Below are 211,993 nucleotides of genomic sequence, written 5' to 3' on the forward strand. Positions count from 1 at the left end.
TCGGATACAACAAGGAGGCATGCCAGCCAGTCGACTACCTTTATACCTGGGCAGGTAGGTGGAGTCATGGGCGGAGTCAGCAGTGGTCAGCCCAGGTATAGCAGCGTGACAAGAGGCGACCTCGTATAGTGATACAACAGTGTGAACAGTGATAACCATAGAGTAACGATATAACAGTGATAACTATAGTGTAACGATAGTGAACGATAAAAGTGGTTTACCACACACACACCACCAGATGAAACTGGAGCTATTAAGATGTCCATTTTTGGGTGGGTTGGGGGAGGGGTGGGAAAGAGACGATACTATTTTGGACTCCACAGGAAGCACCTGAGTTTAACATTTGATGCATCTTTTAATGTTTAATGCCTTTGTTACTACAGTGTTATAGCCTATGAAACCCAGGCAGAGAGGACATGCGGGAAGGAGGGAGGAGGACAGTAGGGGTGTGTGTGTGTTTCTGTCAGGACCCTCATGGACAACCCCAACAGAGACTGTGTGGGTCCCGCATTGGACCCATCTGTCACCTGAGAACTCCTTTTTAGTGTGGAAGCAAGTCATCCTCGGTTCCGAGGGACTGCCTAAGAAGAAGAACTGTTCCTTCTGTGCATAAAAGTTAACAAGAAAGATAAATGAAGCTCGCCATTGTTTTGATTTATTGTGCATTGTATGTCGTGCTGTATGTCTAAACATCACATTGTTCAAAACTCCAAGGTTCTTATGACCAATGTTCCCTTTAAGCGGCGCGGCCGAGCGCACTGGAGGTCCCTGCAGCCCGCTATTAACTGAAAACCGCGCATGCACACAATTTTGAATGGGCCGCACAGCCCCCCCCCAAAAAAAATTAGAGGGAACATTGGTTAAGATTAAACCTAAAGGTGGAGTTTTTTTAAGCACAGGAAAGGAAGAGGCCGTTCACCCCACCTTCCCTGTGCTGGACTTGAGCTCTTGTGGGGACCTTATTCCGGGGAAAAAATCCCAAATTCCCGCTATTGCTCCCCCAATTGTCCGGCTTGCTTAACGCACCTAAGGTCTTCTGTTCATACCATGGTCTTTAAGAGTTTTCTGGATCGGCGTGGAAATTGTTAATAAAGTATAATTGAATGTTCAGAGTTGCATTGCTGCATTTGCTCACGCGTTCATTTAAACCCAGCAGCTAGTTCGGTTCGTGGGTGAAGTAGAGTCTCTAACCCTCCAGGACTGTCCCGGGTGAAGTCGGGTCTACAACCCACCAGAACTGTCCCGGGTGAAGTCGGGTCTACAACCCTCCAGGACTGTCCCGGGTGAAGTCGGGTCTACAACCCTCCAGGACTGTCCCGGGTGAAGTCGGGTCTACAACCCTCCAGGACTGTCCCGGGTGAAGTAGAGTCTCCAACCCACCAGGACTGTCCCGGGTGAAGTCGAGTCTCCAACGCACCAGGACTGTCCCGGGTGAAGTCGGGTCTACAACCCACCAGAACTGTCCCGGGTGAAGTCTGGTCTGTCCCGGGTGAAGTCGGGTCTCCAACCCTCCAGCACTGTCCCGGGTGAAGTCGGGTCTACAACCTTCCAGGACTGTCCCGGGTGAAGTCGGGTCTACAACTCTCTACCCAAAATCGTCCAATCGGGTAACAGAGTCTGTTCATTTTCCGATTGGCCGTGGGAAAGCGGGGTGTCGCGAGGACTGATGGGTTGGGCGACCAATGGCGGGAGACACGGAGGGGGTGGGGAAATTGGAGGGAGGTGGTCATAGATACATAGATACATAGAAGATAGGAGCAGGAGTAGGCCATTCGGCCCTTCGTGCCTGCTCCGCCATTCAATGAGATCATGGCTGATCCTTTAATTCAGTATCCCGTCCCCGCCTTCTCTCCGTAACCCTTAACCCCTTTTGCCCGTAGAAATATATCTAATTCCCTCTTAAATATATTTAATGAGCTGGCGTACACTGCCCTCTGTGGCAATGAGTTCCACAGGTTCACCACTCTCTGAGTGAAGAAATTCCCCCTCATCTCTGTCCTAAATGGTTTAGCCCTTATCCTTAAATTATGTCCTCTAGTTCTGTTCTCACCCGCCAAGGGAAACATTCCTTCTGCATCCAGTCTGTCTAGACCTGTCAGAATTTTATACACTTCTATGAGGTCCCCTCTCAATCTTCTAAACTCCAGTGTGTACATCCCTAAACTACATAGTCTCTCCTCATAGGTCATTCCCGCCATTCCTGGTATCAGCCTGGTGAATCGCCGCTGCACCCCCTCCATGGCAAGAACATCCTTCCTCAGATGAGGCGACCAAAACTGTACACAGTACTCGAGGTGTGGTCTCACCAGTGCCCTGTACAGCTGCAGCAAGGTATCCCTGTTCCTGTATTCTAACCCTTTTGCTATGAAGGCCAGCATACCGTTTGCCTTCTTGACCGCCTGTTGCACCTGCATGCTCGCCTTCAGTGACTGGTGTACAAGAACACCCAGGTCTCTCTGTACTTCCCCCTCTCCCAATCTATTGCCATTTAAATAATAATTTGCCCTCCCGTTCCTGCACCCAAGGTGGATAACTTCGCACTTGTCCACATTATAGTGCATCTGCCATTTATCCGCCCAATCGCCCAGTCTGTCCAAATCGCTCTGGAGCTTCCTGGTCTCTTCCTCTGAGCCCACCCCCCCTCCTAGTTTAGTGTCGTCTGCAAATTTGGAAATGCTGCATCCGACTCCCTGATCCAGGTCATTAATGTAAATTGTGAACAGCTGGGGGCCCAGGACAGATCCCTGTGGTACCCCACTTGTTACTGCCTGCCATTCAGAAAATGAGCCGTTTATTCCAACTCTCTGTTTTCTATCTGACAGCCAGTTCCCTATCCACGCCAAAACTTTCCCCTTTATCCCATGAGCCTCAATTTTCCATGCTAATCTTTTATGTGGGACCTTATCGAAGGCCTTTTGGAAGTCCAGGTACACCACATCTACTGGCTCTCCCCCATCTATTCTACCAGTTACTCCCTCAAAAAATTCCAATAGATTAGTCAAGCACGATTTACCCTTTGTAAATCCATGTTGACTCTGTCCTATCCTGTCCCCATTTGCTAAGTGCTCCGCTATTTCATCCTTAATGATGGACTCCAGCATTTTGCCCACAACTGATGTAAGGCTTACAGGTCTGTAATTACCTGCTTTTTCCCTACCCCCCTTTTTGAATAGTGGGGTAACGTTAGCTACCCTCCAATCCATGGGCACTGTTCCCGAGTCTAATGAATTCTGAAAAATCATCCTTAGTGCATCCGCTATCTCTAGGGCCACCTCCTTCAGTACCCTAGGATGCATGTTATCAGGCCCTGGGGATTTGTCCACCTTCAATCCCTTTAGCTTCCTTAACACCATATCCTTAGAGATATTGATTTGCGTCAGTTCCTCCTTTGCCAATGTCCCTATTTTTCCCGATATCCCAGGGAGGTTTTTTGTGTCTTCCTTCGTAAAGACTGACCCAAAGTATGCATTTAGTTGATCTGCCATTTCCTTATTTCCCATTATATATTCCCCCGTATCTGACTGCAATGGACCAACTTTGGTTTTCACCAGTCTTTTCCTTTTGATATACTTATAAAAGCTTTTGGAGTTAGTTTTTATATTTTCCGCCAGCTTGTTTTCGTAAGCTATTTTGCCCCTCTTGATTATGCCCTTTGCCCTCCTTTGCTCTATCTTAAACTGTTCCCAATCTTCCGCTCTGGCGCTTTTTTTGGCTATTTTATACGCCCTATCTTTGGATTTTATGCTGTCTCTAATTTCCCCTGTTATCCACGGTTGAGTCACCTTTTTAGATTTCCTTTTATGCCAGATTGGTATAAACAATTTTTGCAATTTTGTCATTCTATCTTTAAATGTTTGCCATTGTTTATCTACCTCCAGTCCTCCCAGGAACGTTGTCCAATCAGACCTACTCAGTTCCCGTCTCATGGCATCATAATTCCCCTTGTTTAAATTCAGGACCTTAGTCTCTGAGTCAATTTCTTCGCTCTCCATTTCGAGTGAGAAATCGATCATGTTATGATCGCTCTGACCCAAGGGTCCCCGTACAACAAGATTACTGATTAGTCCCTTCTCATTGCACAGTACCCAGTCCAATATAGCCTGTTCCCGAGTTGGTTCCTCGACATATTGATCCAGATAACCATCCCTTAAACACTCAAGGAATTCCTCCTCCTCATTATTTTTACTGATTAGGCTAGTCCAATCTATATGTAAGTTAAAGTCACCTATGATGACAGCTGTGCTCTTATTGCACGCTTCTCTAATTTCCCTCGTGATGCCCTCCCTAACCTCTATTTTACTATTTGGAGGCCTATATACCACTCCTATTAATGTTTTTCGCCCCTCGCTATTTCTTAGCTCCACCCATATAGATTCTGTATTAACTGAGTTAATATCCTTCCTTTCAATTGCATTTATCCCCTTTTTTACTAGCAATGCTACCCCTCCTCCCTTTCTTTTTTGTCGATCCTTCCTAAATACTGAATACCCCTGTATGTTAAGCTCCCAGCCCTGCTCACCCTGCAACCATGTTTCCGTAATCCCAATTAGATCATAATTATTAACCTCTATTTCCACAGCTAATTCATCTACCTTGTTCCTGATGCTTCTCGCATTAAGGTATAAAACCCTCAGGCTTTTTTTATGCTCACATTTTTTATGAATTAGTTTGGCCCTTTGTTTTTTGTTCCTCACCCTTTTACCATTTATTTCTGTCTGCCTTTCACTTTCCTCTATTTCAATACATAGGTTTCTAGCCCCCTGCCATACTAGTTTAAATGCTCCCGAACTGCTTTATCAAAAATTACCCCGAGAACATCAGTTCCATCTCTGCACAGGTGTAGACCGTCCCTTTTGTATAGGTCACACCTACCACAAAACTGGTTCCAATGCCTCAAAAATTTAAAACCCTCCCTCTTACACCACTGCTCAAGCCACGTATTTAGCCTAACTATCCTGTTCTCTGTACTCTTACTAGCACGTGGCACTGGTAGTAATCCAGAGATTACTACCTTCGAGGTCCTACTTTTTAGCTTGGCTCCTAACTCCCTAAATTCTACTTGTAGGACCTCTTCCCTTTTTTTAGCTACGTCGTTGGTACCAACATGTATCACGACAACTGGCTGTTCCCCCTCCCCCTCCAGAATGTTCTGCACCCGCGCCGAGACATCCTTGACCCTTGCACCAGGGAGGCAACATACCATCCTGGAGTCTCGGTCGCGACCACAGAAACCCCTATCTATTCCCCTTACAATCGAATCCCCTATTACTATAGCCCTGCCACTCTTTTTCCCTCCCTTCTTTGCAACAGAGCCAGTCATGGTGCCATGAGCCTGGCTGCTGGTGCCTTCCCCCGATGTGTCACCCCCCCCGACAACAGTACCTAAGGCGGTGAACCTGTTGCTAAGGGAGACAACCCCAGGGGATTTCTGCACTACCTTCCTGCCCTTGCTCTGCCTTTTGGTCACCCATGTACTGTCTACGCTGGCCTTAACCTGCGGTGTGACCAACTCACTAAATGTGCTATCCACACCCCTCTCAGAATCGTGGATGCTCCAAAGTGAGTCCATCTGCAGCTCAAGGGCCGTCATGCGGTCCCACATGAGCTGCAGCTGGACACACTTCCCGCACACATAGTCGTCAGGGACACAGGAAGCGTCCCTGATTTCCCACATGTTACAGGAGGAGCATGACACAGGTCCGAGCTCTACTGCCATGACTTAACCCTTATATTACTTTTTAATTTTCTAGTTTTAGTTTATTTATCGACTTTTGTTTTCCCGAAGCTTACTTAGACCAATGTATACTGTACTCCTCTTATTCCTTTTTAAACTAACCAAATCCCACTAGTTTTGGTTTTACTTTCTAGGAAGGTTTGAGGAAAGTACTTACCAGTTTGTCTTACCTCCCTGGTCTTTCGCTGACTTCCCGGTCTTGTGTCCCCTTGGTCCTACGCCGACTTCCCGCTCCTCCCGGTTCCTGCCCTGCTGAAAAGAAACTGAGACCAAAAAATTTGTGACCTCTGTTTTTAGACAGCTGCTAAGCCACCACCCTCCTTAAATACCTTTCACCTGGGTGCTTCCCACCAGGTCCGCTTCTGAAAAAAAAGCTCAAGAGCTTTACTTCCGCCTCAGCTGTTTTTTAAATGGCCCCGAGTCTCGCCGACTGCTGCCTCTCCGCTCCGCTCCTCGGGCTGCCTCGGCTGTACTGGGCCTACCACGCCTCGGGCTCCCCTTTTATATCGCTGCTGCCTCTCCGCTCCGCTCCCGTATTGAAAAAAGAGAAATACTCACCAACCAATCACCTACCTGCTCCTTGGTGACGTCACACACTGATTATTTTTTACCTCTCTCCCCGCTGCTGAGTTGGTGGGCCTCGCTGCTCTCCGGGTTTTATACCGGGCTCCGACTCACTGCTCCCGCTGGTCCCGACTGGTCTCGGGCCTCGCTGCTCTCCGGGTTTTATACCGGGCTCCGACTCACTGCTCCCGCTGGTCCCGACTGGTCTCGGGCCTCGCTGCTCTCCGGGTTTTATACCGGGCTCCGACTCACTGCTCCCGCTGGTCCCGACTGGTCTCGGGCCTCGCTGCTCTCCGGGTTTTATACCGGGCTCCGACTCACTGCTCCCGCTGGTCCCGACTGGTCTCGGGCCTCGCTGCTCTCCGGGTTTTATACCGGGCTCCGACTCACTGCTCCCGCTGGTCCCGACTGGTCTCGGGCCTCGCTGCTCTCCGGGTTTTATACCGGGCTCCGACTCACTGCTCCCGCTGGTCCCGACTGGGATGTGATGTAACCACCGGGAATGCATCCCACCAGAGTTGGCAAACCTTGTGTCTTAATACCCTACATGAGGCATTGGATTTCATGCTGTTACCCCATATGTTTATGGCTCTACTCACCATTCAGTGACCCCACCCCACTGGGAGCGTGTGTACGCAGGGGGAACGGACTTGGGCTCGGCTCCGATGCCTGCCTTGTCGAATAACCTCTGACACTTGCTCTCTGGGATCATTCTGTGCCTTAATTTCCGGCCCACGTTCCCGTCTGCTGAGATGTCTCGGCAGCGGCAGCAGAGGTTCGCAGTGTTTACCCCGAGTACTACCTCGAGAGAACTTGCATTTCTATAGTGCCTTTCACCAACTCGGGACATCCCAAAGCGCTTTATACAACCAATGAGGCACTTTGGAAATGTAGTCACTGTTGTAATGTGGAATTGCACACAGCAAGCTCCGACAAACAGCAAAGTGATAATGACCTGTTTTCAGTGACACAGAAGCAAAATACTGCGGATGCTGGAAATCAGAAATGAAAACAGAAAATGCTGGAAATTCTCAGCCGGTCCGGCAGCATCTATGGAGAGTGAAACAGTTAACGTTTCAGGTCAATGACCCTTCGTCAGAACTGGAACAAGTTGGAGATGGAACAGGTTTTTAAGCAAGTGCAGGGGCGGGGAAAGGGGGAGGGGCGGAAAGAACAAAAGGGAAGGTCTGTGATAGGATGGAAGGCAGCAGAGATTGAGAGACAAAAGGGATGATGGTGCGAGGCAAAAGGAGATGGTAATGGGACACGTTAAGAAACAAAAGATGACTCTAGATGAAGTGTAAATGGCAGAATGATCGACAGCTGCCATGTGAGAGAGAGAGAAAAATAAGATAGGGGCAAAGGTTATGGTCTGAAATTGTTGAACTTGATGTTGAGTCCAAAAGGCTGTAAAGTGCCCAATCGAAAGATGAGGTGCTGTTCCTCGAGCTTATGTTGAGTTTCATTGGAACAGGGGAAGAGGCCGAGGACGGAGAGGTCCGAGTGGGAGTGGAGCGGAGAATTAAAGTGACCAGAAGCTCGGGGTCACCCTTACGGACTGAATGGAGGTGTTCCGCAAAGCGGTCACCCAATCTGCGTTTGGTCTCCCCAATGTAGAGGAGACCACATCGTGAGCAGCGAATACAGTATACTAGATTGCAAGAAGTACAAGTAAATCGCTGTTTCACCTGGAAGGGGTGTTTGGGGCCCTGGACAGTGGGAAGGGGGGGAGGTATAAGGGCATGTGTTGCATCTCCTGTGCTTGCACGGGAAGGTGCCGGGCGATGGGGAAGGGGTGTTGGGGGTGATAGAGGAGTGGACCAGGGTGTCGCGGAGGGAGCAGTCCCTTCGGAATGCTGAAAGGGGAGGTGAGGGGAAGATGTGTTTAGTGGTGGGATCACGCTGGAGGTGGCGGGAATGGCGGAGGATGATCCGTTGAATGTGGAGGCTGGTGGGGTGAAAGGTGAGGACAAGGGGAACCCTATCGTGATTCCGGGAGGGAGGGGAAGGAGTGAGGGCAGAAGTGCGGGAAATAGAACGGACACGGTCAAGGGCCGTGTCAACCACAGTAGAGGGGAATCCTCGGTTGAGGAAAAAGGAAGACATGACAGAAGGACTGGTGTGGAAGGTGGCATCGTCAGAACAGACGCAGCGGAGACGGAGAAACTGGGAGAATGGAATAGAGTCCTTACAGGAAGCGGGGTGGGAGGAAGTGTAGTCCAGGTAGCTGTGGGAGTCGGTGGGCTTATAGGGAATGTTGGTCAATAACCTATCGCCAGAAATGGAGACCGAGAAGTCGAGGAAGGGAAGAGTCGGAGATGGACCATGTGAAGGTGAGGGAAGGGTGGAAATTGGAAGCAAAGTGAATTAAATTTTCTAGTTCAGGGCGAGAGCAGGAAACGGCACCGATAGTCATCAATGGAAAAAGAGGTGAGGGAGGGGACCTGAGTAGGACTGGAACAAAGAGTGTTCCACATATCCCATGAAAAGGCAGGCATAGCTAGGGCCCATGTTTTCAGTGATGTTGGTTGAGGGATAAATACTGACCAGGGCCCCGGGAAGAACTCCCCCCGCTCTTCTTCCAATAATACAACAGGATCTTTTATGTCCACCTGAGAGGGCAGACGGGGCCTCGGTATAACGTCTCATCCGAGAGGCAGTACCTCCGACAGTGCAGCACTACACTTGAAGCGTAAGCTTGGATTATGGGCTCAAGTCTCTGGAGTGGGACTTGAACCCACAACCTTCTGCATCAGAGGCGAGAGTGCTGCCCACTGAGCCACAGCTGAAGGACTCTACTGGTGTAGAATGAAGCACTTAATTGGCTGTGAGGCGCTTTGGGACGTCCTGAGGACATGAAAGGCCATTGAGGAATCTTTCTCTAAGTTTAAATGGGTTCATGCTGACCAGCTTTTAATGCAGAATCTACTTCTTACAATCAAGGAACTGATGGATATTTTTAAAGAAAGAATGTCGCTTAAAATGGCTTTGAGGAAATGTTAGAACGGAGTAAAGGAAGGTTGTATGTGTTAGAGATCCAGCGACTGGGATGCAGCGGAACTTGCGGAAAATCGTGAGCAACACTTGACCGAGTTTCCGATTGGTGCTCCCAGCGGCCAAAGATCTTACACCAGGACGCTGGAGATCGAAATCTGGACCTGTGTCTACTTCCACCACCTTAATGTCACCCATCTCCACCCTTGCCTCAGCTCATCTGCTGCTGAAACCCTCATCCATGCCTTTGTTACCTTCAGACTTGACTATTCCAAAACTTTCCTGGCCGGCCTACCATTCTCCACCCCCCCCCACCCCCATAAATTTCAGCTCATCCAAAACTCTACTGCCCGTGTCCTAACTCGCACCAAGTCCCGTTCACCCATCACCCCCTGTGCTCGCTGACCTACATTGGCTCCCGGTCTGGCAATGCCTCCATTTTACAATTCTCCTCCGTGTATTCAAATCCCTCCATGGCCTCGCACCTATCACTGTAACCTCCTCCAGCCCTACTAGCCTCTGAGATCTCTGTGCTCCTCCAATTCTGGCCTCTTGTGCATCCCCGATTTAAATTGCTGCACCATTGAGGCGCTGTGGGCCAGCAGCAGCAGAATTGTATTTCACCACAATCTGTAACCTCATGGCCCGGCATCTCCCTCGCTCTACCATTACCATCAAACCAGGGGACCAACCCTGGTTCAATGAGGAGTGTAGAAGAGCATGCCAGGAGCAGCACCAGGCGTACCTAAAAATGAGGTGCCAACCTGGGGAAGCTGCAACACAGGACCACATGCATGCTAAAAAGCAGAAGCAGCATGCTCTAGACAGGGCTAAGCAATCCCACAATCAACAGATCAGATCAAAGCTCTGTAGTCCTGCCACATCCAATCGTGAATGGTGGTGGACCATTAAACAACTAACGGGGGGAGGAGGAGGCTCCATCCTCAATGATGGTGGAGCCCAGCACGTGAGTGCAAAAGACAAGGCTGAAGCGTTTGCGACCATCTTCAGCCAGAAGTGCCGAGTGGATGATCCATATCGGCCTACTCCCGAGGTCCCCACCATCACAGAAGCCAGTCTTCAGCCAATTCGATTCACTCCACGTGATATCAAGAAACGGCTGAGCACACTCTGGATACAGCAAAGGCCATTGTGCTGAAGACTTGTGCTCCAGAACTAGCCACGCCTCTAGCTAAGTTGTTCCAGTACAGCTATAACACTGGCATCTATCCGACAATGTGGAAAAATGTGGTATGTCCTGTCCACAAAAAGCAGGACAAATCCAACCTGGCCAATTACCGCCCCATCAGTCTACTCTCTACTCTCAATCATCAGCAAAGTGATGGAAGGTGTCATCGACAGTGCTATCAAGTGACACTTACTCACCAATAACCTGCTCATTGATGCCTAGTTTGGGTTCCGCCAAGTCCACTTGGCTCCAGACTTCATTACAGCCTTGGTCCAAACATGGACAAAAGAGCTGAATTCCAGAGGTGAGGTGAGAGTGACTGCCCTTGACATCAAGGCAGCATTTGACCGAGTGTGATATCAAGGAGCCCTAGTAAAACTGAAGTCAATGGGAATCGGGGGGAAAACTCTCCACTGGCTGGAGTCATACCTAGCACAAAGAAAGATGGTTGTGGTGGTTGAAGGTCAATCATCACAGCCCCAGGACATCGCTGCAGGAGTTCCTCAGGGCAGTGTCCTAGGCCCAACCATCTTCAACTGCTTTATCAATGACCTTCCTTCCATCATAAGGTCAGAAGTGGGGAAGTGGGGATTGTATTGTATGTACCTTTTAAGAGGAACTATTTTTTTGAAGCCCCTGTGTACTGTAGTACCGGTAGTGACCACTCGGGTATATAAGCCTGTATAGCGTCTTGTATAGTTTAGTTCACCTCCAGGCTTTGTTCAGTAAACACTTGTTAAATCAACTCCTGCATTCCGTGTCTCCATTAACACACGGATACAACAGTGGCGACGAGTTAGAAACGAACTTACCTGCAATTCGGCAGCACCTCAAGGAGATCGATTCCTCAGACGAAGGTCGAAGAAAAAAACAAAAACCTGTGGTTTCACCAGCTAAACGGGCTGGTGGCAGGTAGTGCACTGATCCTTCCTGGGCGGCGGGCTGGGGCTCGATCGGGTGGCTCTGCAGCGGGGCCGGCAGCGAGTCGTAAGGCAGAAGCAAACAGAGACAGAGGGTGGAGCACTCAGGAGACGGCCGGCGGTGCAAAGCAGGTCGGCGTTCGGACCAAGCAGAGGGAGGGGAAAGTCCCAGAGAGTCCGACGGGAACGATTCTCCAAGTGATGGAGAAACTGTTTGAAATATATGTGTACATAGAAACCGCGGAGAACAGCAGCGGCAGCGGCGGGAAAGCGCAGGAGGCGCCATCTTGACTCGGCAGGGAAGAAGGGAAAGCACGGGAGGCGCCATTTTTGATTTTCAGGATGCCTAAGACTGGCAATATTACTGCTTTCGATAGTGATAGAGAGGATTGGGCCACATATGTGGAAAGAGTGGAGGTATATTGCAAGGCGAATGAAGTAGCGGATGATAAGGCATCGGTACTTCTAAATCTGATGGGTGCAAGGACATACGGGCTGTTACGAAACTTGATCACTCCAGCCAAACCGATGGACAAGAATTTTAAGGAGATTGTTGATACCCTACAGGAGCACTTAAACCCAACACCGCTGCTGATAGCGGAACGATTCAAATTCTTCAGGAGGAATCAGCACAAGAATGAAAGTAACGCTGATTACCTCACCGAATTACGAAAGCTGTCAAAGCACTGCCAATTCGGGGCAGGACTGGCAGATTCTCTACGAGACAAATTCGTCTGCGGCCTCCTAAGCGAAGGAACACAGAAAAGACTACTTTCTGAGAAAGATTTGACACTGGACAAGGCTTTCAGTGTGGCTGTATCATACGAAGCAGCAGCAAGAGGAGCTGCAGAGATACAGCAAAAGCCACAGGACTTCGGCACCCATGAAATGACACGGGGTTTCGAGAGATGTTATCGCTGCGGCAGATCCACCCATGATCAGAGGGACTGCTGGTTCAAGGATAAAGCATGCAGGCAATGCGGAAAGAAGGGACACATTGCACGTGTATGCCGATCTGGAAAAAAATCCGCTGACAGTAAAAAGGTCAATAAGGAAAAGTACAGAAAGGTACAAATGATGACGGACAGTAGCTCCGAAGACCAGAAGAGCGATAGCGACTCCGGAAACAAGAGACTAAGCTGTCTCAAATTACAATGTAATTGCCAAAGAAGATTACCAGACCATTTGGGTTACCCTCACGATAGCGGGGTCCCCAGTTAAAATGGAGCTAGATACAGGATCAGCTTTGACCGTCATAAGTCGACGGGATTACGAGCGGCTATTTCCGCATATACCTTTGAAAGACACATCCATTATCTTGAAGACATATACGGGGCAGAAAGTATACCCCAGAGGGAAAATAAGGATGCCTGTTGTATACAACGGCAAGGAAATACAGAAGTTGTATTTATACGTTCTGCAAGATGGTGGTCCACCGTTGTTGGGACGTGAATGGATCAGAAAGATACGTTTAGACTGGCACTCCATTCAGGCACTGACGGTGACCGGTAAGAAAAAAATGATGATGACGTCATACCTGGACGATTAAAAGAAATCTTGGCTAACGCCAAAGAAGTGTTTCAACAGGAACTAGGAACCCTGAAAGGCGCCACCGCCTCAATAAAAGTGGAAGATGCGGCAATTCCCAAGTTTTTTAAGGCAAGGCCGGTGCCATACGCAATTCGGCCAGCAGTCGAGGCAGAGCTGGAGAATTTGGAAAAAGCAGGCGTGTTATTCAAGATAGATTGTAGCGAGTGGGCAACACCCATCGTCCCGGTCATGAAGAAAACGTTGAATAATGATAAATCTGAAGAACGGAGAAAAATTCGCATCTGTGGGGACTTCAAGGTGACTGTAAACCCGGTCCTTCACACAGTACAGTATCCTCTTCCGAGGATAGAAGATATTTTCGCCTCACTATCCGGAGGGAAACGTTTCACAAAAATTGACTTGGCACAGGCATATCTACAGATGGAGGTTGAAGAGGCCTCTAAAAAGTATCTCACGATAAACACACACAAAGGCCTGTACCAGTACAATCGACTGGTTTTCGGAGTAGTATCAGCTCCAGCTATCTGGCAAAGAGCTATGGAGCAAGTCCTGCAAGGGATTCCGGGAACTCAATGCTACCTAGATGACATCCTTGTAACAGGAGAAAATGACAACGAGCACCTTGCCAATTTGGAGCAGGTGCTCATGAGGCTGAGGGAACGGGGCCTACGGGCAAATTGCCCCAAGTGCGAATTTTTCCAGAAACAAATATCATATTGTGGACATGTCATTAACGAAGAAGGGTTGCATAAGTCACCTGAAAAAATTGAAGCGGTCGTAAAAGCCCCAGCGCCTGAAAATGTCTCACAATTAAGGTCGTTCCTGGGATTAATAAATTACTATCATAAATTTTTACCGAACTTGTCAACGGTTCTGCACCCTCTTAATGCACTGTTACAAACGGGAGTAATTTGGAAATGGAGCGAAGACTGTAAACGTGCCTTCCATAAATGCATAGGCTTGATCACGTTCAAGGAAGTGTTGGCTCATTACAACCCATCACTGCCAATCAGACTGGCGTGCGATGCATCCCCTTATGGCGTGGGAGCGGTATTATTGCATAGATTCCCTGATGGCTCGGAGCGGCCGATAGCTTTTGCGTCACGCTCATTGAACTCAGCTGAGCGTAACTATGCCCAGATCGACAGGGAGGCACTCAGCCTGGTGTGGGGGGTGAAGAAATTCAACCATTACCTACACGGACAAAAATTTACCTTGTTGACTGACCATCAACCCCTCGTCTCCATATTCAACCCTAAAAAGGGCGTTCCCATTATGACAGCGCAAAGGCTACAGAGGTGGTCCCTTTTCCTAGGGGCACACCGATATGACATAGAATACAAAGGAACAAAACAGCATGGGAATGCTGACGGTTTATCGTGCCTACCGTTGCCAACGGTGGAAGAGGCGCCTACAGTGGACCCAGTGGAGATGTTCCACTCGACCATAGTGGAATGTTTACCAGTGACAAATTCTACCATTGAAAAGGAAACGAGAAATGACCCGACTCTCTCACGAGTCTACAATTTAACGGTGAAGGGATGGCCAGCACATGGCGAACCACTGTTGCCAGCATTCTCGCAAAGAAGAGAACAGCTGTCAGTGTGCCGAGGAACCTTGATGTGTGGATCCAGAGTGGTGATTCCACCCAAACTCCAGGATAAAGTGCTAAAGGAGCTTCACGAGGGGCATCTGGGTGGAGTGAAAATGAAGAACTTAGCCAGAGCGTTTGTGTGATGGCCAGGTATCGATGGAGACATCGAAGAAATGACCAAGAGCTGTCTAGGATGCCAGAAGGTCCAAAACGCCCCACCACAAGCCCCTCTACATCCATGGGAGTGGCCCTCATCTCCATGGCAAAGGGTACATATCGACTTTGCTGGTCCATTTATGGACTCAATGTTCTTAATCGTGGTTGATGCACACTCCAAGTGGCCGGAGGTAATAAAGATGTCCTCCACCGCCACGGAAAAAACCATCACAGTATTAAGGACCATATTCGCCAGGAATGGGCTGCCTGAACAGATCTGTTCTGACAATGGACCGCAATTTGTATCCGAAGAATTCAGGAAGTTCTTAAAAAACAATGGGGTTAAGCACTACACGTCCGCCCCATACCATCCCGCCACCAATGGATTAGCTGAAAGGTTTGTCCAGACCTTTAAGAAGGCCATAAAGGCCATGGGTAATGAAGACATAAATCTACAACATAAAGTAGATAACTTCTTGTTTGCGTACAGGAATGCAACACATGTGGTTACAAACCAAACCCCCGCCATGATGTTTTTCAATAGAAGACTAAGATGCCGGCTGGATTTGGTCAAGCCAAACGTCAGAAGGGACGTAGAGAACCGGCAATTTCAAGGCATGAATGAAAGGCCAACTAGAACCTTCCAGATAGGTCAACAAGTTTTGGCCCGGGACTACCGTACCGAGAAATGGCAGCCTGGAACTATTTGCACACGACTAGGACCGCTGATGTATACCGTGGACATTGGAGAGAGCATAATAAGGCGCCATGCTGACCAGATCATAGTCATCCGGAAAGGGACAACCTACACCACAACTCTATACGCCTAATGATGAAGCGGAGATACCCATAGTATCTACCTCCGATCCGGTGATACTGGAACCAGATGAACCCGACACTGGCATTCAAGCCGAATCGACCTTGCCAAAAGAACCTACTACACCACCGAAACCTACTACACCACCGAGGCGTTATCCGGACCGAGTCAGGAAGCCTCCAGAGAGACTGAATTTGTAATTGATTAACTTCAGCAAATGTGTAGATTATTGTTCTTGTAAAAACGTTAATTAATGATTACTTAAAATGTTATGTACTATTTATCTAAAAGGGGAGGAATTGTGGTGTGTGTACCTTTTAAGAGGAACTATATTTTTTTGAAGCCCCTGTGTACTGTAGTACCGGTAGTGACCACTCGGGTATATAAGCCTGTATAGCGTCTTGTATAGTTTAGTTCACCTCCAGACTTTGTTCAGTAAACACTTGTTAAATCAACTCCTGCATTCCGTGTCTCCATTAACACACGGATACAACAGGGATGTTCGCTGATGACTGCACAGTGTTCAGTGCCATTCGCAACTCCTAAGAAAATGAAGCAGTCCATACCCGCATGCAACAGGACCTGGACAACGTTCAGGCTTGGGCTGATAAGTGGCAAGTAACATTCGCGCCATGCAAGGGCCAGGCAATGACTATCTCCAACAAGCGAGAGTCTAACCACTGCCCCTTGACATTCAACAGCATTCCCATCGCCAAATCCCCCACCATCAACATCCTGGGGGGTCACCATTGACCAGAAACAACTGGACCAGCCACATAAATACTGTGGCAACAAGAGCAGGTCAGAGGTGAGGCATTCTGCGGCGAGTGTCTCACCTCCTGACTCCCCAAAGCCTTTCCACCATCCAGAAGGCACAAGTCAGGAGTGTGATGGAATACTCTCCACTTGCCTGGATGAGTGCAGCTCCAACAACACTCAAGAAGCTCGACACCATCCAAGACAAAGCAGCCCGCTTGATTGGCACCCCATCCACCACCTTAAACATTCACGCCCTCCACCACCAGCGTATCGTGGCTGCAGTGTGTACCATCTGCAAGATGCACTGCAGCAACTCGCCAAGACTTCTTCGGCAGCACCTCCCAAACCCGCGACCTCTACCACTTAGAAGGACAAGGGCAGCAGGCGCATGGGAACACCACCACCTCCAAGTTCCCCTCCAAGTCACACACCATCCTGACTTGGAAATATATCGCCGTTCCTTCATCATCGCTGGGTCAAAATCCTGGAACTCCCTCCCTAACAGCACTGTGGGAGTACCTTCACCATACGGACTGCAGCGGTTCAAGAAGGTGGCTCAGCAACACCTTCTCAAGGGCAGCTACAAATGGGCAAGAAATGCTGGCCTTGCCAGCGACGCCCACATCCCATGAACATTTTTTTTTAATTGCCGGTCGTGCCCCCAGCTGCCTTGGTCCTAAGCTCTGGAATTCCCTCCCTAAACCTCTCTGCCTCTCCTCCTTTAAGACGCTCCTTAAAACCTACCTTGTAGACCAAGCTTTTGGTCACCTGTCGTAATATCTCTTTTTTGACTCGGTGTCAAATTTTGTTTGATAACGTTCCTGTGAAGCGCCTTGGGTTATTTTACTATGTTAAAGGTGCTATATAAATGCAAGTTGTTGTTGTTGTGTAACCAGGTCCTAAGTCTGTCCCACAGGAATTTTTCAGACACACAACACGCATTATCAGGACATTGATTGACAGGAGATTTTTCTTTTATTCGTTCCTGGGGTGTGGGGGTCACTGGCAAGGCCAGCATTTATTGCCCCATCCCTAGATAAAGAAAGATAAAGAGGTGTTTGAGAAGGAGAAAGCGAGATGGTGTAATAAAGAGCAATATTTGGAAAGTCAGTGTGCGAATCAAGGGAACGAGAGTAAAGCTTGGCAAGAGGAAACTAGTAGCCAACAACCACGGGCCGAGAAGGATAATGAGGATTTGAAAGCTGCCACTCTGGTGGTGCAGAAACAGGTTGTGAAACATGGTGGGCAGCAGGACCATGCGGAATGCAAAAAGCAAGGTTAAAGTGTTAGAAGAAAAAACTACCGGTCCAAAGGGGAATTGTGTGTGCTATAACCCCGGGAGAATAGTCTGTATTTGGGTGGTCATCATCAGACAGTGAGTAGGAGGAGGTAGAAGGGGAGTTAGGACCTGTACCTGAGAAGGTTAAATCACCACCTACTGCGCCTTCCCCAATCTCTTAGGCAGTCCCTCGGAACCGAGGATGACTTGTTTCCACATTAAACTTATCAGGTGACTGATGAGTCCAATGCGGGACCTGCAGTCTCTGTCACAGGTGGGGCAGACGGTGGTTGAAGAGGTGGGTGGGGTGCTTGGGTTGACGTGCGCTCCTTGCGCTTGGCCCCGGCGAAGAGCCTCGAGGTGTTTGGCGCCTTCCCAGATGCTTCTCCTCCACTTTGTGCGGTTCTGGGCCAGGGATTCCCAGGTGTCGGTGGGGATGTTACACTTTTTCAAGGAGGCTTTGAGGGTGTCCTTGAAGTGTTTCCTCTGCCCACCTGGGGCTCTCTTGCCGTGCCGGAGCTCCGAGTAGAGCGCTTGTTTTGGGAGCCTTGTATCGGGCATGCGGACAATGTGACCCGTCCATCGGGTCCAATGAACCCCATACGTCAACGGAGGAATCTCGCCCCGGGAGCAGACACCCGACCGGGAGAGAGGGGTGACTTGGACAGGGAATTCTTTGTTAATTATGATTATAGGAGTTTTGAAAGACATGGCGTCTGACATTAAAAAGTTAGAAATGGGAGGTAAGCCCCCAGGACAGTTCATTGTAGTTGAACAAAGAGCAGCTGTAAGTGAAATGGAACAGGAGGAAAAGCAGAACCTATTATTATTTACTCTTAGTCCTGAAGTATTTAGCAGCCTCCCACCTGACATGAAGATTGGTAATGGGAGGTATGAGAATTTAAAATTAAGGGTTGCTCAGGCGATGGGGGTAGGAACAGGGCATCCCTTCAAGGCTAGGGCAGAATTAGAACAGGGGCCCAATGAACCACCCACAGTGTTTGCCGACAGACTATGGCCCACATATATGGAAGCAACGGGTGGGGGAGTAGGAGTGCGAGCCGATTTACTGGAATAACCCAGAAATCACTGGCTCCGGGTTCTGATATCTCATAGTCTGCCGTATTTACAGTCTGTCATGTCGGACTTTGATCCCACAGACGCAAATAACACCGAGGAAAGGGTTTTAAGGAAACTAACTTTGGTGTTTGAAAAAAGACAGCTCGATAAAAGGAACACAGGGATAATTAACAAACCAAAGGGCAAGGTGCGGGAGATGAAGGAAACAACTCCTTAAAAATGGCAACACGAGGGTTTCACTGAAAAGAAGGATAAGATGTGTTATAACTGTGGAGGGAAGGGCCATTTTATCCGGGAGTGCTGGAAGCCCCGTAAGAACAAAATTGAATCAAGAAATTATCCTAGCACCCCCCCGCCTTGAGGAAGACGACGAGAAAACAGCTAGACTAATTTCTAAATGTGTGCAGGAATGCTTGTAAGGGCGTGAGAAAAGGCAATCTCGGGGGAAAATTCATGCTGAGAGACACAGGCATGAAGAGGCCACGCCCAGCCCGAGTACCTGTGTCCACTCAGGTATGACGAATATGGTAGACCTTGTGTAGATATCATTGTTGAGGGGAAGAAGAGAGATTATTTGGTTGACACTGGAGTATCTAGCATGGTGGTACATTCCCCCTCCCCGATGATGTCACCTTGGTCGAGTAGGGAACCATATGTGTTAGGTGGTTTCACGGCCAATTCAATGGCTGGGGCGGTGTCTAAACCCCTACATTTTAAAAGTATGACCCCTTCAAACTAAGTGGACATGCATATTAATGAAGTGGGATCAACCGGGATTGGGGGTCCTAGGCTCGGATTCGATGTTAGTGCACAATGTGATGGTAGACATGCACAATGACTGCCTGTGGGGAGGAATGGAGAGTAGCGACGAAGTGGTAGTAATACCTCCAAGACATAGAGAAGTTGGGTAGTGACTCCGACAGGCCCCTACAATTTACAAACTTTAATAGCAAGAGTGCCAGAAAGGTACACAGCTGGAGTTAAAGCTAACAGAGGTTTTTTGCCACGCACAAGCGCGATTGTGGGAGGGTGACGGGGGTAGAAGTCAGGGTAGGAGGAGAGCCCATTCTCCGCCCACAAAAACAATATACCTTCCCCAAAGAAGCAGAGAGGGACTTGGAAAAGGCTGTACCATCCCTTGTGGAACAAGGAGTCCTGAGACCCTTGGCTACACACGCGAACTCTCCTGTATGGCCAGTAAAGAAGCCGGATGGCTCCTGGCGAATGACCATCGATTATAGGGTGTTGAACAAGAACACCCCTGCTTGTGCCCCTACAGCAGCAGCCGTAGTAGATCTGATTGGTAACGGCCACCCCACGTTAAAAGAATTCACGCACAGGCATCTTCCACCCTTTAAAATGAAGTTCAGGACCTGGAACGTCAGGACCCTCATGGACAACCCCAACAGTGACAGAGACTGAAGGTCCCGCATTGGACTCATCAGTCACCTGAGAACTCATTTTTAGTGTGGAAACAAGTCATCCTCGGAGCCGAGGGACTGTCTAAGAAGAAGAAGGAGAACATCCCTGGGCATGCCACGGTATTTACGGTCCTCGACATATCAAATGGGTTTTGGTCCATCCCGTTGCACCCCGAGGATCAGTACAAATTTGCCTTCACCTTTAAAGGACAACAGTATACATGGACTTGTCTTCCACAGGGATTCCATAACAGCCCCTCTATTTTTCATCAGTGCATGGAAGCATGCGTAAAGGAGTTCAGTCGCTCAGATCGACTGATACAGCATGTTTTCCAAAAGTGAAGGAGAACATGAGAAACTGTTGGAGGAGTTGTTGGGATTGCTTAAAACAGCCGGATTTAAGGTTAATCTCAAGAAGGCTCAGATAGGGGAAGAAGAGGTTCAGCTTCTGGGACTCACTATTCGACCAGGGGAACGTGCGATAGATGAGGCTAAGCGTGCAGGAGTTAACCCGACCAGGCTCGGTAACTGCTCTCCGATCGTTTTTGGGTCTGACAGGTTACAGTAGAGAATTCATTGAGAACTACGCAGCTACAGTAGGCCCCTTACTGAGATTACTGAAGAAGGGTGTAGAATGGGAGTGGGACGGGGAATGTGAGGAAGCCTTTGTCCAGTTAAAACGAGACCTACAGATAGCTCCGGCTTTGGGAGCTGTCGATCCTGGGAAAAGCTTTTATTTGGAAGTGTCCGCTACAGATGTCAGTCTGAGTGCCGCCCTTATGCAGGAAGTGCTCCATCACATGAGACCGGTGGCCTATGCCTCCAGAGTCCTGGCGGAAGTGGAAAGAGGCTATTCCACTTGCGAGCGACATCTGCTAGCTACCTTTTGGGCGCTAAAACATTTTGTGGTGTTCACAGGAACTCAACCCGTTACTCTATTAACCCATCACACCCCAACTCGTTTACTCTTAGATGGGAAAAGTCCCCACAGAATTTCCCCCTCCTTACACCATCTGCTCCGACTCAATGTTTACATGCAACTCATGAGCAGAATATTTGGCCATTTGGACCAGACGAGGGTTTAAGTCAGCGGATGGAAAGCCTTTGATCACAGCCCCGATGTTGGCAACAATATTGGAAGCTGTAAAGGGAAAAGAACACGAGTATTACATCCACAAGGTCAAGGCCCACTCTAACGAGGGAACAGTGTCTAGTGTGCGAATAGCTAGATGGACATTACTGTTAGAAGGCATGAATCGTAAGGTCGAAGCCATTGGAGACCTTAATTAGAGGGGGAGAATCTCATTCTTGTACAGTTGAGGGAGTGTGGGAAACGAAAGGGAGTTTTAAATCAGGGATACACCCCGAAAGGCGAGACATCTATGTGGATGGCTCGAGCTTTGTGGAAAAGGGAGAAAGGAAAATGGGATTCAGAATTTATGATCCGGATCGGAATGTGGAAGTGGCCCTGTTACTCCTCATTACCCTTAGTGCTCAGCAGGCAGAATTAGCCGCAGTCACCTCTGTGGTCACACACCCCACAGAATTTCCCCCTCCTTACACCATCTGCTCCGACTCAATGTTTACATGTAACTCATGTACAGAATATTTGGCCATTTGGACCAGACGAGGGTTTAAGTCAGCGGATGGAAAGCCTTTGATCATAGCCCCGATGTTGGCAACAATATTGGAAGCTGTAAAGGGAAAAGAACACGAGTATTACACCCACAAGGTCAAGGCCCACTCTAAAACCGAGCCCAGGTGGAAAGGCAATCAAAAAGCCGATGAACTGGCTCGGACGGGTGCAGAGAGAGGAGTCCCGTGGGACCATTACCAGTCACTGTCACCTCTGCTCAGAGTATGGTACCCCTCCCACAGGATCTTAAAACCGTTCAGTTAAAAGATGTAGTGCTAAGGGCAATTATAAAGGAAAAGGAAGAGGGAAGAGACATAGAGGGACCCTACAGACTCATAGAGGCATGGAGTTATACAGCACAGAAAGAGGCCCTTTGGCCCATCGTGTCCGCGCCGGCCATCAAGCCCTATCTATTCTAATCCCATTTTCCAGCACTTGGTCCGTAGCCTTGTATGCTATGGCGTTTCAAGTGCTCATCTAAATGCTTTTTGTATGTTGTGAGGGTTCCTGCCTCTACCACCCTTTCAGGCAGTGAGTTCCAGATTCCAACCACCCTCTGGGTGAAAAAGTTTTTCCTCAAATCCCCTCTAAACCTCCTGCCCCTTACCTTGAATCTATGCCCCCTTGTTATTGACCCCTCTACTAAGGGGAAAAGTTCCTTTCTATCTCCCCTATCTATGCCCCTCATAATTTTGTACACCTCAATCAGGTCCCCCCTCAGCCTTCTCTGCTCTAAGGAAAACAACCGCAGCCTGTCCAGTCTCTCTTCATAGCTGAAGCGCTCCAGCCCAGGTAACATCCTGGTAAATCTCCTCTGCACCCTCTCCAATGCAATCACATCCTTCCTATAGTGTGGCGACCAGAACTGCACACAGTATTCCAGGAGCTAGGGATGTAGAAATCAGAGCAGGGATGCTATTTAAAGGTGACAAACGGGTAGTCCCAGAGGGATACCGGGAAGAATTCATTCAACTAGCACATGGAGGTCCAGGGGCGGGACACCCAGGACCCGAAACCACCTGGAAGAGAGTGGAAGAAGTAGGATGGTGGCCACGCCTTAGGGGAGATGTGGGGGATTTTTGTAAAAATTGCTTGACATGTGCTGCCAATAATCCCGACCCACACAGGAAAAAGGCACCTTTAGGACATACGTGAAGGGCTGAAGGGCCATGGCAATGTGTCCAGATTGATTTTATTGGACCCTTACCCACTACTAAGAAGGGCAATAAATATTGTCTGGTGTTAGTGGACAATTTCACTAAATGGGTGGAAGCATTCCCTTGTAAAACAGCCACGGCATTGCGGACTGCAAAAACACGAGTAAAAGAGGTGTTCTCTGGATGGGGACTCCCTCGTGTAGTGGAGTCGGACCAAGGGAGCCATTTCACAGGTCAGGTGATGCAGACTACTCTTAAACTGTTGGGGATTGCTGGACCGATCATCGGCGGGAGGTTGTATGTCTGATTTCCTGTAATATTATTGGTGAACTGCTCAAATAATGGTTGGGGTTTAGACTCTGTCTTAGGAACAATAAAAGGTTAAAGACAGAACCCGTGTGTCTGGTGTAATTTCTCATAAGTCTCGAGTCCGAACTCTATAACCTGTTGGACGGGACGAGGGGTAATTCCGCGCGTCTTACAAGATCTCATCCGAAAGACGGCATCTCCGACAGTGCGGCGCTCCCTCAGCACTGCACTGGGAGCGTCAGCCTGGATTGTTGTGCTCAAGTTTCTGCAGTGGGTCTAAGAACCTTCTGACTCCGAGGCGGGAGTGCTGCCCGCTGAGCCACAGCTGACACCGGGGGGGGCGGGGGATGCAAATTTAGCCTAACAGGCCGGGCGGGAATCTCACGGGTTCGGGTGGAACGCCGAGATCACGGAACTTCAACGGAGAGAAAAATTGGTCGGAGTGTAATCTTTTAAGTGGGGTGATGAAACAAATTGTCTGTAAATTAATAAAACATTAGAAGAACATTAACAAATTAAATTAAGATTGTGTTGGCCAGGGTGATAATGCATCCCAGTCCCTGCGGTGCCCACCGGTCGCGGAAGGCCTCGAGCGTGCCGGCGGACATAGAAACATAGAAGATAGGAGCAGGAGTAGGCCATTCGGCCCCTCGAGCCTGCTCCGCCATTTAATGCGATCATGGCTGATCATCCAAACTCAGTACCCTGTCCCTGCTTTCTCCCCATATCCCACGATCCCTTTAGCCTTAAGAAATATATCTAACTCCTTCTTGAATATATTTAATGAATTGGCCTCAACTGTCTTCTGTGGTAGAGAATTCCACAGGTTCACCACTCGCTGGGTGAAGAAATTCCTCCTCATCTCTGTCCTAATGTAAGAAGTCACACAACACCAGGTTATAGTCCAACAGTTTTATTTGAAATCACAAGCTTTCGGAGATTTAATGTTTTCCTGACTAACCTGTTTGGACACCATTCACACCTTTGATTGCTGTGATTATCTCTCTGCCGAGGTGTGATAAATGGCAGTTAGAAAGATTACCTGTAATCATCTGGCATTATTCTCTGACTATATAAGCTGTGTCTTTATGCATCTCTCCACTTCACCTGATGAAGGAGCAGCACTCCGAAAGCTTGTGATTTCAAATAAAACTGTTGGACTATAACCTGGTGTTGTGTGACTTCTTACATTTGTCCACCCCAGTCCAACACCGGCATCTCCACACCATCTCTGTCCTAAATGGCTTACCCCTTATCCTTAGACTGTGACCCCTGGTTCTGGACTCCCCAGCCATCGGGAACATCCTTCCTGCATCTAGTCTGTCTAGTCCTTAGAATTTTATAAGTTTCAATGAGATCCCATCTTATTCTTCTAAACTCCAGCGAGTATAAGCCCAATCGACCCAATCTCTCCTCATACGTCATTCCTGCCATCCCAGGTATCAGTCTGGTGAATCTTCGCTGCACTCCCTCCATGGCAAGAACATCCTTCCTCAGATAAGGCGACCAAAACTGCACACAATACTCAAGGTGCTCCATCTCCAGGGCCACCCGGGCGTGAACATGGCCGTGGAAGAGAGGCAGGCAGTCGGGCCGAACGACCCCTCTCAACCGCCCGCTGCCTGGACCAGTTGATGGCCTTTTTGGCCAGGCCCAGGAGCAGTCCTACGAGGAGGTCCCCCCGATCTGCTCGCTCCCCTCCGCACCGGGTGACCAAAGACCAGTTGTGTGGGGCTGAAGTGCAGCCAAAAATCGAGGAGCAGCCCATTCAAATAATGGAAGAGGGGCTGCAACCTCTCACATTCGGTATAAACGTGGAACACGGACTCCTCCAGGCCGCAGAAAAGGCAGGCGGCCCGGGAGTCCGTGAACCTATTTAAAATTGGTCAGAGTGTAAAACCAGTGTCGCACCAGATCCCGCCAGTTTCCAGACAGGTGGTCCGGTCTAAAATTGCCCCTCTGGATTCCGAGGGGTGCTGGTGTGGAGGTGTGTGTGTGTGTAAGGCAGCGAATGGTATGGAAAAGGTTAATGACTTTAAATTAAAGTGTGGGGAGCAGGACAGAGAGCATGGATGAAAATCAGTAAAAAAAAAAGGGAACTACTCACTTCCTAACACAGAGTGTGACCAAACCTTGGGGGTGGGGTGTCGTGTATTGATTGCGAGTTTGACACCAGTCAATACGGTAATGTAATGTGCATTGCATTATGGGAAATACCCGGGAAAACGGCAGTCGGCCATTTTACGCAATAAAGTGAACATCGCAGTTATAAGCCTGTCTGCCTGACTCTGATTTAATTCGACGTATCTACATGCTTGGTTGAATGCATTAAAGCATAGATACAACATTGGCGACGAGGATAACGAACGGAATCATTTTAGATAGGTAGTTGCCCAAGTTTTAGTTAGCTAGGATGGAGAAGACCGGCATTCAAAATTTTGCATGCTTCGCCGAGCCAGCCACGTTGGGTCCAAGATGGACGAGGTGGTTAACGTCTTTTGAGCTTTATGCCGACGGCAAAGGACTCATTATCGGCGATACCTCTACAGGTGCCACAAAGCAGAGGAGAAGAGCTCTACTTCTACACCTAGCAGGACCAGATCTCCAGGATATCTTTTCGACTCTACTGGACACAGGAGAGCCAGCAGACTACACGGCGGCGGTTAGTGCTTTGAATCACTACTTCGTGCCCCAGTTCAATGCAGCATTTGCTAGACAGACTTTTCATAAGTTGTCCCAGAAGACAGGTGAGACTGTGCAACAATTTGCTACTCGCTTGCGGCAGTCTGCTAAAGACTGTGCTTTTGGGGGGGATGCGGATAATCAAATAAGAGATGCTATCCTGAGTAGGTGCACGTCAGCCTGTGTGCGGAGGAAATTGCTAGAGGAAGGGCAAGGTCTAGCGCTCGCCCGCACGTTACAATTGGCCTCACAATGTGAAAACGTCGAGGAGCAGATGTCAGCCATGTCATGTACAGAGAAGGCGGAGACAGATACTGTTCGTCGTGTTACACAGAAAAGAGGGTATTATGCGAAAAGCTCGACAGAGAAACCAAAGGGAAATGGCGATAGGAACGAAAGGAAATGTTACAGATGTGGACACACAGACCACATGGGCAGAGATCGGAAATGCCCAGCACGTGGACAAACGTGTCATAAGTGCAAGGGAAAGGATCATTTCTCCAAAGTATGCTGCACAAAGGGTACAAAGAAACACAGTGTGAACAATGTAGAGGAACAAAATAACTTTGCATTTGCTGTTACTGGAAATAACGTGACCGAGAGACTTACCTTTTGTGTGGGAGGAGTAAACCTGAGAATGTTAATTGATTCGGGTGCAATTAGTAATGTGATAGATGAGAATACATGGGAAGGATTAAAGTCAGAACACATTAAGTGTCAGCCACATGTTCCTAAGACAGAGAGAAAGTTATTCTCTTATGCTTCTAGCCGACCACTGTCAGTTAAAGGTTTATTCACATGTGGGATTACAATAGATAAGAGAACTGTGTTATGTCTAACATTGGTGATAGGTACTCGATTGCCTTGGCCTGAGCACATGGAGTTTGATAGTGCTATTATCGTTGTATTGTGTCTGACATTGGATATAGGTATTCGATTGCTTTTGCCTGTAGAGTGTGTTTGGATCAGCCATTAAAAGCAACATGAACTGAGCTCTGCTTACGGCCTCTGGATTATCTTTGCAAACGCAACATTTGGCAACGAGGATGGCTGAAATCTCTCTTCCACCACCTCCTCCCTTCCTTGCACTACCCGGTGAGCCGCCGATCCCATGGGTTTGCTGGTTACAGTCCTTTGAAACCTACCTCATTGCTCTTGGACTAGAAAATGTGAGTACATCACGGAAAAAGGCACTGTTATCCCATTGCTTGAGAGCGGAGGGCCAGTGTATTCTTGGGACATTATGCACAGCAGACTCAATTCAAACATATGATGAGGCTGCGGCTCTGTTAAGCACACACTTCTCTGCCCCACAAAGTGCCCTCCTGCGGCGATTCATTTTTAGACAGCGTCACCAACTCCCCGGCAAGTCGGTGCATCAATACGTGGCTAATTTGAGGGGGTTAGCTAGCTCGTGCAAGTTCGGTGCACTACAAGACGAGATGGTGCGTGATCAACTAATAGAGCACACCAACAACGTGAGAGTGCGTGAAAGACTGTTACTCAAGTCCAACGATCTGTCGTTGTCACAGGCAGTCAACATTGCCTTTCAAGTGGAGTCTACAGCCGAATGTGCAGCGAAACTAGCACACACACCCAGTGACAGCGCCCTTGGCCCCGACAGCTCTGACACGGTAATGCTCACGTGACGGCAGCAACGCGCGCTACCGCGGCAACAGTGTGGAAACTGCGGATCTCGTTCACATGCTACCAGAGCGCAGAGTTGCCCCGCGCGTGGCCAAGCCTGTCGCAATTGTGGAAAACAAAATCACTTTGCCAATGTCTGCCGCTCTGCCCCGGTTGCTACAAATGAACACTCTCAGTCCTCAAGCACTATAATTCACAACGTGAGCTCTGGGCCAGTAGTGGCTTTCAAGTCATGCACAATTAACCTGAATGATGTGTGCATCCTGCTGTTGTTGGATACCGGTGCCAGCATCTCACTGCTGAATGTGGACACATTCAAACGCTTTTTCAGCTCCCTGCCACTCTCTGCGTCCTCCACTACCCTTTGCGGGTATGGTAATTCAAAAATTGGACTAGTGGGCTCAGTCAACCTCACTGTACGCTATGGAACAAAAGTTTTGCCAGATTTTTGTTTTCATGTGGCACACCAAGGAGCTAACCTGATGGGACTGGATCTTTTCACTGACCTGGGTTTTTCTCTCTTGGACACCGGCGGGTCTGTGATTCAGCACGTCACCTCACCGTGGCGCCAAACATGGCCAGCACTCTTCGAGGGTCTGGGCTGCCTGACTGCCTTCACCCACCAGCCCATGGTTGACTCCACCGTTACCCCTGTCATTCAGCCACTGCGCTGCATCCCACTTGCCCTCCGTGACGGGGTCACAGCTGAACTAAAGCAGCTACTGGAAGCTGGCATCATCGAACCAGTTGATACCTCCCCATGGGTCTCCAACCTGGTGGTCGCAACGAAAAAGTCAGGTGGTCTACGCATCTGTGTCGATCTTCGAGCAGTGAATAAGGCCGTAATCCCGGACAAATATCCACTGCCCACATCAGAGGAACTCACAGCACAGTTCTATGGTTCCATCCTGTTCTCGAAACTGGACCTTCGACAGGGCTATCTACTGATTCCCCTCCACCCCAGCAGCAGGGACCTCACTGCTTTTGTGACACATGTTGGCGTCTTTCGGTACACCAGGATGCCATTTGGACTTAGCTCTGCACCCAGTTGCTTCCAAAAGGTCATGTCCTCTGTGCTCGCGGGCATTCCTGGGGTGGCCATCTACCTGGATGACATCGTCGTGCATGGGCCCTCGACCTCCACTCACGACGAACGCATTCACAGACTTTTCACGGCTCTAGCAAAACACAAGCTCACACTGAATGGCGAAAAGTGTGTCTTTGCTGTTTCAGAGATCAAATTTGTGGGGTTTCGGTTGTCGGCTGACGGTATATCCCCACTCCAGTCAATCGTGGATGCCATTCACAGCATCCCAGAACCCAGCTCTGCAGCACAGGTTGCCTCCTTCCTTGGCATGACTTGGTTCTACCTGAAGTTTTTGCCCCAGTACTCAGCCACCACAGCCCCACTGCGCCAGCTCCTGTGAAAGGATGAGCCCTGGGTGTGGTCACAAGCCTGTATGGAAGTTGTTCGCCTCCTCAAATCGCAGCTCACGTCGCCTCCAGTGTTGGCTCACTTTGACGTCGCCAGCCCCACCCTCGTCACCTGCGACGCATCCGCTGCAGCTGTGGGGACGGTGTTATCGCAGATACAGAATGGAGTGGAGAAACCAATCGCCTTTGCCTCCCGAGCCCTTAGCCCCACTGAACAGAAGTACTCAGTAGGCGAGCGTGAGGCGCTGGCGTGCGTCTGGGCACCTGTACACGTATGGCCGTGCCTTCACCCTGCGAACCGATCACCAGGCTCTCACTGCCCTGCTGTCGACATCTGGCACGGGCCACAGACCACTGCGTCTACACCGCTGGTCTGACCGCCTCCGCCAATACAATTTCAGTCTCCAGTTCACACCAGGACGTGACAACGTTGTTGCAGATCTGCTCTCCCGCACTGTCTCTGCCCCAGCCCCACTCGTCGGGTCTGAACATGTGGAACAGGATATTGTCCAGATGCTGCACACACCTCTCCAAACCACAGTCTCTCTCCAGGAGCTCAAAGAGGCCTCTGAACAGGATCCGGCCCTCTCCCAGCTGTGCACCTTCATCAGAGATGGCTGGCCTCGTAAGGTGTCTGAGGAACTGTCTGCCTACTCCAGAGTTAAAGAGGAGCTCTCCTGCTGGAATGACTCCTGTGTTGCACATGGGCTCTGCACTGTGGTCCCAAGTGCCCTTCGTGCGCGTGTTTTATCCATAGCGCATGAGGGCCACTTGGGCATAGTGAAGCTCAAACAACGATGCCGAGAACTAGTGTGGTGGCCGGGTATCGACAGGGAAATCGAGGCCCTGGTCAAGGACTGTGCAGCCTGCCTTGTAAGTGGAAAGACTGGCCACCAAGCTCCTCCACCCCTGCAACCCCTTGCCTGGCCCTCTCAGCCCTGGGAACATCTGCAGCTGGACGTCTGCGGGGAGATCCATGGCGTCCCCCACCATCAACGGTTCCTAGTGGTGACCTATGACCTGCACTCAAAATGGCCAGAGGTCACTGCCGTGGGCTCCGTCACCTCTCGGGTCATCATCGATATCCTTGAGTCCCTCTTCTCCCGCTGGGGGCATCCAAAGGCCATCACCACAGACAATGGCCCCCAAATGGTCTCTTCGGAACTCTCCTCTTACCTTGAGAGCAAGGGCATCCATCACGTACTACCACCCCGAGTCAAATGGGGGGGTGGAGTGTTTTAGCCAGACACTGAAAAATGGCCTCAGAGCACACCTATCCCAGGGGTGTGCATTTGACAAGGCCCTCCTCCACACTGCTGCACTACAGAGCCTCCCAGCATTCCACTACAGGGGTCTCACCCGCATCCCTCATGCTAGGCCGTGAGCTCGTGCTGCCCCTTGGCAGGCGCCGCCCCTCGCTAGCTCAGAGCCCTGCTCCACCGGCTCAAGCCACAGTCGCTAGACAGCAGGAGAAGATGAAACTCCGCTTCGACCAGTCGAAGAGGGCCAAGGCGCCCAACATTTCAGTCTCCGATTGGGTCAGAGTCCACAGGCCTCACCACAACAATAAGATGGCCTCATTCTGGTCCTCCCCTCTCCAAATCAGCCGCCAACTTGGACCAGCCACTTTCTGCCTCACTGACGGCTCTCGGTGGCATGCCAGCCGCCTTCGGAAGGTGCCAGCACCCCATGATGCGGGATTATACGGACCTAATCCCCAAGCCTTACCCCTAGAGTGGCGGGATGCACGTGTGGCTCAGCCAGCCAACCCTCAAGCAGATATTGTGCCTCAGCCTGCTCCTCACCAGTCCCCACTTCGGCCTGCTCTTCACCAGTCCGCACCTCGGCCTGTTCGTACACGTTCTCGCCCTGGCCACCTACAGGACTTTGTCACTACATTTCATGTTTGAAATTCTGTGAGGGGGGGTGAGGAAATCTACATGATATAAGGGGTTAATTTCAAGTGCTTGCTGGGTAAAAGTTTTCAAACTTGACACTGGGCAAGTGTCGATGTGTAACTAGAGCTATTGCACGTACTCGGACTACAGCCAAGAACAGATGTCTGCCCACCTAATGAGAATGTAGAAGTGAAATAATGAGTTCCTTTGATGTACCAATGACCTGATAAACTTGTGACCGTAAGCAAAGCTAGCCTCCCAATATATGATTAAAGAGGACCTCCGGTTACACGATTCATGCCCTGTTATAGATTAACGGTTGACTTATGTGTCCAGGATCCTTCTGTCAATATGTTATTTCTACCTGATGATTAATCTAAAATGTATCCTGATAGAGGAACAAAGGAATGTCAATCAAACTTGTTTGTTACACTGTATAAATATGGAACGCTTACGCTGTATCATTGGAATAGTAGCCTCACCCCTTGAGTAGAGGTGCTGATTCCCCTTGCAAGAAGTGAAATAAAAGGCCTGTCCATCTGACGAATCCAAGTGTGTATTGAGTCATTACCCAGAGCTAAGAAGTAAGGCACTTCTACAGGGGAGAAAATGTTATGTCTGACATTGGTGATAGGTACTCGATTGCCTTGGCCTGAGCACATGGAGTTTGATAGTGCTATTATCGTTGTATTGTGTCTGACATTGGATATAGATATTCGATTGCATTTGCCTGGAGAGTGTGTTTGGATCAGCCATTAAAAGCAACATGAACTGAGCTCTGCTTACAGCCTCTGGATTATCTTTGCAAACGCAACAATTCTGTATGCCTTCTTAACCACCTTATCTACCTGGCCTGCTACCTTCAGGGATCTGTGGACATGCACTCCAAGGTCCCTTTTGTTAAATCTCAAGAGTTTATTAACCTTGCCTGTATAACAGTTAAAAGAGTACGCAGGAGACAGAGTTCAGTTCACAGCCATTACTTCCAGAAGAATCTCTTCAACTTAATGCACTCTATTTCCCATAGTGCATTGCACATCACAACTACGGTAAGCTATGTGGGACAATTCACATCCAACATTCAAAATACACAACATCTCCTCCCCTCTTACATTAGATGTCCCAATAGAACCACAACATTTTTTAAACACTATAACCTGGGAGTGAGGGTATACTTCCTCCAACCATGGCTATACCCATGGGGATTATTCTGCCCCAGATAAAGGGTAAGCCTCTGAACTATAAGTTCAAACGTATAGGGGCCCGCCGCTCTCTGTTAAGATACCGGCGGTCAACCTGGCTCTCCAGTTCATTGTCTCTTACAGGTGACATCACCACAGGTGTAGGCGGCTGGGGTGCCTGTATACAGGTCTCCCTTGCTGATGAGATAGGGGCTGAAGTGGCTGCTTCCTCAGAAGGTGAGCCTCTCGGTGTAGAAGGCGGATGACCTACAGCGTCACCCAATGGCAGATAAACTGCTGTTGGTGGTTCAGTGGGTGTTGCTGCACTTTGTAGAAGCTGATCGGTGTGTCTCTTCCAGACAATGTCCTCAGGTGTCTGTACAGTGTAGGATACTGGACCAGTCTCTGCAATGACAGTAGCAGGAACCTACTTAGGTCCACCACTGTAGTTCCGTGCCAACACATGTTCACCTGGACTGAAGACTCTGTCTTTGGAGCGTTGTTCATGTCGCTTGATCTGCTTGTCCTGTTGATACTGTACCACGTCTTTCACCTTTGGCGGTTTCAGCAGGTCGAAGTTGGTTCGTAGCTCTCTTTTGAGCAGTAGAGTGGCAGGTGATGCTTTTGTGGTCGCATGTGGTGTGTTCCTGTAACTCAACAGGAAACTATTCAGGCGCTGATGAAGCGTTCCCTGGCCTTGCGATGCCTTTAGAGAGTGTTTCATGGTCTGAACAAACCTCTCAGCTAGACCATCGGTCGCAGGGTGGTATGGTGCAGCCCTGATATGTTGTACGCCATTCACCTGCAGGAATGTAGCCATTTCTTGTGACACCCACTGTGGACCGTTGTCTGAGACAAGTTGCATCGGAGATCCAAATCGGCTGAACACCTCACCTAACTTCTCGATGGTCTTCTCAGCGGTGGTGGACCTCATTATAACAACCTCTGGCCTCTTACTGTGCGCGTCAACAGCCACCAGGAACATTCTCTCCTCGAATGGACCTGCAAAGTCTACATGAATGCGGTGCCATGCTTCCTCCGGAAAATCCCAGGGGTGAAGAGGTGCAAGCTGTGGCACATTACGAACTCTCTGACATGAGGAACAGATTTTAGCTTTGTCCTCAATCTGTCCATCCATACCCCGGCCACCAGAAGTAGCTCCTCGCTATTTCTTTCATACGAACCATTCCGCAGTGTCCGGAGTGTAGTTGCTGTAACACTGGTTTCCGTAGCGATGGTGGAATAACCACTCTCCTCCCCCACAGCAAACATCCAGACTGCACCGACAGTTAGTTTCTCCTTAAGAGATATGGTTTCAGGTTTGGGTCATTGCTGTCAAGCTTGCCCCTGACGATAATGTCCAGCACTGCAGACAACACTGGGTCATTTCTGGTGTTTCGTCGGACCTGTGTCGAAGTAACAGGCGTGTTCTCCACCTGCCTAAAATAGCAGATGTCCATGCTACTCATCATAGGCTTGGTGACAGGCAGCGGCAACCTGGAAAGACCGTTGGTGTTGCCGTGCAGGTCAGACTTGCGATATCTAATGTCAAAGGTGTGTGCAGACAACAGCAGCGCCCACCTTTGCATTCTGCTCGCAGCAAGTGACGGAATCCCTGTATGTGGCCCGAAGATGGTCGTGAGAGGGCAGTGATCTGTTAGTAGGGTGAACTGTCTCCCGTACAAATATTGGTGAAACTTGCGAACACCAAAAACGATGCTGTGCTTCTCGTTCTATTTGGGTGTAGTTTCAGCTCTGTTCAAAGTCCTAGATGCAAATGCTATCGGCTTCTCTTCTCCGTTTGGCATATGAGAAATGACCGCTCCCACACCATATGATGATGCATCACAAGCTAACTGTATTGGTAATGAAGGGTTAACATGCGTCAAAGCCTCTGACTTCAGGAGCGTGCCCTTTGCTGTCATGAACGCCTCCTGGCACTTGTTAGTCCATTCCCACTTCTTGTCTTTACATAGCAACCAATGCAACGGCCTCAACATCGAGGCTAGGTTCAGTATGAACCGTCCATAGTAGTTCAGTAACCCTAGAAAAGAACGCAGCTGGCTGATATTTTCAGGTGCTGGGGCATCCACGATTGCCTTGGTCTTGGACGGTGCCTTGTGAAGGCCTGTGGCATCGATCACATGACCGAGGTACTCAACTGATGCCTGAAAAAGAATCGCATTTATCCCTGCGAACTCGGAGTCCATAATCCCTCAGTCTCTGTAGCGTTGCGTCCAAGTTACGCAGATGGTCTTGGTCATCACACCCAGTAACTAAGATATCATCTAAGTAGCACTGGACTCCAGGCAATCCACTAAGGATCTGGTCCATAGCATGTTGGAAAAGCGCTGGAGCTGATGTAATTCCGAAAGGAAGTCGACGATACCTAAATAGGCCCTTGTGTGTCACAATAGTCAGCATTTCTCGTGACTGTTTATCCACGTGCATTTGCAGGTAGGCTTGACAGAGGTCGATTGTGCTAAACTTCTGGCCCCCAGCAAGTCCCGCAAACAAATCATCAATATGGGGAGCAGATATTGCTCCACTGACAATACAGGGTTAACAGTTACTTTAAAATCTCCACATATCCTAACTCCACCCCCTTTCTTGAGCACTGGTACGATGGGTGTTGCCCATTCACTCACGCTGACTGGTTCTAGTACTCCGCTTTCAACTAGGGCTTCTAAGTCAGCCTCGACTTTTGGTCTGATGGCATAAGGTACGGGTCGTGCCTTCATGAACTTGGGTTTGCTATCCTGCTTAATACGAAGCTTCACAGTAATATCTTTCATGCTACCCAGTTCTCCATTAAAGACTTCTGCATGTTTCTTTAAGATGGCGGGTAAGCCTGGATCATTGTGTGACATCATGTAGACTGATAACCAGTCTAATTTTATTCTCTCCATCCACGAACGTCCCAGTAGGGAGGGGTAGTCTCCTTTAACTACGTAGAGTGGTAACTTCCTAGTTTGTCCATTCAACTGAACTGTGACCTCAATGATACCTCTCACGGTTACTCTTTCACCGGTATATGTCTTTAACGCTAGGTTAGCTGGCTGAAGTGGAAGGTGCTTTAATGTCTTTTTGTAGACTGTTTCTGACATTAGAGATACTGCTGCCCCGGTATCGATCTGCATTCGCACAGGCTGCCCCTCTAGTAAGGGTGAGACCCAGTAGCCATGCGAATCCCCAGCTACAGTCAGCACGTTCAGTGATAGTTCCTCCTCTGAAGTGTCACTTGCCTCTGTTTTGTCCTGTTCTACAGAGCGGACATGCTTCTTTGTCTTTTGTCTGAATGGTTTTTTTCTTCCTTCCATCTTTGATCTTTTCTGTGTCCTTTTTATATCTGCATGCGCGCTGACTATGTCCCTTTTTACCACAGCTGTGGCAATCCATGTCCACACACCCGCATGCAGACGCAAGATGCCCCGTTTTGCCGCAACGGAAACATGGCCCTTGGCTCTCTGTTCTTACTTTGTGCACTTTTTCTGTTGCACCCAACTGTTGAGCTTCCTTAGCTGCCAATTCCATGGAAATACTGATTTCAATGGCCTTTTGTAGTGTCAGATTACTCTCCGTTAATAGTCTGTTCTGTATGGCTTCAGTTTTCATACCACACACTAGCCTGTCTCTTATTGTATCATTTAGCATGTCATTAAACTCACAGTGCTCTGATAGTCTTTTTAGTGCAGCTACAAACATGGTCACTGTTTCTCCTTCTTCCTGGTTACGCCTGTGGAACCTAAACCTCTCAGCTATGACTAGGGGTTTGGGTGAAAAATGCCCTTTTAGTATCTCAACAATTTTGCTATATTGTTTAGTCCCTGGTTTATCTGGATGCACTAAAGTACGCAAAAGATTGAAAGTCTTTGGTCCCATCACACTTAACAATGTAGGTACTACTTTGATCCCTCCAATGTCATTTGCTTGTGTGAAGTATTCAAATCGTTCTGTGTATGAGCTCCATTGTTCAACGTTCTCATCAAACGGTCCAATGTTACCGATAATTCCAGCCATTTTCCTTCTCTCAGGCTCCTAATTATCATTCACTAAGGATCCTTCCAATGTTGAACTCAACTAAAATCACTATCAGTTATTTAGTGCTTCAATTCACAGATCGTTTCACAGTTGAATAAATGTCCTTCCCGATTTACTCACTGCTTTTCCTCCCCTTCCTCAAGTCGCTAGTACCTTATACGCCGTCTCGTCTTCCCGCCATTTCAAGCTCCTTTATCCTCGAGCCAGCCTCACTTTAATTAAATGTCCACGGCAAAAATAACAGTTTTAAACACGTAAAACCCGACTATCTTCCGCACAGCAGAGCCACGTAAGTTCAGACGTCCTCGTCGCCACTTTTGTTAAATCTCAAGAGTTTATTAACCTTGCTTGTATAACAATTAAAAGAGTACGCAGGAGACAGAGTTCAGTTCACAGCCATTACTTCCAGAAGAATCTCTTCAACTTAATGCACTCTATTTCCCATAGTGCATTGCATATCACAACTACGGTAAGCTATGTGGGACAATTCACATCCAACATTCAAAATACACACCTTTGTTCCTCTACACTACTCAGTGTTCCACCATTTAATGTGTATTCCCTTTCCTTGTTAGCCCTCTCCAAATTCATTACCTCACACTTCTCTGGATTGAATTCCATTTGCCACTGTTCTGCCCACCTGACCAATTTATTGATATCTTCCTGCAATCTACAGCTTCCTTCTTCAGTATCAACCACACAGCCGAATTTAGTATCACCTGCAAACTTCTTAATCATATCCCCTATATTCAAGTCAAGATCATTGATATATACCACAAAAAGCAAGGGACCTAGTACTGAGCCCAGCGGAACCCCACTGGAAACAGCCTTCCAGTCACAAAAACACCCATCAACCATTACCCTCTGCTTCCTGTCACCGAGCCAGTTTTGAATCCAACTTGACACTTTGCCTTGAATCCCATGGGCTTTTAACTTTGTGACCAGTCTGCCATGCGGAACCTTATCAAAAGCCTTGCTAAAGTCCATATACACTACATCAAACGCATTACCCTCATCTACACTCCTTGTTACCTCCTCAAAAAATTCAATCAAGTTTGTCAGACACGATGTTCCCTTAACAAATCCGTGCTGACTATCCTTGATTAATCCGTGTCTTTCTAAATGAAGATTTATCCTGTCCTTCAGAATTTCCTCATAGCTAAGATTCTCTACACCCGGCAACATCCTTGTAAATCTCCTCTGTACCCTCTCTAGTGCAATCACATCTTTCCTGTAATGTGGTGACCAGAACTGCACGCAGTAAGCTAGCTGAGACCTAACTAGTGTTTTATACAGTTGAAGCATAACCCCTCTGCTCTTGTATTCTATGTCACAGCGAATAAAGGCAAGCATTCCGTATGCCTTCTTAACCACCTTATCTACCTCGCCTGCTACATTCAGGGATCTATGGACATGCACTCCAAGATCCCTTTGTTCCTCTACACTACTCAGTGTCCGACCATTTAATATATGGTGGAGCAGGGGTGGGAAAGTTAGGAGGAAAGAGACTTGTTTTTTTGGATGATAACTATTAGGTTACTAAGGTTACAAGAAATAGAGTCATAGAGTCATAGAGTTTTACAGCACAGAAAGAGGCCCTTCGGCCCATCGTGTCTGCGCCGCCCATCCCTCCCTGTCCAGTCTAATCCCATTTTCCAGCATTTGGTCCATAGCCTTGTATGCAATGGCATTTCAAGTGCTCATCCAAATGCTTCTTGAATGTTGTGAGGGTTCCTGCCTCTACCACCCTTTCAGGCAGTGAGTTCCAGCTTCCAACCACCCTCTGGGTGAAAAAGTTCCTCCTCAAATCCCCCCTACATCTCCTGCCCCTTACCCTGAATCTGTGCCCCCTTGTTATTGACCCCTCGACTAAGGGGAAAAGTTCCTCTTTATCTACCCTATCTATGCCCCTCATCATTTTGTACACCTCAATCAGGTTCCCCCTCAGCCTCCTTTGCTCCAAGGAAAACAACCCCAGCCTGTTTAGTCTTTCTTCATAGCTGAGGCGCTCCATCCCAGGTAACATCCTGGTGAATCTTCTCTGCACCCTCTCCAAAGCAATCACATCCTTCCTATAGTGAGGCGACCAGAACTGCACACAGTACTCCAGCTGTGGCCTCACCAGCGTTTTGTACAGCTCCATCATAACCTCCCTGCTCTTATATTCTATGCCTCTGCTAATGAAGGCAAGTATCCCATAAGCCTTTTTAACCACCTTATCTACCTGTTCCGCTGCCTTCAGGGATCTATGTACATGTACACCAAGGTCCCTCTGACCCTCTGTACTTCCTAGGGTCCTACCACTCATTGTGTATTCCCTTGCCTTATTTGTCCGTCCAAAATGCATCACCTCGCACTTTTCCGGGTTAAATTCCATTTGCCACTTTTCCGCCCATCTGACCAACCCGTTAATATCGTCCTGTAGCCTGAGGCTTTCCTCCTCGCAATTTACCACCCCACCAATTTTCGTGTCATCCGCGAACTTACTGATCATACCCTTTACATTCTCATCCAAATCATTAATGTAGATCACAAACAGCAAGGGACCCAGCACCGATCCCTGAGGTACCCCACTGGACACAGGCTTCCAGTCACAAAAGCAACCTTCGACCATCACCCTCTGCCTCCTGCCACTCAGCCAGTTTAGGATCCAACGCGCCAAGGCCCCCTGGATCCCATGGGCTCTTACCTTCTTGACCAGTCTCCTATGCGGGACTTTGTCAAAAGCTTTACTGAAGTCCATGTAAACCACATCCACAGCATTTCCCTCATCCACACACCTAGTCACCCCCTCGAAAAATTCAATCAGATTGGTCAGACATGATTTACCCTTGACAAAGCTATGCTGACTATCCCCGATTAATCCTTGCCTCTCCAAGTGGAGACTAATTTTGTCCCTCAGAATTTTTTCCAATAATTTCCCTACCACAGATGTTAGGCTCACTGGCCTGTAATTCCCTGGTTTATCCCTGCTACCCTTCTTGAATAATGGTACTACGTTAGCTGTTCTCCAGTCCTCTGGTAAATCCCCTGTGGCCAGAGAGGTTCTGAAAATTTGTGTCAGAGCCCCTGCAATCTCTTCCTTTGCCTCACACAACAGCCTGGGATACATCTCGTCCGGGCCTGGGGATTTATCCACTTTTTGGCCTGCTAAATCCGCTAGTACCTCCTCCCTCTCGATGCTAATATGTTCAAGTATGTCACAGTCCCCTTGCCCGACTTCTATGTCTACATCGTCTTTCTCCATAGTGAACACTGAGGCAAAAAATTCATTTAAAACCCCACCTACTTCATCTGGCTCTACACACAGCTTGCCACTTTGGTCCCTAATGGGCCCTACCCTTTCCCTGGTTATCCTCTTGCCCTTAATATACTTATAAAACATCTTAGGATTTTCCTTTATTTTGCTCGCCAGTGTTATTTCATGGCCCCTCCTCGCCCTCCTAATTTCCTTTTTAAGTATGCCCCTGCACCTCCTATACTCCTCTAGGGCTTCCACCGTCTTTTGTCTTTTGTAACTGCCAAAAGCCCCCCTTTTTTTCCTAATGCATTTTTGTATATCCTTTGTCATCCAAGGTTCCCTTTGCTTGTTGGTCCCACCCTTGACCTTTACAGGAACATGTTGGTGTTGTACTCTCTCTATTTCCCTTCTGAAAACCTCCCACTGTTTTGATGTGGATTTTCCTATAAGTAGCTGCTCCCAGTCCACTTTTGCCAGATCCTGTCTTATCTTATTAAAATCGGCCTTCCCCCAATTTAGAACCCTGATTTCCGGGCCGTCTTTGTCTTTTTCCATGACCACCTTAAATCTCACCGAATTGTGGTCACTATCGCCAAAATGCTCGCCTACACACACTTCCACCACCTGCCCGGCTACATTCCCTAGAATTAGGTCCAGTACCGCCCCCTCTCTTGTAGGACTTTCTACATGTTGGCTCAAAAAGCTTTCCTGGATGCACTTTAAGAATTTTGCTCCCTCCAAGCCTTTCATACTCTGACTATCCCAATTTATATTGGGGAAGTTGAAATCCCCCACTATTACTACCCTATTATTTTCACACTTTTCTGATATCTGCCTGCATATCTGTTCCTCTATCTCCCCCTGACTGTTTGGGGGCCTATAGTACACTCCCAGCAAGGTGCTTGACCCCTTTTTGTTTTTAAGTTCTACCCATATGGCCTCATTAGAGGAACCCGCTAATATATCATCCCTCCTTACAGCAGTAATAGACTCCTTAATTAATATTGCAACACCCCCTCCCCTTTTACACCCCCCTCTGTCTCGCCTGAAGATTCTATACCCCGGAATATTGAGCTGCCAGTCCTGACCCTCCCTCAACCATGTCTCCGTGATAGCAACAATATCGTACTCCCATGTGTTCAACAACAACTTCAGTTCATCCACCTTATTTGCAAGACTCCTTGCATTAAAATAAATGCCTTCCAGCCCTGCCATATTCCCTTTTGCCTTCACATCTTTGCTCTGCCTTCCCTGCGGACTTGTTTTTTCCTCCTTATTTGGCTGTACATCACCCCCTACTATAGCTCCACTCTGTATCCCATCCCCCTGCCGAATTAGTTTAAACCCCCCACAGCAGTGCTAGCAAACCTCCCTGCAAGGATATTGGTTCCCCTCTGGTTCAGGTGTAAACCGTCCGACTTGTACAAGTCCCACCTGTCCCAGAAGCAGACCCAGTGATCCAGGAAACTAAAGCCCTCCCTCCTGCACCATCCCTTTAGCCACGCATTCATCTGTTCTATCCTCCTATTCCTATACTCACTAGCACGTGGCACCGGGAGTAATCCAGAGATTACAACCTTCGAGGTCCTGCTCCTTAATCTTGCCCCTAGCTCCCTAAATTCTTGCTGCAGGACCTCATCCCTCTTTTTACCTATGTCGTTGGTACCAATGTGGACCACGACCTCTGGCTGTTCACCCTCCCCCTCCAGAATGCTCTGCAGCCACTCAGTGACATCCTTGACCCTGGCACCAGGGAGGCAACAAACCATCCTGGATTCACGTCTACGGCCACAGAAACGCCTATCTGTTCCCCTTACTATAGAATCCCCTATGACTATTGCTCTCCCACTCTTTTTCCTCCCCTCCTGGGCAGCAGGAGCGCCCCCAGTGCCAGGAAGCTGGCTGCTGCTGCCTTCCCCTGGTGAGTCATTCCCCCCAACAGTATCCAAAACGGTATACTTGTTTGAGAGGGGAATGGTCACAGGGGATTTCTGCACTACCTGCCTACTTCTATTGCTCCGCCTGGTGGTCACCCATTTCCTTTCTTCCTGTGCAGCCCTTCCCTGCGGTGTGACCAACTCACTAAACGTGCTATCCACGAACTTCTCAGCCTCGTGAATGCTCCACAACCCATCCACCCGCAGCTCCAGCTCCTCAATGCGGTCTGCTAATAGCTGCAGATGGATGCATTTCCCGCACACGTAGTCACCAGGGGCAGTGTCCCTGAATTCCCACATGGAGCAGGAGGAGCACATCACGGGGCTGGGCTCTCCTGGCATGACTTACCCCTTAATTAATTTAAATTAATTTACTATCACCAATTAAAGATATCTCTAAGGCTCTTGTATAGTCTACCAACAGTACCTGCTACACCAGAAAAGACCCTAGTAACGATAAACTACAGTTAAAGTTTAAAAAAGAGAAATACTCACCAACCAATCACTTACCTGCTCCCTGGTGACATCACACACTGACTATTTTTTACCTCTCTCCCGGCTGCGGAGTTGGTAAGCCTCGCTGGTCGTGGGTTTTTATACCCGGCTGCTCCTCCTCTGCTCCCGCTGCTCCGAGTGCTCTCGGGCCTCGCTGGTCGTGGGTTTTTATACCCGGCTGCTCCTCCTCTGCTCCCGCTGCTCCGAGTGCTCTCGGGCCTCGCTGGTCGTGGGTTTTTATACCCGGCTGCTCCTCCTCTGCTCCCGCTGCTCCGAGTGCTCTCGGGCCTCGCTGGTCGTGGGTTTTTATACCCAGCTGCTCCTCCTCTGCTCCCGCTGCTCCGAGTGCTCTCGGAGATAGGTTTAAATGTGCATGAAGCTTTAATTTTTTCTCTGTTTGTCACAGAAGGACCAGTTACGTTAGTAATACAAACAGAAAATGCTGGAAACACTCAGCAGGTCAGGCAGCATCTGTAGAGAGAGAAACAGAGTTAATGTTTCAGATCGGTGACCCTTCTTGTCAGACGTTCTGACGAAGGGTCATCGACCTGAAACGTCAACTCCCTTTCTCTCTCCACAGATGCTGCCCGAGTATTTCCAGCATTTTCTGTTTTTATTTCAGATTTCCAGCATCCGCAGTTTTTCGCTTTTTGTACCAGTTACATTAGTGTTGGGATAAGGATCACTCACCAAGGAGGCAAAGGGAGGGGTTGGGGGGGGGGCGGCGCAGAGATGTGGGTATCAGCCGGGGGTCCCACCCTCACATTGAGGAGACCAAACGCAGATTAGGTGATCGCTTTGCGGAACACCTTCGTACAGGCTGCAAGCGTGACCCTGAGCTTCCGTTCGCTTGCCATTTTAATTCCACATCCCACTCTGGCCTCGGCCTTCTACATTGCTCATGTACATTTTTTTCACTTTGCATAATTAACTTGCTTCACCGCGCAAGTCCTGAATGGTAGCATAGTGGTTTTGTGACTGGGCTAGTAATCCAGAGGCCTGGACTAATGATTCGGAGACGCGAGTTCAAATCCCACCACGGCAGCTGGGGAATTTAAATTCAGTTAATTAAATAAATCAGGAATAAAAAGCTAGCATTAGTGATGGTAACCATGAAACTATCGGATTGTCGTAAAAACCCATCTGGTTCACGAATGTCCTTTAGGGAAGGAAATCTGCCGTCCTTACCCGGTCTGGCCTATATGTGACTCCAGACCCACAGCAATGTGGTTGACTCTTAACTGCCCTCTGAAATGGCCCAACAAGCCACTCAGTTGTATCAAACTGCTAGAAATTGCAGCGGTTCAAGGCGGCAGCGCACCACCACAAAGGGTAATTAGGGATGGGCAATAAATGCCGGCCTTGCCAGCGACGCCCACATCCCGTGAATACATTAAAAAAAAATGTCACCAAGGCTTCGAACCTTGAATTCCATTTAAAAGATGAACAACATTGTCCTTGCCACTTGCCAGGCTAATACTTGACCACTGTTTTTGCGAACGAGAATCGGTTTAGCAGCTTGTCCTGTTGCCCATCCTTATTGTCCACGGTCACTCGGGTCAGCCCCAGTTTGTGAACAATGGCTAGACGTGCGGAGTTAAAGGGGAGAGATTTTCATTCTCTTCCGGGACGCCCAAGGGCTGAAGAATGGGTAGATTTTCTCGGTGAATGTCGCGGTGAAGGTGTAGATATGGGCCATGTCGTCAGCGTTGTAGAACTGAACCTTTCCCTCCTCCCAGTTCAGGTGAATGCCGATGATCTGGGCGGTCGCCCTCCTCTCGATTGGCCGGGGAGTCAGGTCATTGGCCTCGTAGTGATCGCCGCGCTTGCCGATAGTCCAGTAACCATTCTCCAGGCTCAGCGTGACATAACCATTCCTGGGGGCAGACTCCCTGATCACTCCCAGAGCCCAGTATTGCTTGCTGCCCACAAACACCTCCCAATACTGGCACCCGCTCCGATACCCTTCTGTCGCTATCACAAAGAGCCTGGAGTCGAACCGCTTCGGGTTGGCGGGGCACGTCCTGCCAGACCTCGCTGAACGACACGACCAGCCGGTCCGCCGAGATCCTCAGATAGCGGTAGGCGGTCTCGGAGTCGAAGGTCACGGGAACTGGCAACACACAGGAGATCAGAGGTCAGACCTTGGACGTGAACTTCGAGCATTGTACAGAAATCACCAAACACGAGCAAACAGGTACACAACATAATTAATTAGGCTAACGGAATCATAGAATGAGACGCGCAGAAGGAGGCCATTTGGCCCATCGTGCCTGTGCCGGCTCTTTGGTAGAGCTATCCAATTAATCCCACTCCCCTACTCTTTCCCCATATGCTGGCCTTTCTCTTAAGGAAGTTGGCATACACAAGGGCAGAAGTTTGCTACAGTTGTATAAAGCTCTGGTCAGACCCCAGCTTTTTTTTAAATATTCGTTTATGGGGTCAGGGCGTCGCTGGCAAGGCCAGCATTTATTGCCCATCCCTAATTGCCCTCGAGAAGGTGGTGGTGAGCCGCCTTCTTGAACCGCTGCATGTCGTGAGGTAAAGGTACTCCCACAGTGCTGTCAGGTAGGGAGTTCCAGGATTTTGACCCAGCGACGATGAAGGATCGGCGATATATTTCTAAGTCAGGATGGTGTGTAACTTGGAGGGGAACTTGCAGGTGGTGGTGTTCCCATGCGCCTGCTGCCCTTGTCCTTCTAGGTGGAAGAGGTTGTGGGTTTGGAGGTGCTTTCAAAGCAGCCTTGGCGAGTTGCTGCAGTGCATCTTGTACATGGTACACACTGCAGCCACGGTATGCCAGTGGTGGAGGGAGTGAATGTTTAAGGTGGTGGATGGGGTGTCAATCAAGTGGGCTGCTTTATCCTGGATGGTGTCAAGCTTCTTGACTGTTGTTGGAGCTGCACTCGTCCAGGCAAGTGCAGAGTATTCCATCACACTCCTGACATGTGCCCTGTAGATGGTGGAAAGGCTTTTGGATTAACTCTGTTCAGTTCTGGGCACCGCACCTCAGGAAGAATATATTGGCCATGGAGGGGGTGCAGCGTGGATTCACCAGAATGATACCGCGGCTTAAAGGGTTAAAGTATGAGGACATATAGTTGTATAGGCTAGGCTTGTATTCCCTTGAGCATGGAAGGGGGTGGGGGGGGAGGAGGGTGATTGGGGGGAGGAGGGGGATGGAGGGGGATTGGGGGGAGGAGGAGGATTGGGGAGAGGAGGATGTGGGGGGGAGGACGATTGGGGGGGAGGAGGGGGATGGGGGGAGGAGGAGGGGGATTGGGGGGGAGGAGGAGGATTGGGGAGGAGGAGGATGTGGGGGGGAGGACGATTGGGGGGGAGGAGGGGGATGGGGGGAGGAGGAGGATGTGGGGGGGAGGACGATTGGGGGGGAGGAGGGGGATGGGGGGAGGAGGAGGGGGATTGGGGGGGAGGAGGAGGATTGGGGAGGACGATTTGGGGGAGGAGGGCGATGGGGGGAGGAGGAGGATTGGGGAGGAGGGGGATTGGGGGGAGGAGGGGGTTTGGGTGAGAAGGGGGATGGGGCAGGAGGGGGAATGGGGGGGAGGAGGGGGATTGGGGGGAGGAGGAGGATTGGGGGAGATGGAGGAGGAGGATTGGGAGGAGGAGGGGGACTGGGGGGAGATGGAGGTGGGGGATTGGGGGAGGAGGGGGATTGGGGGAGAAGGGGGATGGGGGCAGGAGGGGGAATGGGGTAGGAGGGGGAATGGGGGGAGGAGGGGGATTGGGGGGAGGTGGGGGATTGGGGGGGAGGAGGAGGATTGGGGGAGATGGAGGTGGGGGATGAGGGGGATATTGGGGGAGGAGGGGGATTGGGGAGGAGGGGGATTGTGGGGGAGGAGGGGGATGGGGGGAGGAGGAGGGGGATTGGGGGGGAGGAGGAGGATTGGGGAGGACGATTTGGGGGAGGAGGGCGATGGGGGGAGGAGGAGGATTGGGGAGGAGGGGGATTGGGGGGAGGAGGGGGTTTGGGTGAGAAGGGGGATGGGGCAGGAGGGGGAATGGGGGGGAGGAGGGGGATTGGGGGGAGGAGGAGGATTGGGGGAGATGGAGGAGGAGGATTGGGAGGAGGAGGGGGACTGGGGGGAGATGGAGGTGGGGGATTGGGGGAGGAGGGGGATTGGGGGAGAAGGGGGATGGGGGCAGGAGGGGGAATGGGGTAGGAGGGGGAATGGGGGGAGGAGGGGGATTGGGGGGAGGTGGGGGATTGGGGGGGAGGAGGAGGATTGGGGGAGATGGAGGTGGGGGATGAGGGGGATATTGGGGGAGGAGGGGGATTGGGGAGGAGTGGGATTGTGGGGGAGGAGGGGGATTGTGGGGAGGAGTGGGGTTGGGGGGAGGAGGTGGGGGATTGTGGGGGGAGGAGCAGGGGGATTGGGGGGTGGTGGGGGATTGGGGGGTGAGGTGGGGGATTGGGGGGAGGAGGGGCATTGGGGGGGAGTGGAGGATTGGGGTAGGGGGGGTAGTGGGGGATTGGGGTGATTGAGGGGTTGGGGGGTCTCACACAGACCAGGCGGTTTGTCGTAGTATCGTTCACGCATCGCCCGGCATTTCGCCTGCACCCCACGTTCACGGGAGGTAAATAGTGAGCACCATTCCCGTGCCCGCTCCGCATGGAGCCCCGGTGTTGGCTCGCCAATTTCATCGCTGGCAACACTCCAGAACTGCCCCGTCCCGTCGCGTCCCATCCGCCCACGCCCATTTTGCGAGACACCCCTGCGACCCCAATTCAATCTCCTTCAAGAATCCGATGCACAGTCGGTTAGTTTCCTGCCGCAATTCCGTGGGTTGGGAAACTTTAAGTCAGGATGGACGCGGCGGGCCATCTCATTTGCCGTCTGTCGTCACCGGGCCATGCCCGAGTTGGCCGCTGCGTTTGCCTACGCAACAAAGGCGAGCGCACCATGAGCCGTTTCTCGTTAACACCGCCGTATAGGTACAAGTTCACCTCTGCGTCTCTGGGCATCGCTCTCGCCTCGGAGACAGAAGGTCCATGGGTTCGTAGTCCCCACTACACAGACTTGAGCTCATAATCCAGGCCGACACTCCGGTGCAGTACCGAGGGAGCACAGCACTGTTGGAGGTGCTGTCTTTCAGGTGAGGCGTTAAACCGAGGCCCCTGTCTGCCCTCTCGGGTGGACGTAAAAGATCCCACGGCCATTATTTCGAAGAAAAGCAGGGGAATTCGCCTCGGAATCCTGGCCAATATTTATCCCTCAGCCAACAGCACCAACACAGATGAACTGGTCACTGCTGGTTTTGAGATCTTGCTGTGCGCAAATTGGCTGCCGAGTTTCCTATATTTCCTACGTGTGGAACTAAGGAGCAGAGCTCTGGCCGCTGACCATGAGCCAGGGCCGCGGCTTGCGAAGCTTCGGTGCTGGTTTTCTCTGCCGACACTTCACCATCTGAGGTGCAACATCTCTTGTCACAACACCAAATAATAATTGCCGCATTTGCGTTTCGCGTTTTCACGTCGAGATGTGCCTCGGGCAATTAGTTTGTCGTGACTGCAGGTCGTGGAGGCAAAACGGTCTACCAACTTGACCAGCAGACGAGATGAATATACGGATTTTTGGTGGTGTTGGCCCAGGATACCAGGAGTATGCTCTGCTCTTCCAATAGTGCCGTGGGATCTTGAATTTCCACCTGTACCGCCACGACAGGCAGATGGGGCCTCGGGTTGACATCTCGTCCAAAGGGTGCTCCCTCCTAGTTTGGTCTCATCCAAAGGATGGACCCTAGTTCGACATCTCATCCAAAGGATGGATCTCCCAGTTCGACATCTCATCCAATGATGGAACTCCCAGTTTGGTCTCGTCCAACGGATGGACCTCCCAGTTTGACAGGTCATCCAATGATGGACCTCCCAGTTTGACATCTCATCCAATGATGGACCCCCCCATAGTAAAGGAAACTACAATGGTCTGAGGAGCAAGCTGGGTAGGATTGATTGGGCAATGTCACTCAAAGGGTTGACGGTGGATAGGCAATGGCAAACATTCAAAGACCGCATGCATGAACTACAGAATTTGTTCATCCCAGTTTGGCATAAAAATAAAACAAAAAAGGTAACTCAACCGTGGCTAACAAGGAAATTAGGGATAGCATAAGATCCAAGGAGAGGACATATAAATTGGCCAGAAAAAGCAGTAAACCTGAGGATTGGGAGCAGTTTAGGATTCAACAGAGGACAAAGGGATTAATTAAAAAGGGGAAAATTGAATATGAGAGTAAGCTTGCAGGGAACATAAAAACTGACTGTAAAAGCTTTTATAGATATGTGAAGAGAAAAAGATTGGTGAAGTCAAGCGTAGGTCCCTTGCAGTCAGAATCAGGGGAATTTATAATGGGGAACAAAGAAATGGCAGACCAATTAAATACATATTTTGGTTCTGTCTTCACAAAGGAGGACACAAATAACCTCCCAGAGATGTCGGGGAACATAGGGTCTGATGAAAGGGAGGAACTGAAAGAAATCAGTATTTGTAGGGAAAATGGTGTTAGGGAAATTGACGGGATTGAAGGCGGATAAATCCCCAGGGCCTGATAGTCTACATCCTAGGGTACTTAAGGAAGTGGCCCTAGAAATAGTTGATGCATTGCTGATCATCTTCCAACATTCTATAGAATCTGGAACAGTACCCATGGATTGGAGGGTAGCTAATGTTACCCCACTATTCAAAAAAGGTGGTAAAGAGAAAACGGGGAATTACAGACCTGACTGAGCCTGACATCGGTAGTGGGGAAAATGCTAGAGTCCATTATAAAAGATGTAATAGCAGAGCACTTGGAAAACAGTGACAGGATCGGACAAAGTCAACATGGATTTACAAAAGGTAAATCGTGCTTGACTAATCTACTGGAATTTTTTGAGGATGTAACTGGTAAAACAGATAAGGGAGAACCAGTGGATGTGGTGTATTTGAACTTTCAGAAGGCTTTCGATAAGGTCCCGCATAAGAGATTAGCGTGTAAAGTTAGGGCACATGGGATTGGGGGCAAGGTATTGACTTGGATAGAGAACTGGTTGGCAGACAGAAAGCAAAGAGTTGGAATAAACGGGTCTTTTTCCAAGTGGCAGGCAGGTGCCGCAGGCGGTTAAGAAGGCAAATGGTATGTTGGCCTTCGTAGCGAGAGGGTTTGAGTACAGGAACAAGGATGTCTTGCTGCAGTTGTACAGGGCCTTGGTGAGACCACATCTTGAGTATGGTGTGCAGTTTTGGTCGCCTTATCTCAGGAAGGATGTTCTTGCCATGGAAGGAGTTCAGCGAAGATTCACCAGGCTGATACCTGGGATGGCAGGAATGACATATGAGGAGAGATTGGGTCGATTGGACTTGTACTCGCTGGAGTTTAGAAGAATGAGAGGGGATCTCATTGAAACTTATAAAATGCTGACAGGACTGGACAGACTAGATGTAGGAAGGATGTTCCTGATGGTCGGGGAGTCCAGAACCAGGGGTCACAGTCTAAGGATAAGGGGTAGGCCATTTAAGACAGAAATGAGGAGGAATTTCTTCACCCAGAGAGTGGTGAACCTGTGGTATTCTCTACCACAGAAGGCAGTAGAGGCCAATTCATTAAATATATTCAAGAAGGAGTTGGATATATTTCTTAAGGCCAAAGGGATCAAGGGGTATGGGGAGAAAGCAGGGACCGGGTACTGAATTTGGATGATCAGCCATGATCGCATTGAATGGCGGAGCAGGCTTGAGGGGCCGAATGGCCTACTCCTGCTCCTATCTTCTCTGTTTCTATGTTTGACATCTCATCCAATGATGAACCTCCCAGTTTGACATCTCATCCAATGATGGACCCCCCAGTGTGACCTCTCATCCAATGATGAACCTCCCAGTTTGACATCTCATCCAATGATGGACCTCCCAGTTTGACATCTCGTCCAAAGGATGTACCTCCCAGTTTGACATCTCATCCAATGATGGACCTCCCAGTATGACATCTCATCCAATGATGGACCTCCCAGTTTGACATCTCATCCAATGATGGACCTCCCAGTTTGACATCTCATCCAATGATAGACCTCCCAGTTTGACATCTCATCCAATGATGGACCTCCCAGTTTGACATCTCATCCAATGATGGACCTCCCAGTTTGACATCTCATCCAATGATAGACCTCCCAGTTTGACATCTCATCCAATGATGGACCTCCCAGTTTGACATCTCATCCAATGATAGACCTCCTAGTTTGACATCTCATCCAATGATGGACCTCCCAGTTTGACATCTCATCCAATGATGGACCTCCCAATTTGACATCTCATCCAATGATAGACCTCCCAGTTTGACATCTCATCCAATGATGGACCTCCCAGTTTGACATCTCATCCAATGATAGACCTCCCAGTTTGACATCTCATCCAATGATGGACCTCCCAGTTTGACATCTCATCCAATGATAGACCTCCCAGTTTGACATCTCATCCAATGATGGACCTCCCAGTTTGACATCTCATCCAATGATGGACCTCCCAGTTTGACAACTCATCCAATGATGGACCTCCAAGTTTGACATCTCATCCAAAGATGAACCTCGCAGTTTGATATCTCATCCAATGATGGACCTCCTAGTTTGGCATCTCATCCAATGATGACCTCCCAGTTTGACATCTCATCCAATGATGAACCTCCTAGTTTGACATCTCATCTAATGATGAACCTCCTAGTTTGGCATCTCATCCAATGATGACCTCCCAGTTTGACATCTCATCCAATGATGGGCTCCCAGTTTGACATCTCATCCAATGATGGACCTCCCAGTTTGACATCTCATCCAATGATGGACCTCCTAGTTTGACATCTCATCCAATGATGGACCTCCCAGTTTGACATCTCATCCAATGATGGACCTCCCAGTTTGACATCTCATCCAATGATGGACCTCCCAGTTTGACATCTCATCCAATGATGAACCTCCCAGTTTGGCCTTGTCCAAGTGGAGAGATCAGGTTACGAAAAGGCCTAAGGGAGTGACTGAGGTGAGGAGTCCCACAGTTTGAGGCCTGGGAAACGAGGGAAGAATCTGACACAAGGACTGGAATGTGTTTCTCACCTGCAGCAGTGATGACTCTCTCCGCAGCTGAAAAGACAAACAAGCAATATTAAAGGATCTTCAAACTAGTAATTCAATCCACTGCAACAGAACTCTATTAATAGCCCTACAAACATGCTTTTAAATATAGATGCATTCAATGTCGGTATTACACGGGGTAGAATATTCCAGAAACATCGTACACAACGGGCGGCCGATGGGAAATTCACAGCTCACTGCCCGCCATTCTCCTTCCATTGATGTCAAAGGAGGATTTTAAACTTCCCAAAGTGGGGATGTCGGGGTTGGGGTAGTTGCACCCTTCTACAGGAATGGGCTTTGACGGGTCAATGTTTTTTTTAAATCAAGCTTGAGAACCAAGAAGACCCCGTTCAGGTACAGGCTGAACACTGAGTAACACTGCAATGGGTGATAGGGCAGGGTGATAACCCACTGCTTCACCGAGAGAGATGTACCCCATCAATCCAGGCTAGATTCAAAGACAGCTCCAATACGCCAACAGGAGACGTGATGACCCACAACTCCATCTAGCCCCACTCAGAGAGAGGAGAAGGAGCCCGTCAAGCCTGGGTCCGAGAGGCGCATGTTGTAACACACTGCAGTACTGGGGGGAGAGAGAAACAGAGGAGCCCTGAGGAGGCGACGCACTCTCAGACCGCCGCGGCACCAGCCCAGAAATATCTGAGACTTACCTGTTTTAGAGAGGAACTTCTCCAGAGCTGTAATGAAGAAAATACACTATTGTCAATAAATAAGGAGGGGGGGTTGTTGTGACATGTCCAACATTCTATCCAATCAGAACAAACCTATCATCCCCATCACAGCTCATCTAATCAGAAATAGCCTATCATCCCCATCACAGCTCATCGAATCAGAAATAGCCTATCATCCCCGTCACAGCTCATCCAATCAGAAATAGCCTATCATCCCCATCACAGCTCATCCAATCAGAAATAGCCTATCATCCCCCCATCACAGCAAATCAAATCAGAAATAGCCCATCATCACCCATCACAGCTCATCCAATCAGAAATAGCCTATCACCCCCATCACAGCTCATCCAATCAGAAATAGCCCATCATCACCCATCACAGCTCATCCAATCAGAAATAGCCTATCACCCCCATCACAGCTCATCCAATCAGAAATAGCCCATCATTCCCCATCACAGCTCATCCAATCAGAAATAGCCTATCACAGCTCTTCCAATCAGAAATAGCCTATCATCCCCATCACAGCTCATCCAATCAGAAATAGCCCATCATCACCCATCACAGCTCATCCAATCAGAAATAGCCTATCATCCCCATCACAGCTCATCCAATCAGAAAGAGCCTACCATCCCCATCACAGCTCATCCAATCAGAAATAGCCTATCATCCCCCACAGCTCATCCAATCAGAACAAACCTATCATCCCCATCACAGCTCATCCAATCAGAAATAGCCTATCATCCCTATCACAGCTCATCCAATCAGAAATAGCCCATCACAGCTCATCCAATCAGAAATAGCCTATCATCCCCCACAGCTCATCCAATCAGAAATAGCTCATCCAATCAGAAATAGCCCATCACAGCTCATCCAATCAGAAATAGCCCATCACAGCTCATCCAATCAGAAATAGCCTATCATCCCCATCACAGCTCATCCAATCAGAAATAGCCTATCATCCCCATCACAGCTCATCCAATCAGAAATATCGCATCATCCCCAACAGCTCATCCAATCAGAACAAACCTATCATCCACATCACAGCTCATCCAATCAGAAATAGCATATCATCCCCATCACAGCTCATCCAATCAGAAATAGCATATCATCCCCATCACAGCTCATCCAATCAGAAATAGCCTATCATCCCCATCACAGCTCATCCAATCAGAAATAGCCCATCACAGCTCATCCAATCAGAAATAGCCTATCATCCCCATCACAGCTCATCCAATCAGAAATATCGCATCATCCCCAACAACTCATCCAATCAGAACAAACCTATCATCCACATCACAGCTCATCCAATCAGAAATAGCCTATCATCCCCATCACAGCTCATCCAATCAGAAATAGCCTATCATCCCCATCACAGCTCATCCAATCAGAAATTGCCTATCATCCCCATCACAGCTCATCCAATCAGAAATAGCCTATCATCCCCCAATCACAGCTCATCAAATCAGAAATAGCCTATCATCCACCATCACAGCTCATCCAATCAGAAATAGCCTATCATCCCCATCACAGCTCATCCAATCAGAAATAGCCCATCATCACCCATCACAGCTCATCCAATCAGAAATAGCCTATCATCCCCATCACAGCTCATCCAATCAGAAATAGCCCATCAGCCCCATCACAGCTCATCCAATCAGAAAGAGCCTACCATCCCCATCACAGCTCATCCAATCAGAAATAGCCTATCATCCCCCACAGCTCATCCAATCAGAACAAACCTATCATCCCCATCACAGCTCATCCAATCAGAAATAGCCTATCATCCCCATCACAGCTCATCCAATCAGAAATAGCCCATCACAGCTCATCCAATCAGAAATAGCCTATCATCCCCCACAGCTCATCCAATCAGAAATAGCCCATCACAGCTCATCCAATCAGAAATAGCCCATCACAGCTCATCCAATCAGAAATAGCCTATCATCCCCATCACAGCTCATCCAATCAGAAATAGCCTATCATCCCCATCACAGCTCATCCAATCAGAAATATCGCATCATCCCCAACAGCTCATCCAATCAGAACAAACCTATCATCCACATCACAGCTCATCCAATCAGAAATAGCCTATCATCCCCATCACAGCTCATCCAATCAGAAATAGCCTATCATCCCCATCACAGCTCATCCAATCAGAAATAGCCTATCATCCCCCAATCACAGCTCATCAAATCAGAAATAGCCTATCATCCACCATCACAGCTCATCCAATCAGAAATAGCCTATCATCCCCCATCACAGCTCATCCAATCAGAAATAGCCCATCATCCCCCACAGCTCATCCAATCAGAAATAGCCTATCATCCCCATCACAGCTCTTCCAATCAGAAATAGTCTATCATCCCCATCACAGCTCATCCAATCAGAAATAGTCTATCATCCCCACCACAGCTCATCCAATCAGAAATAGTCTATCATCCCCACCACAGCTCATCCAATCAGAAATAGTCTATCATCCCCATCACAGCTCATCCAATCAGAAATAGCCTATCATCCCCATCACAGCTCTTCCAATCAGAAATAGCCTACCATTCCCCATCAGAGCTCATCCAATCAGAAATAGCCTATCATCCCCATCACAGCTCTTCCAATCAGAAATAGCCCATCCTCCCCCATCACAGCTCATCCAATCAGAAAGAGCCCATCATCCCCATCACAGCTCATCCAATCAGAAATAGCCCATCATCCCCATCACAGCTCATCCAATCAGAAATAGCCTATCACAGCTCTTCCAATCAGAAATAGCCTATCATCCACATCACAGCTCATCCAATCAGAAATAGCCCATCATCACCCATCACAGCTCATCCAATCAGAAATAGCCTATCATCCCCATCACAGCTCATCCAATCAGAAATAGCCCATCAGCCCCATCACAGCTCATCCAATCAGAAAGAGCCTACCATCCCCATCACAGCTCATCCAATCAGAAATAGCCTATCATCCCCCACAGCTCATCCAATCAGAACAAACCTATCATCCCCATCACAGCTCATCCAATCAGAAATAGCCTATCATCCCCCATCACAACTCATCCAATCAGAAATAGCTCATCCAATCAGAAATAGCCCATCACAGCTCATCCAATCAGAAATAGCCTATCATCCCCATCACAGCTCATCCAATCAGAAATATCACATCATCCCCCACAGCTCATCCAATCAGAACAAACCTATCATCCGCATCACAGCTCATCCAATCAGAAATAGCCTATCATCCCCCATCACAGCTCATCCAATCAGAAATAGCCCATCATCCCCCACAGCTCATCCAATCAGAAATAGCCCATCATCCCCATTACAGCTCATCCAATCAGAAATAGCCCATCATCCCCCATCACAGCTCATCCAATCAGAAATAGTCTATCATCCCCATCACAGCTCATCCAATCAGAAATAGCCTATCATTCCCATCACAGCTCATCCAATCAGAAATAGCCCATCATCCCCCACAGCTCATCCAATCAGAAATAGCCTATCATTCCCATCACAGCTCATCCAATCAGAAATAGCCCATCATCCCCCACAGCTCATCCAATCAGAAATAGCCTACCATTTCCATCACAGCTCATCCAATCAGAAATAGCCCATCATCCCCCACAGCTCATCCAATCAGAAATAGCCTATCATCCCCATCACAGCTCATCCAATCAGAAATAGTCCATCATCCCCATCACAGCTCATCCAATCAGAAATAGCCCATCATCCCCATCACAGCTCATCCAATCAGAAATATCCAATCAGAAATAGCCTATCATCCCCATCACAGCTCATCCAATCAGAAATAGTCTATCATCCCCATCACAGCTCATCCAATCAGAAATAGCCTATCATTCCCATCACAGCTCAACCAATCAGAAACTGCCCATCATCCCCCACAGCTCATCCAATCAGAAATAGCCCATCATCCCCATCACAGCTCATCCAATCAGAAATAGTCCATCATCCCCATCACAGCTCATCCAATCAGAAGTAGCCCATCATCCCCATCACAGCTCATCCAATCAGAAATAGCCCATCATCCCCATCACAGCTCATCCAATCAGAAATAGTCCTTCATCCCCATCACAGCTCATCCAATCAGAAATAGCCCATCATCCCCATCACTGCTCATCCAATCAGAAATAGCCTATCATCCCCATCACAGCTCATCCAATCAGAAATAGCCCATCATCCCCCACAGCTCATCCAATCAGAAATAGCCTATCATCCCCATCACAGCTCATCCAATCAGAAATAGTCTATCATCCCCATCACAGCTCATCCAATCAGAAATAGTCTATCATCCCCACCAGAGCTCATCCAATCAGAAATAGTCTATCATCCCCATCACAGCTCATCCAATCAGAAATAGCCTATCATCCCCATCACAGCTCATCCAATCAGAAATAGCCTATCATCCCCATCACAGCTCTTCCAATCAGAAATAGCCTACCATTCCCCATCAGAGCTCATCCAATCAGAAATAGCCTATCATCCCCATCACAGCTCTTCCAATCAGAATTAGCCCATCCTCCCCCATCACAGCTCATCCAATCAGAAAGAGCCCATCATCCCCATCACAGCTCATCCAATCAGAAATAGCCCATCATCCCCATCACAGCTCATCCAATCAGAAATAGCCCATCATTCCCATCACAGCTCATCCAATCAGAAATAGCCCATCATCCCCATCACAGCTCATCCAATCAGAAATAGCCCATCCTCCCCCATCACAGCTCATCCAATCAGAAATAGCCCATCATCCCCATCACAGCTCATCCAATCAGAAATAGCCCATCATCCCCCATCACAGCTCATCCAATCAGAAATAGCCCATCATTCCCATCACAGCTCATCCAATCAGGAAGAACCTAACAAAACCACCTACTTCCACCTCCATTACGTCGCCCAACTCCACCCATCTGCTGCTGAAACCCTCATCCATGCCCTTTGTTACCTCCAGACTCGACTATTCCAATGCTCTTCCACCTTGCTCCTTCTGCAAACTTGAGAGAGAGAGAGAGAGCGCAAGATTGAAAGAGCGAGAGAGCGCGCGAGAGAGAGAGCGCAAGAGAGAGAGAGAGGGGGCGGGGGCGCCAGGCCGTGGGGGTTGGGCGCAAGACAGAGGGGGGCAGCAAGACAGAGAGAGAAACATAGAAGATAGGAGCAGGAGTAGGCCATTCGGCCCCTCGAGCCTGCCCCGCCATTCAATGAGATCATGGCTGATCATCCAAACTCAGTACCCTGTCCCTGTCTTCCCCCCATATCCCTTGATCCCCTTCGCCTTAAGAAATATATCCAACTCTTTCTTGAATATATTTAATGAATTGGCCTCAATTGCCTTCTGTGGTAGAGAATTCCACAGGTTCACCACTCTCTGGGTGAAGAAATTCCTCCTCATCTCTGTCCTAAATGGCTTACCCCTTATCTTTAGACTGTGACCCCTGGTTCTGGACTCCCCAGCCATCGGGAACATCCTGCATCTAGTCTGTCTAGTCCTGTTAGAATTTTATAAGTTTCAATGAGATCCCCTCTCATTCTTCTAAACTCCAGCGAGTATAAGCCCAATCGACCCAATCTCTCCTCATACGTCATTCCTGCCATCCCAGGTATCAGTCTGGTGAATCTTTGCTGCATTTCCTCCATGGCAAGAACGTCCTTCCTCAGATAAGGCGACCAAAATTGCACACAATACTCAAGATGTGGTCTCACCAAGGCCCTGTACAACTCCAGCAAGACATCCTTGTTCCTGTACTCAAACCATCTCGCTACGAAGGCCAACATACCATTTGCCTTCTTAACCGCCTGCTGCACCTGCATGCTTACCTTCAGCGACTGGTGCACAAGAACACCCAGGTCTCGTTGCACTTCCCCTTCTCCCAATCTATTGCCATTCAGATAATCTGCCTTCCTGTTTCTGCCACCAAAGTGGATAACCTTGCATTTATCCACATTATACTGCATCTGCCATGCTTCTACCCAATCACCCAACCTGTCCAAATCATCCTGGAGTTTCTTGGCATCCTCCTCACAGCACACACGCCCACCCAGCTTTGTGTCGTCTGCAAACTTGGAGATATTACATCTAGTTCCCTCGTCTAGATCATTAATATATATTGTGAATAGCTGGGGTCCTAGGACCGATCCCTGCGGTACCCGCTTGTCACTGCCTGCCACTCGGAAAAAGAGCCACTTATTGCAATTCTTTGCTTCCTGTCTGCCAACCAGTTCTCTATCCAAGTCAGTACCTTGCCCCCAATCCCATGTGCTTTAACTTTACACGCTAATCTCTTATGCGGGACCTTATCGAAAGCCTTCTGAAAGTCCAAATACACCACATCCACTGGTTCTCCCTTATCTATTCTACCAGCTACATCCTCAAAAAATTCCAGATTAGTCAAGCACGATTTACCTTTTGTAAATCCATGTTGACTTTGTCCGATCCTGTCACTGTTTTCCAAGTGCTCTGCTATTACATCTTTTATAATGGACTCTAGCATTTTCCCCACTACCGACGTCAGGCTTACCGGTCTATAATTCCCCGTTTTCTCTCTTCCCCTTTTTTAAATAGTGGGGTTACATTAGCTACCCTTCAATCCATGGGAACAGAGACAGAGACAGAGAGAGCGAGCGAGACAGAGACAGAGTGAGACAGAGACAGAGTGAGACAGATAGCGAGGAAGCGAGAGGCTGAGAGAAACCAAGAGAGAGAGACAGAGTGAGAAAACAAATCAGCTCCCCTCACACACCGAACCGAGAGCAACTTACTTAAATTAGCTTTGGCATTACCTGAAGGAAAACAAAAGAGGCTAATTAGTTTGTGATAGTGGAGAAACAATGCTCATGTTTGAGCTTACAAATCTACAGAAACTGGATCGATTGGGGTTTTCATTACCCACAGAGAGGCAGGATGATCTTTCACCCTGACTGACCTCCGGCCTGCACTGGACCTCCGACCTGCATGGCCTCGGGCCTGGGCCTGACCTCGGGCCTGCATGGCCTCGGGCCTGACCTTGGACCTGACCCCGGACCTGGACCTGACCTCCGGCGTGACCTCGGGCCGGACCTCAGGCCTGGGCCTGGACTGGACCTCGGGCCTGGGCCTGACCTCCGGCCTAGATTTTAGCTGAGGCCTGACCCACAGCGATGAGCAGCACCCCACAATGGTACCCGATCCTCTGGATAAGGAAGCCCTTAGATCACTACCATGGTTACGGCCATCACAAGGGCCTGTAGAGAGGCTGCTGTTAACCGTTCTCTGCCTGGGAGGTGAGGATGTTAGGAGACGTCCAGAGGGGGCGGCGTGGGTTCCATTTGAACTCTGTCTGATTAGTGGGACAGCCCCGTATCTCCCGCTTAACCTCTCCCCACTCCCCCAAAGAGCTCGGGAGATCGGCAGGTGGAGAACGGGAAGCACACAGCCATTCCGTCGCCCATCCAGTGTGGTACGTTAGTGTTAAATCTGTGAGTTGTTCAAGTAATTAATACTCAGACTTAATCAGTAACAATAAAACAGGTCTTTACTGGTTAGAGGTAGGGACTATACATAGGTCTTTACTTCATGCCCACAGGCGGGAACTGAGGGGAGATCAGTACCCACAGTACTATTTATACCCCTATGGCCAGGAGTGGTACTGCGTATCACTACGCCCAACAAGTAGTGCAGTCCTGTCCATAGGTTCAAAGTAGCACACATATTACATACACAACATTCCTCCCTTCCTAGCTTTACAGTCATCTCCCCATTTAACATAACGTAATAACATATATACATATATAACTTCAGGTTTACATAACAGAATAACATAGATACATAGATAACTTCATGTCAAAACAGATCACAGATTCAGTCTCTGCGGAAAACAGTTCACAGATTCAATCTCTGTGGTGGAGTCGGTTCACGTTGCTGGAGTGACTCATTCAATAGTCCTTCCATGGATTTAACAGTTTGAACTTCCGAACTGAATTGGCTCCGTTCGGAGGGACCACGTGTGTGATCTGGTAGAGGTAATAATGGTTCAGATGGGTCATCTTCTGTTTCGACTTTTCCTTTTCTGCTTCTTGGAGACTCTCTGGGCTCCACTGTCAGCTGCCAGCTGCATGCGCAGTTCCTCCTTCTCTCCCTCCTTTTTCCGTAGTAGAGCCACCTTCTCCCGATGTTCCGTAGACTTTCGGTGCTCCTCCATGATTTCTGTATGGTGGGAGTCGAAGTTACAAGTTGGGCAGGACAGGACATAGTAATATTCGGTGTCGTCCTGATCTAGGCCAGCGAGAGGGTCTTCTATTTCCTCCATACCCAGCTGGGCGTTAGCCAGCTTTTGTTCCAAGTCCAGACATCTTTCCTGAAGAGACTTCTTCATGCGTACCTCTTCATTCAGCTTTTTCTGGGCTTTCAGCAAGTCGTTTACTAATGACCTCATTTGAGATTTTACGACTTCAACTTCTTTTGGAGATTGATTGATCGGACTATTCAATCCCTCTACCGGAGCAGCTGTTTCAGCGGTCTGTTGTTCTACGTTGACGTGAGTCAGCGTACTTTTGGCATCCAAGGGCTGCTCTGTTGCAGTCATCTCAGTCTGTGTTGCCACCTCAGCTCTTCCAATAACCTTTGAGAGCTCCGAACCCCTTTCGTTTGAATATTGAAGTTCGTGTTCAAGTTTTTCCCATTTCAGAGTCCTGTCCTTCAGCATATGCAGGAGTTGGCTGACCGTTAACTCCTCTGACATCAGACGTTTTGTGTGCTCCTGCTCCATTTTCTCCATCAGCTGCTTCTGTTGTCTTTCCAGATTCTCCAACTCTATATCAAAGAACTCTTTCGTTGCATTCAACTCTTGCTCACAACGGCGAAGCATTTGTTCTAATTGCTGTTGTAGTTTGAAATGGAGTTGAGTTCGAGCCCGGTGTCCCTCAGAAATGGGCACATCAGTAGACTTGCCAGACTCAGAATCCACAGTTAAACTATGTTGTTGTTGCTCAGTGGAATTCTGTGCTGAAACTTTGTCTTTTGCACCTGAGTTGGGCTTACCATCATCCGTTCCAGAGTCTGGGCCGACTATCTTCACCGAGTTCTCACTCGTTATTGTTTGTAGGAAATGCCAGTCCATATTCATTTTCCTAATCCACTCCCGTCCTAGTAGTGGAGGACCTCCTTCAGATATCACATATAAGTCCATTATTTGACTGTCTTCGCCCTTGTGGACCACTGCAACCTCTATTTTCCCGATGGGGTACACTCTTTGCCCCGTGTATGTTTCCAATATAATCCCCGTATCCTGTAGGGGAATATGTTGGAATAACTTTCCGTAATCTTTCTTATTTATGACCGTCAATGCCGATCCAGTGTCCAATTCCAGTTTTACTTGGACTCCTTCTATCTGAAGAGTGACCCAAATTGTCTGGAGGTCTGCACCCTTACCAGCGTTGAGTACTCTTAAGCTAGCCAGTTCATTACTGCTAGCGTCTGAATCGGACTCCTGTTCGGTCACCTTGTGTACCTTTGCGTATTTTCCTTGCGGTGACTTCTTGTTGCTGGTCTTCTTCGCTGACCTGCATACTCTAGCTATATGTCCAAGCCTACCACAAGTTCTACATTCTTGGTTTTTAAACCAACACTGGTTCTGATCATGCGTTGTCTTTCCACAACGATAACATTTGCCAGAACTCACACCCAATTTGTGTGCACTGAGCTCCGGTGACCGTAGCTGCATTACTGCCGTGCCTCTCGCTGCGGCTTCGTGTGCTGCTGCCATAGTGACCGCCTTCTCAAGCGTCAGCTCATTCTCCTCGAGCAGTCGCTTTTGTGTATCCTGTTTAAATAAACCACACACAAATTTGTCTCGAAGTGCCTCTGTCAGTCCCGTTCCAAACTGGCAATATTTCGCTAATTTACGCAATTCCAGCAAATAATCAGCATTGCTTTCATGCTGTAGCTGCCTTCTGTCGTAAAATTTAAATCGTTCCGCTAGCATCAGCGGCGTGGGGTTTAGATGATCTTTCAGGACAGTAACAATCTCATCGAACGTCTTATCCGCCGGTTCATCTGGTGATAACAGGTGTTTCAATTGCCCGTATGTCTTCGCACCCATTAAATTTAATAATGTTAGTGCTTTATCAGCCTCATGAATTTTATTGGCCTTACAATAATTTTTAACTCGTTCAACATATATGGCCCAATCTTCGATGTCACTATCAAAGTTGCTAATATTCCCGTGTTTAGGCATTGTAGTACTTTATCAGATTTGCAATTTCTCAGATTTTTTTTTTTACTGCTATCCAAGATGGCGGCTTCCCGCTCTTGCCGTCGTCCTCCGCCCACAAAATGGCGGTTTTCCCGCGCTTGGCGGTCTTCACCCGTCCCCCAACGCCGTCTCCCTTCAGCCCCCGAGTGCGGCCCTTATCAGCGGATGCGATCGCTGGATCGCGAAGCGGCTCTCGGCTCTTATCAGGAGATGCGATCGCTCTGTTGAAACGCCTCCCGCTCGAAGCGGCTCTCGCGCCCTATTCCTCCAGCTCCCCCAGCCCCGTTCGTGCGGCCAACGTGGTCGACTGCCTGTCGCGTCGCTGCCCGGCTCAGACAACGGCTTACCCACCACCAAGCTGGAGAAGAAGCTGACGGTCGCCGATGGAGGCTCCGAGGTCAGGATGTCTTCCAGTGGGGTGGAGAGGGTGGAAACCTCTCTGCAACGTCCTGGCTGTGGACGAAGCTGCCGTGGAGTGACTGCCGCAGGGTCCGAATCAGACTCGTCGCCAGTGTTAAATCTGTGAGTTGTTCAAGTAATTAATACTCAGACTTAATCAGTAACAATAAAACAGGTCTTTACTGGTTAGAGGTAGGGACTATACATAGGTCTTTACTTCATGCCCACAGGCGGGAACTGAGGGGAGATCAGTACCCACAGTACTATTTATACCCCTATGGCCAGGAGTGGTACTGCGTATCACTACGCCCAACAAGTAGTGCAGTCCTGTCCATAGGTTCAAAGTAGCACACATATTACATACACAACAGTTAGCCCATACTCTGTTCAACGGCGCTGACCCACACGGTTACAGTCAGCTGACCTACGGGCTGTTCCATGGTTTGGGGAGCAGAGCGGAAAGAGGAGAAAGCAACAGAAGACATCTGCTCCCGGTGACATTGATACAAGTTAGCTCAAGTGTCCAGTCAAGTGTTTCTATCTGGAAACTCACCAACATCGGCCGCCATCTCAGCTGAAAAATTAAAGAAAAGAGGCGTCAAGAACGAGCAGAGCAATGAGCCGAGGTCTCGGCCTAGTGCCCGTGGGCTGGCACTGAGCCTTCCGTTAGTCAATTAAATCATTAGCCACTCCTCCAAACCCTCGAATTCCCACAAGAGGCCTTTGCGCCAAGCACAGTTACTGTTTCCTTGTTTGCCACCTACACTTCCTCAAAATTCACTCTCGGGATATTTGCGTCGCTGGCAAGGCCAGCATTTATTGCCCGTCCCTAATTGCCCTCGAGAAGGTGGTGGTGTGCCGCCTTCTTGAACCGCTGCAGTCCGTGCAGTGAAGGTACTCCCACAGTGCTGTTAGGGAGGGAGTTCCAGGATTTTTGACCCAGCGACGATGAAGGATCAGCCGATATATTTCCAAGTCAGGATGGTGTGTGACTTGGGAGGGGAACTTGGAGGTGGTGGTGTTCCCATGCACCTGCTGCCCTTGTCCTTCTAGGTGGAAGAGGTAGTGGGTTTGGGAGATGCTGTTGAAGAAGCTTTGGCGAGTTGCTGCAGTGCATCTTTAGATGGTACACACTGCAGCCAAGGTACGCCGGTGGTGGAGGGAGTGAATGTTTAAGGTGGTGGAGGGGGTGCCAATCAAGCGGGCTGCTTTGTCCTGGATGGTGTCGAGCTACTTGAGTGTTGTTGGAGCTGCACTCATCCAGGCAAGTGGAGAGTATTCCATCACACTCCTGACCTGTGCCGTGCCGATACATTAGAATTAGAAGTTGTAAATGCCCTCCTCTGGACTCCTCCATATGAGGGATAGCAATGGTGGGCAATGAAACAACCACCACTTAATGGACTGAGTCATATCAGCAAGCACGGACCTTTCAGGGTTAGATTCACAGTGAGTACCCTCCACAGGGGGCACACTCGAACCCAGTGCCCCATTGACTTCATGGGGTAGCCTGGAACCCAGTGTCGCGGGAACATTTTTACTTTGTATTTATTTGATTATGGGATGTGGGCGTCGCTGGCAAGGCCAACATTTATTGGCCATCCCTAATTGCCCTTTGAGCAGGTGGTGGTGAGCCGCCTTCTTGAACCGCTGCAGTCCGTGTGGTGAGGGTACTCCCACAGTGCTGACTTTGTCGGAGAGGCTTGCTAGGCCATTTCAGAGGGCAGTTAAGAATCAACCACATTGCTGTGGGTCTGGAGTCACATATAGGCCAGACCAGGTAAGGACGGCAGATTTCCTTCCCTAAACGACATTAGTGAACCAGATGGGTTTTTACGACAATTTGGTAGTTTCACGGTCACCATTACTGATACTAGCTTTTTATTCCACATTTATTTAATTAACTGAATTTAAATTCCCCAGCTGCCGTGGTGGGATTTGAACTCATGTCTCCGGATTATTACATAGTACTGGACACCCTAGAACGCAATGCTTTGGTGTCCCCTTTATTTTCCACGCTCTGGAACATAGAAACATAGAAGATAGGAGCAGGAGTAGGCCATTCGGCCCCTCGAGCCTGCTCCGCCATTCAATGAGATCATGGCTGATCATCCAAATTCAGTACCCTGTCCCTGCCTTCTCCCCATATCCCTTGATCCCTTTAGCCTTAAGAAATATATCTAACTCCTTCTTGAATATATTTAAATGAATTGGCCTCAACTGCCTTCTGTGGTAGAGAATTCCACAGGTTCACCACTCTCTGGGTGAAGAAATTCCTTCTCATTTCTGTCCTAAAAGGCTTACCCCTTATCCTTAGACTGTGACCCTTGGTTCTGGACTCCCCGACCATCGGGAACATCATTCCTGCATCTAGTCTGTCTAGTCCTGTTAGAATTTTATAAGTTTCAATGAGATCCCCTCTCATTCTTCTAAACTCCAGCGAGTACAAGCCCAATCAACCCAATCTCTCCTCATACGTCATTCCTGCCATCCCAGGTATCAGCCTGGTGAATCTTCGCTGCACTCCCTCCATGGCAAGAACACCCTTCCTCAGATAAGGCAACCAAAACTGCACACAATACTCAAGGTGTGGTCTCACCAAGGCCCTGTACAACTGCAGCTTCCTACACAGTGCCCGATTTATTACACCACTACTCTGGAAAGCTCTAGGTTCCTGGATACTCGGACATGAGCATCTGGCAGACTCGAGGGCCACTCTCGACACGAGCTGGGACAGGGTTACTCCTCTTACCTTCACTTTCCTTTAAATCTTCGAATTCTACAATAAAAAGAAAGGCAAGGTTCAATGAATGGCTGTCCTCAACATCGTGCATGTATACCGTGCCTTTAATGTAGTAAAACATCCCAAGGCGCTTCACAGGAGCGTTATCAAACAAAATTTGACAGCGAGCCACTTAAGGAGATATTAGGGCAGGAGACCTAAAGCTTGGTCAAAGAGGTCGGTTTTAAGGAGTGTCTTAAAGGAGGAGAGAGAGAGAGAGAGAGAGAGAGGTTTAGGGAGGAAATTCCAGAGCTTAGGGCCCAGGCAGCTGAAGGCACGGCCGCCAATGGTGGAGTGATTAAAATCGGGGATGCGCAAGAGGCCAGAATTAGAGGAGCGCGGAGATCTCGGAGGGTTGTGGGGCTTGAGGAGATTACAGAGATAGGGAGGGGGTGAGGCAATGGAGGGATCTGAAAACAAGGATGAGAAATTGAGGCGTTGCCGGACCGGGAGCCAATGTTGGTCAAGCGAGCACAGGCGGTGATGGGTAAACGGGAGTTTGGCAGCTCGTAACTTTTTTATCTTATTCATTCGCGGGATGTGGGCATCGCTGGCAAGGCCAGCATTTATTGCCCATCCCTGTTACCCTAGTGTGGTACCAGAGCCATGTGTAGGCCAGACTGGCTAGGTGGGTATAGACTCCCTTTCCCCCGAACGGCATTACCGATCCGGTTGGCTGGGTGTTTTTTTTTTACAACGACCCGACAACTTTTCACAATCAATTTTTTTCCTGTTCCACAAATTTATTGAATTCAGTTTCGAAAATTGCCTTTGGCTGGGATTCGAACTCTCAGACTCCTAGTGTGCTGCTAGTCCCGGAATTATAACCAGCAGAACTCTGACCGATAACCTCAATGGTAATTCCGATTAAGATTGCGCAAATGAGAACCGAGGGCGTTGGTTTGGCATATTTCACGGAAAAACGGGGTGGTGGATAAACATTGCCAAAGATCCTGGAATCCCGTGGAATAAAAACAGCATTTGGCTCAATCACGCGGTCCAAACGTTTAGGAAAAGCGACAGATGATTTTACTGACTATTTTTCCCCACTGGTTAAACGTGTGATGAAGAACTCAAAAGGTCAAAGGTAAAAGGTGGCAGGAGCAATGTTTGTGCCGAGTATTACTTACCGCTGATTGTGGGGCGGCTACGGAGCACTGGAAGAGAACAGAAAGGTTTGTACATATGGTGGACTGTTCGATATATACACACACACACACAAAATAATAGAACGTACATTGGTTAGTTGCCCTTGGGAAAGGTGGGTGACGCACTGTTTAATCAGGACAGCAGCGTTATGCCACTATAAACGCACAACGTGCTATTCTGTTGCAAAGCTGCATCAGGGAATCAGGGAGTGTATTCCAAAATACTGAGCGTGAAAATCACCCGTCACTGACTGGATTCACAGCTCCTCCGTCAGCAGTTCTTGGATCATACTCTTCCCCGTCGCTCACCCCTCCCCCTCGAGAATTGTCCCCAAGTGTGGTGTTCTCCTCAGAACTCAAGTACTGAAGATCCCATTACAGATAACAGTTTATTTGTCACGATTTAACTCTGTTTAATTCAACTGGGGCAATTCTTTCCCATTTCAAATCTTAAAATGATGCACTTTTTCTCAAAATGGCACCCTTTTTCTCAAAATGGCTCCCTTTCCTCCAAAATGGCGCCCCTCCCCTCAAAATGGCGCACCTTCCCTCAAAATGGCACACCTTCCCTCAAAATGGCGCACCTTCCCTCAAAATGGCGCACCTTCCCTCAAAATGGTGCACCTTTTCTCAAAATGGCACCTTTTCTCAAAATGGCACCTTTTCTCAAAATGGTGATGAGAATGATCAGTGGCCAGTGCGTCGTACCTTTAATATCTTTCCACTTTTTTAGATAAAAGTATCCTGCTGCCGCAAGTAATCCAAGGAACAAGAGTAAAAACAGGATGAAAGCGGCGAGGAATCCTGACGTCCGGGGGAAGAATTCATCTGGAAGTAGAAGCAGAAGGAAGGCCTCCATTTATTAAACTGACCCCGGCTCCGAACCGAAGCCCACGAGTCGCTCCCACACAGGCTCGTTGTGCCGCCAACAAAACCCACCCCGCACGAGAAAGCAGGGAGATAAATGGAAGCGCACAGCTGTGCTTTCGCATTCACGGAGAGCTCAGCGGCTTATTTTCCACCAATTGTCATCATGGTGGGAATCCATTTTTAGATTAGCCCATCTGCTCTCACCTCCCCCCCACAATTTTTTAACCTCCCTCTCCCGAGGCATTGATTTGTAACTGGGCACTGATCGACCAAGTAACTGCCCCCTTGTCCCCCGCCCACTTATGAGCATAGACAATGAGTGCCAGCAGGCTATTTGACTATGGGAGGGGGCACTTTACAATTGAGCTTGATCCTGTCCTCATTCAATATGCTCTTTCTATCTGGGCGGTGGGGGGGTGTCATTAGATGGCGATCAGGAGTCATAACGGCACAGGAGGAGGCCATTTGGCCCATCGAGTCCGTGCCGGCTCTCTGTGGAGCAATCCAGTCAGTCCCATTCCCCCGCTCTATCCCCATAGCCCTGCAAGTTTATGTCACTCAAGTGCCTATCTAGTCTCCCCTTGAAAACATTGAGTGTCTCCACTTCCACCACTTCCGTCAGCAGCGAGTTCCAGGTCATCACTACTCTCTGCGTAAAAAAGTTTTTCCTCACATCCCCCCTGTATCTCTTGCCCAAAACCTTAAATCTGTGTCCCCTAGTCCTTGTACCATCAACTAGTGGGAACAGCCTTTCCCCGTCTAGCCTATCCAAGCCCGCCATAATCTTGTACACCTCTATCAAATCACCCCTCAACCTCCTTTACTCTAATGAAAACAAATCCAGCTTCTCCAACCTGTCCTTGTAGCTAAGAGCCCCCATCCCCGGAACCATTCTGGTAAATCTCCTCTGCACCCTCTCAAGGGCCTTCACATCCTTCCTAAAGTGTGGTGACCAGAACTGGACGCAATACTCCAGTTGTGGTCTTGTGATGAAATATGCCGTTCATCAGGCACTGTATTCTCTGTGTTCTCAGGCACTGTATTCTCTGTGTTTAGTTTAGTTTCAGTTTCATATCCTCACCTGTACTGTATTGTGTGTAGGGCTCCACCCATACCTGTCTCACAGGCAGTGCAGCAGATCTTTGGATGGGAGACACTTCTCCACTGTGTATTACTTTCTGAGTTAATAAAAGCCTTGCTTTGCTCCGTTAACGTTGAGTCTCGGATTCATTGAGGCACATCAATTTTATTAACTCAATTTTCAACGCAATGGATCAACTCTTGAAACCCGAATGTTTGGATTTGGACCAGCATGCTTCGGACGCATCGGCACGCTTCAGACACTGGTTTAAGTGTATGGAATTCTTCCTGGACAATTCCGCAGCCATCACAGGCGCTACGGACGCTGAAAGTATGAAACTCGGAATCCTGCGGAATTGGGTAAGCCACCGGGTTTACCCCCTCATCCAAGACGCCGACACGTACCCGGCCGCCTGCGACATCCTAAAGGCGCATTACCAGCAGCCTACGAATGAGGTGTACGCTAGGCATCTGCTCGCTACTCGCGCACAGCGACCTGGGGAATCGCTGGATGAGTTCCTAGTCACCCTGAAAACGCTTGGCAAAGACTGCAAGTGCCAAGATGTAAAAGCCGCAGTGTACACTGACAAGCTTGTTCGTGATGCCTTTACCACAGGCCTCAGCTCCACTTACATCCGGCAGAGACTGCTGGAAAAAACGGGATTGGACCTGAAACAGGCTGTGGACACAGCGCGATCCCTGGATGTGGCCCAGAGGAACTCGGACGCCTACTCTTCAGCCCGCGCCGCCCACGCCGCCACGTGTGCACCAAGGGCGCCGCCATCTTGGAAGGCATCTTCCCCGCCCGGCAGCCCGACACCGTCGGGGCCCCGCTCTCCCCCCAGAAGCCCTACGACAGCCGCGACGCGTCGGGGCCCCAACTGCTACTTCTGCGGGCAGCCGAAGCACACCAGAAACCTGTGCCCGGCGAAAGGCACCACCTGCTTTAAGTGCGGTAAGAAGGGGCACTTCGGGAAGGTGTGCAGAGGGAACCCCGCTGGAAAATCCGCCACCGTCGCGTGTGCGCCGTGGGAGCGGCCATCTTGGACGCCATCTTGCCCGACCTCGTGGGGTCCGCCATCTTGTGAGCAGACAGCGTGGACGCCATCTTGTCTCGATCAGGGCCCTACAGTGGCATCGGTCACAGTGGACCAGACCAGACCGCACCCGCTATCCAAATCAATGGTGGACATCGAGGTAAACGGGTGCGGGGTTAAATGTTTAATTGACAGTGGAAGCACAGAGAGTTTTATCCACCCTGAACTAGCACAACAACTCTCTCTAACGGTGGTCCCTGCACGGGGCACCATCTCTATGGCTGATAAAACCCAGACATCGACCATTATGGGTTACTGTGCGGTACAATTGTCCGTTAACGGAACTGTATACGATAATTTTAAATTGCTAATCATGAAGAATCTATGTGCGAGCGTGATCTTGGGCCTGGATTTCCAGTGCCACCACCAAAGCATCACGCTCAATTACGGTGGGTCCCAGCCGCCCCTCACAGTGTGCGGTCTGGCTACCCTGAAGGTAAAGCCGCCTTCGCTATTCGCGAACCTTACTCCCAACTGCCGGCCAATAGCGACCAAAAGCAGGAGGTACAGCTGGGAGGACAGGCGGTTTATCGCGACCGAGGTGGACAGGCTGCTGAGGGAGCGCGTCATTGAACGCAGCAACAGCCCGTGGCGTGCCCAAGTGGTGGTGGTGAGGGGTAGCGAGAAGAAACGGATGGTGATCGACTATAGCCAAACGATCAACATGTACACCCAACTAGACGCCTACCCGCTACCCCGCATATCAGAAATGGTGAACCAAATTGCCCAATACCGGGTGTTCTCCACCATCGACCTCAAGTCAGCGTACCACCAGCTCCCTATCAGACCAGAGGACCGCCCGTACACCGCCTTCGAGGCGAACGGACGCCTCTACCAATTCCTCAGAGTCCCCTTTGGGGTGACGAATGTGGTCTCGGTCTTCCAGAGGGAGATGGACCGCATGGTCGATGACCACCACTTGCAGGCAACCTTCCCCTACCTCGACAACATCACCATCTGCGGTCACAACCAGCAGGATCACGACTCGAACCTCGAGAGGTTCCTGAAAACCGCACAAAAACTCAACCTCACTTACAACGAGGACAAGTGCGTTTTCAACACCACGCGCCTCTGCATACTAGGCAGCATGGTGGAGAATGGGGAAATCGGACCAGACCCCGACCGATTGCGCCCCCTACGGGAGCTGCCCCTGCCCAACACTCCCAAAGCCCTGAAAAGGTGCCTGGGGTTATTTTCTTATTATTCCCAATGGGTCCCCAACTACTCCGACAAAGCCCGCCCCCTCTTGAAAGCATCCTCTTTTTCGCTCTCTGCTGAGGCCCACGCCGCCTTCAAAAGCATTAAGCAGGATATTGAGCGGGCCACGCTACAGGCAGTGGACGAGAACACTCCCTTTCAAGTGGAAAGTGATGCGTCTGACTTTGCCTTGGCGGCCACCCTCAACCAGGCGGGGCGGCCCGTAGCTTTCTTCTCAAGGACCCTCCAAGGGCCCAAGATCAGACACTCCTCCGTGGAAAAGGAGGCCCAAGCCATCGTGGAGGCAGTGCGCCACTGGCGCCACTACCTAGCCGGCAAACACTTCACCCTACTTACCGACCAACGGTCGGTAGCGTTTATGTTTAATAATAAACAGAAGGGGAAGATTAAAAATGATAAGATTCTCAGGTGGCGGATCGAGCTCTCCACCTTCGAGTATGACATCATTTACCGGCCAGGGGCCCTTAACGAATCCCCCGACGCCCTCTCACGAGGGATGTGTGCCAGCGCCACCGGGGATCGACTACAGACCCTCCACAATGACCTCTGCCACCCAGGGGTCACGCGGCTGTTCCACTTCATAAAGTCCCGCAACTTACTCTACTCGATTGAGGAAGTTCGGTCTCTGACCAGGAACTGCCGCACTTGCGCTGAGTGCAAGCCTCAGTTCTACCGCCCAGATAGAGCCCACTTAATCAAAGCTACACGGCCCTTTGAGCGGCTCAGCTTAGATTTCAAGGGCCCCCTCCCGTCAGTCGACCGCAATGTTTACTTCCTGAACATTGTGGATGAATACTCCCGTTTCCCATTCGCCTTCCCCTGCCCAGACATGACCAGCGCCACGGTCATTAAATGCCTCAACAGCCTGTTCTGCCTGTTCGGTATGCCGAGCTACATCCACACGGATAGGGGGGCATCCTTCATGAGTGAAGAGCTACGCCAGTACATGCTGTCCAGGGGGATCGCCACGAGCCGTACCACCAGCTACAACCCCCAGGGTAACGGCCAGGTGGAGCGAGAGAACGGGACAGTATGGAAAGCAGTCACTCTAGCTCTAAGGACCAAGGGCCTCCCTATCTCCCGCTGGCAGGAAGTCCTCCCAGATGTGCTCCATTCGATACGGTCGCTATTGTGTACTGCCACTAATGCCACGCCTCATGAGCAAATGTTTGTCTTTCCCCGGAAATCCACCTCAGGCGTATCCATGCCGTCATAGCTCTCCACCCCAGGTCCGGTATTTGTACGAAGGCATGTGAGGGGCCACAAGATGGACCCTCTCGTGGAGTCAGTGCACCTACTCCACGCCAACCCCCAATACGCGTATGTCCGGCACGCCGACAGAAGGGAGGACACCATGTCCATAAAAGACGTCGCCCCAGCCGGTAACGACAACAACCACGACAACAACAGCAACAACGATCACAGCAACTCTTACCCACCCACTACTCTTTCATCACCCCCGGAAGAACATCGACCAACGGTGCCCCCACCAACTACCCCTTCAACAACCCTGACGGCGCCCCCGGCAGAGACCCAGGAGGCCACTGGGAACACCCAGCCGACACCTGCGGCACCACAACAGCTACGTCAGTCACAGAGGACTATCAAACCCCCGAACAGACTAAATCTGTAGAAGGGGTGAATGTGATGAAATATGCCGTTCATCAGGCACTGTATTCTCTGTGTTCTCAGGCACTGTATTCTCTGTGTTTAGTTTAGTTTCAGTTTCATTTCCTCACCTGTACTGTATTGTGTGTAGGGCTCTGCCCATACCTGGCCACTACTTAAGCAGGCTGCACTGTCTCACAGGCAGTGCAGCAGATCTTTGGATGGGAGACACTTCTCCACTGTGTATTACTTTCTGAGTTAATAAAAGCCTTGCTTTGCTCCGTTAACGTTGAGTCTCGGATTCATTGAGGTACATCAGGTCTAACCAGCGCTTTCTAAAGGTTCAGCATAACTTCTCTACTTTTGTACTCAATACCTCTATTTATGAAGCCCAAGATCCCATATTGTTAACCACTCTCAATATGTCCCACCACCTCCAGGGATCTATGCACATTAATTCCCAGGTCCCTCTGTCCCTGCACTCTCTTTAAAACTGTGCCATTGAGTGTATATTGCCTCTCCCTGTTCCTTCTGCCAAAATGCATCACCTCACACTTCTCCGTATTAAATTCCATCTGCCACTTGTCTGCCCATTCTGCTAGCCTTTCTATGTCCTGTTGCAGGAGTGAGCGTCCTGACTTAAAAAGCTTCTAAAAAGTATTTCTTCAAATAGTTACCCAGTTGCCTTTTGAAAGGGATTGTGCGTTCTGCTTCCCCTGCTGTTTTTGGCTGGACTTTCCATGTCCCAACAACACTCTGTGTAAAATATTGCTCCGAACCTCTCCCTCTGTCCCTTTGCCAACGATCGGAGTAACTGACTCACCGACCCTGCAGAAAGAGTTCTTTTTTCTGCTGCTCCCTTCCTAACTTTGACCACCTCGACCAGATCTCCTCTTACACCCTCTCTGCACCAACGTGTGACCCAGGGGCACCCAAGAGAAATGACATTCCCAGCCCCACCCAGAGGAAGTGTAGACGGGAGCACAGAACCACAGGGAGGCATTGATCGATTAAGCGAGTGGGCCAGAACTGTGGGCCAGATGGACTTCAATGCAGTTAAGTGTTAGGTCATCCATTAGACCAAAACAAAAAGATTTGTAAAATGGTGAGAAGTTAGGAACAGTGAAGGTCCATAGAGATTGAGGAGTCCATGAACACAGATCACTAAAATACAGTGGTCAGGTACAAAGATTAATCAGAAAGGCGAATGGAATGTTATCTGTTATAATGAGGGCGAGAATATTGAGGGGGGTAAAGTTATGCAATAGTTATTCTCCCACAGAAAGCAGTAGATGCTAACTCAAATTAATCATTTTAAATCTGGATTGGATAGATTTATTTTTGCGAGCCAAGGGGATTAAGGGATACGGAGCCAAGGCAGGCGGATGGAGTTAGGATACAGATCAGCCATGATCTCAGTGAATGGCGGAACAGGCTCGAGGGGCTGAATGGCCTCCTCCTGTTCCTGTGTTTCCCACCCCCTCCCCTGCTTTTTCCCCCCTCCTTAAAGACCATTTCTCATGTGTTTCTTGACAAGGGAATAGAAAGACTATTTCTACAGCACCTTTCCCCACCTCAGGACGTCTCAAAGCGCTTTACAGCCAATGAAGTACTTTTGGAAGTGGAGTCGCTGTTGTAATGTAGGAAACGCAACAGCCAATTTGCGCACAGCAAGCTCCCACAAACAGCAATGTGATAATGAAGAAAATACATACTTGCTCTCGAGTCAGTACAAAGAAGGTTCACTCGGTTAATCCCGGGGATGAGGGGGTGGTCATATGAGGAGAGGTTGAGTAGATTGGGACTCTACTCATTGGAGTTCAGAAGAATGAGAGGCGATCTTATTGAAACATATAAGATTGTGAAGGGGCTTGATCGGGTGGATGCAGTGAGGATGTTCCCAATGATGGGTGAAACTAGAACTAGGGGGCATAATCTTAAAATAAGGGGCTGCTCTTTCAAAACTGAGATGAGGAGAAACTTCTTCACTCAGAGGGTGGTAGGTTTGTGGAATTTGCTGCCCCAGAAAGCTGTCGAAGCTACATCATTAAATAAATTTAAAACAGAAATAGATAATTTCCTAGAAGTAAAGGGACTTAAGGGTTACGGGGAGCGGGCAGGAAATTGGACATGAGTCTAGGTTTGGAATGGTCATGGCCCTGTGGGTAGCGGAGCGGGCCCAGGGGCCGTGTAGCCTTGTTCTGCTCCTACTGTGTTCTAATTCTGTGTTAGATTTCAGGAGATGGTTTTATTCCTGTTCCTGGCTGGGGTGGAGATCGCCTTTACAGAAGGTAAGTACTGTAGAAAATATAGGGACAGAGTGATCTCCTGGAAGAATTTCGATCGCCTAGATGGGTCGGAGAGGAATTTCCCAGATTTTTTTCTCCCAAATTGGCCATTGGGTCTTTATCTGGTTTTTCGCCTCTCCCGGGAGATCACATGGGTTCGGGTGGATGCACAGTGATAGAAGATTTGAGGTTAGGATCAGATCAGCCATGATCTTATTGAATGGTGTAGCAGGCTCGAGGGGCCGATTGGCCTACTCCTGCTCCTATTTCTTATGTTCTTATGTTCTTATGATCAGGTCATCTGTTTTTTTGGTGTTGATTGAGGGATAAATATTGGCCCCAGGGCACCGGGGGAGAACTTCCCCCTGCTCTTCTTCCAATAGTGGCCGTGGGATCTTTTACATCCACGCGAGGGGGCAGACGGGGCCTTGGTTTAATGTCTCATCCGATAGACGGCACCTCCGACAGTGCAGCACTCCCTCAGTACCGCACTGGGAGTGTCAGCCTTGATTACGGACTCAAGTCTCTGGAGTAGGGACACAAACATCAAAAAGTATTTCATTGGCCATCAAGCGCTTTGGGACATCCCGAGGTCGCGGGAGGCGCTGTGTAAAATGGGCGTTCTGTCTTTCTGTTGATTAGCGTGCCGTCACTTTACTGACCTGGGATGTGGATGCTAAACTCCTCCGAACGTTTCAAGATGGGGCTGTGAACCAGACACTTGAATGTGTTGGAGGAGATACTCGTCACCTCGATAGTGCTGGACATGCTGTAGAAGCCGTCCGCGCTCCTGGTCGTCGTGGTCTGGGCCTTGGCCGTCATGTTCTTGCCGTTCTCGCCTGCCCAGTGCATCATGGGAGCCGGGTACCAGCCAGACGAGTCGCAGTGGATCCCGATTCCGGCCTTGTGGTATCCATCCAATCGTATCGCGGGCCGGAGACCCAAACCTACAGTTAGAAGGGCGGTCAGTCACCAGGTGGGAGTGCAATCGAGCTACAGTTATATTAGGTATAAGCAGGGGGCGGGGAGAAGAGAGGGGAGCGGGGGTGTGGGGGAAAGAGAGGGGGTAACGGAGGGAGCGAGCGAGGGCAGCGGCGAGAGAGAAGAGCTGACAGGGAGAGAGGGGGGAAGGCGAGAGGGGAGGGGAGTGGGGAAGGGGGGAAGAGAGGGGGTAACAGAGGGGGCGAGCGAGGGGAGCGGTGAGAGAGAAGAATAGACAGGGAGAGAAGGGGAGGGTGAGAGAGGGGAGCAGGGGCTAAGAGAGGGGGGAACGGAGGGGACGAGCGAGGGGACCGGAGAGAGAGAAGAGCGGACGGGGGGGTGGGGGTGCAAGAGAGGGGAGGAGCGAGGGGACCGGTGAGAGAGAAGAGCGGACAGGGAGAAAGGGGGGAGTGGGAATGGAGCAAGCGAGCGCGGGGACCGGAGAGAGAGAGAAGAGCGGACAGGGAGAGAGGGGAGCGGGCAAGAGAGGAGAGCGGACAGGGAGAGAGGGGGGGGGAGGGCGAGAGAAAAGAGTGGACAGGTAGAGAGGGGGGAAGAACGGAGGGAGCGAGCGAGGGGACCGGAGAGAGAGAAGAGCGGACAGGGAGAGAGGGGGGAAGAACGGAGGGAGCGAGCGAGGGGACCGGAGAGAGAGATGAGCGGACAGGGAGAGAGGGGGGAGCGGGGGAGAATGGAGGGAGCGAGAGAGGGGCCCGGAGAGAGAGAAGAGCGGACAGGGAGAGAGGGGGGAAGAACGGAGGGAGCGAGGGGGGGGACCGGAGAGAGAGGGGAGCCGACAGGGAGAGAGGGAGGAGCGGGGGAGAATGGAGGGAGCGAGAGAGGGGCCCGGAGAGAGAGAAGAGCGGACAGGGAGAGAGGGGGGAAGAACGGAGGGAGCGAGCGAGGGGACCGGAGAGAGAGGGGAGCCGACAGGGAGAGAGGGAGGAGCGGGGGAGAATGGAGGGAGCGAGAGAGGGGCCCGGAGAGAGAGAAGAGCGGACAGGGAGAGAGGGGGGAAGAACGGAGGGAGCGAGCGAGGGGACCGGAGAGAGAGGGGAGCCGACAGGGAGAGAGGGAGGAGCGGGGGAGAATGGAGGGAGCGAGAGAGGGGCCCGGAGAGAGAGAAGAGCGGACAGGGAGAGAGGGGGGAAGAATGGAGGGAGCGAGCGAGGGGACCGGAGAGAGAGGGGAGCCGACAGGGAGAGAGGGAGGAGCGGGGGAGAATGGAGGGAGCAAGAGAGGGGCCCGGAGAGAGAGAAGAGCGGACAGGGAGAGAGGGGGGAAGAACAGAGGGAGCGAGCGAGGGGACCGGAGAGAGAGGGGAGCGGACAGGGAGAGATGAGGGAACGGAGGGAGCGAGGGGGGAGGGCGAGAGAGAAGAGCGGACGGAGGTGAGAGAGAGAGAGAGAGAGAGGTGACAATCAAGCGGAGAGAAGGTCCTTTAGCGACAGGCGTGACTTACTGGCGACTTTCAGTTGAACAGGCGCTTGTTCAATGACCCCGCGGTGCTCGACCATGCAGAGGTAGTCGCCTTCGTCCTGCAGCCGGACGTCCTTCAGCTGGAGAGAGACGTTCCCCTGCTTGAACTCGTCCTTGAAGAGCGCGGTCCGCCCCCTGTAGGCCTCGTCCTGGTCCTCCACCACGTCCTGCCCGAAGCGGTACAGGTGGATGGGGGTGTGCAGCTTTGAGTCGCTCTGCACCCACCGCACCTCCATGTCAGCCAAGGGCTTCTCCGGGATCAGTTGGCATTCTAACACAGCGACCCCGCCAACCATGGCTACGATTGGCATGTCGGGCCCAGTCACCACAAACTCATCTGGTGGAGTGGGGGGGGGGGGGGGGCGAGAGAAGACGACACGAGCGTTAATCCATTCATTAAAAACCAGGAGTACAATGGCTTTCATTTATCTAAAGAAAGAATTTGCATTTCTATCCAGCCTTTCACCATCTCCGGACATCCCAACACGCTTTACAGCCAATGAAGTGCGGTCGCTGTTGTAACATTGGAAACACGGCAGCCCTCCGCAATCTCAGGTCCTCGAGGACAAGGAGCTCAGAGTTACGGACAATAAGGAGTCTGGGACTGAGCACGAGAGCTCTTTCAAAGAGCCGTCACAGGCACGACGGGCCGAATGGCCTCCTTCAGTGCTGTAGGTTTCTATGATCTCGGCGCTCTTCCAATTCCGGCCTCTTGCGCATCCCCCGATTTTAATCCCTCCACCATTGGTGGCCGTGCCTTCAGCTGCCTGGGCCCTAAGCTCTGGAATTCCCTCCCTAATCCTCTCCGCCTCTCTCTCTGCCTTTCAGACTCTCTGTAAAACCTACCTCTTTGACCATACTTTTGCTCACCAGTCCTAATATAATCTTACGTGGCTCGGTGTCAAGTTTTGTTTGATAACCGCTCCTGTGAAGCACCTTGGGATGTTTTACTACGTTAAAAGGTGGAATAGATCATTGGGTAGCGCTCTCGCCTCTCAATCAGAAGGTCGTGAGTACGAGTCCGATTCCAGAGAGCCCATAATCCAGGCCGACACTCCCAGTGCAGCGGTGCTGTCTTTCGGATATGACGTTAAACCGAGGCCCCGTCTGCCCTCTCGGGCGGGTGTAAAAGATCCCACGGCCACTATTTCGAAGAAGAGTTCCCCCCGGTGTCCTGGGGACAATATTTATCCCTCATCCAGCACCTAAAAACAGATTTTCTGGTCATCATCACATTGCTGTCTGTGGGAGCTTGCTGTGCGCAATTTGGCTGCCACGTTTCCCACATTACAACAGTGACTGCACTTCAAAAAGTACTTCATTGGCTGTAAAGCGCTTTGGGACGTTCTGAGGTCGTGAAAAGCGCTATAGAAATGCAAGATGTTTCTTTCTGCACATTTCAGTAAGTGGAGGTTAGCAATAAAGGGGGAGGGGGAGACTCAGTCGATTACAATGCTGCCTCTTCACAATCAGGGACCTCCTACTCTGCGAGCAGGCAATGAACATGCAATAATACAGTGAACTTGTTCAAAACACGAGCCCCTTGCACACATCAATATTAAACAAGGGGTTGAGATGTTTGTATTGCATCTTGACCGAACAGTAATGAATAGAGGAGACGGAATGTACCTTTTACTATTTACTGAGTAAATGGGTGGACATTACAGCACATTGTCTTTCACTTTCAGTTTCGGGTTCTGCCACGCAGACAAAGTAAAACCGAGCCCCCCAGCACCCCCTTCAGGTCACACCCGGGAACTGGGACAAACTTAATTGAAGCAAAACTCAAAACACAACACTCCTTTCCCCCAGATAAAACCCCTTAGTCCTCCAGGCGTCTGGGACGGAATCTAACCCGACTTGAGCGCCGCTGGACAGCCATAGTCGGGGTGCCACTGCTAGCCGCAGGAAAACCTTCCTCCGTGGCTGATGACTCCGTGACACCTTCTGTCGATGTGGCTTCCGTCGTTGTTGCAGGAAGCAGGCCGTCACTGCCTGGCAGAGGAGGCGGAGACAATGACCTAGCCTGTGACGTCTCTGTTACTCTCACCGGAGTACGACCCTGTAGCTGGTCTACATGACGTCTGTGTAGCTGGCCATCAGGTGTACGGACGCTGTACGACAGGGGACCCGTGGCCTGCTCCACCACGGCAGGCATCCATTTCTCTCCTCCTGCATAGCAACGGGCAAACACAGTCTCTGATGGCTCGAACTGCCTGGCGGTGCCCTGGTGCTTCTTAGCCAGCTCCTCTTGCTTTGTGTGCATCTCATCCCTGTAGTCCGGGTGTAGCCGGTCCAGTGCAGTCGCCAGCCGGCGACCCATCAGCATCTCGGCAGGACTCTTCCCCGTTGCTGAGTTTGGTGTGGTATGCTGTGATAACAGGAACCTGGCCAATCTGGTTTGCCAGTCCCCCACCGATATCCTCACCAGTGCCTCTTTTGTGGTTTGCACCATCCTCTCTGCCTGCCCATTAGAGGAGGGGTGATAGGTGTTAAGTCCGTAAATGATTGACACACGGACTAGCAGGAGTGAAAACAAACTGATCTTTACTGGTGGAAGTCCATAACGAAACTAAACAACAGAGGCTCTCTAGCGCCTTTTATACAGGGGTGGTCACTGCCGGTACTGCAGTCTGAGACCAGTTATTCTCTTAAAGGTACATACACAACAATTCCTCCCCTTTTAGATAAACAGTACATAACATTCATTTAACAACTAAATGATAACGAATTACAATCACAATTACTGTTAGTAGATACAGTGGTTAAGTTTAAGCAATTATAAGTTCAGTCTTTGAGGAGGCTTCCTGATTCTGTCTGGATAACGCCTCTTTGGGGTAACAGGTTCTTCTGGCAATGTTGAGTCGGAATCAATGTCGTTGTTTGGTTCATCTGCTTCCAATATTACCGGTTCTGCGGTAGCTGCAATTGGAACGTCGATTTCATTACCAGGTGTATCAGATCGTGGTGTGGAGTTGACGTTTTCCAGTGACTCTAGAATCTGGTCAGCGTGGCGTCTTACAATGCTCTCCCCAACGTCCACGGTATACATGAGAGGTCCTTGTCGTGTACAAATCGTTCCTGGCTGCCATTTCTCAGTGCAGTAGTCCCAGGCCAAAACTGGTTGACCTATCTTAAAACTCCTGGTCAGCCTTTCATTCATATTCTGAAACTGCCTGTTCTCCACATCCCTTCGGACGTTTGGCTTAACCAAATCCAAGCGGCATCGTAGTCTTCGATTGAAGAACATCATGGCTGGAGTTTGGTTGGTAACCGCATGTGTCGCACCTTGTGTTGTAGGGGTATATCTTCATTACACATTGCCTTGATAGCTTTCTTGAATGTTTGGACAAACCTCTCGGCCAATCCATTAGTGGCTGGATGATATGGGGCAGATGTGTAATGCTTGACACCATTGTTCTTTAAGAACCTCCGGAACTCTTCAGACACAAACTGTGGTCCATTGTCAGAGCAAATCTGTTCAGGCAGGCCATTCCTGGCGAATATGGTTCGTAAAACTGTGATAGTTTTTTCCGTGGTGGTTGAGGACATTTTTATTACCTCTGGCCACTTTGAATGTGCATCCACCGCAATTAAAAACATCGAGTCCATGAAGGGACCAGCAAAATCAATGTGCAGCCTTTGCCATGGAGATGAGGGCCACTCCCATGGATGCAGAGGAGCTTGTGGTGGGGCGTTTTGGACCTTCTGGCATCCTGCACAGCTCTTGGTCATCTCTTCGATTTCTCTATTGATTCCTGGCCACCACACAAACGCTCTGGCTAAGCTCTTCATTTTTACCCCACCCAGATGACCCTCATGAAGCTCATTGAGCACTCTATCCGTCAACTTAGGTGGAATTACTACTCTGGATCCACACATCAAGGTTCCTCTGCACACTGACAGCTGTTCTCTTCTTGGCGAAAATGCTGGCAGCAGTGGTTCGCCATGTGCTGGCCATCCCTTCACCGTTAAATCATAGACCCGTGATAGTGTCGGGTCATTCCGTGTTTCCTTTTCTATGTTTGCATTCGTCACAGGGAGACATTCGACTATGGTCGAGTGGAATAACTCCATTGGATCCACTGCAAGGTCTTCTTCTTCCACCGTCGGCAACGGTAGACGTGACAATCCATCAGCATTTCCATGCTGTTTAGTTCCTTTGTACTCGATGTCATATTGGTGTGCCCCTAGGAAAAGGGACCATCTCTGCAGCCGTTGTGCTGTCATTATCGGTACGCCCTTCTGAGGGTTGAAAATGGAGACAAGAGGTTGATGATCGGTTAGTAGAGTAAATTTTTGACCCTGCAGATAGTGATTGAACTTCTTCACCCCCCACACTAGGCTGAGGGCCTCTCTGTCAATCTGGGCGTAGTTACGCTCGGCAGAAGTTAACGAGCGTGACGCAAAAGCTATCAGCCTCTCCAAACCATCAAGGAATTTATGTGACAGTACCGCCCCAATGCCGTAGGGAGACGCATCACACGCCAGCCTGATTGGCAGTGCTGGGTTGTAGTGAGCCAATACTTCCTTCGAAGCGATTAAGTCCTTACTCTTCTGAAAAGCACGTTTACAATCATCGCTCCATTTCCATGCTACCCCCGTTCGTAGCAGGGCGTTCAGTGGGTGCAGAATTGTCGACAAATTCGGCAAAAACTTATGATAGTAATTCACCAACCCGAGGAATGACCTCAGTTGCGACACATTTTCAGGCGCTGGGGCCTTAACAACCGCTTCAATTTTGTCGGGGGACTTATGTAACCCCTCTTCATCAATCACGTGGCCACAATACTGTAGTGTATGTACCCGTCTACCTTTAAGAGAACTATTGTATGTAACCGTCCACCTTTAAGAGAACTACTTTAGGTGTTGCACTACTTTGTTGGCTTCTGTATACTGTAATACCGACAGTGACCACACCGGTATATAAGTGCTGTGTCAGGAGTTATTGGGCAGATTCGCCCTGACCTTCGAATAGTAAAGTCCTGTTGTATGTTACTCCTGAAGTCTGTGTTGGAATTAACTGCACAACCCACAGACTTTACAGTGGCGACGAGTCCGATCGTACCCTGCGGCAACAATAATTTCAAAGCAACGAAAGAGCGTCAAAAAGAGGCAACCGCCCTCGTCATTCGGCTGGGAGAAAACTCAAGGCTGCAGCAGTAGAAAGGAGGAAGACTTTAGCGACAAAAACTTCCATCAGCAACAGGCACTGACTGTCCCTTCTGCCATGGTGACTGTGAGTAAGGGAAAGTGAAAAGAATAGCCGGAGGATAAGGGCTGGGCACTCGACCATGGTCGGGGGGGAAAAGGAGCCGGACAAAAAGTCGGGTCCAACGGCGTCGTGAGAGACCGCGACCGGCGGGAAAAGCCGGGCGGTGACCGAAGCCACGAAGCGCTGCGACCGGGAGTGTAGGCGCGGGAAGAGAGAAACTCAGCCGCAGCCGGGGAGAGAAGCACCGGACTGCGAGAGGGCTGGGAGGCGCGATTGGGGTCCGAGCGAGCGGGAGAGGCAGAGCCGACCAAGAGAGACTGCGCGAGAGCCAGTCCAGCGGCTGAACTGTCCTCCGTCAACGGGGTGTACCCAGCGCCGGTAGAGCCGAGCGAGCGGGAGAGAGACAGAGCCGAGCAAGGGGAACTGTGCGAGAGCCAGCCCAGCGGCTGAACCTGTTTGCCGTCAATGGGGTACCCAGAACCGGTCGCCCTGCCATAAAATTAAAAAAAAAGGGAAAGCCTTGAAGCCGACGCGTAGGCTGTGAACCTGAAAGCCAGCGGCCGTCGCCCGTGGGGAAAGTGTACCCCTCCCGCCAGGGAAGAAACGCGGGAAGCCGCCATTAGGCGGGGAAGAAGACAGAAGCGGGAAACCGCCATTGAAGTGGGCGGGGAGAGAAGATAAGAGCGGGAAACCGCCATTTTCGCGGGAAAACCGCCATCTTAGAAAAAAAAAGAAATAATAATTTAAAGAAATACTTGTGTTGTTCCCAAAGAGAGGAAGATGCCTAAGCGTGGTAACATCAACGATTTTAATTCCGAGGTAGAAGACTGGGCCACGTACGTGGAATGCATTGAGATCTATTGTGAGGCCAATAAAGTAGAAGAAGATGACAAAGCTATAACCTTGCTGAACTCGATGGGCGCAAAGACATACGGGCTCTTGAAGCATCTACTAGCACCAGCTAAACCGGCGGATCAGACTTTCGATGATATTGTGGCTGTCCTGAAGGACCACTTGAACCCTACACCGTTGATGTTGGCTGAACGATTCAAATTCTATGCGAGAACGCAACGGAAAGACGAAAGCAACGCGGAATACTTGGTTGAACTGCGGAGGCTAGCGAAAGACTGTCAGTTTAGGGACAACCTGGAAGAGGCACTGAGAGACAAATTCATGTGCGGAATGTTGAAGGAAGAAACACAAAAACGACTGCTTGAAGAGAACGATCTTCCACTTGATAAGGCTGTCCTTATCGCAGCATCAAGCGAAGCCGCAGTGAAAGGAACTGCGGAAATGCAGCTAAAGGCAGCGGCACTCAGGGTACAACAAATTACTTCGGGTACAACGAAATGCTATCGTTGTGGAAAGACAACACACGACCAGAACCAATGCTGGTTTAAAAACCAAGAATGTAGGAAATGTGGCAAGCTTGGTCACATAGCTAAGGTATGCCGGTCAGGAAAGAAGACCAACAATAATGAGTCACCACAAAAGAGGTACAGAAAGGTACATGAGGTGACTAGGAAGAGTCCGGAAGAACAGAATTCGGACTCACACTCCAACTGCAAGGAACTGGATAGTCTGAGAATTCACAATGTGAGTAATGAAGCTGACCGACAAGCTATCTGGATCACACTACAGATTGCAAAAGTCCAAGTGAAAATGGAAGTGGACACCGGATTGGCGTTGACGGTCATGAATAAGCATGATTATAAAAAGTTATTCAAGCATATTCCCCTACGGGATACGGAACTAGTATTGAAGACATACACGGGGCACAAAGTATACCCCATCGGAAAGATAGAAGTCAAGGTGAGATACAAGGACAAAGAGCACCAAAGGATGGACCTGTATGTGTTGCCTGAGGGAGGTCCACCACTTCTGGGACGGGAGTGGATCAGGAAAATAAAGATAGACTGGCATTCACTAAACACCATGACGGTAGATTCCGGAAAGGAAGATGTCAAACCTGAACGGTTATCCAGAATATTAGACGAAGCTAAAGAAGTATTCCAGCAAGGACTGGGAACACTGCGAGGAATTAAAGCAAAGGTTAAGATTGCAGAACATGCAAGCCCAAAATTTTTCAAAGCCAGATCGGTACCTTACGTGATACGACCTGCTGTGGAGGCAGAACTGGAAGAACTTGAACGATCAGGGGTACTGTCAAAAGTGGACTGGAGTGAGTGGGCCACACCCATTGTTCCCGTCATGAAGTCTTCACCAAGTAACAAGCCAGGGGGACCGGGGAAGGTCCGCATCTGCGGAGACTTCAAGATCACAGTGAATCCGGTGCTTCACACGGTACAATACCCGCTTTCGCGGATTGAAGATATCTTTGCTTCGTTGGCTGGAGGGAAACACTTCACCAAGATAGACCTGGCACAGGCATACTTACAAATGGAAGTCGAGGAAGAGTCGCGTCAGTACCTCACCATCAACACACACAGAGGCTTGTATCGTTATAATAGACTGGTTTTTGGGGTAGCTTCGGCTCCAGCAATTTGGCAGAGGGCCATGGAGCAGGTATTACAAGGAATTCCAAGCACGCAGTGTTACTTAGACGATATCCTGATTACGGGAGAAGATGAGGAAGAACACCTCACAAATTTGAAACTGGTGCTCACTAGGTTGAAGGAATATGGCCTTCAAGTTAATCGCAAGAAATGTGAGTTTTTCCAAAAACGAATCTCGTACTGCGGTCATGTCATTGACCGAGAGGGGCTGCCCAATCACCTGACAAGATAGAAGCTGTCGTGAAGGCCCCCGCTCCGGAAAACGTATCACAGTTAAGATCATTCTTGGGGTTGATTAATTATTATCACAAGTTTCTGCCGAATCTATCCACGGTGCTGCATCCGCTGAGTGCTCTGTTGCGGAAAGAGGTACCATGGAAGTGGAGTGAGGAATGTAAAAAGGCCTTTCGCAGAAGCAAGGCGTTGATTACCTCTGAAGAAGTGTTGGCTCATTTCAACCCAACGTTACCTCTTCGTCTAGCTTGTGATGCTTCCCCCTATGGAATTGGAGCAGTACTTTCACACAAGTTACCAAATGGCTCGGAAAGGCCAGTGGCATTCGCGTCCCGATCATTGACCTCCGCGGAGCGAAATTATGCTCAAATAGATAGGGAGGCCCTCAGCCTTGTGTGGGGCGTAAAGAAATTCAATCATTACCTGCAGGGCAAGAAGTTCACATTACTGACAGACCACCAGCCGTTGGTGTCCATATTCAACCCTAACAAGGCCATTTCCACCATGACAGCGCAAAGGTTACAGAGGTGGTCCGTGTTACTTGGGGCACACCAATATGACATCGAATACAAAAGGTCCAAACAGCATGGAAATGCTGATGGGTTATCGCGCTTGCCATTGCCGATAGTAGAAGAAGCGACTACAGTGGACCCGGGAGAGCTGTTCCACTCATCCATAGTGGAATGTCTACCAGTAACAAATTCGATGATCGAAAACGAAACAAGAAATGACCCGACTCTTTCACGAGTCTATGATTTAACGGTGGAGGGATGGCCAGCACAGGGCGAACCAACGCTGCCAGCATTTTTGCAGAGAAAAGAACAGCTGTCAGTGTGTCGAGGAACCCTGATGTGTGGATCTAGAGTGGTGATTCCACCCAAACTTCAACAGAAGGTGTTAAAGGAGCAGCACGAGGGACATCTGGGTGGAGTGAAAATGAAGAACCTAGCAAGAGCGTTCGTGTGGTGGCCAGGCATTGATGGGGACATCAAAGAAATCACTAAGAGCTGTCTAGGATGCCAGAAGGTCCAAAACGCGCCACCACAGGCTCCTCTGCATCCATGGGAGTGGCCCTCATCTCCTTGGCAAAGGGTACACATCGACTTTGCTGGTCCATTTATGGACTCAATGTTTCTAATAGCAGTGGATGCACACTCCAAGTGGCCGGAGGTAATAAAGATGTCCACCACCACCACGGAAAAAACCATCACAGTGTTAAGGACCATGTTTGCTAGGAATGGGCTGCCGGAACAGATCTGTTCTGATAATGGACCGCAATTTGTGTCCGAAGAATTCAAGAAATTCTTAAGGAGCAATGGGGTTAAGCACTACACGTCAGCCCCATACCATCCCGCCTCCAATGGATTGGCTGAAAGGTTTGTCCAGACCTTCAAGAAGGCCATAAAGGCCATGGGTAATGAAGCCATTAACTTACAACATAAGGTGGATAGCTTCTTGTTGGCGTACAGGAATGCAACACATGCGGTCACAAATCAAACTCCCGCCATGATGTTTTTTAATAGACGACTAAGATGCCGGCTGGATTTGCTTAAGCCAAACGTCAGAAGGGACGTAGAAAACCGGCAATTCCAGGGCATGAATGAAAGGCCAACTAGATCTTTTCAGATAGGTCAACAAGTTTTGGCCCGGGACTACCGTACCGAGAAATGGCAGCCTGGAACTATTGGAAAAAGGCTAGGGCCGTTGATGTATACGGTGGACATTGGGGACAGTATAATAAGGCGCCATGTTGACCAGATCATAGGGTCAGCCACAAATGGCCAATCTACTCCACCACCTTACACGGTTAATGTTGAGACAGAGATACCCAGAACACCTACCTCCGATCTGGTAATACTGGAATCAGATGAACCTGACACTGTCCTTCAAGCCGAATCGACCTTGCCAGAAGCACCTGCTACCCCGCCGGGAGTTACGACACCACCGAGGCGTTATCCGGACAGAGTCCGGAAACCTCCAGAGAGACTGAATCTGTGAACTGTCTTGCATAAAGTTGTATATATGTTATAATGTATGTTTAATGGGGAATCAGTATGTTGTAAGCTAAAAAGGGAGGATTGTAGTGTATGTACCCGTCTACCTTTAAGAGAACTATTGTATGTAACCGTCTACCTTTAAGAGAACTACTTTAGGTGTTGCACTACTTTGTTGGCTTCTGTATGCTGTAATACCGACGGTGACCACACCGGTATATAAGTGCTGTGTCAGGAGTTATTGGGCAGATTCGCCCTGACCTTCGAATAGTAAAGTCCTGTTGTATGTTACTCCTGAAGTCTGTGTTGGAATTAACTGCACAACCCACAGACTTTACAAATACGATATCTGTTTCTTAAAAAATTCGCACTTGGGGCGGTTGGCTCGCAGTCCATGTTCCCGTAGTCTAGTGAGCACCTGTTCTAGGTTGTTAAGGTGTTCACTGTCATCTTCACCTGTCACAAGGATGTCGTCCAAGTAACACCGAGTCCCCGGAATCCCTTGCAGGGCTTGTTCCATCGCTCTTTGCCATATCGCCGGAGCCGATGCTACTCCGAATACCAATCGATGATACTGGTAAAGACCTTTGTGAGTGTTTATCGTGAGATACTTCCTAGAGGACTCTTCAACCTCCATCTGCAAATATGCTTGTGCTAGGTCAATTTTTGTAAAACGCTTCCCTCCAGACAGTGAGGCGAAGATGTCTTCTATCCTTGGAAGAGGATATTGTACTGTGTGAAGGACAGGGTTCACCGTCACCTTGAAATCCCCACAGATGCAAATCTTCCTTGGCTCTCCGGACTTATTGCTTAACGTTTTCTTCATGACAGGAACGATGGGTGTCGCCCACTCGCTCCAGTCGACCTTAGGCAACACGCCCGCCTTCTCCAGATTCTCCAGTTCTGCCTCGACGGCTGGGCGAATTGCATATGGTACTGGTCTTGCTTTGAAAAACTTGGGAACTGCATTCTCTTCTATTTTTAACGAGGCGGTTACGCCTTTAAGCGTGCCCAGTTCTTGTTGAAATACCTCTTTGGCGTTAGCTAAGATTGTTGCCAATCGTCCAGGAGTGACGTCTTCATCTTTTTTACCGTCCACCGTCATTGCATGAATGGAATGTCAATCTAAGTTTATCTTCCTGATCCATTCCCATCCCAATAACGGTGGTCCACCATTTGGCAGTATGTAGAGATACAATTTCCGTATTTTCTTGCCATTGTATTCGACAGGCACCCTTATTTTTCCTCTGGGGTATACTTTTTGCCCCGTATACGTCGTCAAGACGATGGATGTCTCTCTCAAGGGTATGTGTGAAAATAGCTGCTCGTAGTCTCGTCGATTCATGACGGTTAGCGCTGATCCTGTATCCAATTCCATTTTAACTTGGGACCCTGCTATCGTGAGAGTGACCCAAATGGTTCGGTGATCCTCTTTTGCGATTACATTGTGAAGTTTGAGACAGCTTAGTCTCCTGTTTCCAGATTCGCTATTGCTCATCTGGTCTTTGGAACTACTGTCCGTCATCTTTTGTACTTTCTTGTACGGTTCCTTAGTAGCCTTTTTGTTGTCTCTGGTCTTCTTCCCAGACCTACAAACTCATGCAATGTGTCCGATCTTCCCGCATTGTCTGCATATTTTGTCTTTGGACCAGCAGTCCTTCTGGTCATGGTTAGTTCTGCCGCAGCGATAACATTTTGCAAATCCCCGTGTCATTTCGTGGGTGCCGTATTCCTGTGGTTTTTGTTGAATTTCTGCAGCTCCCCTGGCTGCTGCTTCATACGATACTGCCACGCTGAAAGCCTTATCTAGCGTCAGCTCTTTTTCTGCGAGTAACTTCTTCTGTGTTCCTTCACTCAGGAGTCCACAGACAAATTTGTCCCGAAGGGTATCTGACAGTCCTGCTCCGAACTGGCAGTGCTTTGATAGCTTGCGTAGTTCCGTAAGATACTCAGCATTGCTCTCATCTTTGTGCTGAGTTCTCCTGTGGAATTTAAATCTTTCTGCTATCAACAGCAGTGCAGGGTTTAAGTGCTCCTGTAGATCAGCAACAATTTCGTTAAAACTCTTCGCCTTCGGTTTGGCTGGAGTAGTCAGATCCCGCAATAGGCCGTACGTTCTAGCGCCCATTAAGTTTAGCAATATTGATGCCTTTTTCCCCTCCGCTATTTCATTTGCCTCGAAATATACCTCGACTCTTTCCACATACGTGGTCCAGTCCTCTAATGTATTATCAAAAGCAGTGATACAGCCAGTCTTCGGCATCTTGCAAATCTAAAATGGCGCCTCCCGCGCTTTGCCTTCTTCCCCGATTTAACAAAATGGCGCCTCCCGCGCTTTGTCTTCTTCCCCGCTGTTGTTAGCGCTGCTTTCCACGGTTTCTTGCGCGTATTCTTTTTCTTTTATTATTTTCCCGTCGTGGAGCGGACCCTCTGGGACACTTCCCTCCCTCTTCTTAGGTCCGAACGCTGCCCGGCTTCGAAACACCGGCCGCGCCCTGTGTGCTCCACCCTCTCTCTCTCTCTTTGCTTCCCGACTCGCTGCCCGGCCCCGTTGAAAGGCCACCCGATCAATCTTCAGCCCGCCGCAGCCCAGGAAGGATCAGAGCGCTACCTGCCACCAGCCCGATTAGCTGGGAAACGACGGACCGAGGAACCCAGCCTGGCTCTGGAAATTCGCTCCTGCAAAGCCTTGAACCCGATGATTGACGGTCGACGCCCGTTTCTCGAGTTTCAATGGACTCTATTTCTTTTTCTTTTTCTTTCTTCTGGCTCCGACCTTCAACAACGTCGTCGGAGCTGCCGCCGAGTTGCAGGTAAGTACGTTTCTTACTCGTCGCCAGTGTTAAGTCCGTAAATGATTGACACATGGACTAGCAGGAGTGAAAACAAACTGATCTTTACTGGTGGAAGTCCATAACGAAACTAAACAACAGAGGCTCTCTAGCGCCTTTTATACAGGGGTGGTCACTGCCGGTACTGCAGTCTGAGACCAGTTATTCTCTTAAAGGTACATACACAACAATAGGGCGCTGTGGTCACGTGGCGGATCCAATTTCTGCCTGCAAAAGCCTTGAACTCTGTTGACGTGAAGGCTGCTCCATTGTCCGAAACTAGCACGTCGGGGACCCCATGTGTGGCAAACAGCAAACGCAACGCGTTGATCATTGCACTGGATGTCATGGAGCTCACGATAGCCACCTCCAGCCATTTCGAATGAGAATCCACCACTATCAAAAAGACCTTCCCCTGAAATGGCCCTGCAAAGTCAATGTGGAGTCTTGACCATTTACGAGTGGTCCACTCCCAGGGGTGAAGGGGAGCCTTGGATGGGCTATGGCGAGTCAGCTGACATGTCTCACAGCTCTTTACCACCTCCTCCACGTCTCGGTCCAACCCCGGCCACCAGACGTAGCTTCTCGCCAACGCCTTCATGTGCACAATCCCAGGGTGTGAGTCATGCAGCATTTTCAGCACCTCCTCTCTTGCGGCGGCAGGAACCACCACACGGCTTCCCCAGAGCACGCAGTTCTTGTGTGCAGACATTTCATGGCGCCTCTGAACGAAGGGCTTGAAATGCTCCTCCTGGACCTCGGAGGGCCAGCCATGCAGCAGCCAGTGTAGCACCCGTGATAAGACTGGATCTTTCTGTGTGAGGCTGCCAATCCGCTGGGCATGGAGTGGGGCCTCCGGAACCTCCTCCAGTAGCAGCACCTCCAGGGGTGGTGGCGTCTCAGCCAGCGGCCGGTTCAAAGGCAAGCGACTCAGAGCATCAGCATTAGCCAGCATCTTCCCAGGCCTGCAAAGTTCATAACTGTAGGCCCCCAACATCAGACTCCACCGAAGCATACACGGTGATATGATCTGGGGCATGGGCTTGGAGTGATGCAGGAGCCCCAAGAGTGGCTTGTGGTCTGTGTAGATGACGAACTGTCTCCCTAACAGGTACTGGCTGAACTTCTTTACCCCAAATATGATGGCTAGGGCCTTCTTGTCAATCTGGGCGTAATTACGTTCTGTTGTTGAGAGTGTTCTTGAGGCAAAACTGATAGAGCCAGATGGCCGGGAAGCGCCTATGTGACCCAACAGAGCTCCCAGCCCGTATGGTGAGGCATCACACACCAACACCAATGGCTTGTTTTCATCATAGTGTGCCAGAACCTTATCTGCTTGTAGCAGTTCCTTTGCCTGTCTGTAGGCTGTTTCATGAGCTGAGGTCCAGTTCCACACTGTTGCTTGGTCTAACAGCCTGTGCAGTGGCTCTAAGATTGTGGCTTTGCCTTTGAGAAAACAACTGTAGAAGTTTAACAGTCCGAGGAATGCCTGCAGTTCGGTCTTGTTCTTGGGGGTGGGAGCGCTCCTGATAGCCTCCACCTTCTCCGTAGTCGGATGCACACCGTCTTTGTCCACTCGGAATCCCAAGAACTCCACCCCATTGGCAGCGAACACACATTTCTCCTTCTGAAGGTGTAGTCCTACCTCAGCCAGCCGGCGTAGTACTTCCTGCAGCCGCTCATCATAGGCTTCCTGTGTCTTGCCTGTAATCAGTATGTCATCCAAGTAAGGCTGAACTCCCGGAACACCAGCCAACTGGGTGTCCATGAACCTCTGAAAGATTGCCACAGCCGTAGACACCCCAAACTGCAGCCTTGTGGCTCGGAAAAGTCCTCTGTGGGTGTTGATTGTCAACAGTTCGGCTGACTCTTCATCCAGGACCAGTTGCTGGTATGCTTGCTTGAGATCCAGCTTGGTGAACAGAGTGCCTCCAGCCAGTGTTGAAAACAGCTCTGTAACTGTTGGTAAGGGATAAACATCTGGTAACACAGCAGTATTAACCGTACATCTGTAATCTCCACAGATTCGCAGGCCCCCATCCTTCTTTGCAATGGGTACGATAGGGGTGGCCCAACGGGAGTTCTTCACTGGCAAGAGAACCCCTTGGTTCACCAGCTTATCCAGGGCCTCATCCAGCTTCTTGCGCAACGCAAAAGGAACTGGTCGCGCCTTGAAGAACTTAGGTGCTACCCCTGGGTCCACTTCGATTGAGACTGGCAGTCCCCGACAGGCCCCGAACTCACCAAAAACCTCTTCATAGTTCTCCAACATAGGCATTATGGGCTGTCGCTGTACCGTGTGTACTCCTGTCACTTCAATACCGAGGGGCTCAAACCAATCTCTGCCCAGCAGGCTTGTGCCCTGCCCCGCCACCACATAAAGTGGAAGTGTGTCCTTGACTGCCTGATACTTAACTTCCACATGAATCATACCCAGCACCTGGAGTTGAGCTTGGGACCACTGCCGTAGCATGCCACTGACCTGAGCCATCGCCGGGGGTTCACTTGGTCACAGCCTATTGTAAGTCTCTTCACTTATCAACGAACACGCTGAGCCTGAATCCACCTCCATGCAGAGTGGTGCCCCATTCATGATCACATTTGCCGTGTATCCCCACCGTCTGTGGGGTAGCTGCTCAGCTTCCGTGGTATACACTGTGTACTCATCGTTGTCCTCCAGTGTCAGGGTGTGTGTCTGCGATGCTTGTGTTGGCTCTGCTACAGCAGCCTGAGCTTTCTTCATGCAGACACAAGCTATGTGTCCTCTTTTCTTACAGAAATGACATACCGCTGACACAAATTTGCATGTAGTGGAACCATGGAGAGCCCCACAGCGGAAACATTTTCATCCTGTCTCTTTAGTTGCCTCCATGTCTCTCGCAGCAGCAGCTGCGTGTGTGGTCTTGTGCACCTCCTCAGCGGCCTGAGATGGTGCTGCCTCTGTACGGAGCATACGTGTGTTCATCGATGCAGCCTCTGCTGCTAAAGCCTTCTCCTCGGCCAGCTGGAACGTCAGGGCCTTCTCCGCTAACAGCTGTCTCTGCAATGCCGAGTCCAGCACCCCACACACAATCCGATCACGGAGCATATTGTCTAACTGGTCACCAAAATTACAATGTAATGAGCGTTTCCTCAACTCAGCAATGTAACTTGAAATAGATTGTCCAGGCTGTTGTTTACAATTGTGAAAATGGAAACGCTGCACAATCTCTGAGGGTTTTGGGTTAAAATGTTTCTGCAGCTTCTCAATCAAATCAGCATAATCCACCTCACTAGGTTTACGAGGAGCCACCAATGAACGCAGGACGGAGTAAGTAGCAGCTCCGCATACACTTAGCAACACTGAGCGCTTCTTCTCTTCTTTGTCAATATTATTGGCCTCAAAGAAACACCCCAGTCTTTCTGCATATTCCTCCCATGAACTGTCCTTATCCCCAGAGAACTCTTCAATACATCCCAAGGTCGTCATAGTTTTAATGTGCACTGTCCCTTTAAGATCCACGGACTTTTTCTTTTTTTTAAATTCTTTTTCTCCTCCGGCCAGAGTTACGGTAGCTACACTCACGGTAGTTGCCTGGCCCGCACAATACTCTGTCCACCGTCTACGTCGCAGCTAGCCAACTATCAAAATGCCGTTGATGTTGCTAGCTGAGTGGCCCACTCGTCGCAATTTCCAATATCACGGCCGTAGGTTCGCATGTCTATCTCCGTCCTTCTAGAGAGTTCAACAGCCGCCTCGTCGCCAGTATTGCATCTTGACCGAACAGTAATGAATAGAGGAGACGGAATGTACCTTTTACTATTTACTGAGTAAGTGGGTGGACATTACAGCACATTGTCTTTCACTTTCAGTTTGGGGTTCTGCCATGCAGACAAAGTAAAACCGAGCCCCCCAGCACCCCCTTCAGGTAACACCCGGGAACTGGGACAAACTTAATTGAAGCAAAACTCAAAACACAACAGTTTGGGCATTGGTGTCTCTCACCAGCCAGTGTAGAATGGATCCCAAGGAGAATCAGAAGCAGGACCCAGGGCTCCATCCTCTCAACGAAGAACCTGAAGCCTGTCCGTGAAGGCCCTGAAAAAACAAGAGGTTTCGTTAGGAATCGACATGCGCCTCCTTCACTCTCGAGCCACACCAGAGGTTGCGATGAGCCGTGAGGGGCCTTGGTGCACAGGGTGGGGGAGACACGGTTCTTTGCCAGTGGTGGAGGGGCCCCCTTAGCTTCCATCTGGGAACCCGCCTCAGACCACACTTTCGCCCTGGCTCGCTGGTGCCGCAGCGAGCTCGCACCAGGTCCTGCCCCCAACCCCTCGATTGCACTGCTGTAACAGGAGGGCGAAGCCCGACACTGGATTTAGAGACTCAGCACTCACAAATAGCAACCTCTGCCCTCTGACCGGCACCCTCCGACCTCTGACCACTGACTGGCAACCTCTGCCCGCTGACAGGCACCCTCTGACCTCTTCCCACTGACTGGCAACCTCTGCCCTCTCACTGGCACCCTCTGACCGGAACCCACTGCCCTCCGACCGGCAGCCTCTGCCCTCTGATCGCCTGCTCGCTAACAGGCAACCTCTGCCCTCCTCATTAACCCTTCATAGACTCAGTGGCGGATTAACAATCTCAAACCAAACTGAACGCGGGCGGAGAGTCGGCAGTCACATGGCCCTCGCTGTGGGGCATCGCCCGGGGTGAGGGTGGCACACTGCTCCCTCTCGAGGCTTCAGGGGCCTCACTGGTGACACGTTGACTGGATTGGAAGGTCGTTCCTCAGGCAGCTGGTCGAACCTGTGCTCAGTGGTTCTTGCAGGTGAGAGCGGGTCTCCGGGTCCCTGGAATCATCGGAGAATCTGTCTCGGCAATCAGACAAACACGAACAGCAGACTGGATTTTGTACGTGACGTACAGATCCACTCCAGGTTTCACAGCCAACAACTGATGAAGTGCATTAATCAGCTCCAGGTTTATATACTGACCCTTCCTCACTCACCCCCTTATATACGGACTGTGCAAATACTGGCACACACCCAGCGGCCCCCCCTGTAAATACTGACACACTCCCCGAGACGCCCTGTAAATACTGACACACTCCCCGAGACGCCCTGTAAATACTGACACACTCCCAGAAACCCCCTGTAAATATTGACACACTCCCAGAGACCCCCTGTAAATACTGACACACTGCCAGACACCCCCCTGTAAATAATGACACACTCCCGGAGACCCCCTGTAAATACTGACACACACCCCGAGACCCCCAGTAAATACTGACACACACCCCGAGACCCCCAGTAAATACTGACACACACCCCGAGACCCCCAGTAAATACTGACACACTCCCAGAAACCCCCTGTAAATACTGACACAATCCCAGAGACGCCCTGTAAATACTGACACACTCCCAGAGACACCCTGTAAATACTGACACACTCCCAGAGACACCCTGTAAATACTGACACACTCCCAGAAACCCCCTGTAAACACTGACACACTCCCAGAGACACCCTGTAAATACTGACACAATCCCAGAGACGCCCTGTAAATACTGACACAATCCCAGAGACGCCCTGTAAATACTGACACACTCCCAGAGACACCCTGTAAATACTGACACACTCCCAGAGACACCCTGTAAATACTAACACACTCCCAGAGACCCCCTGTAAATACTGACACACTCCCAGAAACCCCCTGTAAATACTGACACACTCCCAGAGACCCCCTGTAAATACTGACACACTCCCAGAGACCCCCTGTAAATACTAACACACTCCCAGAGACCCCCTGTAAATACTGACACATTCCCAGAGACCCCCTGTAAATACTGACACACTCCCAGAGACCCCTCTGTAAATACTGACACACTCCCAGAGACCCCCTGTAAACACTGACACACTCCCAGAGACCCCCTGTAAATACTGACACACTCCCAGAGACCCCCTGTAAACACTGACACACTCCCAGAAACCCCCTGTAAATACTGACACACTCCCAGAAACCCCCTGTAAATGCTGACACAATCCCAGAGACCCCCTGTAAATACTGACACACTCCCAGAGACGCCCTGTAAATACTGACACACTCCCAGAGACACCCTGTAAATACTGACACACTCCCAGAGACACCCTGTAAATACTAACACACTCCCAGAGACCCCCTGTAAATACTGACACACTCCCAGAAACCCCCTGTAAATACTGACACACTCCCAGAGACCCCCTGTAAATACTGACACACTCCCAGAGACCCCCTGTAAATACTAACACACTCCCAGAGACCCCCTGTAAATACTGACACATTCCCAGAGACCCCCTGTAAATACTGACACACTCCCAGAGACCCCTCTGTAAATACTGACACACTCCCAGAGACCCCCTGTAAACACTGACACACTCCCAGAGACCCCCTGTAAATACTGACACACTCCCAGAGACCCCCTGTAAACACTGACACACTCCCAGAAACCCCCTGTAAATACTGACACACTCCCAGAAACCCCCTGTAAATGCTGACACAATCCCAGAGACCCCCTGTAAATACTGACACACTCCCAGAGACCCCCTGTAAATACTGACACACTCCCAGGGACCCCCCGTAAATACTGACACACTCCCAGAGACTCCCTGTAAATACTGACACACTCCCAGGGACACCCCTGTAAATACTGACACACTCCCAGAGACTCCCTGTAAATACTGACACACTCCCAGAGACCCCCTGTAAATACTGACACACTCCCAGAGACCCCCTGTAAATACTGACACAATCCCAGAGACCCCCTGTAAATACTGACACACTCCCAGGGACAGCCCTGTAAATACTGACACACTCCCAGAGACCCCGTGTAAAAAAAAAATTTTTTATTCATTGATGGGATGTGGGCGTCGCTGGCTAGGCCTGCATTTAGTGCCCATCCCTAATTGCCCTTGAGAAGATGGTGGTGAGCCGCCTTCTTGAACCGCTGCAGTCCATATGGTGTAGGTACACCCACAATGCTGTTAGGGAGGGAGTTTCAGGATTTTGTCCCAGCGACAGTGAAGGAACGGCGATACAGGATCAAGTCAGGATGGTGTGTGGCTTGGAGGGGAACTTGTAGGTGGTGATGTTCCCATGCGTCTGCTGCCCTTTTCCTTCTAAGTGGTAGAGGTCGCGGGTTTGGAAGGTGCTGTTGAAGCAGCTTTGGCGAGTTGCTGCAGTGCATCTTGTAGATGGTACACACTGCAGCCACAGTGCGTCGGTGGTGGAGGGAGTGAATGTTGAAGGTGCTGGATGGAGTGCCAATCAAGTGGGCTGCTGTATCCTGAATGGTGTCAAGCTTCTTGAGTGTTGTTGGAGCTGCACTCATCCAGGCAAGTGGAGAGTATTCCATCACACTCCTGACTTGTGCCTTGTAGATGGTTGAAAAGCCTTGGGGAGGCAGGAGGTGAGACACTTGCCCCAGAATTCCCAGCCTCTGGCCTGCTCTTGTAGCCACAGTATTTATATGGCTGGTCCAGTTCAGTTTCTGATCAATGGTAACCCCCAGGATGTTGATAGTGGGGGATTCAGCGATGGTAATGCCATTGAATGTCAAGGGGAGATGGTTAGAGTCTCGCTTGGTGGAGATGGTCATTGCCTGGCACTTGTGTGGTGCGAATGTTACTTGCCACTTGTCAGCCCAAGTCTGAATGTTGTCCAGGTCTTGCTGCATGTGGACACGGACTGCGTCAGTATCTGACGAGTCTCAAATTGTGCTGAACAGTGTGCAATCATCAGCGAACATCCCCACTTCTGACCTTATGATGGAGGGAAGGTCATTGATGAAACAGCTGAAGATGGTTGGACCTAGGACACTGCCCTGAGGAAATACTGACACACTCCCCGAGACCCCCGTGTAAATACTGACACACTCCCCGAGACCCCCCTGTAAATACTGACACACTCCCCGAGACCCCCAGTAAATACTGACACACTCCCAGGGACCCCCCTGTAAATACTGACACACTCCCAGAGACACCTTGTAAACACTGACACACTTCCTGAGACCCCCCTGTAAATACTGACACACTTCCCGAGACCCCCCTGTAAATACTGACACACTTCCCGAGACCCCCCTGCAAATACTGACACACTTCCCGAGACCCCCCTGTAAATACTGACACACTTCCCGAGACCCCCCTGTAAATACTGACACACTCCCAGAGAGCCCCCTGTAAATACTGACACACTCCCAGAGACACACTGTAAATACTGACACACTTCCTGAGACCCCCCTGTAAATACTGACACACTCCCGGGGACCCCCCTGTAAATACTGACACACTCCCGGGGACCCCCCTGTAAATACTGACACACTCCCGGGAACCCCCCTGTAAATACTGACACACTCCCGGGGACCCCCCTGTAAATACTGACACACTCCCGGGGACCCCCCTGTAAATACTGACACACTCCCAGAGACCCCCTGTAAATACTGACACACTTCCTGAGACCCCCCTGTAAATACTAACACACTCCCAGAGACCCCCTGTAAATACTGACACACTCCCGGGGACCCCCCTGTAAATACTGACACAATAATACAATACAATACAATACAAATCGCTTTATTGGCATGATAAGGTACATCTTATGTTGCCAAAGCATCAAAATACATTTATGGTTGAACACATAAACGCGGTTCCATTCATACAGTGTATAAACAGGTATATCCCTGAGTTTATAAATATATTTTCGCCTTGTTTATATATACTCTTGTCTTAGTTTACTGGTTGTCCCTCTGTTCATGGCAAGCTGTAACATAGTGTGCCGCCAGTGTTACACAGCTTCTCTCCTCCCCCAGTAGGAATGGGAGTTTTTGGTTGTCAGTCAGATTTCTGAATTCAGGGCATATTTGTGAGAATTTTTGATAGAAATTCTCTCTGATGCCCTGATATTTTCCACAGGCTGTGAGGAAGTGCATCTCTGTCTCAACTACTCCCTGACTGCAGTGAGAGCATATCCTGTCTTCTCTTGGCAGCCTGGTCTGCCTGTGTCTGCCTTTTTCGATCGCTAGGCTATGTTCGCTAAGTCTGTACCTTGTCAAGGTTCTTCTCAGTTTGTTATCCTTTACCATGGTCAGGTAATCAGCTATGTTGTATTGTCTGTTTAGGGCCAAGTAGCAATTGAGTTTGCTTTGGGTTTTTGTTGTTTCTGCCCAATATGACAGATATTTTTCCTTTTGCTTAGCGACGATTGTGTTGGGTCGAATTCTTTGTGTTACCCTGTCACTGTCCTGGGGCTGGTTATTGTTAGTATTGTTATTAGTTACTTTATTGAGTCCCAGGACTAGTTGACTGAGGGTATTCTTCTTTATGGTCAGCTCTTGGCATTTCAGGGCGTCGTAGTGATAGCATTGGGGGTTGCTCATTTGTAGGTGATTCCAAAATTTGGTGGCTCTTTTTTGGATAGTGATTATTAATGGGTATTGGCCTAGTTCCGCCCTGAATGCGTTGTTTACTGTTTTCCTTTGAGTCCGGAGGATACTTTTACAGAATTCCGCATGTAGGATCTCAATTGGGTGTTTGTCCCATTTTGCAAAATCTTGTTGTGTTAGTGGTCCCCAGACCTCACTGCCATAGAGTGCAATTGGTTCAATTACTGATTTGAAAATTTTGAGCCAAATGCTAATTGGGATTTCTATTTGGATTGATTTTTTGATGGCATAGAAAGCCCTTCTTGCTTTCTCTTTCAGTTCATTCACAGCCAGTTTGAAGTTTCCCGTAGAACTGATTTTTAAGCCCAAGTATGTGTAGTGAGTGGTTTGTTCAATTTTGGTTGTTCCTACTGTGAAATTTATTGTGGGTCCATGTTGTTTGGATCTTTGCTGGAACACAAGGACTTTGGTTTTTTGGGGATTTATTGTCAGGGCCCAAGTCTGGCAGTACGACTCCAGCAGGTCCAGGTTCTGCTGTAGACCCACTCCCAGAGACCCCCTGTAAATACTGACACACTCCCGGGGACCCCCCTGTAAATACTGACACACTCCCAGGGACCCCCCTGTAAATACTGACACACTCCCGGGGACCCCCCTGTAAATACTGACACACTCCCGGGGACCCCCCTGTAAATACTGACACACTCCCGGGGACCCCCCTGTAAATACTGACACACTCCCGGGGACCCCCCTGTAAATACTGACACACTCCCGGGGATCCCCCTGTAAATACTGACACACTCCCGGGGACCCCCCTGTAAATACTGACACACTCCCGGGGACCCCCCTGTAAATGCTGACACACTCCCAGAGACCCCCCTGTAAATACTGACACACTCCCAGAGACTCCACTGTAAATACTGACACACTCCCAGAGACCCCTTGTAAATACTGACACACTCCCCGAGACCCCCTGTAAATACTGACACACTCCCAGAGACACCCTGTAAATACTGACACACTCCCAGACACCCCCGTGTAAATACTGGCACACTCCCCGAGACCCCATATAAATACTGACATACTCCCAGAAACCTCCGTTAATACTGACACACTCCCAGAGACTCCCTGTAAATACTGACACACTCCCAGGGACCCCCCTGTAAATACTGACACACTCCCAGAGACACCTTGTAAACACTGACACACTCCCCGAGACACCCTGTAAATACTGACACACTTCCCGAGACCCCCCTGTAAATACTGACAAACTTCCCGAGACCCCCCTGTAAATACTAACACACTCCCAGAGACCCCCTGTAAATACTGACACACTCCCGGGGACCCCCCTGTAAATACTGACACACTCCCAGAGACCCCCTGTAAATACTGACACACTCCCGGGGACCCCCCTGTAAATACTGACACACTCCCAGAGACACCTTGTAAACACTGACACACTCCCCGAGACACCCTGTAAATACTGACACACTTCCCGAGACCCCCCTGTAAATACTGACAAACTTCCCGAGACCCCCCTGTAAATACTAACACACTCCCAGAGACCCCCTGTAAATACTGACACACTCCCGGGGACCCCCCTGTAAATACTGACACACTCCCAGAGACCCCCTGTAAATACTGACACACTCCCGGGGACCCCCCTGTAAATACTGACACACTCCCGGGGACCCCCCTGTAAATACTGACACACTCCCGGGGACCCCCCTGTAAATACTGACACACTCCCGGGGACCCCCCTGTAAATACTGACACACTCCCGGGGACCCCCCTGTAAATACTGACACACTCCCGGGGACCCCCCTGTAAATACTGACACACTCCCGGGGACCCCCCTGTAAATGCTGACACACTCCCAGAGACCCCCCTGTAAATACTGACACACTCCCAGAGACTCCACTGTAAATACTGACACACTCCCAGAGACCCCTTGTAAATACTGACACACTCCCCGAGACCCCCTGTAAATACTGACACACTCCCAGAGACACCCTGTAAATACTGGCACACTCCCCGAGACCCCATATAAATACTGACATACTCCCAGAAACCTCCGTTAATACTGACACACTCCCAGAGACTCCCTGTAAATACTGACACACTCCCAGGGACCCCCCTGTAAATACTGACACACTCCCAGAGACACCTTGTAAACACTGACACACTCCCCGAGACACCCTGTAAATACTGACACACTTCCCGAGACCCCCCTGTAAATACTGACAAACTTCCCGAGACCCCCCTGTAAATACTGACACACTCCCAGAGACCCCCGTGTAAATACTGACACACTTCCCGAGACCCCCCTGTAAATACTGACACACTCCCGTGGACCCCCCTGTAAATACTGACACACTCCCAGAGACCCCCCTGTAAATATCAACACACTCCCAGAGACTCCACTGTAAATACTGACACACGCCCAGAGACCCCTTGTAAATACTGACACACTCCCAGAGACGCCCTGTAAATACTGACACACTCCCAGAGACCCCCCTGTAAATACTGACACACTCCCCGAGACACCCTGTAAATACTGAAACACTCCCAGACACCCCCGTGTAAATACGGACATATTCCCAGAAACCTCCGTTAATACTGACACACTCCCAGAGACTCCCTGTAAATACTGACACACTCCCAGAGACCCCCTGTAAATACTGACACACTCCCAGAGACCCCCTGTAAATACTGACACACTCCCAGGGACCCCCTGTAAATACTGACACAATCCCAGAGACCCCTTGTAAATACTGACACACTCCCAGGGACCCCTGTAAATACTGACACACTCCCAGAGACCCCCTGTAAATACTGACACACTCCCAGGGACCCCCTGTAAATACTGACACAATCCCAGAGACCCCCTGTAAATACTGACACACTCCCAGAGACCCCCTGTAAATACTGACACACTCCCAGGGACCCCTGTAAATACTGACACACTCCTAGAGACCCCCTGTAAATACTGACACACTCCCAGAGACCCCCTGTAAATACTGACACACTCCCAGGGACCCCCTGTAAATACTGACACAATCCCAGAGACCCCCTGTAAATACTGACACACTCCCAGAGACCCCCTGTAAATACTGACACACTCCCAGAGACCCCCTGTAAATACTGACACACTCCCAGAGACCCCCTGTAAATACTGACACACTCCCAGAGACCCCCTGTAAATACTGACACACTCCCAGGGACCCCTGTAAATACTGACACACTCCCAGGGACCCCTGTAAATACTGACACAATCCCAGAGACCCCCTGTAAATACTGACACACTCCCAGGGACCCCCTGTAAATACTGACACACTCCCAGAGACCCCGTGTAAAAAAAAAAAAATTTTTATTCATTGATGAGATGTGGGCATCGCTGGCTGGCTAGGCCTGCATTTAGTGCCCATCCCTAATTGCCTTTGAGAAGATGGTGGTGAGCCGCCTTCTTAAACCGCTGCAGTCCATATGGTGTAGGTACACCCACAATGCTGTTAGGGACCGAGTTCCAGGATTTTGGCCCAGCGACAGTGAAGGAACGGCGATACAGGATCAAGTCAGGATGGTGTGTGGCTTGGAGGGAACATGTAGGTGATGATGTTCCCATGCGTCTGCTGCCCTTGTCCTTCTAAGTGGTAGAGGTCGCGGGTTTGGAAGGTGCTGTTGAAGGAGCTTTGGCGAGTTGCTGCAGTGCATCTTGTAGATGGTACACACTGCAGCCACAGTGCGTCGGTGGTGGAGGGAGTGAATGTTGAAGGTGCTGGATGGAGTGCCAATCAAGCGGGCTGCTTTATCCTGAATGGTGTCGAGCTTCTTGAGTGGTGTTGGAGCTGCACTCATCCAGGCAAGTGGAGAGTATTCAATCACACTCCTGACTTGTGCCTTGTAGATGGTGGAAAGGCTTTGGGGAGTCAGGAGGTGAGACACTCGCCGCAGAATTCCAAGCCTCTGGCCTGCTCTTGTAGCCACAGTATTTATATGGCTGGTCCAGTTCAGTTTCTGATCAATGGTAACCCCCACGATGTTGATAGTGGGGGGATTCAGCGATGGTAATGCCATTGAATGTCAAGGGGAGATGGTTAGAGTCTCGCTTGTTGGAGATGGTCATTGCCTGGCACTTGTGTGGTGCGAATGTTACTTGCCACTTGTCAGCCCAAGTCTGAATGTTGTCCAGGTCTTGCTGCATATGGACACGGACTGCGTCAGTATCTGACGAGTCTCGCATGGTGCTGAACAGTGTGCAATCATCAGCGAACATCCCCACTTCTGACCTTATGATGGAGGGAAGGTCATTGATGAAACAGCTGAAGATGGTTGGGCCTAGGACACTGCCCTGAGGAAATACTGACACACTCCCCAAGACCACCCTGTAAATACTGACACACTCCCCGAGACCCCCGTAAACACTGACACACTCCCAGAGACGCCTTGTAAATACTGACACACTCCCAGAGACCCTCTGTAAATACTGACACACTCCCAGAGACCCCCTGTAAATACTGACACACTCCCAGAGACTATCCTAGAAATCCTCCCACCTTGGGCTCCGTCTCCCACTCCACACTCATTTGCACAAGGGAGGCCAATTCTCCCGACAACAACTTTCTTATATAGCGCGCCTTTAACTTCGTAAAATGTCCCAAGGCGCTGCACAGGTGCGTTATCAGACATAAGGCAACATTAGGACAAGTGACCAAAAGCTGGTCAAAGAAATAGGTTTTAAGGAGTGACTTAAAGGAGGAGAGCGAGGTAGTGAGGCGGAGAAGTTTATAGATGGAATTCCAGAGCTTGGGGCTCAGGCAGCTGAGGGTACGGCCGCCAATGGTGGAGCGATTAAAATCAGGGATGCATAAAAGGCCGGAATTGGAGGAGCGCAGAGAGCTGGGAGGGTTGTAGGGCTGGAGGAGGTATCAGAGACAGGGAGGGGAGAAGCCATGGAGGGATTGGGAAACAAGGATTATCGAGGCATTGCCGGACCGGGAGCCAGTGTAGGTCAGCGAGCACTGGGGTGACGGGACAGGAGTTAGGGAGTCCCACCAGATTGGGGGAAGCTTCACGGACCTCTCCTGCTTGCAACTCGCCCTCTGCACCCACCAAGACTGCCTCTATAACACTGGGCGCGGAGGCCCATCAGAGTGTTGGGGGGGGGGGCCGGCGGTGACAGAGCCCGAGTTGTCCCCAGTCTCCTGGGGCAACATTCATCCCTCAAGCAACATCACAAAGAAAAAACACAGATTAACTGGTCATGCTCACACTGCTGTTGGTGGGAGCTTGCTGTGCGCAGTTTTGGCTGCTTTCCAACAGTGACTTCACCGCAAAAAAAAAAGTATTTCATTGGCCGTAAAGTGCTGAGGATGTGAAAGGCGCTATAGAAATGCAGGTTCTTCCTTTCATGGTGTTCGCCTGGAGGCTGGGACCAGTGGATTTGGTGAATGTGACCTTCTGATTGATTTTTGCTGAGTTCAATCGGAATTGAGCTGATTCAGTAATTGGGGAACTTGAATTGCCTTGTGTTTTGAGTATAGACTCAGTGTGTCAGTTGCGGGGGGAGGGGAAGGAGAGCTGGTTCAGAGATGGTCCTGAGCCCCAGAGGTTCGGATCTCTCTTTTTTGCAATCTCACACACACACACCCATTAAAGTGGAGGCGCCACCGCCCAGATCCTGCACCTTGTACCCGACCAGAGAGAGAGAGAGAGAGAGAGAGAGAGAGAGAGAGAGAGAGAGAGACCTCGCCCTGGGCCACGCCGAACCTGGAAACCAACACAATGGTCCCGATGTAGCGACTTGTATTCGCTACATTCAGACAACACTCACCTGCCGGGACATCAAACACCTTCGCTGCTGCTTTTTAAACACCTTTATTCTCTTTTCAATGGATCCGAAGCAGGACAGGCCAACATGGCAATTCGAGCTGAGCCTTTCTCTAGTTTCACTTTTGAACCATTTTATATTCGACTTTATATTGGGGGGGGGCAGAGTCCCAGGCAGTAAATCATTTCAATCCCTCGCCTCTCCCAACTCTGCTTATTTTTTGTCTCCTCCCCCTTCCAAAAATAAAATTGGGAAATTGATGGACTTTTCTGTGTTTATTGCATTCGATTCCCCGGCTGTTAGTATTGTGGCGGATCGCCACCTAAACGGGCGCAATCCACTTTTCCGTCCGTGGACAATAAATCGGGCATCTTGCCTTTAAGAAGCATGCTGTCTTTAAGGCATGACAAAGGAGCGGGCGTCGCCCTCAGTGCATATACAAAAGCGCGGGCATCACCCTCATTCTGATTTCGGGTTTAGCAGAGAGAAGAGCTGGGGCAGCCATCTCTCAAGAGAATGTAATAAAAAGCCATGTGTTCCTCAGATCGGTTCGGCCTCCATTCGTGTTCTGCGGCAGCCTCAACATTGGTGACCCCGACGCTCAGAATGTATTCCGAGCACTGCAATGGCGGACACGAATGCAGTTTCCGTGAAACTGCCGGAGTTTTGGGAAAACCAGCCCGAAGCCTGGTTCCTCCAAGCTGAGTCCTGATTCCGGTTGCGACACATCACCACAGATGGGACGAAGTATGACTACCTCGTCGCATCACTCGGTAGCTCCACAGTCACGAAGGTCTGGATAGCGCTGCAGAACTCACCAGAGGAGGGCAAGTATGCACATCTTAAGGCCGCGCTCCTTAAATATTTTACGACCTCGACATACCAGCGAAACTGCCGCCTCCTCAACCTTCCAGGCCTCGGTGACGCCTCACCGGCAGACCTCCTCTCCCACATGCTCTCACTCACCGACGAGAGCCCACCCGGGTCCCTCTTCCGCACGCTGTTCATCCGCCAGCTACCTCCCAGCATCCTTCCTAAAGTATGGTGCCCAGAATGGGACACAATCCTCCAGTTGAGGCCGAACCAGTGTTTTATAAAGGTCCATCATAACTTCCTTGCTTTTGTACCCTATGCCTCTCTTTATGAAGCCCAGGATCCCGTAAGCTTTTTTAACCACTTTCTCAACCTGTCCTGTCACCGTCAACGATTTGTGCACATATACCTCAGGTCTCTCTGTTCCTGCACCCCCTTTAGAATTGTACCTGTTGTGTATGTACCTTTTAAGAGAAGAACTGATTCTATACAGCAGTACCGGCAGTGACCACCCCTGTATATAAAGCCATAGCAGGCTTCTGTATTTCAGTCTTGAATTACTCCCTGTTCAGTAAATACCTGTTTTATTGTTCTCCTGCAGTCCTGAGTATTATTGATCCTCGGACATTACACTGGCGACGGGCAGGTTTGAACTCACCTGCAGTACTGCATCACCTCACGGGGATCTTTTCCCTGAAGAGAAGCTTCTTGGAGGTCGAAGTCAGAACGGCGGGTGTCGACCGTGGGCAACTGCCCAGGGATCCATCGGAGAGTTGCAGGGGAGGCTGTGGAGAGCTGGGCCTGGCTCCCCAGTTGAGGTGTTCCAGCAAGTCGTGCTGGTAGCAGGTAGTGCGCTGACCCTTCCAGACTGCGGCGGGCTCGGGCTCGATCGAGCGGCTCTGCAAAGGGGCCGTGCAGCATCGTCGGGAGGAAGAGAGGGTGGAGCGCACAGGGCGCGGTCGGTGCTCAAGAACAGGGCAGCGTGGAGAGGATAGAACGCGGGGAAGGAAGTGAGACGCGCCGAAGCCGCGGGTCGCCACCATTACCCTGTAGAACGCTAGGAGCAGCGTGGCAGCAAGGGGAAGAAGGAAAAGCGCGGGAGGCGCCATTTTATTCCATTGGGGAAGAAGGAAAAGCGCGGGAGGTGCCATTTTATTACATTGGGGAAGAAGAAAAAGCGCGGGAGGCGCCATTTTAAATCACCCAAGATGCCGAAGAGTGGCAGTATCACTGCTTTCGACAACGAGGTAGAAGACTGGACCACGTATGTGGAAAGAATTGAAGTGTACTGCAATGCCAATGAGGTGGCCAATGGAAAGAAGGCGTCGGTATTATTAAATTTGATGGGCGCGAGAACGTACGGCCTATTGCGGAATTTAATTACCCCAGCTAAACCAATGGAGAAAAGTTTTGAAGAGATTGTTAATATCTTACAGGAACACCTAAACCCTACACCGCTGCTGATAGCAGAAAGATTCAAGTTCCATAAAAGAAACCAGCACAAAGATGAGAACAATGCTGACTATCTTACAGAACTACGCAAGTTATCGAAGCACTGCCAGTTCGGAGCAGGACTGGCAGACACATTACGGGATAAGTTTGTCTGCGGGCTCCAGAGTGAAGGAACCCAGAAACGACTACTTTCGGAAAAGGACCTGACGCTAGAACAGGCTTTCAGCGTGGCAGTATCCGATGAAGCAGCAGCACGGGGAGCTGCGGAAATACAACAGAAACCACAAGAATACAGCGCTAACGAAATGGCGTATGGAGCAGAAAAGTGCTATCGCTGCGGCAGAACAACCCATGATCAGAAGGACTGCTGGTTTAAGGACAAAGTATGCAGGCAATGCGGGAAAATGGGACATATAGCAAGAGTTTGCAGGTCGGGAAAGAAAACCAACACTACAAGAACTACTAAGGAAAAGTACAAGTAAGTAAAAAAAAAAGACAGACAGTAGTTCAGAAGATCAGGAGAGTGATAACGACTCCGGGAGCAGGAGACTAAGTTGTCTAAAGTTACACAACGTGATCGCAAAGGAGGATCACCGAACCATTTGGGTCACCCTCATGATAGCAGGGTCCCAAGTAAAAATGGAATTGGATACAGGATCAGCCCTGTCATGAATCGACGAGACTATGAGCGGCTATTCTCACACATACCCTTGAAGGACACGTCCATTGTATTGAAGACATACACGGGGCAAAAGGTCTACCCCAGAGGAAAAATAAGGGTGCCAGTTGAATACAACGGCAAGGAAAGACAGAAACTGTATCTATATATACTACTGGATGGAGGACCACCACTACTGGGACGTGAATGGATCCGAAAAATACAATTGGATTGGCATTCCATTCAGGCGCTAACTGTGACTGATAAAAAGGATGATGACGTCACACCTGGACGACTGTCAAAAATTCTAACTGACGCGAAAGAGGTGTTCCAACAAGGACTTGGGACTCTAAAAGGAGTAATGGCAATGATAAAAATCGAAGATAACAAAAACCCAAAATTTTTTAAGGCCAGACCGGTACCTTACGCGATCCACCCAGCCGTTGAAGCAGAGCTGGAGAGTCTGGAGCGTTCGGGTGTGCTGTCCAAGGTGGACTGGAGCGAGTGGACCACACCCATCATTCCTGTAATGAAGAAATCATTGAGCAGCACGCCTGGGGAACCGAAGAAGGTTCGCATCTGTGGGGACTTCAAGGTAACCGTGAACCCAGTCCTGCACACAGTACAATATCCACTTCCACGGATGGAAGATATTTTCGCCTCACTATCTGGAGGGAAACGCTTTACAAAGATTGATCTGGCCCAAGCGTATCTACAAATGGAGGTGGAAGATGCGTCTAGGAAATACCTCACGATAAACACTCACAAAGGCCTTTACCACTACAGTCAACTGGTATTCGGGGTAGCATCAGCCCCGGCTATTTGGCAGAGGGCAATGGAACAAGTTCTGCAAGGGATCCCGGGGGCCCAGTGTTATTTGGACGACATCCTGGTTACGGGCAAAAATGACAGTGAACACCTTGCCAACCTAGAGCAGGTGCTCACGAGATTACAGGAATATGGGCTACGAGCCAACCGCCCCAAATGCGAGTTCTTCAGGAGACAAATCTCATATTGTGGCCACATGATTGATGAGGAAGGGTTGCATAAGTTGCCGGACAAGATTGAGGCTGTAGTCAAGGCTCCAGCACCGGAAAATGTGTCGCAACTGAGGTCGTTCCTCGGGTTGGTGAACTACTACCGTAAGTTCTTGCCAAATTTATTTACAATTCTGCACCCACTGAATGCCCTACTGCAAACTGGAGTAACATGGAAATGAAGTGATGAGTGTAAGCGTGCCTTTCAGAAATGTAAATGCCTAATCACTTCAAAAGAAGTATTGGCCCACTACAATCCAACACTACCGATTCGGTTAGCATGTGATGCGTCTCCCTACAGCATCGGAGCGGTGCTGTCACACAAATTCCCTGACGGTTCAGAGAGGCCAATAGCTTTTGCGTCGCGCTCGTTAACCTCAGCCGAGCATAACTATGCCCAGATTGACAGGGAGGCCCTCAGCCTGGTGTGGGGGGTGAAGAAGTTCAATCACTATCTGCACGGGCAGAAATTCACCCTACTGACTGATTATCAGCCCCGGTCTCCATTTTTAACCCAAAGAAGGGCGTTCCAGTGATGACGGCGCAACGGCTGCAAAGATGGTCACTTTTTCTAGGGGCACATCAGTACGACATAGAGTACAAGGTACGAAACAGCATGGAAACGCTGATGGGCTGTCGCGCCTACCGTTGCCTATGGTGGAGGAAGCACCTGCAGTGGACCCTGTTGAGATATTCCATGCGACCATGGTCGAATGTCTACCTGTTACAAACTCAAGTATAGAGAAGGAAACCCGAAATGACCCGACACACTCTCGGGTCTATGATTTGACGGTGAAGGGATGGCCAACACATGGCGACTCACTGTTGCCAGCATTCTCGCCAAGGAGAGAACAGCTGTCAGTGTGCCGGGGGACCTTGATGTGTGGATCCAGAGTGGTAATTCCACCCAAGTTGAGAGATAGAGTGCTCAATGAGCTTCATGAGGGTCCTCTGGGAGGGGTAAAAATGAAGAGCCTAGCCAGGGAGTTTGTGTGGTGGCCAGGAATTGATAAAGAAATCGAGGATATGACCAAGAGATGCACAGGATCCCAGAAGGTCCAAAACACTCCACCACAGGCCCCGCTACATCCATGGGAGTGGCCCTCATCTCCATGGCAACGGGTACACATTGATTTTGCTGGTCCATTTATGGACTCAATGTTCCTAATCGCTGTGGACGCCCATTCAAAATGGCCAGAGGTCATCAAAATGTCCTCCACCACCACGGAGAAAACTATTGCAGTCCTACGGACCATCTTTGCCAGGAATGGCTTGCCAGAACAGATTTGCTCCGACAATGGGCCACAGTTTGTGTCAGAGGATTTCCAGAGGTTTCTGAGGAATAATGGGGTGAAGCATTACACATCTGCCCCATATCATCCAGCCACAAATGGATTGGCTGAGAGGTTTGTTCAGACCTTTAAAAAGGCCATAAAGGCAATGCATAATGACGACATACCACAACACAAGGTGGATAATTTCTTGTTTGCTTACCGGAATGCGACATATGCAGTCACCAACCAAGCTCCAGCCATAATGTTCTTCAACCGAAGGCTAAGATGTCGCCTGGATTTGCTCAAACCAAACATAAGACGAGATGTTGAGGATAAGCAATTCCAGCACATAAATGGTAAGCCAACCAGGAGCTTCAAGATGGGGCAACCAGTCTTGGCCCGCGACTACCGAACAGAAAAATGGCAGCCAGGAACGATATGCACACAGCAGGGACCACTAATGTACACAGTGGACGTTGGAGAGAGCATCGTGAGATGCCATGCTGACCAGATTCTAGAGTCACAGGAACAAGCCAAACCCATACCACGAGCAGGTGCACCTGGTAATCAACCCGAAGTACAGATTGCGTCTACCTCAGAAGCAGTGGTATTGGAAGCTGACGAACCAATGACAATGAGCCGGAATCAACTCCGCCGCAAGAACAGGATACTCGAGAAAGACGCTATCCAGTCAGGATCAGGAAGCCTCCTCAAAGACTGAACTTATAAATGATTATTTCAGTTGATGTATATAGTACAGAGAAAATTGTAATTGTAATTAGTTGTTAAATGAATGTTATGTACTGTTTATCTAAAAGGGGAGGAATTGTTGTGTATGTGCCTTTAAGAGAAGAACTGATTCTATACTGCAGTACCGGCAGTGACCACCCCTGTATATGAAGCCATAGCAAGCTTCTGTATTTCAGTCTTGAATTACTCCCTGTTCAGTAAATACCTGTTTTATTGTTCTCCTGCAGTCTGAGTATTATTGATCCTCGGACATTACACACGGGAACACCACCACCTCCAAGTTCCCCTCCAAGTCACACACCATCCTGACTTGAAAGTATATCGCTGATCCTTCATCGTCGCTGGGTCAAAATCCTGGAACTCCCTACCTGACAGCACTGTGGGAGTACCATCACCACACGGACTGCAGCGGTTCAAGAAGGCGGCTCACCACCACCTTCTCAAGGGCAATTAGGGATGGGCAATAAATGCTGGCCTTGCCAGCGACGCCCACATCCCAAGTATGGAATAAAGGAACCCTGTGTTTATGTTTGCTAATTAACATTTTTAATAATCAATACTTTACATCATTAGTACAAGAAGCATTTTGAGATGTGGATACCACAACTCCAAACCTCGAGTGGTCATTTCTCATCCAACCAAACATCATCAACATTGATTCAAAAAGTTATAAAATATGGAATCACAGCCATTGTATTAAAAGCGGAGCTCCAGGAGGAGGAGAAACATCAGTCTCATTACAAAATCTGGGGTCTCCAGGAATAGACCATGGTGAGTGATCGACCGCCCAGGGTCTGCGGTCTACCGCCCAGAGTTTGTGCCAATTCACACGTATACAGCAAGTCGTATCAATTCCGATCACGTTTCTGGTACCGCGGCGGATCAATGGGGAGCGGGTGTGTCAAGTTCTCCACAAGCTGGGTGGATTCAGATTCCAGCGTGTCCACATGAGAGTCCGATTTATAGCAGGACATGTGATCATCACTTACACATATTATTCCTTTAGGTAAGGTTAACTGACGCGAGATCTTACAGACAGGACAAGCATGTAGGCAGGCAGGGAAGACGAATGCGAGATCTTACAGACAGGACAAGGACAGGGGCAAGACTAGATAGGGCGGGCGTGTAGGCAGGCAGTGTCATAGGACCCGGCAGAGCCTCGGCTTAATGTCTCATCCGAAAGACGGCACCTCCGACAGGGCAGCACTCCCTCAGTACTGCACTGGGAGTGTCGGCTTGGATTATGCACCCAGGTCCCTGGAGTGGGTCGCGAACCCACGACTTTCTGACCCGAGAGTTAGAGGAAGAGACAATGCAAGAAGTCTCAATTTGCACACCGGTGCGGATACGGAGTTGATCACTTGACCGCCCACGAGCAGTGCCACAGAAAAAGGAGGGAGCGAGGGGGAGGATGGTGTGGGACGGTGGGAGGGACAGCGAGCACGCTGTGATCAAAACAGAGTGACAGAGAGCGCCACGGCTAGGATTGAAGGCGAGCGTAAAATCACCCTTTTCGGTCCCCTACCCTGGGGTCTGAGCGCAGACAGGGGATAAGGCCTCGCCCCCCGATAACATCAGCAAAACTCTGGTCCTTCGACTTACTTGGGCTTGGAGAGTTTGAGAGGCGTTGGAAGGAAAGGAAGCAATTGGCACTGTGCAGGTGAACAGGACAACAAAGAATCTGCCCTGTGACACACAAAACTTTTTTTGTTTAAAAAGTGGCCAGGCCTGGGAGAGCAGAGTTGCTCCAAATCTGCCGGGGCTCCAAGAATGGGTAGAATAATCAGGGAGGGGATCGTAACCCCAGAACGGGTCGAGCAATCCTCCGCGCCTTGATTTCTCCCGACACACTCTGGGCGCCCCCCCCCCCCCCGGAGATTAATAACACCAAGCACATAAGAGAAAATGTTGCTCCCAATTCTTGGGAGTAACGCACTTAGCAAAACGATGTCCATTGGAGTCACGTGACTTCGAGGGACTGACGGCAACTTCCCGAGATGCAGAGTGACTTTTATTAAAATTGATTTGTGGGATGTGGGCGTCGCTGCAAGGCCAGCATTTATTGCCCATCCCCGATTGCCCTTTTCACCATAACAACAGGAAACACTGGAAAAACTCAGGCGGCCAGGCAGCATCGGTGGAGAGAGAAACAGAGTTAACGTTTCAGGTCGATGACCTTTCGTCAGAACTGGGAAAAAAAGCAGGAAATGGAAAGAAAGATTGGGGGCTGGGAAAAGGGGATGAAAGAACAAAAGGGAAGGTCAGTGATAGGATAGAAAGCAGGAGAGATTAAGAGACATTGAGAGGTATTTAAGTCAAGGGGAGGTGGAATAACAACAGAAAACACTGGAAAAACTCAGCAGGCCAGGCAACATCGGTGGAGAGAGAAATAGAGTCAACGTTTCAGGTCGAAACCCTTCGTCAGAACTGAAAAAAAGCAGGAAATGAGACAGGTTGAAATGGGAATGGGACAGGTTAAGGAATAAAGGATGGCTCTAGTACGACAGCAAAATACTGCGGATGCTGGAAATCCGAAATCACAAATTCCTGTGTTTTCCCTCAGTCCTGACGAAGGGTTTCGACCTGAAACGTTGACTCTTTCTCTCTCCACGGATGCTGCCTGGCCTGCTGAGTTTTTCCAGCATTTTCTGTTGTTATAAAGGATGGTTCTAGATGGGGTGTGAATTGCGCTGACAGAATGAAGGACAGCTGAAGGGAGGGAAGAAAAAACAAAAAGTGTGGATAAAAAAAGAAAATATGTGATAGGGGCCGAGGTTCTGATTTTTCACAACCTGGTTTAAGAGACCCGTGCCATTCCAAACGATCGGTCCCTGGGCGACCCAGGTTCTATGAGGAGGGCGGGGGAGCCGCACAAATCGTCAATGCTTCACCAGACTTGGCGAGATTGAAGAATGGGTAGATCTTCTCCTCGAAACCACTGGTGAAAGTGTGGAGGTGGGAGTGGGTGGCAGCGTCGCAGAATACGACCTTTCCCGCCTCGTAGTTGACGTATATTCCGATCTTCAGGAACCTGCCCCGGATTGAGATTCGCAAAGGGGTGTCGTCGTTGGCCCGGTAGCCCTTCCGATCCCGCCCAATGGTCCAGTATCCGTTTCCAGGGTTCAGAGGTGACCTGCCCTCCCTGGCCACCGATTCCCTGGCCACTCCCAGGTCCCAGTCGGACGTGCTCCCCACTGCCACCTCCCAGTAGTGTCTCCCGGTGGCGAAGCCGTCCTTTCCCAGCACGGATAACCTGGACTCAAACCTCTTGCCAATGTCGGAGGGAATCTTGGCTTCTGCAGTGTAGCTCACGCTGGTCAGGTTGGAGGAGACCTTGAGGTTTGGGTTTGCGGTCTCACAGTCCAGGGTCACGGGAACTAAGGGGCGAGAAAGAAAAAAGGAGCAGATTTAATCCCTGCACTGGGTAGGGTTCAGTGCTGTTTGACAAACCTAAAGTGGAGGTTAACTCGGAGTAACAACGCAAGACAGGATATTAAAAGGAGGGGCAATCATACACTTGGAGCACGGAGCACATTTCTATTCTCCATATTAAAGAAAGGATATAGGGGCACTGGGGAAAAATGCAAAAAAGATTTACAAGGTTGATACCAGAACTGAGAGGTTACAACTATCAGGAAAGACTGAACAGGCTGAGGCTCTTTTCTCTCAGAGAAGGCCGAGGGGTGACCTGATCGAGGTCTTGAAAATTATGAAAGGGTTCGATAGGGTAGACGTAGAGAAGATGTTTCCACTTGTGGGCGAGACCAGAACCAGACATGCAAGATAGTCACTAATAAATCCACTAGGGAATTCAGGAGAAACTTCTTTACCCAGAGAGAGTGGTGAGAATGTGGAACTCGCCACCACAGGGAGTGGTTGAGGTGAATAGCACAGATGCATTTAAGGGGAAGCTGGATAAACACATGAGGGAGAAAGGATTAGAAGGGTATGTTGATAGGGGGCGATAAAGTAAGGTGGGAGGAGGCTCGTGTGGAACATAAACACCGGCATGGACCTGTTGGGCCCAACATACAGTTCTGGTCACCACATTACAGGAAAGAGGTCATTGCACTAGAGAGGGTACAGAGGAGATTTACGAGGATGTTGCCTGGGCTGGTGAATTTGAGCTATGAGGAATGATTGGATAGGCCGGGGTTGTTTTCTTTGGAACAGAAGGTGCTGAGGGGAGTGATATACCTATCAATTCGTCCAATAAAAAGCGACGAGTTAGGAACGTAACTAAAGGTTGATAGCGGCCTCGTATGTAGTCGTATCCTGGATGACTTCTGAACGCCCAAGCGAGCCCGAGAGTATACGCACTCATCCAGGATACGACTACATACGAGGCCGCTATCAACCTTTAGTTACGTTCCTAACTCGTCGCTTTTTATTGGACGAATTGATAGGTATATCACTCCCCTCAGCACCTTCTGTTCCAATCAATTCGTCCAATAAAAAGCGACGAGTTAGGAACGTAACTAAAGGTTGATAGCGGCCTCGTATGTAGTCGTATCCTGGATGAGTGCGTATACTCTCGGGCTCGCTTGGGCGTTCAGAAGTCATCCAGGATACGACTACATACGAGGCCGCTATCAACCTTTAGTTACGTTCCTAACTCGTCGCTTTTTATTGGACGAATTGATAGGTATATCAATTTTATTGACAAAATAACAGAGCCCACCCTCGTGGGTGATCGGGTCCAACAAGGAGGAATACCAGCCAGTCGACTACCTTTATACCTGGGCAGGTAGGTGGAGCCATGGGCGGAGTCGGAGGTGGTCAGCCCAGGTATAACAGCGCGACAAGAGGCGACCTCGTATCGTGATACAACAGTGATAACGGTGATAACAATACAACAGTGATAACTATAGTGTAACGATAAAAGTGGTTTACCACAGGGAGATTTAAGCGAGGTGTATAAAATTATGGAGGGGCCGAGATAGAGTGGACAGGAAGGACATTGTTCCCTCAGCAGAGAGGTCAAGAACCAGGGGGCCTTGATGTAAAGTAATTGGGAGAAGGATTCGAGAGGAGTTGAGGAGAACTTGTTTCACCCACAGGGTGGTGGGGGTTTGGAACTCACTGCCTCAAAGGGTGGTAGAGGCAGAAACAATCAATGCATTTTAAAAGTGCTTTGATATGCACCTGAAGTGCCGTAACCTACAGGGCTACGGACCAAGTGCTGGAAAGTGGGATTAGGTTGGATTGATCTTTGTCGGTCAGCAGACATAATGGGCCGAATGGCCTCCTGTGCCATAAAGTTCTATGATTCTATGAAATGGCCTGTTTCTGTTCTGTAAAATTCTACGTAAAGATGGACACTTGCAAAGGTGACATTGCAGGTAATTACCAACACAGGTACTTAATGAGGAGGGTAGCTATGGCTAAATAATAAGAAATTAAAGGGGAGGGTAATTCTGCGGCCAAGTACTTTAAAGGGGAGGGTAACACCATTGGTCGGTACCATCACTGCCAGTTCGGCCCTCGCTAGTTCCATTAACTCGCTTTAAAGGGAAACTCTGCACAGCCATTGTGGAGTGTGTATGAAGTGGATACGCTGGGTTGAAACATAGAAGATAGGAGCAGGAGTAGGCCATTCGGCCCCTCGAGCCTGCTCCGCCATTCAATGCGATCATGGCTGATCATCCAAATTCAGTACCCGGTCCCTGCTTTCTCCCCATATCCCTTGAGCCCTTTAGCCTTAAGAAATATATCCAACTCCTTCTTGAATAAATTTAATGTATCGGCCTCTACTGCCTTCTGTGGTAGAGAATTCCACAGGTTCACCACTCTCTGGGTGAAGGAATTCCTCCTCATTTCTGTCCTAAATGGCCTACCCCTTATCCTTAAACTGTGACCCCTGGTTCTGGACTCCCCGGCCATCAGGAACATCCTTCCTGCATCTAGTCTGTCCAGTCCTGTCAGAATTTTATAAGTTTCAATGAGATCCCCTCTCATTCTTCTAAACTCCAGCGAGTACAAGCCCAATCGACCCAATCTCTCCTCATACGTCATTCCTGCCATCCCAGGTATCAGCCTGGTGAATCTTTGCTGAACTCCTTCCATGGCAAGAACATCCTTCCTCAGATAAGGCGACCAAAACTGCACACAATACTCAAGATGTGGTCTCACCAAGGCCCTGTACAACTGCAGCAAGACATCCTTGTTCCTGTACTCAAACCCTCTCACTATGAAGGCCAACATACCATTTGCCTTCTTAACCGCCTGCTGCACCTGCATGCTTACCTTCAGCGACTGGTGCACAAGGACACCCAGGTCTCGTTGCACTTCCCCTTCTCCCAATCTATTGCCATTCAGATAATAATCTGCCTTCCTGTTTTTGCCACTAAAGTGGATAACCTCACATTTATCCACGTTATATTGCATCTGCCATGCTTTTGCCCAATCACCCAACCTGTCCAAATCATCCTGGAGTTTCTCGGCATCCTCCTCACAGCACACACGCCCACCAAGCTTTGTGTCGTCTGCAAATTTGGAGATATTACATCTAGTTCCCTTGTCTAGATCATTAATATATATTGTGAAGCTGGGGTCCAAGGACCGACCCCTGCGATACCCCACTAGTCACTGCCTGCCACTCGGAAAAAGACCCGTTTATTCCAACTCTTTGCCTTCTGTCTGCAACCAGTTCTCTATCCAAGTCAATACCTTACCCCAATCCCATGTGCCTTAACTTTTACACGCGAATCTCTTATGCGGGACCTTATCGAAAGCCTTCTGAAAGTCCAAATACACCACATCCACTGGTTCTCCCTTTTCTATTTTACCAGTTACATCCTCAAAAAATTCCAGTAGTCAAGCACGATTTACCTTTTGTAAATCCATGTTGACTTTGTCCGATCCTGTCACTGTTTTCCAAGTGCTCTGCTATTACATCTTTTATAATGGACTCTAGCATTTTCCCCACTACCGATGTCAGGCTTACCGGTCTGTAATTCCCCATTTTCTCTCTACCACCTTTTTTGAATAGTGGAGTAACATTAGCTACCCTCCAATCCATGGGTACTGTTCCAGATTCCATCGAATGCTGGAAGATGATCCCTCGGTGTCCCCTTGGTAGGAAGGCGGGGGGGGGGCTCCGATTTCCAGGAACCTAGCCGCCCATTAGAGCAACTTCCTGCGGTACAAATCAGAGTCTCTATCGAGCGTTTTAGGTTAACCAAGCGATAAAGAGATTAACGTCGCCAGAAGAGGGGAGGAGGCGCGGCAGCGAGCGCGGGGGTTGCGGATCCCGCTGCCCACCTGGCGAGTTCCCTATCTTGGCCACACTGCCGCCAGGAGACACTCGAACGGAGGGAGGGATTAAACCGTGCAAGGGAGGCCTCACCAGGAACCCCCCTCCCTTACAGGTGGAACCATCTTACCTGCTCAGTCTCTCAGTCAGAGCACACCACTTGGTGTTGGGGGGGTGGGGGGGTGGTGGAGGGAGGACGTAGATCAGGCTGGTGAATAGTGCAAACCTGGGCTGAGGGGCTTCAGTTCATGTGGAGAGACTGGAGAAACTGGGCTTGTTATCCTTAGAGCAGAGAAGGTTAGGTGCAGATTTAAGAGCGGGTTTTGATAGTTTCTCCTTATTTATTCGTTTCCAGTGGCAGGATGGTCGGTAACCAGAGGACACAGATTTAAGATAATTGGCAAAAGAACCAGAGGGGGAGAGGAGAAGACCTTTTTTTTGTTACGCAGCAAGTTGTTGTGATCTGGAATGCACTGCCCGATAGTGGAAGCAGATTCAATAGTAACTTCCAAAAAAGAGAATTGGATAAATACTTGAACAGGAAAATTTGCAGGGCTCTGGGGAAAGAGCGAGGTGGCGGGGGGGGGGGGGGGGGGGTGCGGGGAGTGGGACTAATTGGATAACTCTTTCAAAGAGCCGGCACAGGCACGATGGGCTGAATGGCCTCCTGTGTTGTATGATGCGAAGAGAATGAGATAAATTCCCACTCCCCCACACACACATACAGACACACTCACACTGACACACATACTCTCACACACAATATGGAGTCTCAGATAAGCAGCAAATCTTACCCGCAACACTGGTAATTCTCTGAATGGCTGAAAGGATAAGAAGAATGAAAGATTAACTCGTTTTTAATAGATGATTCATTATACATTTATTCAGTTATTAGAAAGTGTCTAAAAGAGACCGTATTCCTGAAGATACAGACGGACAGATACTGTGACATCGATCTGCCCTCTATTTAAGGAGAGGTGCTAAAACAGTTAAATCGAGGGGCAGAGAAAGAGGGAGTTCGCTCGCTAATATCAGCAGCTGTAGATTCTGGCCGCGTGTATTAGCGACACTGAACACAGCGGGTAGATTTCCCCCGAATATCTTCTTCGGCAGCACCTCCCCAAGCCCACAACCTCGAAGGGCAAGGGCAGCAGGCACACAGGAACATCACCACCTCCAAGTTCCCTAAGTCACACATCATCCCCACTTGGAAATATATCGTCGCTGGATCAAAATCCTGGAACTCCCTACCCAACAGCACTGTGGGAGCACCTTCACCACACGGACTGCAGCGGTTCAAGAAGGCGCCGCACCACCACCTTCTCAAGGGCAATAAATCCCGTGAATGGATAAATAATATCCTGTATCCTACCTTTTTTTGAGAGACGGCGAATCTTGTCTAGAAAGGAAGAAGACAGCCAGTTAGTGAAGAGCTTTATGCACCTGCCAATCGTTGGGGCTTATACCGAACACGTTTTGGCCTTTAAGTGTAAATCTGAGGCGATCTCGATTAGAACGCTTGCAGTCTGTGGGCCCGCAGATAAGTTTAACTATACAATATAAATGACATACTTTAAACCATTGCAGAAACATTTAGGGAAATCTACTCTTCCCAGTTGCATCCCTTTTTCACTCCCAAGGACACTGTTCCTGTACCTCCTATCAGGAGTCAGAGTCATAATGGCACAGAAAGAGGCCATTCGGCCCATCAAGTCCGTGCCGGCTCTCTGTGGAGCAATCCAGTCAGTCCCATTCCCCCGCTCTATCCCCATAGCCCTGCAAGTTTATTTCCCTCAAGTGCCTGTCCAGTCTCCCCTTGAAAACATTGAGTGTCTCCGCTTCCACCACTTCCGTCAGCAGCGAGTTCCAGGTCATCACCACTCGCTGCGTAAAAAAGTTTTTCTTCACATCCCCCCTGTATCTCTTGCCCAAAACCTTAAATCTGTGTCCCCTAGTCGTTGTACCATCAACAGCCTTTCCCCGTCTAGCCTATGCAAACCCGTCATTACCTTGTCCACCTCTATCAAATCACCCCTCAACCTCCTTAGCTCTAAGGGGGAGATGGGTTGGAGGAGGAGGAAGAGGGGATGGGGGGGGTGCGAGGAGGGAGAGGGGATGGGGGGGGGGGGTGCGAGGAGGAAGAGGGGATGGGGGGGGGCGAGGAGGAGATGTGTTGGATGAGGGGGAGGGGAATGAGGAGGGGGAATGGGGGGCGAGGAGGGGGAATGATGAAGCGGGTGGGGATGAGGAGGAGGAGGGGGGGGATGGGGGTGCGAGGAGGAAGCGGGGATGGGGGGGGCGAGGGGGAAGAGGGGATGGGGCAAGGAGATGTGTTGGATGAGGGGAAGGGGAATGAGGAGGGGGAATGGGGGGCGAGGAGGGGGAATGATGAAGGGGGTGGGGATGAGGAGGAGGAGGGGGGACGGGGGGGTGTGAGGAGGGATGATGGGGCTAATGACATGTCACATTATCAGGTCTCCGTCAATCTGACGAGGAGGATCGGTCAAAGATTGGAGTCTTAACGAGGGGTAAGGTGTTTTCTACAGTCTGTACTATGTGTTGAACTTTGTAGTGGATTATTACACAGAGGGGAAACTCATTTAAATTGTGTTTGTAATGACATTGTCTGCTGACCAGTCATAGGGTCATAATGGCACAGAAGGAGGCCATTCGGCCCATCAAGTCCGTGCCAGCTCTCTCTGTGGAGCAACCCAGTCAGTCCCATTCCCCCGCTCTATCCCCATAGCCCTGCAAGTTTATTTCCCTCAAGTGCCTATCCAGTCTCCCCTTGAAAACATTGAGTCTCTCCGCTTCCACCACTTCCGTCGGCAGCGAGTTCCAGGTCCTCGCCACTCGGTGTAAAAGAGTTTTTCCCTCACATCCCCCCTGTATCTCTTGCCCAAAACCTTAAACCTGTGTCCCCTAGTCCTTGTACCATCAACTAGTGGGAACAGCCTTTCCCCATCTAGCCTATCCAAACCTGTCATAATCTTGTACACCTCTATCAAATCACCCCTCAACCTCCTTTGCTCCAATGAAAACAAATCCAGCTTCTCCAACCTGTCCTTGTAGCCAAGATCCCCCATCCCCGGAACCATTCTGGTAAATCTCCTCTGCACCCTCTCAAGGGCCTTCACATCCTTCCTAAAGTGTGGTGACCAGAACTGGACGCAATACTCCAGTTGTGGCCTAAACAGCGCTTTATAAAGGCTCAGCATAACTTCTCTACTTTTGTACTCAATACCTCCATTTATGAAGCTCAAGAACCCATATGCCAAGTTCAGTGACCTATGCCCCCAAAATTGTTGGGCCTCATTTCTCTGGAGAGAAGACCAAGAGGTGACCTGACAGAGGTCTTTAAAATTAGGAAGGGGTTCGATAGGGTCGATGTGGAGAAGATGTTTCCACGTGTGGGCGAGCTGGAGATCACTAGATTTTTGTTGGGCAAGGGGCATCAAGGGATATGGAGCTAAGGTGGGTAAATGGAGTTAAGATACAGATCAGCCAAGATCTCACCGAATGGCGGAGCAGGTTCGAGGGGCTGAATGGCCTCCTCCTGTTCCCAGGAGAGTCCAGAACAAGGGGGCACAAATAATTCAAATAAAGAATTTTCTATGGGATACAGGGAGAAGGCAGGGACAGGGTGCTGAGTTTCGATGATCAGCCATGATCTCATTGAATGGCGGAGCAGGCTCGAGGGGCCGAATGGCCTACTCCTGCTCCTATCTTCTATGTTACTAAGAGGAATTTCTTTACACGGAGTTGGTGAGAATGTTGAACTCACTGCCACATGGAGTGTATGCAGTAGAGGGTATTGATGCATTGAAAGGGAGGCTTGATGCATACATGAGGGGAAGGGAATAGAGGGATATGGCGGGGGGGGGGTGAAGGGGAGAGCTGGGAAGAGGTCATTAAGTGGGAGGAGGCTCGTGTCGAGCATAAACACCAGCATGGACCAGGTGGGCCGAATGGCCTGTTTAAGGACTACATGATTCCGACAATCCGCCAGTTTTTAAAATGTGATGCGATGGTTAGTGAGCTCTGGTGGGCAGCACATAAGAGCCGGAACAGGATGGCTCTGCTTTCCCTGCCAAGCCCGAGTCTGCCTGTTTTCCGGAGTCTCACTTCACTCCTGGCCTGGCCACACACCCAACTCCTGATCTGCTTTGACCCTGCCGCAATTCCACCAAAGGCAGATTTGTCTTCCTGAATACAAAGTATTTCCAGCCCAGAAACAGGCCATTCGGCCCAACTGGTCCGTGCCGGTGTTTATGTTCCACACGAGCCTCCTCCCTCCCCTCTTCATCTCACCCCAGCAAAATATCCTTCTATAATAAAAACAGAAAATGCTGGAAATACTCAGCAGGTCAGGCAGCGTCTGTGCAGAGAGAAACAGAGTTAATGTTTCAGGTCGATGACCTTTCATCAGGACATAACCCTCTATTCCTTTCTCCCTCGTGCTTATCTAGCTTCCCCTTAAATGCATCTATACTATTCGCCTAAACCACTCCATGTGGTAGCAAGTTCCACATTCTCACCCCTCTCTGGGTAGAGAAGTTTCTCCTGAATTCCCTATTGGATTTATTAGTGACTGTCTTATATTGATGGCCCCTAGTTCTGGTCTCGCCCACAAGTGGAAACATCTTTTCTACGTCTACCCGATCGAACCCTTTCATAATCCTAAAGACCTGAGTCAGGTCACCTCTCGGCCTTCTCGTTTCCAGAGTGGAATATTTCGTGCTGCGAGCCTTTGAGGGAGCAGCAAGTACCAAATGTGATCAGATTATTTACTTTAAGAGTGTAAAACAAGAGAGGTTTTACCGAGAGAGTGACAAAATGATCCGTGTGTACGTGTTAGGGTGTGGCATTCTGACACACTCTCTCTCTCGAGCAGAGCACAGACCCCGAACTCCCCAAGGTAACAAAACACAGGTTCATAGGAAACTGGATCAACCCAGGAATCAAGTCTCCCAGCTTCCATTAAAGAACTGTTTTAATAAACTCGCCGATCCCCTGTAGTATTGATCACGGGGAGTCGAGACCCAGGTACAAGAACATAAGAAATAGGAGCAGGAGTCGGCCATACAGCCCCTAGAGCCTGCTCCGCCATTCAATAAGATCATGGCTGATCTTCTACCTCATCTCCACTTTCCCGCCCTATCCCCATATCCCTTGATTCCCTTGATATTCAAAAATCTATCAATCTCTGCCTTGAATATACTCAACGACTGAGCCTCCACAGCCCTCTGGGGTAGAGAATTCCAAAGATTCACCACCCTCTGAGTGAAGAAATTACTCCTCATCTCAGTCCTAAATGGTCGACCCCTTATTCTGTGACTGTGACTCCTGGTCTAGACTCCCCAGCCAGGGGAAACATCCTTTCTGCATCTACCCTATCAAGCCCTGTAAGAATTTTGTATTTTTCAATCAGATCACCTCTCATTCTTCTAAACTTTAGAGAATATAGGCCTAGTCTACTCAATCTCTCCTCATAGGACAAACTCCCATCCCAGAACCAGTCTGGTGAACCTTCGTTGCACTCCCTCTATGGCAAGTATATCCTTCCTTAGGTAAGGAGACCAAAACTGTTCACAATACTCCAGGTGTGGTCACACCAGGGCCCTAGATAATTGCAGTAAGACGTTTTTACTCTTATACTCAAATCCTCTTGTAATAAAGACCAACATACCATTTGCTTTCCTAATTGCTTGCTGTACCTGCAGGTTAACTTTCAGTGATTTGTGTACAAGGACACCCAGGTCCCTCTGAACACCAACATTTCCCAATCTCTCAACATTTAAAAAATACTCTGCTTTGCTATTTTCCTACCAAAGTGGATAACTTCACATTTGTCCACGTTATATTCCATTTGCCATGTTCCTGCCCACTCACTTAGCCTGTCTATATCCCCTTGAAGCCTCCTTGCATCCTCCTCACAAATTACATTCCCACCCAGCTTTGTATCAGCAGCAAACTTGGATATATTACATTTGGTCCCCTCAATCAGTGATGTAGATTGTGAATAGCTGAGGCCCAAGCACTGATCATTGTGGTACCCCACTAGTTGCAGCCTGCCAACCCGAAAATGACCCATTTATTCCTACTCTCTGTTTTCTGTCCGTTAACCAATCCTCAATCCATGCTAGTATATTACCCCCAATCTCATGAGCCCCAATTTTGTTTAATAACCTCATGTGTACCACCTTATCGAATTCCTTCTGAAAATCAGAATAAGGAGTCGCCCATTTAAGACGGAGATGAGGAGGAATTTCTTCTCTCAGAGGGTCGTGAATCTTTGGAATTCTCTTCCCCACAGAGCTGTGGAGGCGGAGTCACTGAATATATTCAAGGCCGAGATTGACAGACATTTGAACTACAGGGAGTCGAGGGGTGTGGGGAGAGAGCGGGAAAGTGGTGTTGAGGACAAGATTGGATCAGCCATGATCTTATTTAATGGCGGAGCAGGCTCGAGGGGCTGATTGGCCTACTCCATGTTCTTGTGTTCCAAATACACCACATCCACTGGTTCCCCCTGATCTATTCTGTTAGTTACAACCTCAAAAAACTCTACCAGATTTGTCAAACATGATTTCCCTTTCATAAATCCGTGCTGACTCTGCCCAATCCTATTATTATTTTCTAAGTGCCCTGTTACCATGTCCTTAATAATAGATTCTAGCATTTTCCCTACTACTGATGTCAGGCAAACTGGTCTGTCGTTCACTGTTTTCTCTCTCCCTCCATTCTTAAATAGCGGGGTTACATTTGCTACCTTCTAATCCACAGGAACCGTTTTAGAATCTATGGAATTTTGGAAAATGACAACCAATGCATCCACTATCTCAATAGCCTCCTCTTTCAAAATCCTATGATTTAGGTCATCAGGTCCAGGGGATTTATCGGCTTTCAGTCCCATTAATTCCTCCAGTACTATTTTTTTACTAATACTAATTTCTTTCAGTTCCTCATTCTCGCTAGACCCTTGCTTCTCCACTATGTCCGGGAAGTTTTTTGCCTCTTCTTCCGTGAAGACAGACACAAAGTATTTGTTTAATTTCTCTGCCATTTCCTTATCCCCATTATAATTTCTCCTTTCCTTTCTCAGTCTGTAAGGGACCCACATTTACTTTCGCTAATCTTTTCCTTTTTACATACCTATAGAAGCTTTTACAGTCGGTTTTTATGTCTCTTGCTAGTTTACTCTCATATTCTATTTTCCCTTTCTTTATCAATTTCTTGGTCCTCCTTTGCTGAATTCTAAAATCCTTCCAATCCTCAGGCTTACTACTCTTTTTGGCAAAATTATAAGCCTCTTCCTTTGATCTAATACTATCTTTAACTTCTCTTGTTAGCCACGGTTGGACCACTTTTCCTGTGGGGGTTTTGTGCCTTAATATTTGTTGTAAATTATGTAGTAATTCTTTAAATGCTAGCCATTGCTTCTCTACCATCATACTTTTTAATGTAGTTTCCCAACCTACCTTAGCCAACTCGCCCCCTCATACCTACGTAGTTTGCTTTGTTTAGATTTAAGATCCTAGTTTTGGATTTAACTAAATCAATCACTTTCAAACTCAATATAAAATTCTATTGTAGGAGTGCTTGAACTCCTAACGAAAGCACTGAGACTGAAACTAACAGTTAACCAAACGTGGTTTAATGCACTAGAAAAACTTACAAACAAAAACGCAGGAGAAACTCTATACAGGTCTGTACACCAACAGGTTCCATGAGGACTGAAAGGAAACGCCTCCCACCTCTGACGTCATCACGTTTCCCGCCGTTGGGAACGTCACGTGACCTGCGTGATGATGTCATCGCGCTGGCTCGCCATTTTACCGAACCCGCGCTGTTTATACAGAGCAAACACTTAAAGGTAACAAGCCCCTATTAAAGGCAATTATATACATTACTGCAAGAGTCTCTTGGTGGCTTTGCCACACTATCATAATATGGTCACTCTTCCCTAAACTACAAGGTTATTATTTAACCCTTTCTCACTGTACAATACTAGGTCTAAAATAACCTGTTCCCTAGTTGGTTCCTCAACATACTGATCTAGAAAACTATCTTGCATACATTCCATGAATTCGTCCTCCACACTATTACTGCAAATTTGGTTTGCCCAGTCTATGTGTAGATTAAAGTCCCCATGATTACTGTATTACCCTTGTTACATGTGCCTCTAATTTCCTGATTTATACTCTGCCCTACATTACAACTGCTGTTTGGGGGCCTATAAACAACTCCCACCAATGTTTCGCAGCATCTGTGGAGAGAGAAACAGAATTAACGTTTCAGGTCGATGACCCTTCTTCAGAACTGGAAAAAGTTGGAGATCGAACAGGTTTTTAAGCAAGTGCAGGGAAAGGGGGGAGGGGAGGAAAGAACAAAGGGAAGGTCTGTGATAGGCTGGAAGGCAGGAGAGATTAAAAGACATTAAGAGATGGTGCAAGGCAAAAGGAGATGGGACAAGTTAAGAAACAAAAGATGGCTCTAGATGAAGTGTAAGAAAAAAGCCATCTTTTGTTTCTTAACTTGTCCCATTACCATCTTCTTTGTCTTGCACCATCTCAATGTCTCTTAATCTCTCCTACCTTCCATCCTATCAGCCAGCCCGAAACCACGCTTACAGCCCCGATGTGTAATGTGTACAGTCTGAGTGCAATTTGAAGTGAACGGGGTGCGAGGGAAGGGAAACCCTCACAGTTAGGCTCTTACCTAGGTCGCCAAGGTGGTTCTCTGGATGGAAACAAGGAGGAAAGACAAGATCATTACTCAGTGTCGGAGTCACAAACATCCTTACTACATCTCCCTCACCCAACGCACTGGGCTCACATTCAGTTACAAACTTACAGCTAAGGAGAAGCCAAGTGTTGGCTGCATTACAACAGAACCCCGGAGAATGGAGTGTACGTGGTGTGACATCACCGTCTCCTGGTCCAGTAGCATATGACACACAAAGATCACATGACAATCGACTCAGAATTGATAGTTTTAGAGCAAGTCATCTGACATTGTCCAGGTAGGTGTATAAATGGGGGAGGAGGGAGGTGTAAAGAAAGACTTTCAGGAGTTCAGGACATCCCAAAGTGCTTTAAAAGACTAAGAAAGACTTACATTCATATAGCGCCTTTCACGACCACTGGATATCTCAAAGCCCTTTACAGCCAATGAAGTACTTTTTAGAGTGTAGTCACTGTTGTAATGTAGGAAACGCAGCAGCCAATTTGCACACAGTAGCCAATTTGCGCACAGCAAGCTCCCGCAAACAGCAATGTGATAATGACCAGATCCTCTGTTTTAGTGATGCTGGTTTAGGCACAGGATACCGGGGAGAACTCCCCTGCTCTTCTTCCAATAGTGGCCATGGGATCTCTCACGTCCACCCGAGGGGGCAGACGGGGCCTCAGTTTAGCATCTCATCAAAAAGACGGCACCTCTGACAGTACAGCACTCCCTCAGTATTGCACAGGGAGTGTCAGCCTAGATTTTGTGCTCAAGTCGCTGGAGTGGGACTTGAACCCACAACCTTCTGACTCAGAGGCGAGAGCGCTGCCCACTGAGCCACAGCGGACAACCTGCACCCAGGAGATGCATTAGTCCCAGGTGTAGGAACAGGACTGCCGGCCTGAAGAGGTGACCACAGTCCCAGTGGGGAAGACAGGTTTTGAGGGAGTGGGGGGGTCTCAGATACCAGCCGGAGCTCCCTGCCAATGCAAACTTCAATATGTGAAGATATTCCCACATACAGAGACGCCGCTCAATTCCCCACTTTGATATAAATTGGGGGAAATCATCAATCGGGTTAAATTTAGCCCAGTACAGAGCTACAAACCCCTCCCGTATTTATCAGAATCCTTTAGCCCGAGTTCTTACCCAGCTCCGCTGTGAGTTTCTCTGAAAGGAAAGGAAAAGAATAGAATTACAATAAGACCGACACATACCATTTCGACAATTTCACTCTCGCACACCTGTGGGGTGAGGGGCAACGTTCTCGTTAAGCTGCACGACCGTACTGCAGGCCGGGGGGGTCCCGCGCAGGCCCGGGGGGTCTCGCGCAGGCCCGGGGGGGGGGGGGGGGGGGGGGGGGGGCGGGGGGCCGCGCAGGCCGGGGGGGTCCCGCGCAGGCAGGCCGGGGGGGGGGGGGGGCGGGGGCCGCGCAGGCCCGGGGGGGGTGGGGGTCCCGCACAGGCACGGGGGGGGGGGGGGGGGCGGTGGTCCCGTGCAGGCCACTCACCGGCCTTCTACAGGGAAGAAACCGGGCCAACGTGGAAATTTGAATGGGCCACGCACCCAGTTAAAGGACCTTGGGGGGGATTATTGGTGGATCCCCCCCGAAATTTCAAACTCAGGGTCCCGGGTTTCCACCGAGATCTCTGGACTAGAATATTACAGTACAGGAGGAGGCCATTCCAATCCCCGAGGGCCCGGAGCCCACTCTGAGCAAGCCCTCCCCTCAGACCCATTCCCTATTCAGCCCATTGCCCCCAGTGCTCCCCCTCTCGGAGTGATCCCTCCCCTCACTCCCACTCTCCATTGCCCCCCGGGCCCTCTGAGCGAGCCTTCCCCTCACTCCCATTCCCCCTGTGCCCTCTCTGAGCGAGCCCTCTCCTCAGTCCCACTTGCCCTGAGTGAGTGCTCTCCTCAGTCCCATTCCCTACTCAGCCCATTGCCCCCAGTGCCCCCCGAGTGAGCCCTCCCCTCACTCCCATTCCCCAGTGCCCTCTCTCTGAGTGAGCCCTCCCCTCACTCCCATTCCCCAGTGCCCTCTCTCTGAGCGAGCCCTCCCCTCACTCCCATTCCCCAGTGCCCTCTCTCTGAGCGAGCCCTCCCCTCACTCCCATTCCCCAGTGCCCAGCGCCCTCTCGCTGAGCGAGCCCTCCCCTCAGTCCCAATCCCCATTGCACCCTGTGCCCTCTCTGAGCGAGCCCTCCCCTCACTCCCATTCCCCAGTGCCCTCTCTCTGAGCGAGCCCTCCCCTCACTCCCATTCCCCAGTGCCCAGCGCCCTCTCGCTGAGCGAGCCCTCCCCTCAGTCCCAATCCCCATTGCACCCTGTGCCCTCTCTGAGCGAGCCCTCCCCTCACTCCCAATCCCCATTGCACCCTGTGCCCTCTCTGAGCGAGCCCTCCCCTCAGTCCCATTCCCCATTGCACCCTGTGCCCTCTCTGAGCGAGCCCTCCCCTCACTCCCAATCCCCATTGCACCCTGTGCCCTCTCTGAGCGAGCCCTCCCCTCAGTCCCATTCCCCATTGCACCCTGTGCCCTCTCTGAGCGAGCCCTCCCCTCAGTCCCATTCCCCATTGCCCTCTCGCTGAGCGAGCCCTCCCCTCAGTCCCACTCCCCATTGCACCCTGTGCCCTCTCTGAGCGAGCCCTCCCCTCAGTCCCACTCCCCATTGCACCGTGCCCTCTTTCTGAGTGAGCCCTCCCCTCACTCCCAATCCCCATTGCACCCCGTGCCCTCTCTGAGCGAGCCCTCCCCTCAGTCCCATTCCCCATTGCCCAGTGCCCTCTCGCTGAGCGAGCCCTCCCCTCACTCCCAATCCCCATTGCACCCTGTGCCCTCTCTGAGCGAGCCCTCCCCTCAGCCCATTCCCCCACCCATTCCCTATTGACCCCCGTGCCCTCTCTGAGCGAGACCATAAGAACAGAAGAAACAGGAGCAGGAGTAGCCCAATCGGCCCCTCGAGCCTGCTCCGCCATTAAATAAGATCATGGCTGATCCAATCTTGGCCTCTACACCACTTTCCCGCTCTCTCCCCATTCCCCTCGACTCCCTTGTAGTTCAAATGTCTGTCAATCTCGGCCTTGAATATATTCACTGACTCTGCCTCCACAGCTCTCCGGGGCAGAGAATTCCAAAGATTCACGACCCTCAGAGAAGAAATTCCTCCTCATCTCCGTCTTAAATGGGCGACCCCTTATCCTGAAACTATGCCCCTAGTTCTAGATACCCCCACTAGGGGAAACATCCTCTCAGCATCCACCCTGTCAATCCCCCTCAGAATCTTATGTTTCAATAAGATCCCCTCTCATTCTTCTAAACTCCAATGAGTAAAGGCCCAACCTGCTTCACCTTCAGTCATACGTCAACCCCTTCATCCCAGGTATCAACCTAGTGAACCTTCTCTGAACTGCCTCCAATGCAAGTATATCCTTCCTTAAATAAGGAGACCAAAACTGTACGCAGTACTCCAGGTGTGGTCTCACCAGTGCCCTGTATAGTTGCATCAAAACTTCCTTATTTTATACTCCATATCCCTTGCAATAAAGGCCAACATTCCATTAGCTTCCTAATTACTTGCTGTACCTGCATGCTAACTTTTTGTGTTTCATGTACCAGGACCCCCAGATCCCTCTGTACCGCAGCATTTTGTAATCTCTCTCCATTTAAATAATAATTTGCTTTTTCATTCTGCCTTCCAAAGTGAATAACCTCACATTTTCCCACATTATACTCCATCTGCCAAATTTTTCCCCACTCACTTAACCTCTCTATATCCCTTTGCAGACTCGGTGTCCTCCTCACAACTTGCGAACCCATCCATCTTTGTATCATCAGCAAATTTGGCTACAGTACACTCGGGCCCTTCATCCAAGTCATTAATATAGATTGTAAATAGTCGAGGCCCCAGCACTGATCCCTGCAGCACCCCTCTAGTTACTGATTACCAACCGGAAAAGGACCCATTTATCCCGACGCTCTGTTTTCTGTTAGTTATCCAATCCTCTATCCATGCCAATACATTACCTCCACCCTCTGAGCTCTTATCTTGTGCAGTAACCTTTTATGTGGCACCTTATCGAGCCCTCCCCTCAGTCCAATTCCCCATTGCCCGGAGTGAGCCCTCCCCTCAGTCCCATTCCCCATTGCCCTGTGCACTGAGTGAGCCCTCCCCTCAGTCCCACTCCCCATTGCCCTGTGCACTGAGTGAGCCCTCCCCTCAGTCCCATTCCCCATTGCCCGGAGTGAGCCCTCCCCTCAGTCCCATTCCACATTGCCCGGAGTGAGCCCTCCCCTCAGTCCCATTCCCCATTGTCCTGTGCACTGAGTGAGCCCTCCCCTCAGTCCCACTCCCCATTGCCCGGAGTGAGCCCTCCCCTCAGTCCCATTCCCCATTGCCCGGAGTGAGCCCTCCCCTCAGTCCCATTCCCCATTGCCCTGTGCACTGAGTGAGCCCTCCCCTCAGTCCCATTCCCCATTGCCCTGTGCACTGAGTGAGCCCTCCCCTCAGTCCCATTCCCCATTGCCCTGTGCACTGAGTGAGCCCTCCCCTCAGTCCCATTCCCCATTGCCCTGTGCACTGAGTGAGCCCTCCCCTCAGTCCCATTCCCCATTGCCCTGTGCACTGAGTGAGCCCTCCCCTCAGTCCCACTCCCCATTGCCCGGAGTGAGCCCTCCCCTCGGTCCCATTGCCCGGAGTGAGCCCTCCCCTCAGTCCCATTCCCCATTGCCCGGAGTGAGCCCCTTCCTCAGTCCCATTCCCCATTGCCCTGTGCACTGAGTGAGCCCTCCCCTCAGTCCCATTCCCCATTGCCCTGTGCACTGAGTGAGTCCTCCCCTCAGTCTCATTCCCCATTGCCCGGAGTGAGCCCTCCCCTCAGTCCCATTCCCCATTGCCCTGTGCACTGAGTGAGCCCTCCCCTCAGTCCCATTCCCCATTGCCCTGTGCACTGAGTGAGCCCTCCCCTCAGTCCCATTCCCCATTGCCCTGTGCACTGAGTGAGCCCTCCCCTCAGTCCCATTCCCCATTGCCCTGTGCACTGAGTGAGCCCTCCCCTCAGTCCCATTCCCCATTGCCCTGTGCACTGAGTGAGCCCTCCCCTCAGTCCCATTCCCCATTGCCCTGTGCACTGAGTGAGCCCTCCCCTCAGTCCCAACCCCCATTGCCCTGTGCACTGAGTGAGCCCTCCCCTCAGTCCCATTCCCCATTGCCCTGTGCACTGAGTGAGCCCTCCCCTCAGTCCCATTCCCCATTGCCCTGTGCACTGAGTGAGCCCTCCCCTCAGTCCCATTCCCCATTGCCCTGTGCACTGAGTGAGCCCTCCCCTCAGTCCCAACCCCCATTGCCCCCCTGGCCCACTCTCCGAGTGAGCCAACCCTCAGTCCCACTCAGTACTAGAGCAGGCCGCACTGATATCCAGTCAGCCCCCAGATAAACCCTGCTCCTCAATACACTTCAACCATTTTTTTAAATAAAGAGTAGCGAGGGTGTTAATTTGAACCTAACTCGCGGATGGAAAGTTAACGCGGGGGTGCGGGTCGAGGGCGAAAAATAGGAAGTCAATCCGAACCAGTCCGTTTCCCACTGGGAGAGTGAGGTTATAATGAACCCCTCCCTCCCCCCATGCAATCAGACCCCAGCAAATCTCTCCCCTCCTTCCTTAGGGAGGAAAGCCCCAGCCCTCCTGTCAGAACTTTCTGGAACAGTTACTCACTGCGATTCTCCGACACCGCTTCGAATCCTAAAATACAATGAGAGACACAAATCACTAAAGGTACACGTCTCACCGAACAGAAATGTTTCATTGCTCATTACACTAGGTTCCGGCAAACGCAAACCTTTTTTGACACCTCGTTTGAGCGACGATCATCCTCCCAGGTCCAACTGGAGTTAGTTCCAGCGTAATGCTCCCTCTAAATCAGTTCAAACACAAAGCCGCAGCCCCGGCCTCAGAGGGTGAAAGGACAGTGTCTGACCCACTGTACCACCCAGTCCCAGAGGGTGAAAGGTCAGTGTCTGACCCACTGCACCACCCAGTCCCAGAGGGGGAAAGGACAGTGTCTGACCCACTGCACCACCCAATCCCAGAGGGGGGAAAAGGACAGTGTCTGACCCACCGCACCACCCAGTCTCAGAGGGGGAAAGGACAGTGTCTGACCCACTGCACCACCCAGTCCCAGAGGGGGAAAGGACAGTGTCTGACCCACTGCACCACCCGGTCCCAGAGGGTGAAAGGACAGTGTCTGACCCACTGCACCACCCAGTCACAGAGGGTGAAAGGACAGTGTCTGACCCACTGCACCAGCCAGTCCCAGAGGGTGAAAGGACAGTGTCTGACCCACTGCACCACCCAGTCCCAGAGGGTGAAAGGACTGTGTCTGACCCACTGCACCACCCAGTCCCAGAGGGTGAAAGGACTGTGTCTGACCCACTGCACCACCCAGTCCCAGAGGGGGAAAGGACAGTGTCTGACCCACTGCACCACCCAGTCCCAGAGGGGGAAAGGACTGTGTCTGACCCACTGCACCACCCAGTCCCAGAGGGGGAAAGGACAGTGTCTGACCCACTGCACCACCCAGTCCCAGAGGGGGAAAGGACAGTGTCTGACCCACTGCACCACCCAGTCCCAGAGGGTGAAAGGACAGTGTCTGACCCACTGCACCACCCAGTCCCAGAGGGTGAAAGGACAGTGTCTGACCCACTGCACCACCCAGTCCCAGAGGGGGAAAGGACAGTGTCTGACCCACTGCACCACCCAGTCCCAGAGGGGGAAAGGACAGTGTCTGACCCACTGCACCACCCAGTCCCAGAGGGTGAAAGGTCAGTGTCTGACCCACCGCACCACCCAGTCCCAGAGGGGGAAAGGACAGTGTCTGACCCACTGCACCACCCAGTCCCAGAGGGGGAAAGGACAGTGTCTGACCCACTGCACCACCCAGTCCCAGAGGGGGAAAGGACAGTGTCTGACCCACTGCACCACCCAGTCCCAGAGGGTGAAAGGTCAGTGTCTGACCCACTGCACCACCCAGTCCCAGAGGGGGAAAGGACAGTGTCTGACCCACCGCACCACCCAGTCCCAGAGAGGGAAAGGTCAGTGTCTGACCCACTGCACCACCCAGTCCCAGAGGGTGAAAGGACAGTGTCTGACCCACTGCACCACCCAGTCCCAGAGGGTGAAAGGACAGTGTCTGACCCACCGCACCACCCAGTCCCAGAGGGGGAAAGGACAGTGTCTGACCCACTGCACCACCCAGTCCCAGAGGGGGAAAGGACAGTGTCTGACCCACCGCACCACCCAGTCCCAGAGGGGGAAAGGACAGTGTCTGACCCACTGCACCACCCAGTCCCAGAGGGTGAAAGGACAGTGTCTGACCCACTGCACCACCCAGTCCCAGAGGGGGAAAGGACAGTGTCTGGCCCACTGCACCATCCAGTCCCAGAGGGGGAAAGGACAGTGTCTGACCCACTGCACCACCCAATCCCAGAGGGGGGAAAAGGACAGTGTCTGACCCACTGCACCACCCAGTCCCAGAGGGTGAAAGGACAGTGTCTGACCCACTGCACCACCCAGTCCCAGAGGGGGAAAGGACAGTGTCTGACCCACCGCACCACCCAGTCCCAGAGGGGGAAAGGACAGTGTCTGACCCACTGCACCACCCAGTCCCAGAGGGTGAAAGGACAGTGTCTGACCCACTGCACCACCCAGTCCCAGAGGGTGAAAGGACAGTGTCTGACCCACTGCACCACCCAGTCCCAGAGGGTGAAAGGACAGTGTCTGACCCACCGCACCACCCAGTCCCAGAGGGGGAAAGGACAATGTCTGACCCACTGCACCACCCAGTCCCAGAGGGGGAAAGGACAGTGTCTGACCCACTGCACCACCCAGTCCCAGAGGGTGAAAGGTCAGTGTCTGACCCACTGCACCACCCAGTCCCAGAGGGGGAAAGGACAGTGTCTGACCCACTGCACCACCCAGTCCCAGAGGGGGAAAGGACAGTGTCTGACCCACTGCACCACTCAATCCCAGAGGGTGAAAGGACAGTGTCTGACCCACTGCACCACCCAGTCCCAGAGGGGGAAAGGACAGTGTCTGACCCACTGCACCACCCAGTCCCAGAGGGGGAAAGGACAGTGTCTGACCCACCGCACCACCCAGTCCCAGAGGGGGAAAGGACAGTGTCTGACCCACTGCACCACTCAATCCCAGAGGGTGAAAGGACAGTGTCTGACCCACTGCACCACCCAGTCCCAGAGGGGGAAAGGACAGTGTCTGACCCACTGCACCACCCAGTCCCAGAGGGTGAAAGGACAGTGTCTGACCCACTGCACCACTCAATCCCAGAGGGTGAAAGGACAGTGTCTGACCCACCGCACCACCCAGTCCCAGAGGGGGAAAGGACAGTGTCTGACCCACCGCACCACCCAGTCCCAGAGGGTGAAAGGACAGTGTCTGACCCACTGCACCACCCAGTCCCAGAGGGTGAAAGGACAGTGTCTGACCCACTGCACCACCCAGTCCCAGAGGGTGAAAGGACAGTGTCTGACCCACTGCACCACCCAGTCCCAGAGTGTGAAAGGACAGTGTCTGACCCACTGCACCACCCAGTCCCAGAGGGTGAAAGGACAGTGTCTGACCCACTGCACCACCCAGTCCCAGAGGGGGAAAAGGACAGTGTCTGACCCACTGCACCACCCAGTCCCAGAGGGGGAAAGGACAGTGTCTGACCCACTGCACCACCCAATCCCAGAGGGGGGAAAAGGACAGTGTCTGACCCACTGCACCACTCAATCCCAGAGGGTGAAAGGACAGTGTCTGACCCACCGCACCACCCAGTCCCAGAGGGTGAAAGGACAGTGTCTGACCCACTGCACCACCCAGTCCCAGAGGGGGAAAGGACAGTGTCTGACCCACTGCACCACTCAATCCCAGAGGGTGAAAGGACAGTGTCTGACCCACTGCACCACCCAATCCCAGAGGGGGAAAGGACAGTGTCTGACCCACTGCACCACCCAATCCCAGAGGGGGGAAAAGGACAGTGTCTGACCCACTGCACCACTCAATCCCAGAGGGTGAAAGGACAGTGTCTGACCCACTGCACCACCCAATCCCAGAGGGGGAAAGGACAGTGTCTGACCCACTGCACCACCCAATCCCTGGTCTCAGTGAGCAGACAGATAGGCCCAAACACTCACCGTTTGGAGCAAATTGCAATTTTAAACAATACTCAGTGCTGTTGGGAATCTTCCTCTTTATGAGCGAGTTAGGAGGACCAGGCGTGAACCTGCCTCTATTGATGGCTGGACTGACCCTCACTCGCTCTGCACTGGAGAGCATTCTGCTGCCAGTCTCTGTCGACCGGCTGTGACCTGCGACAGAACGACAGGCCTGAACGCTCCTGGTGTCGGCCGTGGCTCACTCTCACTCTCACTCGTCAGAAGGTCGTGGGTTCGAGCCCCATTCCAGAGACTCGAGAGCAACATCTAGGCTGACACTCCCAGTTTGGATGAGACGTTAAAACTGCTCTCTCAGATGGATGTAAAGGACCCCACGGCCACTATTTTAAAGAAGAGCAGGGGAAGTTCTCCCAAGTGTCCTGGGGCCAATATTTATCCCTTAAAGGACAACACTAAAAAAAACAGATGATCTGGTCATGTTCTCATTGCTGTTCGTGGGATCTTGCTGTACATAAATTGGCTGCTGTGTTTCCTACATTACAACAGTGACGACTCTTCCAAAGTACTTCATTGGCTGTAAAGCGCTTTAGGACATCCTGAGGTCATGAAAGGCGCTATATAAATGCAAGTCATTCCTGTTTTCCTCACCGTCAATTTGTGGCCGCAGATTTAGAACTGAAAGAGAAAGACAGAGAATCGTCAGCATCGGGGAGAATACGGTGACTGTTTTCAGGCATTCGCCAATCGACCAATCCCATCCACCATGTCGCCCGTTCCAGGAGTGTATCGAAAAGGAAATGTAACCTGACCCACAGCCTCTGGGGTGCAGAGTTTTCAAGAGCCCAACCGATATTCGGGATAGAGATGGGATTGAGAAAATCGTCAGAGCCCCTTACACACTCCGGGCCATACAGGAGATGCGGGAGGGCATGGGGAAGATAGAAGGGGAGTTGGGAGGGAGACGGAGTTCGTTATTGGGGGGGCAGGGGAAGGCAAAGTTTGTTTGGTGTGAGGCCACATCTCCAGTGCGGCCCCCAAACTAATTCTTTGCCACCTCACTACCTGCCTTCAAAAGCATCCTGTAAACATAGAAGATAGGAGCAGGAGTAGGCCATTCGGCCGCTCGAGCCTGTTCCGCCATTTAATGAGATAACATAAGTAGGAGCAGGAGTAGGCCACACGGCCCCTCGGGCCTGCTCTGCCATTCAATAGGATCATGCCTGATCCGAACCTGGACTCCCGTCCACTTCCCTGCCCTCTCCCCGTAACCCCTAATTCCCTTATCTGCTAGGAAACTGTCTATCTCCGTTTTAAATCTATTTAATGTTGCAGCTTCCACAGCTCTCTGGGGTAGCAAATTCCATAGATTTACTACCCTCTGAGTAAAGAAGTTTCTCCTCATCTCAGTTTTGAAAGGGCAGCCCCTTATTCGAAGATTATGCCCCCTAGTTCTAGTCTCACCCATCAGTGGAAACATCCTCCCCGCATCCACCCGATCAAGCCCCCTCACAATCTTATATGTTTCGATAAGATCGCCTCTCATTCTTCTGAACTCCAATGAGTAGAGTCCCAACCTACTCAACCTTTCCTCATACGTCAACCCCCTCATCTCCAGAATCAACCGAGTGAACCTTCTCTGAACCGCCTCGAGAGCAAGTATATCTTTTCTTAAATATGGAAACCAAAACTGCACGCAGTATTCCAGGTGTGGCCTCACCAATACCCTGTATAACTGCAGCAAGACTTCCCTGTTTTTATACTCCATCCCCCTTGCAATAAAAGCCAAGACTCCATTGGCCTTCCTGATCACCTGCTGCACCTGCATACTAACTTTTTGTGTTTCATGCACCAGGACCCCCAGATCCCTTTGTACTGTAGCACTTTGCAGTTTCTCTCCATTTAGATAATAACTTGCTCTTTGATTTTTTCTGCCAAAGTGCATAACCTCACACTTTCCAACATTATAGTCCATCTGCCAAATCTCTGCCCACTCACTTAGCCTGTCTAAGTCCTCCTCACTCACTGCTTTCCCTCCCATCTTTGTATCATCGGCAAACTTGGATATGTTGCACTCGGTCCCTTCCTCCAAATCATTAATATAGATTGTAAAGAGTTGGGGTCCCACCACTGACCCCTGCGGAACACCACTAGTTACTGATGGCCAGCCCGAGAACGAACCATTTATCCCAACTCTTTGTTTTCTGTTAGATAGCCAATCTTCCACCCATGCCAGTATATTAACCCCAATCCCGTGATTTTTTATCTTGATCAGTAATCTTTTGTGTGGCACCTTGTCAAATGCCTTTTGGAAGTCCAAATACACTACATCCACTGGTTCCCCTTTATCCACCCTGTATGTTACGTCCTCAAAGAATTCGAGCAAATTTGTCAAACATGACTTCCCCTTCATAAAACCATGCTGACTCTGTCTTATTAAATTATGTTTATCCAAATGCTCTGTTACTGTTTCCTTAATAATAGACTCCAACATTTTGCCAACCACAGATGTTAGGCTAACTGGTCTATAGTTTCCAGCTTTTTGTCTACTTCCCTTCTTAAATAAGTGTGTTACATTAGCAGTTTTCCAATCTGCCGGGACCTTTGCTGAGTCCAGGGAGTTTTGGAAAATAATCACCAATGCATCCACAATCCCTACCGCCACTTCTCTCAAGACCCTAGGATGTAAGCCATCAGGTCCGGGGGATTTATCCGCCTTAAGTCCCATTATTTTACCGAGTACCACCTCCTTAGTGATTTTAATCGTGTTTAGCTCCTCCCCCCTCCATTGCCCCCTGTTTGTCCAGTGTTGGGATATTTTTAGTGTCCTCTATTGTAAAGACTGATACAAAATATTTGTTTAGCGTCTTTGCCATCTCCATGTTCCCCACCACTAGTTTCCCGGTCCCATCCTCTAAGGGACCAACATTCACTTTAGCCACCCTTTTTCTTTTTATATAGCTGTAGAAACTCTTACTATCTGTTTTTATATTTTTTGCTAGTTTACTTTCATAACCTATCTTCCCTTTCTTAATTAATCTTTTAGTTATTGTTTGCTGGCTTTTAAATGCTTCCCAATCTTCTATCCTCCCACTAGATTTGGCTACTTTATATGCCCTTGTTTTCAGTCGGATACTATCCTTTATTACTTTACTAAGCCACGGATGGCTGTCTTTTCTTTTACTTCCCTTTTTCCTCAGTGGAATATATTTTTCTTGAAAGATGTGAAATATCTCCTTGAATGTACACCACTGCTCATGTACCGTCTTACACCTTAATCTATTTTCCCAGTCCACTTTATTCAACTCTGCTCTCATACCTTCATAGTCTCCTTTATTTAAGCTTAGTACGCTGGTTTGAGATCCAACTCTCTCACCCTCCAACTGAATTTGGAATTCAGCCATGTTATGGTCACTCATTCCAAGGGGATCCTTTACTAGGACATTTTTTATTAATCCTGTCTCATTACACAGGACCAGGTCCAAGATTGCCTGCCCCCTGGTTTGTTCAGTTACATACTGCTCAAGGAACCCGTGCATAATACACTCTATGAACTCTTCCTCAAGGCTGCCATGCCCAATTTGATTAGTCCAGTCAATATGAAAGTTAAAATCCCCCATGATTATAGCTGTTCCCTTATTACAAGCCCCAACTATTTCTTCATTTATACTCCGACCAACAGAGTTGCAACTGTTAGGAGGCCTATAGACTATGCCCACTAGTGACTTTTTTCCCCTTATTATTCCTTATCTCCACCCAAACTGTTTCACTATCCTGATCCTTTGACCCAATATCATTTCTGACTATTGCAGTGATTCCATCCTTGATTAACATAGCAACCCCACCTCCCTTTCCTTCCTGTCTGTCCTTACTAATTGTCAAATACCCTTGTATGTCTAGTTCCGTTATGACCATCTTGCAGCCATGTTTCCGTAATGGCCACCAGATCATAACCATGTGTAGTTATTTGTACCGTCAACTCGTCTATTTTGTTACGAATGCTGCGTGCATTCAGATAAAGAACTTTCAAATATGTTTTCTGACAATTTATTCCTGTTTTTACCCCTTTTACTACTTTACCTTTATCATCATACATTCTGTCCCTTCCTGACACGCTCTGGTTTTTAATTCCCCCACTGCTACCTTGCTCTATTGCCTTCTCTGCTGTCATTTTTATTTTTCGCTTTCTTAAAACCTCCCCCCCACTAATTAGTTTAAAGCCCTCTCTACAACCCTAGTTATTCAATTCGCCAGAATTCTAGTCCCAGCACTGGCCAAGTGAAGTCTGTCCTAACAGAACAGCTCTCTCCTGTCCCAGTACTGATGCCAGTGTCCCAAGAAGCAAAACCCATTTCTCCCACACCAGTCTTTGAGCCACGCATTTAACTCTCTAATTTTATTTACCCTAGCCAAATTTGCACGTGGCTCAGGTAGTAATCCAGAGATTATGGCCTAGAAATTCAGTGGGCTTTGCGCCCAGTTACCGCCCAAATAGGGTTTCTGCGCCAGTGTAAGAGGGTGCGCTGATATTCAGCGCTGCGGCAATGGCGGCGGTAGCCGGTAGCGCTGCGCCGACACGGACGACATCTTCGGTGTGCGCAGTGCCCCGGTTCCGCCCCAAACCCCATATTTAGTTGCGGCCGCCTCTTCTGCAGCGGCCGCAAACAGCGATTGAAAAACGGGGCCGTACTGCTGCGCTACTGGGGCGCTTTAAGGTGGAGGTGCGGCCGGCTGCCCGCACCTCCTTCCCCGGCCTCCTCCACCACCCGCCCCCGCGGCATTGCCGGCTGCTTTCCGCGAGCCCGGCACTTCTCCTTGGTGCCGGGCTCATTTGCCGGCACAATCCAGCGGCGATCTCGCTGTTGCAGGCACCTCCCCCTTAAGAGAAGGAGGAGGCCTGCAGTACCGCAGCCTGCCGCTCCGCAGCGGGTGGCGCAGCGGGGCCTACAGCGCAGAAATTCACTTTCAGCGCCCCAAGCGGGGGCGGGCACACCCTGGAATAGCGCCCGGTTCCGACTTGGGGCGCAAAAGCCGAATATCTGACGGGCGCACCTGGCTCCGCGCGCAGCGCTAACTTTTGGGCGTTAGCCTGCTGGCGGGCCTTAACTGAATTTCTAGGCCTATTACCCTTGTGGTTCTGCTTTTTAATTTGGCCCCTAGCTGCTCAAACTCCCTCAGCAGAACCTCTTTCCTTGTCCTATCTATGTCGTTGGTACCAACATGGACCATGACAACTGGATCCTCCCCCTGCCACTCCAAGTTTCTCTCCAGCCCAGAGAAGATGTCCTTAACCCTGGCACCGGGCAGGCAACACATCCTTCGGGACGCTCGCTCTCGGCTGCAAAGAACCCTATCTATCCCCCTAACGATACTATCCCCTACCACTACAACATTTCTTTTAACTCCCCCCACTTGAATGGCCCCCCGCTCCACGGTGCTGTGGCCAGGTTGCTCATCCTCCCCGCAGTCCCCGTTCCCATCCTCACAGGGAGTAAGAGCCTCAAACCTGTTGGACAAGAGCAAGGGCTGCAGCTCCTCCAACACTTCCTCCTGGATCCCCTTACCTGCCTCACTTCTAGTCACACCATCCTGTCCCTGACCACGGACTACATCTGAATTAATTAATCTAATTGGTGTGACTACCTCCTGAAACACAGAGTCCAGGTAACACTCCCCCTCCCTGATGTGTCGCAGTGCCTGAAGCTTGGTCTCAAGCTCATCAACACAGAGCCAGAGTTCCTCTAGCAGCAAACACTTGTCGCAAATGTAATCACCGTGAGCATCAATGGTGTCCACCAGCTCCCACATTTCGCAGTAGTAACACATCACCTGCTCTCCCATTCTTTGTAATTAATTAAATTTATTATTTAAGAAGACCCTCTGCCCCTATTTTAGGTGAAGATCACACCTTTATTTAAAAGAACTTACCAACTTATAAAGGTTTTAAAAAGAAAGACAAAAACAGCTCCTCACTCCCCAATTGCCCGAACTCTCTCACTTACCAAACTCTAGATAAGCACTCTTTCGCTGCCCGCACTCCACGCTGCCCGCGCTCGCACTGGCCTTTTAAACTTTCAGCAGCCAATCAGTGTCCCCTATTCAATTAATTACACTTCCGGTTTTTTACCGATTTTTTTAACGGTTTTCCAAATAACCACTTCTGTTTGACTTTTTAAGCTGATCATCCAAAGTCAGTACCCTGTCCCTGCCTTCTCCCCATATCCCTTGATCACTTTAGCCTTAAGAAATATATCTAACTACTTCTTGAATATATTTAATGAATTGGCCTCAACTGCCCTGTGTGGCAGAGAATTCCACAGGTTCACCACACTCTGGGTGAAGAAATTCCTCCTCATCTCAGTCCTAAATGGCTTACCCCTTATCCTTAGACTGTGACCCCTGGCTCTGGACTCCCCACCATCAGGCACATCCTTCCTGCATCTAGTCTGTCTAGTCCTGTTAGAATTTTAAAAGTTTCAATGAGATCCCCTGTCATTCTTCTAAACTCTAGTGAATATAAGCCTAATCGACTCAATCTCTCTTCATACGTCATTCCTGCCATCCCAGGTATCAGTCTGGTGAATCTTTGCTGCACTCCCTCCATGGCAAGAACATCCTTCCTCAGATAAGGTGACCAAAACTGCACATAATACTCAAGGTGTGGTCTCACCAAGGCTCTGTACAACTGCAGCAAGACATCCTTGCTCCTGTACGTGAATCCTCTCGCTAGGAAGGCCAACATACCATTTGCCTTCTTAACCGCCTGCTGCACCTGCATGCTTACCTTCAGCGACTGGTGCACAAGGACACCCAGGTCTCGTTGCACTTCCCCCTTTCCAATCTATTGCCATTCAGATAATAATCTGTCTTCCTGTTTTTGCCACCAAAGTGGATAACCTCGCACTTATCCACATTATACTGCATCTGACATGCATCTGCCCAATCACCCAACCTGTCCAAATCATACTGGAGTTTCTCTGTATCCTCCTCACAGCACACACACCCACCCAGCTTTGTGTTGTCAGCAAACTTGGAGATATTACATCTAGTTCCCTCGTCTAGATCATTAATATATATAGTGAATAGCTGGGGTCCTAGCACTGATCCCTGCGGTAGCCCACTAGTCACTGCCTGCCACTCGGAAAAAGACCCGTTTATTCCAACTCTTTGCTTCCTGTCTGCCAACCAGTTCTCTATCCAAGTCAGAATAGACAAGTCAGTACCTTACCCCCAATCCCATGTGCCTTAACTTTACACGCCAATCTCTTATGCGGGACCTTATCGAAAGCCTTCTGAAAGTCCAAATACACCACATCCACTGGTTCTCCCTTATCTATTCTACCAGTTACATCCTCAAAAAATTCCAGTAGATTAGTCAAGCATGATTTAACTTTTGTAAATCCATGTTGACTTTGTCTGATCCTGTCACTGTTTTCCAAGTGCTCTGCTATTACATCTTTTATAATGGACTCTAGCATTTTCCCCACTACCGATGTCAGGCTTACCGGTCTGTAATTCCCCATTTTCTCGCTACCACCTTTTTTAAATAGTGGGGTTACATTAGCTACCCTCCAACCCATGGGTACTGTTACAGAGTCTATAGAATTTTGGAAGATGACCAGCAATGCATCTACTATTTCTAGGGCCACTTCCTTAAGTATCCTCGGATGTAGATTATCAGGCCCTGGGGATTTATCAGCCTTCAATCCCATCAATTTCCCTAACACCATTTCCCTACAAATACTGATTTCATTCAATTCCTCCCCCTCATTAGACCCTATGTTCCCTGACATCTTTGGAACCGCTGCAGTCCATGTACTCCCAGTGCTGTTAGGGAGGGAGTTCCAGGATTTTGACCCAGCGACAATGAAGGAACGGCCGATATACTTCTAAGTCAGGATGGTATGTGACTTGGAGGGGAACTCGGAGGTGAACTCGGATGTGGTGGTGTTCCCATGAGCCTGCTGCCCTTGTCCTTCTAGGTGGTAGAAGTCGCGGGTCTGGGCGTTTACAACCGGGGAATCACAAATTGGAATCCTGTCAGATGGCAAATAGCTCGTACCTTTGATATACTTGCGTTGTTTCCTGAATAACAGGAACAGCCCAGCGATGAGGGCAAAGACGGAGAAGAAGATCAGGAGGAATGCATAGAGCCAACCGGATGTCGTGGGAAAGAATTCAGCTGGAGAGTAAACCAGAGAAGCAATTACTTCAAAAACGAAACAACTTCATCCTGTGCTAAGTCAGCCTCCCCCTCGTTGCCTTCTGACTCTCGCTCTGGCTCCGACACCCTGTGGTGAAGAGGGATGTTTGTGCCCCGGAATCAATGAATGTTCCTCAGCAACCAGCTCTGCCCACAGTCTCTGCCTTCAACAATTACTTTATATATTTATACAGCGCCTTTAACTAGTAAAACGTCCCAAGGAGTGATTATCAAACAAAATTTGACACCGAGCCACATAAGGAGATATTAGGACATGTGCGTGGTCACAGAGGTAGAGAGGCGGAGAGGTTTAGGGAGGGAATTCCAGAGCTTAGGGCCTCGGTAGCTGAAGGTACGGCTTCCAATGGTGGAGCAATTAAAAACGGGGGTGCGCAAGAGGCCAGAATTGGAGGAGCGCCGAGATCTGGGAGCGTTGAGGGCTGGAGGAGGTTACAGAGATAGGGAGGGGGCGTGGGCCTGGCCCAGCAAACAGGTCGCCTGAGAAGACAGACCTCATCGTGAAGGGTTGTAGATCAGGGGGGGGGGGGGGGGGTGGAGGGGTGGGGTGGGGTGGGGGAAGGGAGGTGTCCGAACCCAAGCTCACAGCAGAGTGCGGTTGGGCTTAAGCCTGTTGTGCTACCCCACTCCATTTTGTTAAAGGACAGGCAACATATCGCAGGTCGGAATGCGAGGTCCCAGGACGGTGACTTGAGGTGGTGCCCAGCTAAGCATGGAGGCGTACGCACATGCATACAAGCATGCTTACACACAGTCTCGCGGACACAGTCACGGTCTCGCGGACACAGTCACACACACACAGTCACACACAGACAGTCACACACAGACAGAGACAGACACACAGTCACACACAGAGACAGACACACAGTCACACACAGAGACAGACACACAGTCACACACACAGACAGTCACACAGTCAGTCACACACACACATACACAGTCTCAGTCACACAGTCATGCACATAAACACATGCACCCATAGGCAGACATGTTTGTCACTGACCTGGGACATGGAACTGAGCACTGAGGGTTTTGTTCAGCCTCTCGTTTCGCAGCAGACAGTTAAAAGTGTTCCCGGAGTCGCTCGTCACATCGATGAAGCTCTTCACTTTGAAGAAAAGTTTGGGATTTTGCTCCGTTGCCGCCTGGTCCGCCAGGGCCATGGCCTTGCCGTCCTGGTCCCTCCATTCCACCGTCGGAGCGGGAAACCACTGCTGGGAATCGCACAGCAGCTGAATGTCGCTTCCTGTGTATTTGAACAAGTTGACCGCGGGAGGTTGGCCCATACCTGCCAATGCAATTCGGTTGAGTTCTTAAAACCACACAGCAACAAGAGGGATTACAGGAGAGAAGCTCTCAGTCAGCCGTGGTTCGGGGCAGCACTCTCGACTCGAGTCAGAAGGTTGTGGGTTCGAGCCCCACTCCAGACACTGGCACACAGATCTGCACCGACACATATCCCACCCGATCCCCGTAACCCCTACACCAACACATATCCCACCCTATCCCCGTAACCCCACGTATTTAATCCCCCTAACACTAAGGGTCAATTTATCATAGCCAATCAACCTAACCCGCACATCTTTGGACTGTGGGAGGAAACCGGAGCACCCGGAGGAAACCCACGCAAACACGGGGAGAATGTGCAAACTCCACACAGACAGTCACCCGAGGCCGGATTCGAACCCGGGTCCCTGGCGCTGTGAGGCAACAGTGCTAACCACTATGCCACTGTGCTGCTCTCTGTAGAGCAATCCAGTCAGTCCCATTCCCCCACTCTAGCCCCATAGCCCTGCAAGTTTATTTCCCTCAAGTGCCTATCCAGTCTCCCCTTGAAAACATTGAGAGTCTCCGCTTCCACCACTTCTGTCGGCAGCGAGTTCCAGGTCATCACCACTCGCTGCGTAAAAGAGTTTTTCCTCACGTCCCCCCGTATCTCTTGCCCAAAACCTTAAATCTGTGTCCCCTAGTCCTTGTACCATCAACTAGAGGGAACAACCTTTCTCCATCCAGCCTATCCAAACCAGTCATAATCTTGTACACCTCTATCAAATCACCCCTCAACATCCTTTGCTCCAATGAAAACAAATCCAGCTTCTCCAACCTGTCCTTGTAGCGAAGATCCCCCATCCCCGGAACCATTCTGGTAAATCTCCTCTGCAACCTCTCAAGGGCCTTCACATCCTTCCTAAAGTGCAGTGCCCAGAACATAAGAAATAGGCCACTTGGCCCCTCGAGCCTGCTCCGCCATTCAATAAGATCATGGCTGATCTTGGGCTCAGTCACTTCCCAGCCCACTCCCCATAACCCTTCACTCCCTTATCTTGCAAAAATTTGTCTATCTCCACTTTAAATGTATTTAATGTTCCAGCCTCCACAACTCTCTGGGGCAGAGAATTCCACAGATTTACGACCCTCAGAGAAGAAATTCCTCCTCATCTCAGGTCTAAAAGGGCGACCCTTTATTCTAAAACTGTGCCCCCGAGTTCTAGATTTCCCCACGAGGGGAAACATCCTCTCTGCATCTACCTGTCGAGCCCCGTCAGTATCTTATATGTTTCAATAAGATCACCTCTCATTCTTCTAAATTCCAATAAGTATAGGCCCAGCCTGCTCAACCTTTCCTCATAAGTCAACCCCCTCATCTCTGGAATTAACCTTGTCTTTGAATTGCCTCCAATGCAAGTATATCCTTCCTTAAATAAGGGAGAACAAAACTGTACGCAGTACACAAGGTGTGGTCTCACCAATACCTTGTACAGTTGTAGCAGGACGTCCCTGCTTTTATACTCCAACCCCTTGAAATAAAGGCCAACATTCCATTTGCCTTTTTGATTACTTGCTGTACCCGCATGCTAACTTTTTGTGTTTCAGGCACAAGGACCCCCAGGTCCCTCTGAACTGTAGCATTTTGTAATCTCTCTCCATTTAAATAATAGTTTGCTTTTTTATTTTTCCTGCCAAAGTGGATAACCTCGCACTTTCCCACATTATACTCCATCTGCCAAATGTTTGCCCACTCACCTAGCCTGTCTATATCCCTTTGCAGATTCTTTCAGTCCTGTGCACAACTTGCTTTCCCACCTATCTTTGTATCATGAACTGGACACAATACTCCAGTTGTGGCCGAACCAGCGCTTTATAAAGGTTCAGCATAACTTCTCTACTTCTGTTCTCAATACCTCTATCAAGACTTGCCGTCTTTCGGATGAGATGTTAAACTGAGGCCCCGTCTGCTCTCAGGTGGGCAGGAAAGATCCACTGTTGGAAGAAGAGCAGGGGAGTTTCCCCCACCCCACCCCACGCCCCCAGTGTCCTGGCCAACATTTATCACAAAAGATCAGAGTCGGAGGAATGACAGCATATTCAGGTGCTTAAACACCCTGGAGTGGAAGCTGGAACACCCAACCTTCTGTGCTATGTGTTACCAAACGAACCAAGCTAACACTCGCATAGAATGTGCAGCACATGAACTGGTCCATGCCAGTGTTTCTGCTCCACAGGAACCCCCTCCCACCGCTCTTCATCTCACCCCACCAACAGATCCTTTGATTCCTTTCTCTCTCGTGTACTGTGAACAATTCTCATCTCCATATTGTATAAAGGATATGGGGAACTGGATGCAGTGGGGAAAAGAGTTAAACTGACATCAAATGGAGACAGGATGTCCAGCATTTCAACTGCCCGTAAGAACTTTATTTCCTCGGTTACATTCCAAGGTATCTTTTAATTAGCATTCAGCAGTTTGAGTGATTGATTGAAGAGGCAGCTTATACATGTTTATATTAAGATTCGTAACCAATCCGTGAAGGTGCATGTGGGCCAAGATCCAATCAGGTGGCAGGAATGAATTGTGCACGAGGTGGCCATGCTTATTGTAATGTATAAAAACGTAGTGTTTTCTGTAACAATTTGGAAAGGTCTGGCTTGACTTTCGATCTAAAACCTTGTGTCGAGTGTTGGTTTAAAATGCTCCACAACACTGGAGAAAGGGCAAAGATGATTTACAAGGATGATCCCAGAACTGAGAAGGGATGTCCATCAGGAAAGACTGAGCAGGCTGGGGCTCTTTTCTCTAGAAAAAGAGAAGGTTCGGGGGGGGGGGGGTGACCTGATAGCGTTCTTTAAAATTTGAGACGGGTTTGATAGGGTCAATGTAGAGAAGATGTTTCCACTTGTGGAGGAGACCAAAACTAGGGGCCGTCGATATAAGAGAGTCACTAATAAATCCAATAGGGAAATCAGAAGAAACCCAGAGAGCAGTGAGAATGTGGAACTCGCTACCACAGCGGGTAGTTGAAGCAAATAGCATCGATGCTCCTTAGAACAGAGAAGGTTAAGGGGAGATTTGATAGAGGTGTTCCAAATTATGAATGGTTTTTACAGAGTAAATAAGGAGAAACTGTTGCCTGGGGCAGAAGGATCGATAACCAGAGGATAGAGCTTTAAAGTGATTGGTAAAAGAACCAGAGGCAACATGAAGAAACAGTGGGTGTTTTTTATATACAAGTTGTGATCTGGAATGCACTGCCTGAAAAGGATGTTAGGTTCAAAAGAGAATTGGATAAATACTTGAAGGGAAAAATTTACAGGGCTATGGGGAAAGAGCAGGAGTGGGATTAATTGGACAGCTCTACCAAAGGGCTGGCACAGGCACAATGGGCCAAATGGCCTCCTTCTGTGCTGTATCATTCTATGCCTTTAAGGGGAGAAACACATGAGGGAGAAAGGAATAGGATATTGTGATGGGGTGAGATGAAGTTAAGGTGGGAGGAGGCTCGTGTAGAGCAGAAACACCAGCACAGATCAGTTGGGCCGAATGGCCTGTCTCCATGCTGTAAATACTATGTAAAAAAAAAGACACTTACAGGAAATCGCTGTTCAATCTCGCAACCGAGGACAGGGGAAATCGATGCCAAACGGGTACTTACTCGCTGCTTTCAGGTTGATTACCGCGTCTTGGTATCCCAAGGTCGGTGTCTCCACGAAACACTTGTACTCGCCCTGGTCGAGCAGCTCGACCTTCTTCAACATCAGCGAGATGTTGCCGCTCTTGAACTCGGCATCAAAGAGTTCGGTCCGGCCCTGGTAACGGGCGTCCTGCCCGTCGTTCTCGTGCAGCCCGAACCTGTACAGGTGGACCAGCGCATTGGACTTGGTCCAGCGGATCTCCATGCCCTCCAGAGGGACACTGGGGATCAGCTGGCACTCCAGCACCGCCGTGACCCCGACAGCAATCACGATCGGGTGCTGCGTGCAGACCACTTTGAAATCCCCTAGAAAACAAGAAGCACTCTAGTGAATGTCGGGGAGCAGGGAGGGGCAGTCTTGCCGAGGTTGCTTTGCGGAACACCTCCTTCCAGTCCGTAAAGGTGACCCTGAGCTTCCGGTCGCCTGTCATTTCAATTCACCGCTTTACTCCCACTCAGACCTCACCGTCCGCGGCCTCCTGCATTGTTCCACGGAAGTTCAGCGTAAGCTCGAGGAACAGCACCTCATCTTTCGATTAGGCACTTTACAGCCTTCCGGACTCAACATAGAGTTCAACACTTTCAGATCATAACCTCGGCCCCTATTATATATATATTTTTTTTTTACAGCACAATTTACACTTCATCTAGAGCCACCCTTTGTTTCTTAACCTGTCCCATTACCGTCTCCTTTTGCCTTGAACATCTCTCAATGTCTCTTAACCTCTTCCGCCTTCTATCCTATCACAGACCTTCCCTTTTGTTCTTTCATCCCCTCCCCCCTTTCCTCAGCCTCTACACTTGCTTAAAAATCTGTTCTATTTTCTGCTTTTTTCCAGTTCTGACAAAGGGTCATCGACCTGAAACGTTAACTCTGTTTCTCTCTTCACAGATGCTGCCTGACCCGCTGAGTTTCTCCAGCATTTTCTTGTTTTTATTTCAGATTTCCAGCATCTGCAGTATTTTCTTTTTGTATGTTAAAGGGGATTCGGCTGCAAGAAATTATGACCGGGATTTTGCTCCCCTCGGCGGGTCCCGACCCCGCCGCTGGCTCCATCCCGCCGTCCAAAATGATTTTCCTTTGATTGGGTTCATTAAGCCCACCCAGCGCGTTTGCCGGTCCAATTAGAGGAAGATTAGAGGGTCTGGTGAGGTCATTTCATGACGCGTCATAGGCGGTTTCCTTAAAGGGACCATGACCAACTTTATTTTGACATTTGTGCTGTCGGCGTTCTACAGCATTGAGGTGCTGCATACACTGACGAGCACTGCACAGAGGTGCAGAGCTGCACCCAGGCTCTCCCATGACTCCCCCATATGCTTATGGAGGGAGTCACAGCACGCAGGGAGGTTCTCTTCCCTTCCCATGGGCAGAAGAGACCTCCCCTGGAGACCAACACAGCCTGGTTGCACATTGCACAGGACACAAGCAGGGATGTCATCAGGAGGACCAGGCTGCAGTGGTGCAAACCTTTCAATGATCTCATTAGATCACGAAACATTAGTACAAAGCCACACTCACCTTCATCCTGCTGTGCCTCATCACATCCCCATCACTCTGCCTTCCCTACCCTACTCCTGCGCATCCTTACTCACACCAACTTACCTTGCACCTCCACCCATCCCTCTCTATCTACATTATCACTTCCCCGTCTCACTAGCCACCACTCACACTCACCATCATCCTAGTGCAATCATACCAACTAACAATACACAAGGGTAGCCATTTGGGTGTTTTATCCAAAGATCATGTAAAGTTTCTGTTAATATGGTGTCAAACATTGTCAAAAAATGTCAAACCTTTATTTTCAACACTTTGCGTTCTTGGACAGATTTGAGTGCACCTTTGTAAGTGGCTCAGTGAGTTGCAGTGAATGGCGAGACAGAACGGTACCCTCCGCAATGGTGGCAAGTGTGAAAGGGATGGCTTGGACATTGTAGGGATGCTTTACGGTGCTGGTGTGGGGTGGTGCCAACCTGGCACATCATGTGGCAGCCAGGGTGTACAGCGCCAAGTGAAGTAAATCTGGCCATGGTGAGGCCATCCCTGGCCTCCCGGGCAGCAATGTGGTCAGGTGCTGATGCCCTGTGTCCTGTGCAGCATCAGTTGATTGCGGAGAAGGTTGGTGTTGTTATTGGTGCTGCTGGCGTTGGGGCTGATTGTGGTGGGATTCTAAGGACCAAGGTGAGAGAGTATAAAGGGCACCCATGTTATCAGAATAGGTGAAGTAGAGATGACAGAAGCATTCTGTCAATGGTGAGAGAGTTCTTCCAATGAGGTGATACTGGATGGAGATGGAGCTGGAAATGGACTGAGAAACAGCTTGTGGCTGAGGAAAGTGATAATCTGTCAGGTGGGAGCTTTTACTGTACATTTGAAGCTGTCAAGTAATCAGCTGGAGCAATGGCCAATGAACTCCCGCCTCAGGTTGACAGCCGTGGTCCCCGAACAGTGTGGATCCCGTGGCCATGAAGTTAAAGTGAAAAGGTAAGTTAAAAAAGCCTGTTAATGATCTGTCAACTAGATGTTAGAGATTAATTGGGTTGCCCACCACTGCCTGTCGAGTCTGCTCAGCACGGACAGGCTGGACAGTGAGAAAGGCGCGTGGAAGCGGGATGACAGCGGGGTCCCAACCCGCTGTCAGAAAAAAAAATACTTTCCCACCTGACCCGCCACCGACCCCATGGAAAATTCCAGCCAAAGTATCTGGCAAACATTTATTTACAAACTATACGTTGATGTATAGGGTGCAGAGGAGATTTAATAGAATGGCACCAGGGATGAGGGACTTATTTGGAGAGACTGGAGAAGCTGGGATTGCTCTCCTTAGAGAAGGTTAAGGGAAGATTTACTAGAGGTGCTCAAAATTACAAGGGAATTTGGCAGAGTAAATAAGGAAAAACAGCTTCCACTGGTGGGAGGGCGGGTAACCAGAGGACATGGTTTGGAGATAATTGGGGCAATGAGGAGATTTTTTTTTTTTTTATATACACAGATGGTTGTTGTGATCTGGAATGCACTGCCTGAAAGGGCGGAGGAAGCAGATTCCACAGGAACTTTCAAAAGGGGAATTGGATACATACTTGGAAAGGAGAAATTTGCAGGGCTATGGGGGAAAGAGCAGGGGGAGTGGAATTAGATTATACAGCTCTTTCAAAGAGCCGGCACAGGCACGATGGGCCAAATGGCCTCCTTCTGTGCTGTGGGATTCTACGATTGGTGGTGGGGAGGATGTGGGGCCCTGCCTGCTTGTCTGAGCCAGTGAGTGGAGAATCAGTAGCAAAGGAACAGGCGGGGGAGGAAGACGATGGCTTTCGTCTTCCCCCGAGTTCACCGAGGGAAGCTGTGAGCCCTCCATGACTCAGTGTTGGACAGGCAGCCCCAGAGGTTAAGGGGTGGTCGTTGACCAAGAGAAGTGTCGCCAAGTCCCGCAACGGTGCTTGTAAAGTTAACAAACCCTATTTGCTCCGTTTCATTCCATTCCCCCCCTCCCCCCCACTCTTGCACACATCAATATTAAGCAAGGGGTTGAGATGTTTGGGCAGTGGTGTCTCTCACCAGCCAGTGTAGAATGGATCCCGAGCAGGAGAATCAGAAGCAGGGCCCAGGGCTTCATCCTCTCACCGAAGAACCGAAGAGACTGTCCGTGCAGACCCTGAAAGACAAGAGGTTTCGTTAGGTATGGACATTCACCTCCTTCACTCTGCAATTCACAGGACGTGACTGCTGCCAATGAAATAAACCTTCCCGTGCAAGCGCAGGAGATGCAACACATGCCCCTATACCTCCCCCCTGTCCAGGGCCCTAAACACCCCTTCCAGGTGAAACAGCGATTTACTTGTACTTCTTGCAATCTAGTATACTGTATTCGCTGCTCACGATGTGGTCTCCTCTACATTGGGGAGACCAAACGCAGATTGGGTGACCGCTTTGTGGAACACCTCCGTTCAGTCCGTAAGGGGGACCCCGAGCTTCCGGTCGCCTGTCATTTTAATTCACTGCTCCATTCCCACTCGGACCTCACCGTCCGCGGCCTCTTGCATTGTTCCATGGAAGCTCAGGGTGAGCTCGAGGAACAGCACCTCATCTTCCGATTAGGCACTTTACAGCCTTCTGGACTCAATATCGAGTTCAACAATTTCAGATCATAACCTCGGCCCCTATCATATTTTATCCACACTGTTGGTTTGTGACTTCTCCTTTTTCTCTCTCCCACATGGCAGCTGTCTCTCACTCTGCCAGCCCATTTCACACTTCATTTAGAGCCATTGTCTGTTTCTTTACCTGTCCTATTACCATCTCGTCTCACCTTGAATATCTCTTAATGTCTCTTCTTTCATCCCCTCCCCCATTTCCCAGCCCCCAAACTGCCTTTTGTTTCATTTCCTGCCTTTTCTCTCAGTCCCGACGAAGGGTTTCGACCTGAAACGTTGACTATTTCTCTCTCCACGGACGTTGCCTGGCCTGCTGAGTTTTTCCAGCGTTTCCTGTTGTTATAATGAAATAAAGTTGTTGCACGGGTGCAGTTCCAGGGGATTTTTTTTGGGTGTTGTCGCTGGACTGCCCACAGATTGGTGAGAGACAGAAAGGGGAGGGGTGTGGAAATTTCAGGTGTTGCGCGGTCTGTAATGTGACTTGAAGTTGATATCAGGATGTTGTCAGACGGCGAGAGTTTTGTGATCTCGTGGAGGGAGCGTGCTTATCGCTATCAGGTCCTCGGACTGCAGTGGTTTGAACAGAACCGGTGAACAGAATGCAGGATGTTAGGATTTAATCAGCTGGGAAAGGGATCATTGAGAAAGTGAGTAGAGATAGTGTGGAGAGATAGAGAGAGGAGCGCTAGAGACAGAGAGACTGGGGAGGAAAACGAGAGAGCGAGAGACAGCAGTGTGATTAATTCATCAAAAGGAACCGCTCAAACATCCAGTACCAATTTAATGAGGAAATGTGACGAAGGTGATATTCGGATGTTGTCAGGTTGAGAGAGTTTTATTTGCATTATCATCTCCTCTGTCTGTTGTGGTGAGCGTTACTTTACAGTAAGCGTCGAATTACAGTATGTAGACGACGCTTGCGTCAGCGCACACTCGGAGGTCGAACTCCAAACCATTGTTAACACCTTCACCGAAGCGTACGAGAGCATGGGCCTTATACTAAACATCCGTAAGACAAAGGTCCTCTACCAACCTGCCCCTGCCACAGTGCTGCCCCCCAATTATCAAAATCCATGACAAGGCCTTGGACAACGTGGACCACTTTCCATACCTCGGGAGCCGACTGTCAACAAGGGCAGACATCGATGACAAACTCCAACACCACCTTCAGTGTGCCAGTGCAGCATTTGGTCGCCTGAGGAAGAGAGCGCTTGAAGACCAGGACCTCAAACCCGGCACTAAGCTCATGGTCTACAGAGCAGCAGTGATACCCACCCTCCTGTATGCCTCAGAGACATGGACCATGTACAGCAGGCACCTCAAAACACTGGAGAGGTACCACCAATGCTGCCTCCACAAGATTCTGCAAATCCATTGGCTGGATAGGGGCACCAACGTCAGTGTTCTCGCTCAGGCCAACATCGAAGTTATGACCACGCTCGATCAGCTCCGATGGATGGGTCACATCGTCTGCATGCCCGATACGAGACTCCCAAAACAAGCGCTCTACTCGGAGCTCCGTCATGGCAAGAGAGCCCCAGGTGGGCAGAGGAAACGTTTCAAGGACACCCTCAAAGCCTCCTTGAAAAAGTGCAACATCCCCACCGACACCTGGGAATCCCTGGCCCAAGACCGCACAAAGCGGAGGAGAAGCATCCGGGAAGGCGCCGAACACCTCGAGTCTCTTCGCCGGGAGCAAGCGGAAGCCAAGCGCAGGCAGCGCAAGTCAACCCAAGCACCCCACCCACCCGCCCCTTCAACCACCGTCTGCCCCACCTGTGACAGAGACTGTAGGTCCCGCACTGGACTCATCAGTCACCCGCGAGCTCATTTTTAATGTGGAAGCAAGTCATCCTCGGTTCCGAGGGACTGCCTAAGAAGAAGAGAAGAAGATGTGGGCACCCAGTCAGGCAACTCCTCAATTTGAAATTCGCATCCTTGTTTTCAAATCTCCCCCACCCCGTGACATCGCCCCTCCCTACCTCTGTAACCTCCTCCAGCCCCACCACCCTCCCAGATCGCTGTGCTCCTCCGATCCTGGCCTCTTGCGCATCCCTGATTTTCATCGCTCCACCATTGGTGGCCGTGCCTTCGACTGCCTGGGCCCTGAACTATGGAATTCCCTCCCTGAACCTCTCTGCCTCTCTGCCTCTCGCTCTGCTTCTGTGCGCAAATTAGCTGCTGCGTTTCCTACATTGAGGGATCAGCTGTGGCTCAGTTGGGAGCACTCTCGTCTAAGAATCAGGTCGTGGGTTCGAGCTCCACTCCAGAACACCCAAATCCAGGCTGACACTCCCAGCGCGGTACTGAGGGAGTGCTGCACTGTCAGAGGGGGCCATCTTTCAGATGAAACGTTAATTCGAAGCCCCGTCTGCCCTCTCGGGTGGACATAAATGGTCTCGCGGCCATTATTTCGAAGCAAAGGGAGGTTCTCCCCAGTGTCCTGGGGCTAATATTTATCCCACAAACAACATCACTGAAAAACAGATTCTCCAGTCATTTCCCTACATTACAACAGTGACTACACTTCAAAAGTGCTTCATTGTCTGTGAAACGTTTTGGGGCGTCCTGAGGTGGTGAAAGGCGCTATAGCAATGCAAGTCTGTCTTTCCTTTCTGCTGTAGTTGTAGGGTGAACGCAGCCTAAGTCTGGAGTCACGGTTTCAGCAGGACAAAGTGGAGTAATACCCAGGCTTGGGGCTTTTCTCTAGAAAAGAGAAGGCTGAGTGGTGACCTGATTGAGGCCTTTAAGATTATGAAAGGGGTTCGATAGGGTAGACGTAGAGAAGATGTTTCCACTTGTGGGGGAGTCCAGAACTAGGGGCCATCAATATAAGATAGTCACTAATAAATCCAATAGGGAATTCCGGAGAAACTTCTTTACCCAGAGAGTGGTGAGAATATGGAACTCACTACCACAGGGAGTGGTTGAGGCGAATAGAATAGATTATTTTTTTTATTTTTTTTTAAATACTCGTTTATGGGATGTGGGCGTTGCTGGCAAGGCCAGCATTTATTGCCCATCCCTAGCAAGCTGAGTAATGTTACTTTTGTATCTACCTCATGCCAGGGAGTGCGGAGGGTTCAAACCCCTTGAACACAGATCAGCAGAAGGCCCTGCTCTCCTGGTTGCCCTCCCATCTTCCACCCTCCATAAACTCCAGCTCCTCCAAGAAAATGCTGCCCGTGTCCTAACTCGCTAACCCGTCACCCCCGTGTGTTCGCTGACCGCACAAAGTGGAGGAGAAGCATCCGGGAAGGCGCCGAACACCGAGTCTCTTCGCCAGGAGCAAGCGGAAGCCAAGCAGAAGGAGCGCACGACAACCCAAGCACCCCACCCACCTGCCCCTTCAACCACCGTCTGCCCCCACCTGTGACAGAGACTGTAGGTCCCACATTGGACTCATCAGTCACCTGAGAACTCATTTTTAATGTGGAAGCAAGTCATCCTCGGTTCCGAGGGACTGCCTAAGAAGAGCATTACTTTTTCTTATTTGGAACCTAACAGTTATGCACGGAATGCTTCAGCGCAATTTCCAGTTCATTGGCAGCAGTCACTCTGTTCACAGGTTTACAACGTATTTATAGCACAGAAACAGGCCATTCAGCCCAACTGGACCGTGCCAGTTATGCTCCACACGAGCCTCCTCCCTCCCTTCATCTCACCCCATCAGCGTATCCTTCTATTCCCTTCTCCCTCACATGTTTATCCAGCTTCCCCTTAACTGCGAGAGTTTTATTGTGATCTCGTGGAGGGAGCGTGTTTATCGCTCTCAGGTCCTCGGGCTGCAGTGGTTTGAACAGAACCGGTGAACAGAACACAGGCGCAGGATGTTAGGACAAGGGCAGCAGGCTCATGGGAACACCGCCACCTCCGAATTCCCCTCCTGGTCACACACCATCCTGACTTAGAGGTATATCGCCGATCCTTCATCGTCGCTGGGTCAAAATCCTGGAGCTCCCTCCCTAACAGCACTGTGGGAGCACCTTCACCACACGGACTGCAGCGGTTCAGGAAGGCGGCTCACCACCACCTTCTCAAGGGCAACTAGGGATGGGCAATAAATGCTGGCCTTGCCAGCGACGCCCACATCCCATAAAACGAGTAAAAAAAAAGTATCCATACTATTCGCCTCAACCACTCCCTGTGGTAGTGAGTTCCATATTCTCACCACTCTCTGGGTAAAGAATTTTCTCCGGAATTCCCTATTGGATTTATTAGTGACTATCTTATATTGATGGCCCCTAGTTCTGGACTCCCCCACAAGTGGAAACATCTTCTCTACGTCTACCCGATCGAACCCCTTTCATAATCTTAAAGGCCTCAATCAGGTCACCACTCAGCCTTCTCTTTTCTAGAGAAAAGCCCCAAGCCTGGGTATTACTCCACTTTGTCCTGCTGAAACCGTGACTCCAGACTTAGGCTGCGTTCACCCTACAACTACAGCAGAAAGGAAAGACAGACTTGCATTGCTATAGCGCCTTTCACCACCTCCGGACGCCCCAAAGAGTTTCACAGCCAATGATGTACTTTTGAAGTGTAGTCACTGTTGTAATGCAGGGAAATGACTAGAGAATCTGTTTTTCAGTGATGTTGTTTGTGGGATAAATATTAGCCCCAGGACACTGGGGAGAACCTCCCTTTGCTTCGAAATAATGGCTGAGAGATCATTTATGTCCACCCGAGAGGGCAGACGGGACTTCGGATTAATGTTTCATCTGAAAGACGGCCCTCTCCGACAGTGCAGCACTCCCTCAGTACCGCGCTGGGAGTGTCAGCCTGGATTTGGGTGTTCTGGAGTGGAGCTCAAACCCACAACCTTCTGATTCACAGACGAGAGTGCTCCCAACTGAGCCATGGCTGATCCCTCAATGTAGGAAACGCAGCAGCTAATTTGCGCACAGAAGCAGAGAGAGGTAGAGGTGTTCAGGGAGGGAATTCCAGAGTTCAGGGCCCAGGCAGTCGAAGGCACGGCCACCAATGGTGGAGCGATGAAAATTGGGGATGCGCAAGAGGCCAGGATTGGAGGAGCACAGAGATCTGGGAGGGTGGTGGGGCTGGAGGAGGTTACAGAGGTAGGGAGGGGCGATGTCACGGGGTGGGGGAGATTTGAAAACAAGGATGAGAATTTCAAATTGAGGTGTTGCCTGACCGGGTGCCCACATCTTCTTAGGCAGTCCCTCGGAATCGAGGATGACTTGCTTCCACATTAAAAATGAGCTCGCGGGTGACCGAGTCCAATGCGGGACCTACAGTCTCTGTCACAGGTGGGGCAGACGGTGGTCGAAGGGGCGGGTGGGGTGCTTGGGTTGACGTGCGCTCCTTGCACTGCCTGCGCTTGGCTTCCGCTTGCTCCCGGCGAAGAGACTCGAGGTGTTCGGCGCCTTCCCGGATGCTTCTCCTCCACTTTGTGCGGTCAGCGAACACACGGGGGTGACGGGTTAGCGAGTTAGGACACGGGCAGCATTTTCTTGGAGGAGCTGGAGTTTATGGAGGGTGGAAGATGGGAGGTCGGCCAGCAGAGCAGGCTTCTGCTGATCTGTGTTCAAGGGGTTTGAACCCTCCGCACTCCCTGGCATGAGGTAGCCAGTGATCAGCAGATACAGAAGTAACATTGCTCAGCTTGCCTGTAACCTTGAGAAAATGTCGAGGGCGCTCAAGGTGACAATGTATCCACTTGGAAATTGACACGCCCGTCACGTTTCACCAGCGCCAGGTTCGCTGGCCGGGGTCGGGGGGAGCTTCCCAACTCGCCGTGGGTCAGGCAGCAGTGACCTGGGGGGGGGCGGGGGCAGATCCGCACCGGAATATTGTGGGAATAAAACCCGATTAAAGATACATTCAACTGTGTGGAGCAAGACCCGGAAAGGCGGCACCGACCCACCCAGATTCAGTGCAAATCCCTGGTCGGATGGTTTAGGGATTTCAATATCTTTAAAACAATGTTCGAAACTTACCGATTGCTTATTCGGCGAGACTATGACACGATCTTTACCCCTCCGCTTTTTTTCCGCCCTCTCCAGGTTCAGGCCTTTACCGGAAAACCGGAACCGTCGAATTTTGCTCCAATCGAGTTTCACTTTCCAGTCCCTTAAAGGCCAGACTGCTGTGGCTTTCCTCCTCCTCCCAGCAGATGGTGCTACTTTAAAGGGCTTGTGCCGCCAGGGCCGTCACAACGGCACAGAAGGAGGCCATTCGGCCCCTCGAGTCCCTGCTGGCTCTCTGTACAGCAAATCCAGTCAGGCAGGGGGAGTGGAGACACTAGGCTGGTCAACCCGGGTTAGGACTGGGTCTGGGTTCATACCGGGAGAGAGTCCTGCTTCTTCAGCCCAGAAAGGGCTAAGAGGTAGCCCTAAAGGGGTAGTTTTATAGGGATGGTCTTATAGGGTGCCTTTATAGGGTGGGCTTATAGGGGTGGTCTTATAGTATGGCCTTATAGGTATGTCCTTATAGGGTGGCCTTTTAGGGGTAGTCTTATAGGATGGTTTTATAGGGTTGGATTTTTTGGAGTGGTCTCATCGGGTTGGCCTTATATGAGGGGCCTTATAGGGTGGTCTTATAGGGTTGGTCTTATAAGGGTGGTCTTATTGGGTTGGTCTTCTCGGGGCGGTCTTATAGGGGTGGTCTTATAATCCTGCTCGCCCATCACCCCTGTGCTCGCTGACCTACACTGGCTCCCAGTCCGGCAACGCCTCGATTTTAAAATTCTCATCCTTGTTTTCAAATCCCTCCATGGCCTCGCCTCCCCTCCCTATCTCTGTAATCACCTCCAACCCCACAACCCTCCGAGATCGCTGCGCTCCTCCAATTCTGGCCTCTTGCGCGCCCCCAATTTTCATCGCTCCACCATCGGCGGCCGTGCCGAAGACCAGCCATGATCTTACTGACTGGCGGAGCAGGCGCGAGGGGCCGTATGGCCGACTCCTGCTCCCATTTCTTCTGAACCGGCTCCTGCCCGCTGGCATAGGGCGCTGTCCCTAGGTGGCACTGTTGGCCAGGTGATGGGGTGGGCGGGGGGGAGAGTGCAGTGGGGGTGTGTGTAACAAGTTGAACCACACACAGGATGTACCGAGCCAGTCTATAAGACAGCACAACAAAGGCAGGGTAGTAACGACAGAGAGAGAGAGAGAGAGAGAGAGAGAGAGCCAGGAGACAGCAGGACGTGACAGTATGTGAAAGGAAGCAGGGCTGGTGTGCAGTGAGCTCTGTCGGCGTGACAGTGAATGCACTTTAAATGCTGATTGGTGACAGTGCAAGGATAGATGTGGACTGTGGACACGGATTTCCCCAGGGACTGTGAACCCAGCCTGCCCTCTGGATACTTGGCATCGGTCGGAGAGTGTCGGCGTCTGAAGCGGGAGCTGCATGGCAGCACCTCTAGCCCTGACTCAGTCCCCCCCACCCCCCCTGCCAGCCTGGCGTAGGATGGAGACACAGAGAGGCACCCCATTCCCCACAGCTTAACCCCGGTAAAATGCCCGCTCCCGGAGTCAGTGAGATTCTGCAGTGGTGCCCCCGGCTGTGAGGGCAGGAGCCGGTCAAACTGGTGCTACAATGAGGGCTGGACTCGTGGCCTCCACATTGCTCCTGAACTCCGTGCTGCTCGCCTTGGCTCAGGTAAGGATGGGTGTTTATTTCATGAAGTGTGGCTGGCAGTCTGCGGGCAGAGCGCCCACGCAGAAACTGACTGGCATTGGGTGCTTTTTAAAAATTCATTCTCGGAATGTGGGCGTCGCTGGCAAGACCGGCATTTACTGCCCATCGCTCGTCGCTCAAATCTCTGCAGTGGGTTTTGATGGAACTGAGTGGCTTTCTTGGCCACTTCGGAGGGTAGTTTAAGGGTCAACCGCGTTGGTCTGAGACTGGAGTCACATACAGGCCCCAGACCGGGTAAGGAGGACAGGTTCAGTCCCCTTAAAAGAACATTAGTGAACCAGTTGGGTTTTTAACCACAATCCGAATAACTTCGCGATCATGTTGACTGATTCAGTTGTGTCAGCCGTGGCTCAGGGGGCAGCACCCTCTGCCTCTTGAGTCAGCAGGTCGCGGGTTCAAGTCCCACTCCAGGCGCCCGAGCACTTAATTCAAGCCGACACGCCCAGCGCAGTGCTGAGGGAGCGCCACACTGTCGGAGGTGGGACGTTAAAACCGAGGCCCCGTCCGCCCTCTCGGGTGGATGTGAAAGCCCCCACGGCCACTATTTCGAAGAAGAGCAGGGGAGTCCTGGGCCAATATTTATCCCTCAATCAACATCACTAAAACAGAGATGATCTGGTCATTGTCACATTGCTGTCTGTGGGATCATGCTGTGTGCAAATTGGCTGCCGCGTTTCCTACATTACAACAGTGACTACATGTCAAAAAGTACTTCATTGGCTGTAAAAGGCGCTATAGAAATGCAAGTTCATTCTTTCTCTTGCTTTTTATTTCCAGATTTTTTAAAAACTGAATTCAAATTCTCAAACTGCCTGGCGGGGTTGGGGGTGGCGGGGGGGGGGGTTGTGGGTTTTGAACTCTGGGTCAGTGACAGTGCCAGGCACAGATATACAGAGCATTACTGTGCGACACTCGAGGTTATTCACACCCAACGGAATCGATCTTGACCGGGAAATAACACTTGATTATAGTATACTATAGGAATTAAACTACCTGCTGTGCAGGATATCTACCCCGAGAGGTGCCGGGGGAAGGCCCTGAGAATCATCAAAGACGCGAGCCACCCCAGCCACAACCTCTTCGCCCTGCTCCCGTCCGGTAAGAGATACCGAAGCATACGGTCTCGTACCAGCAGGTTTCGAAACAGCTTCTACCCCCAGGCCATAAGACTCATGAACGAATAATTTATTATTATTTATTACTGTTGTTTTATTTATTATTACTGTATTTCTATTAGTATTTTTATCATTGCTATGCCATATTTATTCCAATGTTGGGAGGACTCGTAAAAATCAACATTTCATTGTGCAGTACACACGTCTGCTGCATATATGACAAATAAAATTGAATTGAATTGAATTGATTCTCACGCAGCGGATTCTCACCACTGTGTTTAAGATGATTAAAGGATTTGATAGGGTAGCGAGAGAGAGAAACTATTTCCTCTGGTGGGGGGGGGGGGGTGGGGGAGTCCAGAACGAGGGGGCATAACCTTAAATGAATTAAGTGAGATCTATTTTGGGGTCGATTTTTCTCTCGGCCGGAGCTGGGAGATGGGGTAATTGAGTTGACTCTTTGTGGGGGAGAGCGGTAATACAATGACTGGGCCAAGTAGTTCTGCATTACTGGTTGACTAGCCAGTCCAGATCACTCTCGCCTCTGAGCCAGAAGGTGGTGGGTTCGAACGCCACTCCAGAGGCTTGAGCACATAATCTAGGCCGACACTCCCAGTGCGGTATTGAGGGTGTGCTGCACTGTCGGTGATGCCGTCTTTCAGTTGAGACATTAGATGTCTGCTCTCTCAGGTGGACATAAAAGATCCCGTGGCACTATTTTGAAGAAGAGCAGGGGAGTTCTCCCCGGTGTCCTGGGGCCAATATTTATCCCGCAACCCACATCAAGGGCAGCAGGCGCATGGGAACACCACCACCTCCAAGTTCCCCTCCAAGTCACACACCATCCCGACTTAGAAATATATCGCCGATCCTTCATCGTCGCTGGGTCAAAATCCTGGAACTCCCTCCCTAACAGCACTGTGGGAGCACCTTCACCACACGGACTGCAGCAGTTCAAGAAGGCGGCTCACCTCCACCTTCTCAAGGGCAACTAGGGATGGGCAATAAATGCCGGCCTTGACAGCGACGCCCACATCCTGGGATCGAATTTTTTTTAAACAGTATATCTGGTCATTTAACACATTGCTGTTTGTGGGAGCTTGCTGTGCGCAAATTGGCTGCCGCGTTGCCTACATTACAACAGTGACTACACGTCAAAAAAAGTACTTCATTGGCTGTAAAGCGCTTTGGGGATGTCCTGAGGTTGTGAAAGGCGCTATTTAATGCACGTGTTTCTTTAGAATGTAAGAGCTACACAAGGCTATCTTATCGGACAAGTGTTGTGCAGCCCTTGCAAAGGGGCCTTGCTGATTTGAGCTGTCCTGTGACATTCTACAGATGTTGCCTTGTTTCAACAGATTCCATCTTCTAATCCTAAAACGGAGTCCTGAACATGAAATGGATTCTTTAATCAAACCATTCCTTCTAGCATTAGAGTCATAGGGGGAGAAATTCGGTTGGCTGCGCCACCGATTAACGCCTAAAGAGGCCGAGAAGTGGGGCGCTAGCCAATTTCCGGGTGGGCACAGGGCGCCTAGCCCCATATTGAGCATGCATTTAGCACCGGCGCTAAATCTTAGCGCCCGCTCATGGGCGCAGGCTGATTATGACGTCATTTGAGTGTGCAACGCCTTTTGGGCGCCCCGGACCGGAAATTCAGTGGCGCCCCCCTCCGTAGCGCCTGGCGCTAATAGTGACAGCTTACCTGGGCCTTACCAAGTCTCTCTTGGGCTGGAGGAGCGTTATTCAAAGGGGACTGGTGTGGTTTAAAAGCGGCAGCCATTTTTGGATCACAACTTCCTCGAGAGCTACAAAGAGTTGCTGAGCTGCACACTGAGAGCCATTTGACCACTGAGCCAGCGCAGGCAGACGATCTTCAGCCTTCTGACCATCACCTTGCTGTTGGTGAGCCTTGACAACGGGGAACCTTCCTGTGGGCACTTATTATGGGGGCTGCATTGGAGGGGAACGTCCTGCTGCTGAATCATCTGGAAAGGGCACTGAGACGCTGGGAGAGGGGGGCGGGCATGGCCAGACGGAGGAGGGCCAACAGACGTCGCCACAGCAGACCTTACGCTGGCAGGGTTATCTGACAGCAGTTTTCCTACATGAACATGCCGGAGGAGCAGTGTGTCAGAAGGCTGCGATTTAGAAAGGAGGTGGTGACTGAGCTGTGCCAGCTGCTTCAGCCAGATCTGCAGCCTCAGATAAGGTGCAGGACATCTCTGTCGGCGGCTGAGAAGATGGCTGCTGGCCTGAACTTCTACGCGAGCGGCTCTTCTCAGGCTGCACGTCAGAGGCTGATCAGAAGTAGCTTCTAGGCCCCTCTCACGGAATGCTTGCTGCCATTCCAAGAACAGGAATGGAACCGGTCTGATACCCCCAAGCCTGTGAAGGGCAAGATGCATGTAAATAGCAGGCATGGCCATTGTAAATGAAGAAAGTGTTTCATTGCACAAAATGTGGTTCCTTCAAACATGAGAAAGCTATGGCAACAGAAAGCAAAACTAATACACTGACACATAACTGCCTCTCACACCCGGGAGACTGTCCAAAACATAAATCACATTCCGACCATCTTCCTTGGCCTTGATTCCACTGCGCCAACCAAAGCATCCAATGCCCCATCAGTGAGGCGTCCCGCCCTCTGCCTCACCCTTTCCATGTCTTGCTAGGCTGGTGTGCCACAGGTAGGCTCCCACCGCTTTGAAGGCCTACAAGGCAGTGAGTGTGTCTGGTGATGCCAATTGACCTGCCCCTCTAAGAGCTGGCTGGCGCCACTGTGTCTCAGGGAAAGTGATTATTGACAGCACCCTCGCTGCGCCCCGCCGCCGCGAAATTGGGTTGCGCCGCCGGGTTAGCGCCTTAAGAGTAGTGTGCAGCGCCTGATTTAGCGCCGCAATCACCTTTAGGGGCGCTGCAACCCAATATCGCGCTAGGTGGCGCTAAATTGCGCCTGGCGCTAAACTTTGCGCATCGCCAGGACTAGCGCCCCAAACGTGGCTATACCGAATTTTAGGCCATAGAGTTATACAGCACAGACAGAGGCCCTTCGGCCCATCGTGTCCGCGCCAGCCTTCAAGCCCTGTCTATTCTAAGCCCATTTTCCAGCACTTGGTCCCTAGCCTTGTATGCTATGGCGTTTCAAGTGCTCATCCAAATGCTTCTTGAATGTTGTGAGGATTCCTGCCTCTACCACCCTTTCAGGCAGTGAATTCCAGATTCCAACCACCCTCTGGGTGAAAAAGTTTTTCCTCAAATCCCCTCTAAACCTCCTGCCCCTTACCTCGAAACTATGCCCCTTGGTTATTGACCCCTCTACTAAGGGGAAAAGTTCCTTTCTATCTACCCTATCTGTGCCCCTCATAATTGTGTACACCTCAATCAGGTCCCCCCTCAGCCTTCTCTGCTCTAAGGAAAACAACCCCAGCCTGTCCAGTCTCTCCTCATATCTGAAGCGCTCCAGCCCAGGTAACATCCTGGTCAATCTCCTCTGCACCCTCTCCAGTGCAATCACATCCTTCCTATAGTGTGGTGGTGACCAGAACTGCACACAGTATTCCAGCTGTGGCCTAATTAACGTTTTGTACAGCTCCATCATAGCCTCCCTGCTCTTACATTCTATGCCTCGGCTAATGAAGGCAAGTATCCCATATACCTTTTTAACCACCTTATCTACCTGTCCTGCTGCCTTCAGGGATCTATGTACATGCACACCAAGGTCCCTCTGATCCTCTGCCCTTTCTAGGGTCCTACCATTCATTGTGTATTCCCTTACCTTGTTAGTCCTCCCAAAATGCATCACCTCACACTTTTCAGGGTTAAATTCCATTTGCCACTGTTCTGCCCATCTGACCAACCCGTCTATATCGTCCTGTAGCCTGAGGCTTCCCTCCTCGCTACTTACCTCCTAACACACTCGCTCTCCCCCCTCGTTGGTGAGAAGGTGTTTCTGCTTGTGGGGGGAGACCAAAACTAGGGGCCTAGTCACTAATAAATCCAATAGGGAATTCAGGAGAAACTTCTTTACCCAGAGAGTGTGAGAAGGTGGAACTCGCTACCACAGAGAGTGGTGAGAAGGTGGAACTCGCTACCACAGGGAGTGGTGAGAAGTTGGAACTCGCTACCACAGAGAGTGGTGAGAAGGTGGAACTCGCTACCACAGAGAGTGGTGAGAAGGTGGAACTCGCTACCACAGGGAGTGGTGAGAAGGTGGAACTCGCTACCACAGAGAGTGGTGAGAAGGTGGAACTCGCTACCACAGAGAGTGGTGAGAAGGTGGAACTCGCTACCACAGGGAGTGGTGAGAAGGTGGAACTCGCTACCACAGAGAGTGGTGAGAAGGTGGAACTCGCTACCACAGAGAGTGGTGAGAAGGTGGAACTCGCTACCACAGGGAGTGGTGAGAAGGTGGAACTTGCTACCACAGGGAGTGGTGAGAAGGTGGAACTCGCTACCACAGGGAGTGGTGAGAAGGTGGAACTCGCTACCACAGGGAGTGGTGAGAAGGTGGAACTCGCTACCACAGAGAGTGGTGAAAAGGTGGAACTCACTACCACAGAGAGTGGTGAAAAGGTGGAACTCACTACCACAGAGAGTGGTGAGAAGGTGGAACTCGCTACCACAGAGAGTGGTGAGAAGTTGGAACTCGCTACCACAGGGAGTGGTGAGAAGGTGGAACTCGCTACCACAGAGAGTGGTTGAGGCGGTGAATTAAAGCAACAGGTGACCGGAAGCGCGGGGTCACGCTTGCGGACTGAACGGAGTTATTCCACAAAGCGGTCACCCAATCCGCGTTTGGTCTCCCCAATGTAGAGGAGACCGCATCATGGGCAGCGAATACAGTATACTAAATTGCAAGAAGTACAAGTAAATCGCTGTTTCACCTGGAAGGGGTGTTTGGGGCCCTGGACAGTGGGAAGGGGGGAGGTATATGGGCAGGTGTTGAATCTTACGGAGGATTACATAGGATATACGGCACAGAAACAGGCCATTCGGCCCAACCAGTCCATGCCGGCGTTTATGCTCCACTCGAGCCTCCTCCGGTCTTTCCTCATCTAAATCTATCAGCGTAGCCCTCTATTCCCTTCTCCCTCATATGCTTGTCTAGCCTCCCCTTAAATGCATCTATACTATTCACTTCAACCACTCCCTGTGGTAGTGAGTTCCACATTCTCACCACTCTTTCGGTAAAGAAGTTTTTTCTGAATTCCCTATTGGATTTCTTGGTGACAATCTTATATTGATGGCCTCTAGTTTTGCTCTTCCCCACAAGTGGAAACATTCTCTCTCTATCCACTTTATCAACATTTTTCATAATTTTAAAGACCTCTATTAGGTCACCCCTCAGCCTTTTCTCAAGGGAAAAGAGACCCAGCCTGTTCATCTTTTCCTGATATGTATACCCTCGCATTTCTGGTATCATCCTTGTAAATCTTCTCTGCACCCTCTCCAGTGCCTCTATATCCTTTTTATAATATGGTGACCAGAACTGTACGCTGTACTCTGTGTGGTCTAACCAAGGTTCAATTCAGGTTTAGTATAACTTCCCTACTTTTCAATTCTATCCCTCTAGAAATAAACCCTAGTGCTTGGTTTGATTTTTTTCATGGCCTTGCTAACCTGTGTCGCAACTTTTAGTGATTTGTGTATTTGTACTCCGAGATCCCTTTGTTCCTCTACCCCACACAGACTCGCACCCTCCAAGTGATAAGTGACCTCCCTATTCTTCCTACCAAAATGTAATAACTCACATTTATCTGTGTTGAAATTCATTTGCCAATTATATGCCCATTCTGCAAGTTTATTAATGTCCTCCTGTAACTTGTTGCAGTCCTCCTCAGCAATGACGATTCCCCCCAATTTGGTGTCATCTGCAAATTTAGAAATTGTGTTTTTGATTCCTAAATCTAAATCGTTAATGTAAGTTGTGAACGGCAGTGGCCCCAGCACTGATCCTTGTGGAACACCAGTACCCACCTTCTGCCACTGTGAATAGCTACTCTTTACCCCTACTCTCTGCTTTCTGTCCTGAAGCTCGCCAGCAATCCATTCTGCTACTTGTCCCCTGACTCCACATTCTCTGAACTTATTCATCAGTCTATTATGGGGTACCTTATCGAAGGCCTTTTGCAAATCTCGCTTGAACGGGAAGGTACCGTGGGAAGGGGAGGGGGTGTTGGGGGTGATTGAGGAGTAGACCAGGGTGTCGCGGAGGGAGCGGTCCCTTCGGAATGCTGAAAGGGGAGGTGAGGGGAAGATGTGTTTGGTGGTGGGATCACGCTGGAGGTGGCGGGAATGGCGGAGGAAGATCCGTTGAATGTGGAGGCTGGTGGGGTGAAAGGTGAGGACAAGGGGAACCCTATCGTGGTTCCGGGAGGGAGGGGCAGGGGTGAGAGCAGAAGTGCGGGAAATAGAACGGACACGGTCGAGGGCCGTGTCAACCACTGTAGAGGGGAATCCTCGGTTGAGAGAAAAGGAAAACATATTGGAAGCACTAGTATGGAAGGTGGCATCGTCAGAACAGATGCGACGGAGACGAAGAAACTGGGAGAAAGGAATAGAGTCCTCACAGGAAGTGGGGTGGGAGGAAGTATAGTCCAGGTAGCTGTGGGAGTCAGTGGGCTTATAGTGGACATTGGTCGGTAGCCTATACCCAGAAATGGAGACAGAGATTGAGGAAGGGAAGAGGTCAAGATAAACCATGTCTTTTTCTCCTTCTTCTTAGGCAGTCCCTCGGAACCGAGGATGACTTGCTTCCACACTAAAAATGAGCTCGCAGGTGACTGATGAGTCCAATTCGGGACCTACAGTCTCTGTCACAGGTGGGGCAGACGGTGGTTGAAGGGGCGGGGTGCTTGGGTTGACATGCGCTGCCTGCGTTTGGCTTCCGTTTGCTCCCGGCGAAGAGACTCGAGGTGTTCGGCGCCTTCCCGGATGCTTCTCCTCCACTTTGTACGGTCTTGGGCCAGGGATTCCCAGGTGTCGGTGGGGATGTTGCACTTTTTCAAGGAGGCTTTGAAGGTGTCCTTGAAGCGTTTCCTCTGCCCACCTGGGGCTCTCTTGCCGTGTGGGAGCTCCGAGTAGAGCGCTTGTTTTGGGAGTCTTGTATCGGGCATGCAGACGATGTGGCCCGTCCAGCATCGAAGACCATGTGAAGGTGAGGGAAGGGTGGAAATTGGAAGCAAAGTTGATTAAATTTTCCAGTTTGGGGCGAGAGCAGGAAACGGCACCGATACAGTCATCAATGTACCGGAAAAAGAGGTGAGGGAGGGGACCTGAGTAGGACTGGAACAAAGAATGTTCCACATATCCCACGAAAAGGCAGGCATAGCTAGGACCCAAAATAACAACAGAAAACGCTGGAAAAACTCAGCAGGCCAGGACAGCATCCATGGGGAGAGAAACAGAGTTAATGTTTCAGGTCAATGACCCGTCGTCAGGACCCATCCGGGTTCCCATAGCAGTAGAAGAATATGCTGATGGGGTGAGATGAAGAGGGATGGGAGGAGGCTCATGTGGAGCATAAACACCAGCACCGACCAGTTGAGCCGAACGGCCTGTTTCTGTGCTGTAAATTCTGTGTGATTCCATGTGTTTATTTCACCCGCTCAGAACATGGCTGTGCCGAGGAGGACGGAGGAGACGGACTGTAGATGTGCCATCAAGCAGCCTAGCCCTCAGGAGAGAAGGCGGAGAGATAGCAAGGCTTGGGCCGAGGACCTTTACCCACAGGAGATGCCGAACACCAGGTCAAAGTGCAAGTGCTACTGCGGGGTCGACCCGTGTGAGGCCACGAGCGAGCGGGCAGCGGCGAGGACAAAGATACAAGTCTCGGACTTGACGACAGTAAGTTTCGCTCCCCGGCTGGAGCAGTCTTCTGGCGCTTGTGCATGCGGCAGAACCGGGAGAGGGCCGGAACTAGCCGGTGGTGCCTGTGGCCCAGAGAAAGGCCCACCGTCTGCCAAGGTCTGTAGGCCGCAAGATCAAACTGTAAACAGGGCCGATAATACGGGGACAAAAAAACTGCAAACGCTGGAAATACACGGCAGGTCAGTCATCACGTGTAAAGGGGCAACAGTTCAGGAGTAAACCCTTCCTCAGAACCATGAGCTGGAAGATAAGCAAGATAGGGTGAATGAGTCAGATGGAAAAAAAAAAGGAAAAGGAGATAGGGAAGGAGACAAGACATATTGCAATCAGAGCACTGCCAGGGGCAAATACACTACAGAGGAGCAGCCTGGAGTAAATGGCTGGCTAGTGTTCTTCCCTCCTTCCCCTCTCCCTCCCTCCCGCCTTCCCTTTCCCTCCATCCATCCTTCCTTCCCTCCTTCTCCTCTCCCTCCTTCCTTCCCTCCCTTTTTCTCTCCCCCTCTCCCTCCATCCACCCTTCCTGCCCTCCCTTACCCTCTCTCCCTCCTTCCTTCCCTCCCTTTCTCTCTTCCCCTCTCCTTCCATCCTTCCTTCCCTCCCTACCGTTCTCCCTCCCTCCTTCCCTTCCCCTCTCTCCCTCCTTCCTTCCCTCCCTTTCCCTCTCCCTCTCCATCCTTCCTTCCCTCCCTTTCTCTCTTCCCCTCTCCCTCCATCCTTCCTTCCCTCCCTACCGCTCTCCCTCCCTCCTTCCCTTCCTCTCTCCCTCCATCATTCCTTCCCTCCCTTTCCCTCTCCTCCCTCCCTCCCCACGGCGAGACTGTTCTGCCTTGGCAGCGTGACCCTTCACCCCTCGCGGTTCGAGGGGGCCCAGGGGGACCCTCGGTATCTGATCCAAGTGTCTTGCTGCCCACAGATCCAGACGCTGGCGGCCGCCCTTCAGGAGCTCTTGGACAACACGGAGACGAAGAGACTAAACTCCTACTCGGCCAAACTCAACAGCCAGCTGAAGAAGCTGGAGAAGGTACAGGACATTCATCCTCGGGCTGTGGGCGTTGCTGGCAAGGCCGGTGTTTATTGCTCGTCCTTTAGTCGCCCTCGAGAAGGTGGTGGTGAGTCGCCTTCTTGAACCGCTGCAGTCCGTGAGGTGAGGGTACTCCCACAGTGCTGTTAGGGAGGGAGTTCCAGGATTTTGACCCAGTGACGAGGGTGGTTAAGAGTCAACCACGTTGAGGTGTGGGACTGGAGTCACATATAGGCCTAGACCGAGTATGGATGGCAGGTTTCCTTCCCTAAAGGACTTTAGTTGGGGTTTTATGACAATCCGACAGCTTCATGGTCACGTTTACTGACACCAGCTTTTTATTTCCAGATTTTTTTTTAACTGAATTCACATTCTCAACCTGTCCTGATAGATTTTGGACGCACGTTCTCTGGATTGCTAGTCCAGTACCGTAATCACTACACTATCGTACCCCCGAAACTACTTGTAAGTGTCAGCTAGGGGCTAATGGATGATTCTACGCTAATGATGCAGTAGGGCGCGGAGTGACAGGTCATAGAATCATAGAAAGTTACAGCACGGAAGGAGGCCATTTCGGCCCATCGTGTCCGCGCCGGCCAACAAAGAGCTATCCATCCTAATCCCACTTCCCAGCACTTGGTCCGTAGCCCTGCAGGTTAGAGCACCCCAAGTGCACACCCAAGTACAGTAAACTCTTTCTTATCCAGCCCCTATGGGACCAGGATGGTGCCGGTTGATGAAAAATTCTGGATAACAGAGAGGTATACCTACCAAGGCAATTTTTAACACAAACAAAAATAAAAAATCAAGAAGTGTACTGTATTCACCTACAGAATGTTCCGTTAAATGTATGGTAGAATCGGCAAGATTACCGGTTATTGAGGTGCTGTTTTGTATTGAGATATATCTATTTTGTCGGTTATTAAAGTATTCTGGATGATAAAGTGCCGTTTAAACAAGAGTTTACTGTACTTTTTAAATGTGGTTAGGGTTTCTGCCTCTACCACCCTTTCAGGCAGTGAGTTCCAGACCCCCACAACCCTCTGGGTGAAGAAATTTCCCTCAGATCCCCTCTTAAACCTTCCCCCAATTACTTTAAATCTGTGCCCCCTGGTTTTTGACCCCTCTGCTAAGGGAAATAGGTCCTTTCTATCCACTTTATCTAGGCCCCTCATAATTTTATACACCTCAATAAGGTCTCCCCTCAGCCTCCTCTGTTCCAAGGAAAACAAACCCAGCCTATCCAGTCTTTCCTCATAGCTAAAATTCTCTACTCCCGGCAACATCCTTGTAAATCTCCTCTGTACCCTCTCTGGTACAATCACATCTTTCCTGTAATGACCAGAACTGCACGCAGTACTCTAGCTGAGGCCTAACTAGTGTTTTATACAGTTGAAGCATAACCCCTCTGCTCTTGTATTCTATGCCACGGCTAATAAAGGCCAGCATTCCGTATGCCTTCTTAACCACCTTATCTACCTGGCCTGCTACCTTCAGGGATCTGTGGACATGCACTCCAAGGTCCCTTTGTTCCTCTACACTACTCAGTGTCCGACCATTTAATGTGTATTCCCTTTCCTTGTTAGCCCTCTCCAAATTCATTACCTCACACTTCTCCGGATTGAATTCCATTTGCCACTGTTCTGCCCACCTGACCAATTTATTGATATCTTCCTGCAGTCTACAACTTCCTTCTTCAGTATCAACCACACAGCCGATTTTAGTATCACCTGCAAACTTCTTAATCATATCCCCTATATTCAAGTCAAGATCATTGATATATACCACAAAAAGCAAGGGACCTAGTACTGAGCCCAGCGGAACCCCACTGGAAACAGCCTTCCGGTCACAAAAACACCCATCAACCATTACCCTCTGCTTCCTGTCACCGAGCCAGTTTTGAATCCAACTTGACACTTTGCCTTGAATCCCATGGGCTTTTAACTTTGTGACCAGACTGCCATGCGGAACCTTATCAAAAGCCTTGCTAAAGTCCATATACACTACATCAAACGCACTACCCTCATCTACCCTCCTTGTTACCTGCTCAAAAAATTCAATCAAGTTTGTCAGACACGACGTTCCCTTAACAAATCCATGCTGACTATCCTTGATTAATCCGTGTCTTTCTAAATGAAGATTTATCCTGTCCTTCAGAATTTCCTCATAGCTAAGATTCTCTACACCCAGCAACATCCTTGTAAATCTCCTCTGTACCCTCTCTAGTGCAATCACATCCTTCCTGTAATGTGGTGACCAGAACTGCATGCAGTACTCTAGCTGAGGCCTAACCAGTGTTTTATACAGTTGAAGCATAACCCCCCTGCTCTTGTATTCTATGCCATAACCACCTTATCTACCTGGCCTGCTACCTTCAGGGATCTGTGGACAGGCACTCCAAGGTCCCTTTGTTCCTCTACACTACTCAGTGTCCTACCATTTAATGTGTATTCCCTTTCCTTGTTAACCCTCCCCAAATGCATTACCTCACACTTCTCTGGATTGAATTCCATTTGCCACTGTTCTGCCCACCTGACCAATTTATTGATATCTTCCTGCAGTCTACAGCTTCCTTCTTCAGTATCAACCACACAGCCGAATTTAGTATCACCTGCAAACTTCTTAATCATATCCCCTATATTCAAGTCTAGATTGTTGATATATACCACAAAAAGCAAGGGACCTGTAATGATATCAGCAAATAGTGATGGTATTTGCCTGTTTGATTATGATGCCTTACCAGCATGTTTGCATGTATTGATTACTTATGCCTGACCAGCAGAGGGCATGTGACAGAGACAAGCAGTTCAGTTTTAGTTTCACTTTTAGATGGATCACAAGCATGGTGTCTCCTGTAATGCTGTTAAAAAGAGTTGAACAGACTTTAGATTAAAAGACATTCTCTTTCATAAATGTCTCGTCATTGAACCCACATACAAATTGATACAGGACCTAGTACTGAGCCCTGCAGAACCCCACTGGAAACAGCCTTCCAGTCACAAAAACACCCATCAACCATTACCCTCTGCTTCCTGCCTCCGAGCCAGTTTTGAGTCCAACTTGACACTTTGCCCTGGTGGAGGAATGTGAATAGTTGCTCAGTGATGGGCATATAAGGGAGATGGAAAGTTGGTGTTGATTGTGGATTTAATTCTGTCAGTTCCCGACAACAAGGCCTCAGGCAACCGATGACCGCCCCAGAACCAAACCCAGTGTGGATTTGGTACGGATGGTGGCGATGAGGAGCTTTATATTGGATCCTCATAAACTGTCACCAACCTACATAGATCCAGTAGCTCAACTGTTAATGGATGGAGATGGCGTTCTTGGCTGTGACATTAGCATGGAGATGCACAATTCCGATGCCACAACATAAAATAACGTTGACAGCGAAGGACGTTGAATCTGATAGTATCAGAGGGTTCAGGAGACAATTAAGTGTGTTTCTGGAGAGAGGAGGGGTTTCAGAGACACGGGGAGAAGGTGCTCGCTGACCTACATTGGCTCATCTTCCTGTTCAAATCCCTCCATGGCCTCACCCCCTTCCCATATCTCGGTAACCTCCTCCTGCCCTACAAACCTCTGAGATCTCTGCGCTCCTCCAATTTTGGTCTCTTGTGCCTCTCTGATTTTCATCGCTCCACCGTTGGCGGCCGTGCCTTCAGCTGCCTGGGCCCTAAACTCTGGAATTCTCTCCCTAATCCTCTCCACCTCTCTAGCTCTCTCTCCACCTTTAAGACGCTCATTAAAGCCTACCATTTTGACCAAGCTTTTGGTCACCTGTCCTAATATCTCCTGATGAGGCGCGGTGTCATATTTCTGTCTGAAAACGCTTTTGTGAAGAGCCATGGGATGTTTTACTAGAGGCGCTATGTAAATGCAAGTTAATTATACGAACAATGACGGACGGGTAAAGAGCCTCTGGTCCATCCAGTCTGTCCCATACAATTGCGATACCTTGTGTATCACAACATCTACACTCCACCCCGCCCGAAACCATGTGACCTTCTGGGAGAGATGAGAAAACAGATAAAAACCCAGGCCAATTGGGGGGGAAAAAATCTGGGAAATTCCTCTCCGACCCATCTAGATGATCAAAACTAGTCCAGGAGATCGATCACTCTGGCCCTGGTATCCCTGCAGCACCTACCTTCTGTAAGAGGTGATCTCCGCCCCAGCCAGAAACAGGTCCAGCTCTCGCTTGAAGGAATTCAGCGAGTCCGCGTCCACCGCACAAGTCGGCAGCCTGTTCCAGAGGTCCACTATTCTCTGGGAAAAGAACCGCCTCCTGACATCTAACCTGGATCTGGCCTTATACAACTTAAAATTGTGACCCCTGGTCCTGCCTAACCTGTTTAATTGAAATAAACTGCCTGCTGGAACACAATCTATTCCCTTCATCGTCTTATACACCTCAGTCAGATCTCCCCTGAGTCTACGCTTCTCTAAGGTAGAATCCCAGCTCTCTTAGCCTATCTTGATAACTGAGATGCTTTAGACTGGGAATTAGTCCAGTGGCTCCTCCTCTGCACCCTCTCCAAAGCCTCAATATCACCCACCATGTGAGGAGACCAAAACTGGACACAGTATTCCAAGTGCGGCTTCACTAAGGTCTTGCACAAGGACAAAACAGTATGCCACGTCTTGTCCTGTGGATACACCCCAACACTCTATTTGCGCTATCGCTACATGGCATTGCTCATGTACCTTTAGAGATGTATGCACTAGAATGCCCAAATCTCATTCTATCTCCACCTTCTTTAATGCCTTTCCCTGAAGGGTGTATGAATATTGAGCATTTGCCCTGCCCACATGCATAACACTGCACTTATCTAAGTTATACATCATTCTCCAGTATTGAGCCCAGTCACCCAACACATTAAGATCTGCCTGAAGCAGACGAGCAGAAGCAGAAGGGCCTTGGTGAGACCACACCTGGAGTACTGTGTGCAGTTTTGGTCTCCTTACCTAAGAAAGGATATACTTGCCATAGAGGGAGTGCAGCGAAGGTTCACCAGACTGATTCCTGGGATGGCAGGACTGTCATATGAGGAGAGATTGGGTTGACTAGGCCTGTATTCACTAGAGTTTAGAAGAATGAGAGGGGATCTCATTGAAATGAATAAAATTCTGACAGGGCTAGACAGACTGGATTCAGGGAGGATGTTTCACCTGGCTGAGGGGTCTAGAACGAGGGGTCACAGTCTCAGGATACGGGGTAGGACATTTAGGACTGAGATGAGGAGAAATTTCTTCACTCAGAGGGTGATGAGCCTGTGGAATTCTCTACCACAGAAGGCTGTGGAGGCCAAGTCACTGAATATATTTTAGAAGGAGATAGATAGATTTCTAGACACAAAAGGCATCAAGGGGTATGGGGAGAGAGCGGGAATATGGTATTGAGATAGAGGATCAGCCATGATCATATTGAATGGCGGAGCAGGCTTGAAGGGCCGAATGGCCTACTCCTGCTCCTATGTTTCTATGTCTATCATCTACAGTTCTAACACTCGCACAGATCTCGGTATTATATTTTGTACCTTTCCACTAGTTTTAGTGATTCTGGGTATGGAACCCTAAATCTCTCTGCTCCTCCACACTCCCTAGCCATTACTTACTGTGCCACCTAATTCAGTGTTGCACCAATATCGGACATACGGTTCTCTAATTCTTCATGGGTGGGAGGAGGCTCGTGTGGAGCATAAATACTGGCATAGACCAGTTGGGTCGAATGGCCTGGTTTCTGTGCTGTAAATACTATGGGGTTGATTTTCCTGGAGCCGTCAGGCGGGGTTTCAGGCGTGTGGGGGGGGGGGAAATCCTGAATTCGAGGGTCCTGACACCATCCCGCCCAAAACCCCGCTCCACGCAAGTTTCAGAGGAGGCGGGTACCTGCCCCGCACTGGGACCCGCCGACCCGAGGCGGGAAGGGATTAGTGCCAATTAACTGCTTTTAGCCTAGTTTCTATTTTGAGGGGTGTCGTGTGGGATTCCCGACGGCTCCAAACCACGCCAGGTTAGAGCAGGCGGGCCGTCGGGTTGAAGGACTTGGAGTGGTCGCGATGTCGGTGTTCAGGTGAGTGATGGGTGCATGAGTGCAAAGGTAAGTGTGCTTGGTGTGTCTAAAGTGTGTAAAGAAGTTTAAATTACCTGTACTTACCTTAACAGCCTTTCTTCCTGTAGGCGTTGGGAGCCCATCACTCAGCCGGCATTAAAGCTGAATGGCTGCGATCTGTCAAAAGTGACAGCCTTCAGCTTTGAGTGCTGCTGAGAGTTCTAACTGAGTCTGCGTAGGACTCCGGTTAGAACTCAGTGTCAGTGTTTAACAGCTTCAAACAGCTGTAAAATACTGATATTTCATCTGTCAAGAACGCGTGACAGATGAAATTTCAGTCTGTAACTTCACCTGTTGCTGGGTGGCTCTTAATTGGCCTGCTGAGCCCGCTGGGCGGGCTCAACAAGGTCAATCAAGGGAAAATCGCGCGGATTGGCCGGACGTCGATGTAGGCGGGTCTAAAACCCGAAAGTTGTAGTCCCGCCTCCTTCCCGATAGCTTCAGGAAAATCTACCCTTATGTAACTATGCAAGTTGTTAGATGGGGCTGATCTATGAAGAAAACTGGCAGGCTGGTGTGGGTCTAATGTTCCAAAAAAATTGTTCTATTTTCAAATGAAAACTGAATTTAGGCGTGCGTGCGTGTGTGTTTGTTTTAAACTAGAGGCTGGAGCGTAACGTGCCTAGCGTCAGCACTCTCCTGAGAGAGACCTTGGAGAGGATTGTTCATCACCGCTTCATCTACCAGAACTTCTCCATCACCATGAGGGGTGTGAAGAAGGAGATCAGCAAACTCAACTTCCTCCTGCAGAAGCAACGTCCGTTTCCGCTGGATAAAACCGCTAAGGTACCGATACCAGCGAGACGCCGGCCACAGACGGGCAAATTGAATCCTAATTCCAGTAGGAAGTCTGCATCAATGGACATAGAATCATAGAATGATACAGCACAGAAGGAGGCCATTCGGCCCATCTTGCCTGTGCCGGCTCTTTGAAAGAGCTATCCCATTAGTCCCACTCCCCTGCCCTTTCCCAATAGCCCTGCAAATTTCCCCCCTTCAAGTATTTATCCAATTCCCTTTTGAAAGTTACTATTGAATCTGCTTCCTCCACCCTTTCAGGCAGTGCATTCCAGATCACAACAACTCGCTGCGTAAGAAAAATTCTCCTCATCTCCCCCCTGGCTATTTTGCCAATTACCTTAAATCTGTCTCCTCTGGTTACTGACCCTCCTGCCACTGGAAACATTTATTTACACTATCAAAAGCCCTCTTGATTTTGAATACCTCAATTAAACCTCTCCTTAACCTGCTCTGCTCTAAGGAGAAACTGTTGCTGCCTTGCAGGACCTGGTCAACCCGAGCAAGGCATCGTCTCCGAAAGGTAACATGTCGAAGGATGTCGGCCCCATAGAATGGCCCAGACCTCAGCTTCCAGTCGCTCTGAAGCCGACGATAAGGTTTCATACATCCACTGCTCACCCTGGACTCGTCTCCTCCAATGTCGTGACTGGAAACCCCTTGGACGACAATGGAAACATGAGTAAGTCCCTGATTAACCCTTTCTGGTGGGGTGCTGCCTCCAGACTGTGGGCAGTTAATTTCATTGTCCTCGCTTAGTTTCTTCAGAAGGCATTGGCTGATGCTCGGCTTCACTTGTTCAGGCCCTGCCCACCCTTCGATATCCAGCGAGTGCCCGCTGTACCCAGTGAGTGACCAATCACTCAGTGTAGACACTGCCCACTGTACCCAGTGAGTGACCAATCACCCTGTGTAGACACTGCCCACTGTACCCAGTGAGTGACCGAACACCTTGTGTAGACACTGCCCGCTGTACCCAGTGAGTGACCAATCACTGTTTGTAGACACTGCCCACTGGACCCAGTGAGTGACCAATCACTCAGTGTAGACACTGCCCACTGTACCCAGTGAGTGACCAATCACCCAGTGTAGACACAGCCCACTGTACCCAGTGAGTGACCGATCACCATGTGTAGACACTGCCCGCTGTACCCAGTGAGTGACCAATCACCGTCTGTAGACACTGCCCACTGGACCCAGTGAGTGACCAATCACCCAGTGTAGACACTGCACACTGTAGCCAGTGAGTGACCGAACACCCAGTGTAGACACTGCCCACTGTACCCAGTGAGTGACCAATCACCCAGTGTAGACACAGCCCACTGTACCCAGTGAGTGACCGATCACCATGTGTAGACACTGCCCGCTGTACCCAGTGAGTGACCAATCACCGTCTGTAGACACTGCCCACTGGACCCAGTGAGTGACCAATCACCCAGTGTAGACACTGCACACTGTAGCCAGTGAGTGACCGAACACCCAGTGTAGACACTGCCGACTGTACCCAGTGAGTGACCAATCACCCAGTGTAGACACTGCCCACTGTACCCAGTGAGTGATCGATCATCTTGTGTAGACACTGCCCGCTGTACCCAGTGAGTGACCAATCACCCAGTGTAGACACTGCCCACTGTACCCAGTGAGTGACCAATCACCGTGTGTAGACACTGCCCACTGTACCCAGTGAGTGACCAATCACCATGTGTAGACACTGCCCACTGTACCCAGTGAGTGACCGAACACCCAGTGTAGACACTGCCCACTGTACCCAGTGAGTGACCAATCACCCAGTGTAGACACTGTCCACTGTACCCAGTGAGTGACCGAACACCCAGTGTAGACACTGCCCACTGTACCCAGTGAGTGACCGATCACCGTGTGTAGACACTGCCCGCTGTACCCAGTGAGTGACCAATCACCCAGTGTAGACACTGCCCACTGTACCCAGTGAGTGACCAATCACCGTGTGTAGCCACTGCCCACTGTACCCACTGAGTGACCGATCACCCTGTGTAGACACTGCCCACTGTACCCAGTGAGTGACCAATCACTGTTTGTAGACACTGCCCACTGTACCCAGTGAGTGACCAATCGCCCAGTGTAGACACAGCCCACTGTACCCAGTGAGTGACCAATCACCGTGTGTAGACACAGCCCACTGTACCCAGTGAGTGATCGATCACCCAGTGTAGACACTGCCCACTGTACTCAGTGAGTGACCAATCACCCACTGTAGACACTGCCCACTGTACCCAGTGAGTGACCGATCACCTTGTGTAGGCATTGCCCACAGTACCCAGTGAGTGACTGATCACCTAGTGTAGCCACTGCCCACTGTACCCAGTGAGTGACCGATCACCCTGTGTAGACACTGCCCACTGTACCCAGTGAGTGACCGAACACCGTGTGTAGACACTGCCCACTGTACCCAGTGAGTGACCGATCACCTTGTGTAGGCATTGCCCACATTACCCAGTGAGTGACCGATCACCCAGTGTAGACACTGCCCACTGTACCCAGTGAGTGACCGAACACCGTGTGTAGACACTGCCCACTGTAGCCAGTGAGTGACCAATCACCATGTGTAGACACTGCCCACTGTACCCAGTGAGTGACCGAACACCCAGTATAGACACTGCCCACTGTACCCAGTGAGTGACCAATCACCCTGTGTAGACACTGCCCACTGTACCCAGTGAGTGACCAATCACCATGTGTAGACACTGCCCACTGTACCCAGTGAGTGACCGAACACCCAGTATAGACACTGCCCACTATACCCAGTGAGTGACCGATCACCATGTGTAGACACTGCCCACTGTACCCAGTGAGTGACCGATCGCCTTGTGTAGATAATGCCCACTGTACCCAGTGAGTGACCGATCACCATGTGTAGACACTGCCCACTGTACCCAGTGAGTGACCGATCGCCTTGTGTAGATAATGCCCACTGTACCCAGTCAGTGACCGATCACCTTGTGTAGACACTGCCCACTGTACCCAGTGAGTCACTGATCACCGTGTGTAGACACTGCCCGCTGTACCCAGTGAGTGACCGATCACCTTATGTAGACACTGCCCACTGTACACAGTGAGTGATCGATCACCATGTGTAGACGTTGCCCACTGTACCCAGTGAGTGATCGATCACCCAGTGTAGACACTGCCCACTGTACCCAGTGAGTGACCGATCACCTTGTGTAGACACTGCCCACTATACCCAGTGAGTGATCGATCACCCTGTGTAGACACTGCCCACTGTACCCAGTGAGTGACCGATCACCTTGTGTAGACACTGCCCACTGTACCCAGTGAGTGACCGATCACCCAGTGTAGACACTGCCCACTATACCCAGTGAGTGACCGATCACCTTGTGTAGACACTGCCCACTGTACCCAGTGAGTGACCGATCACCCAGTGTAGACACTGCCCACTGTACCCAGTGAGTGACCGATCACCTAGTGTAGACACTGCCCACTGTACCCAGTGAGTGACCGATTACCCAGTGTAGACACTGCCCACTGTACCCAGTGAGTGACCGATCACCTTGTGCTGACACTGCGAGCTGGTTACAGTAGCGAGCTGGTTATGGTAGTGTTGTGGTTACTGTAGTGAGCTTGTTATGGTTGCAAGCTGGTTACAGTAGCGAGCTGGTTATGGTAATGAGCTGGTTATGGTAGCAAGCTGGTTATGCTAGTCATAGTAGAGTAGTGGTTTCATTGCTAGATGAGCAAGCTCAGGTGTTGTGAGTATGAAACTGGATTGTTCAGCAAAATCCAACTGGTTGTCTGATGTCCTTCTGGGAAGGGGAGCCTGTCACTTCCTCGCCATCTGGTTTGGCTCCGCCTAGTTTGCTTTAGGACCCTAAAGCCCCCTTCTTCCAAAGTAAAGGATTAGAGCAACTAAAAATTCTCCCTCTCTCTGGGCTCTAGTTCGAGAAGACGGCTGCGATGGAACCCCAGTGATGATCGGGGAACCCAAGACACAAAGCAGCTATGGGCGCGGGGAAGGTGCATGGATGAAGGACCCGGTGGCCAATCAGGAGAGGGTGTATGTGGCCAACTATTTCTTTGGAACCACGCTGATCGAGTTCCACAACCTGGAGCATTTCAAACTGGGTAAGGTTTCTGAATACACCAGACACCAGCCTCCCGAGCTAGAATTTCACAGCACAGGAGGCCATTTGGCCCATCGCACCTGTCCTGACTCTTTGGCAACAATATCACTACTGCTTTGTTTTTATTCGGTTATGGGATGTGGGCGTCGCTGGCAAGGCCAGCATTTATTGTCCATCCCTAATTGCCCTTGAGAAGGTGGTGGTGAGCCGCCTTCTTGAACTGTTGCAGTCCGTGTGGTGATGGTACTCCCACAGTGTTGTTAGGAAGGGAGTTCCAGGATTTTGACCCAGCCACGATGAAGGAACGGCCGATATATTTCTAAGTCAGGATGGCGTGTGACTTGGAGGGGAACTTGGAGGGGGTGGTGTTCCTGCTGCCCTTGTCCTTCTAGTTGGAAGAGGCCGCGGTTTTGGGAGGTGCTGCCGAAGAAGCCTTGGCGAGTTGCTGCAATGGGTACATTGTGTTATGTACCCTGCCTTTAATTTAGGAAAATGTCCCAAGGAGGTTGACAGTGTCAGCTGTGGCCTTAGTGGGTTAAATTATGCATAGGCTTGGCTTGTATCCCTTGAGTATAGCAAATTAATTGGCGATCTAATCGAGGTGTTTAAGATGATAAAGGGATTCAATAGGGTAGATAGAGAGAATTAGTCCCACTCCCCCCGAACCCCTGCTCTTTCCCCAGAGCCCTGCAATTTTGTCCCATTCAACTATTTATCCAAATTCCATTTTGAAAGATACTATTGAATCTGCTCCCACCACCCTTTCAGGCCGTGCGCTCCATTAGTGAACCAGATGGGTTCTTACGACAATCTGGTAGTTTCCTGGTCACCGTTACTGATGCTAGCTTTTATATTCCAGATTTATTTAATTAATTGAATTTAAATTCCCCAGCTGCCGTAGCGGGAGTTGAACTCGCGCCTTCGGATCATTAGTCCAGGGGCTCGGGATTACTCGCCCAGTGACATAACCACCAATACAAAAAGAAAATACTGCAGATGCTGGAAATCTGAAATAAAAACAGAAAATGCTGGAGATACTCAGCAGGTCCGGCAGCATCTGTGAAGAGAGAAACAGAGTTAACGTTTCAGGTCGTTGACCTTTCGTCAGAACTGGAAAAAAGCAGGAAATGGAACAGATTTTTAAGCAAGTGTAGAGGCTGGGAAAGGGGGGAGGGGATGAAAGAACAAAAGGGAAGATCTGTGATAGGATAGAAGGCAGAAGAGGTTAAGAGACATTGGCCTAGAAATTGGGTTGGGGCGCCAAAGTCGCCTGAGCGCAGGATTTAGCGCAGCGTTCGAGGCTTTAGCGATTGTCAGATATTCAGTTTCATTGCCCCTAGAGGGAGACGGGGCGAGGCTCGAGGCGCTCCGCGTCCCTCTTAGGGCGCTGAAACTGAATATCGCAGCGCAACGTGCCGCAGCGCCACACGCTGCGGCACGGCGCGCTGCGGTACTGCAGGCCTTCCTCCCATTGTTAAGGGGGAGGTGCCTGCAACAGTGTGATCCCCGCTCGCGAGTGCCGGCAAACGAGCCCGACACCAAGGAGAAGTGCCGGGCTCTCGGGAAACAGCCGGCAATGCCGCGGGGTGGGGTCAGGAGGCCGGGGATGGAGGTGCTGGCAGGCGGCCGCCGAAAAAGGCGACACCCCGCACCTCCACCTTAACTTGCGCCGCTGCCGGCACAGTAAGGCCCCGTGAACCGGGCGCGGGTAGCGAACGGCGCAACTGCGGCGTTTGCTACCAAATATCGCGAACGGGGCGCTAATGGGGCGCTGCGCACACCAATGACATCATCGGTGGCGATGCAGCGCAACAGGCTAATGCCACCATTATCGCCCCAACTCAATATCGTGGGTGGCGCGGCCAGTGGCGCTACAGCCACTGACTGCCTCTTTAGGCGCTAACAGGTGGCGCTACTCACCCAATTTTTCCCCCATTAAGAGATATTCAAGGCAAAAGGAGACGATAATGGGACAGGTTAAGAAACAAAGGATGGCTCTAGATGAAGTGTAAATTGCGCTGGCAGAATGAAAGACAGCTGCCATGTGGGGGAGATTAAAAAAGACAGACAAAGAGTGTGGATAAAAAATAACCACTATGTTACCGTACTCGGCTGCTTTCAACGTGTGTAAGAATGTGCGGTGCGCACATGTAATACTTACGGAATCCATACCACGCTTGCGATTGAAATACATTAGGGATTCCAGCCAGGGTTAAATGGCGTCAGTTCAAGCGGTTTGGCTTGTCAGCATGAACTTCCGTCTATTAGCGGCGGACTAAACATCATAAAGGATCCCCTTTTAAATGTTCCTTCCTGCCCTCCGTTTCGCAGTCCGGTTCCTTCTCGGGGAGCCACGGCCTCCTGTGTGCTCAGCCTGGTCAGCTTTGATGGGTGGGCAGGCTGTGCGGAGACGGGTGAATATTTCACAGCTCCTGACGCTGAACGCGCCAGCCCTCAGTCTCGGAGTAAAGGGTCGGATATTTAGGATTGGGATGAGGTGAAATTTCTACACTCAAAGGGTTGTCAATCTTTGGAATTCTCTACCCCAGAGGGCTCAGTTGTTGAGTATATTCAAGACAGAGAGCGATAGATTTTTGGACACAGAGGGACTCAAGGGGGATCTTGCAGGAAAGTGGAGATGAGGTAGAAGATCAGCCATGATCTTATTGAATGGCGGAGCAGGCTCGAGGGGCCGTATGGGTGACTCCTGCTCCTATTTCTTATGTTCTTATACCTGGGTCTCGACTCCCCGTGATCAATACTGCAGGAGATCGACGAGTTTATTAAAACAGTTCTTTAATGGAAGCTGGGGGACTTGATTCCTGGGTTGATCCAGTTTCTGATGAACCTGTTTTGTTACCTCGGGGAGTTCGGGGTCTGTGCTCTGCTCGAGAGAGAGAGTGTGTCAGAATGCCACACCCTAACACGTACACACGGATCATTTTGCCACTCTCTCGGTAAAAGCTCTCTTGTTTTACACTCTTAAAGTAAATAATCTGATTGCATTTGGTACTTGCTGCTGCCTCAAAGGTTCGTCAGCTGTCTGACGGACTCGCACAGAGCACGGTAACCTTGACGGGACTTGGTGGCGCAGTGGGTTCGACCACAGGTCAGTACAAATCAGGGACCTGACTTGAGAATCGATTGCAGGTCCTGTCTGCATAAGAATGTTAAAATGAAATGAGTTTCGGGCATTCTCACGTCTCGTGGGCGTGCAACACAGCAGCAGGAGGAGGCCATTCGGCCCCTCCAGCCTGTTCCGCCATTCAATCAGATCACGGCTGATCTGTATCTTCACTCCATCCACACGCCTTGGTCCCGTAACCCTAAATACCCTTACCCAACAAAAACTTCAGTCTTGACATTTTCAATTGACCCCCAGCCATTTCCACTGCCCTTTGAATGAAAAAATGCTTCCTGATTTCACTCCTAATTTTAAGGGTTGTGCCCTCTTGATTCTGGATGGCTGGCCCCACACCCCAACCAGAGGAAATAGCCTCTCTCCATCTACGCTATCGAATCCCTTTAATCACCTTAAACACCTCAATTAAATCACCCCTTAATCTTCTAAACCCAAGGGAGTACAAGCCAAGTCTGTGCAACCTGTCCTTCTAATTTAACTTACAGCTGACACTGTAAAACACCTTAGGACATTTACCTACTTTAAAGGGAGGGTACACAATGCAAGGAGTTGTGATATTGAATTGGTCCGTGAATGAAAGCCTAACCTTGTAGATGACCATTGGCTATTGAACTCATCCCGTGCCTTTATTGCCTCTAGACTCGACTATTCCAATACTCTCCTGGATACCCTCCCATCTTCCACCCCCCATAAACTTCAGCCCATCCAAAACTCTGTTGCCCGTGTCCTAATTCGCACCAAGTCCCGATCACCCATCACCCCTTGTGCTCGCTGACCTACACTGGCTCCTGGTTCGGCAACGCCTCGAATTAAAAATTCTCATCCTTGTTATCCAATCTCTCCATGGCCTCCCCCCTCCCTATCTCTGCAACCTCCTCCAGCCCCACAATAAGAACATAAGAAATAGGAGCAGGAATAGGCCACTTGGCCCCTCGAGCCTGCTCCGCCATTCAATAAGATCATGGCTGATCTTGGGCTCAAAGCCACTTTCCAGCTCGCTCCCCATAACCCTTCACTCTCTTATCTTGCAAAAATCTGTCTATCTCCACCTTAAATGTATTTAATGACCCAGCCTCCATAGCTCTCTGGGACAGAGAATTCCACAGATTTACGACCCTCTGAGAGAAGAAATTCCTCCTCATCTCAGTTCTAAAAGGGCGACCCTTTATTCTGAGACTGTGCCCCCGAGTTCTAGATATCCCCATGAGGGGAAACATCCTCTCTGCATCTACCCTGTCGCGCCCCCTCAGTATCTTATATGTTTCAATAAGATCACCTCTCATTCTTCTAAATTCCAATGAGTATCGGCCCAACCTGCTCAACCTTTCCTCATAAGTCAACCCCCTCATCTCTGGAATTAACCTAGTGAATCGTCTCTGAACTGCCTCCAATGCAAGTATATCCTTCGTTAATTAAGGATTAAGGAAGACTTATTTAACCCTCCGCGATCTCTGTGCTCCTGCAATTCTGGCCTCTTGCGCATCACCGATTTTCATCGCTCCACCATTGGCGGCCGTGCCTTCACTTGACTAGGCCCTAAGCTTTGGAATTCCCTCCCTAAACCTCTGCCTCGCTACCTCTCTCTCCACCTTTAAAACCTACCTCTTTGACCAAGCTTTGATCACCTGTCCTAATACAGGAAACTCTCGATTTACCGGCACCTAAATAACCGGAAATCTCTGTTAACTGGCAAATTTCAGGAGTAGGTTCCGGTAAGTTTTACTTCGTATTAGTGGCCGTTCCTGGATCTGTGGCCGTGTAACCGGGGTTCCTGAAGCTGTTGCTATGCAACAGGGATGCTTGGATCTGTAACCGGGGTTCCTGCACCTGTTGCTATGCAACAGGGACGCCTGGATCTGTAACCAGGGTTCCTGCACCTGTTGCTATGCAACAGGGATGCCTGGATCTGTAACCGGGGTTCCTGCACCTGTTGCTATGCAACAGGGACACCTGGATCTGTGGCCGGGGTTCCTGCACCTGTTGCTATGCAACAGGGACGCCTGGATCTGTGGCCGTGTACGGGGCTCTCGTACCTTTTACTATACCTCTCTGTAATCTGGACTTTTTGATAAACCAGCACCACGCCGGTCCCGTCGGTGCCAGATAAAAAAGAGTTTCCTGTATCTCCTTATGTGACTCGGTGTCAAAGTTTGTCTGATAATCGTTGCATTGCAGCCCCTTAAGATGTCTTACTATGTTGAAGGCACTATGTAAATGAAAGTTGTTGTTGTCGCCGTGGCTCAGTGTGTAGCACACATTCGCCTCTGCGTCAGAAGGCTGTGGGTTCAAGCCCCACTCCAGGGGCTTGAGACCTGTGCAGTGCTGAGGGAGTGCTTGTGGCAGCTTGCTGTGCGCAAATCGGCTACCGTGTTCCCTGCATTGCAACAGTGACTACACCTCACAAGTACAGTAATCCCTCCCCAACCGCGGGGGATACGTCCCCGAAAACCCCCGTGGTTAGTAAAACCGCAGTTGGCAAATTCAGTATAAATGTTCAAACAACACAATAAAAAAATATCTAAAAACAATAAAATCATGTTATTTACCTTAATCCTAAATTAAAAACTGCGTATACGCAAAATTCACTGCCGCGGTTGGCAAAAGTTGTCGCAGAGAGGAAACTGTGTATACTTGAACTCCGCGTATGGCAAAACCGCGGTTGGGGCGGGAGTCCTGTACTTCATTGGCTGTAAAGCGCTTTGGGACGTCCCGGAGGCGCTATATTAATGCAAGTTGTTGTTATTGCTGTTGAGACGCCTGACGCTCAGTTGCCTGTTTTCCAGGGCGTTGGAGCAACACCTACAAACTCCCGTATAGCTGGATGGGGACTGGCCACGCGGTCTACAACGGCTCCTTCTACTACAACAAGGCTTACACGCGGAACATCATCCGCTACGACCTGCGGCAGCGGATGGCAGTGAGCTGGGGCTCGCTGGACGACCTGGCAGCCGGGTCCGCCACCCTGGCCGGGTGGAAGGGCTTCTCGGAGGCGGACTTTACCGTGGACGAGGATGGCCTTTGGGTGGCCTACTTCTCCAACGACTTTGGCTACCTGCCAGAGGAGGTCCTGGTGCTCAGCCGCTTGGACCCCGTGGACCTGACCGTCAGGAAGGAGACCAGTTGGAAAACCCAACTGCGCCGGTCTTCCTACGGCAACTACTTCCTGATCTGCGGAGTCTTCTACGCTGTGGACCTGCAGAAGCAGAAGGAAGGCACCATCGCCTACGCCTTTGACACCCACACGGGCTTCGAGTCTAACCCGGGACTGGTGATCCGGAGCAATTACTCCTACCTCACCCAGATGGACTACAACCCAACAGACAAGCTCCTCTACGCTTGGGACAATGGATACCAAGTCACATACAGTGTTAAGTTTGCTTACTGACCTGTGTGACTTTCTCCCCCTCACCTGTGACTCCAGCCTGGACTCAGGACTCACGAGTATGCCAGAAGGCCCCAGTATTACAGAGAGTTTTACAGCACAGGAACAGGCCATTCGGCCCAACTGGTCCGTGCCGGCGTTTATGCCCCATACGAGACTCCCCCCCCCACCTTACTTCATCTCACCCCATCAGCATAACCTTCTATTCTTTTCCCCCTCGTGCTTATTTAGCTTCCCCGTAAATACATCTATGCTATTCACCTCAACCACTCCCTGTGGTCGCGAAGTCTTTTCCACTCTCTGGGTAAAGAAGTTTCTCCTGAATTCCCTATTGGATTTATTAGTGACTATCTTATATGGATGGCCCCAAGTTCCGGTGTCCCTCACAAGTGGAAAGATCTTCTCTACCTCTACCCTATCGAACCCCTTCATAATTTTAAAGACCTCTATCAGGTCACCCCTTAGCCCTCTCTTTGCTAGAGAAAGGAGACCCAGCCTGTTCAGTATCGCACCCAAATGGGCGTTCATTCTGCGTGAGTTAAGCCAATGAGGTGCCAGGGACCATCTCAGCGGAGCCTCTTGTTCGCCTGACGCCGACGCGCAACGCGTTTCCAGTCGATGCCATTGGCTCGTGACCAGGAGTGGGAACGCTGGAACAGGAGGAGGCCACTCAGCCCCTCGAGCCTGTTCCGTCATTCAATTAGACCATGGCTGATCTGTATCTTAACTCCATCTGCCCGCCTTCGTTCCGTAACCCTTAATACCCTTACCCAACAAAAAACTATCAATCTCCGTTGTGTGAAGAAGTGCTTCCTCACATCACTGAACGGCCTGGCTCTAATTTTAATGTTATTCTGGACTCCCCCCCAGCAGAGGAAATAGTCTCTCTCTCTCTCTCCCCAATCAACTCCTTTAATCATCTTAAACACATCAATTAGATCGCCCCTTAATCTTCTATACTCAAGGGAATACAAGCCTAGTCTACGCAATAACAACAGAAAATGCTGGAAAAACTCAGCAGGCCAGGCAACATCCGTGGTGAGAAAAAAGAGTCAACATTTCGGGTCAAACCCTTTTCTCTCCACAGATGTTGCCTGACCTACTGAGTTTATCCAGCATTTTCTGTTGTTATTTCGGATTTCCAGCATCTGCAGTATTTTGCTATCGTCCTAGTCTATGCAACCTGTCCTCATAATTTAACCCATATTGCCTTGATGTCATTCTGGTGATATATTCTTCCTGAAGTGAGGAGCCCAGAACTGAACTCAGTTAATCCAGATTCAATACCACAGCATTGGCGGAAAAACAGTAAGAACCTGAATTGATTGCACGTGCACAATCTTTGTGTCGCTGAGACTATTCCACTCGTCTCAATATACAGGGGAGACTACTGATATTGATGGGACAAACCAACTGGCGGACCCCCTGAAATCTTCTCGTCGACGCCTAGGGGGCTACGGACACCCCCCCCCCCCCCCGCCATTGAGAACCCCTGCTCTAGCGCCCTGGTTACTTTATCCCCCCTGAAGCCTACAGGAAGAGACCAATTGTAACGCCTCTTAACCACTGCCCCCTTGCTCACACAAGCTGACTCAGGACACTCCAGGGGTTTAACCTGGGGTTCCGAATCATGGCTGAATGCTGTCTTCATCTCTTCTGAGCATGAGCAGACCAGCATGGGAAGAATTTGTAGCCATAGCAACCGCAACCTGCCTGTAAGGAGGCGGGGCTTGTACGCCTCCCACCAGGAAGGTTGCTATGGCTACAAGGGAGGTCGCTGCTGATTGGATCCCTGAAGGAAGGTGGGGCCCCACGGGCCATGTAACCTCTTAAACCCCCCGAAATCGTACATCTGCTGAGACCTTCAATATTGTGATGAAATATGTAACAATTTTATTCTTGCAAATTATTTTTTCTTGTCTGTCCTTACCATAAAATGTACATTTTCTAAACGGTATGGAGGCTAATTATTATGTCCGTGTATAATTGAGACACGGACTGCAGGAGTTGATTATAACAAGTCTTTACTGAATGGAGACAACCTGGAAACTGAAACTACAGAAGCCTGCTAGGGCCTTTTATACAGGGATGGTCACTGCCAGTACTGCAGTCTGAGACCAGTCATTCCCTTAAAGGTACATACACAACAATTCCTCCCCTTTTAGATAAACAATACATAACATTCATTTAACAACTAAATAATAACTAATTACAATTACAATTGCTAGATACATTGGTTGAAGTTAAGCAATTATAAGTTCAGTCTTTGAGGAGGCTTCCTGATTCTGTCTGGATAACGCCTCTTTGGGGTATCCGGTTCGTCTGGCAAGGTTGAGTCGGGATCAATGTCGTTGTTTGGTTCGTCTGCTTCCAATATCACCGATTCTGCGGTAGATGCCACTGGTACTTCGGTTCCATCGCCAGGTGTATCAGATCGTGGTGTGGAGTTGACGTTTTCCAGTGACTCTAGAATCTGGTCAGCATGGCGTCTTACAATGCTCTCTCCAACGTCCACGGTATACATTAGAGGTCCTTGCCGTGTACAGATCATTCCTGGCTGCCATTTCTCTGTGCAGTAGTCCCGGGCCAAAACTGGTTGACCTATCTTAAAACTCCTGGTCGGCCTTTCATTCATATTCTGAAACTGCCTGTTCTCCACATCTCTTCTGATGTTTGGCTTAACCAAATCCAAGCGGCATCGTAGTCTTCGATTGAAGAACATCATGGCTGGAGTTTGGTTGGTAACCGCATGTGTCGCATTCCGGTAGGCAAACAAGAAGTTATCCACCTTGTGTTGTAGGGGTATATCTTCATTACACATTGCCTTGATAGCCTTCTTGAATGTTTGAACAAACCTCTCGGCCAATCCATTAGTGGCTGGATGATATGGGGCAGATGTGTAATGCTTAACACCATTGTTCTTTAAGAACCTCCGGAACTCTTCAGACACAAACTGTGGTCCATTGTCAGAGCAAATCTGTTCAGGCAGCCCATTCCTGGCGAATATGGTTCGTAAGACTGTGATAGTTTTTTCTGTGGTGGTTGAGGACATTTTTATTACCTCTGGCCACTTTGAATGTGCATCCACCGCAATTAAAAACATCGAGTCCATAAAGGGACCAGCAAAATCAATGTGCACCCTTTGCCATGGAGATGAGGGCCACTCCCATGGATGTAGAGGGGCTTGTGGTGGGGCGTTTTGGACCTTCTGGCATCCTGTACAGCTCTTGGTAATCTCTTCGATTTCTCTATCGATTCCCGGCCACCACACGAACGCTCTGGCTAAGTTCTTCATTTTTACCCCTCCCAGATGACCCTCATGAAGCTCATTGAGCACTCTATCCTTCAATTTGGGTGGAATTACTACTCTGGATCCACACATCAAGGTTCCTCTGCACACGGACAGCTGTTCTCTTCTCGGCGAGAATGCTGGCAGCAGTGGTTCGCCGTGTGCTGGCCATCCCTTCACCGTTAAATCATAGACCCAGGAGAGTGTTGGGTCATTTCGTGTTTCCTTTTCTATGTTTGCATTCGTCACCGGGAGACATTCGATGATAATCAAGTGGAATAACTCCACTGGATCCACTGCCAGTTCTTCTTCCACCGTCGGCAACGGTAGGCGCGACAATCCATCACCATTCCCATGCTGTTTAGTTCCTTTGTACTCGATGTCATATTGGTGTGCCCCTAGGAAAAGGGACCACCTCTGTAGCCGTTGTGCCGTCATTATCGGTACGTCCTTCTGAGGGTTGAAAATGGAGATGAGAGGTTGATGATGAGTTAGTAGAGTAAATTTCTGACCGTGCAGGTAGTGATTGAACTTCTTCACCCCCCACACCAGGCTGAGGGCCTCTCTGTCAATCTGGGCGTAGTTACGCTCGGCTGAAGTTAACGAGCGTGACGCAAAAGCTATCGGCCTCTCTGAACCATCAAGGAATTTATGTGACAGTACCGCCCCAATACCGTAGGGAGACGCATCACACGCCAGTCTTATCGGTAGTGATGGGCTGTAGTGAGCCAATACTTCTCTTGAAGTGATTAGGTCCTTACTCTTCTGAAAGGCCCACTTACATTCATCGCTCCATTTCCATGCTACTCCCGTTCGTAGTAGGGCGTTCAGTGGGTGCAGAATTGTGGACAAATTCGGCAAAAACTTATGGTAGTAATTCACCAATCCGAGGAATTACCTCAGTTGCGACACATTTTCAGGCGCTGGAGCCTTAACTACCGCTTCAATTTTGTCAGGGGACTTATGCAACCCCTCTTCATCAATCACGTGGCCACAATACGATATCTGTTTCTTAAAAAACTCGCACTTGGGGCGATTGGCTAGTAGCCCATGTTCACGTAGTCTAGTGAGCACCTGCTCTAGGTTGGCAAGGTGTTCACTGTCATCTTCACCTGTTACAAGGATGTCGTCCAAGTAACACTGAGTCCCCGGAATCCCTTGCAGGACTTGTTCCATCGCTCTTTGCCATATCGCCGGAGCTGATGCTACTCCGAATACCAGTCGATTATACTGGTAAAGACCTTTGTGAGTGTTTATCGTGAGATACTTCCTAGAGGATTCTTCAACCTCCATCTGCAAATATGCTTGTGCTAGGTCAATTTTTGTAAAACGCTTCCCTCCAGATAGTGAGGCGAAGATATCTTCTATCCTTGGAAGAGAATATTGTATTGTGTGAAGGACTGGGTTCACCATCACCTTGAAGTCCCCACAGATGCGAACCTTCCTTGGCTCCTCAGACTTATTGTTTAACGTTTTCTTCATGACAGGGACGATGGGTGTCGCCCACTCGCTCCAGTCTACCTTAGATAACACGCCTGCATTCTCCAGATTCTCCAGCTCTGCCTCGACGGCTGGGCGAATTGCATATGGTACCGGTCTTGCTTTGAAAAACTTGGGAATTGCATTCTCCTCTATTTTTATCGAGGCGGTTACGCCTTTAAGAGTGCCCAGTTCTTGTTGAAATACCTCTTTGGCGTCAGCTAAGATTGTTGACAATTGTCCAGGAGTGACGTCGTCATCCTTTTTACCAGCTACCGTCAGTGCCTGAATGGAGTGCCAGTCTAAACTTATCTTTCTGATCCATTCACGTCCCAATAACGGTGGTCCACCATCTTGCAGAATGTAGAGATACAATTTCCGTATTTTCTTGCCGTTGTATTCGACAGGCACCCTTATTTTTCCTCTGGGGTATACTTTTTGCCCCGTATACGTCCTCAAGACAATGGATGTCTCTCTCAAGGGTATGTGTGAGAATAGCCGCTCGTAGTCTCGTCGATTCATGACGGTTAGAGCTGATCCTGTATCCAATTCCATTTTGACTTGGGACCCTGCTATCGTGAGGGTGACCCAAATGGTTCGGTGATCCTCTTTTGCGATTACGTTGTGAAGTTTGAGACAGCTTAGTCTCTTGTTCCTGGATTCACTATCGCTCATCTGGTCTTCGGAACTACTGTCCGTCATCTTTTGTACTTTCCTGTACGGTGCCTTAGTAGCCTTTTTGTTGTCGTTGGTCTTCTTCCCAGACCTGCAAACTCGTGCAATGTGTCCCATCTTTCTGCATTGCCTGCATATTTTGTCCTTGGACCAGCAGTCCTTCTGGTCATGGTTTGTTCTGCCGCAGCGATAACATTTTGCAAATCCCCGTGTCATTTCGTGGGTGCCGTATTCCTGTTGCTTTTGTTGTATTTCCGCAGCTCCCCTTGCTGCTGCTTCGTACGATACTGCCACGCTGAAAGCCTTATCTAGCGTCAGCTCTTTCTCTGAGAGTAACCTCTTCTGGGTTCCTTCACTCAGGAGTCCACAGACAAATTTGTCCCGTAAGGTATCTGCCAGTCCTGCTCCGAACTGGCAGTGCTTTGATAGCTTGCGTAGTTCCGTAAGATAATCAGCATTGTTCTCGTTTTTATGCTGATTTCTCCTGTGGAATTTAAATCTTTCTGCTATCAGCAGCGGTGTAGGATTTAGGTGTTCCTGTAGGATAGCAACAATTTCGTTAAAACTCTTCGCCTTCGGTTTGGCTGGAGTAATCAGGTCCCGCAATAGGCCATACGATCTTGTGCCCATTAAATTTAGCAATACCGATGCCTTTTCCTCATCGGCTATTTCGTTTGCCTCGCAATATACCTCGACTCTTTCCACATACGTGGTCCAGTCTTCTATTGCATTATCGAAGGCAGTGATATCGCCAGTCTTTGGCATCTTGAAAATCTAAGATGGCGCCTCCCGCGCTTTGCCTTCTTCCCTGATTTAACAAAATGGTACCTCCCGCGCTTTTGTCTTCTCCGCTGTTGCTGGCATTTTATGCCTTGATGGCGATGCCCTATGGTCTTCGCGCACTTCCCCCCGCGCTGCTGCTAACGCTGCTCTCCGCGGTTTCCGTGGGAACTGCAGCTCCTCGCGGCTTTTTGCGCGTTTAATTTTAATTTTTTTATTTATTTCCCCGTCGTCGGAACAACCCTGCGGGACTCTTGCCTCCCTCTTCTCGGGTCTGTACGCTGCCCGGCTTCGTAGCACCGGCCATGCCCAGTGTGCTCCACCCTCTCTCTCTCTCCTCTTCCCGACAACGCTGCTCGGCCCCGTTGCAAGCCACCCGCTCGAACTCTAGACCGCCGCAGCCCAGGAAGGATCAGTGTACTACCTGCCACCAGCCCGATTAGCTGAAGCACCATCGACAGGATAACTAAGCCCCGCTCTCGACAGCCTCTCCTGCAAATCTTCAACTCCGCTGACTCAGAGGCGGATGCCCACGGTCGACGCCCGTTTCTACTGTTTCTTTCTTCCTTCTGGCCTCGACCTCTGATAACTTCACTTCAGGGATGGATCCCCATGAGGTGGTGCAGATTGTAGGTAAGTTCGTATCTGCTCGTTGCCAGTATTATTTCCGTGTATAATTGAGACACGGACTGCAGGAGTTGATTATAACAAGTCTTTACTGAATGGAGACAACCTGGAAACTGAAACTACAGAAGCCTGCTGGGGCCTTTTATACAGGGGTGGTCACTGCCGGTACTGCAGTCTGAGACCAGTCATTCCTTTAAAGGTACATACACAACACTAATGTCTCTCCCCTCCTTCCTCTCCTGAAGGTAGTATCTTCGCTGGGTGTTGGGTTCTAAACGCACTGACTGCCCTCTACTTTAGGAAGGATGTCAAGACCTGGGAGAGGGTGCAGAAGATATTTACTAGAATGGTACCGGGGATGAGGGACTTCAGTTATGTGGAGTGTCTGGAGAAGCCAGGGTTGTTCTCCTTAGAGCAGAGAAGGTTAAGGGGAGATTTAATAGAGGATTTAATAATTGGGGAGACCAAACGCAGATTGGGTGACCGCTTTGCGAAACACCTCCGTTCAGTCCGTAAGGGGGACCCCGAGCTTCCGGTCGCCTGTCATTTTAATTCACCGCTCCATTCCCACTCAGACCTCGCCGTCCGCTGCCTCTTGCATTGTTCCACGGAAGCTCAGCGTAAGCTCGAGGAACAGCAACTCATCTTCCGATTAGGCACTTTACAGCCCTCTGGACTCAATATCGAGTTCAACAACTTCAGATCATAACCTCGGCCCCTATTATATTTTTAATATATTTTTTATCCACACCTTTGGTTTGTGCCCTTCCCCCTTTCTTTTCTCTCCCACATGGCAGCTGCCTCTTATTCTGCCAGAACATTTCACACTTCACACTGCATCCATTTAATAAACATCTCGAGCCGTCTTTTGTCTCTTTACCTGTCCTATCACCACCTCGTCTCGTCTTGAATATCTCTTAATGTCTCTTCACTTCTCTTTTGTTCTTTCATCCCCATTTCCCAGCCCCTTTTAATCTGTTTCATTTCCTGTGTTTTCTCTCAGTCCTGACGAAGGGTTTCGACCCGAATCGCTGACTCTGTTTCTCTCTCCACGGATGTTGCCTGGCCTGCTGAATTTTCCCAGCATTTTCTGTTGTTATTTAAAATCATGATGGATTTTGACAGAGTAAATAAGGAGAAACTGTTTCCACGGGCAGGAGGGTCGGTAACCAGAGGACACAGATTGAAGGAAATTGACAAAAGAACCAGAGGCGAGATGAAGGGAATGTTTTTTACACAGCGAGCTGTTATGATCTGGAATGCATTGCCTGAAAGCAGATTCAATGGTAAATTTTCAAAGGGGAATTGGATAAATACTTGAAAAGAGAAATATTTTCAGGGCTATGGGGAAAGGGATTAATTGGGTAGCTCTATCAAAGGGCCAGTACAGGAACGGTGGGATGAATGGCCTCCTTCTGTGCTGTATCATTCTATGATTGTATCCAGTACCTCACCCAGTTGGGCATTCTTCATGAGTGAGCCTAAAAAGTGAGCTGTGATTTGGCTATTCGAGTGTGGTAGGCATCACTGTCTGGCGTTTCAGATTGGCCACCCGTTATGGAAACCGCGCGGTTTCCATTTCCGTTGTGGGCGGTCGATCAGCAGCAGCAGTTTTGCCCTCGGGTGGTAAGTTTGAAATCTAGCCCTCTCCATCTCCCGATGTCCGCACGCTCGCTCTGCGGCAGGTATCTGAAGGAAGATCAGGAGTGGCGGATTGGTCCCCTCCCCAGCGGGTGTGAACTATAGAAGCCCATACCCCAGTTGTGGCTGCGATCAGCTGACCAAGGCCCAAGGATGGAACTTAACAGCCTTCAGGCCTGTTTGGCTCAGTATTGCACTGAGCCATCGGGTGGGGGAGGGGAGCACATACATGTTAACATTTTAACAAAACTTGCATTTATATAGTGCCTTTAACATAGTTAAAAAGATTTAGGTGTCCCCGTACAGGAAACACAGAGTTAACATGCAGGTACAGCAAGCAATAAGGAAGGCAAATGGCATGTTGGCCTTTATTGCAAGGGGGTTGGAGTATAAGAGTAAGGAAGTCTTGCTACAATTGTACAGGGCCTTGGTGAGACCACACCTGGAGTACTGTGCACAGTTCTGGTCTCCTTATCTAAGGAAGGATATACTTGCCTTGGAGGCGGTGCAACAAAGGTTCACTAGACTGATTCCTGGGATGAGAGGGCTGTCCTATGATGAGAGATTGTGTAGATTGGGCCGATACTCTCTGGAATTTAGAAGAATGAGAGGAGATCTCATTGAAACATACAAGATTCTGAGGGGGATTGACAGGGTAGATGCTGAGAGGTTGTTTCCCCTGGCTGGAGTGTCTAGAACTAGGGGGCATAGTCTCAGGATAAGGGGTAGGCCATTTAAGACTGAAATGAGGAATTTCTTCACTCAGAGGGTTGTGAATCTTTGGCATTCTCTGCCCCAGAGGGCTGCGGATGCTCGGTCGTTGAGTATATTCGAGGTTGAGATAGATAGATTTTTGGACTCTAGGGGAATCAAGGGATTTGGGGATAGGGCAGGAAAGTGGAGTTGAGGTCGTAGATCAGCTATGATCTCATTGAATGGCAGAGCAGGCTCGAGGGGTCAAATGGCCTACTCCTGCTCCTAATGCTTATGTTCTTATGTTTATGTTCTTATGTAAAACGGCCACTTCACAGGAGCGTTATCAAACAAAGTTTGACACCGAGCCACATAAGGAGATATTAGGACAGGTGACCAAATGCTTGGTCAAAGAGGTAGGTTTTAAGGAGGAGAGAGGGGTAGAGAGACAGAAAGTTTTAGGGAGGGAATTCCAGAGCATAGGGCCCAGGCAGCTTAAGGCACGGCCGCCAGTATTGGAGTGATGAAAATCGGGGATGCTCAAGAGGCCAGAATTGGAGGAGCGCAGAGATCTGGGAGGGTTGTGGGGTTGGAGGAGGTTACAGAGATAGGGAGTGGGCGAGACCATAGAAGGATTTGAAAACAAGGATGAGAATTTTTAAAATCGAGGCGTTGCCAGACTATTGTCGTGTCGCTACACCTTCCATCGCCAGTGTTCCACGCAGGCTCTGGCTCGAGAGTTGAAGCCACCCAGATCTTTAGGTCTGCATGGCTCTGGTAGTAGAGGGCATTCTAGGAGATGCTCCATTGTTTGAGATGCCTCTTCGCAGTCACAGACGGCAGTATCAGTTTGGCTGTCTCCCCACTTCTGCATGATGGCTCTGCAGCGGCCGACACCAGTCCTGAGGCGATTGAGACAAGTAGGCCAAGTCTCACTGGCTCCTGTTGGTAGAGATTCCTCTGGATCAAAGGATAGCTTGTGTGGCTTTGTCTGCAGATCCCTTGACCAAGCATCTAGTCTACAGCTGTGGGGATCACATTCCAAGAGCTGGACAGCAGGTAAGAAACTGCTCCTGGACTTGAGCCTCTTAGTTGTTGGCTCGTGTTGAAAAAGTGGATGATGGGGATCACTTGTCTGCTTTGACCTTTCCACTCTGGATGAAACTCACTGCCTTACAAAAGGTGGGGCAATACCAGCAAGCAACAACAACAACAACTTGTATTTATATAGCGCCTTTAATGTAGTCAAACGTCCCAAGGCGCTGCACAGGAGTATTTTAAGACAAAAAAAATTGACACTGATCCACATAAGGATAAATTAGGGCAGATGACCAAAAGCTTGTTCAAAGAGGTAGGTCTTAAGGAGCGTCTTAAAGGAGGAGAGAGAGGCGGAGAGGTTTAGGCAGGGAATTCCAGAGCTTAGGGCCTAGGCAACAGGAGGCACAGGCAACAGGAGGCACAGCCACCAATGGTTGAGCGATTATAATCAGGGATGCTCAAAAGGGCAGAATTAGAGGAGCGCAGATATCTCGGGGGGTGGGGGGCGGGGTTGTGGTGCTGATGAAGATGACAGAGCTAGGGAGGGGCGAGGCCAGGCCATGGAGGGATTTGAAAACAAGGATGAGAATTTTGAAATAGAGGCAAGTAAAGATCATCCACCTTCGTAGGTTTCAGGCAGCCCGAAATAGCTCTGCAGGCTGCATTGAGGACTGGACCCATCTTCTTGGCATGCGAGGAGGGTTCCCAGACTGGACAGGCATATTCAGCTGCTGACTAGCACAGGGCAAGGCCCTTGGGTCAGTTCCCCGTTTAGAGTTGGCCAACTTCCTTAAGATGTTGTTTCTGGCTCCCACCTTCGCCTTTGCTTTGATGACATGATCTTTGTGGCTGAGGGTACGAACTAATGTTACGCCAAGGTACATTGGCTCAGAGTTGTGTGCCAGTCTTCTCCCATACCACCAAACATTACGTTCTCGGTTTGCACCTCTGTTCTTAAGATGAAAAGCGCTGATCTGGGTCTTTTCAGGGTTGGCCCGCAGATGATTGGCCGCACAGTAGTTGGACAGCTCAGCGAGTGCATCGCCAAGGGACTTCTCTACTTTATCAAAGGATTGGTCCTGAGATGCTACGCACAGATCATCGGCATAGAGGAAACTTCTGGTGTGTGGCTGGATGGGCCGGTTGTTGGTATAGATGTTAAACAGCAAGGGTGCGAGAACACTACCTTGAGGTAACCCATTCTTCCGTCTGCGCCATCTGCTTCGCTTGCCACTAAGGTCAGCACAGAAACATCTGTTGGCCAGCACGTGGCACATCAGCTCAGTCAATCCGGCATCTTGTGTTATGTGGAATGCCTTCTGCACAAGAATCCGATGGTTGTGTCATATCCAGCAGATAAATCCGCAAAGGCTGCACCTGTTATTAGCCCAATCTCGTAGCCATCCTCTTAGAAACATAGAAGATAGGAGCAGGAGTAGGCCATTTGGCCCCTCGAGCCTGCTCCGCCATTCAATGAGATCATGGCTGATCATCCAAATTCAGTACCCTGTCCCTGCTTTCTCCCCATATCCCTTGATCCCTTTAGCCTTAAGATCCTCGATAAATTGGGTCAGATTTAGAAGCTGGCTTGTGCAGGATTTTCCTGGCCTGAATCCTGCTTGTTTAGGGATAAGATATTCATCCACAAAGGGGGCCAGGCGATTCAGTACCAGTCTCTCAAACAGTTTATAGGTGTGGCATAACAGGGAGATTGGCCTAAAGCTCTTAAGAAAGACAGACTTGCATTTATATAGCGTCTATCACAACCACCGGACGTCTCAAAGCGCTTTACAGCCAATGAAGTACTTTTTGAAGTAGAGTCACTGTTGTATTGTGGGAAAGGCCGCAGCCAATTTGCGCATAGCAAGCTCCCACAAACAGCAATGTGATAATGACCTGATAATCTGTTTTTGTTATGTTGGTTGAAGGATAAATATTGGCCCAGGACACCGGGGAGAACTCCCCTGCTCTTCTTCGAAATAGTGCCATGGGATCTTTCACGTCTACCTGTGAGAGCAGACGGGGCCTCGCTTTAACGTCTCATCCGAAAGATGGCACCTCCGACAGTGCAGCACTCCCTCAGCACTGCACTGGAGCGTCAGCCTAGCTTTATGTGCTCCAGTCCCTGGGGTCAAAGAGGTAGTTGGCTCGGTCTTTGCCGGGCTTCAGAATTGCCACTATTCTTTCTGCCTCCACAGCTTAGGGATCTTGTTGGTGGCTAAGCAATTGTTGAGCATGTCAGGTAGCCACAGGTCCAAAGTGCTGGATTTGTTCAGAGAATATCGTCGGGAGCCAATGTAGGTCAGCAAGCACTTTTAATACAACTGCGGGGAAGAGCAGCAGTGTGCACAGGGTATTTGTAGTGGTAATACCATGAGAGTGGTTTGCACCATGCATTCAATGCACGCCTGGTCTCGCCTATGCTGTTGGGGGATAGGAGTTGGTGTTGAATTTGCTCTGGGGATGTGGGGAGTCACTGGCAAGGCCGGCATTTATTACCCATCCCTAGTTGCCCTGAGGTGGTGCTGATAGAATGGCGATTGGTTATACAACTGAGGGGCTGGCCGTGCCACTTTGGAAGGCATCAAGAGTCGAGCATGTAGAGTGGGACTGGAGTCACGTGTAGACCAGACCGGGTGGGAGAGGGGTAAGAGGCAGGTTCCCCTTCCTGAAGGATCTCTTAGGGGTCATAGTCTCCGAATATGGGGTCAACCGTTTAGGACCGAGATGAGGAAAAATGTCTTCACTCAAAGACAGAGATCGATAGATTTTTCGACACTAAGAGAACCAAGCGATATGGGGACAGTGCGGGAAGGTGGAGTTGAGGTAGAAGATCAGCCATGATGCTGAATGGCGGAGCAGGCTCGAAGGGCCAAATGGCCTACTCCTGCTCCTATTTCTTACGTTCTTACGACATTAGTTGGGTTTTTAACAACAGCCCACCAGCTTTCACAGTTATTTGCTTTTAATGGTGCCAACCCACAGCTTGCCATAGCGCGGTTTGAACACTCCGGGGTTGCTAGTTCAGGAACAGAACTACTCATGCTCCTGTGACAGTTGTGGCTCAGTGGGTAGCACTCTCGCCGACAGTCAGAAGGTTGTGGGTTCATTGTCCCACTCCATGAAACTTGAGCACAAAATCTAGGCTGACGCTCCCAGTGCCAGTACCGAGGGAACGCTGCACTGTCTGATGTGCCGTCTTTAAGAGGAGGCCTTAAACCAAGGTGGATGTGAAAGATCCCACGGCACTATTTCAAAGAAGAGCAGGGGAGTTCTCCCTGGTGTTCAGGGCTAATATTTATCCCTAAACCAAATTCACTCAAAAAAAAGTTGATCTGGTCATTATCACATTGCTGTTTGTGGGAGCTTGTTGTGTGCAAATTGGCTGCCGTGTTTTCTACATTACAATAGTGACTGATTTCAAAAATACTTCATTGGCTGTAAAGCGCTTTGGGACATCCTGAAAGGTGCTATATAAATGCAAGTTCTTTTTCTGCAGTTTGAAATTTCGTCCTCTAATTCTGCAATTTTTAAAAATAGATTTTGTACTGAAGTTGAGGATTGTTCATCAACATGGACCGAGTGGTCATCTCCTCATCTTGGGAACCCAGTGTCAGTGTTGAGCACTCCCACTTCAGATACCGCACAGTAAGGTTATCTTTAACTAACGGGTACAGTAGCATAGTGGTTATGTTACTGAACTAGTAATCCAAAGGCCTGGACTAATAATCAAGAGACTATGCAGTTCAAATCCCACCATAGCATAAATAAATTTGGAATTAAAAAGCAAGTATCAGTAATAGTGACCATGGCAAAACCCATCTGGTTCACTGATGTTCTTTAGGGAAGGAAATCTGCCGTCTTTACCAGGTCTGGCCTCTATGTGACTCCAGACCCACAGCAATGTGGTTGGTGCTTAACTGCCCTCTGAAATGACCTAGCAAGCCTCTCAATGATACCAAGCTGCTACGACAAAGTCAGCACTGTAGGAGTACCTTGACTGCAGCGGGTCAAGAAGGTGGCTTCTCAAGGGCAATTAGGAATGGGCAATAAATGTCGGCCTTGCCAGCGACGCCCACATCCCAATAAATTTTTAAAAAATCTCCAACCTCTACTGCACGCGTATGGACTTTTCAGTACTATTGTGGCCAGTGAAACCCATCAATTTATTGATATATATAAGGATATATTGCCAATTTGCGGGACGTGTTATGCCAGTTTGCCACTAATGTCTGAAGGACTCCAGTGACCATGTGACCTCATTGTGCGAGAGGGCAGTGACTTTGGGGGCAAGGAAACATCCTGCCATCTAACCTCTCCGGGTGGCCACCATCTACCATCCCAATCCATCTCAAATCACTTAGCCAAATGGACTGAATCCAATCCCTTCAGCTTTTAATTAAAGAAACCGCAATCGTATTCTCTGCACTTTTTGAAAACAAATCATCTTAACTCTTCGAGCCTCTCCTCGTTAACCAGAGCACTGAAACGTTGCATCATCCTTCGCAACCTCTCCAGAGCCTCAAATATCCTTCACCACATGCAACGACCACAATTGGATGTACCCCAGCCTTTTACAGCCTGCGGATAACGCGCTTCATTTTGTAGTAGATGACGGGAGCGAGTGCAATGTATCCAGGTTTGCTGAGGATACAAAGCTAGGTGGGAAAGTAAGCTGTGAGGAGGATGGACAGAGGCTGCAAGGGAATATAGCCAGGTTAAGTGAATGGGCAAGAAGGTGGCAGATGGAATATAATGTGGAGAAGAGCAAAGTTAGCCACTTTGGTAGGAAAAATAGAAAAGCAGAATATTTTTTGAATAGAGAGAGACTGAGAAATGTTGGTGTTCAGAGGGACCTGGGAGTCCTTGTACACGAATCACAGAAAGTTAACATGTAGGTACAGCAAGCAATTAGGAAAGCAAATGGTATGACAGCCTTTATTACAAGAGGATTTGAGTATAAAAGAGTAAAGAAGTCTCACTACAATTATCTAGGGCCCTGGTGAGACCACACCTGGAGTATTGTGTACAGTTTAGGTCTCCTTACCTAAGGAAGGATATACTTGCCTTAGAGGGAGTGCAACGAAGGTTTACCAGACTGGTACCTGGGATGGGGGGATTGTCCTATGAGGAGCGATTGAGTAGATTAGGTCGATATTCTCTAGCGTTTAGAAGAATGAGGTGATCTCACTGAAACATAAAATTCTTAAGGGACTTGAACCCACAACCTTCTGACTTGGGCGAGAGTGCTGCCCACTGAGTCACGGCTGACGCTGTGGGGGAAGAACGCGCATGTACCTCGTGGGAGGCGCAGCATCTGGCTCAGACAGGCCACTAAATTAGCACAGGTTCACCAGGAAATAAAACCGCATCAGTGGGTAGGCAACCCAACGTCATAGGAACAGGAGGAGGCCATTCAGCCCCTCAAGCCTGTTCCGCCATTCAATTAGATCAAGGCTGATCTGTATCTTAACTCCGCCTGCCCACCTTTGTTCCATATCCCTCAATACCCTTACCTAACAAAAATCTATCCCCTCAGTTTTGACATTTCCAATTGACCCCCCGGCCTCGACAGCTTTTTGGGGGAGAGAATTCCAGATTTCCACTACCCTTTGTGTGAAGAAGTGCTTCCTGACATCACCCCGGATCAGCCTAGCTCGAATTTTAATGTTATTCTGGACTCTCCCCACCAGAGGAAATAGTCTCTCTCTATCTCCCCCATCAAATCCTTCAATCATTTTAAACACCTCAATTAGATCACCCCTTAATCTTTCATACTCAAGGGAATACAAGCCTAGTCTACACAACCTGTCCTCCTAATTTAACCCCAGTATCATTCTGGTGAATCTGCAGTGCCCCCCCTCTAAGGCTGGTATATCCTTCCGGAGGTGCGGTGCCCAGAACTGGACGCAGTTCTCTAAATACCTCAGCATGGGCTGTAGCCAAATTCTTCCTGGGGGAGGAGGGAGAACTGCAGTGGGGCTGAGCACACCCAGCCCTGCACCAGACATCGGGCCAGTTTGAAGTTTAGGACAAGGACTTTCATTTATAACACTGCTTTTAATGTATAAAATTAATGGGCATTGTAGTGATCAATAACATCTCATTCTATAGTGGACACTAGGTGGAGCCGTAGAGCTGCATATAGCTGTATGTATAAGACTACACTACCCAGCTGTATATATATTAAGACTAATTACCCATGAGGCACTAGGCTACCCACAAGACAACAGTCAAGATGGCATTCTGTACACAGGAGCACACATGCTGCATCTCTACAGATACTGTACCTAGAGAACGTGTACTGAATAAATGACTAGCTAGAAGCTAGCTGTGTTCATAATAAGAATGTCTAGTTATTAATGAACATAACATGGTACCAGGGTGGTGAAGATCTGCTGAAAATTGTGAAAAGCGACATGGAGAATTTGAAGCCACCAGAGCGTTTGAATCTCGAGGGAAATATCGACTACAATTGGCGGATTTTGAAACAACAATTCGAACTCTACATTGCAGCCATCGGATTCGGTACGAAGCCAGACGCAAGGAGGATAGCGTTGCTGCTTACGGTTGCAGGCTCACAGGCGATAGAGGTATTTAATACATTTGTATTTAATCCAGTGGAGAACAGGGAAAAATTAGAAGATGTGCTAAAAAATTTGATGCACATTGCTCTCCCAAAAAGAATGAGACGTATGAAAGATACATCTTCCGTTCTCGGACACAGCAACAAAATGAGACTTTTGATAGCTTTATAACTGATCTGAAACTGAAAGCACAGACATGTAATTTCTCTGAGCTCAAAGCATCCATGATTCGTGACCAGATTGTGTTTGGTATTCATGATAAAAAAGTCAGGGAACATCTGTTGAGAGAAACCGAACTAAATTTGGAAAATGCGGTGAAAATATGCCAAGCCAGCGAGCTAGCTCGAAAGCACGTGAAGACTTTCAGTGAAATCAATAATGATGCGATTGTAATGAGTGATAATGCTGCTGTCGGTGCTGTGCCCTACTAGGGGAAGAAACGTGGGCAGAACAGAAATGAAAAGCAATCGGAGGATGACATTTTTAATTGTAAACGCTGTGGTTACAAACACCAGTTAAGACAATGCCCAGCGTTTGGAAAAATGTGCACAAAGTGTAATGGAAAGAATCACTTTGCCAAACAATGCTTTTCAAAACTAAAAACAACGAAAGGGCAACAAGTGAATGTAATTGAGGACACTGATTTAAGTGAGACATTTTTTGTAGGAATGGTGTCATGTGACAATATCAAAAAGGATACAGAAAATGTGCAGCCCTCAGAAATGGACAATGCTGAACATAAAGTTAATGCAGTAAAAGAGGACAAATGGATGATCCCACTGCAGGTAAATGGAGCATTAGTTACCTTGAAACTAGACACTGGGGCGAAAGCAAACTTAATCAGTATGAGTGACATTAACAATATGAAAGAAAAGCCCAAAATACAGAAAAAGTCAGTACTACTGAAGGACTATAATGGACAGAAAATAGATAGCTTAGGTGTATGCAGACTTAAAGTGACAGTCAAAGACAAAGTGCATCATCTCATGTTTTCTGTTGTGGCTGAAAGACTTGATTCGATACTAGGTGACAAAGCTTGTGAAGACTTAGAACTGGTCAAGAGAGTCTACCGTATAAACTGTGCCATAAGCAGACCAGATGACTCAGGTGATGAAGCAGAGAGCCCATCAAGGATGAAAAGGCCAAAGGGTATCCATGTCTTCAAAAAGCCTAGTTTCTCCAAGAAGAAAGAAAAAGACTTTAAGGTCAAAGAGAAGCCAAAGGAAGAATAGCACAAAGAGGAAAAACACAAGGAGAAAAAGTCCAAAGATATAACCGCAGCAGATGTTGTTAAGCAGTGGAAAGAGAAAAAGAAAAAGAAGCCTGCACCAGAGCAGGAAGCAGTTCCGGTGGATACTCCTCCTTCCCTCAGGCCAATCTTTGGTGTTCCATTAGCCGAGGCTGCTGAGAGGACTATGCTGTATGATGGGATCCAGCTGCCAGCAGTTTTTCAAGAGTGCATTGACTACATTGAGGGTTATGGCATGAAGAGTGAAGGAAACACTGAAACCCTCTCCAAGCAAAGATCGCAAGGAGACCTCGATCTACACAAGAGCAGATTGATGACAATGCCGCAACTGCATCTTGTCATTCACCGCCAGAACAATCTCATGAAGACACATCAGACTTACCCGTGTTGAGAAGATCCACACGTGAAGTAAAAAAGCCTGATAGACTTAATCTTTGAGTACAATGTAAAGCTTTGAAAATGTGTTGACTGTTTTGAAAATGTTTATGTTTATAGAGCACTAACAAAAGTGTTACTGATATTATCTTTATTGTTTTCTTGAAAGTTGATTGATATTGATTTTGTTAAACCTCAAAGGGGGATGTAGTGATCAATAACATGTCATTCTATAGTGGACACTAGGTGGAGCCGTAGAGCTGCGTAGAGCTGTCTATAGCTGTATGTATAAGACTGCACTACCCAGCTGTATATATATTAAGACTACATTACCCATGAGGCACTAGGCTACCCACAAGGCAACAGTCAAGATGGCAGCCTGCACACAGGAGCACACATGCTGCATCTCTACAGATACTGTACCTAGAGAACGTGTACTGAATAAATGACTAGCCAGAAGCTAGCTGTGTTCATAATAAGAATGTCTAGTTATTAATGAACATAACAGGCATGACAGGGTAGATGCTGAGAGGCTAGATTCCCCTGGCTGGACAGTCTAGAACCAGGGGTCACAGTCTCAGGCTAAGGGGTTGGCCATCTAGGACTGAGATGAGAAATTTTTAAACTTAGTGGGTTGGGAATCTTTCGAGTTCTCTACAACAGAGGGGGCTGTGGAGGCTCAGTCGTTCAGTATATTCAAGACAGAGATCAATAGATTTTTGGACTAAGGATATGGGGATAGTGCAGGAAAATGGAGTTGAGGTGTACAGTCAACCATGATCTCATTGAATGGCGGAGCAGGCTCGAGGGGCCGTATGGCCGACTCCTGCTCCTATTTCTTGTGTATTCTAGGAATACAAGCTTCTTGTTCTCCCTTGCACAGTTTGTGCATCTTTGAGGGATCAGCTATGACCCACCAAAGTCTCTTTCATGGGTACCGCTGCATAGCACAATGACGACTGGAGTCTCCCAACAGCAATCCAAGATGCTCCAATTATCCACAACAAAGGACATCTGGCTCCCACAAGATCAATCCCCATAAAAGAGCATAAATATCTTCTTTTGAGCTTGGCAGAGCATCAGATACTTTCACAAGCACTGGGGATGTCATCAAGACCAAACGCCTCAAGTTGCTCTGCACCGTTAATTAGGATCGTATGTTCATCCTCCCCCCAGTGTTTAAGCTGCAGCGTACTGGCAGTGTCTTGAAGTCACCGTAACGTCATACAAAGTGCATCAGCATGTGATCCTGGTAAATCCTTCCACCTCTGAGAACCTGGGTGACATTCTGAGAGATGAACGCAAGGAATGTTTTAATCTCTCTCTCGAATGTACAAGATCCAAAGTCACTGAACTATCAACTGTCTCAGAACCTGTTACACAGCAACAGTGAGACCCCCCACGGACCCACAGTGAGACCCCCCTCGGACCCACAGGGAGACCCCCCCTCGGACCCCCAGTGAGACCCCCCCACGGACCCATAGTGAGACCCCCCTCGGACCCACAGCGAGACCCCCCTCGGACCCACAGCGAGACCCCCCAGACCCACAGCGAGACCCCCCTCAGACCCACAGTGAGACCCTCAGACCCAGTGAGAACTCCCTCGGACCCACAGTGAGACCCCCCTCGGACCCACAGTGAGACCCCCCTCGGACCCACAGTGAGACCCCCCTCGGACCCACAGTGAGACCCCCCTCGGACCCACAGTGAGACCCCCCTCGGACCCACAGTGAGACCCCCCTCGGACCCACAGTGAGACCCCCCTCGGACCCACAGTGAGACCCCCCTCGGACCCACAGTGAGACCCCCCTCGGACCCACAGTGAGACCCCCCTCGGACCCACAGTGAGACCCCCCTCGGACCCACAGTGAGACCCCCCTCGGACCCACAGTGAGACCCCCCTCGGACCCACAGTGAGACCCCCCTCGGACCCACAGTGAGACCCCCCTCGGACCCACAGTGAGACCCCCCTCGGACCCACAGTGAGACCCCCCTCGGACCCACAGTGAGACCCCCCTCGGACCCACAGTGAGACCCCCCTCGGACCCACAGTGAGACCCCCCTCGGACCCACAGTGAGACCCCCCTCGGACCCACAGTGAGACCCCCCTCGGACCCACAGTGAGACCCCCCTCGGACCCACAGTGAGACCCCCCTCGGACCCACAGTGAGACCCCCCTCGGACCCACAGTGAGACCTGTGGTGTATGTGCCTTTAAGAGCCCCCTGTGTACTGTAATGCCGGTAATGGCCACTCGGGCTATATAAGCCTGTATAGTGTCTTGTATCTGTTAGTTCCCCTCCAGACTTTGTTCAGTAAACACCTGTGAAACCAACTCCTGCATTCCGTGTCTCCATTAACACACGGATACAACAGTGGCGACGAATTGGAAACGGACTTACCTGCAATTTGGCAGCACCTCAAGGAGATCGATTCCTCAGACGAAAGTCGAAGAAAAACAAGAAAGAAAAAAAAAACTGTGGTTTCACCAGCTAGCCGAGCTGGTGGCAGGTACTGCAATAATCCTTCCTGGGCGGCGGGCTGGGGCTCCATCGGCTGGCTCTGCAGCGGGGCCGAGCAGCGAAGGCGGAGGCAAACAGAGACAGAGGGTGGAGCACTCGGGAGACGGCCGGCGCTGCAAAGCAGGTCGGTGTTCGGACCAAGCAGAGGGAGGGAAAAGTCCCAGAGAGTCCAGCGGGAACGAGTCTCCACCTATTAAAAATACCTATGTAAATAAAAACCGCGGAGAACAGAGTTGTCAGCAGTGGCAGTGGCGGGAAAGTGCGGGAGGCACCATTTTTTTTCTGCGGGGAAGAAAGGAAAGCGCGGGAGGCGCCATTTTTTTTTTCAGGATGCCTAAGACTGGCAATATTACTGCTTTTGAAAGCAATATAGAGGATTGGACCACATATGTGGAAAGAGTGGAGGTATATTGCACAGCAAATGAAATAGAGGATGATAAAAAGGCATCAGTACTTCTAAATCTAATGGGCGCAAGGACATACGGGCTGTTACAAAACTTAATCACTCCAGCCAAATCGAGGGACAAGAATTTTAAGGAGATTGTTGATACCCTACAGGAGCACTTAAACCCAACACCGCTGCTGATAGCAGAACGATTCAAATTCTTCAGGAGGAATCAGCACAAGAATGAAAGTAACGCTGATTACCTCACTGAATTAAGAAAGCTGTCAAAGCACTGCCAATTCGGGGCAGGACTGGCAGATTCTCTTCGAGACAAATTCGTCTGCGGTCACCTAAGTGAAGGAACACAGAAAAGGCTACTTTCTGAGAAAGATTTGACACTGGACAAGGCTTTCAGTGTGGCTGTATCATATGAAGCAGCCGCAAGAGGAGCTGCAGAGATACAGCAAAAGCCACAGGACTTCGCCACCCATGAAATGACACAGGGTTTCGAGAGATGTTATCGCTGCGGCAGTTCCATCCATGACCAGAGGGACTGCTGGTTCAAGGACAAAGCATGCAGGCAATGCGGAAAGATTGGACACATTGCACGTGTATGCCGATCTGGAAACAAAAAATCCACGGACAGGAAAAAAATCAATAAGGAAAAGTACAGAAAGGTACAAATGATGACGGACAGTAACTCCGAAGACCAGAAGAGTGATAGCGACTCCGGAAACAAGAGACTAAGCTGTCTCAAATTACATAATGTAATTGCCAAAGAAGATTACCAGACCATTTGGGTTACCCTCACGATAGCGGGGTCCCCAGTTAAAATGGAGCTAGATACAGGATCAGCTCTGACCGTCATAAGTCGACGGGATTACGAGCGGTTATTTCCGCATATACATTTGAAAGACACATCCATTATCTTGAAAACATATACGGGGCAGAAAGTATACCCCAAAGGGAAAATAAGGGTGCCTGTTGTGTACAACGGCAAGGAAATACAGAAGTTGTATTTATATGTTCTGCAAGAGGGTGGTCCACCGCTGTTGGGACGTGAATGGATCAGGAAGATACGTTTAGACTGGCACTCCATTCAGGCACTGTCGGTGACAAGAAAAAAAAATGACGTCATCATACCTGAACGATTAAAAGACATCTTGGCCAACGCCAAGGAAGTGTTTCAACAGGAACTAGGAACCTTGAAAGGAGTCACCGCCTCAATAAAAGTGGAAGATGCGGCAATTCCCAAGTTTTTTAAGGCAAGGCCGGTGCCATACGCAATTCGTCCAGCAGTCGAGGCAGAGCTAGAGAATTTGGAAAAGGCAGGCGTATTTATCCAAGATAGATTGGAGTGAGTGGGCAACACCCATTGTCCCGGTCATGAAGAAAACGTTGAATAATGATAAATCTGAAGAACAGAGAAAAATTTGCATCTGTGGGGACTTCAAGGTGACTGTAAACCCGGTCCTTCACACGGTACAGTATCCTCTTCCGAGGATAGAAGATATTTTCGCCTCACTATCCGGAGGGAAACGTTTCACCAAAATTGACTTGGCACAAGCATATCTACAGATGGAGGTTGAAGAGGCCTCTAAAAAGTATCTCACGATAAATACACACAAAGGCCTGTACCAGTACAATCGACTGGTTTTCAGAGTAGCATCAGCTCCAGCTATCTGGCAAAGAGCTATGGAGCAAGTCCTCCAAGGGATTCCGGGGACTCAATGCTACCTAGACGACATCCTTGTAACAGGAGAAAATGACAACGAGCACCTTGCCAATTTGGAGCAGGTGCTCACTAGGCTGAGAGAACGGGGCCTACGAGCAAATCGCCCCAAGTGCGAATTTTTCCAGAAACAAATATCATATTGTGGCCACGTAATTAACGAGGAAGGGTTGCATAAGTCACCTGAAAAAATTGAAGCGGTCATAAAAGCCCCAGCACCTGAAAATGTCTCACAATTAAGGTCGTTCCTGGGATTGATAAATTACTATCATAAATTTTTATCGAACTTGTCAACTATTCTGCACCCTCTTAACGAACTGCTACAAACGGGAGTAATTTGGAAATGGAGCGAAGACTGTAAACGTGCCTTCCATAAATGCAAAGGCTTGATCACGTCCAAGGAAGTTTTGGCTCATTACAACCCATCACTGCCAATCAGACTGGCTTGCGATGCATCCCCTTACGGCGTAGGAGCGGTATTA

The 211,993-nt window shown here is 49.8% G+C and overlaps 2 protein-coding genes and 1 pseudogene across 3 annotated transcripts; 1 reads left to right on the forward strand and 2 right to left on the reverse strand.

The window, feature by feature from the left end:
• Positions 1–42,248: 42,248 nt before the first annotated feature.
• On the reverse strand, positions 42,249–104,905 carry LOC147096273 (butyrophilin subfamily 3 member A3-like; annotated as a pseudogene). Its single transcript, XR_015074600.1, has 12 exons — positions 104,739–104,905; positions 93,492–93,584; positions 76,700–77,053; positions 74,919–75,203; positions 66,804–66,923; positions 66,078–66,104; positions 64,918–64,944; positions 62,719–62,739; positions 58,297–58,317; positions 51,506–51,532; positions 50,814–50,840; positions 42,249–43,829 (listed from the first exon to the last, which is right to left on the reverse strand). The product of XR_015074600.1 is annotated as a butyrophilin subfamily 3 member A3-like (transcript).
• A 6,337-nt stretch (positions 104,906–111,242) lies between these two features.
• On the reverse strand, positions 111,243–159,301 carry LOC147096274 (butyrophilin subfamily 1 member A1-like). Its single transcript, XM_085973861.1, has 12 exons — positions 159,179–159,301; positions 152,626–152,722; positions 149,028–149,372; positions 145,100–145,384; positions 143,938–144,057; positions 136,527–136,553; positions 132,418–132,444; positions 127,854–127,874; positions 126,696–126,716; positions 119,347–119,373; positions 118,769–118,795; positions 111,243–114,096 (listed from the first exon to the last, which is right to left on the reverse strand). Exons 2-12 carry the CDS (start codon positions 152,681–152,683, stop codon positions 113,567–113,569), a joined length of 1,488 nt encoding a protein of 495 aa, XP_085829987.1. The 5' UTR covers positions 152,684–152,722; positions 159,179–159,301; the 3' UTR covers positions 111,243–113,566.
• A 940-nt stretch (positions 159,302–160,241) lies between these two features.
• Positions 160,242–190,395, forward strand: LOC147096275 (olfactomedin-like protein 2A). Its single transcript, XM_085973859.1, has 7 exons — positions 160,242–160,838; positions 169,607–169,840; positions 170,778–170,885; positions 177,604–177,786; positions 178,285–178,480; positions 181,732–181,917; positions 187,842–190,395. The coding sequence occupies exons 1-7, from the start codon at positions 160,776–160,778 to the stop codon at positions 188,441–188,443; spliced, it is 1,572 nt and encodes a 523-aa protein (XP_085829985.1). The 5' UTR covers positions 160,242–160,775; the 3' UTR covers positions 188,444–190,395.
• The last annotated feature ends 21,598 nt before the right edge of the window (positions 190,396–211,993 follow it).

This window comes from Somniosus microcephalus, unplaced genomic scaffold (genome assembly GCF_052327205.1).
Source record: "Somniosus microcephalus isolate GS21.2 unplaced genomic scaffold, FLI_Smic_1.0 unresolved_chr1, whole genome shotgun sequence".
NCBI classification, from domain to species: domain Eukaryota; kingdom Metazoa; phylum Chordata; class Chondrichthyes; order Squaliformes; family Somniosidae; genus Somniosus; species Somniosus microcephalus.

Excerpts from the sequence above, each read along its gene's own strand:
- LOC147096274 (XM_085973861.1), bottom strand. The coding sequence starts at position 152,683 with ATGAAGCCCTGGGCCCTGCTTCTGATTCTCCTGCTCGGGATCCATTCT. Across the intron at positions 132,445-136,526 it reads TCTGCGGCCACAAATTGACG|GATTCGAAGCGGTGTCGGAG; the intron begins GTGAGGAAAACA and ends ATTGTATTTTAG. Across the intron at positions 119,374-126,695 it reads GAACCACCTTGGCGACCTAG|ACAAGATTCGCCGTCTCTCA; the intron begins GTAAGAGCCTAA and ends CTTCCTTTCTAG.
- LOC147096275 (XM_085973859.1), top strand. The coding sequence starts at position 160,776 with ATGAGGGCTGGACTCGTGGCCTCCACATTGCTCCTGAACTCCGTGCTG. Across the intron at positions 170,886-177,603 it reads AGCTGAAGAAGCTGGAGAAG|AGGCTGGAGCGTAACGTGCC; the intron begins GTACAGGACATT and ends GTTTTAAACTAG. Across the intron at positions 177,787-178,284 it reads CGCTGGATAAAACCGCTAAG|GACCTGGTCAACCCGAGCAA; the intron begins GTACCGATACCA and ends GCTGCCTTGCAG.